Source organism: Sparus aurata, chromosome 17, assembly GCF_900880675.1.
Source record: "Sparus aurata chromosome 17, fSpaAur1.1, whole genome shotgun sequence".
NCBI classification, from domain to species: domain Eukaryota; kingdom Metazoa; phylum Chordata; class Actinopteri; order Spariformes; family Sparidae; genus Sparus; species Sparus aurata.
The window spans coordinates 33916837-34193481 of record NC_044203.1 but is presented as its reverse complement, the minus strand read 5'-3'; the positions used below and the strand labels follow the sequence as shown (position 1 = coordinate 34193481).

Genomic DNA, 276645 nt, shown 5'->3' with positions numbered 1-276645 from the left:
TGCTCCCGTCTGTTAACTCGGCAAATTTTTATGATGGAATTTTATTGTAGACCGAGTGACAGGTCAGGGCTCATATCACACACATACACACACAAATGCATGAACCAATAACAAAGACAAGGGCGCACACACACACACACACACACACTCTTACATTCTTGGTGTCCCCCGGCCTTTGATTTGTTCTATCTTCGACTCCCATGTGCGACTGTTTTCTTCACAGGAGCTTCAGGGAGAAAGAGAGAGAACCACTCTTTATCTCTGACGCTTGCACAGAACTGGCTTATCATGTATGCATTAGAAAAAAGCCTTAGGTGTGATAGGGGCAATAAAAAAAGGGCCACAGAGAAAGAGTGGAAGTCTATGAGGAGTTTTATTAAGCCGTCAGAAAATGAAGAGACGAGATTCGTGCACTCCTGTTGACCTTGGTCTGACAGCGAGGAGCGATAACACCTGAAAGAGACGTTTTGAAAATTTTGCTCGGCTTTATACAACACATTCAGAGAAAAAAGGCAGCAGAGGTCTGTGTGTGGGGAGGACGGTCACGCGTATGTCTTTCCAGATTTCTATCGATCTTCAATGGACGAGAAGCACAACAACACGAAACCAAAGTCACATTGAAAGAATCACATCGGCTGGAGGTGGAAGAGGCGACGCACGTTCAGGCGCCACTGAATATAAAAAGAAGAAAAAGAAGATTTATCCATTCACACGGCTTGATAAAGTAACATTGTAAGACCTTTTTAAAGTAATTCATGACATTTTTGGTAAAAAGCTACAGAAGTGTATCGCTGCCTTAATTCAGCTTCTTTATAATGAGAAGAAGATGTTCTGATCCTTTTCACCTTCTGTTGAAAAACTCTTCTTATTACTACACTAGTTACTGAGTTTAAACAAGAAATCAGTGTTTATTTCATACAGGCACATTCAAAATGAAACTCCACGCCAAAATGCAACCTAGGCTTTCTTTTGTGAATTTACCCGAGTCAAACCTTCGTGTAAAAGCATAATTACAACAAAAGAGGCACTTTACCGTATTTTCGTTTTCGGGTCAAACTCATTTTCAGTGGGAGTGCTACGAGCAGCCAGAAGTGTCGATCTCAGAATGTGACGTAACCTGGAGGACAGTTAAGGTGGAACACTCCTAAAGCTTAGTTCCATTTAATGCAGGATATTTTGTTGTTTTGTCGTTAGTGAAAAACAATATTGACCTTGAAGTTGAAAAAGGAGCCTCATTTAAGAAACAATACTAAAATCAAATGCCGGAAAAGTCACGTGAGATCTCGCGTGGATAGTTGTTGCTGGAAGACAGTAGTTTCCACCTTAACTGTCCTCCAGGTTACGTCACATTCTGAGATCGACCTTCTCCACTGGCAGGACGGCGGCGAGCGGATTTTTAAAAAATCTTCCTTTCCCAACCCAAAAACAACAAGTCCCCCCAACAAAAACAGAAAAAGGTGCAACAAAGAAAAGGCTACTCACCCCTACTAACGTGGACTGAAAAAGTAATTTAACAATATTTACAATATGTACAAAAGAGATCAGAATCTCTGCCGCAACCACAATGAACATCAGTTTCACAAAGTCACATAATCAAACCAGCAATCTGAGTGAGAGGGAGAGAGACGGCAGGTCTGCTGCACGCTCCACTTTTAAATGTCCCAGTCCTACGATTCACCAGTCAGCAGCTTCCACCTGCACTGGTACCTTTTTGGACAGAACAGAAACAGGGAACACAGCGCCTCCTCTTGACATGGAGGGTAGAAAACAACACAGACAAATGCAAACAAGAATAAATACAAATCATGACCCCCAGGGTCATAACACAAGCTACTGCTATGTGAGTTGTTCAAAAACCTTCTTTTTAGTAAACTCTGTGTACACGAACAATGTTCTCAATGCTCGTGTTCATGTGTAGAGACCCTGGTGATACTACCAGCAAGGTTTCATGTTGTGTCGAGCCTTCTTAGTGTTTTAAAAAATAGAGATTTTGATGCTGACGTAAAAGTGTCCGTAGCACTCCCATTGAAAATGAGTTTGACTCATAAACGAAAATACGGTAAATCTAAAAAGTGCCTCTTTCATCGTAATTACCGTAATTTCTGGACTATAAGCCGCTACTTTTTTCCCACGCTTTGAACCCTGCGGCCTATTATATGATGTGGCTGTTCTATAGATTTTTACGGGCTAACGACCTCCAGGGGGCGCTCTAGCAGGAAGAGCAAGAGCGAGTCAGACAGGCGGAAGAGATAATGCGCCAAGCAAGACGCTAGTTTGTGTTTTGAACAGTCATTATGCGCATCATGCACACACCCTCATCATGGAAAACACACAAAGAAATGCATATGATGCAGCTTTTAAGTTAAAGGTAATCGATCTGGCTGTCGAAGAAGGAAAATATGGATGTTATAATGGATGTTAATCGGAGGGTTTTAATTCACTTTTGTTGCTCCAGTCAACATCAGATTTTTCCTCGGTGAACTCCCTGGGTCTTTTAGAGGTCATACAGCCGCTGAATAATTATCATATATGAAAAATATGAATTCAGAATATTAAAAAGCGGTTGCCCTGGGGTTTAAGACGCTCGCCGAGGAATCACAATGGTCCTGGTTTGAGTTTGGGTCGGGTACCGGTGCTGCATGTAATCTGTCTCCTCTCCACTGTCACTATCTTAAAGGCAGAAGTACTTTTGAAAAGGGATTTTAAATATATATTCGTTTTGTGTTATAAATCCCTCCAGTCGTTTTGTCCCGTTCATGACTGTTTGAATTTTGAGCTGACTCGCAGAGCTGCTCTCTATTCTGTGATTTATTTCCACTGAAAGATATTTTTCACCTGCTTTTGTCGGCTGTCGAGAAAGAATCAATAGTTTGTTTTGTTACTTTTGTAATATATATCACTGAATGTCTGTCTCTGTCTTGAATAAAGGTCAGCACACTGTGTAAACAGTGGAAACAAGTGAAGGACTTTCTTGTTTTGCCCCTGACAAAGTCTGATATGTTGCATTTTTAAAGATCATTGAATCTATGACTTAGATTTTTTCACCTTTATTCTACCAGAGGAGTAAAAAAAGGATTTCTTCTTTAACAAAGACCGAATCAAGACAGTCAGCAGCATCACAATAATAGTAGTGGTTGTTATGAAGTAATTTAAAGTGAAACTCTCGCCAAAATGCAAATCTTCATGTAAAGGCATGATTACGACGAAAGAGGCACTTTTAAGATTTACCGTATTTTTGTTGGCAAATTAGCGATAGCATCAAAATCTCTATTTTTAAAACAGTAAGAAGTCTCGACACAACATGAAACTTTGCTCGTAGTATCACCAGGGTCTCTACACATGAACACGAGCATTGAGAACATTGTTTGTGAACACAGAGTTTATGAAAAAGAAGGTTTTTGAACAACTCACGTTAGCAGTAGCTTGTTCCGTTCATCGCCGTCCTGCCAGTGGAGAAGTGTTGATCTCAGAATGTGACGTAACCTGGAGGACAGTTAAGGTGGAACGCTCCTAAAGCTTAGTTCCATATAAATGCACAGATAATTTGTTGTTTTGTCGTTAGCGAAAAACAATATTGACCTTGAAGTTGAAAAAGGAGCCTCATATAAGAAACAATACTAAAATCAAAAGCCTGAAAAGTCACGTGAGATCTTGCGTGGATAGTTGTTGCTGGAAGACAGTAGTTCCACCTTAACTGTCCTCCAGGTTACGTCACATTCTGAGATCGACACTTCTCCACTGGCAGGACGGCGGCGAGCGGAACAAGCTACTGCTAACGTGAATTGTTCAAAAACCTTCTTTTTAGTAAACTCTGTGCACACAAACAATGTTCTCAATGCTCGTGTTCATGTGTAGAGACCCTGGTGATACTACGAGCAAAGTTTAGTGTTGTGTCGAGACTTCTTACTGTTTTAAAAATAGAGATTTTGATGCTGACGTAAAAGTGCCCGTAGCACTCCCATTGAAAATGAGTTTGACCCAGAAATGGAATACGGTAAATCTTAAAAGTGCCTCTTTCATCGTAATTATGCTTTTACACGAAGGTTTGATTCGGGTATATTCACAAAAAATGCCTAAGTTGCATTTTGGCGAGAGTTTCACTTTAATAAAAAAAATACATACATTTTAATAATCATCAAAGGACAGTTAAACACAAATAATTCTACAAATATAAATAAATAAGTAGTTCATAACGCATGTCCTGGAGATATAACACGGCTGCAGATGTAACCAATCACAGCACGTGTGGCTGGCGTGGCGCTGATGTTGTGTCTCCGGAGGGAGATTAAAAATCCCTCCGTGAGTTCAGATTACCGCCCACATCTGCGTCACATATAGTATCTGGCCGGCTGTAATCTGCAGTATGTTTGTTTACCGTCAGCGTCTGATGAATCCAGTGTCTGTTAGAGATTTTGATGACGACGGCGATATTGCTGCTGATTGTTTCAAGACCCCTGAACCTTTTTTCTTTAGCATGCAAATCCACTCTGACTCACGCTCTCATTGTGCAGATGGAGCGACTTAATCTCAGCTGCGCTCTTTAGAGTTCTGGATATTATTAAAGGGCTGAATCAACAACTGTTCAGTCACACTGATGAATAATGACGCAGACAAACTTATCTGAGAATGTATTAAAGACACACATCAAGTTTCCATGTTGTGTTTTCTTCAACCGATAAAACAAGAAGGATGTTGGGAGAGTTTTGACTCTGAAACAATGCATGCTGGGAAGTCGGTGGAGATGCTAATTATCTTTATATACAAAGTTATTTTAACAGTGAATTCACTCATCATTTCAGGACAAACGACTTCACGCTAGAAGACCTTTGGTTTCTAAGTTCTGAAGTGGTCTGAAAATAAAAAGAAACAGGAAATTTTAATTTTGAATATCTTGAAATGAATAAAAACGTGTTTATTTGTGTCAAATTATTGTGAGAAGATAAGTTCATCCACTTAATTCCTGTATTTTTTACAGGGTAAAATCCTCCAAAACCATCAGTGTTGATGTTATAATAATGTCTCACCAAACAGTTTTACAATATAACAGTGAAAATGTAACTCATTAACAGTTATTACTGATTATATCTCCTGCAACTTTCCGCTGCGGATGAATGTGAACATCCAGGAGTATTTGCGGACGGATTTCTCCTGCAGCTCCGTCACACCGACATCGATATAACGTCAGAATGGTGCCTGCGAGGACTCGCTTCTCCCTTTCCAATTAAGAGTCGGGGGCCATTATTTTGAACAGGAGGCTAATTTAAGTTCCCTCTCCGTGTGTCAGCACATGAGGGGCCGTCGTGAGGCGGGTAAAAAACTTCTCACCGGTTTCACTCCCACGCTGCTCGCCATATTTAAACATTCACCCCCCCGCGGGTGCTCTGACTCCCCCCCCACCCCCCCAAAATACTAACTCTCAGACTTTCTTGAGATCACATTCTGAACAAGCACGGCCCCCAGGTTCACACACGCACACACACACACACACACACACACACACCTCTGACTGAACCACATGTTCTTCATTATATCGAGCATATCGAAGCCTGGGGCTGCTGTGGGACTGTGTGTGTGTGTGTGTGTGTGTGTGGGTGTGTGGGTGTGCATGTGTGTGTGTGTGTGTGTGTGTGAGGGAGAGAGAGAGAGGTGAAGTGGGGAGTCAGGATGGGGAGATTAACTTGCATCAGGGGCTTACAGTAGGTGTGCTTTAAATCAGACTGTTACCTACAGATTGAAGGTGTGTGTGTGTGTGTGTGTGTGTGTGTGTGAACTATTTTGAAAAGTGAGAACATCTGAACTGTTCCTCGCTGCCCTTTAAAGGTCTGTTCTAAAGGGTTCAGACATGTTGTTTCTGGGTTAAAGGTTAAATTCGCCCAAATTAAAATGTTTGATGATTTTTTTAATTGTCATGCTGAGGATTTTATTTCACATGCTGAAGTTTTTAGTCATCCATCTTCAGTGGGTTCAATGAGAACTTTCCACAGATGTTTGTTTTAAATAAAAAATTTAAAAAAAAGCACAACAAATTAAATTACCTCCCTTGTATCTGTGTGGAGGCAGAAATCTCAGAGACAGATGTTTTCAAAATAAAACGATCTGCATGGTACAACCAGAGTTAACTGAGAGAATATGTTTCTTTTTTTTAATCACTGGTGGTAATCTGACACTTTAAGGGTAAATCTATCATCACTACATTATAAATTCCTGAAGATGAACCCTCTTCCTTCTCCCTCATTAAAAATACCAGACAATAACGAATATGCAAATGTGTTCCATTTCACAAACTTACCGCTGAACACACGATGTCTCCTGCTCTTCTGTAAAGTCTCAGTTTTCGTTCACTGGAGGCTTCAAGTTCCCACATTGAACATTTGTAAGCTGAATGTTGCACCGGGATCGGCTTCTGAACTATTCGTGATGTCACGAGTCATGATCGTAGGCTGTTAAAATCAGATTTTCAATGGGCTCCAAGAAAATTTACACTTTAAGAAATGAATGTGAAACCAGCCTCCTGCAGGGCGACTTAAGGACAGTTTGGTTTCATTTATATCAGTAATAAAAACAACTTCGTACCCAAGAAGTTAATTAGTTAGATCTGGAAACAAAACATCGTCTCCAACGTGAGGAATTAGGTTTGTAAACAGAGCCGCCAGGTAGCTGAAATGCTAAGAAAGAAAGAAAGAAAGAAAGAAAGAAAGAAGAAGAAGTGAAAGTGTCATCTTACACCCTCCTTACTAAACAAGTTTCTGGCTCCAAAACCAGGTGTTTTAAGCCAAAAACATTATATTTTCCTACATGTAACCCTGACCTAGTGTGTTTTTTTTTAGCCTAAACCTAACCAGAGCATAAGCACAACATTGTCACAACAACATAACATTAACATCAAGCCGAAGGGAACTTTGGAAAGTTTGAACATATCTGTGGTTTTGAGAAATCTACGTCTACATTGCCGACATTTATCCTGGTGATCAAGTTGAGCATTATGTGTCCTACAACCTGTTCATTTAGAAATATTAGTTGCTGCTTGACCGGAAGTAATATAATCAGTTCATGGCTCTAACTTTGGTCTATTGCACTTCCCGTAGTTTCACAGTCTTCCTGTAAATTAGGGATTATTACAGACATTTCAGTTGATGTGACTTCAAATAATCCGGCTAAACTGTTGGCTCGTTCACAGGCTGTTCCTCTCTCTGGTCCAGTCGGGCTCATTGTAGTGATGTTGTGTTGTTCCCACATCTCAGGGGTTACATCATCACCATCATAACGTACAGAACTGATGGCTGAACCAACCAAAATTACATCCACGTTGGAATAAAGAAAGAATGATCCTTCATGGTCAGAGTTCAGCGCCATGGAAGGTATTGTGTCAGCGAGCGTCCTCACCGTTAAGTGAAAGCACATGTGTGTTGTTTCTTCTCCAGTGTGCTCACACATGTCGCTGCATGTGAGGAGGTGCATACGGACGCTGTGCCTGTCTGTCAGTGTGCACGTGCATGTATCAGGTATAATGCTTTAAGGCTCTTACTGTATATTTAACAACCTGCAGGCTGGAGGTTCCTGTCCAGCAGAGAGCTGCTGCTTTTTATTTATTTACTTTAGTGATTCTACCTTTTTTTTCTTCAACCAGGAAGTCTCCGCTGGGACCCGGGGGTTGTTACTTCCAGCCGGCTAGCGGGCGAGAGGTCAAAGTAAAGTGTTTTGACTCTGTCAGCTTTTAGTTTAATTACCCCTCTGCTGTACCCCGAAGCCCCACAAGTTTTTTTTTCAGCCTGGGTTTCGACTCGTGATTAAAGACGCGTCGTCTCCGACGTGCCGCCTCCCGTAGATAACGATCATCATCAGCAATAGAGCTGCGAGCTGAAGTGACGGGATTAGTATTAATTAGGTTAGCCCACTTTGTTCTGATCGTATGGTCGGATGCTGGGGGGTGATTGAGACAAAGATAACATTTTACTGCACTAACATGATCTAGTAGAAACACCCCGTAACCTCAGCTCAATGACTCACGATTACAGCGGCATGTGAATCCACACAGGAGCCGAATTTATCTGTAATCAAACATTTCATTTCTAAATAAAAACGCAGAGGAGGAAAAAAAAGCTTCACAGACGGCAGCGAACAACAGACAGTTCACAGTGTTTTATAGAGAGAGAGAATGTGTCTCACTCGGGCTGAACATTCAATATTCATCCAAATTCATAAAGCGCTGAGGTGCCCTTGAGCAAGGCCCTTAACCCCGACTGCTCAGTCACCGGCAGAGCAGGCTGACGTTGTACTGAGAATACATATTTTCAGCCCTGATCATATTCACACAGTTACATATTCACCTGCTCAGTACAACCTCAGTGTGACCGGCTCGTCACTGAGCAGCTCCTCTGGAGCGGTCAGGGTTAAGGGCCTTGCTCAAGGGCACCTCAGTGGTGGTAATGAGCAATCGATGCCTTTCACTTTCTCCACTTTAACTGGCGTCTCCTCCGGTCACAAGCTCATGTCTCTCACCTCTGCGCCATCATTGCACCTTAAACATTCATTCATATGTTTCCACCTCTTTTGTGCTGCACATCCTTTTCTTTGTAATTTGTGTTTGCCTTTATGTACTTTTTAAGTTGGATTTAAGGCTGCTTCTGGTTAATGTCTGGTCACAGGGAATTCAAACGGATGAAAATGGGACTCAGGTTGGCTGAACAGTGTGAAATCAGAGACATTTGTATCGGGACCGTTTCCTGAGCTGACGGATCACAGTGGACTCTGTGTTTACATCATCGATGCTTGCTGCTCAAAACAGTTGATAAATAGTGTTTCTGTGATACAGATAGCAGCGCAATATTGGAAAAAACTTACATTGCGATTTTTTTGAACCCTGCGATATATATTGCGATGTGAAAAAATACAGGAACTTTCATCAGATGACCTGAATAGCACTTTATGTTATGCTGCACTGCTGCTATCTTGTGGATAATTAACCTGCACTGATCTCACCTCTTATTGTCAATGTTATGAGTATGGCTTCTGTCTGTGTTTTAGAGAGATTCTTATTGTTATCTTTCATTGTTTGCTTTTATTGTGCTGGGACCTGAGTACATGTTTCGTTCTATCATTCGTGAATTGAATGACAACAAACAAAACTTTGAACCTTTTGAGCTCTCCATCTTAAAATGGAACATTCCTAGCTTCATAATTAGATTAAGTAACTAACAATGAGTGATAAACAGGTTATTTAACGATTCAAATCTGTTTTTAGTTTTGGACAACAGGGTCGGACGCCTGGAGATTATTAGCGACACATCTACAAAAATATACCTGCATTTCAAAATGATAATCATAGCTCATTCATGCGTGCTTGCGCCCTCCCAGAACTCCCATTCCCCGCGCTAGCTTACTTTCATTTTTAAAACCTTGCGTCCGTCCTTCGGGTGCGGGTCGGGCGTCGGTATCAATTTATAGCGTGTCGGCTCAGGTGCGGAATGTAATTTGTGCGACTGTCAGAAAATGGGTCGGATGAAGTTTTAAGTATGGCGGGTGCGGGATTGCAAAGACCCGTGCAGGACTCTGCTGTGTGATACCGAAGTAAATACAAATTAGTGTGTTACCTCTCTTGTGGCACAGAACATCTGTTTGGTCAACATCATCCTTCTTGTAGCCGAAATAACTCCAGATAACTGACGTTGCTTTTCTTTTTGGCACTAAGTCTTCGTTTTCGCAATTTTCTCTTGTTGTTGCTCATTTTTCAATGTTGTTACCAGCGACTCACTCCATGTGCAGGGGCGTGGTCTGCTTCGGCACACTGATTAAGAACTAATGTGAATGGTGGATCGCTGCGCATGCGGACTCCGCATGCACAGTGTGTGTCAGGTTCCTTTGAAATTAGATGAATTCATTTGCGTCCTACATCGCAGGCTCATACATCGCGATGGCGATGCGCAAACGATATATTGCGCAGCTCTAATACAGATTTTAATTCAATTATGCGACCCCTTACGCAATCATCTTGGACTTTGAAATTCCTTCTGGATGAAGATTAAACATATCTCATATCGTAAATAAACAGATCTGTGATGAGGCAGTAACATAGTAACATCCCTGCAGGTACATTAAACATCAGGTCAGCTGTTTGGTTTGGTAGTACTGGTTGGTGATCGTCAGTATGTTTGCAGACACCGCTGGCTGAGAACAGTGACTTTAATTGATTTAATATGCCTTATTATCAGTGTTATACAAAGTTTGATGTAGACTTTTGTCTACTTTTTTTATCTTTAGTCTTCCTATTTGTATTATTGCCATGTCCACCCACTGCTATGACCCAGTTCTGCGACTGTAGCCTTTAAAGTTTCATCTAATCTGACAGTGTTTTCTAGCTTCCATTGCACATTCATGAATTCACGGCAACAGTCCCCCCCAACACCCGCCCGCCCGCCCCCCGGCTCTCAGTCAGGCTGGGTGGTTCGGTCGTGTCGTGTAATACGGCACTTTGAGGAATCTTAATTCACTCCACATTCCCTCCCAGTGACATGGGACGGCACCGGCGATGACAGAGGGGGGCCCGAAGCGGCGATGTAGCGGCTTAAAGAAGCTGTCACGCTGATTTGCCGGGCAGGATTCGAGCCTGTGTGCTGCGTCACCGCTGCTGTTATTAGAGAGCGGATTCTGTGGCTGCCTCCCAGCGGGGCGTAAGCTCCTTGAGCGCAATGAGGCACAGAAAGTTTTAGCCGAACTGATCAGTCTGACTGTACTGCCGCAGAGAGCCAAAGGGCAGCAACTGTGTCAAAGTAGTGAAACAGAGAAAAATGACTTCAGTGGCTGTTTGCTGGCCTCGAAAAAGAACTGTTGACTCCGACACGGACTGTGGAAACTTTAATCTTATTTATTGGATAGTTGTTTTTCTGCTGAGTTCCGAGGGGGGAGGCCGGGGTTGCTCTAGATTTCTCAAAATGCCGACATAGTCGTGTTTTTCGGAGGCAGATTAAAACACTTTGTGCGTCGTATTGTCTGTGTGGGACTGAGTCGAAATAAAACAGCTTGTTTGTTCATGGTGATGAAGGACCGTGTCACCCAGCGTAACAAGCGTGGCGCTCTGATGTGTTTTTAATAGATTCTGGACAACAATAGAGCTTCAGGGCGCAGAGGAAGACGATCAGGCGTCGACGACAGGGATAACACGGGTTAGGAGGACCGGTACAGTTCATGTCGGTCGTTTAACTTGTATATTTCGACTGTGAGAAAAACACAGGGCAAATCACAAGTGATATCTTAAGTCTGAACCTCAAGTCTGACCTTTATCACACCCAAACTACCAGTTTTTGTTAACACCAGCATGTGTCAATATGTCAGGTTGATTGATTACCTGTCTCAGCTCACAACCTTTGACAGCCGGCTAATGAACGAATCCTTCTTGATGTTATAGATCATTTTGGAAATACAGAACCCTCTTGTGTGATACGATCCAAAAAGCAACAGCTCCGCATTAAATCCTGCGCTTGAGAAACTTTTGCCTTCGTTGGCTCGGCATCAGAGAGATTTTCATCTTCGTGGAAAGTTTTCCGTCCAACTCAATCACAGAATACGGCTTTCGACATGTCGAATAGAAACTGAGTGAACTGAAGAAACAAACAATGCAGTGAGAACACAGAACAGATTCGGTGTGACTGACACTTTCCGAGCCAAAAACCACAGAACTCGCCTCCCGATTATCATATTCCCTCCGGTGTCTCATCCAGTGAGAGCTGTCTGCAGCGTTGCCAGGTTGGTTTCGTGTCTTCCAGCCCGATAATTGCTCAAAATCCTCCCAAATTCATACAAAGAATGGCCAAATATCATTCATAACAAACAATACCAACACATTCATGGTCATCACATTCTTTTTCAATGTGACATCACAATTAAACAAACAACTCAACGTGTGTTAGAACTTCATCAGAAGCCCACATTGTACAATTCAACAGTGAAACTATTGTTCTATTTTTGTTTCCTGTCTTCAAAATGAAGGGAAAAGTAAACGAACAGCTTAATTAACAAAAATAATAGATTTGATTTAACGTCCTTCAACTCTTAACAGGCCTCAACAGCAGCCTGAACTGTGGAGACGGAGACAGAAACCTGTTGCTGTTGCATCATTATAATAATATTTGTTTAGGCTTTTGATCGCTGGTGTACTCTTTCTTCTTCTATTACCGTCTCCCTCATTGCCACCATTAAAATACACATTTACAAAAGTATTTATAGAGTGCGCCAGTGTGTTATAATGATAAATCATGTCTTCTCTCAGTCTCAACAGAACTAATAATAATTATTTCATATCGTATTTGTGCTGAGTGACTGGGTGTGTTCACAAACCAAAAGAATACAATTTATGAGAGTATTTTTAATATGCTGTCGGTTTTAATTTCTCTTAAAAACCCACCCAAATTCTGTTACAGCGGCCGTAATGCTGTCCATCCGCCCAAACGCATTTTAGTTCACTTACAGTCAAATCATTTCAGTGGATATCAGGTATGGTGTGGAGGTAATCTACAGATGCTCCAGGACAAAATGTGGCTTCGTTTTAAGCCCTTTTCGCACAGGACTAGTATAACCTGGGGACCTCCAATCATTTGTAATAATTACGGAGGTCGTCTGCGATCGTAATCCCGTGCAAATCTGCCATGTCCGTAATTTGTAAAGTAAAAATTCCACCACAAATTACCTACCATATTTCACCAAACACAGAGGTCATGTGAAAATATTAGTGTGAATCGGCATCTCTGTGATTTGGGGTCGTTTTTTTGTTTTTCTTAAGGTTTTTTGTGTTTTGCGAGAATTATGGAGGCTGCGTTGGGAATTATAAATGAAAGTTTTGACAGCATTTTGGGTGCAAATTCAGGAGGCTCATCAGATTACATGCATGGCAGAATGCGGTATAAGAACATTTTTCCATCTTTCAACAGGCTCACCAGTTATTATTATATGAAAAATATCCATATCTAACCGTTGTGCTGCTCCAACGACGGCTCCGGTGCGATCGATCCGGGGGGTAATGTCAGTAAATTTGAGTTAAAACACAGACTTCGCTTATCCCGTGTGAATGCGCCGCACGAAACACAGACGTGGTGGGGTAATTTCTAAATCCGTTGAGGTCCCCAGGTAATACTAGTCCCGTGCGAATAGGTGTTTAGACTACTCGATGGATTAGACCGTCCCTTGCAGCAGCTGTTGATCATTTACGGCCCCTGCCAGCCAATAAGAGGAGTGAGGAGTCAGGGGTCCGTGGTGGACTGTGAATCACTGCAGCCAGCAGAGGTCCTCGAGCATACAGCCCTTATTATGCACAAGAAATATTAGGCTGATTGGTCCAGTGGCATGAAGACCCGAGCAAAACCCATCAGGACCAAACAGGTCTGGCTGTCCGGATTCAGTCGGTCGTGTTGGATTGATGTCGTCGATATCAAATACATGTATATATTCTCTTGTTGTTGTTTTGTGGCAAGCTGTTACCATGGCACACACACACACACACACACACACACACACACACACACACACACACACACAGGTGCTTCAGCTTTCATAAACTGCATCAGGTTCAGAACACCTGTCGGGTTCTGGTCGGGGGTCGGTAACTTCTCTCTCGGTGTCGGTCAGGTTCAGAAGGAGAATCGGTGCCTGAGCCACAATCTGATCCACACATGACCAAACACGTGACCCCCTTCAGCCCGACGCCTGGCAGAGATTAAAGAAATAAGAAATGAACACGGCTCGAGTTGTTTCTCACGGCCCACCGAATCAATGGAGGCATTGATGAAGACTTCCTGTTTACACCCCTGAGCGCGAAATGAACTTCAGTTTATAGCCTGTAAAAAAGAAAAGATAGAAAACAAGAGGAGAAGCTGCAGGGTTCAAACACTTTGTGTTCCGTCCGTCAAAGTGAATCTCGGCATTTTAACACTTTGTCTGTGATTTAAAAGGCCACTACAGTGAATGTTAACGTACACATTAAGTCATTCATACATACCTGGCCATTAAAAGATGATTACAGCCTCCAAACAACTCTGACTGTAACTCACAGCACACGGTGGTCTCGGCAGGTGAAGATATCTCACATCCAGCAGCTACTGTCATAAATGTTTCCTATTTTTGTGCCGTTCTGTACGCGTACAAACAATGTTGAAGTTGACAGTCGTCTCATTTCTCAGTTTTCCTCGACTTTTCACCGCCGTCTTACCTGAGACGCAAGGAGGAGACGTGAGGCGAGAAGGAGTCGAGGCACTTAACGCGATGAGACAAATGACATTGGATCCAGTTAAATGTGCCGCAGTATCCGTCCATTGTTGACGTATCACTGATGTAGAGAGAACAGCGGCTTACGAGGAGCTACGCAAACAGTGAAGGGCTGAAAGTTTGATCGCACATTTGACCGTCTTTAAATGACAAACACGGCTTATGAACACAAAGGAAACACGTACAGTCCTGCTCCTGCCGAGGTTTGAATATTTCATCTGAGTGTCGAGCCTGTTTTACACAAAGGATGCACCATCGCTCACAGCTCCTCTTACTCCACCTCTCTCCACACACTTACAAAGTACCTTTACTAAATGCTTTTGTGTAATCTTGCCGGCATTGCTAATCAGACTTAAACACAACATATAGATGAGAGAACATCATGAGTTTTGCAGGTGATGATCATAAAATAAAAATTGGAAATAAGATATATTTGACCTGATTACGCTGCGAGATGAATGAGGATCAACAAAAGTTCTTTTACTCTTTCAAAATTTGGTTTACGTCAAACAGTAGAAAAGATGAGACGGAAGCGTTCGTCTGCTGACGGGTCTTAAACCAGAACTGTACTGTACTCGACTGAACTGCCAGCAGCTGCTGTAACATTTCATCGTCACTCTTAAATATTAACATCATACTGTATCATATCACAGACGGATATAGTAATGGTCCGGCAATGACGGATGAGCAGAGGCGAGGAGGGTGCTCAGAGGGGAATCCACTAATTCAATCCGGAAGATTTTTTGTTCAGCAGAACAATCAGAGGCCTCGTGAGTTTTAGTCTGTCTGTGTTTCAGCGGCGGACACTGAGAAGTCACAGGACGAGAGGAGTTAGGAAAGATTTTGAGGCACTTTTTCTGAGTCAGATATTTGCAGCAGTCAGCTTTCCAGTCAGTCACAATCCCCAAATGTAATAAAGATTAAGTCAGAGAGTTCAGTGCACTATTGATATTGAACCATTTGGAAAAAAGAAAAAGTTTGCCGCTGGCTGCCGGGATGACTCAGCAACAAACGGGACAAATTAGCTTTAAATCTGTTTGTGTTTTGGGGCATTTTTGTTTTTTTGTCATATTGTCAAACCTCAGGGATATTTAAGCCCACACTGCGAAAGAATAAAATAATAAACATTAAATAAAATGTTTAGATGAAGTGAAGCCTGCCAACCAGTGATTTGTTTTATCACAATGGAGGGCCACAGGCAGCAGCAAATAAACATCCATTAAAAAAAGTTTGGCTGCACTTGGCTGAAATCAATCTGCAACTTTTTTTAAAAAAATGAATTGTGAATATTTGGACCCTCGCCCTCGGCTGCTCTGAGGTCAGCATTGGTTACCTTGAGGAGGACGGTATCTGTAAAGCTCTGAAAGCTGACTGAAATCTTCTCAAAGATGTTATCATGGCACATGAAACAGCTGAGAGTTGGGTTGATAATGGCCCCAAAACTGGTTAAAAACGGAAGGATCAAGGTGAAGTTTTCTTTTAAAGTTTCTTTAAAAATTTCCGCTGCTGCATGTGAGTCGGCTGATTAAAACAGTCTCCCCCCCCCCTCCTCTTTGAAGTGCACCTTTATGTAATGAAGAGCGGCTTCAATCAAGCAGCACCTGTTTAAAATTCTTGCCTGTGGTTCACGCGGCACCGAACCGCTCTGAGGTTTCAGGTGGGAGGCCGGTCGGTGTGTCAGTGCAGAGAGGAAGAAGACTTTTAACTCGATGCTGTGAGTTTGTCCTACCAGCGCCGCCCCGCCACCTGCAGAGTCTTACATACTAATACATAAAGATGTCTTCACAATGGCCGAGTATTTTCAGACGCCTCCCTGGATGAGTGGCATGCTCGGTGCAGCCATCAGTCGCCGAGGAGAAAACACCAGAACCATCATCTGGTACGGACATTTTTCTTGGTTTACAGATCTCATGTCAAGACTTATTAAAACAGGTTTTGCCAAAATCGCTCATAACTTAAGATCATGGATTTGAATTTCACAGTATTTCATTTTATCCAAAAGCTAAGCAGGCAATGAACATCAGTATAAAACACAAATTAAATTCCTTACATGTTGATCTGACGGTTATCGATCATGTTCGTCTCTCAGCTCGTCAATTCGGTAGCTTGGTCGCTGGTCTGAAGTGTCAAACTGCAACACTCTAACTTTTCCTCTAGCATCAGTTTTCGACTTGACAAGCTCCACATTCAAGCTGGCACTAATACTTTATATGCAACATAAGGCTAGACTTTCAAAATAAAAGCTGCTGAATGCTTTGAATGTAATTAACGTTGTCGAACAGTCGCAGTCTGGTTAGGTTTAAGCAAAATAAAGTTCAAAATAATGTTCTTTGGGTTAAAATAACTCCAGACTTTACTCTACAGTGCCAAACTTTGAGGCCTGCTGACCGCGCTGCTGCAGGATTGAGTAGGTGGTGCCATATTCACACGACGGCCATCTTTCTCTGATGTCACACTCAGGGCGGGAAGCTTAAATTATTAAGAGAATAAAATGTAAAAAATCTGACAAATCATTTTACAGCTTCCTAAATGATCAGCAACTGAAGAGACAATAAAAAGTAAAAGTGTAGTGGATGTTACGATCAGTAACGTTTGATTATAGTCAGTGCATTTCTAGTTTCAGACTTAGTTAACATTACAGTAACTTAATTCTGCATAAATTCATCTAAGAAGTGCCAATATTAGCTCAGTGGTAGCTGTTAAGTTATCAAATATGTTATTTAACGTTGAATTAAGGCCTGATATCCCTCAGGATGTTCATATTATTTATAGTGTATTTAATATGCCTGGTTGGATCTTTGAGCTCATGAGCAGTGAGGGAGTCAGGAGATGACGAACGGTCAGCAGCACACAATGATTTTCTTTCATTTTTCCTGTTTGTTCTTCCGTGATCTCATCATTAACCTCACACAATACCACGTCCTCGTGTTTGTGTTGTTTCTGTCTGAGGAGGATTCGGCCCTGACCTTCTGCCTAGCAGATATATATTTTAATCAAAACTAGCAGAACGTCAACAATGCTTGCTCGCATGACAGATGTGAACAAATTGCAGAAAAGCAAAGTACATCATGAGCCTTAAAATGAATCGTTTACTCGCAACTGCTCGCTGCAGGTTGCATATATTAGCTGTTGAGGGATTTTCAACACTTAACTTCTCAGATTGTTGCCTTTGAGTAATTGTTAGAGGCTTTAAAAGGCAAGGCTGTCGACTTATTTACAAGATAAAGGCAAAGAATGTCAGCAAAAATGAAGATAAATTTGTTAGCAGTCCAATGTTGTTGCTTCTCTCCTATCCCATTAATCATTGTGCGCCCCATCTGATGGGGGTCTCGACCCCAGAGTTGGGAATCACTGGTTTAAAATACAAAGCTGAGGTTTACGATAAATCTCAGGAACTTCTTCGTGGCCCCATTCAACACCGCAGCCTCCAGTTTTCGTTGACTTTTGTTTAGCAGCAAACCCAAACACTCGTACGAGCATGGATCAGCTGCGGGTCCATTTACATTCCCCTCCTCTTTACATTTTTTGGGCTGTAGCTCAATTACTGCGCTCCTCTCATGTGTGCAAACTGCAAACCTCTAATAAGCCCATCTTAAGTGTTGTTTAATGAAGTATACGTAGAGTAAAGGCCATCGTGTCTGTCGGTGCTGCTAGGTCTTAATTGTCCTCATGTCTCTGACACCGGATCAGACTGGCTTAGTTCAGGGTCGTGGTTTGCAGCATTACTCCACTACTACAGTAATCTCTAACTTTAAGCCCACAAGATATATTAAAATATTCCAGTGAATATAACCACTTTGCATTCAAGCTGGCGATATGTGTGGAAATGTCAAAATATTCTATTCTGGCCTTTGGCTTTGTTCTTTCCCCAGAGCCACGCCGTCCGTTTAAATCATTACAAAAACCTTAGGCTACCTCTGCTCACCGGCCTTGGACCCATATGTTGCTTCGCATTTTCCCTCCCACATGACTAATTTCTGGCATTTACTTCTGTACTGTTTTGATACTACTGATTGTTTGCCTTCTGGTCTGTTTGTCTCTTGTTGTTGTTATTGAAATGAGCAGTTAGAATGATTTTTTACTGCCCTCACAACACAGAATGATCATATATCTGGAAAAGGCTTGATCTGTTTTTGATTAATTCGAGTGACTTGACAATTATCGGGCCAAGCTACTGAGATTTCTGGCTGTGACTTTCTCTTTTTGAAAAACAAAAAACTCCCATCAGTTACCAGTGGCAGCAGATAAAAGCTTTTATATGTGGGTCTATGTGTTTTCCAAGTAGGACAATGCAGAAAAAAAAAAGTGTGCAGCAATATAACAAGCAGAAATGGTGCAATGAAGGTGTGGAAGCACACCGATGCCAGCGTTGTAAATTTCCGTCCTGGAGCTGTTTGAGCCACCTTCACAGGTACAAATAGCAGGTTGTCTGCCACGTCCGCCACAGCAGAGGAAAAACTGTTATTTCCACGGTTCATGTTCAACTTGAACTGGTCAAACAGAGTCGGTCATGTCTGACTGCTGCTGCAAAATCGCTCATTTAGCTGCTGGTCAGTTTTTTTTTGGTTTTCTCCTCCACTGCTAGTTAACTGACAGTCGACTGTATTTGGTGCATTCACACTGGAAAAGTGAAAAAATAAAGTTTTTCTGTCAAAATACTCCAGCATGCAGACAAAAAAACCCACAAAACTTTGGATTTAAAATAGGGCTGCAGAGAGTGCTACTGTCCCACAATGCAATGCACAAATGAGCTATTATAAATACAAGCAGATGAAGTTCAGAGATTCAGGGAAATTTGGAGATGCTACCAGTGATGCAACATACCGCTTAGTTCTATTATGTTTTCACCTGTGTCTCGGTTGGTTGGTTTGTTGGTTGGTTGTTTGGTTGATTGAATGGTTGGTTGGTTCGTTCGTTGGTTGGTTGATTGGATGGTTGGATGGTTGGTTGATTGAATGGTTGGTTGTTTGGTTGATTGACTGGTTGGTTGGTTGGTTGATTGGATGGTTGGTTGGATGATTGGATGGTTGGTTGATTGGATGGTTGGTTGGATGATTGGATGGTTGGTTGATTGAATGGTTGGTTGATTGAATGGTTGGTTGTTTGGTTGATTGGATGGTTGGTTGTTTGGTTGATTGGTTGATTGGATGGTTGGTTGATTGGATGGTTGGTTGTTTGGTTGATTGGTTGATTGGATGGTTGGTTGGATGATTGGATGGTTGGTTGGATAATTGGATAGTTGGTTGATTGAATGGTTGGTTGTTTGGTTGGTTGGTTGGATGGTTGATTGGATGGTTGATTGGTTGGTTGGTTGGTTGGTTACAGAAGTTTACATCACAAAGAGTGAATCTGTTTCGAGCACCAACATGTTTCAATAAAAAAAGCAATATTTGGCGTCAATGCAAAAAAGGAAGCAATGTGATATATTCCTGTATAGATAAAAACATTTGTCCCACGCCTAATACAGATGAGGTTCTGTTGATCCTTCTTGGTCTCGTGGGTCACTGAGATGGGCCCTCTGATGATTCTGTAGTGTTACAGGCAACAACCGTCTCCAGCCACAAAACCATCCAACCAACCATCTTTAACTTATCTGTGGTTTTTGCAGAGATGTACTTGCCACCACTTGACAAGTGTATAACAATATAAACAGGAATGGCAGATGTACTACCTAATGGGGGTCATGATCAAAGGTTAAACTACCTGTAAAAGCATCGGGGCCAGCAGATGTAGGTAAGCTTTAGTCGATACATAAAATACATTAAGAAATTAGAATTATGAAATTGAGCCCAGGAGCTTAAAGAGTGATGTCCTCTCAGAGTATTTTATAGCCCGTATCCTTTCCATTTCAGAGACATTTCATTGATTACCAACTAGTCTTAGTGATCACAGTCATTTGATACACTCAGGTAAATACTTTTAATGCAGTCTTGATTTGCAACTAATACCAGCCGTTCTTAAAATATCTGACCATCCAAAGAAATGAGAAACAGTCGCAAAACAGGAAACATTTCTAACAAGGCTAATAAAGCCTGTGAGGACTGTGAGGTCGGATGCGATTCTTCTCTTTAGTCCTCCCTCTGTTCTCTCAGACCTCTGACATCATCTCGGTGCATCTCTTCGCTGCTTTCTCGCTCATGAAATTCAATTTACACCCCCCCCAACACACACACTCAGCTCTCCGTGTTTGTCTCGTATTATTTCCGTCTTTCTGCGGTGAGTTTTCTGTTTTGAGCTCATCACGCCGACTGTTCCCTCCAATCCGCTGTCATATAAACATAAGAGGCCCCCGATGCTTTTTAGAAAATGCAGGCCGCACTTTGTTTTCCTCCCATAAACAGAGACCCTTCAGTCTGGCAGGAGCTGCAGGTTAGCCGGTAAACACGGGGATACACAGTGAGGACATTATTTGTGAGAATGCAGCCCGTGTGTGGGTGGGAAAGGTTACCAAATCCATATAGAATAAACACACAAGACCTTTAATGTATTTCAGCGCTTCAGTGCTCCGGTAAACCCGGCATGATTGTTAGCAAATGGATGTTTTTCTACGATAGAGACAGTGAAATTTATAATGTCACAGTATCAAAGTATTCATCATGCAAATGGCCTAAATATGGCCCTGAGTTGTAGCAGTTAATGTGTTTTGTTACCAAAGGCAACCACTTATTCCCGGGTAAAAACATCATTATTCATCAGCGTGATAGATATACTGTTTTTAGGTCTCAGATTGCAAAAATTGGAGCCACAGGAAAACGTGGTTTCACCGTCAGCTCCATTATACAAATATGTCAAAATTAAAATGGTGTGATGATCTGATTAACCAACCGAGCTGATAAAACAGTCCCCACATCAAGGTCCAATACTCGCTGGTTCTGGAGCTTCTGACCAAGTAACACGTTCTTCATCTGCAGATAAAGTTTGATAAGTTGTCGATGATGTTCTTCACCAAAGTACAAGTAAAGTTACGTTACTGAACTATTACTTTATTACAAGTAACACCAATTGTGTTAGTAAAAGTACAAAGTATTCTTCTGAATTCAATTAATTCTATCATTGTGATTTTGGAAGTACGTGAATAGATTACATGGTGTAATGCATACTTAAGTAAAATTAGACTTCCAAGACTGGACTTAATAATGGTAATTTGAGTACTTGTAATTAGTTACTTCAAGCCCTGCCTTTAAAATAACACACGTCTATGTTGGTTTAAAGATTGAATATGTTTCATTCTGCTTTAAAATGTCTTAAAATAACAAGACCTTCATTTCCTTGATTGTATTCAAGGTAAAGGTGTGTTTCATTCAGTTGTTCGTTGCTTTAACTTCTGGATGTCTGGGAGGAAGTCAGCAAATGTGACTAAACGTTACGTTGATTAAACTTTAAAACATTACTTCATCTGTGAACATTTCACGCCAGCAATAAAGAAAACAACAACTCCCTTACTTGTGTATTTTGTTCACATTCTGTGCATATAAAGGTTTATAAAACCTGCCACATTTTATAAGTTAGTGGAATCCTCCTCAGTCCTTCTAAGCCGACCTCCTTGTGATCTTTTAAAAAAGTGCATCAAAGTACAATCGAGGGTAAAACAAATACCGCAGACACCTTCAATAGTCTTCTGCTGGTTTGATCTTCATTTCTAGAAGCAGTCACGTCTTTGAACGCCTTTGAAAGTCTGTTACAAATTGTAAGTAATCCTCGGGCTGGAATACGTCGTCGGTATGACCCAGATGCCTCTTTAAGGTTTTCCTCGTGTTGCTTTGATGAACCGTATGTGTCCTGACATGTGAAACTGTTATTAATATGAGATTGTTTTTTTAGGGAACGTTGATGCGTGTTGTTTTGGGAGTGATTGGCAATTGACCTGTTCAGTTGAGAGGGTGTGTCGGTTTAGTCACATCACACTAAACCAACATGAATCTCTGACTCACTCTTAGATGCTACTGCGACGAGCCAACAAGTAAAAGGCACCGCTACTGGTTTGAACACTTAATAAATACACAACTTAACACACATGCTGTGTCTCAGTTCAGGGTCTGCATCCTTTGGAGGAGCATTTGAATGCCAATCACGTCACAATGCCACACGAAGGCTGTCCCAATTTGAAGGCTTTTCCCTGTTTTTGGAGGATGCACCGCTACGATCCTTCGTGGCCTCACATATCCCAAGAATCATTCGTCGCCCAAGATCGTCACTTTCGCAGGCCTGGATGGCAGAAATCGTAATGTAAAGGTAAAAAAAAGGGGTAAAACATCTGGTGACACAACCAGGAAATGCTCCAAAGGCTAGACCGTCCCATTTAACAACGGCTGACGAGGTTAACAAGGTCTCTCTGAAGGACTCGGCCTTTGAAGACCGCAAAGGCCGGGTCCTTCGAAGGATGCAGACCCTGAACTGAGACACAGCAAATATATAACAAAGGTCCAGCTGTGTTAAAGACATTTAATGCAAAGATGTTCCAGAACATATCCCACAAGCAAATACAGGAACCTCGGATGAAGATTGTTTTGTTGTTGAACTGAACAAACAGAATAAATGATGTTCTTCGTCACCGTATCTCTTATCTTCACATGCACTTGTACATCTGGTTCCTCATCACCGCTTCGCACAACATGCAGGTACATCGACGCGGCTGATTGGATGAGTAGCGTCATTAAATGTCGGCACGCATCAGAACGTCCTCGTGGCAACATTGTAAGTGGCTCTAATGCCTCCGTGCTGGTCTATGCAGTCGGACTGTTGCCTCTTCATCACCGTACATTGTGCTCGCAAATGCGAGCTGCGCAGTTAACATGTAAAAGAACAAAGAGAACCCATTTATATCCGGCAATCAGGAAAACTTAAGTGGATAAAAGGTGCATCACTACCCCTGACTACCTGCAGCAGCTGGATACAGATGTTTTTTGTCACTAACGACTCGCTTCTTCCTTTTACTGTATTTGTGTTTTTTCTCCTTGTGCATATTTACCCACTCTTGGCTAAAAGATCTCGCACAAACTGCTAAACAACTTCTTGGATGTCAACTTTTGCTGCATAATTTTTCGCTTCTGAGAGTTTAATACGAGTAAACACTCGATGATCTTATTCAAATATTTTGGAAGTAACCAAGCTAGATAATCCACGCCAGGATTTAACAGTAACACATGGCTTTGAGGCAGTCAAAAGCCTTTTCCAATGCATTCACATCATGTACAGCAAACTTTTTTTCGAGGACTGTGCATTAAATGAACTGCAGGTATGAATTGGTTGATAACAGTCATGTGAAGAATCAGATTTATTGGCCGAGCATGAGCACACAAACACAAACATGTGTACACAACTCCGGTTTAATTAGCCATGGCTAAAACTAAGATATTGTTGGTTATTTGTGTGTAACCCGGGCCGAACAACACACTCTTTGTTTGGAGCAATATGATAGTTTTATTGAATTAAGTGGCAAAATCTGGGTTTCTCATGTCCCGAGCTTGGTTATACAATCAAATCTCTTACTGTGATCACTTTCTCTGCAATATATGTCACCGCTATCATCTGCACTTTGTCACAACTCTCGCTGATTATCCCCCGACACATTACCATATCACATTATCGCACAGTTTAATTCAGTTCACTCGTCTGCTGTCAGACTGTGGAAAAGGAAGCTTGACAATGCAGAGCTGGCAGAGGTTTTTAAACCAAAGAGCTCCCTCGCTGTGGGGAAACAGCACCAAGCGCTGAGTCACCGCACCACCCGGGCTTTTAATATGTTCGACAATAGCAAATGATTCAACTGTTTTTTTTGTTTTTTTTGTGTGTGTCAAAACTGCACACGCACGTCTTTCACTGGTGATCACAATAGAAATAGTTGCTCATTGTGTAATAGCGTGTTGAAACACTCCGTAAAAACAGGGCAGGGAAACTAAAGCAGAACTGTGGTGGAGCTGTCACAACGCAGACTGGAGTCGAGTTCAAGGATCTCTGGCAATTTGAATATTTTCTCCTTGGCCTTGTGAATTTTCTAAAGAGAATGTGATATGAAAAACAACAACGGACCCACATGGCAAACGCCCCCTTTAAAGTTTAGTTTTCCCTCCTGTTTGAAATTTACATGTCTTTCCATTTCAAAAACGCAGCTTACACCGTATTCAGTTTTTGTCTCTGTACTTCAGTTGCGGCGTTAGTTGGAGATGATATGGATCCATGAAATCCTCTTGTTTAACACAAAAACAAAGATGAAACTCATGTTAAGCATGCACCCGTGGGTGAGTTTCTGCACTGCTGAATTAAATATGAGTCCCTTTCTCTCTCCTGGAGGAGCGATGGTCTCTTCTCTTCCATCCTCTTTGAAGCCGGTGATGTTTGAGGAGGGCGAGTCGGGGTGCAAAGGGGTTTGCGTTAGATTCTCTCTCTGATCACTTCCACATCTGGGAGCTGAAACTTGTCACTTTCTGACGGGAGGTTAAACTCAGAGCACTCCCTTTGTTTTCGCTGAAGGGGCCGGCGCAGCTTCCTTTTTCTGTCGGCGGAAGTCGGCTGATCGGCGGTTATGTAACTTCTGTTCAGCAAAAGTGGTTTCCAGTTTTCAGCACTTAATGTCGGAAAAAAAAGTCATCAAATCGGCTGAGTCAGGAGGAAGAGTTTGCTGCTCCGGGGGGATGTTTTTCCCTCTAGTGGTTATTTTTGCCTTTTCTCGCTCAGCAGTCTCCTCATTTACCGTGATTACTTATTACACTCTTATCACAGAGGGGTTTAACTTGCTCGGAGTTTGAGAGCAGAGCCGCGGGGGTTATTAAGTTTATTCCAGTGAAAATGGAGCTGAGAGGTTATGTACTGTACGTACAGTATGTAGTTGATATGTTCATGGAGTTATTGATGTTTGAGGCTGTATTATTGGAACCAGGTGATAGATCCACATTCAGAGCATGATGTATTCACAAAACCAGCTCGTCAAGATATGAAAACTATTCCAGGAATATGTGGTGGAAGATCTTATCAAGAAGAATTGTGGTACGCAGTGATGTGCACAAGGGGGCCCAATTGTTGACGCGCTAAAGTGCCCTCCTGGGAGCCAAAACGTGCGCTAAAGTGCCTTCTTGGGAGCCAAAAAAGCGTGCCAAAGTGCACTCTTGGTTGGCAAAACACACTAAACTGCCCCCTTGGCAGGTTAAAACATGATAAACTGCCCTCTTGGGAGCCAAAACACGCGCTAAAGTGCCCTCTTGGGAGCCAAAACACATGCTAAAGTGCCCTCTTGGGAGCCAAAACACGCGCTAAAGTGCCCTCTTGGGAGCCAAAACATGCGCTAAAGTGCCCTCTTGGGAGCCAATACACGCGCTAAAGTGCCCTCTTGGGAGCCAAAACACACGCTAAAATGCCCTTCTTTTCGCCACTGCCCTTCAAAAAGTCTGTGCACGCCACTGGTGGTACGACATCAGGTGTGCTGTATCTCTACCGTGTGCTCCAATTTTGGTGTTTTAGGCAAGAAAACTACTTGATTAAGTTAAGGAACAGATGGTTGTTTGGGTTTAGATAAAGATAACAAGATAACGGTGTGATGAGCGATATCATTCTGTAAACGGTGGCGCCAGTGAAGCGGTGTTGGGTGCTTCAGCTGTGTCAGCAGCTCGGGAAAATGGATTTTGATTTACCTGTTCCTGCTGTTTGCTTCAGATAGAAACACAATATAGGAAAACCTGCAGAAGGATACGGTCTTAGGAAACTCTCCAAAGATTTAGAGATGAGTTAGGAGGATCCAGCGCTCCGTTAGGGGGGTCATCGTCTTTCATACTTTCGGCTGAGTCATCGTCAGTTATCCTGGCGATCGTTATGAAGGACATCAAAACAAACTTCAGACACTCCATCAGTGCCAAAGACTGCTTGGCACTATGTCTCAGGTAAAATGCAGTTTTTTTTCACTTTTCCACTTCCTAATATACAAGTTCAATAAATATCCAAGACTGTGTCTCTTAAATTAGCTTACATTAAAAAGATACTGGTTGGAAGCCAATATTAAAGGCACTCCTGCTGCATTATTTTGCAGGAAAATGTCCCCAAAGTCAAGCGAAGTGATGGCCCCGTAAATTCAGAGGGATTTTTATTGAATGTCGTTCATCAAAATTGCTCTGAAAGTGACTCAAACGATATTGTTCCCCACTGCCGTTGTTGTCGTTGGACTCCGCCATCGACTGCAGTTGGAAAGACTTTTAAAACAATCTATGTACAGTTATAGTTGTTGTTCTAGTTATTGTCCTTGAAAAGGGTCTGAGTACTTCTTCCATCACTGAAAACCCTGCTGCACAAACAAGAGAAATCATTTACCAGAAAAAAAAACTGGTGAAGGGCAACACGAGTTACATTCTGTGGCTTAATAAAGAACAAACTACAGAGATGTACATCTAGAGATGCCTTGAGCAGAACCAGCAGGTGGACATGTTTATGAAAAGGTGTGAAAGTATCTATATGAGGATTACTAAAATGATCATAGGAAATATTATAAGACAAAGAAGAGAATTCACACTCTACAAAAGGTCGGTGTAAAGTCAACGACAGTTTGAGTTCAGAGTTTTCACTGAAGAGGATTCACAGCTCGCGATTCTTTTTCTTTCTCTGTTTTTTTCTTTCATCTGCTGGTCTTCTTGGCAGGCGTCACGTTTGTTTTACTGTTGTAAGCATAACGTCCTGAAATGATGGTGTGTATGGTTTTATTAATGCGTATGCTTGACCCCTAACGGCTTCAGCGCAACAACTCTCCTGCCAGCTCCCTCTGAACAGCAGTAATTGGGTTTTTTCTTTTTTGCTTCCAATTTCCACACTGGAAGAACACAGGGGCTCTTCTGGAAAGATTTCTGTCAGAATTCTGCTGAATTATTCACCCAAAAATGGGTTTTGGAATATATTGAAGACAGCAAATAGGCCATCCAGTTGCAGACTCATCCCTCATTTTATTTTTACTTACTTGTTGTAGGAGTTGTTCACAAGGTTTGGGGAATTGTAGGTGTCCGCGTGACTGGTCCAGCTTTCATCTGGTACTGATGGTTCTACACGCAGAGTGACCCAAAGAAGAGAACCATGCTGTTTTCACACATGATGCACGTGAATAGCTCCGTGGTCGAGTCAGCAGTAGCCATGGTATCTGGTACCATTCTGGTATCCCTGCCCGTTTTATCCAATCCCAAAAAGTGTTGTCTGCTCGTGAACCCGCAGAGCAGGATCAGGATCAGGATCAGGGTGAGCTCCCAATACCAGCCCTCCCATACATGACTTATTATAACAAAAGAGGACAAGCGATGCCCCCGAGTCCAGCAGGTGTGACGACAAGCTTTAACATTGTGAATAAATCCTTGTTTGCTCAGTTTTAGGCACCAAAACTACTTGGTTAGGTTTAGGAAAAGATTATACTTTAGGTTGAAATAACTATGTTTAGTCACTTAAAGTAACTTAAGTCATGTCAAGTCACATTATGTCATAAATTACATAATTTCCAAGGCCTGGGTAACACATGACCTCAACAACTCTAACCCCCACCAGATACATGTCCGCTGCTTTAAGGCTCTGCCACGCCAGCAGAGCTGATTGGTTTCACTTTAGTCTGTGTGTTAACCTCCACCAGGTCCGATGCGCTGCGTATCTGCTCCGTCCAGCTCCGGCAGTCCGAAGCCCTCCGGAAACGGATACATAGGACTTCTATGTCTGGCGGATGCCGGATCACGACGCAGCAATTCAGCTGAATTTAGCACCGAGCAGACAGGAAGTCACGTAACGAAACAATATAACATCCGGTTACTTTTCAAAATAAGTAAGTGATTATTGCGGGAACTCCTCGGCCTCGTGATGCCAGCTGTTGACCGTACTGCGCCGTGGAATCAGAACGCAACTGGTGAGGGTTACCGGACGGCGGTGCAAAACCGGATCGGAGCCGTAACGCAGCGGGCACGTATCTGGTGGAATCTCAGGGTGAGTTTAAAGCCCGTGACTCCCCAGTAGTCGGGTTAGAACTGCAGAAGCCTCTTAGATGAGAGGTGAGGCGTCTTCAGTCCAGTTGCCTCTGTGTAGCGTTAAGGTATACTACGACCTGGATGACTGGCAATCTTTAAAACAAACTGACAAATTGGTCTCTGCAGGGAAAGTCTGCTTTATGACCCGTCCATCCACCCCAGCTGACATCCCAACTCAGACTTTTCCCCGTCTTTCCCGTACTGCACTAGAGGGGTCGCCTTAAGTCGTGACAGTGAACGGGTATCGACAGCATCAAAGTAAGAAGCGTAAGGCCACTGATCAGGCTAACCCTAACCATATATATAAGAGACACGAAACCAACTATTACTGCTGCAGGAGATTCAACACACCAAATGTAATGTAGCTACATGACAGGAAGTGTTTGGTGCTCGGAGCAACAGTTTCCAGTTTCAGCATCGGTCAAATAAAACAAGCCGTCACTCCATTATCACCATCAGCTCTCTGCAGCTTCTGTATTCATATGGCTGAATGCAACAAGTCCACACTCGTTCTCTTGGGGCTGACGCTGGGAAATGCAGGAGATCGTGAGCTGAATGAGAGTAGCCACAAAGAAAAGAAAATGCCAGCCCTTAATCACAAACTCCTTGAATGTCACCTTTAGACATGTGACCGCTGACACGAGACTTGTTCCTCTCCGGGGCGCCGCGGAGCTGCTTAAACACCGAATCTCTGTACATCTGTGAGCCTCTCCACAATAAACGCTGATCAATGGCGAACAGGTGGCTGACATGCCCGGCTTTATGAATATGGATATGAGTAATGTGTTGAACATTGGCTACAGTCGCTCGCTCCACAGAAGGAGGAGGGGGCGAGGAAAAAAAAAAAAAGAAAAAAGGAGCAGCAGAGTTGGGAAGAGAGACCGCGGGAGACAGATTTCATTTCTCCACACAGAAACGGTAAAGGTCAGTCAGAAGCCGGTAATCAAATGCATCATGTGCCACGTCCTTGTTTCACATATTGTACGTGACTGGAAAGCTGATCGGGAGCTCTGTGCTCCGACAACATTAAGCGGGGCGTCATTTCCCCTGTTTTTTGTCAGAAGGTAAGAACCCGTTGATGTGGCCGCGTGAGGAAATCATTTTCAGCATTTTTTACCTTCAGGGGGAGACTTCTAAGATGTTTCAGTCCCTCTGCATGACATGCTACTCCACCTTTTGAGTTATACAGAAATAACACCACGGTCCCTCCCCGGGTAAAAGTGTCGTGTCCGTTCACAGAGGTTTGACTTTCCTCTGCTGCCAAGAAAAAAAGAAAAGAAAAAAAACCCCAGCGTGAGACAGACGGCCGTAACATTTTCGTCCACATCCAGCAGGTCATTATCTCGTTCTCAGGTTGTCTTTGGAGAGTTTCAGGGCAGCACACACACACACACACACACACACACACACACACACATACGTACACACACACACTCAGCAGGAGGTTGTGACCCGCCCTGCTCTGCCCTGATGTCCTCTGTCCTCCATGCTTCCTGCATCAGCTAATCAAACTGGTCTCCACACTTGACCCCCTCCTCGACATAATGCATCCCTTGCTGTTAACACTAGCTTAAAGGGTCAGCGCACTCAAATTGAAAATGTTCTCCCTTATTCTATAAACTGTCTGACCTTGGAGAAACTTTTGGTGGTATGTGCCATGGCTTTGTGATTCTGGCCTCTAAAACTGAACGTTAAGCAATTCTTATTAATGTGGTGAACAAACGATAGCTTGAAGTGAAAAATAGTTTTTCATATTTGGATTAGCAGACCCTGAAACCTGATACCAAACCAAACCATCACCCCGAAACCAAAGCTGAGTCTGAAATCATATGAGCATGTGTGTTATTATTGCAACATGTGGCCTAATGTAGCGTGAACTAACACAGGAAGCAGTTTCGACCGACTGTCCGTGGACAGATTTAGCCGGCGCGGTAGCGTCACAATGCAGTCTTGAAGCTTTCACAGGTGTGTAGCTGAGATCAAAATGAAGGCCGAGTTCAAAGATGGGCTCGGTCCGACCCGTGAGAACTGAGTGCTGATGTAACAATGCAGCAATGAGTACTGAGTAGTCACGGACGGGACGGACAGCGAGGACGATGCCGCAAGAGGATCTCAGTATTTTTATATTTCAGTACGAACACTTATGCACTAACTAAAAACAGCAGATTGTGAATGAAGGTACAATATGTTGCCAAAAGTATTCGCTCACCTGCCTTGATTCGCATATGAATTTAAGTGACATCCCATCCTTAATCCATAGGGTTTAATATGACGTCGGTCCACCTTTTGCAGCTATAACAGCTTCAACTCTTCTGGGAAGGCTTTCCACAAGGTTTAGGAGTGTTTATGGGAATTTTCGACCATTCTTCCAGAAGCTCATTTGTGAGGTCACACACTGATGTTGGACAGGACGGCCTGGCTCTCAGTCTCCGCTCGAATTCATCCCAAAGGTGTTCTATCAGGTTGAGGTCAGGCCAGTCAAGTTCATCCACACCAAACTGTCTTTATGGAGCTTGCTTTGTGCACTGATGCACACTGTCATGTCAGGAACATTAAGGGGCCATCCCCAAACTGTTCCCACAAAGTTGGGAGCATGGAATTGTCCAACATATCTTGGTATGCTGAAGAATTCAGAGTTCCTTTCACTGGTACTAAGGTAGCCAAGCCCAGCTCCTGAAGAACAACCCCACACCATAATAATCCCCCCTCCACCAAACTTCACACTTGGCACAATGCAGTCAGACAAGTACCGATCTCCTGGCAACCGCCAAACCAAGAGATGTCCATCAGATTGCCATATGGAGAAGAGTGGCGGCGTGCTATACATCACTGCATCCAACGCTTTGCATCGCACTTGCTGATGTATGGCTTGGATGCAGCTGCTCGGCCGTGGAAACCCATCTCATGAAGCTCTCTGCACTGTTCCTGAGCTAATCTGAAGGCCACATGAAGTTTGGAGGTCTGTAGATTGACTCTGCAGAAAGTTGGCAACCTCTGCACACTACGCGCCTCAGCATCCGCTGACCCAGCTCCGTCATTTTAGGTGGCTAAGTTGCTGTCATTCCCAATCTTCCAAGCTTCCACTTTGTTATAACACCACTGACAGTTGACTGGAATATTTCGGAGCGAGGAAATTTCACCACTGGATTTGTTGCACAGGTGGCATCCTATCACAGTACCACGCTGGAATCCACTGAGCTCCTGAGAGTGACCCATTCTTTCACAAATGTGTGTAGAAACAGTCTGCATGCCTACGTGTTTGCTTTTATACACCGGTGGCCATGGAAGTGATTGGAACACCTCTCTTCCCATTTCTTGTTGCTCTACACCTGCTCTGTCGAATAGCTCACGTGTGAAAACAGCCAATAAAATGTGAGAAATTGTGATTTCCACATGTAAGAAGGCAAATTTCACATGTGACATTTGCTTAAAGGACAGTTTAGGCCTTGATATTGGTATTTTTTCTGCCGTAAAACACACAACACGATGCTTTGTGTGTGATGGAAGTTTAACCTCACCTCACGGGACGACACACTTGTCCACAATGCTGCTAAATTATGATGATTTTTAATTTTCTATGTTACCAATTCACTGCTAACAATAACTCTGCTGTATTTTAATTGAGACGCTTCATCTGCAGCTGTGTGTGAACACCTCAAATCTGCAGCAGGAGACAGATGGTGAGGGTTTTTACATAGAAATAAATAACAAAAATAAATGCAGGCTATCATTCGTTTGCTTAAATCTATTTTATTTGCACACGCAGAGTTAATGCTGCACACAACCGATGCTCCAAAGGAACGCAGGAACGGCACTGAAAGGCAGACGAAGCAGTCCAACAGTAGAGTTATGAGTAAAACTCTTCTTGTGAACATCCATCACAGTTTGCAGAGCAGCTCGGTTCAACTTCCACCTCATTCCTCTCTCTGCGTGCCACGAGGTATTATTACTGCTAATATGAGTTTGTGAAGTAGGCTAAATGTTTTGAATGATGGACAAAGCTATGAGCTCCACAGACAGTCTGTAATAGACCATAATTATGCCTTGACAATAAAAAAAAAAAAAACATTTGCAGAAAAATCAAAAGGACGAACTGTTTCCAGTTTTAAAACACTTACAGAGTGTAGAAACACTTGTGCACACACGGCTCATAACTCTGGATACCTCCTCATCTACCGCATTATAAACCCTCCATCACCTCCCTCCTGTACCTGATTACCACCTCCACAACCTCCCAGCTATGTGCACACAAACACACAACACACCAGCTCGTTAGCTGACCCCGGCCCTGGCTCCTGTCCTGCTGCGTGTCTCCGTGGAGCAGAGGTTAAGAGGTAAAGGCTGGAGGTAATGTCAGCGTGGGATGGAATGCTGAGTGACCCTGATCTTAAGCTTCTGCAACTGCGAGTTCGAAAGTTCAGCTTCCTGTAAAAAAGCAGACGCGGAAGACCATCAACGGCTGCCCCCGCGGTGAAAAGTGACAAAGAATCAGCTGAATACCTTCAAGGAGAATGTGGAAATAGCTTCTGATGGTTGAATAATCTAATGCTGGGAGCCAAAAGCTCTGGAGGGGGGAGACCGTGAAAAGAAAGATGTCGCCATCTAAGAAATGCCACCATTTTGACATCGGCAGCCCTCTCGCTTTTCTCCACCGCTGCACGAGAGATTCACATTTCAAATGCCAGCAGGCACACAGGAGTCAAGGGGGGGGAGTTGGCGTGCGGGAGGGCTGATTTGATCAAGCAGCAGGCGACCACAGTTCGCTCCCCCCACTTCGCTCCTCGCCGCCTCATCTCTCTTCCACAGAGCGAGGGAATAAAAGTGACAGAGTGCAATCACTGTCTCTTATCTGCCAATGAGGAGAATGGGCAGGGAAGAGATTGAGTGACCGGCCGGCTGTGGCGTGTCCGCCGTGTCAACTTTATTGAATTATGACTAGGCAGGAAGTGGCATGTTATGAGCCGCGCGGGGGCCGCCGCCGCCGCCGCCGCGAGATATCACGGGCGTGGTTTTTCCCGACGTGAGGCGACGGGGCGGAAAAGCAGCCGAAATGAAACCTGTCTGTATGTAAAGCTCACGATGTCTTTTACGAGGTAATGGGATTTGAAAAGATATTGGATAGGCTGTGATGAAAAGATGAGCTGCTGCCGGGCGTCAGGTGATGTTATACATCCTGCAACAGGTGTACTGAAGGCTCACGTCTCCGATACGAGACGTAATAGCTGCGACGTTTCTGTGTCTGGACTTAATTCGGAATGAAAAAGGATAAACAGGCCGGAACAAGGGAATAAGTTCTGACCAGCGGTGATTAACCACCATATTTACAGGAAAGGGTTCAGATGGTGAACACCCGAAGACACACCGACATACCTTTGTTGATGCTAGCTAGCTAACCTTTAAACCTAAGTGTTAAAATGGCATTTGGCAGTTTTTGACCAATAGTGTCCGTCCAGTGAATGAACGTATCAGTGTCCAGATCTGTCCACACCAAGTTCTCTGCCGTGTTCGCCAAAGAAGCGAACACTGTCTGAGTTTCTTTGCTCGAATCGAAGCCCTGCAGGGCTGTTGAGAGCCGTGAGACCGTCATATCGATCATCTCTAACTAGTTCTTCTGAAAAATGGAAATATGGGTCATTTGTAATAACACACACATGCCAGAGGTGCGTCTGAGTCAAGTCCCAAGTCTTCATGACCTAACTGCAGGTCAAGAATTAAGAATATCAAGTCTAGTCAGGTTTCCAGGCACCAGATCAGTTCGACCTCACATCCATCAGCTCAAATGTTAAATCTGCATTAATCAATATTTTTGTTTTAACTAACAGTTAGATTACTATCTGCAGTGTGAAAGATTCTGCTTGATATGAAAAACCAACAGATTCTCAGCATCCAGCCTTCGATAACGTTTTAGTGTCGTTCAGCTCGTTGTTTGATGTCACAGCCGACAAATCTGGCCTCCAATGAAACAAGCAAATCGAGGGATTGAGGCACCTTTCCATTTGTCTGGTTTCATTACAAGGAATGAGGGTAAGCCATGAAGAAATGACGTGTCGATGCTACCGAGTAGTAACATGAGCATGTATGAGCTGAAGGAGGTTCAGCTCATACATGCTGTTTGTTGTTTGAGGTTGTTTTATTTGTGGCTATAGCACAAGTCCGTTGATGGCAAATATGATTAATACAGGTTAAAGTGTCCCGTTCACATCTGTGGTAGTTTCTGCTCATATCGACCCTTTTTAATCCCACAGATATCGTCTATATTCAGATGTTGTCTGTGTTTAACAACCAACAGACTCTTGAAGCTGCGACCTTTCTGTCTCTCTGCGTCTCTTCACCTGCATCTTCCTTTTCCCTTTCTTGTTTCTTTAACGTCACATTATTCCGCATCCTTCCCGTCCTTTTTCTCACCTATTTCACGCTTCTGCTATCTTCTCCATTCCAGCGACTTAACTCATGTGACCGACCCTCATTTGAGCAAGGTAACGCACAAGGACAGCAATTATCAGAGGGACATTGAAGCCGGCTGTGCAGCTCCGTCCGCGGGATTGCAGAAAATTACACAGCAATAAAAACAGTCACGGTGTTTCTATGCAGAAATATATATATATATATATATATGGTACACAGAGCGGGGGGATGTATTATGGCTGTTGAGGTATTATATGAGGGAGGAGGTGCAACAGGGTCCGCGGCTACGTGCCCTGCCTGGAAATGAGCTCTGAGTGCAGGAGTCACCGCAGAGGGCAGCAGTCAGGAAACAGTAGAAAAAGGAGTCGATGAGGAAAGCATTTTCTCTCTGTTGGCCATTCATGTGCTGCATGAAATCACAGATATCTGCCGTCTGCTGTAATAAACACATCCAAGAGCATCACGAGTGTAATCCTCCAACAGAAAGGGAGCCGCTGTCACTGAAGGCATCCGGACTTTATTCCCACAACCAGCGGTGTGCACAGGGGGCGCACGGTCGACCCTACTCGTGGCCCAGTTGTTGAAAAACACGCGCTAAAGTGCCCTCTTGGTTGGCAAAACACACTAAATTGCCCCCGTGGCTGGTTAAAACACGATAAAGTGACCTCTTGGGAGCCAAAACGCATACTAAAGTGCCTTCTTGGGAGCCAAAACATGCGCTAAAGTGCCCTCCTGGGAGCCAAAACGTGCGCTAAAGTGCCCTCTTGGTTGGCAAAACACACTGAATTGCCCCCTTGGCTGGTTAAAACACGATAAAGTGCCCTCTTGGGAGCCAAAACGCATACTAAAGTGCCTCCTTGGGAGCCAAAACATGCGCTAAAGTGCCCTCCTGGGAGCCAAAACGTGCGCTAAAGTGCCCTCTTGGTTGGCAAAACACATTAAATTGCCCCCGTGGCTGGTTAATACACGATAAAGTGCTCTCTTGGGAGCCAAAACATGCGCTAAAGTGCCCTCTTGGGAGCCAAAACGTGTAGTAAAGTGCCCTCTTTGGAGCCAAAATGCGCACTGAAGTGCCCTTCTTTTCGCCCCTGCCCTTCAAAAAGTCTGTGCATGCCACTCCCCACAACTCTCAAATCTCTCCAACATGAATATTTACCAACACCGAGAACGACTCTTCACTTCTGTGTCCTGACGCCTGCGGCATTCTTCAAATTGTTCATCGCAAACTCAGTCACTTAACCAGATTCCAAACAAAAGGCAACAGTGCGACCGCAACTAACGAGACGTTGTGGACTTTTAAATGTCAAACAGATCTGTGGCAAAACAGCTTTATTACAAAAAAAATGAGTCCTCTATCCAAATATTTCATGTGTATTTCCAAATTGAGCTCGTCTGTTTTTGTGTGCAGCGATCTTTAAAAGTCAGTTTCAAAACAAACATGAAATTAAATCAGAGTGAATCTGTCCAATTATTCCCAAAACCACATTTTCTTAGTCAGATTTTTTTTTCAGCGATTTGCAAATTGGAGTCACGGAGTCGTACGAAACCGATCCGCTCCCTGTGATTGCTGAAGTATTGTACCGCCGCTCTACGACACCCGAGAAATAATTCAACATTAGAGGTGCTGGTCGGTGGACGGAGCCTGATGAGCTGCTTCCCCCTTTTCCAGTAATTACCCTAAGTGAAGCTAAGCGTCTCCTCGCTGCTGCTTCATATTTAACGAACATGAGAGTGGTTTTGATCTCCTCATCTAACTGTCGCCAACTTTTTTCTCCCCCCCCAGCAAATTGTTGAGCTACTCCTTTACAGCAGTGAATGGGTGTTCTGTTCAGAACATGATGAACTAAATTATGTTTGGTTTCCTTCGGTTTGAAAAGCAGTCGCGGCGCTGCAGCCAAGTCGGTAGTTAAATCTCTGCTCTCAGAACAGCTGATTATGAGAGAAGCCGTCTGTGGCTGCGGTGTTTTCTCAGCATACGGTGCTTTGAAATGAAACACTTCATACAGTTAATAAGTAAAATAAATATGCACGGCTCCAAAGTCAATCCGCAGATGTGCTGAAAATGACCCTTTTTTTTTTTTTTAAGAGAAGCTGGCACTTTACCTGAAGGAATGCCATTAGTGCTGGGTTCAGTGAGATTTACAGTGACTCACGGTCGATGCTGTTTTATGGGTCTTTCCACCGGCCAAGAAGCGATTCTGTGGGGAAACTCTTTTCTGGAACGCGCGCAGAACCACTTCCTCCTGGGTGGTAATCACAGTGTGTGTAGACTTTACATGAAGCTGTCTGGGCCTTGTTTGTCTATGATTTGACCTTTGACCGTGATTTGAAAGAAATCTGAATGTTCTGACCCAACACTGCGTCTCAGAGCTTTATGTGTTTTGTTTTGTTTTGTTTTTTTCTGATGTGCTTGTGTCAGAATACTGTTGAGTTTCTTGTGGGTGTAAATGTAATGGTTCTTTGTTGGGCAGGGCTGCAGTGAAGAGAGATTTATTGGTCTTTGTTCATTTAAAGGTCAGAAATAAAAAAGTCGTTTCAGCAGCAGAAAAAGGGAGGAAGAGATAAAAACTGCAAATAAAACAGGATGCTAAAGTGTTATGGTTTGTCGCTCTCGTCTCCGCTGATATGAGACTAAACTTTGGAAAGTTAAGTACAGACACTCTTTTGTCTCACCCATGTGATTGGAGGATTTTGGTGAGTCATTATTTAATAATTTAGCACCAGTTTCATTATAAAAAAAAATGGATTTTTGATGAAATTGGAGTGTAAATGCTGGACATTTAAAAGCTGATGCTAAACTGCATAGCTGGAAATATATCAGCACAAGACGTTCGGGCCTTTTTGTATCATATTGTTTGGAATAACCGGAGGAACTGTGTGTTCAAGAGCAGCGACAGACGCCTGAACAAACGAGGGAAAGAGCGCTACCTGCAAAAAAAAACCCCATCGACAGAAAATTAAAAGGAAAGAAGCCGCCACACGCTGCCCACACTCGTTTGATTGACGGGTGATCTCACTGTGCAGAAACGCCACAGCGGCGAGCGCTTAGCAACAAAGATGGAGACGAAATGAAAAAGGGGGGGAAAAAAAGGAAATAAAACAAGATGTCATGGATTACATCTTCATAAAGGATTCTCATTTCGAACACATCCATTCTCATCAGTGTGACAGCTGCTGATCGCAGAGCGCCAAAGCCTGCCCGCCAAAGTAAAGGTTAAAAAGAAAAACAAAAAAAACAAACACGCAATATGTTTCACCCACGTCGTCACACTGCTGACAATTCTCTTCCTGTGGTGACTTTTTTTTTTATTTCGTGCTTGTTTGTTTGCTGTTTTTTTTCTCTCCTCCACAACAGCCTGAAGAAAGAGTCAGGCTGCCGTGATGTGTCAGTGCGCCTGTCACACCAAGGTGGCGGTGGCGGTGGCGGTGGGGGTGGATGGGGGTGGATGGCGGTGGCGGTGGCGGTGGATGGCGGTGGATGGGGGTGGATGGGGGTGGATGGGGGCCAGTCACAGTCACATGCAATACTGCATTAATTGGTGTCACTTCACCAGCGGAGGGGGGTGTAGTGTTACATTAGCCCCCTTCTCCCCGTCTCCCTGACAGTCTAATTAGTCGGTCTGAGCTGCAAATGTGCCTCTGTGTGTTAGAGCATGTATATATGTGTGTGTGTGTGTGTGTGTGTGTGTGTCGGCGGGTCGTAAACAGGTATAAGTTGGCATGAAGGACGGAGGGCTTCACAAGCGGGTGGGGAAGGAGGCAGATGAGTTATGGGTCATCAGCACCTTCTCCGCTGCTAATCAGCACCATGTTTCCTCTCCCCCCTCCGCCACCCCTCCACCCCTCCTCACCCCTGCCGCCGTGACACCACAGCTCTGTTTCATAAACATGGAATCCCCGGCTGATCCTCCGGTCCAACACCAGCGCTCTCGTTTAGAGCACGTGTACAATAATCAGGGTTGGGAGGGTTACTTTAAAAATGTAGTCCGATACAGTTACTAATTACCTGTTAAAAAATGTAGTCAGCAACGTAATCCAAGTACCACAATATTAAAGTAATGTAACTTGATTACTTTAAGTTACTTTTGGATTACCTCAATAGAAATGCAAATAAAGACTTCCTCTGAGGAACACATAAAGCAAATTAAACATTTAATTAATTGTAGGGTATGTTAGATTTATTCAGTTTTATTCATTGACTACTAACTATTCAGCTGTATTCAAGAATTACATCACATATTACAATAATAGTAATAATAATAATAATAATAATGGTAACAATTATTATTAGTGTTATTGTAACTACTAGGCCTATTTCTAGTAATAGCAGTAGTAAAACACCCCCACATATAGGATGTGTGTCAATTATTTGTCCCCCAAAATTACCCATACAATTTCCTAATATAATCATGCTATTTTAATACCTTGTTGTGATCTAAGTGTTAGTGACCCATTTCAGTCACTGCAGGTGTTTCAGGCAATTTTATAACGTACAAGCCTCACAAGGTGGCAGTAACTACATCTCAAGTGTCTATGGGGCCCTCGCAAGTCAACGACTTTTCCACGATGAAGTCCGTGCAAATGTTTCACAATAAAAGCCTACTGAGCTATTTATGCTAGAGGACTTTAAATTTGAGACGGACACAGGAAGTGTTGAGTTTATATTAACAATGTAATGTCTTCATTTGAACAGGGCAAACGGGAGCGAACCAAAACGAGACTTCATAACTACCATGAAACCTAAACACGTACCATCCCGGTCACCAGCAGCACCACCCACAGACCCAGTAGTAGTACCTAGTAGCAGCAGCAGCAGCAGTAGCAGTATTAACAATCACAGCCCGAGCCTGGTTAGCAGGCTAATTAATGTTAACTTTAGCTAACAGAATTTCTGTGTAGCTAGCTAACGTTCGCAGTTTCGCTTACCATTAAATGTTTCTTTAAATTAGATGTGGAGTCCTTGGACGATGGCAGTGTGTGCACAGCTGGGAGGCATAGCTTGCACTGTACAGTGATGTTGTTCCCTTTTACTTCTTTAGAAACTAAGTAATGGCGAAATTTCCACGCTGTGAAAGCATTTTTTTCTCTAGCGCTCGAGTCCATAATGAGCCGCCTGGCTTCACTTGAGAGCAGAGCGTCGTTGTGACTGACCTGTAGTGAACTGTAGTAATGTGTGCGCGCGTGCATACGGCATTGCCGCATTGGCAAGTGTTAGATTCACTCATTCATTCACATTCATCATCATATATTTTAATTGTAATCCAACTAATAATCCCAATTTTTTCCAGATGTATCTGTAATCTGATTACGTCTTTTTTTTATGTAACTGTAACGGAATACAGTTACTGTTTTTTTGTATCCTAATTACGTAACGCCGTTACATGTAGTCCGTTACTCCCCAAGCCTGACAATAATGGGGATCAAATCTGAAACAGCATCTTTTATAACGACATTTCTGTAACCTACCAGTGTGATTCTTTGGGTTCAGTTTTTAATACAATGTTGTGACAGTGTTGTGATGATGGTCTGGTTAGGTTTTGGCCCAGAAACCACTTGGTAAGGGAAATGAAAAGTTTGTGTTTTGGCTTTTGGTTCTGTTCACCACGAACACGTCCGGACATCTTGTTTAAAAACAGAGTGTTGTCGCCACGTACCCAGCTGGAGGGTTCCCAACACGTCATCTGAAATATCCAGTTTCGTCGCCACAGACTCTGCTTAAAAAAATGTCCTGATGTGTCCTTAAAAACATCCAGTGGTTTCATGCAGTCTTTACAATGACACCACCATCGCCTCCAACTGCTGACATGAAAAGTCAGCTCGTACATGAATTGCAGAACGAACGTATCTGTGGTTTTACAGAAACATATAATGACGCTGTTTTATTCTGACGATTGAGCTGTAAAATGTCAATAAACAACAGACTCTGATGACCTGAGCGTGGTTACTGTGTAACGCTGTAAACAAGCCGAGCAGCCTGGAAGATTTTGAGCCAGTCAATGTGTGTCTGTTCCCAGCTAATATGAAGAAAAAGAGTCAAAAGAAATCGGACTGTTTGCATGTGATGCTGGAGAGGAGAGAAGCTAAAGACGCCACACCGGTCACAGGAGAACTTTCTTTGTTCCTGGACTGGATCATTTTCAGTTTTTCTTTTAATCTCACTCGTTTCTGTGGACTGGAGAGCAACAGAAAGCGAGACGCTCTCAGGTGCCTCTGGTCTGTGTGTGACGCAGATGTTACAAATTGTGTGAAAGCCATTTCCATTTATTTTCTTAATGGAAAAGATGTCATTAATTTTCTCCCGTTCAAAAAGTAGGAAACATCCGTATCTCTTTGCAAAGTACAGCCGAGTTTAATATGATTTGTTTTAAGAAAAAAAAAAAAAATAAATTCTGCTGTTTACAAAGCGAAAACTAAATCAAAAAGCAAGAAACGACGACATTACCGATTCAACACGAGGTCACGAAAAAATGAGCTTCTCAGCGTGTTTGAGCGGAAGCACAGAAAAAGCTCATTCTCAGACAGAACCGGAGCAGAACCGGTCCTGTTGTTGTCATCCAGAACCTCGTGGAGCACAGATATACGTACGTGCAGGTTAGTGGCTGCTGCTGATTTGTCGGTTTTATCACGTAAGAAACATAATAAACCATAAAAAAGACAAACAATTCCGAGCAATTACACCACAAACATCTCTTAAGCCCCCCCCGCAGGATTTATTCAGGCTTCATCTCAATCTAAATCAATAAAATCAATCACAGCAGGCTTCCCGGCCAAGGTCAATACCATCTAAACAAAAAAATCCCTCATTCGAGGATAAATATTCAAAGAGCTAAAGCAGCCGTGTTTTATTGGCTCTGATATTAACGTGACATTTTCTTGACATTATTATCTTGACATTTTCTTGACAAACTACAACCGCCGCGTTCTGCTCGTCTGCGCCGCCTCGACAAACGAGAGCGCCCGGCTAACCTTTCTGTCGGGAAAACTGATATTGAGTGCTGGGAAAGATTAGGCTTTTAATAACAAGGCCAATATTTGACTCTAGACTTTCTCCGCAAAAAAAAAAAAAGAAAATATATATCGATATTGCCGGTCATTAAACAAATGGTTGAACAAAAAAAAATATTGCTCTCGGACCGGTTCCCACTCTGGAGGCCCGGCAGACGGACGCAGTAAAACATTTAATCACCGCTCTTTAAAAGCTCGCAGATTTATTCACCCCGCGCTGCAGAAGGCTGCAAATGGTGCGATCTGATCTGTTTAAAATACCGCCCTTGATCCGCCCGGGGCAAGAGGGCTTTTCTGGCTCATTTTGTAACGTGACTCGCTGTTTAACTGCCCACCAGTGATGGAGAGAGAGAGAGAGAGAGTCGGGGGGGGGAGTCGGGGGAGCCAGCAGGCAGTGGAAGGTCGACCCAATGTGAGCTGCCGAGCCTGGCTGGTAAACATCCCCGGGGAGAGGTGTAAGAGGCCGCTTACCCAGCCTCGACCCGGAGCCCACCGGGCGCAGCTTTGGCAGCTGAGGCTGGGGCCGCGGAGTGAACCAGCCCCAAACTCCCACGAACTCCCACGAAAAAATCATTCTCATTTGTTATTCACATGCCCTTAAGGGCCCAGCGCCTGCCTGTCGACATCCACAGCAGCTTCTCTTTGTCTGCGCTACCTATCTGACCGCGGCGCTGGTGGGTGGATGAGCATGAGTTAATGCTTCTCTTTGAGGGACCTCGCTTCACCCTTTGATCGGAACATTTCAGAACTTTTCACATGCGCGGAACAAAAGTGCTTCCAGTATCAAACCGGCACTTTTGTTCGGCGTGACCTTTGCGAGGTGAGCCGCATCGTGTGTCACTGTGATGAATCTCGCAGCCGAATCACCGCGCGCTGTTTCTGCGATTGTCTGCTCGGGTTTGATGGATGCGACGCTGTAATCCTTGTGACAAACCCGAGCGCTGCAGCGAGCCTGAGGTCAGCGCCGCGTATGCTGAGGCTCTGGTCGTTTGCACGGCCGCATGATGTAAGTAGCTAAGACAAAGCCCCCATCCTCGATGATGAACACATGACGGGGTCGCCCGGAAAACAACGTCTAGACGCGACTTCAGAGCGACAGGCGGCATGAATGAGACGCTTTGTTTGGTTACACAAGAGAGAAACAGCTGCCTGAAGTTCTGCCTTCTCTTCGGTCCTCATTGTCATCACGATGATCGGACTGGAAACAAAACAGCTGAGCCGAGAACAACAAGTCCGAGGCCGGAGACCAGCGAGGTCGCGGCCGAGTGCAGAGGGAAAATCACAATTGTCATATCAGAGCTGCTTCAAGTGCTCGACGGAGGCGAGCCGGCGCCACATTTAATACAGTAAACAAGTGAAGCACATTATGAGCAAATGTATTGTAGAGATGTTCGAAAAGACTTTAATCCTGACTTTCAAAACATGCAGCACAGTCTCTGCTAGAACACTCTCGTCTACTGTTTCCTACGCATTAGTCAGTCCTTCCAGAAAAACACAGAGTTTTTTTGTGATTGTTGCAGGTAAAAATCCTTGATTATGCGGCACGTTTTCTTAAAAAATGCGATGGAATATGCGGGAACTTGCAAAAATTGCGGTTTGATAATAAAAAGGGAAAAAAAATGATTCCCCCAACACCCTGTTCTCACCAGGCTACCACCTTAATGTAATGAATCATTTCTTATTACTTCCTATGATAAGCAGCGTACTACATCACAGAAAGTGATGCGAGTATTTAAGTTCTTGTTTTATTTCAGACCTTAATAAACACATGGCTCAAACTTACAAAACATTGATGAGTCAAACAAGTTATGTAGCTTAACAAAAGGAATATGCTACAACTTCTGTAAAAATGAATAAATAAAATATAAAAATTAAAATGTGTGCTTCCTGTTTTACAGAGGTAGCTGTACACAACAGACATCTTCTGTTAAAATAAGTGCTTCCAATGCACAAAATGCATCTCTTACTGTACCGTACATTTACGTACTACTAATATACTTACAACTGTGAGGTTTTTGAAACTAGTATGATTTTTTTGTTGGCAAATGAGACTGATTTGCGGGCTTCATCATGGCTTCATTGTAGGGTTCGCAGCTTTTCGATGATGTTCACGTCGCGTAATTACGTCACTTCATAACGTTCCCATGGCAACGGGGGAAAATGGCAGCTCCTGTGTGAAGCAAACGCAACATTTTTCAACTTTCTGCTGAGATATATGTGACTTTTTTGCAACGGAAATGTGGGGATTATGAAATCATGCAAGCCCCGCATATTCTGCGCAGAAATCTGCAATTTATGTGGCGAAAGTGCAGCGTATTTGAAAAGAATTATTATGCAATCGCATAATCGCGTTTTTCTGGAGAGACTGATTAGTTGCATCGCATATTTTGGCCCGTTGGTCAAAAACCAATCATCAAGTGGTTAAAACCTTTTTTGCTCTTCCAAAAAGTCAAATTCTGAGGTAATGGGTTCAACTTGTATGACAAAGGGAATGTTAAAGTGTTCACCTTTATCATTTCACCACTTTCTGATTGATTAGTGACTGAAAAGCTGGTGAAAAGTGAAGATTTGGGGCGTATTTCAAGCTAAAACATCATCTTTATACCCATAAACAGATTCTAGTTGAACTCTGGGAGAATGATGATGGTTCCAGTTGTTGAACACAGACAGAAAAACCCAGTGTCATCAAAACAACCATCATTTAATCACTGTTTAATGAGGGATGTGCTGTTACATCCACGCTGGACATTATGTTTCCATTATATCGCTTTACGTAGTCTGTGATTTAGTCTTTTTTCCACAGACCCCGAGGATTTCACTCTTCATGAATTATGCCTAATGCTGAAATATAGCGCTGTAATGCTTTTACTCTCTGTTGCAGGGCAAATTATTAAGTTATGATAACATAATATGAGTTGTTTTTTAAATGCACTCATGATCTTTGCCTGAGAAAAAAGAGTCCAAAGTTTTCTCCCATTTCTTCTCAACTTATGTGAGTTTTTTGGAGAGTTTTTTCTTACTTTTGTCCGAACAGGCTTTTTCCATTTCCAAGGACTTTCATCCCGTAAAAAGTTCATTCTTGACTTCGGCAGCAGCGTTACGGCAGAAACAGTCTCACCGTTCTGGATCATTTGATTCTATCACACCGCTGACTGAACCCTGTGCTGCGACTGCTGATTGGGGATGAACTTTTTGAATTAGAGGAAACGTGGACGAGTGCGAATCCATCTGCTGAAGAAAGTTGTTGGACACCATCGAAAGCTCCAGAACGGCTGCTCGAAGGATCTCGTGAAGACCCCCGACTTTCAGTTTCATTATCTTGTTAGAGAGACGGGACCGAGGCTGTCGTTGAGACATTTTAAGTGACGTAGATTTTACGCCAAAACGCAATCTAGGCTTTTTTTGTGAATGTACCCGAGTCAAACCTTCATATAAAAGCATAGTTACGATGAAAGAGGCACTTTTAAGATTTACCGTGTTCTCATTTTCGGGTCAAACTCATTTTTAATGGGAGTGCTACGGGCACTTTTACGATAGCATCAAAATCTCTATTTTTAAAACAGTAAGAAGTCTCGACACAACATGAAACTTTGCTCGTAGTATCACCAGGGTCTCTACACATGAACACGAGCATTGAGAACATTGTTTGTGTACACAGAGTTTACTAAAAAGAAGGTTTTTGAACAACTCACGTTAGCAGTAGCTTGTTCCGCTCGCCGCCGTCCTGCCAGTGGAGAAGTGTCGATCTCAGAATGTGACGTAACCTGGAGGACAGTTAAGGTGGAACGCTCCTAAAGCTTAGTTCCATATAAATGCAGGATAATTCGTTGTTTTGTCGTTAGTGAAAAACAATATTGACCTTGAAGTTGAAAAAGGAGCCACATATAAGAAACAATACTAAAATTAAAAGCCGGAAAAGTCACGTGAGATCTCGCGTGGATAGTTGTTGCTGGAAGACAGTAGTTCCACCTTAACTGTCCTCCAGGTTACGTCACATTCTGAGATCAACACTTCTCCACTGGCAGGACGGCGGCGAGTGGAACAAGCTACTGCTAACGTGAGTTGTTCAAAAACCTTCTTTTTAGTAAACTCTGTGTACACAAACAATGTTCTCAATGCTCGTGTTCATGTGTAGAGACCCTGGTGATACTACCAGCAAAGTTTCATGTTGTGTCAAGACTTCTTAGTGTTTTAAAAATAGAGATTTTGATGCTTTTGTTAAAGTGCCCGTAGCACTCCCATTGAGAAAATGAGAAACGAAAATACAGTAAATCTTAAAAGTGCCTCTTTCGTAATAATTATGCTTTTACACGAAGATTTGACTCATATACATTCACAAAAAAAACCTAGGTTGCATTTTGACGACAGTTTCACTTTAAGATAACTTGGATTTTAACATCTTCTCCCTTCCTGCACAGATATAACACTGATAATCACCAACTGTATGAAAACCCCCACGTCCAAATTGTGCGAAATCAGAATTTGCGACTCAGATTTCCCTTTTCGGTCACAGTTCAGCCTCACAATGCTCTTCAGCCCTCTGAGCGACTGAGAAGTGAGCGATCCTGAGAGCCATCAGGCAGATCCAGCAGCGTACAGTCACAGAGGGAGTGTGAAGATAGCTGCTCCTCCTCCTCCACTTCCTCCATCTCCCCCTTTTGTTTTTTGCACGCTTGGGTTCGTTCAGACGGGTAATGATGCTATTTGTGTTGGGAAGGGGGGACGGCCTTGATAACTCTGCTGAGATAATCTGCCGCTGTAATCCTCTCCTCCTGTAAACTGTGGCCCTCGGACTGCCGAGACGATGGTTTCCTGAAGTGCTTCTTGAAGAAACACTCTCTCCCACAGATCGCCCCACTCGTTTCCCCATCTCAGCCCCAATTTCAGCCACTTTCATGTTGTCGTCTTTCTGGTTTTGTGTATTGCTTATTCTGTCCAGAAAAAATAGGATCTTTTAAAGCGTTTTTTGTTGTTTTTTTTTATCTCAAAAATTGGGTGTTTTTACCCTTATCGCCCAGGAATCGTCCACGAACTTAAAGACTCCACATGTGCTTGGAAAAAAATGATGATTGCTTTCAACAACCAGGTGTGAAGAGTGTGTGTTGATGCTGAACATTGTACTTTGAGATGTTTTGTGGTAGAGCTGCACTGACTCTGCGTCACAGGCGGAAGCTGCGATCCGGCCTACGCACAGTATGTTGTTATTATGGGTTCTTATGCCATATGTTCTATTATTACCTTAAAGACCCTGAGGACAAAAAACACACTCCTATAGCGAATGTGCTCATTCACAAGGAAACACTGAAGCTGCACAGTAATAAATCTGATGCAGTCTGTTTTTTTTTTTTATTTACATCCTGTCAAAGTTTCTCCATGTGAGGACGATCTGCAGGAAAATCTTCTATCAGTAGAATTTAAAATAATAAGAGGAGCTTTTCTCACTTTCTCCAAACATCACTCTGAACCTGCACAACAAATGCGTGCACGTATTTGTACATGCGTATAAATATACGTGTATACGGGTATTTCTGAAGATGGCAAAGCTTGTTTCTTCATGATAACAGGTTCATTTATCTCGTTACCTCAAGAAAAACAGACAGTTCCCCGAGATAACAAGATAAATTGACCCGTTATAAAGAGACGACGCGCTCTGTTATCTGAGATGATGCAATAATTAACTCGTATTGTCGAGATAATGGAAGTTAAAACCGTAATTTACACCTGCCGCTCTCGGCTCCCGCGATCCTGAGAGTCGGCTCGCTCTTGTTGTATTTCCCTCTTTCTTCTTCATGTCTGTGTTTTTTTTCTGAAGATTGTCCTTCTGTTGTAAAAATACGTAAGCACATAATCATCTAAAATGGTGGCGTAAAGAAAGCTGCTGTTTATTTCCTCTTATTATTTAGAAAGCTTGTCAGAGACACAGAGAACTCGATGACGTCTTCAGCGCAGCAGACTGTACTTTAATGTTACCTGTGTATATAATGATATAATTCTTAATGTAAATGATGTATTAATGTACATTTTAATTCTAAATACACCAAATTACAGAGGAAAACATTTTAAGAACAAGTTGCAAAAGTTCTTAAATCAGTCATATGGTACATCACAGTCTACTCTTGTGAATTTTATGAACATAATAAGATAATTAACTTGCAAATTCAATATCAATTTTTCGAAATTATTGCGAGCGCAGACGTTAGATCACAACAAAATCAGATTTACTCCAGCTGTCATCATCTGTCATCTTTATTTGTATTTGACTGTTGAAAGAAATTAAAAACTTATTCCTTTCCCTCAAAATTTCTTGATGAAAACTTTCGTTTGTTTTTTTTTGGTTCCAAAAGTCTTCAGACTCATAAAAGTTTGAGTAGAAGATTTTAAAAGATGATTGTTTATTAAGAAGATAATAAGACTTAAAGAAGCCGCTCTGTTGGAGGGTGAGTGACAGTCCAACACCTCAGGCACCAGAATTTAGTTATTACACATTTACATATAGACAAGGTGTAACAGTGAGAGGTAAACACAAACTGCAGGCGCCTTAATGTGCAGCGTCTTAATGGAGCTTCAGTCACAGGTGACACAGTCTGTGATCTGAAGGTCACGAGTTCAATCCCAGGAGCAGCAGGATAAAATCTTTATTGACTGATTTCCAGTTTCAGCACCTCTTTATACTTTTGTTTCCAGGTTTGTGCTGTTTAAAGGGATATTCCGGTGTAAGTTTAATCCATGGTCTAAATCACCGTGAAACTGTGTTAGACTCCCTCTCGAGAGATCAAGTTAGCAGACCGCTAATTTACGGAGTTTTATCAACCTCAGAAACGACCACACGACAACAATACACTGCAGTAAATGGATCCAAATATAAACGGCCACCAAAAAGCCACAAATAATGCTCAGAACAGCACCAAACTTCAGCAACAGTACAAATAGGGTCTCAGCACATAGTCCGGGGCATCTAACCTCCGCTAGCTTAGCTGGATTTCTACTGAAAAGCTGACTAAATTTACCACTCTTCTGCAGCAGCTTCCTGTTGACGGGAAGTCCCGACGAGTCGATTACCGAGTGCAGTAGAGTTCCGCGGCTCATGGATGAAAATGTATGATCATGACTCCATGGAAAAGCAATCAAAGTTCATATGTGTCTTACCTGCCAGTTTATAACAGTTATTATCGAGAGCGGACAGGGAAACGAACGGAATTGAGCATTTCTAACCGCACTCGGTAATCGTCGCGTCGGGACTTCCCCGACCCGGAAGCTGATGGAGGAGAGTTGAAGTCTGTTTTTAGCATCCCAATAGAAATGCAGCTAAGCTAGCGGAGGTTAGATGCCCCGGACTATGTGCTGAGACCCTATTTGTACTGTTGCTGAAGTTTGGTGCTGTTCTGAGCATTATTTGTGGCTTTTTGGTGGCGGTTTTGTATTTGGATCCATTTACTGCAGTGTATTGTTGTCGTGCGGTCGTTTCTGAGGTTGATAAAACTCCGTAAATTAGCGGTCTGCTAACTTGATCTCTCGAGAGGGAGTCTAACACAGTTTCACTGTGATTTAGACCATGGATTAAACTTACACCGGAATATCCCTTTAATATCAGTGTATTCTTTTTCTGTCTTTTGCTTTATTGTATTTGTTGTTTTTATTTTGTCTTAGATGTGTTTCTTGTTCCTCCTTTCAACAGCTAATCCTCCTTTAATATATGGGACCATTAAAGGGTAACTCCACAGATTTTACACATTAAAGTGTGTTTACAGGTCTTGGGGAGTACTACTACTGCATATGTGAAAAAGAAAGTGATATAAAGCCTGTTCTTGCTCCAGAGGAAGCTGACAAATCATCTCCAGTGAAGCCACATGGTGGTTAAATTGCATTGTGGGTAATGTAGGCAGCAGGTTTTGAAAAGGAAGACGAAGGCGTGGAATGAAAACGGCAATGTCGCTAATTTTGCTCATTTGATTTTAATCTTACTGTCCCGTCAACAGTGTTATAGAAGTGCAATGTTCGATCAGTGGACTGCTTTTTATAACCTGGTGCCTACATTACCCACAATGCAGCCTGGCCACTGAGTGACATCACAGTTTCTCAGATTACATGCAACTTCATCTGGAGCCACATATGCAGTTGTTTCCCTTTAAATCGGTGTTGAATCTTGAATTTTTTCTCTAGGCAGAAAAATAAATCCAGCTCTAGTCGAAGCAGACGGCTGATAATAATCCTAAAAACACCTCACACAACAACACTGTCGGAGTCCACACACACTCGGCTCAGAACATCAGAGTTTCACAGACGCACTGTTTGTTACAGGCCTGATGTGTGTGATGCTTCTTCGGGGAGCAGAGATGTTAAACAGCGGGAGTCTTTGCTGCACTTTTTCCCTGCTTCACACTCTCATGAGCTGCACTGAATGTCGTTTTGTGCCCTTCTTGTTGAGTCTGTGGCGGTTTTGGCTGCTGTTCAGGGCGAACACGTGCCTCTGTTAATGCAGCGCAAATTAAACAGTGAATGTTGTCGGATCAGGGACCATCGCAAACGGGCTGCGAGGGGTTTGATGCAGATTCTGGGCTCAGATACGCAGCAGCACGTTGCTGTTTTTGGTTGTCGACGTCTCTCGATTGTTCATGTTCAGCTAATTTATCATTTCAAGGGTGTGAATTATGAATCTGTGTGCATGGTTGGGATTCACACTGACCCCGGTCCTTGTTCCCTAACCTTCTGGTTCATGGTACAAACCACACACACACACACACACACACACACACACACACACACCTCATGTTCTGTATTCTGCCTCTCACTCTGGCGTCCTTCCCCGGCACCTTACCGGCCATCGATCCACCCAGGGTCGACTCCCTAATGGTGCGACGACCTTCCTATTCTCGTCATAACAGAGGAGTAACTCCCGGCTCTCTTTTGTAGACTAAAAACTCATCTCTTCTAGAAGCACCTCGCATCAACCTCTCCTCCAAACACTGAATCATATCCCCTCTCCACATCTCTCCACTTTGCTTATTCTGATGTATTCTCATCAGACCGCCCTCCCCCTCACCTTTTCTCCACTTGGCCTCTATTTCCCGTTTGCCCCAACCTTTCATCATTCTGTCACCGAGGCGCTCGCGGGGGCGCTGTGGCGGTAACCCCTGACCTTCTTAGTATTTGCTTCAGGTACTGAGTGTGATCTGCTGGAGGACGTGAAGCCTTTTCCACTGTGGGGCTCGCTGGCATTCGTCAGCCATAGACCTCTACTGTAAATGAAAGTGGATGATTGAAATTTAAAAAAAAACTGCAGTGTACCGTATTATGTGAGACCTCGCAGAACAGTAACTGGTGTATAAAACAGGAGCACTTAGGAATGAAGGATGTGCAGTAAAGACTTTATTCCTTTTAACTGAATTAAGAGGTGAATAGAGTCTGAACAGTACATCTGTCTTTCTAATGCGCTCCTGCTTTTTATGTCAACTTAAAACACTTTGTCACTGTCCAGTGACTATATATACGTCCTTCTACTTCAGAGCGTACGAACGTTAAGAACTACTGTTTGTCCTGGGAAATTGAAAAACAACATTTTGCACATAAAAATCCAAAATTTAGCATCATCAGAAACCTATTTTAGCAACAAACAAGGACCCCAGCTCAAGATACATACAAGACGTTCAGCAAAATGCAGCTTTTAAAGCAATATTATGTAGAAATACTGTCGTAAATACAAATCCCAGGTGTGTAACAGTTTGTCAGGTGTCATGACGTCACAATGGAACGTGTTGAAAGCTTAACATTCAGAAGAAACAAGTGATACGGGGGACGGATCAGCGATTGTGAGGTTGTTATTCTAAGTGACGTAATTTTGCTTTGAAGCTGGAGTTTGGACGTTTTTTAGAAACCAGAGCCTCCAAAAAAACACGTAACTCATTGATGTGCACTGCTGTACTACACAGACACGAGTTTGCTAACCGCTCTTAACTTTTTCTAGTCAAACTAACATCTCTCAAATGTCACAGAGCCGTCGCAAACCTCGATCTAAAAAACTGCCCAGCATGGCTGTTAGTCCCGACTGCTGTGTGCAGCGGCTGTCCAGTTGCTCATCTTGACGTTGGCGGATGAAGTGATGGACTGACTGCTGTGATCAGCTGTTTTCCTGGTTTTAAAACAGTTTGTCAGGTGTCATGATGTCACAATGGAACGTGTTGAAAGCTTAACATTCAGCAGAAACAAGTGATACGGGGGACAGATCAGCAAATGATTGTGAATGTTTTTTTACGAGACGTAATGTTGCTTTAAAGCTGGAGTTTGTCCATTTTTTTTAGAAACCAGCAAGGGAAAGCTAAATTCTGAAAGTATCCAACCGAAAAAAAAAAATAAAAATTCCACCTCCTCCCTCCAGAGCCACTCAAAAAAAACACAAAACTCATTGATGTGCACTGCCAGACTACACCGAGTTTGCTAAATTCCACAAACTCTCTTAACTTTTTCTAGTCAAACAAACAACTCTCAAATGCCACAAAGCATCACAAACATACCTCAATTTTAAAAACTGCCTAGTGCGGCTGTTAGTCCCGACTGCTGTGTGCTTTGTGCTAATCAGGTTAGCTGCCAGATGGGTCTGTTGCTGCTGTGGCTCGCTGTGAGTTTTTGGCACTGGTGCTTTGTACTTTGTGCTACTGAAGCCCCGTTTAGATGGAAAGGTAACACATTTGCAGCAAGGTAAAGGTTGCAATGTGCCGCCTTGTCTATCAAAACAGAGGTGTAATATTCCTTCTTTTCCAAAAAGCCGCCACTCGGCCTCCACTGGGGTAGGTGTTGATATGTGACGTGAAGTGAAGCACGAAGTTGGGCGTGAACAGTGAAGCAGGTCAAACTTGTCTTCAAAATAAGAGCTTTACATTGTACCCCATTGGAGTTTAGATCTGGGTTCTTAGCGGGGGGCTTTTAATTTGAAAGTAGCGACCGTTAGTAGCTTGCCGCTACAACAACAAGCAGACAGCGAAGACAGCTACAGAGACCGAGGAGACGCTAGCATCTCCTGGATCTCAGCGGCTGTTCAGTTGCTCATCTTGACGTCCGCGGATGAAGTGATGGACTGACTGCTGTGATCAGCTGTTTCCTGGTTTTAAAACGCCCCGGTTTTGGGTCGCACAACAGTGCAGGTCATCGACACCTCCGCCCACCTCACGCAGAGGCGGCACATCGACGACTAGGATTGACAGCAATGGAGGTGGAAAAAAGTGTTCCCTCTGAGGCGGCATATTGGCGGACCAAAACAGACCCCCAATATACCGCCAGTTGTCTAAATTCATGGACCTTGCCGCAAAAAGGGCGGTTAAATTGGTGGCTTGCTGCCCAGTATAAAAACTACTTGAGTTAGCAGCTGGATGACCGTCCAAGAAAACATTACATGACAAACATTGACATTATCATAATGAACATAAACAACAAACATCGCTATTGTCAAGCTAGCACTCCTAGATTTAAGTTCAACTTTCTTGTCCATTCTTGAGGCGACTAACTTATTTGCCTGTCCAATGTCTTCGTACAAGCTAACTGAGACAAATGCGTGGGCTTACTAAACGCCTGGGACGTCCACAGATCATTTTTTTCTTTTATTTTTTTCTTTCGACTAATATATTGTACGTTTTCTAGCTTCAGCAGGGCAAAAGCAAAGACCCCAGCGTGCTTTAAAAACACCCCAACACACTTGGCGGCCGCGGTCTGTCGCGTGTCTTTGTAATCTCGGCACAATGAGCCGTACAAACGAAGATAATGGTCCACACTTCCCGTCTGTCCACCGAGGCATTCACGGCGCTGAACTCAGTTGTGTGACTGAGGGAGAGAACTTGAGAAAGAACTTTAAACTCCTTATATTCACAACTCTGCACACCTGGCAGGTAGCTGTGTGAAGTGGCTGTTGTTGTTGGATTGTCGGTACGGAACAGAAACGGAAACCTTGGGATCTTTCAGCTATTCAGACACTTCAATACGTCTTTTGTATGGTAGAATCTGCTGAGGCTTTAAGGCTGCAGTATCTTATCTATCTATAATTCTTAATTTTTTTTCCCCAGCTGTGCCTCAAAGTCACACCTATTTCAGAATGTTTGGACCATTATTTTCCGACCCTGGCTCCTGCTGAGCTGCTTTATCTAAAAATGTGAGGCCGGCTCAAAAGAGTCTTGTGGCGCAGAGAGTGCTTCAGATGTCGACCCGTTCAAAAGCACATGAGTGGCTATCATTGTCTTCACTCTATGTTGTTGAATTTATGGATTCAGGTGACCTGTCTAGACGTCGGGGAGGGCGGGAGGGCGGCAGGGACATGACCAGCTGAAGGGAAGCGGAGCCGGTCAACACACTTCCACCCTCAAGGTGAAATTTGAGGATGTGAGGATGCTCCGCGGCGCTGAAACCCATTCAGCTGGGTAAAGTTGGCGCCTGTGCTGCGGTGATCAGGAGGCCAGCAGCACCAGAAGCCCCCTCAGGGCAGAGAGTCACACTCTCACACAATTAAACACTCGTATTATCCGTGTTTTATTAGATCGCTCGTGGGCAAACCGCTACAGTACGTTGAATCCATGTGCTGGGAACACATCCACAGTTAGGACCATTCGTGTCCTGATATGAGTCATTGATAAACCGATTCTCCCCAGAAACATACACCTTGTTGGTAGCAGTTGTGCACAACACACACATATTTGAATATAATTATTACAGTGTATTTCATATACATAATTGAGCCGTCTTTCCGCCTGTTGCACTGGCGAACTCAAGCATGTCATGTTTAAAAGCCATCTATAATCGGCTTTTGTATTGTGTTTTTTAGTTTTTATAATTTCATGTTTTTACCGTTATTCAAGTTTTTAATATTTTTTGTGTATGTGTGTAATGCAGGATGTGGTGCTGCATTATTCTGTAAATCTATAGAACATTTTTATAGGTGTTGTTTTAGAAGTTTTAATTGATTGAACGGTTTTTATGTTTTACTCACCATTATGACAACCAAGATGAAATTTCGTCTTTATTTTTTACCAAAGAAAGTGCCTCGTTATGTTTAGGAAAACATCGTGCTTTGAGTTAAAATCACTTACTTCCATTACAGCTGTACTTACGTTACCTGACTGTCTTACATTATGTTACGTACTTGACGTAACTTCACTACATTGGTAAGTCAATAATAATTCAGTGGACATTAACGGTCTCCTCTCTTTCTACTACTTCTCCTCACTTCCTCTTCTTCAGCTGTAATAATCACAACAGCCGAGAGAGACCGCTGACTAAGAACAAACATTAAATAGAGGCTTTCATTTTGAACATTTACGGTTGTTTTTCTGCAGATGACAGGCTCATAAATCCATCCGTGAGTTCTTCATGTGCCATAAAGACCACACAAAAAGAACCACCGACCACGTGCGTCGCTCGGCTCCTGGCCGAGCATCACGAGGCTCCCTGAAGATGTGTTCACTGACACGGGAGGTAACCACACGCTGTTGTTTTGACCGCGGAGCGTGCGGCTCATTGGCCTTGTGGTCAGAGAGTCGGTGTGTCCTTCAGCCGGAGGACTGCAGTTCAAACTGCAGTGTCAGCGAGTGTGCGCTCCGCTGCGAGTGTCCTCGTGTCAGGCGGCGAAACTCAACCAGCCTGAGGCACATCTGGATCTGCTGCTCGGGAAACAAAAGCACAACGTGGATGGATTGAATTAAATATACTAAACCATTTGGATCATTTACAGACAAATACTTTAGTGTTGGCTCTTGATTTTATTGTGGAGTCCGTGTTTGTGCATGACGTCTTGGAGTATGCTGGATGCATGACGTCACATTTATAAATCCAGCAAAATGTGACTGACGTTGACGTGTGACCTGTTACGCGGTGCTGGAGGTTAGAGGCTAACCGATCCGGTCGGCGGTGAGACGGAGACGGCACGACTTCATCCTGAAACTTCATCACATGGTTTGATAAACATCCTGAACGGCGTGTTACGAGTCACTCTTGTTTACAACGTGGCTGCTAACAGCTTTTGGGCTCCTTTTCATGAATTCACAAACACAATTATGTCACCCTCATTAATTTCTTGTGATCACAACTTGTTTCTCTTGATCTTGAGCATTCGTTGAGCAGTAAGAGGCAGTAAGAATGATCCAGAACAGTAAAGTTGCAGGCCGTAAAATCCAAACACTGAGCTCAAAGATGATAAGAAAAAGGCTCCGTCACTCGAACTCCCCCCTTTCACATCATAAAAAATATTAATAAAGCACATTTTAGTGGTGTTTCTCTTCATTATCTTTATTATGTTGTTGTCTTTGGATGTTAAACCATCATGTCGGGATCTTGATGACTTACTGATGTCAGTATCTGAAGATAACCGAAGGCGGCGGTCATGATATTTTACGTCCTCCGTTCTCAACTATCATTTTTCAGCTGTTCGTCTCTCCAACGTCTTTGATAAGCGCCGTGAATTAAGAACACGAGCCTGTTCTCCTGCAGCGATGAGACATTTTAAAGTTATCACCCAAAGAGCAATATGTGATGCCTCGAAATGCCGTCATAATTCAGCTGTTATCATGAAAAATAAATATGCACACCACTTTCTGTCTCGGAGATAATAGAATAATTATGATTGTGTGACAGCTTGATGTCGAGATGACGAGATAATGGACATAAAACATTACAAGTCAGTGTTGGAGGAAGTATTCGGATCATTTACCTAAAACACTCTGTTACATGAACGAGTCCTGCGATGAAAACATTACTTTTTTTACACTGCACAAAAATGTATCCTGTGGCTGTTTTACTATCATATCTTACAGGATTATTATGCATTAATATAAAGTAGGATTTTACTGTTTCGAAAAGCTGTGAGAAGTGTCGTTAAAATTGCTCAGAGCCCAAAGTGACTCCTGTACAATGTTGGCTTTGTCCTGCCTACCATCCAAACCTCAACGTTATTACAAATACAATAAAATTGCTTAAAAAAACATAATTTGCGAAACTGGAACCATTAAATGTTTTTTTGTATATTGTGTTTTCATTGTTGGCTGGTTTAATTTAAAACATCATTTATGAGCCTTCTGCTGTTGAATTCATTTTCCAAAGAAATAGGAGGGAAACTGTTTGTAAGATCAGTTAGCTGTGCAGCTAGCAGGCTAATTAACCGACTGGTGTCTGCCTGGTTCTGGAGCTCGGAGCACCAGTTGGTGAATGCTGGTGCTGGACTTGGTAATGAAACCGGGCCCAGCAGCCTCCTGGTGCATCTGGGCCAAACCGGAACCGGACACAGCCTCCGAGACTGTGGAATCGGACTGATGGAGACCAGTTTGACGCAAAACAAAGAAACTTGACTTCTGAAATAGTTTATTTTTCTGTTGAATTTCTTGACTTTTTTATGAGTTTATTTAGTTTATTTATAAGACTAAAGCTCGTAAAACTACAGTACAGGGGACGGACCTGAGCCGGTACTGGACCAAAGCCTCCAAACCAAAGTGCTGTTAATCAGAGTGGCTATCAGGTTAGCATGCTAACTTCATAAGGTATCTCTGTAACACAACACAAATCCCATTCTGTCGATAAATGTAGCTCAAACTGAAATTCTTACATATGGCACCTTTACATATTAAACTTGAGTAAATGTACTCGGCTACATTCCACCATCAGCGGCCACAGATGTCCTGGTGATAAATAACTTCTCACACTATCACTGAGATTATCATAACATCACTATCAGCACTGTTGAAACAGAAGGAGCTCGACAACCATCTCTTCCAGCCATATGCTGCTGTGTGATGGCTTAACACAAAACCATCGGTATGCAACAGTGGATACAAACAGTAGAACCGGCATGTGTTGACGTCTGTGAGAGCCGCTGAGGTGCATCCAGTCCACTTTTTTCTGTTTTTGGGTGACGGCAGAACAGTCCTGACTGAGGCTCGGTGTTCTGGCAGTGATGGAGGGAAGCGAGAGAGAGAAAGAGAAAGAGAAAGAGAGAGAGAGAGGTATTACAGCTCCCCTCGTCTTCCTTCCTCTACATTTTGTCCTGAAGCTGACCTTTTGACTTCCATTCTGATGATAAACAAACAAACCAAATCTCTGCTAAGCTTTGTGTAGTTGAGGAAACCTGCTGGGGATTACGAAATCCCAGTATTGGATTAAGATCACACAGACAAGCAGATACACACAGCGCAGCGCTAATACAGCCAAATGGCTCGACATATTTCCAGCCTCTCCTTATGGCTGCTCGTTTTTGTGAAGTCACCACTTATTCATACTCGAAGCTCGTGTGGGCTGATAAATACGTTAAAATAGACATTTAGATCAGGAGCCTTGGGTGTATTTTACTTTTCGCTCTGTGGAAAAGCAGCCTTGACATCAGGGCCGCCTAATCTGTACGTGATGTGATTACTGAAGGATGTGATCTATATACAGCGCAGTCTGTAATGGCCTGTTTGGATTGTTCCAGCTCTGAACTCCGGCACATTAGACTTGATTTGGAAATGAAACACTGACTGTGAGGTGTAAGACTTTAAGCCTTAATTAGTTTACATCCACATCAAGTGAACAGGATTGTGGCTCACTTTATATTCGACCCAGTTTCAGCACAACACAGCCGTTTCTTTTGTTTTGTTTGGTTTTTTTAGTGGCCGCACATTTGAATGTTTAGCCCTTTTTAGATAGAAAAGGCGGCACATTTGCTCCAAGGTAAGGGCGGCAATGTGCCGGCCTGTCTTTCTAAAACGGAGGAGTAATATTCCTCCTTTTCCAATAGCCGCCACCCGGGTAGGCGTAAACATGTGACGTGACGTGAAGAACGAAGTTGGGCTTTGAAAAGTGACAACGAATTTGTCTTCAAAATAAGAGCTTTACATTGCACCCCATTGGAGTTTAGAACTGTGATCTTAGCGGGGGGCTTTTAATTTGAAAGTAGCGACCGTTCCTAGCTTGCCGACACAACAACAAGCTAACACAACCAAACAGCTACAGAGACCCAGGAGACGCTGCATCTCCTGGATCTCAGCGGCTGTCCAGTTGCTCATCTTGACGTCCGCGGATGAAGTGATGGACTGACTGCTGTGATCAGCTGTTTCCTGGTTTTAAAACTCCCCGGCTGTGGGTCGCACAACCGTGCAGGTCATCGACACCTCCGCACATCTCACGCAGAGACCGGCACATTGACGCCTCGTTTTAAGATAGCATGCGAGGCGGAAATAAGTGTTCCCTTCGAGGCGGCAAATCGGCGGACCAAAACAGACCCCCAATTTGCCGCCCTCTATCTAAAACCGCGGACCGAGCCGCCAAAAGGACGGGCAGATTGGCGGCTTGCTGCCCAGGATAAAAACGGCTTTTGACTGTCGGCTGCCTGCGTAACTCCAAATGATCTTGTGATTCAGAGAACAAACAGACCGGGATCCAAAGGAATTACAGTGTGTGATGATTCAGCAGCGCACCGTTTGCATCCAGTAGCATCATTTGGTACCAAAAGCAGAAAGCAGCGTGCTGTTGTTGCGCACAGGTGGAAAAAGGAGGTTGCTGGAAAGCCACTATTTAAATTTGGTTTGGGAAGTAATCCTAGTTGTTACATTTGTAGGAAATCTCTTAACAATCGATAAATCAAACGCTCAAACTCAGAGTCTTCCACAAGGCTAGGCTAAAGCTATTAGCATGCTAGTCTTTTGCTTGTGTTTATACGACTGTGGCGTTTCGCAGAGATGTTTATTATGTATTTATATGGCTAAAATCGATCTGAGATAACTTGTGGAAATCAGAACTGGCGGCGAACACACTGTTGGTGTCGGTGTCTGTCTGACAGTTTTATACGTATTCTGTAACAACGCACTGCAGTCTATACGATGTTTACACTGAGTAGATCCATCACAATCTATACTCCATGTTTTTTTTATTGCTGCATCATTCCACCAAATATTCTAGCTGTCTTGTGCATAATTTAAACAGTTTCCCCCCAATTTCACCAGCACATTTGTTATCTTTGGAAAACTTCGAGATCTCAGTCAGAGTGTGAAATGAAGTTCTGCGGGATTCGAACAAGTTTAATGCTCTTCCTCACCGGTGCCGTAGTGTAGTTGACATGAATATGTGGAAAAAACCTCATCGTGTCATCAAATGTCATCATTTAACGTGTTGCTTGATTAAACTTCCTCCAGACAAAAGTGAAGAATCGCCAGAGAAGACGCCAACTGTCTGCTGACGTCTACGGATTGCAGAATTCAGACAAACCAAATATTACGCTACCTGAAACCAAAAAATATGATATAGTATAGATACATATAGATTAGTGGAGAATATGCCGAAAATAAAAGCATTTAATTACTACAGTTCAGCCGGTGTCGATGCAAACACCCTCAAATTAAAGTTGAATGTCATTTTTTAAATCATCCGTGCTGCTTTTCAGAGCAAACTACCAAAATATTGTTGCGGTTCAATTGTTTGTAGTCGACAATTTAGTCCGTAACATGTGCATTTTAACACTTCTGTATATAAATAGGTTAAAACTCCCTATGCTGTACTGTAACAGAATACACTACAGTATATGTATTCAGCTCAAGTTAAAGATAGAAACAATAGACATTATCATACCATATACTGTACGTATGCATTCAGCACCCTTCAGTCACATACACATATTCTAAAGATCTCAAGTGGAAAATGACAAATTGCACATAATTTCAGTCCATTTGCGCTCAACCATCAATCCAAATGTATAACACCCTCCCAGTGGAATAGCATTAATACATTTACATATATTAATTATTATTGACAGGCAGGGATAAGCCCGGCGTCCTCGTAAACACAGGTATATATTGTCTGTGGTTTATAGACTGTCGCTGGCGTCCCGTGAGAGGACGACATTAAGCCTCTGTTGGAACATTGTCATCATTATGCTGGATTCATCGCCGACACCGCTCCGCTCCTGTTCTTTAGATTTCACTGCTCCTGCTTCCTCAAAGAGACCCAAGGGACCAAACACAAAAATATATAGCTTGTGTGTGTTTTCTCATAATTGGCTCTAAGGTGACGCATGTCGACGAGTCGTTCCGGCGGACTCCGAAAAACAAGCTGTTTGAATTCAGCCATTGTTCTCATGTGTTCCTCCCACAACACTGGCATTTGTTGATGTTCTGCAGCGTGACTGACAGCCGTCCTGACTACAGGCTGAAGGGTTGTTTCTCAAGACTCCTCTCACGGTCACAAGAGCGTCTTGTCTTTGTTAGCATCTCTGGTATTTAGGTTACAGGCCCTGTGCTTTTGGGTGTTGCTGCGAGCATTTAAGTGGTAGGTTTAGCATAGTAATAATAACCTGGTGCAGCAGTTAGCAATGATCATTATGAACCGTGTAAGACAAAATGCACGACGTCCATTCTTTGAGCATTTCAACCCTGAAACAAAACAGAAGCAAGCGTGCCAGAAACATCCTGTAATAATAACACAATAACGTTGTTTTCGCTTCAAAAATCCTGAAATTACCTTTAAATATGGGCCGAGCTCCCAGTCTGGAGCGCTAGATGCACAGCTAACTAAGCTAACTAGCTAACAGCCGCTCCAGTTCAAAGGAATTTAGCAGTTTCTCTGTTTCCCTGTTTGTTTTATAGCCTGTTTAAGATACGAGGTAAAATAGTTTAATTGACATCTGCTTTTGAAGGAGTCTGTAATATCCCAGAGTGTGTTTTGTGCCTTTGCACAAGTTTTACAGGTTCCTACGCAAACAAGTGAGCATGCAGCAGTTTGAAAGATGACAGACCACATCATCGCTGCCCTTTTCTAACCAATTATCGTGCTCAAATTCTTCCACACCTCTGTTGTTTTTCGCTGGATGTGTGCTTTTGTGAGATAAGACAGCAAGAGGCAACGAGTTCACTCTGCTTTGTGTGCTGAAAGTCACAATATAACAGCTGACGAGTCAGGCTGAGAGTCAATCATGAACTTTCATCACAAGATTACTGCTGGATCCACAGACTGGGAGATCACTAAAAGTTTGGTTTCACATTTCTGGAAGAGAGTAGAGAGTAGAAGATTGATGCCAGTTTGGAAAAAGACACATAACCATCATTAAACCACAACTCGCATTCTTTCTTTTTTGGTTTTGTTCAAAATAAACCAACAATTTATAACACAGGAGCTTTCGAGGGGCTGGTGGGTAGATTCCTCTTGGGTTTCCCTGCTGGCTTCATATTCACCATAAAGTCATGAGAGTGGTGTAAATCTTCTCATGTATCTCTCAGCATTTTTCCAAAATGCTGAACTATTCCTTTAATAATACCACAAACCACCAACCGACAGCAATCACTTTTAGCTCTACACATGTGGAAGTCTACAAGCGTCGGACCCGCGGGCTCTCAAGGTGTTCGCATGCTCTGTTAATTTGGAGAAAATAGTGGAAAAATTACGACGGTTCAAAAAGAGAACAGCTTGTTGATGTATTAGTCCTCTTTACTGCCAAAACCAGCGCTGCCATAGTATTTTGGAGAACGAAGGGTAGCCAAAGAGTTCCACGCGAATCATGGCCCTCTGAGTGTCCTCTTCCTCCCCTCGAAAGAGCCTCACCACAACAGGCAGCCTCGCGCTGCCAAAAGAAATGACTGGAGCGAATCTGCTCGCGTTGAGTCAGAGCCCACCGAAAAAAAAAAAAAGAAAAAAAGCTACACAACTATTTTCCTGCGGCTTGAGGCCAAAGAGGAATGTAATGAACGAGCGCGACCTGAAAGGAGGCCATCTTATTTATCTGACTACCAAAGTGGCTAACAGTATCATAACCAGTGCAGACAATCGCTGCAGGAGCCACTTGAACTGTTCGTCCTTTCTTTGTAAGTCGGGAGCATTTTGACAAGAAAGACTGACTGAAATGGAAATGCACTAGATGAAAGCTGGAGATGAATCAGTCAAGTGAGTTTCCGCGGCCATCTATTAGATTATCATCAAACACCGATGCGGAGTCACACTAAATGTCTCAGCGCTGCCAATCTCTGCACAGGTGTCTTATTAGTGCTTCTGGGAACGTAGCTGCTGATGAACTGTTGTTGGAACACGAAGAGATTGTATTCAGCTTGTTATTCTCCGTGTGTCATGCAAAGAACGTACGCTTGACATTTTCAGTGCGTTCAGGACGTTGTAGCTTCCTGTAGGAACATGATTTATTTGAAAGAGACACTTAATGTGTGAGTGCATTTAATATATATATTTATTTCTAGAAAGTCTTTTATCAAGCGAATATGTCAAATGTGAGGTTTTACTACTTCCCTTGGTTTTTTACTACTGTGGATCCAAATACCTTTGGGTTTGACCAAATAAAGATAGTTTTACTGATGAAATAATAATGACAATAACTGTTCTAAAGTAATAATTTCCAGACCTCATGAGCGACCTTCAGACTGTAAAATGAGTGAGGAACAAGAGTACACTTTTATTTAATGACTCATTTTATAATAGAAGCAGCAGGGACATGGAAATGCAAAAAATAAAGCACGCTGCCTTTTCAAGGTGCTTTATTAAAGTCTGTGTTGTTGATTCGATTTGCAAATCCAGTTATTATTTCCTAATTTTAACAACCTTTTTTCATCAAAAAGATTTTAAAATCAGCATATTTATTCATGAATTCATTCACTCATGTTTTTGGAATGATGTACTTACTGTTTGTAAAATCTCCCTTTTAATGCAATTTATTTATTGAGGGATTTAATTAGTAAATAATTTTTAAATAACTTGACTTTCAATGCCCTTTTTAAAAAATCAAAATTGCATTGCAGGTGAGTCTTTTAATTCACAAATTGACAAATGTTTTATTTCACTGCACAGTTAATTATGAATTAATTAAATGCTTCATTATTATTTTCGTGGCCCTATTATATTCCATGTACTTAAACGCACAGTATGTAATTTCTGCCATTAGGGGTCTCTCAATCTAAACAAAGATGTGAGTAGCGGTATCATGGGAGATGTTGTCTTTATTGTTAAACTACCACCATTGCTGATAGAATATATTTATGTGACTCGGGCAGGAAAAATGAATGCATGAATGTTTTATTCATGTTAAAAATAGACTCCGATAGATAGATAGATAGATAGATAGATAGATAGATAGATAGATAGATAGGTAGCTTACCATAGCAGCTGGTACATTAAAGTACAGATACAATCAAAATACAAGGGAAAATATAGAAAATGTACTGTATAAAATATATTTAAAAACTATTAAATACTATGTAGAATAAAATTCTTAAAATAAAATAAAATAAAACACTGAGGTAGAAAAGAAAAGGTAAGTGGAACACACGGGGCAATTCTGACAGTAATAATAATTAATAATAATAATAATAATAATAAATTAAGAGCATTCCACCAGCACAGCACCATCTTGTACTAAAGAATAAATAGATAAATAAATAAAATAAAGCCATTAAATGTACTAATTTCTCTTGGAGAAATAAACCAAAAAAATACACCAAGCTGCAGCTGTTATCAGTTGAATTGAATATTTTAATATGTTCATAATATCACACACAAAAACAGTACTGTGGTTATGTGCTGTTTTTAAATATCTCCTCACATAAACTCAAACTGTGTTTAAATCCCCTGTCCTGCGCTCTGATTGGCTGAAAAGAGTTACGGGGTGGGCGGGGACGCTGATGCACAGGCATTCAACATCTGGGAGAAAAGTGAGCCGGGCTGGGCGGGGCGCCACACAATATAACGAACGGGTCAACCAATCGGAGCGGACGCGATCCCAGCATCAGCTCCGTGATTGGCTGGAACGCCTGTCAAAGTGGCGCGCGGGGGGGGAGGGGCGTGGTCTGAACGGCCGCCCGAGTGTTGTGATTTTCAGTCCGGCGTCAGTCTTGTCACAGCAGCGAGGGGCGCCTTTTCTCTGCCCGGCGCTCTGGGATTACTAACCGCCTGACGAAGAAACAACTAGCGACAACTAACTCTTCTGCCTTCTTCACCGCTTTCCTTCTCCTCTGCTGTCCTCTGAGACACAACGACGCGTGTTTTTTGTTCACACTGGAGGACGCGAAGGGGAAACAATAAGGTAAGAAGTGGCTCGGCTTTAGCTAGTTGAGGACTTCGGCGATGCTGCTGCTGCTGCTGCTGCAGCTGCGCTCACTTTCTCATCAGGAGTGTGAGATGCTCCCAAGTTTTCCTCGGCGGTGGAGGGTTAATACAGCGCACCAGACAGCTGCATTAATTTTAATCACGTAAACACAACATTTCTGACACGTCTCGTTGAGCAGAAGTGTTCTTTTTAGTGCGCTCAAGTTGCGTTCAGGGTCCGGAGAAGCCGCTTGTTTTCTCTCTCTGTCTCTCTCTCCTGCTGCTCGGCTCTTGCAGAAATCAGGAGCCAGTATCAGCTGACGTTACACTCATTTTTCTCTTTTTGCAAAGACATTTTGTTTTCCTCCGTGCTGTGGTGAGGCAATTTATCACACATTTCTGTTAATGCACGCTTTAATGTATGCAACACTCCAAATGATGTTTTCGCTGCCTGCCTGCCTGCCTGTCTGTCAGGCGGTTGTCCCTGCAGGACTCCTCTCCTGCAACTTACTGCAAATTAGCAGCTGATAGCGTCCCTCCGGCCCCGAGACACTAATTGAATTTGGATCCCCTGGTTTTTATTTCTTTCTTTCCCCAGCGGAAACGGGCCATATTTGTGCAAAAATAAAAAGCAACACATCATGTATGCAGATCGCAGATAACATCCTTAAATCAATGTGAGCTTCCCTGGAGATTTAAAAGCTGCTAAATAAAAATGCTTCGTGCATCTGCAGGGTTTTTTTTTTTTTTTTTTTTTTTGTCTTTATGCCAAACTCGGAGGGGAGAACGATGAGCTCATTGTTCTAACAGGTTTCTGCTGTTTGCACGCAGCAGTCTGCAGCGGACCTGAGTCTTGCCTACGATGCACAAAGAGATTACAAACCTGTGTTGTTGGTGTTCTTTTTTTTTCCTGCTGCTGGTTATTTATGTTGGAATATGTGCTCCGAGCTGCTCTCCAAGCCTTTTTTTTCCCCTCTAGCTTTGGAGTGGGACCGTGATTTGTCTCAGCCTGTTGTGCATTAGCCTGCTCATCGCCCCTCAGTGGGTGTTCAGTTTCAGCTCAGAGAGACTTCAACAATAAAATAAATCTCCAGTATGCAGAAACAAGACAGACACCAACACTTCTTCCTCTTCTTCTTCTTCGATCTTCTTGCTTGTTGCAAGGCTGTTTTTATGCCCTCACGTCTGACTCAAAGGCAGCTTGCTTCTTTTATTTTTTGTTCTTTCCACTGATCTTTCTCTGGCCTTGCAAAAAAGTTTTGGAGGCATTTTAAATATGCATGTTCAGCTGAAGGCTGGAGGATGGACTGATTTTTTTTATGGGAGCCAATATTCAGCATCCTTTTTGAGAGTTTGGATCTTGTGTTTCTTGTGTCTGATTGGCGATAAAACACATTTATTTTAAAGTTTGTCCGTGATGCAGCGTCCATCTTCGCTCATAATGCTATCTGATTGGTTACACGTCAAAACTAACAGCCTATCAACACTGGACAGTCTGATTCTGCAAACTAAGGATTAACCAAAGTTGTCAAATAAATGTAGTGGAAGAGAGGAATGGGAAGTACTTCAAAACTGCACTTAAAGAGGCAATCTGTACTTTTGGAGGGGAAATTAAAACCCCAAACTTTGATATTTATTTATGATATTAATGAGGTCAATAATATTTATCTTTTCCTTAAGTGAATAAGCAAGCTGTTCTCAGCTCCCCAGAACACTGTTCGAAGCTAGAACGGTGGCAGGGTCCGCCACATATCAGGAAAAGTGAAACGGTATGAAATTGTGTTGTCCTTTTTAATGTCGGGTTGTTTATTTGCTCATGAAAACAAATGTAGTTTCTTTCTCTAACGTCAAAGAAGATGTTTCTCTTCCGGCTAGAATGTCTTCTCCAAAACTACATAGTGCACCTTTAAGTAGAGTACTTGGATGAATTGTAGTTGATTTTGACACCCAAGATTTGAATTATTACTGCAGATGTTTTTGTCAGTTCCAGGTGTCACTTATCGATCTCCTTGATTGTTCGGTATCGACCCTGAAGAAGCATACCGGGTCGATCCATATAAAGGGTTACACTGCATTGATTGAACAGCACAAACAACTTTGGCTCATTCACAGTCTTGTTTTTGGTTGTTGAGGCAGAAACATGCGCTCTGCTTGTTACAAGCAGTCAGATGTTTAAGTGGAAACTGTGTGGTCAGATCTTGTGATTTTTTTTTTCCCCCTCCCTGCACATCTCAGCTGCTGCAGTGATATCACGGATGTGGAGGCCACAGATGGCTTGCGGTTTCCTACCGCAGTCGTACGGTGACTTAGCACTCCGCGCTGCTCCGAGGACATTGCAGCGCGGTTTCAGGTTTATTTTATTTGACATGTCACTGGTGTGGTGACAAGGAGAGGTGCTGCTGCTGCTGCCCTGCAGGAGAGAAGTGAGATGCTCCTGCAACTGTCTGCTACTCACCAGCATGTCTGCCTGCACTCCTACTTACACTATATATAGTGCAGTCAAATCTATATTCAAGCCCCGTGTGTGTGGCGCTCGCAAACAATCAGCCGCTCTCTGTTTTTCTAACACAACACCATTAGGAAAGTCACATTCTGCTGACGGGTGAGTTACAGTCGTAAAATGTGAGGGAGAGCAAAGCGGCGGCGGTGCATTCATTTCCTCGTCACCTCTGGAAATTGCCCGCTCTTCGTCCAGCTCTCATTTTCCAAGCCCTGATAGGTCCGCCGCTCAGTTAGCATGGTTAATGGTGCATTTAGCCCAGTTTGTAATTTTATTTCCGATTTCCATTTCGCCACTTGCTTTTTAGTTTGAAATGACAAGAGGCCCCGGCGGAGGGGCCCCGCGTGTGCAGATGGCATCTTCCTAATGGGTCCTCAGGGTAATGATGGTTGAAATAGGCTCCCAACCACGGGCTGGAGGACTGTGGCCCTTAGGGGACGTTCTGCAGGCCTATTTCCATTTTCATCATCGAGATAAAGTGCTCAATATGTGAACATAGCTACATATAACACCCAGACACACTTACACACACACACAGGTTGTCTGCAGTTTGGACTGGTCAGAGGGAAAAAACTGAACTTTAGTGGAAATATGAAGACATGTTACATTAAATCCTCAGGCGAACTTGAACCCTCTGAATTGCCGCCCTCACGCTCATTTCCCCCCCATTTCAAGCTCAGTAGAACTTGAGAGCCTTGGATAATATTTTTCGGGCTATTGTTGTGGCACCTCGACAACAGTGATTTGTCTGAAGTGTCTCAGAGCCTAAGCACATGGCGGCATTGTGCAACTGCCGGTGTCTGAAGAATGGGCCGGCGCGGTGCCGTGCTTCAGGAAGCAACAGTTAATCTCGGCTCCTCACCCGCGACATATGGGACTTTGTTTGGCCCTGCACCTGAGAGAGGCTCCGGTCTGTGGCACCTCATGTTTCATTTTGATAATGGCTGGTTACCCGTGGCAACTGGGCAGCCAATAAGAACCCGGTTTCTTGGAGTGGATCTTGGAGAAATGGGGGTGGGGGAAGAGGGGCGGGCTGTGAGGATGTGAGCTCCAAGGCTGCGTCCCTCCCCTCCACCCTCCAGCCTTTCCTCGGCTAGCTGTGTCCAGTGAAGGGTGTGGGACCCCTGGGGAGTGAATTATTACCTGTCAGCCCCGCAGGCTCCCCGTCATCCATAATCCAGGGCTGACGCAGCACAGGCCGGTCCAGGCTATCTGCTGAGACCGCCTGGGCCTTGGCCTCCAGGTCCGACCCCGTTTGGCCACAGCTGGCAAGAAATCACATTAACATGTTGCATCAAGCGTTACAAATGCACAGGTTAAGAATAGCGGGCGGACCTGCCCCCCGTACCTTCTGCCGCGTGGCTGAAGTGGGTCCTCCATCACTGTCCTCGTCCTGTGTGGCTCTTTCTTTTTTTTTTTTTTCCCCCTCCAGTAGCTTTCAGCCGTTTTTTCCAACTGAGCAGAAATAACTTCTTTAATGTGCTCGTAGGAAAAGTTCTCCCTCATCGTTTTGCTGATTCAGTGCGCAGTATCTCTCAGGTACATATAGGCCTGAATGATATTTAAAGTTAATTTTCCAGATTGCCTGTGGTACAGACATAATGTACACTGCCAATTTAGTTACATCTGTTTCCCTATTATTGTTGCCGCTCTCTGGAGGTGAACGCCGTGGATGTTTTCAGCGCTCACTATGCGTCCTCCCACCCGTCCAATCATCAGCTATTAGATTTGAACCCATGGCAGCCTTGTAATTACTTCTGATCCCCAAAACAGGCGTGCAGCGGCTTTCCTCCTGTGGTCCTGGTGTGGTTTGGTGCAGGACTGGTAATTACAGCCAAGCTGATGAGTGTGTAAATTTTGGGAGGAAAAGCTTTGAGTTCAGTGAAAGGCTAGAAGGGAAGAAGAGGGAGAAGAGGAGAAAGATGGCGGGAGGCGGCAGACCACAAAACTGGACAAGTGACAGGCCTCGGTCCGTGCGTCCAGACTGGCTGTCTTCCTGTGGTTTTGTCGAGCTGTTCCTCAGAAACGTTAACCCCTTGTCGAAACATGGACTCTGGCTCCGCTCGCCAAACCCGCCGCGGCCACAAGCAGCGCAGCAGGAACACTGGATCACTGTCTGGTTACGCTTCATGAAGCACGGTGGATGGAGTCCAGCAATTAGAGGGGGGAAAATAGAACCTGTAGCTCGCGATGTCAGCAATTTGCCTTCGATTTATATTTCTCTGGCCGGAGAGGGTCTCGTGAAAGAATCCTTGTTAGAAAACCTCAGAAGCTATTTGTTTTTTTGAAGGCTTTTATCCTCCTTTGTTTCAGTTCTACGTAAAGTCATGCACCGAGGTTTCTGTCTGTCGTTTGTGGTCATGATACTTTTTAGATTCATGCTTTTGCCTCCCTCAGTTCTGTATTAGTTGCCCTTTTTAGATGAAGGAGAGAGTAGTCATTCATTATATAGTATCAAAGACACACACACACACATATACACACACACACACACGTACACACTCTTTGACATATGTAACAGGGAGGCTACCCAAGGGGCAGCTTGGATGCAGCCTGCACAACAAAAAACGATCTCTGTTCAAAAGTTAAGAAAAATGAATCATCCAGAAATATCATTTTTCATGCATATTTCATGTGAAGAAGTATCTAATGCGGCTTCATATGTGCGTGGATTTTCATCGTTTTAAAGGATTATTGGCTGATGACTAAGCGCAAAGATCCTCCAAAACTCCCATTCAGCTGCATCACCCACAATCCCCCAGAATCCTGTTTATTTTAAAAACCTTAGCGCTCAGTGGCATAATATTAAACTCCCAACAGATTAAGATAATACAGACATCAGAGCTTTTCCCTCTCGCCACCACGGAGTGAACAGAAGCACAACTTCGCCTTTTTAAATCCACTTCGATTCTCCTCGCCGCCGTGTTTAACGGGAGGAAGCGACTGAAATAAGGAAACAAGTGTCTCTGTAAATAGCCTCTGGCCATACATACCACTTATTGATTGTTGAACTCTTAGTTGGTTGGGCTTGGGGGGGGGGGGGGGGGAGTTGGGGGGGGGGGGGGGGGGTACAAGTGCATTGGTTTGTTGCTCCAAATGATCTCTTAATCACTTCATAATGAGGGCAGACCTCCCGCATCATTGATTAGCCAGCGAGCCTGAAAGTGGAGCAAATCACCCCCCTGACTTCCCAATGGCCTGTCCCTCCTGCTGCTGCTGCTGCTGGTGGGGAAATTAGGCATTACTGTGAGAGTTATGTTTTTTTTTTTTAATTTAAGATGAATGATATACGCCATGAGATGTGGAGAAATTAGTGAATCGTCAGATTTATTTTTTTTTGCTGCATCATTTATGCCCTTAACTGCTTTTAAAATGGAGATTTACTGAAACTGGCAGTATTCACACGGATCTAATTTAAGTCTGTTTAGCATGTTCGGTAAATTAATTTTGATAAACTGTGCTGAGTCGTGATTTGGAGCAGGATGACAACTTAAATTTTGGGGGGAAATTGCATCCGTAGGGCTGCAACCAATGATCAGTGTCGTTATAGATCACCTGCTAATTATGTTCACGGTTAATTGTTGGAAAACATTTTGAAATATGCGCGTCACAGTTTTCGATTGCTCAAAGCGACGTCTTCTTATTGATCCTCTCGTCCAAACAGCAGTCAGACTCTTAATTTACTATCAGGCATGCAGCAGATCTCCACATTTAAGGAGCTGTAACCAGCAAATGTTTGACAGTTTTGCTTGAAAAGTTTGTTTAATTGATTATCAAATAGCTGGCCATTAATTTTCCTTTCGATCAGTTAATCGACTAGTTGTCACAGCTGTAGTTTAGGATGTAGGATGTTTAGTTGTAGGATTAGGACGCTCTGAAACAGAATATAAAGATGCTGTGTCAGTAGTTTTTCAGGGCTTTATCTTCGGTAAGAATGAGACTTAACAGAATAAAGCAAGATGTACGTATTTAGTTGTGTGTTTGGGAGGAAATTCAAGTGAATGAAGACACTAATTACGAAGAGAATGGCAGAAAAACACGCATTTGAATAAAGCACATTTCAGATGCATGAACATGTCTCTCAGCCAGGAGAATGTTAATCAAATCCATTATAGTTGATTAATATTATCTTTTTGATTGTTACATTTTTGGATTTTATTGTGCTCCCCAAATAAATAAATGCTATTCCGCCGTAATCCATGATCAGTACGAATAATTCAAACGCTCTCATCGTCCAGCGCAAATCACTGTGATGATTTGTTTTGGGTATTTAAATTATTTGGTATTTGCTCTGTTTTAGAAAGTATCTTTCTTTTGCTCATTCTGTCTTCCTTAATAAGAACTGGGTAGCACAATAGGCAGATAAAAGGACCAGCATGCACCAGGATGGGTCCATGTTCTGTGTAGCGGAGCAGGAGAGGCGGCCGATGTCACGATTTCTTTGTTCTTCGCTCACTTGCTCGTCGAGGATAAATGAAAAACTGAACTGACGGCAGACTCCTCACCTGGGTTCAGTCTGACGGTGCAGCAGTTGCATTGTGATATTCTGGTTTGTTTTGATTTGGATCATGACAAATAACCTTTCGAGGTTTTATTAGTCGGTTGTGAGCAGGGTTGCCAATCAAGAATATCTCATATCACAGTACATAGGTGACTTTTATCCATACTGCCCACCTCTCCTGCATCCCCTTCATCTTCAGATCTCACATCTCCATCTCCGCGGCTGAGTGTTCGTTGATGTGGGTTTTCTGGAGCTTCGTTTTCCCTGAGATTGGCTCTCAATCAAGCAGCGTGGGCAGCACCGTAACGACCTTCTCCTCGGATTTTTCAATTTGTGAAGTTTTCCTTTTCTGTTAGTGGAGTTATTTTCTTTGCCTGTTCAGCCATGGTGGCTATCACAGCTTGTACTAACAGCCCAGTTACTCTCCCATTTCCTCCAAACAAACGGCTGTTGTTGCTGCAGGAAATGTAACCATCCATCTTTTTGCTAGAGGTTATTTCCCTGGAAAGACCTTCCAGACACGCAGGGCCTCTCCACTCAGCTCTCTCTGATCTGGTTTACACTCTTCTAAAGAACACTAGGCACAGCAGACGCCTGTCGCGTTTTCAACGCGATAAGTCGTTACTGATACGCGTCGTCTTTTTTGATCCGCGCTTCTCATCGCAGAAGAAACGAAGCCACAGAATGTACTTGGTGTTTTTAATGACGTGTTTGGCTGCGTATCACGGGAGAACATAACATATCCTACTTTTGTGCGACACAGATTTGAATCACACAAATGATGGAGTGATGAAACCGAGAGAAAAAGAAGGTTGAGCCAGACACGATAGGGAAAAAAAAAACAGGTTGGCTTCATTGAAGTTGGCCGCCGTTGCCTGAGAATCTGCCGTCAGCCGTCTCTATTTTGGCACGGCTGTGTTTTCATCCGATCGTTAGTCTGCTGTTTAAACGCGTGCGAGTTGGACAAACTTCTCTGCCAGACTCTTTTTAATTTAGGTTTGATTCAGGAGTCAGCTGCGTGCCTGAGCTCCCGCTTTGTGCAATTTTAAGATAAGAAAACTTTTTTTTTATGTCGGTTTAATGCAGGTAATCTTACGACGACTGTGTGGCTTCAGAGAGCTGCGAGTGTGAATGTACAGCAGTGGAGCTGTGACACTAAAATGACCTGCTGACGTTCAGACTGGAGTTAAAGCTGCAAGTGATGATATTTTCATTATTAACTGATAGTTCAGTAAGTAGAAATGTCAAAAAATGATGACAAATGTCTGTCACGAGCTTCTCGAAGCCAAAGTTTAGTCTAAAAATACTTATTTTGGTCGAACTGCCGCTGAAACAATTAAACCCTTTTCAGACTGCAGACAAATCAGATTTCTTTCTCAAATTTAGAGCGATCACCTCGAATGTTTTCATGCAGACTTCACCAACCTTTCTGCATTGGTTTACTGTGGTAACGACAAAGGCGTCAGTAACTACGTACACTGATGGAACGGCATTTCCAACACGGAAGCATGAGAAACAGAGATCCATCATCTCACCCTTCCAAACGATCACGCCATCGTGCCGTAGAGTAGCGAGACTGTTTGCTGACTGTTACTCTCTGTGTTGTCCTCAGTGCAGCTCTGCCAGCAGCAGCTTGTATTCTGCTCAGCTGCTCTGATGCGCCTCCATGACTCTTGATCGGATGCTGTCACTGGATTTCGTCATTGCAACTGTCACGAGAGACGCTTTGAAATCCAACATTAGCGTCCAAAATTGCATTTCAAACCAAGCGTGCTTTGGATCCGAGCTGCAAATATGTAATATTTGTTTTTTTCCGCCGTCCAGACGTCTAAAACAAATCTGGATGCGCAGAAATAAGCAGATTTGCTCGCAGTCTGTACGGGACTTAAGTTAATTTGAATTGATTAGTCGATCTAAAGAACGACAACAATGTGTGACCATTTTTCAAGCATTTCTGCTTTTCTATTAGAGAGTTAGGAAAGGCAGGGAAGAGAGAGAAAGAGGATAAAATGCAGCAAAATGCAAAGAACCCAGGCTGCTGTGTTTGTCTCTTTGGGCTTTAGAAAACTGTGATTGTCATTTTGCATCATTTTCTGATGTGTTTTTTTCCAGAAAGGTCAAGTCGAAGTTGAGTGCAGTTTCAGGGCTGCAACCAGTGATTATTTCTTTATCAACTGATTCGATGATTACCTTCTTTTGTCCAACCAACAGTCCAAAACCCAAACTCTTCATTCACTTTACTGTCATAAATGATGAAGAAAAGAAGCAAATCCTCACATTTAAGAAACTTGTGCCAGCCAATGTTTTGACAGTTTTGCTTGAAATATTACCTGATTGTTTTATCAATTAGTTGTGGGCAATTAATTACCTTTCGATTGACACATCGATTAATCAACTAATGGTTGCAGCTCTGTAGAGTTTTACAGTGGACCGATAAAAAATACAAGGTTGGCAGCGAAGTGAAGACTAATTGGAAGCATATTCTGATTGTGTTTTGTGTCCCAGTGGAGTGAAATGCAGCAGAAATCCATCAAACTGAACACTTCCTGTATTTCCTGTTAAGAAGTGTCGTTGTTGTTGGAAAGTAGTTTTCATTCCCAAGGCCGAAGAGCAGATCTACGCAACGGAGGCTGATTCAGAGCATTGTGGGTTAAGAGTTTTTGGCAGAAGGAGACTGAGGGACTGAAAATCTGATCAGATTTTTTTTTTATTCCCTTTTTTGGGTTTCTCTTGATAATCCGTTGCACAGCAATTGTCTGGCTTGTCACATCTTGGCTAAAGCAATTAGGATGAATGTGGGAGGGGAGGGGAGGGGGGGGGTCTGCTGGTTAGCTACTATAGAAGTAATTCTGAGTTATGTTCATGTCTCATTGTTGCTTAATGCAGTTTTTTCGAAAATGAGAATTTTTATGGTCCTGAAACGTGAAATGAAGCAGGAAATTAAAAACCCAGATGAGCCCTTTTTTTTTTTTCCCTGTCCTCCTCATCCAAAGTTGCTGCTTTCTCACAGTTACGTCCCGTCAAATCCCACTCCTGCTCAGCGTACGCTCAGCAGGTGACAGGTATTCACAGATTTAATTCATATAAGTGTTCACACAAAGTCTGAGTAGTCACGCGTCTTTGATAAACTAAATGGGCTCTCCTCTAAGTGGTGACTTGCGTACTTTCAGCGAGGACCTGACTGCTTCTAATTTCCAAACTTTCCATAAATAGCCGAGCTGTTTGACCTTGTTCCTTGAAAAAGTTGGCCAGTTCCCGTCGCACCTCCTCGCACTGTACACGCTTTGAACGGACGGCAGGAAGTTAAACTTTGCAAGCCCCTAATTTTAGGTTCATTGACGCTTTTATGAAACTCAGATTGGCTTCCCAGCTCTCCTGCTCCCCCAGGCTTTTTATCCGATTTCTTATGCATGCACCCTGCGCTCTGCAGATATGAATTGTGGCTGATTTTCCACAAACAACACTCTGCATACCCTTGTGCTTAAATCAGGAATGTGTTAAATTTAGAACATGCGCTGCTTCTTTTTAAGGTTTAACTCTGAATCCCTGTGCCTGTATGCATATGAAGTGTTTTACCTGCGTGCGAAGCCTGCAGGGGTGTTTGATAGTGGCTGTTTATGATCTATACTTTTAGCTCTCACGCTATTATTTGTGTATATTTCACCGGTCACCATATGTGCACTGCATATTTGGCTCGGACACGGCGTAAGATAAGTCTGCTCGCCCACACTTAGCTTGGTCATTTTCCTCTGTTTCTCAGAACTCCGGGCTGGTTTCCATCGAATCGATGCTATTTTTAAACAGGTCTTTGGGGGAGAGCGCGGGGGTTTATCGGGGGGTTTCAGTTAGTGTCATATGAATCCAAACCGGGCAGCCGTCCAGGGTGAGTAAAACACACCTCCTCCTCCCCTACAGTGCCCTGAACTATTCCCATTCCAGGAGAGTGTGTATGTGTGTCAGTTTATTAACCATGTGTTGACTCACTGCTGCAGCTGTGTCTCTCTCTGTGTGAGTGTGTGTGTGTGGGACAGAATGTGAGTAGTTGTGGTCAGGAAAAAGAAATAATTGATTCCTCAGAGATGCATCATGAGTCTTTCTTGAACAGATTAGCGTTGATGCCGGAAAAAGAAGTCTTAATGAGGATTTTAAAATTACTTTCTGAAAACATTATGTAACTTTTTATCACCTTAAAATAACGGCTTCAAAATCATGTTGATGGTACAGATGTAGGAGGAGCCGGATCGCAGCGTTACAGACATGTTTACCTCATCATACACTTTTTCAACAAATGTCATTGTTATGAAGTAACGAGTTTTGTTCGTAGTTGGCATCGACAGTACGTCTGACAGATCCAGGATTTGTACTTAGAACAGTGGCGTGGCACTCAATCTCTGGGGGGCGCTATATCGCACAGAATTTCCACATAATGTTGCTTTAATGTACTTGCTTTAAAAGAAATATATGCACAGAACACAGCTGTGCTACAGTGATTATTGTATTAATTGATTGATTAATTTGCCACAGATTCTTTTTTTCTTTTAGGTAAATCTGCATCAAAATAGTCAAAAGTATTTGTCACAATGTTTTTAAAATGTTGAGGTAGTTTCTTCAAATTGCTTATTTCACCCGACCAACCAAAATTCACATAATCATTACCCACAAAAAAACACAAACTACAAAAAAGTCCAAAAGGGGGATGTTAACTTTCAACCAATCAGATCAACAGTAGAAGAGCGCGAGCAGCCTTCAGTCCCGCTCTGGGCTATCCAGCTATGCTAACCTCTTGTTGTCAAACTTAGAAACTGGCTTTGCCTCACCTGTCATTTGAACCCTGATTGGTTCAACCACTGTGTGTGCAGCCACATTCACATAGCTTGAAGCCTGAAGGAATGATGGATTTGCAAGATCACGCCATCACGTGAAAATCCAGCTGCCCTGTAAGGTAGAAAAAAAAATCAGAAAATGCACGAAATCCTAAGGGAACCTGTAGAACAATGACCCATGGCTTCATTTATGTCGGAGGTCTATTAATTGACTTGTTGTTTTCCGGTAGTAAAGCTTACACACATTAATACCCAGTGACGTTTGGCTGCTCATCAATGCTGCGTGTTATAAACAAACTGTTACCTCAGCCTGCCACTCGTCGTACGTCTGCTGGTGTATAAGATGCTTTCAGAAATAAATAAACATGACCTTTCCCGTGATGGATATGGGTAATGATGTTCCTGTGAATGTGGCCGGGAAGAAGGCAGATGGGAATGTGTTTTTGCTTTACACAACTGATTATCAGTATGGGCAGCTTTGATGCATTGGTGCTGTATGTCGACTATCTGCTGCAGATGAAAAGGGTCAGAAAATGAGATTGTGGGGAAACTTTGATCCTCCAAACATGAGCACAGTCTCAGTAATCGCAGATGATGGGTTCAGCCGTAATTGTGCAACACTGACGATGATGCGATGCGGCCGGCCGTAAACATTTTCCGTTAATTCACTCTGAGGCTGTTAACTTATTTCCGCCAAAAGAGAGACACAAACACAACACAACAAAACACCTCCCACTCAGTCACGCGAGCCACTTCCCCGGTCCAGAGAATGAATCCTCAGCTGCTGTTTGATCTCTCCTCACTGCTCTCCTGTGTTTCCAACCCTGCCTCCACCGTCCGTCCCCGAGGGGCAGTGTATCTGGTGACTGACGGCATGAAAACCAGCTCGGGGTAAACAAAGCACCCACCACCAAACCACGCTTATTGCTTTAATGTCACGACTGCCTGACAGGCGGCCGGGTGAAAGGAATGAGGGGGCAACACACACACTTTCACTCTGAGGACATGTCTGAGGCTGACAGTAGCCCTCCAGCAAAAACACAGACGGACTGAGTTGGTGTGGGCCTGTTGTTACAGGTACCAAGAGGATGAAATGTCAGGAAGTCCAGTTGGAAGGCTATCGGATACGAGCTGTTTATAGACAAAATGCTGCAAGCTGCAAAGAACTCACCTTGTATGGATTCTTGCATACATTTGCTTGACCAATCTAGTAGATGCACGGTAGTTTGGAAGTTGCCATCGTCATGGCCTTGTTAGATGGTTGCCACCTGCTCGCTTCAAGAAATCCTCTAGTCCCTCGCTCTTGCAATATCTCAGCGTGGTTCAATACGACAGTAGGGCGTCAACTAATGATTGTTTTCACTGTCAATAATTCCGTCTCTCAGGCGAGTAGTTCTTTGGTTTATACAATGTCAATCAGTATTTACCAAAACCCACAATGACGTCTATAAATGTTTTCCGCCACAAACCCAAAAATACTCAATTTACTGTCGGAGGAGGAAATAAACCAGAAAATATTCACATTTAACAAGCCAGAAACAGAAAATTGAGAACCAGAAGATCTCTACCAAAGAGTCTTTGGGTTTTTGGGGTTTGAAGCAACTTGAGGACGTCACTTTGAAAAAGTTTGATGACCGTTCTCACAATTTCTTTGACATTTCGTAGACTAAAAGATAATTGACGAATTGTGAAAATAATCTGTAGTTAGTTGCAACCCCTGTGCTGTGGCGAAGGTTTGGCATGGACCAACTTGGATGACCCGCCATGAAGCGTAAATCCAGCTAGGTTCAAGTCTGATTGATGTGCAGCTCAAGCCGTTGTAAAAACCAAATCTTAAAACCAGCTGGCAGATTCCTCTCCCCACCGAGTGAGAGAGTAACTGCTAGTGTTACTAACAGTCAATTCTTTCTGCTGTCTTGCACCAGGTCAAGCTTTCACATACTTAGTCACTCATTTAAATTCAAATATCTATTTTACTGGCATGAAAGAAAGTGACAGAATGAAGTTTGACACAGTTATGGCAGTTACAAACTTGATTTTGTAACTGCCTTTTGAAGATAAACTCTCAGCCATCACCACGAAGTCTTTGAAGATCTAAGCCCCTATATGTAGAAATATACCTAGTTATGATCAGTCCACATATCAGCATTATTCAGTGATGAAAGTTGACGAGGGTTCTTCAATTTCCAATTTTCAAAGTAATTGAACCTAAAGACATTCATGATTTAAAAAAAGAAAAAAAAAATGTTTTGTGCAAGAGATGTGGATTTACATTCAATCAAATCTCTTGTGTGAGTTTCATTCACCGTCTAATGGAAATCATGAGTCATTTAACAAGCACCAGCACCCCCACCAAGATCTGGCGCGCTTCCCGCGGCGAGCTCCACTTCGGTGTTTGCCGCTCGTCAGTCAGAAGCCCCTCTGATGTGAAAATGAAATGCGTAAAAGGAGATGGACTGACTGCTCCGTGCCCAACACGTGCAGCGCACACAGGTCAGCAAGTGCGTCGAGGCGGTCCATTCAGCAGGAGGACCTTTTTAATTATGCTATGTTCTTTTAATTAACCAGCCGGCATAATGTCTGTGTCCATTCGTCACCCCTGCTTTGCTCAGGCGGAGCTGTGTGAATATACCGTCTTTTGTCTCCTCGCAGTTCCAGAGCTCCCTGCTTCCTATTATACTTCCTCATTCACTGAAATGTATTTTTTTATTTTTTTTATTCTTCTCTTTTTAGATTAGCATGATAATACCCCGTGGAGGGGAGGGGAAAATGGTGAAGAGCTATTGCGGGACTGCTCATCAGATTCACTGTGTGCAAGACCGTGGTTATTATCATACTGAATGCACCATCAGTTAAACTAACAGCCTGAATTCCGACATTTATCTCCAATATCATAGACCGACTGTCAATTGTACGGGGAGCACAATGGCAAATTATGGGTTATGTCTTGCTCCTTGGAGTCTGGATCCTTCCCCAGTGTAATTACGCTATGCTAATTCTGCTCCCCTACACCATGCACCTCCCATGACAGAAACAAGGCCTCCCAACTGTTCGGATGTCACAGACTGGGGGCGAGGTGAAATACGAGTGAATAAATGTGTTGGTTTGCGTGCTGGCGGTGCCCACGAAAACACGAGCGCTTCCTCCGTTTCTCCCCTTCAGCTCTGGGGCACATCGGCGGGGGGGGGGGGAAGCCTCAGCTGGAGCCCTGTTGCTGTGTTTCCAGAGACGGGGTCGAATGCAGGTCAGGCCACCTTGAACTCCTCAGCTGGATTTATTGTGTCGGAGGTGGACAGGGTCAGGCCGTGCGCCTCCTCCGCCACCCCTCCCTCCCTCAACACGAGGACTCAGTTAGCATCGGACATGGAACAGACACTGGCAGCACGGACAAATCCCTGTCACGCTCTCTGAGGAGAACCCTGCTGGGGTCAGAGGTCACGTGTTAAGGGGGAGGCGTTGCTGTGGCATGACCTGAATACTGATTGATTTTTCTCGAGTGGGTGTCGAGGGAGGGAGGGAGGGCCCGTCTGGTGATGGCAGGGAGGGGTCATGTCATTTACCCCTACCCCATGTGGCGATGTGGAGTGAGGGAATGCGGTACAAAGGAAAGGAGAGAGACACCGAGAGTCATAACATGCCTGACTCCGCTGTGTACCTCGGCGGGTGTGTGTTTTCACTTTCTCTGAAACAAGACACTAGACCACATGTTTTCCCTTTTAATAGACAGCTGAGTGGAGAAAGGGCAGGAGTGCGGTCTGTTTGCCAGATGATCACTTGGTTGTTGGCATTTGGTGGAAGGGATGAGGCCACTACTTTTCGGTTCCTTTAGCTAGATTTATTAGTTGTTCAAAAAAAATGCACAACCGTGGTGGCCACTGACAGTTATATAAATCATCCAATTAGAGCAGTTCAAAGAGCGTCACAAGCGACTTAAGAGCTGAAGGGAAATTCAATTTTCATAGTATTTTTTTTTTCTGGTTTTGGTCATGTAGTAACAATGTTACTGTAACCAGGTTAATTATTATTATTTGAGGACACGGTGACAACGCTAAAAATAAGTTAGAATAATAGTCACCATACAGGTTTCAAAGAAAAACAAGGTCAGGGGTTAAATCAGTCCCTAAACTGAATGTTTGAATTCACATCACAGTATACAGAGGGGCTTTATTAGATCAGCTCTGACCCTAAAATACTAACTATTCAATGAGGGATTGGGACAAGGCCATGCAATATATCGATTGTTATCTTATTATGATATTATGAACAGGAAGTGTTGTTGTTTCCTTCATAACAGCAAAGAGGATTTCATTTTCTGAACTTACCAGACTTGTTCTAATACTTGCTTTTACCCACTTTGTCATTAAACTGAAGAAATATCGTAATATTTGATTTTGTTGCCTGATCTTGGTTTCCTTGAAATTAAACGTGTTATATAATCTGGCTGAACTATTTTGATCACAACCCTACTGACTGTTTGACTGCTCAGGCTCAGTGCAGCAACCAAAATGGGATTTTCCATTTAAATAACAATATAAACAGTAAAACGATGACAAACATAAAAGTTTAAGGTTAAGATGAAGTTAAACATTGTAACATTTACATTAATTTAGTCAAAAGAAATAGAATAGATGAAAGATAATTTGCAATAATTCACTGGTTTTACTCTTGGCAGTCATATTTGTTTCCATTTTATTTCCTCCCATAAAAGTGCATGCTGCATTGAACAGAAATCTAATAGTCTTTCAGGGTAATTGTTTCACTTTTAGCCAAGCCACTGAAAACATAAAAGATGGTGTATTCTTGCTGACGTACCATGATATCTATCTGTGTCTAATTTTGATAAATATCTAGAGTCCAACTGTAATTATGAATAAAAAGCATGTCCTTATCCAGTATCTGCAATGGCATGATGCCATTTAAATGTCTCTCATCTCCTCAAGTCAAATAGAAAAAGGTCACGAACAAGACTGAATCGGAGAACTCATCATTACACTCAAACCTGAATATTCCCTATCAGGGCAACAGTGATATTTAAAGCCGACTTGTTTCTGCTTGAAGAAGCGCCAAACCTACAAGGATCATTCTGTCCTTTTGCTAAACCGCTGAGTAAAGACTAGAAATCTGATATTAAATGAAGATCTGATCCAGACCGACTTGAAGTGAATCCATGAAATAGCCCAAATTGTACGTGTTTGGTTGATCAAGTTGAAATTGGCCTCGAAAGCTTACTTTCCAGAGTCCTGAATCTACTCTGGACTGTCCCCCCTGCGGTATTACAATATACTTTGTTCTCAAGCCGGAAAAGAAGCTGGAAACCTGATTGGTTCATTTGTCTATGTTTAAGATTGATGTATGTCATGGATGTCTTTAACAGAACAAGAAGACTCGAGAAAAAGTCCTAATTTAACTACCACTAATTTGGTTTAAATTAAAACTTCTTTCAATTAAAACCTCTTTCAATTCCTACATCTCAAGCAGCCACTAAAGAGACCCATCGTGACAAGGAATACTCCCGCAGCCACAGAACGAATTCCTTAATTAAAGCTTGCCAGGAAAGAAAATAAAGAAATAAGAGCTGAGAAGAAAATGGTAGCAAGAAATCAGTACCAGAATAGTTAATTGTAATGGTTTTGGGCTTTGGATGATCCCAGGAAGCTTCTAAGCCTGATCCTCCAACCAGATCAGGCTCCCTGGAGTTTTGATCTGGGATGACGAGTGACGAAATCTTCCTAGAGTGGGCTAATCAAACTTCTGCCGGGGTATTAGCAGGGTGGGTAAGAGGTGTGCATGAGAATGAAGTCTTGGATGTCTTTTTTTTAAGAAGATATCTTCCCCTCAAGCCCTGTATTTACAATGCAAACCCCACCCAGCTGGTACTTTTAGTATATCCAAATAAACAGTCATCAGCAACTGCAGCTTGAACAGGGATAATCATTCCTTCCCTGCATTCCTCTGAACACATGTTATGTATTCTTGCATCGATAATGGGAGGTGACATAACCAGAGGTTTGGAGTATCATCTCCCATCCAACCGTCTTGGATCCATTTACAGAATCAATAAAGTCATTCCACATGTGTGAGGTTTTGTGGTGTCGATGCGTTCAGAAACGATTCTGCTGGTTACGCACTCTGAGAGCTCGAGGTAGCCAAAGCAAGCAAGCAAGCAAACGAGCAAAACAAACATCCGGTCCAACGGTTCAGAGGCCAAGCGTTGGTTTGATTATACTCTCAGTTGTGGGTCCAAGTTGTGGTTTGCAAATTTTCACTTTGAAGGATGGTGTTTAGGTATTTCATCAGGAGTTGAGTCCGAGCCCGGGCTGGACTGGCGTACTTTGGTCAGGGAATCATTCCTCCTTTTTCATCCTACCTCTTTAAAGTTTCTGGTCAGGACGTTTTTTTTGTTGCCTTTTGAGCATAATTCAAAATGTAAACTGGATTGTCTGGCACCTCTGCTGGCTGTTACTATTATTTTATGTTGGCACCAGTCACCACTCAATGGTTCTGACTTGTGAGGCTTGAAAAACAGACTTTTCCCAGCGTTGAACCATCCTCTGTTTTCATGCCCTCTACCTGCTAAATTGCAAGAGAATGATGATGATGATGGAAGACATGTTGGCACGATTCTAGCCGATGGCCAGTGGATCTACGTTACTGCAACCCTTCTTGGTTCTGCTATAAAGCACAAATGCACTTTGCTAAATTAATCAAGATGCAGTTAGGGGCAATTTGTAGTCTGGGAACTTTAAGTGCTTCAGAGATAGTCTGGAACCTTTTGTTTTAGCCTGCGCTGGAATTTGTTTCCCACAAAACCTTATCTGCCTTTTTGATGTTTTGGTGTTTTTCCCAGGCAGTCCTGGAAGTTCAGAGCTGATCTGCTTGTTCCTGCAAATGCTGAGCCCAGACTTTTGTCTGTAAACATTTCTCTTTATACGACCCAAACAAGAAAATAATGACCATATGCCAGATAGAGTCACTCTACCCAGGAAAGGCTGTTATTGATACAAAACACAGCGGTCTGTCTTTCCATCCGGGGCTTGTATTCCCTTTGTCAAAACAAAGAGAACTTGAGAGCACGGTGGAGGAAAATAAGCGGGTGAGATGGCTTCGCCTTAACCTTAACTGAACCATCATCAGCATGTGGCTGCCAGCTGGTGTGCTCACTAATCCAGAGGATGCTGCCTCTGCAAGTCTTTCAGGGCTCCGCTACTTGAAATGTGTTCGCCGGAGGTCAAAACCTCCATCATCACCATTTGTCAGAATTAGTCAGTTTGTGCAGGTCAGGATCCAACTAGGTCATTACATTTCGGAGCAGGCAAAGTTGAATAGATGATTATGGTCGTCTATCTCCAGGTTCAGGCCCGGAGAATCTGCACAGAGAGCTGCGAACAAGGAGATTTTCAGGAACAATGGCGAGGTTAATGAAATTCAAAAATTACAAATAGTTTCAATGCCTATTGTGATGTCTTTCACACCTTGAATTTGCCACATAAACCCCACTGTGATTGCGCATGAGATTGAACCCCTGATTGCTTTTTTATGCTTAATGTTCAGTTGAAAAGTAATCAGCAGTGAGTGTATGGAGCGGGAAATTAAATACATTTGCTATATGTTCAGGACTTGGCATATTCAAAAGCAGAGAAAATTGCTTATCAAGCACAGTGAGGTTCTCACTTATTCAGAAAATTCGCTTTTTATGCCTCTGCGCTGGCGATAACTGTCGCTGGAGGAATTATGTTTTCTTATTATCTGTCTCTACGTCCATTCCGTTCCCGTGAAAGCGGTATCTCAGGAACACCTCGAGGGAATTTCTTCTATTTGGCACAAACGTCTACTTGGACTGAGGGATGAACTGATTGGACTTTGGAGGTCACAGACCAAAGTTCAAAGGTTATTTACACAGTTTTGGCCATAACTCAAGAATTCATATGCTAATCGACAACATTTCACACGAATGTTACATGATAAGATGATGTTCAAAAGTCAACTTCTCTGTGTCATCATAAAGGTACGCAAAAACACTTTTCTGGGCATTATTCGACGCCACAACCCATATTTCATGGTAATCGCCAATGGCGCTTATTTTGAGCGTTCACCTTGAAACCGTGTTGACTGTTTTGTTGAACATGTGTGTGAAGCATCAACCTTTTTTGGAATTTGCAGCTTCTTTGCAGCAACGTCCTTGAATATTTTCACGGCTTTAACCTTCTGTTCTGTCAGAATGAGCTTAATTGGACAAGAATATGAGCACATGCAATAAAATTTGACTCTGTTTTCTTCGTCTCAATGAGCTAACAAACTAATAGACATACAGCAGTAGTCCACCACACACTTGTGGGTTTTTTCACTACATATACACTACAGTATAAAGTTAATCTGGACAGACAACGATGTAAACTGCAACTCATCCTGTGCGTGGAGGCATACTACCTCGAGGCGCTTATTTTTGTTCTGACATCTCAGTAAGCAGGAGAATTTTTGTTTTATTTGCAATATCATATGAAGTTCAGTTTAGTTTTGTGAACTGGCAAGGTGGGAATGTTTTCCCGGGAGCAGATTGCCAGAGCAGATTGTGAACTGAGATGCCATCGTCAGATTTGGCCAGTTTGAGCTCCAGGATTTGTCAAAAGATTTTGTTCACTTATTGCAAAAGCAACCTGTTCTCATGCAACATGGCCAACCGCGTCTGTTCCCCTGAGTCCAAGAAAAATTGGTTTACATTGTTGCGTCACATTCTGAAGTTTTTCTGCTGATTAGAAATCGTATATGTGGTGGTGATGGTATATAATCATCTGTTATTGTTAATCATTGTTGGAGCTTTGAAGTGAGATACAACACTGTTGCTCTGTCTGCTCGTAGAGGCTTAGGTTGCATCCCTGTAAGCTGTCCAGCATTATGTCACGGACAAACACAGATGTAACAGTGATCTCTTATTTTTCCTTCGCAGATACTCTGACAGCTGCTGTCTTAACCAGCCTGTGCCGACCTGCTGTACTCACCTGCTCGGAGGATCGCTGTTTGAAAGCTAAGGTACAGTACCAATGCTGTGTATTTTCTTAAGTGGTTCCTGTGTAATTAATTGTTGAATATCTGATTTGGGGAGGCTTGGAAGTCTCTGTTCCCTGATCTTTTAAATGCAGCATTTAGATTGAATTGGATGTAACGTGACAGAGGAAGGAAGCTTTAGGAGGCATCTACAGAGACCACTCAATTAAAGGGTCCTTTGTGGAAATCCTGCTACTGAAAGAGCTTGTTACTCACGACTCAATCGCTTATCTTCTAATTCTAATCAAATGTCAGGAGTTGGCTTTTAAATATTTGGGACTTTAATGAAACGTTTTTTCTTTACCCAAGGACAAACTTGGAGTGTGAAGCCATTGTGCTAGAATTTGCAGCGCTGCTACGTTTCTTAAGGCCTAGACAACACGTTTTCTCAATTAGTTTGTCACCAGCTGCAAAGAGGTGCTACATGAGTACGGAGCAGACGGAGTATTTTGCTGTCAAAGTTGGATTAAGTGTTGTTATTTTTAATGAGTGCTATCTGTATTTAATGTTTTTGTCTGAGCTTTTGTCTCTGGTTTGAAGTCAGCGCGGCTCAACTGTGGATAGTTTTATGAATCTGATGAATCTATTATAAATCTTGCAGATCCCTTCAACTAAGGATTATTTTCATTATGGATTGATCTGTTGCTCATTTTCTCAGTTAAATGATTAGTTGTTTGGTCTGTGAAATGGTAATTAGTATTTTCCAAGAGCCTTAGATGATCCTCAATTGTCTTGTTTTGTCTAAAACGTAAGATATTTGTCAGATGTGAATTTCTTTGAGTTTTGATGAAGCAGAATAGGTTTTTTTAAGCTCTTAATAAAAAAGGATGTGTTCTTCTGAACTTAACTTAAATGATTGCTTATTAAGTCCTGATTATTTAAGGGTATAGAGATCTATTAAAGCCAATTATTACATGTTATGATGAACGAACATAGGCAGGAAAACTGGCTTGAGTTTATCTACATTGTATTTCTGCTGCTAGGTCTGACTACATTTTGCATGTCCGTCCATCGGTTTGCTGTGAAGTTTTTCTTTATCCCAACCAGAGGTCTGTGAGCGTAGGGTGTCACATGAAGCACAGATTGTAAGGTTTAAGACAAACTTTTGATTTTGGGCTTCATAAATTGACTCGACTACCTACAATATTGAGCTATCGATGAGTACACTGCATACTAATGATGTGCACACACCTGGCTGAGGTCATCCCGTTGCGAGGTTGTCAGGTAGTCGAAGCGGAAACAACTGCAGGAATGCATCAGAAACTTGTAGAATCACTGAGACGCTATTGTGTCTGGCCGGGCATTTCCCCAGTGAGCTCGAATGTGGACAGTAGAGGACAGGGCCAAGGAGCGGCGATGACAGGACGCCTCATGGGATGGCTGGAAACAGATGGCTGGCCAGATGCAGGCCTGCTGTGACCTTGAAAGCATCTGAAGGTAAAACCAGCAAAAAGTCTCAAAAACAAGTGACGAAAGACAATACAGCAGGAGTGGCAGCGCTGTGTTATTCAGTTGTTAGACTTGTTAGTATGCGGGTAGATGTGACTGTGTTGCATTAGTGTGTGATCACGCATGCAGTTAATTTGCTTTGGTTGGTACCTCATCAGAGAAGGTAACCCCTTTTAGGCATGTTTTCTTTTGTTTTTGTTTTGTTTGGTTCACACTCGTTCGATTGCAAGTGAACCATGGCTTGTAAACACGAGATTCATCGACGTACAAATCTTTTGATAATTGGAAACGTTCTGGTTACCTACCGCCGTACAAGGTTTGAGGATTGCAGTCTGTGCAGCTTTACCTTAGCATGAGAGACTTATCCAAGCTCTTCTCTATTGATTTTATTATCAACTAATCTGGTGATCATATTCTAGGCCAATCATTTAATCTGTTAGTATAGTACTTATCAGGAAAAAGTGAAAGATTACCATAATAGTTTAACTTGGGATATAATAGACGATTAAGAAAACATATACAGGGTTTGTACGGGTGCTTGAAAGCCTTGAAAGTGCTTGAATTTCAATGTTGTGTTTTCAAGGTCTGAAAAGTGCTTGGATTTTAGTGTAAGTACTTGAAAGTGCTTGACATTATAACTCTGTGTTTTGGCAAAATTGGGAACAGACTGGATAGTTTGCTTATTACAAGGAGAAATAAAATCTGTGTGTGTGTGTGTGTGTGTGTGTGTGTGTGTGTGTGTGTGTGTCATCACACATGCAGTCCGGTAGCCATAGAGAAGGATGGCTGAGGAGTAAGTTAGGTGAATTTGATGCAAATGGACTGATGACACGTTCAATATTAATAAACTTTGATGAAAAAGAAAATTACTGGGTGCTCTCTGTTCTCTCTTTGTCTTGGTGCAAGTGCACCTGAAGAACGCAAAGTGGCTTCCCTCAGATAAAACTTTGTGTTCTCCTTTAATTTGTAAAGTTATGCTATTATGAAACACAATTTTAGATGTTTAGAGCATAATACGATGTACATAATTGTGATAAAAAGTGAAAAAAAATAATCATGAGTGTATATATATTCCTGTAGTCATGTATTTTTACCCCAGCGATAAGGTGCTGGAAAATTTGAAAAAGGGCCCTTAAAAGTGCTTGAATTTGACCTTGAAAAATGTGTACGAACCCTGCATATAAATGGACGGAACCGCTGAATTTCTTGCATTTCTGTTCAGAAATTAATCAATTACTTGAATTCTTACTGACTATTTTTCTGTCAACTTTTGGAAATCAACATTTTTTTTTACGGGACTTCAGTGAACAAATCTCAGCAGGAGTTTATGAACCAGACTGTCCGATCATTTCAGATGTTTTCAGGCAGAAACATGATTCATACGATTCTGCAAGTAAAAAATGAGGACGCCTGGCCCAGCTGGCATTTACATGCATCCTAAATTCACGGACTCAACATGCGCTCTTACACACAGGTGGAGGTAACAGATGTCAATCCTCAAAGGGACGATTTAGCCTTTATCGAAGCGTTTCCATGACCACACGAGCGCGTACTGCTGATCCTGTGTACAGAAGGAGAAGAAAGAGAAATAAACGGAGAAACGAGGTGATGAATTGCCATAAATATGCACACGGACGCGTTCAGCCAGAGCTTCAGCAAACGGAGAACCAGTGGTTATAGATGGTGGAGGTCAACCCGAGCAGAAGAGGTCGACTTTCTCTTGTTGTTTCATGTTGTAGCACCCTCAGGCTGCGACACTCAGACACACGCTTGCGTTGTGATACGATTTTCAGGTAACACACCCCAAAAATGCAACAATGCGTGAAATAGTCCCGTGTAGCTCGAAGCGTCTGCATTTGACCTCATTCATGCCTCCACAGGTTTGTCTTGGACGGCAGTGACAGGTCATGGGTTTGATTCAAAGATGGAACTTCCTCAGCAGTATCCTGATATAACATCACAAAAAGGAAGTGCTCATGAAAATACTTTTCCAGTCCGTGTCGTTAAAAGAAATGTGACTGTTTCTTGAAGTGAGGGAAGTTTACACGGTCGCTGGCTCGACAGTAGGGATCTTTTGTCAGTACGAGCATCGATACACTCCTAATGTAATTCAGGCAGCAGACTGTGAAGCAAACGCCACCAGCAGCCTGATATTGTGCAGCTCTCCGGGGCTTCGAGCCCAGCAAAGGGAGAGGCACGATCAGAGCTGGGAACTGGATGGTGCGGAGGGGGGCTGTGAGAAATAAGAGGAGATGGAGGAGGGTAGAGGTGTCAGGCGTATAATTGGGGTGAGGAGATCTCTGGGGTGGATAGAGGGAAGCTTTATTAAGACCGCTCAAGTCTGATGTGCTCGCACGGCCGCCTAGCTCCTCCTCGCACACCCACGCCTTTGGGCCAATCTTCCATTTCCACAGGAGACTCTGTAACAACAAAGGGATGAAGGGCAAAGTCCTCAAGCTCCTCTCAGTCACAGATAAGACAAAAGACCCCATTACTTGAAAAGCACTGATGGGGAGGCAGCAGTGTAGCAGTGCTTTTGAAAATCAAGGCCTATTGTTCCTGCTTCCTCACTGGTAAGCTAAGTTGCTATTACTTATTGATTGCGCTGTCGTATTGTATCCTGAAATGCTGTAGATTTTCGTGACTCGGTCGCACTTCAATGAGACACGGCTGCGGTTCGTTCAATAGTCTATCTTGCTGGCGACTGCTCGATAACCTCCCGGAATTCACTCTCAAGAAAAGCCCTTTTCTCCTCGCCCGCTTTAAACAATGAAGTTCTTTCACGTTGGCCATTCTCACCGACACGTTCAAACCGCGTACGCTTGATAAGCACGTTATATTTTGATTGCGAGCCAGTGGATGCATGGCTTGAAAATGTATCGAGCGGAACGTTTATGAAATATTTACAGCCCCAAAGTGTCGGCAAAATATCAGAGCTCAGGATGGATGAAAGAGAAATAATCTCTCTTGCTATGGCTCACAAGGGAAAACAAACTTTCCAGGCCGACTTCCCCCATGACTGATCGTATCAAGTCCGATGGTGAGATTATGAGCTTAACTGCATTTATTTTCTCCTCCCCGCGACCATTGAAATGTTACTCTGGAGTCAACGAAGTTCCTCTATCAACGACTGAGACCTTTTTGTGGACGCGTGACTTGGGAGTCCTGAAAATGTCTTCCATCTCACAAAAGCCGATTTTTTGTGAGTGACACAACAAAGATTTGGAGCTGAATCGGGAGGCAGCTATAGGGAGAATTAGCGGGGCCCCCCCCTCAGTTCTCTGCTATAAATTGGTTTCTTCGGAACTCGTGAAAAAGGAGGCTGGAGGTCTGTTCTCTGCTTCCTTAGTAGCTTGTTAATCCCCCGCAGCTCTGGCCGGAGGGAGAGCTGCTCGCACATACACTGCCCTCGTGGAAAAAAGGCGCTACTCCTCCTCCAGCCCTCTTCCGTCCTCTTTCCACTCTGTCCTGCAGGGCTTGGCTAATCCTCTGCCTGGTCATGGTGGGGAGATTGCAGGCTTTTTCAAAGCCCTTTGCTGGCTGGACTTCAAAGTTCCAGGGATACAGGGACTTGAGGAGGTGGGAGAAAAATGAGGTCCACCGCAGGCGATAGAGTGCGATTGGGGTTTCACCTTTTTTTTTTTGCTTTTTCTTGTGCCGTTCCTGAGCTGATCTTTGTGGTCTCAGGAGAAAGAAAAGGTCTTGCATCAGTGGGTGGTGATGTACGCAGAGGCCTGTTGGGTCCAGCTGTGAATTTGCTTTGTTTTATTCTGTCAAAAAACTACACATGGAAAGACAAAAACTATTAATGGCGTGAAGCACAAACGACCCTGGATCTCCACTCAGGGTTAAACATTAAAAGTTTAAACATTGTTAGCAGAAGGAAAGCTACGAAGATGTGCAACTAACCGACACGTCTGAGTCGTGGTAGGGGGTTTCTGCTTCTTTTCTTTTCTTTTTTTTTAACAAACTGCTGCCAAAACTCGCAGTGCAAGGAGAACTCCATTAACACTGTCAGAAAAAGTTCACTCACTTTGAACAGAAAGCAGCGCAGGACATCGTGAACTCTCTCTTATCTTTTTTTTCTCTGGGACTAATCTTATCAGCATCACATCTGTTCAACATTGTTCAGATGGATTCACCAGAAATCTAGATTCCCAGAGATCTGTCACTAAACAAACAGATGAAGCGCTGATGTATTAATGCAGAATTTTATTTTTTTTGGCCCACATTTTGTGTAATTCAGTGGAAAAACCTTTTGGATGTTGATCCTCGGCTTTATTTTCAGATAACGTCGAACCAGATTAGAGCGAGTTCGTGTAAGATGAAGAGAATTCTGCGATATTAAAAAATTTTTTGGGTCCATAATAATGGTGTGCAGTTGGCTGTGCCGGCACTTCTCTTTGTGCTGTGATAACGAGCACTAAGCATGTTTCCGACTCTCGAGACTGAAATAGGAACTTATTAACACAGATATTTTGCTTTGAATTTTAAGTTTCATCTGATGTCTGTTTTACTTTAATGTACCGCTGAAATTCAACAGCACGGTCTGTGGCACAGAACTCCTGGAGGTAATTACTATCTTCAGCACCCGAGTGCTACAACTGCCGAACTAAAAGTCACACTCAGTCAGATCTGAACATTAAGACATGATGCACATATTTTTAGATGAAGTCTGACTTGCTTTTTCTGAGGAAAACAACGTATCCGATGTCTGTTGTAAATAAACCTGTAAAGTACTCCGGAGGTTTTACAAAAGATATTTTGGTAAAGTTCTCATGGTGCCCAATTACAACACCAAAAAACAAAAACAAACCTGAATGGATAGACAGAAAGGGACTGGAACCTGATAGAGGAGGGTAGGAAAAGCCAGTGGGGCCCAAAAGACTTCTTCCCATGAGCTTACATGTTGGTAAATCGTGAATGGTCTTGCATTTCTATAGCGCTTTTCCCGTCTACTGCCCACTCAAAGAGCTTTACAACACCTGCCACATTCACCCATTCATACACTGATGGCGGATGTTGCCATGCAAGGCGCCAACTGCTCATCAGGAGCAATTTAGGGTTCAGTATCTTGCTCAAGGACGCCTCGGCATGCAGCTGGGGGGGGAATAGGATTCGAACCAGAGACCTTCCGATTACTAGACGACCTGCCCTTCCTCCTGAGCTACACGTTGGCAAAATCTTGATATTTGATGGTCACAATCCCCACAAAATGGCTCCGTTCACTATCAGAAGTTGAATCCAGAAGTCCAGAAGAACCACACGATTAAATAATTTTATCCACAGTCAAGTTGGCGGATGGCTAAACTGGAAGCAGGCGAGCTGAAGTCTCTACATTTGAGTAATTTTACACCCAGGAAGCTGAACTTCTTTTGCAGCTGAGCAGCTTTAATAGAAATGAACCTCGTCCCAGACGCTGAATCCTTAATTCAACTAACAGATTCATAGGGCGGATGCATCAGGCACCTCTTTAAAGTATTGTGGAAGCTTTGGTTCCAAAAGCATAATTATCATATAAATCGAAATAATGCAAAGAATCATAACAATACAAGTGGCAAAATCAGTTAATAGCTCTTTCTCCTGCTAAAGGTGGAGAGGTATCTTTTCATTTGTTGTCTAAAATAAGTGGTTAAGCCTTTTGAAGCCTTTTTTTTCCCGGCGCGTTACACATTTTATAATTTAAATACAGCTAATCAAGTGTCTTAATTGCGGTGCCAATTCAACAAGGGTCACTCGTCTGAGGCCTCCATTTACAATGAAGTATGATTGCAGATTTCTTTCAGCTTTTTGAACTCCCCATCTCACCCGTTCAACAGATTCATCAGCATGTGCAACACGGTAATTACTTAAAGTGGCGTCCCGGGGGGGGTTTGGGGATTATACATTATTCCCCTTGTTGATGTTCAGAAAGTGTGCAGTCGATATAGGTCGAGACCTCAGCCAGACCTTAAAGCACGCACACACATTCCAGCGTGTGAGCGTGAGATGTCAATAAGCCGACTGAAGCTTCGCCCTGAGGTAACCCCTTCGTAAAAGGTTAGTTAGCTTTAGCTCAAAAAGGATTATGTCATTAACTATGGCTTCCTTAGCAACAGCTTTGATAGACTTTTTTATCCTCTTCCAAATTCAACTGATGTTATTAGTGCCGCTTACTTAAAATGGATTGTAGATGATATCAGTATGCTCGGGGTGCAATCAGACCTGCAGTTTGTTTACTTTCTTCTGAGCCGCAGCCGAGAAGTTAACTTTGTTGTAACACTGACCAGCGGCTTGTAAAAGAAGAAAAGTTCCCAACCTGCCCGCGAGCACAAATCTCAGAGACGGGCTTTGATGTGCTTTTCTTCATTTTTCTTTTTCTTTTTTTGTTTTTGTTTTTTTGAAGTTGGAATTACGACGGCAGCTGCTGATGCTTCTCACAAAATCTGTTGTTTAGTTGTTGTTTTTTTTTCTATTAATTGATTTATTGTTCGGTCTAAAGAATGCCACAATTTGAAAAGGAAGAAAACAACATCAAAGGTTCTCAGTGCTCAAGGTGACGTCTCTGTGTTGCCTTTTTTAGTTTTTAGTCGCAACAGTGTTAAAAAATCCAAAGGTATTAAAGTCACGCTGACAGGAACTGGAGAAAAGCAGCAAACCCTCCCTGTCACAAGTGATTATGTGATAAATGTAACTTTCTGTCAGCTGCTGCACTCGTCAGCTCTAAAGCTAACAAAAAAAAATAAATACTTTGGTAATTGATTAATCGGTTGAGCCGCTTTTCAGGAACTTTTTTGTTCCTTTAAATCAACTGCGATCGTGCAACCCAGTCGGAGAAACAACTCGGGCGTCGGCGTCTCTGGAGACGGTTCTTGGATTCTGGCATCTTTCTATTGTCCATATTTAGTTCCCAGCATCCTCGGGGGAAACACCCTGAAAATAGAAATGAATGGCGACAGACACAAAGAAAACCAATAAGTGTGTTTTATAAAAGGCAATAAAGAAGAAGACTTTAAGTGTTTGCATTTTAATTAGGAGACATTGTATCTACCGCTTATTTTCTCTGTTCTAAGTACCAAACATTTGATTCCAGCGTGTCAGATGTGAGGATCTGATGTTCTTCTTCTTCATGTATTACATAACTGAATATATTTAGTTTTACTAGCGTTGATAAAACAAACATCCCCGTCGTCCTCTAGGGAAATGAAAATGGACATTCCTCGTCTATTTTTTAACGTTTTATAGACAAAAGAATTAATGGAGGAAATAATTGGCAGATGAATCGATAGTGTAGCTGCGGCTTTACAGCAGATTATTGAGTGTTTCCTGTCCAGGCGCTCAGTCCACTCGTCTCGCGCCCCCACAGGGCAGCGAAGACGACTTTGAAGACCGACTCTATTGACCATAATAAAGGCCAGTGGTTTATGGGTGCACTCGATGCAGTGTGTGGTTATTGACCAGCAGCTGTTGGCATAATATGGACGGGCCAGTCTGATTAGTCATACTGACAGCAGAGAGAGCACCGGAGCTCGGTCATTTTCCTTTTTCCCTTTTTTTATAGAGGCATCTTTCTCCTCCGTCTGATTTTGTTGAGAAGATTCAGGTAGTTTTTCACGCCCACCTCCGTAATTTCTCCCGGGCTGAAAATGGCTCGGTGGAGGTGGTTCATTTGGAGATGTAACATTAGCTTCCAGAGAGAATTCTGACATTTTCTTTTATTGCCAATATCATGCTGTGACTGCTGCAGAGCGTGAGGCTGTTCATCTGAGTGGCTCCTCTTATTCCTTCTAATTGATGTTTACAAATTCCCTAGGTGGGGCATTAAGGAAGATTGCTGTATTAATTGCCATCGTATGCCATCTAAACGGGTAATTGCAAGCTGTTTGCCGGAATGTAAATGTGCTCGGCTCGGGTTTAATAGAGTTTGTTTATTGAGGCGGTGGCCGCTGACAAGTTAAGATGCTTAAATTGATGCCCTCTTTGCTTTTTTAGGAATTTTTTATGATTGTTGCACTTCTTTTTTTTTTCTCCCCAAGACACATTAAAGGGTAGCTCCACCAATTTCTACACATTAAAGTGTTTTCACGTCTCTCGGAGTATTACTGCGGCTGTGAAACGAGTAGTGTGAAGCCTTTTGTTGCGTCTAATCAGATAAATGACCCACAATGTTGTCACTCTGTTGCTGATTTGCATTGTGGGAAATGGGGGCCAGGTTTTTTTTAAAAAGTAAAATGACCGTGTGTAATAACAAAGCTGATTGGTTCTGCTGTATTGATTTTGATTGTTTTTCAAGCTGTCCTAAAAGAGTAAAACATGGTGTCACATTACCCACAATGCAACTTGGCCACTTTACTGCCACTGTAATAACACACACAAGGAGTGTGAGATCTCACAATCAGTAGAAGAGCATATTGACAGTATTGATTAAAAAACAAGTAATAAAGGACACCAGTACGTTCCGTAGCGGCATGCCTGCAGTAATTTGTTTTACCTATGAAGTCCAACAGCGTGATAATAAAACATGCAATCAACCGACATTTACAGGATGTTAATGCATGGAAACAGATTCTGGGCCTTGTGGGACCATTTCTTCCAGTAAAAGTGTATATTTATATCCATCTGAAGCTATAAATAACCACCTAGTTTTTCATTTCTGCTCTCGCACTGGATGCAATTATCTTGATGCTTTTCTCAGAGCAGCCTGACTGGAATTAAGCGACCCTTTATCACGACTGCCCTCGGCCCACAGCTCTGTACTGTATGACTGACCCATGATAGATGACTCCTCTATGGTGGCCGACACAGGTGGACACGTTCACTAAATCTCCCTCTGTACCGAGCCTCACCCCCCCCCCCCCCCCCCCCCCCCCGCAACGCCCACCATTTTTAATAATATCGACTCTGTCATACCTCTACATGTGTGTAGGTGTTTGAAATTTGTTCATCTTCATTCATGCCTTCTCAGCACGCTTCGCGCCTGCACTCAATATCCAATTTCTGTCCAACTGTGGGATGAAGAAACCGCTCGCTCTCTTCGCGGCCAACGTTCGTACCGGGAGTTTTCAGTGCACGTCGGCGTGCACACCTTTCGGCAGGGCTCATCCACGGAGAGGGGGGGGTTAAGCGCTCTCCTCATAAGCACATGTGTGTCTCAGAGATCAGCGGATGAGAGTGGGCGGATTGGGACGAGAACAGGAAGCAGTTGAGAGGGTGAAGAAGGTGATTACTGAGGGCCGGCTTCACAGAAAGTGACACAGGGGGAAGACGGATGATAGATTTTTTTTTTTTTTTCCTTTTGCAGCAGAGCCTTCTCAGACACACACACACACACACACACACACACACACACACACACACACACACACACACACTCTCTCTCGTCGGTCCTCTCTTCCTGTTTGCGGTTATTTTCAATCACTCCTTCTCCTGCCTCTTGGAGCTCATCGTCCTCCCCCATTATTTGCTCTGTCCTCTCTCTTGTATTCCTTTTCACCTGTCTTATCATTTCACCCTCCAGCTTCTTCAACAGAGCTGTGATTGGGGAACACTGAACGCCAATGATCCAATCTCATCCCTATTCATTGACTTCAGAGCTCTTCCCCTCCCCACGCCCGGGCCTCCACATCACTCAGCACTGCGCCTGCCGCCTCTGCTCTCCACCTCTTTTGTTTCACACATTTTGTTTAGCTTTTAAGTCCTCTTCTTTTACTTACCCGCCTGACTTGCCTACTGTAAAAAAAAAAAAGTTGACATGGCATCACAAGCAAAAGGCTTGGTAAGCTTTTTAGAGCCAGTCACGGTGCACCATTCCCCCATCGTAATTACTGCTGAAACAAGCAGCTCTGGGAAGTTGCAGCACTGGTGGACCCGTCATTACTGACAATCTCCGAGCCTTTATCTGCCATAGCTAAGACGCTCTCGCACCGCAGGGCTGTGATGATTGCCTTACCGAGCTGGGGGAGGAAAAAAAAAAAAAAGAAGAGGATGATCAGAGAACGGGAGCGGCGTGCAATTGCAGGTTTTTTTTTATAACCTCGAGAGAAGCAGCGCCGGAGCTGAAGCCCCCGAAACTGAAAAAGTGTTTCAAACCAAAAGCCACTCAAACCTGCCAAACAGCCATCTCGGTTTCTATGGTGATTCGACACTCTCCAACTCCAAGTGGAGAACTTCAAATCTATTACACTCACGCCGCCGTGTCGAGGATGCTTTCGCTGAGGTGGTGTCCGGTGCTTGGCTCTCAGCTTCCTGTCAACACCGAGGGCTGAAGAACACCTGATTGTTTGTTTGTAAGTCGGCAACACTCAGGCCCTTTTCTGCCGCAGAGTCATTTTGCTTTACTCGAGGAGTGTTTTGCATGTGCTACAAACCTTTTCCTGCCAAAACATGTTTTTTTGCGCCACACCTATTGGGAACCAGTCACAAACCAGTTCTTTAGGAGGACTGGAACTGTGACTCTGCTGTGACACTGTGGTCACATGTGTGAGCGTGACTGTGAAGAATGATGAACGTGCATCTTTTATATGATATTACAACTTCAACATAAACAGAAAGTCAGGAGCGTAATATTATGTTTGTTGGTGTGGATGAAGCTTCAGTCATTCTTCTGTGTTTAATTCACATTTCCTGCAGCGTCAGTCGTGGTCCAACATGCAGCTCACAGCTGATTAAAAGTGACATCTCGTAGTTAAACTTTTGACATGAAAAATACTTGCATAACCTGGATTTTTGTTCCTTTTTTTTACAGGAGAGTAATCTCATGTTGTGAACATATCTGGAGAGCTCTTTCAAGCCTTTTCATCTTCCCGTACCTTTTTCAGTTTCAAAGGAAGGATGACTCATATTTCTTTATAAAGCTGGTGAGTCTGACAGCACACATCTGGGGGACCGTTTGTCGACAAAATGCCGTTTCTGTCATTCTCAGGAAACAATGAATTTTATTTCTGGCATTAAGTGAGTCACCCAGCGTTAGCATTGTGGCTATCGAACCCGTAGTAGTCGCCCAAAAGGCTCCGGAAATGTCCCCTGCTCTCCACCAACCAACTGTTCTCACTCGCCACTCTGCAGCATATACTCCGCCTTCTGTGCCCGGTGTTTGTGCTGCAGCGCTCCATGAAATAGCTTGGCTACGTTAACAAACTTGTGGGTGCGTGATTATGTGTGATTCTGTAGGAGTGTGTGTGTGTGTGTGTGTGTGTAATTGCGGCCTTGTGTAGCTCTGTTTCGTTGCCAAACGGGTGTGGGGGTGTGTTTTTTAAAAAGGGAAGAAAGGGAGGAATCTGCTGGCAGGGAGCAACTTCGCCACAGCAGGTGGAAACAGGTGTCATAACCTACCTGCCTGCCCCAAGGTGGAAACAAACTGGTTCCCTGGGAAAAGCAACACACAGAGGAGTGCACAGGTTCATTTTTCCATTCCCACAGTGTGAGGAGGGTTCTTTTGCTTCACAAAAGTACATATTTATAGTCACTTTGCCTTCGTGAAAGCACAAAATTCAATTTCAGGATTTAAATTCAGCACAACAGTCACAGACGGTGGAGTGGAAATGACCCGTCATTGTGCTCCACCAGAACCTGGACTGCAGGCGTATCTTAGGATTTTGCATAAAGAAAATATTGAATAGTGGGCAGGTACTCAGTGTCCTCTACCCCTGGATACTTGTTTGTATGGAAATTACACTGTCACAGGTGTGGAAATGTCTCATGACTGTGTAATGTGTGGCTGAGTGTATTATGTGTTTTGTGTCACAACATGATATTCTACGTATTTTACAGACTACAGTTCATCTCGTGCAGGTCGTACAGTCAGAAACTGTTGATGGTTAATCTTTTCTGTTGTGTTGGCTCTCAGCAGCAGCACATTGTTGCTGGAATAGATGCATTAACTATCTTTAAAAGCTGCTCACTGATTTCATTTGAGCTCCCCCAATTCTACAAGCCATGAAGTTGACGAACAAGTTGCCTGAATAAAGTCATCGCAGTTGCTTGCAAATCTGTGGGGCTTTTTCGTTCATGTGCTGTCTTGACTTGACTCAGTTTGCCTTGGCATGTCAGCGTGGCAGAGCTTCCTGTGATGCATTAACTGGTGGTCAATACAGCTGCTGTAAATACTCCTGCCTGCAGTATTAAACCGCTAACAAAGCTCTGCTAAATTGGCGACAAACACGTTTCATCTCCTGCGAGTTTTTCAGAATGAGAGTGCCCTTTTATCAGCAGTAAGTCAACACGACTCCTGAAACGGCTGAAAGCAACATGAGGAAATGGAAAAATACAGCAGATATTTCAAAGTGCAAAAGAAGGAAGCAGGAGAGAAACTAAAGAGATTCAGTTAGAAGCTACAGAAACACAGAGCCGAACACGCAGAGGCTTTGAAAAGCCTCCTTCTCTTTGCTCTTTTGCTCAGACATCAGTGAGGTGTTGCACCACACCCCGTTCTCCCGGGGCCCCGCTCCTGAGACGTCACCTCCGCCTTGGTTTCAGGCGCACTTTGGCTCCACTCTGGAGACGGTTGATCTGGAGAGCGTCTTGGTGCAGCTGGTAATGGAAACACTAATCAGGCATTGTTTGACTTTGCTCAGCCCAAAGTGTCAGAAGAAACGCCCTGTTGGTGCGTCTTCTCTGGCGATGCTCTGCTGAACGATCAGACTCGAAACAAACCAAACCCATCGGTCAGGTTGAGGTGACATGACCGACTTATGAAGATCATGAAGATTAATTGGTTGCCTTTAAGCGTAGGATAATTACCCTCATGTGTTTTTTAGCAAAGTTTTTCAAGCAGGACGAGTCCAACACACTTAAAAACACCCTCAGAGGGGAAAGAGATGAAAATCAGAACTTTTAAATTACATTTTGTTGCTGCAGAGCCGTAAAATGAAGAACTCATGGGCGTCCTCCCTCTCTGTGGCTGCACCGTCGACCCTCTCACAGACTATATGTTTGTTGCTGCATGTTCCCCTGGGCCCTGCTACCAGTTTTAACATCCGCGGCACTCTACTACTCCATAATCTCATGAATTAGTCATCACTTTACATCTTACCCAAAGGTCATATGCATAATTCAGAAAATGGACACAGTAATGATAAAGAAATATTTTTTAAGAAGCAGAACTTTTTATAGGCATTTTGTTTCTCATTACTGTTGGGTAGGAGTATATGCTGTAAAAGTGCAGCCTGGGAGTTTGATGAGCTTTTCTCTCTCGGTTCCCTGCACGAGCTCTGATGCGCTCTCCAGCTGTATAATACCGAGCTCAGACCCGGCTGACGTCGTCTCAAGGGCAAAAACCTGAATAGGGAGTAGATGTAGTGCTCTGTTGACGAATGAAGCTCATCCATGCGCCAAGTTCAACAAGTCAGCCGCTCTTCCCTTTCCGCACTCCCCCCTTCAGCCTTTCTTTCCGCACGCTGGTCTATCTCCCCCCCCCCCCCACACACCAACGCTACAGCACTCATCTTCTCCCCTTTCAAATGGTAATGGCACTGAACCATGCTGGAGCTCTTCAGCTAGAAGTGAACTCTCTCTTTCTTAGAAGAGAATTTATGGATTGTCATGCAGTGTTTTTTAAGGTTTGGCTCAGCAAGCATTGAGAAATTTTTCCTTGTGGCCGAATCATTTTTGGCCACAGTCTCAGCAGCTTACCGCAATACACCACGGGTCTCTGGCTTTTGTTATCATGCATAATGGAACAAAATCCAGTTTCAGCACCCGCTCTGTGCACTAAACCTTCCCCCCCCCCCTAAAAAAAAGCCCACTGATGAGATGTGGGGGATGTTGCAGAGCTCTGGCGTGTTGGTGTGCTGACGACTGTCCAAGCTATTACCAAGCGAACAGAGGAAATTTTGCCTCTTGAGCAACATAAACAACTCCCATCCTCAGCTGTCCCCCCCCCCCCCCCCCCCGAACCTCGCTCATCAAAGCTCGTTTAGCCAAAGAACAGACAATGACGATCAAAAGCTGAGCTCCAGCGAGTCGGGCCCTGTTGACGTGTTTGGTTTTGTGGGAACACATAAACTAGAGAGGAGAGTCATACATCTGCATGCAACCGTCTTCTATTGTTTAATAGATCCTCGCCCATTTCATCCCACGTGATCTGCGGTACAGTAAAGCTGCCAGAAAATAAACAGGTAATATTTCTGGTCTAACAGATGCAGCGCTAGTTTCAAATTGGAGGTGATTTGTTAACCTAATTGCAGAAAAATACTTTTAGATACTGATACGGCAGTATTTACACCGCAGAGTAGAGGCGTGGAAATGTCTTGATTTGCGGATGTGGAAGATTCTGCGTCGATGCAGTGACGGAACATAATCAGGAGTGGTTGTTGGTTGAGTTGTGGGCAAACGTTAGGTCAAGGTTTCCTTTTACATGTTGGGAGAAGTGACGGATGGAGGCATAAATCAGCCGAGAGTGATACAAAAACAAAAGTGTATTGAAAGCCGCGATGTTTGGTTCAGATTTGATGAAACTCCCGGGAGGCACGAATTGGACGAGATTCATGCTGCCTCGCAAAAATTGACAAATACTCCGGTATTACCACGAAATCGAAAAAAAACCCCAGTTAGCCGCTGTCACCTCCAGCTGACGTCTGCTACCATAAAGAGCACGGAGAGACCAGCTAATCAGCCAACGATTGAGGAGGAGGCGTTTTCACCTCTGGCATCCAACTCCGAGAGAGGTGTGTGTGTGTGTGTGTGCGACAGCCATTTTTGTGATGGTGGCCAGTTTCACAAAGTGCCCGTGTTATAGCTGCTATGTGGAAAACCTTATTTCTTTAAAATACAGCACGGTTGTAATGCACTGCAGATGGATAGACACTTTGTTTTTGTAATGTTTATATAATGACGTGGTCCACACGGATACTGGCATTGAAAAAAGTGCAGTTTTTATATTGCAGACTGCTGGAAGGACTTTATATAAAAAGGGAGTTTATATTTATCTGACTAGATGAGATATTGATTTACATCAAATGCATCATGACTCACTGACAGGCCAGTGACATTTAGTTTTTATCTACTTATTTATCTGAATTTCATATAATAGGGATGATTCAGTTAATCATAGCTTCATTATGTATGTATGTAATTGATGTACTGCACAGAGAGTTTCAAGCTATTGCTAGTTTTTGTCCCTAGTTGTGTTTTTTACAGCATAATTAAAACAAATGCAAATATAATCTACATCTAAGCACAGTAAGGTGAAACTAGGTACAGCTCTGGTTTGCCTTTAGCAATTAACCTTTGCTGTGAAAGATTTTATATGTGCGATTAGTTTGATATCAGGCGGTAATGTGTTCACACCTCTAACACAGATTATTAATAACATGCCTTTAGTTTTTCCTTTCATAGTTGGATATAACAAATTATTCCACATTAGAGAAGACAGGTGGAGATGACATGTGGCTGCTTTGATAACGGAAACGTCAGGCGAACGTCGTATAAATCAGGGATTATTGTGCGACTGGGGAGCCGGATAACATGTCAGAAAACCCCCAAAAAATACTCAGTGACAGCCAAGATTCTACCTGAGTGGGGCTGATTCTAGTTATTTTAACATCGTGACACAAATCTGATGAAATGAAAGGAATCATTTTACCCGAACTTGCGGCTAAAAATAACATTGTGCACATCAAGCGTGAAGCCCCACTATAGCACTGTTCTGAACTCACTCTGGGGCTTTTTTTTTTGGTTGTTGTATCGTAGTTATTAAATATTTGTGTTTGCTCGCTGGTGGAGGTTTTTTAAAAAATCACTTCCAGGTGCTTGATGATTTTCAATGAGGCAGCAAAAGAGCCGCGGCTTCTGTCCGTCGCATTAAACCCCTGCCTTACAGGAAAACAAATTAAAAAGGACACTGTCTGAGATGCTTTTTACTGGATGTTAGCTGCCAGGTTTTATTAAAGGTTTAAATGGCCAAAGGATTACAATAATAAAACACTTAGAAACAGCACTGGTCAGCAAAACAAAGCCATCCGTCTCGCTCTCCCTTGGCACAACCTCGACGACATTGATTCTGTAAACAGCCGGACCGGTTTATGAGGGCGTGGGCCCACTCCATTAACATTAAAGTGAAAGGCTTGTGTTCAGGAGTTGTCACGCATAAATAACAAGTTGAGGCTCGTGTTGTGAGCCAGCGCTTAAAGCTGTTTTTTTGGCCGATTACCAAACATATTCTATAATCCAGTGTTCGATAATGAGCCATTGTCAGCTGGGCAGGTTGATCCTGACTCACATCATCGCTCAGCAGGATCCTGTTGAATTGATGCACAGGTTTCGAAGGTTTTTCCTCCCAAGCAGCACTTTGGAACACAACTCCCCCCCCCCTAATTTATTTGCTTGTTCCCCGGGGTGTGAGAGAGGCCGGCACAGCTCAGAGTTCATGTAGAGGAAATGCAAAGCACAACAATCGAGCACTTATTCCTGGAAATAACACTGAACAAATTGGGTACAGAGGCAGGGGCTGTTGGGAGAGGACGAGCCAGACTAGATGACCATCTGGCCCTCGCAGTGTCACTGACCCCCAACTGATACCCTGTCAGATTTTTTCCTTTAAATAACTCCCTTCTTTATTGCCAGACTCTGCTCAGTGCGTCACATCTTGGGAGAAAAGCGCTCTGTTGTAAACACCAGGCTGTGAGCTTGATTACAGTTGCATACTTGTGTTAGTGTGTGTGTGTGTGCGTGAGCGGAATGTGTTGCTGGTGGTTGTGTGCGCGAGTTGATTGGCGGTGATTTGTGTGAATTAGCGAGGGATGGCTCGAGCGACGCAGCAAATCGAGGCGGAGAGCGGGATCGTCGACTGCCAAGTTGTAGAGCGACGCTGTATTTAAAGACCGGACGGACTGAAGCTCTCGGTGTTACTCGTCTCTTCTTCGGGGGCTTTTCACTAACAAAAACCCAAAAAAAACATGGATACTCTCAGCAGAGATCTACCCCAGTTTGGCACCTCTCTAAAATGATCCCCTCTCGCTCCAAACCTCTTCATTACTCTCTAACAAGCCTCTTGAGTTGAGTGTGCTGTGCGTTCTGGCAATTTCAGGGATTTCTCAATAATTAAAGCGCAGGGTTAAGCAGCACCAGCTCGCCTCTCAGCTATTTACTTCTTCTGGTTGGGGGGAGCCCGTTGGGATGGCGGCGTGTTCAGCCTCAGCCTCGTCTCCCGGGGTGTGACGGCTGCTGCAGCACGGCGTCACCCCCCGCCGCATCTCAACATGGCGAACACGGCGTCTCCTGCAGGCTCTGGGCGGATGATCAAAAAGCTGGCAGCTGTAGCATGCACCATGCCTCAATGATACTTTATTTTTTTTCCCCTGCTTCCCTCTTTTTTCCCCCCATATTCACTGTTCATTAGTGGTGAATAAATAAGTAATTCAGGATCAATGAGCTGAAACTTGTCCAGGAGGGAAGCTCCAGGACTTTATAATGGACTCATTTAAATAATGGGGCGGGTGGCTTTGTTTTTTTTTTAAGGTTTTTGTCAGAAAGCATTCCCACTTAGGTTCCCAGTGGGGTTTGAGTCTTAATTGAATGCTGCCTTTGAGCAAACTGTTCATAATTCATGACTGCATGGTGACGGGAATGGAAGAAATCCTGCGTCTACAGCGGAAGACGTTCGCACATCCGACTGTGCGGCGCTGTTCATCCGACTGTTGCTCCCGCCTCAACCCGGCTGTGTTTGTTCTCAGACGCTCGCTTTCAATTTTCCCTTTGCATCTCTCCTTTGTATCTCTTCACTTCCCCTTTGTTCTCTGCTCCCCCTGTCATTATCCTGCCAAAAAGAAAAAAACCCCGTTCGCAGCCCCTGAAACACTTAATTGACTTTTCATTGACACGAGCTGTAATTGGCTTTTAATCACCGTTTTACATCATGTTTTGATATTCAAATCGGCAGTGTCAGCTCGGAGAAACGGGGCCTCTTCAGTGCCTCGCTGTCATTCACTCAGGATGGAGGGAAACCCCGGCAAGCTGTGTTGGCGCACACAGGCCACCTCCACCCGGAGGCACACGCCTACAGACTGATTGACACTTTGGGCTGTCGGTGGCTCCGTGTGACAGCCAGCAGTCGTGTGATGTTCACACCTCACCTGGCCCCAGTTAAAACTGCTGAACTGCACACACCTTATTGACCTTTAGTCCCATTTGATGCACGACTTCAAAAGTCACACAAGAAATCTCCCAGAATCACTGAAATATATTCCGTGCACTGATATGAGTTTCTCTGATGTCAGCTGAAGATATGTGCTCATGATTAAATCACAGAAACAAGACACTCCTAAACACCTCAGATCTTTCCTCATAATAATTACATTTTCATCCATTTTTACTACCTTCCTTCACACCACAGAGCCTCAGAGACGGTTCTGTTGGATCAGAAGCTGAATGTGAAAGAACCGAGAAATCCTGCACACTTTCAACCCCTCGTACACCATTTACCATCTTTTTCTCCTGAGCCAACCACCGGAAATAAATGAAAATGTAAATAAAGGTTTCTTCAAACCATGTGTATGTTCAAACTTTAAACGCTACAGTTCTATATGTTAAATGTTTATGGTCTGGTTAGGTTTAGGCACGATAACGACTTTGTTAGGTTAAGGAGAAGAGTTGACTTACCTGGTTCTGTCGTCCCAAACAAGGCAAGAAATATTCCAATATCTTGTCAAGAATATCCGGTTTTGTCGCCACTTATGGGACTGAAAAATGTCCCAAGGTCTTTTGACATATGCAGTGGTTTCACTTACAGACTGACCTGAGTGAATCAAAGTTGCCATGAACATCCAGATCTGTATTCTAATCCTTCTTGACTTTGAAGGCGGGGATTGAAAATAGCTGATGTCTCCTCTCCTGACCTGACAACACGTTTGACGACAGCATAGCATGTATCGAACTGCCGCCTCCTCCACCTCCAGACATCAGAGTCAGCATGACATGACACGTATTGAAGAAATGCCAATACGGTATGACCGGGTCCATCGTCAGGTCATCAGGTCCATCGTTTCCTTCAGTATCAGAAGCATTGCTGTCCGTATCCGAGTTATCTGGAGCTACAGGAACGACGAGCATCTTAAGCTGCAAGACTTGAGTGTGAGATTGATCGAGTTAAACATTTGAAGGAAAAAATGACAGAGCTCAGATGTCGCGGACTTCTTGAAAACAAGGACAGGAGTATGATGGTGCCGATAACACGTTCATTCCAAATGGAAAATAAGAACACAAAGAAACTGAAATAAAAAAACGACATGCATCCTAACTCAAGCTGAAAATAAGGATGTGGTGCCATCGGTGTCTAAATCGAGAGAAAACTGAGCGAGAACAGCTTCTGATCCGAAAGATCAAGAGTAATGTTCTAATTTAGGACTGCGTTGTTATGTAAATATCACTTTTGTTCATATAGTTTCACTACTGGTGGGGGGGTAAACATGTATATGGGTTTATTTGAATCAATACTTGTTTTAACCGCGCTGTGTGTTTGGCATGTGGCCACATCAGGCATGAAGATGTGCGTTGCGAGCGCTGGTCGATAAGTCAGGGTCGCTCTTCCGCCTCCGCTCGATGCTCCGAAAGCAGTTCCCACGCTCTTTGCTACCAGTGCAGGAAAGATGAGAGTAGGCAAAAGGATCCTGCAGACGACTCCGGTTTGAGAGAAACAAACTTTTTTTTGTTCCCCCCTTCTTTCCTTCTTTGTTCCAACTGTGAACATGGCAGCAAAAAAAAAAGCTGGGCACTGCTGTAAGATGCCCGTAAACTGGCCGACTTCAGGATGGCCTGTTGTTGTTTGTGCTTCGCTTTGGATAGCAAACATGTCCAATCCCTTGACGGCTCCAAGCTCTGCAGCTCAGTAGCCTTTTCTCACATTAGACAGAGCGCCACGGGAGACAAGGATTAGCATGCATGAGTATTTTTTTCACTCTCAGTCTCTCTCTCTACTTTTTACTCCCTTGTCTATTTTTTTTTTGTCATCCCACCATCAACCCCCTCGCCTTCCTCCCCCTCTTTGTCACTTTCTGTCACTGTCTCTCTATTTCTTTCTTTCATTTTGTCCTTTTTTTAACTCTCCTTCCTCTCCTCTGTTTACACTCTCTCCTCTCCCTGGTGGCTGAATGATCGTGAGTGACGTTTAGCAACTCCGCCGCCGCCGGTGAGGCTTTGGGAGAGAGCCCGCTCTTTTTAGAGCATCCGCAATGCTCCCCCAACAAATTGTGACACTAAGACGAAACGTAAGCTGGCAGCCAGCATGTAAACCATTCAACTCCCTAGACCTTGGACAGGTTTTTTCCACTGTTCCATAAGACTCATTCCACTCTCCTTTCACTCTTGCCCGGCACCCAGCTGGAGAATAAAAGCATTTCTCTTTTACTCCTGAAAAAGGGGAGGAGAGGGAACCCGAAGGCTTTTGAGTTATTGCACCGACAACGCCCACTACTACCCCTTCAATACCGCCCCTTCTTTTAACTTAGTCGTTTAATTACAGAATTGCACATAAATTAATTTTGTGCCTCCACATATATTACGAGAAAACTTTACTTTATATTAACCGTCAGGACCAGAGCAGCCCCTGAATCCCTGCTTTGGTCCACGGCTCGCTCTCCTCACCTGAGCAGGAAGGACTCATTTTCCAAACCATTCGTCCTGTGTGATTAATTTTGGTTGGATTGTGAGGAAGCAATTATTATTTCAAGTAATTTTAGGTATTGCTTAATATTCAATGGGTACCCTAGGCCATTCTTTAGACACTATATTAACTATAAATCATGAAAAAAAAAAAAATAGCAAGGCTGTAACAAGCTCAGCCAGAGACCTGATTAACAAAAGCATCGCTCACAATAGACGGTATTCACATGGCGGCTATTTTCCTCTCATTTCACGCTCAGGGTGAGAAGCTCGAACACCGGGATAATGCAGGAGTAAGCTGCTGTGTTGAGGGGTTGCAAGACATATAAATGTAGAGAATCTCACAAATTGTTAAACATTTCACAGCTTCCCCAATTGGTCAGCGACTGAAAAGATGAATTTTCTCTCACTTTCTTTGACGATGTTAGGTGGAGTGTTTTATCTGTTGGTTGGTTGGTTTGTCAGCAGGATTACACAAAAACTACTGAATAGATTTCCACGAGACTTGGATGATAGATGGGTCTTGGATATGAGGGACGGATCCAGGAATTGTTTTTCTCACTTTCTTTAACATGCAAGAGGTTGTTGTTCTGTCATTTTAGTGAATTTTTGCATCGTTCTTGATGAACATCCTTGGTGGACGTTAGCTAGGAAGTTGCTGAAGGCTAATATTGGCTTTTGTTTAGATGGATGGATGGATGGATGGATGGATGGATGGATGGAAGGATGGATGGATATATGGATGGATATATGGATAGATGAGTAGATAGATGGATGGATAGATGAGTAGATGGATGGATGGATATATAGATGGATGGATGGATGGATATATGGATGGATGGATATATAGATAGATGAGTAGATGTATGGATAGATTGGATAGATGATTGGATGGATAGATGTATGGATAGATTGGATAGATGATTGGATGGATAGATGGATGGATAGATGATTGGATGGATAGATGGATAGATTGGATAGATGATTGGATGGATGATTGGATGGATAGATGGATGGATAGATAGATAGATGGATAGATTTATCCTTGAAGGGAAATTAGGTTGTTAACGAATACAAACAAGTTCAAAACGGAATAAAAACTCAATAAAACTACAAAATACCGGGAGCTGCTCCAATAGGCTCCCACTAGCATGGCGCCATCTCTAATGAAGCTAATGGTTCATCAGATCGGCTCAATGTTCTTCCGGGTTTTCACTACCATTGTCTTTTCATTTGCTGATCAATAGATATAGTTTGTCAGACTTCCTGTGTTTAGATGACTTGCAACCTGGAACACTGCAGTACCACAGTTTACACTCTCCACCCTGAGGATGATGTCAGAGGAAAATGGCCACAATGTGAATACGATTAATGGAAGTTATTGTGATTCGTGTCGGTGGTAAAGCCCCACACACCATGAACTCATTGGTTGAGCGCCCTCTCATATTTAGCTTCAGCAGGTCGCCCTGTCCAACTCTTCATCGCTGATGCCCCATTATCTGAGCCTCTGCCCCTGCGAGGCTATGAAACCAGGCTGGTTAACGGGCTCTGCCATTTAAAAGGCCACAGTATTCTCACTGTGTCATGTCTCATTACAAAACCGACACAGAATTTGTTTACACCACTCCTCTGGCCTCCGAGCCCTCTTATCGAGACCTGTTTCTGCAAGAGCCATAGCGGTCTAAAAAGCCCTCATCAGAGAAATTGGTCTGAAAATTTCTACATTAGAGTGAAGAGCTGTTGCCGTCTATATTTTCCTTCCTCCCTTCCCCCCCTCCACCATGTTTTTTAGCAAGATCAATCTTGTTTCCGCACAATTGCACGGATTGTAATCTATTCCAGCTAAAAGAAGGGAGGGAAAAAAAAAAGCTCAAGTTGAAATAGAGCCATTCATCACAGAGTAAACAGCATAACAGAAGGGCAGAGAGAGACGGAGCCGGGGAATGTTAAGAGAAAAAAAGCTCGGGGTAAAAAGGGAACAGAAAAGAAATTGCCGCTGGAAAAGGCAAACAAACCACAACACCGTTTGCCCGACAGAAGTCAAACGAAACCCGTCGCCGTCCCCCTCGCTCTCCCCGAGAGGATGTGACATTTAGGAGGGAGGTGACTTGTCTTCGCCGGCCTAATTAACATTCCACAATAAGCCAGCTGGAGATGGACACCCTGCCAGCGCTGTTCCCCTTTTCACCCTGAGCCCTTTTTTTGTCCACCAAGTTCTTCACTTCCTCTGAAATGTAACCGGCTCTCAGTGACTTTTTCCCTCATGCCCCGAGGTCTTTATTGTGTGACGATGCACACACAGGGCCCCGCCAGTGTCGTCTCAAATGTTCCACCGTGGTCACTCTATTCGCCATCGCCAGAGGTGTCAGGCAGCGGTAACCATGGTGACAGTGTTAAGGCCTGAACTGTTGGAGGTGTTGCAGCCCTCGGGGGCATCCACACATCTAACTACAAGAATCTGTCTCGCTCAGTGCACTTCTTTACCGGGTCGGTTACAGTCCTGACAGATGTCAGAGAAATGCGTCACGAGCCCGCAACCTGATCTCGCTGCAGCAATCAAAATGTTTCGGGTGCAATCCTTTCGTTAATTGACATTTTTCTGGTTGTTTTTTTTTTTTTGCACTTCGCTTTCCAAAGATCCATCAAACTGTGCAGGCGGTTGTTTGACATCTTACTTGACTCTCTTCATTAAGTTTGGCAGGTAGTCAAACTGTAGGTGGTTCTCTTTTATTTTCTCCTGCCACTGTTTGCGACTGCGTTGCATTCTTAACAACTCGCGGTTGTTTATTTTGTGTCTTAATTTGAGAACAGGTGTCGGAAGTATTCCTCGCAGAATTGAAGTTGAACCTTTCATGAACCGGCTTCTTGGCGACTCGCTGCAGTCGTGTTAAGAAAGACAGGAGAGGAATCGTGCACTCGAGGGAAAACTACCACACCGAGAATGATAACCAGAACATTTACTGGTGAGATAAAGATCTGAGCATCCACACTGATGAGTGACGACGTAATGTGTACAGCGGCAGTCCAGCTGTGTCGGCAGCTTGGGCAAATGGACATTGATGACCTGTTACTGCTGAGAAAAAGAAAGAGAACCAGAAGAGTTGTCGTCTTATGAACACAAATGAGTCAACATCCGTTATCTTGGCGATTTTCTAGCCCTGGGTATCAACGTTTGATAGTTATATGGCACCGAACAAATTGTCTAGATACTATTAAGCGTTGGTGTGGACATCATCAAAAACACATTTCTTAACACCGAACTTCCACACGAAATATTCCAAAATCTCAAAAATTCCATGCAGACGAGAACTGGCATGGGTGCTCCGTGTTTTTTTTCACATGTACCCTGTTGCTTTCTGCATCCGAGTAACCAGCAATGAAGAAAAAGAAAATGTGTATGCACTCGCTGCCCATCACTGCTGTCCACCCTCAGCCGGTAATTTTAGTGTCTGAGCACAAGGACTTGTATGACGAGCAGGACGGTTGCTACAACTCAAAGGAAATTACAGACAACAAAGGAAGCGTGGTGCGTAGAGTACATCATTGTTCTCTGCTGGTAGACATGTTGCGTTATAGCTCTAGTCTAAAATGCATTGAAAGCAGAGAAATATCCTTGATACATGGAAACGAAAGAACTACATGTTCGGGAAGAGGGAGGGCGGCAGGGAGGAAAAGAAGAACCGAAGGTAGATGTTCACTTTCTCCTGCTTTTCTCTTATCCTGATTGATAAAAAAAATGAACTGGAGTCGGCTTATGTGTCTAAAACAAGCTTATTAAAGAGCATAGATTTGTTGTGGGATAGATGTGAAATCTTCCTTTAACCCAAATTGATGCAAATTCTATTTATTACATAAGACTGTTGACATATTTTGCTCTGTTCTGTTTCCTTGCCGATAGCACTTATGAAACGAGTGGTAGTCGCAGTGCCAGCAGTGATTCTTGAACCTTGAAGCTGGCCGCTGAATTTGATTCAGAATTCATCCTAAATTACCAGAAACACACCAAATAAATAGGCCTCCTCCTGGTTCAGTTATGCTGTATTGTGATTTATTCATCACCTCAGTGTTTGGCTGCCTATCAGCAGTGCAGGCAAGTATCGAGCCGGTGGAGATGACAGAAATGCAGAGCTTGCTGTGCCGGGGCTGAATCTCTGAGCCTGGAACAATAGACGACGAAAACGAGAGTGGCAGCGCGGGGTTGGGGGGCGTTGTCACTCGTGTGAAAGATAGATGCCACACAGAGCCCGGCATGAAAAGTGGGACAGCTCTCAGAAGGACGGCGGGGGGACGCGGGGCCAAGATACCAAATAGCCTCCATTCCTCGATGTCTGCGGCTTCAGAATCAGCGGCCTGGTCAGATCTTTTTCAAGGACCGATTCAGCAGCTCTCTCTGTTTCAGCCCCTCGAAATGTGATAAATAATTAGCGTTGTGTGTTTTTTTGGGTTTTGATGTCCGGGGTCCCTCCCTCGCCGTCAGTTCAAATGAAACTCTTAATTTGGAGCGCGTGCCTCTGTGCCTTCTACTGTAGGTGGAGTTTTTCTCCCCATGGTAATAAATTCCAGTGACATTTCCCCGTCTTTGATATCCTTGATTGTGTACTCCACCTCAACTAAAACACAGCCTCTGAGTCTGTGCAGGTCTCTGCGGATTGTCTCCACTGATCAATTCCTCAGCCCATCTGTCTGCCAGGCTTATTCACAGGGCCGCACAGTAGGCGAGACGAACCCTCGCGGCAGGAGTCTTCATTAAACCGATCCTCCCTCCCCTCCTCCTCCTCCTCCTCCTCCTCCTCCCCCCTCTTCCTCTTCCAGCTCTCTCCAGGCCTCGGCAAAGTTAATGAGAAGATTCGATCAGCTGGCACCCCCACCTTCCTCCAGCTCCGTCCTCTCATCCGTTGTCTTTCTCCCACATCAGCTTTGACTCGTTCACATAGTTGAGCAGTGGCTAGTCAATCCTGACCTTCACTCCCACTCCACCCAAACCCCAATCATCTTTTACAGGGCTGACACTGGTTGGTGTGTACACATCAGGTCTGGTTTTGACCCCAGCTGACACTGATATGATAACATTATTATCCCATCAGCATCAGCAACATTAAGTTGACCTTCATTTAGTTTCGAGGGCTCTAACCGAAAATTATCTCCCTCATTGGTACAGATATAATATGTCACATTGAGTTATGTGCTTACATTATCCCAAATGTCTCAGCCGTGTTCAAACCTGGAGAAATCCATAATATTACTGGAGGTAATGATGCGGCTCATTTGGTCGCCCGTCACTAATAACCTACAGGAAGGAAATCGGCCAATGTGACTGAATATAAGCGTGAATAAAACCTTCAGAAATTACCTGGTCAGAGTTTTCATCACTAACGTAAACTCCCATGATCCCCATGCTGCTGCTACACTGTCAGTCTAACTGCTTATTTTGTTTTGTTATGATCGTAGGACCATTAGCAGCAGAAATGACATTTTGCGTTTAATGTCCTGATTATTTTCAGGATATTTGAGTCTAAAAAATGTCAACAAATATTGCAACAAATGTAAAAAATTCAGACACTCTTCTGGTCAAGAATGCCTCGATTACAGTTCATCTGATGACTTATCACCACAGTAATATTTTGTCTTTATTGGAGGTTTTTATTTGAAGCTGCTTTGTAATATGTTACGTTAAGTTACTTTACACATACAGAAATAATCCCAAACTAGAACTACAACAGTTAGTCGATTGAAGGAAAATTAATCGCCAGCTATTTTGATAACTGATCAATTGTCTAAATTTGCTCATTCCTTATTTATTGGCTGCTTTCTTTGTCATGTATGAAAGAACATGAGGAGTGCTCTGCGGAAAAAAGCATTTTCACATGTTTTTTGTTTTAAATGATAAATGGATTAATTGGGGAACTAAGCAACAAAACAAAACAACGTATCAGATTGATATCTGGTGTTCTGGATGATTTATATGTCAGAATCAGTGTTTGAAGATCAAAAAACGTAAATATCATTGTGTTTTGACTGAAGTGATGTTGCAGCAGCGGTCTGGATTTCCAGCAGGATGGTTCAGATGGTTGGAACATCCCAAACAATCATCAAATCTGCGGTTTAACTTAAGCCCATAAACATCTGCTCCAGAACCCCATCTCTTTAAAATGCCTCTCCACCTGCTGCCGTGCTGTTCTGTTCTGTGTGTGGGAGGTGGGGTTGGGTTGGGTGGGAGCTGGTGCGGCTCAGTTGCTCTGCCAGAGAAATGGATTTGCAGTGATGGATAGCATCAGTGGCACTGTACAGGTCTCAGCCTGTTGCTGAATCACAGCTTTAAACTAATTTTGTGGGCACAGCGGAGCCGTTGTGCTCTGCGCCCGAGCTCGGGACCTGGCTCATCTAACGGCCCCACTGGAGCCTGCATGCCAATTACCCCCACCAACTTGCCAAGAAGAGCAGGCAAAGCAAGAAATAAAGAAGTATTTGCTCACTTGCTGAGGGAGGCAAACACTTTGCTTTAGTGTCCTTGTTATTCTTGGCCCATAGGTAGCAGGGACTGCAGCGCTGTGTGGCGTCCTACAGACGACCTCTGGGTTAATTTTATCGTCCTTATCGTTGTTTTCCTCTTCTTGAAGTTTGACAGCGTAAGTGTGCTTATAAAAGCAGCAATTTCTGCTCGATCCACCACAGCGCTGACATCTCGACATCTTCTTGTGTTTTATAAGTAGTGTGTAGGCTTCAGATCCGTCTTCAAACCATCGAGTTCACCGCACAGTTTACCTTGTACGTGCATCGCAGTGTGGAACTTAAAAGAATGTCAACTAGAAGTTTGAAGGGCTTGAATTCATTGCACTCATTCTTCCTTTCTTTCTTTTCTTCTTCTCATCACGCCTTCATTTTTTAATTTTCTGCACACTGTTGCACTCTGTACGGGTTTGGAGTTGTGATAAGAGTTTCGGCATTGGGGAAATGTCTTGAATTCAAAGTCCACAATGCGGCAAAGAAGAATGGTTTGTATTTAAGGGCATGATATTGGGCCCTTTAGCTATTAAACTACACTTCATCTGTTTCTGCTGCCTTCCTCGAGGCGTTGAACCCTCCGCCCCTTCTGCTTTAAAACCTCCTCAGGTGAGGGTTTGATATATAGACGAAGAAAGGATGATAAATTGCATCTCTGCTGGAAAAAAAATTATGGTTTAAGCCATTTAGGATCGAGAGAGCTTCGACAAATCAAAGCAGCGGTGACTAAAATACGTCCTTAATGTGGATCAAGAGCCTACGTTTCCCCTAATGCAAACAAAAGCACATTTTCATTAGACTCTTCATTTCGTTGAAAATGTCTGTCGAACTCCAGGCCGAGATGACTCTTATGACATCATCACCGTCGTAATTGGACTCGACAAAGCTCCTCCAGCGCCAAAGAGAATGCTACACAACTCTTTCGATTGCTGCTTAATGACTCCTCTGACATTTTTTTTTGTGTGGAGTTCCTCTTTAACGCTGGAACAAAAGTGCCTCACGAATGCAAAGTGTGCTGCCACAGTGCTTTTTTTTAAAGGTGGATTCATCCTTTAACACCGGTAAAAGATCCCGGTCTCTCAGGACAGGAGGTATTGATGACCTGTCCTGATGCGGGCACTGTTAGTAAGGTGACACAAACATTAAACTGACAGTATTGTTCTGCTCGTATCTCTCTGCGGCACCCCCCCCCCTCCAAAAAGATCTGCTCTCATCTCTCCTCCCCCTTTTTTTACAGTGAGACGGAGGGATTCATGGCAGCCGTGTGTGACCTCGGACCTGTTTTGGTCTGTAATGCATTAAGATGAATGCGGCCGTCCAACTGTCAGATGATGAATTGCGGGCTCCTGGGGAGGCTCTCTGCTATGTAAAAGAGGCACTTGCAGACATGGCACTTTCATCAATCAGAAGGGAGGGAGGGGGGACTGTAATGTTGTTACACTGCAGAAAGAGGAGCCTCTGTTTATATGCAGCAGACTGATCTGGAGACAGAGGCTTTTCTCTTTTTTCAGCTGTTTAGATAATGCTTCTCCCCCTCCGTGGTATTAAAACATGACTTTGGAGTGCGTTAATGAAACATGTAGGCGGATAAAGTCCTTGTTTTGGGCTTCATTCACAGTTATCCCACTGTGTAATCAGCTGTCCCTGCACTAGTATAACGTTGCCGTACCTGCTCTACAATTTTCTCGTTCCGCTCAGACGGCAAAATATCAAGGTCTCAATTAAAGTGACACCTGGGATCTCACATTCACACTTTTTTCCTCACCAAAAGCCCGGCGGAGCCTCCCTGACAGTGAGCCTGCCGCTGCTTAGTCAGCACACTCAGAGGCCCCGGAGATGATTCCGGGTGCACGGTGCAGTGCCCCCGGTGGAAATGATAGTGTGCCGCGGTGGAGTTAGTTCGGCTCCAGTGAGGTCGAAAGCAGAGAGAGGTTCACGTGGCGAATGCAGGTGAACGAGGGCTGGTGTCATTTCAATTAATGGGTGGAGAGAGAGCGCAAGAGGACGGAGAGGTTTCCTCCCGTTTGCCTCCAATCATTCATGTTTCTCTTTTGTTACATTTACAGTTAAACCGACACAATGCAGAGCTTTTTTAAAGATACAGGATTTATTTTAAAGTCGCTCCTAAATCATCATTAAAGGGATATTCCGGTGTAAGTTTACTCCATGGTCTAAATCACCATGAAACTGTGTTACACTCCCTCTCGAGAGATCAAGTTAGCAGAACGCTAATTTACGGAGTTTTATCAACCTCAGAAACGACCGCACGACAACAATACACTGCAGTAAATGGATCCAAATATAAACCGCCACCAAAAAGCCACAAATAATGCTCAGAACAGCACCAAACTTCAGCAACAGTACAAATAGGGTCTCAGCACATAGTCCGGGGCATCTAACCTCCGCTATCTTAGCTGGATTCCTACTGAAAAGCTGGAATCGAACAGGGGTCGGCTGCGTTTTATGGCATGCGCTCTAACCACTCGACCACCTGTGCGCCAGAATTGAGCATTTCTAACCGCACTCGGTAATCGTCGTGTCGGGACTTCCCCGACCCGGAAGCTGATGGAGGAGAGTTGAAATTTTAGCTTCCCAATAGAAATCCAGCTAAGCTAGCGGAGTTGTAATGCCCCGGACTGTGTGCTGAGACCCTATTTGTACTGTTGCTGAAGTTTGGTGCTGTTCTGAGCATTATTTGTGGCTTTTTGGTGGCGGTTTATATTTGGATCCATTTACTGCAGTGTATTGTTGTCATACGGTCGTTTCTGAGGTTGATAAAACTCCGTAAATTAGCGGTCTGCTAACTTGATCTCTCAAGAGTGAGTCCAACACAGTTTCAAGGTGGTTTAGACTGTGGATTAAACTTACACCGGAATATCCCTTTAACTCTCCTGCCATTTATTCATATCAATTGAACCAAAAACCTCACAATACTTGACTTTTCCAGTGTTGCTCAGCGGTGCCTCCCACCTGGTTTTCTGAAAGGTTTCTCAATTGAATTTCCATAAAAGTTCATATTTGTGGGTGTGAAACCTCAGCTTTGACTACATATAACTGAAATAGGCATTTAAATGTCAAGTCTTTATTCTTCTTCTCTTCTTAAGTCTGTTTATTTTTTAAGAAATTCAAGAAAGTTAGCCAGTTTCAGTCAGTCGTTTAGATTCTGACACCGCTGCTTTTTAATCCTCCTCTACAAATGGCGCCGTCGTGTAGCTCACAGGATCTGACGATTGTCCCGCTCTTATTTTAATGTGTTGCTGATCTCCTCCCAGAACCTGCCGCATCTCTACCTCTCTGTTCTCCCGTCTCTCGCTTCCCGTTGCTACCCTCTCATTCTCTCTGTGTGTGGTCGTTGAGTCGTGGCAGTTCTTGCGGCGGGAGGTGTGGTGTAACCCCGGCTGTTTTGGCAGATAAGCCTCAGCCTGCCCACCTGCTTCCCCGCTGCTCGTCAGCCAAATGGGACTCGCGCTGTCACAGGCTTTCGCTCGGCGGCGGAAGGGTTGCCACCTCAACAGATCCGCCGCCGCTGCCTCACCGCCTCTAATTCTCATCCCCGGGAAGAATGGAGAGCATCCAAATCTTCTTGAAACAAAGAGAAAATGTAAAAAATCTCCAATGAATTGAACCATTGGGAGGGAAAATTGCTCCCTGCGTCAGTCTGTTTAAGCCGGTGGAATTAAACATTTCTTCTCCGAATTTCTCCAAGAAAGACTCTTAAATCAGGATCTACTTTTTAAGAGACATGGCCGCTACAACAAGATGATGAGTTGATTAGGACGAGCTGCCCACCAACCCAAATCCTAAGAATTTGATGAGTGGGAGAAAGAAACTCAATAATCAGCTATCAGTCATTTAGGCAAAGGCGCAATTTTCCCTGTAAATGAAATGGTCGTATGGTCTAACCGAAAATATAACCTGCCGTTCCAGATGGTTTGTTGCACAGAACCATCTGGAGAGGCGCGGCCAGAAACTGTTTGGAAAAAGGGCAGGCACCCTGAAAAAATATTTGGCAGGTGATTAGACGAACCATCTGTCCATCACCATCCATCACAGGCTAACTTCATCCGATCGGATCAACGGTGCGAGAGCGCTTCGTCAGTGGAGCCAGTTGGTGAATCAAACTCATACCAAGAAGAAACAAAACCATCTTTTCCATCAAGACAAGTCATCAGTGCCGTTCTTTGCTCTCCTTTCTTGAAAAAAACCACTCTCCAGTTCTGATGTAACTCAAGGCATAGCAGCAAAACGTCTCGAGGAGCCGCCATTGTTGTATTCAAATCAACAGTCCCATCAAAACCACACCTGTAGCCGCCAGTCGGTTTCCAAAGAAGTCTGATTGGTCTGAACTGTTTTGTGTTCAGCCACGAGCACTGAGTAAAACATTTGTAACTATAATTCAAATGGGATTTAAAAACTGTCTTTTCAAAGAAATACCAGGGAGCAGCAAAGATAAAAAAAAAAAAGCTTTCCTTCCAAAACCAGCATTAGTTCTGGGAATGGACACAACTAAATATCCAGGGAATAAGCTTGTGTCTTGGATTTGATGGAAATAAGGAGGCCAGCAACAGTAATAGCCTTATAAATAAAGGAACCGGAGAAGCAGCGTGTGGTTGATGAAGGAGGGCCAGTTTGACCTGCTTCCATCTGGCCCCTCTTCATATACATCGCCCTCACTTAAGGGCATTATCTTTAATTCAACGAACTCACAGCCAAACTGATTTTAGCTGTGAAATTGGAAGCCAGAGGTCAGGATCAGGTCTGAACGAGACTGTGACCATCAACCATTATGTTGTGAATACAGCCTGTGCAGGCGTACGCCTCTCAGGCACTCGTGTGTTCTCGGGCCTTTAGTGCCGCGATTCCCTTTTTAATTGATTTGTTACTGCATTAATGACGGTTATAACATCAAGTTGTCTTCTTTGATGATCCAATCATCGTGGCTGTCAGGGAGGCGCTCCCTCCCCCGGGCGCTCGCCGCACATCCTGATGTGGAATCCTGAGCTGTGAGCGTAAGAAAAAAAAAAAAAATCGGGCTGCACGACGGTGGATTTACAGCGCCGAGTCGAGCAGTCTGAGCTATATTTCTGCGCCTCCAGCCAAAGAAGCGATTGCCTGGTGAAAAGGCATCATGGTAAAGGTCAATAAACAGTGGCTCGGTTATTGTGTGGCAGATTGAAAAGGAAATTATTTTGTGGTGGAGGCAGAGAGGTGTGTGTGTGTGTGTGTGTTTGCATGTACTGTTTTCATAGGTGTGTATGTGTGAGAGTGCGTGTTGAGCCGCAGCCCCGTGTCCTGTTCTTTCCGTTGAGGGTTTCTCTTGGCAGCGAGTCTTCCAGCTGACCTGTCAGTGTTAGTCAGCCTACAGGGCTGTGAAATGACCCACCGCAGGGCTCACCTGGGGCCCTGCAACCTCGTTCAGCTGTTCCCTTCACACTGTTGCTCCCAAGCTATGTTTTATTCCTTTCTCCGTCTCCACTCTTTTCCCTCCCTGCTTTACATTCACTCACCACGGCTCATTCGCTCACGCTTTCTCTCTCTCTCACGTCGGCAGAAGCGCTTACTTTCTCTATCTTCTTCAGAGTCTTAAGTTTCCTGTTTGCAAGGCTTCAATAAGAATCCCTTAATGTAGTGAGAGAGAAAAGTCGGACCTTTGGTTTTTCACACACCACTGAGAGCGTTCCTGGAATTGGAGCAGCCTATCTCGACAGCCCGCCTTGCTTTCTGAGCTTTTTTTCGATGTGTCTGATTCAAGTTTTTTCCTCGTTGTTTTGTTTTATATACCGTGCAGTAAATGTATTCCTTTACTCTCGCAGTGCTCGGTATGCATCCTGTCCTACCTGCGAGTTTAAAGCTCAAGTGTTTTTTTGTGTTTTGTGGAGTTTTGATTGTGGAAGCACATCCACGCACCCCAGAGCGCCGAACTTTTCCTCTGATGGTGAAGAGATGGATGATGGAAAGAGATTGATCCTCGTGGCGCGGACATCAGTCAAGCTGACAAATGGCAGCCCCAAACTTGGAAAGCCATTAGCAGACCGAGGCAGGAGTGATGCGGGGCCAAGCCCCACTGATTTCCATGCGCCTCCCTTCCAAAGCAGAGGCCCGTGCCAGGCCACGACATGGCGGCGGGTGTTAGCACCACCTCATGTCCCTGCTAGCCTTCGCTGCTACCAGCCAGCATGTTGACATAGGGCAGAGCCCCAGTCATTAATGAACAGACCCTCCAAAGAAACATGAAGGGGCCGGCCTTTTTTTAGTCTTTTTTCATTTAACTGTTATGACTCACGCATTTGGCAACAGGCTCTGTGGGAGTTGAGAATAAGTGCTTCGACTGGCATTATGTATTTACCGCCCTGTGTTTACAGTTTGTCAACAGTGATGTCATGATTCAGAGTTTGACTTGGACAAAGTGAAGCCGAGTGTTGTGGAATAAGGCTCCTAATATGAACATGTGCCGGATTAAAGCGTCCGTGCAGCCAAAGTTGATATTAAACATTTTCTCCTCACTGCTCTCCTTTGAACAGCTCTCCCTTTCTTGCTGGACACGTACCAATTTGGAATCATATCGATTTGGAATCTGATTTTCTCAGCTCGGACGGAGGGGGAAAGAGCTTTTTTGTGCTTCTCTTACAAAACCAGGTGAGAGGTCAGGGTGAGCTCCGCAGAGAAAGAAAATGTGTTTGGTAGGCATCAGCGGCTGCTGTGTTTTTCCTTCTTGTGTCTTTGTTTTAGCAGCTGCTTTGTAAAGGAAATATTGTATTTTTTTTCTCGTTCAAACAGAAATAAAGAGTCTGTTGGGAGAGAGGGCAGAGGGGGAGGGAAACGTTAGCTTGTCCAAGCACTGTGCCAGGACTCCTTCTTCTACAGTTACTGTAAAATAACACTAAATATACCGAGGGATGTTTACAGGGATGTCTTGGAAATCATGTCTGATTTTGCAGCTTGTCTTCAGAAAAGACGTTTGAGTAAAAAGAAACGATTCTGGATGAATGCTACGTAAATATTGAGAGAGAAAACCTGGCTGTCAAATTTACATTTCTGTTAAGGAAGCAGTTGGTTAGAATTACGTAGGCGCTGATTGTTTGGAGAGTACGTTCAGACGGGCGCTGCTCTTATACGTTTGTTAAACAGATGGGAGTCTTCTGGATGGGAGAATTCGACTGGTATAGTTTTAATGTCTGCGCTGTAGACGAAGAGGAAACTGGCGTCATTTCTGAGCGTGATTCATATCGAGCCGGTAAACAGAACAGATACTGAAGAGTGTGTGATGTCTGAGCTGAAAGGAGTAGCCTCGTCATGGCAGACGGTGTGTGTGTTTGTGTGTGTGTGTGTTTGTGTGTGTGTGTTGGAATGTCACACTCTTGTGTCAGACACCGCGGTCTGTGACACTCAGGTAGGGGAGGGAATGCCACCCTACAGGAAATGTCAGGATGCAGGTGAGGAATGTTGCCCCCACTCTTCCCTCGTAAACAGCCACATTTGTTGATGAGCGGCCGAGCGAGGAGCTTTAAACCATAACCAGGAAGAAAACAACTCAGGTGGATACAACTATGGAATAAAAACATACGCTTGCATGTGTGTCACGTGTGGAACACTTTAAAAAACTCACTGAGTAAGTAATTATTCATTATTTCTGTCAGCGCTGTTGTTTGCAGCTTTGTTAGAGCTTACGAGCCGTTTCACCTCCGACGTTACCTGAAGTCACAGGCTTTTAACTTTAATTATAGATGATTGTAATTTGTTGCAATTGTAAAAACCACCATAAACAAAGGGAAATGTTTTAAACTACCTTCTTCAACTTACAGAGCGTCTGTAGACTTAGATTTCTGTAATGTTTTACGGTATGAATGAAAATTGTCGCCTTGATCGTCTGTGAAACATAAAGAACTCTGTCACTCACTCCAATATCTGTTCTCAGTTGGTAGATTGATGATTACCACACCTGATTTCATAAAGTTTAATTCTCTACACACATTTTAATTAAAGGAATTATAATAATAAAACAGTTTGAAGTTGGTATACTCAGGTCATTACCAAAAAGCGTTATGTATGCAGATGGCTGATGGACATTTTCTGTTTGAAGCTCATTCAACCAGGATGGTCTTTAAAGATGGAGCTCTCCTTTCTGTGATTGAGCTCCGGCCAAATTGGCAGCACATTTGTTAAAGAATTGAACGCAGACGCTACACCAAAAAAAAAAAAGGGGGGAAGATGTGAAGAGGAGAGGAAATAATGAGGAAAACTCTTTCCAAGCGATTGAAAACAAAAGTTCATGTTGGTAATTTTCAGGTTCGTATTTTTTATTTGTGCCTTTATGATCAAAAAATCTATAATTTTTCTAATAATGTCCATTGCTGCATCATCTCAGTTCAGCCTCTGTCTTAACGCTCCATTTCTTTAAGCCCCTCCTCCAACAAAGCTCACTATTCTGATTGGTCAGCTGTCACAGGCCTGAGCAGGCTCCGCCCACCGTGTTTTCCGCGTCAGTTCTGCGATTGTTTTTGAAATCACGCTCGTGCTGGGGTCGTGGCTACAGGCTGTAAATGTGTAGTTGTGGCAGCACAAACTTGCGTCATGCAATTCCTGACTGCTTTTTTTTTAAAGTTTCTGAATACAGGCTGTGTGCATTCAGAGCATTTTCTGAGCTTTTTGAAACTTTCAAAGTACCTCGACCTGCTTTATAGACTTTATGGAGAAAAAAAAAAAAAAAAACCCTCACTTTCTACAATATGGGACCTGTAAGGCAACTTTAAGAACAAGCACTCAAAAATTGAAAGCATTCCTGAAGAGTGAAATATCACTTTAGCAGAACCTTTTGTAGCAGTAAATGACTTCAGTGAGTCACTCAGGCAGGCCAAGTGCAGGACGAGCCTGTCTGCGGTGCTTCAGACATAAAAGGACTTTATGGGGCACCGCAAGTCGCACCAGCCTCTTGAATTCTGATTGTAAGCTAACTTTAACTTTTGAAATATGTTTTTATTCTCTCTGTGAGCTCCCCTACAGACATTCTTCCAACTACCTGTGGCTGGATCGTACGTTTTGTAGATTTTAAGACAATATTAAATCTCATTTACCACCTGGATGCCTTATTTACTGAAGAGCTCTGTACGCCAGGATTGTGGGCAAGCGGTGAAAGTGTGGCTGCCGTTGAGGGGGGGGAAAAAAAGGGACAGCGTTGACAAGGCAACGGGAGCTCATTATCTCGTCGTCTATGCTGGTCCACGGCGCACCATTGATGGGTGCCAGAGGAGAGTTTGGAGCAGACAGATGGGGTTGCACCCTACATTTCACACGAAAGACGAGTGAGCAGGAATAACACGTCCATGGAAATGACATGTCGGCGCTGTAATCCTGGATTACCTGTCTGCCTCGCTCTCCTTCGCCGTGCTTCTGCGTGTCGCACGTTCCACATCAGACAATATAACAAACAGCGGCTCAGCCTCAAACCGCTGTGAGTCCGTGTTTGATCTGTATTGTCAAGATACAGAATGTGTGCAGCGGGAGCTCGGCTTTCTCTCCGCTCATCCTCTGCTGACCAGTTTTTTTTCTTTTGACAGGATGTGTGATGCGGGGGGACAGGTGGGGCCGAGGCGGTTTAGGTTGAGGAAAAGGAAATGTTTCTCTATGTCGTGCAGGCCGACATCGTGACCCACGCCAGATTACTGCTCGTATCTGGATTTGTCTGCGTCAGTGATCATATCTACTGCAGTCAAGTATGCAAACCATATCTGCAGCGGTTATCTAGCGACTGCACGCATACGCAGAGCTACAATAGCAAAAGATCACGCTTGGTTTGAGGCACTTTGATATTACAGTCTGTATCAAAACCTGTCCTGCTCACTATGATGAAAGTTTTAAGCAACACATCTGCAAAACAACTCCGAAACAAAAGGATAAGCGAAAGTCCTGCATAATTCAGCAGCTCTTTGCTATCTGCTGATCAGGACACTCTCTAAACAGGAGGAGTTCCACATTTAAACAACTTTATTTAATTATGTCGTCACATCTGATCACATCTGAGAGAACAACGGCACACACAAGAAACCATTAAGAAGGCTTAAATGAACAAAGACTTTAAATTAAATCTCGTGGCTTCAATAAAATGTGGTGGTTGTGAACTTCACGCAGCGGGCTGGACATTCCTTTCACATTTTAATATGACTGGAATTCCTTTCAGGTTTTTGGCTCAGTTGAGACGTCGACCCAGACACCAACCGAGCTGATTTACTTTTCTTTATCTGGTCGGATCTTTCATTCCAACACTCGTTTTTGTCTCGACAGCTGTCTCAGCTAATTGGCTCGAGTAATAGACATGTTAACTTTTGTATATCCAAACTTGAGTAGACAAATGTATGTTTGTCATCTGTAAGTTTCGTGCCTCAAGATCCAATCTGGTTCCATTTATCTTAATGACCCTGTTTTAGTTTTAACAGGTAGTCTCAATAAGATAGAGATCTCTTTTCTAAGAGAGACACGTGTATTGAAAATAAACATATGCAGTCTGGTCATAGTACAGACATGCAGATAAATTAACATTTTTACAATTAAGAAAAAAACATTTACAAGTCTGATTGCAAATATGAAATTACAGCCGTCAACTTCACATTTTCATCCCATCTGTATGCAGCCTGGTGTTTGTCCGCGTACGTTTTTGCAGGTCGGACTGATTAGAAAACATCAGTTTCAGCTAAGACACGGAGGAAAAGAACTTTTCGAATTTGGACACATTTCAGCCTCGGCGTGCACACGGCCAGAGAGATCTGCATCAGCAGCTCTGTGGGTGAGGACGGTCCTCAGAGATTGCCTTGGACCGCTGCCACTGGTCCGATTACAACCGCGGGAGTCTGGAGAAGGAAAAACCTCCAACGAACAGCTCTGACTCGTGCCTTTGTTAAATCCCCATCCTCAATGTTTTATATCTGGAATGTAACAAGTTCTTTTCTGAGAGTTTGCGTTGTTTACATTTCCGTCTCTCAGCAGCAAGGCTTTCTTTTTGCAGGATGTGTTTCTGCTGCCGGTGTTTACCGACGGGTATGTCTTGTGTTTGCGAGAACTGAGTGGGAGAGAGGGATTTAGTGTTTTTTTCCCTGTTCATGATTTGCATGATTTTGGTTGGAAGCACTGTGGCAAGCCTGCAGAATTTTTAGTCGCGTTTAGTTGGCACAAATAGTGTTGTAGCTCAGTGAGCAGGCGGAGGCTTGACATCTCGGATTCCTTCGAGGTTCGTTCCTCACTTTGTGTTTATCGTAAGCAAATGATCAGATTTTTTGTCCAGGGGCACGACGAAAACTTGAGAGAAGTTGATGAGCAGCATTGTGTAGAGCGAGTCGAGCAATGTAACTCCGAGGCCTTGATTACAGAAACCTTTCATTAAATCTACAGGAGCAACATAGGTAAATACTGACCTTGTGTCTCCAAAGACAACAGAGACAAAGCTATCTGTCTGAGCGCTCCTATACAGAGGAGCTGCAGCACCACCTTTTATACTTTTAGTTTATTTTTCGAGACACATATACGGTAATAGAGAGCAGGGTTTTTATGTTGTAATCCTGTAGGAGTGTGGCGTACAACCAGAGCACATCTCAAACAGCACAGCAGCCAAGAAATGAATTCAGTACAAGTAGAAAGTATGTGTGCTGTAAGGACAGCGACAAAAACAGTGTAAAGGAAATAGCTGCATTTATTTTTGATGTCTTTATGAATGCTGTTAGAAAGTTTTTTTTTACTGCAGCCTCTCAAGGACACTTGCAGTGCCTTGCTCAAAGGCCCCTTTGGAGGAAATACAACTTATCCCCTTCTTGGGTGGATATTCAATGTATTTTTAATATTTATTATATTAGAAAATGTGCAATTACTCCAAACGCAAGATAAAAACTGACGTCAGATTCGAGTACTCGGGTGCTCGTGCACATCCCTCGTCTTGATAAGAACAAATTGAAGGGCTGAATGTTTCCTCTCTGTCACATATAGAGCCTATAGCGACGCTTCATCCCCCTTTATTGTTATTTCATTGTCGGCTCGCATGACGTCTTACTTTTGACACTTTCCAATTTAGCTGTCAAAGTTACTGGAAGGACGGAGAGACGAAAAACAAACGCAACACATGAACAACGGCACGCACACACACACAAACGAACAACACGCTTTGTTGTCTCAACTATGTGGCCAATAACATTTAAAGAGATTTACCAAGGCAAATCAAATACCAACAGACATTCATACGTCCAAATTGATGCGTCTCTCTCAGCGGGAGGGAGACAATTGCTGTAATTGTGACGCGGGAGGGTGACAAGATATATAAACAATGCCGGTCTCCCTTTTGTCGCAGTCACACACATACTCACACACTCACACACTCAGTCTGTATATAAGAGATCAGAGAAATGTGTTTGTGCCTGCAGAGGAAGGTATTTGTATCTTTGTGTTTGCATAAATATATGAGTTGAGGTGTTTAGAGCGGGGTGACTGGGGAAAAGAGGCTCCTCTCAGTATAATGTGCTCTTTAATAAAGACACAGGCTGGCAGATTGGGAGTGTCAGTGCATGTGGCATACAGCCTCTTCAGGTGATTTATGAGCGCACTGCTAGGCTATTACATTATGGGCCCCAGTCCTATTCAGTGAGGGTGATAAGAGCAGCCCACCTCTATTGAAACACTGCAGGTACAAGCGTTTTGTTTTAGTGGAATATCACTGCTTTTTGATAAAGGAATTAGGTATGAGCAGAATCTAATCGTGTTGTCTGTGCTGCAGCTGTAGCTCGTCTATTAGGTTAGCGTTCGTGCTTTTGTCCTTCAGAGTTTGCAGAGCATGTTCAAAGGGAAGACGGCTCGGAATTGTTTGCATCTTCATTGAATTTCAAATTGTAGACCTCTCTTTAATGTGTAAACAATATTATGCATGAGTAATACCTGCATGAAGCAGCCAAAACCATAAGCAAGTTTTTTTTTTTTTACCTCCTGAGGACCGCTTCCATTTATTCTAGAACAATTTTCACCAGAATAGTTTCTGCAGGAAAGAAAAAGGTGCCGGCTGCGGTTTCCTCCCACTCCGTGTGGCGTTGGACCCAAATGTGTGTTCGCAAAGGGAGAGAGAGGGAGGGAGAGGGGCGAGAGGTCGAAACAGCGAGGCCAGAGTTCACACCGCAGAGCGCCTCAGCCGAAAGGCCAGTTGTCAACCGCCGGCGGAGAGGAAAACAACGGGGCATCAGCCGGAGCGGTTTGGAAAAAGGACGAGTCAGGGTCGCTTTCAATTAGCACAGCATGTCGTCACTGCAGTGAGCCACGGGGGCTGAGAGGAGGAGGTAGGAGGAGGTGTTGGGCTTCAGGAAGGAGAGGAGAGAAAGCAGGTAACGACCCAGACAGACTGACCGAGGAGTCTTCAGCCTTCGCTTCCGAATTTCTATAGAACTGATGAGTAAGATCTTGCACCTTTTATTGTAATCACAGCCTAAACAGATCATCGTCAATACATTGATGTCATTTTTTATTTGTGGTTCTTAAATGGCCCTTAACCACCGGCAGGCTCTTTGTTCAAATCTGTAGGCTTGTTGCTAAAAGGCTGATTTATTTGTGGTAGTTAGAAAGTCTCTCAGTGACAGTTCCGCTGAGGTTTATATTTTGACAGCAAGCCAAACCTCACAGTATCAACCACAAACAAAGCTTCCAGCAAGTACTGGGCCGCAAACTGCATGCAAGTCTAAATCTGATTATTTGGCATTACCTTCAGTTGGGAGCGTATCCCAACATACCTAGTACTTGAAGTATTAACCCACTGGGAGCTGAGGTGGAAGAGGTGTTCAAGATGGTCAATCATATCTATTGAAAGAACTGGGTTTTGTTGTTTGTCTGTGTGGATTACTCAAAGATCGATGCTTTTTTGTAACTTGGGGAGCCGACGAGATGACCTCTGGCCATCCTCCCGTCGAGACAGATTTCACGACAGGCCAGTCATGACCTTTGATCCAATATGGAATGGGTTTGACTTGATGTCTCATGTATTGCTCCTGTAGTCCAGTCTGAAAGTCTATCCAGGCTCAGGAAAGTCAAACAAACTCCTGTCAGAAGTCAAGATTTTCTATTACTACCTTTTAAATTATTGTGAAAGTTTGTGACCAGCCCTCCATTCTTCTTTTTCCGGCTTGAAAATGGACCAAGTGCCGTCCCAACTTGTCACAAGTCACAAGTTTCATTGCTCTGATTGGTTAGAGGTCTTTCAGTTTGCACCCAGAAGCATTTTGGATGGCGCCCATCGACAACACCCCTTGGAAATTGACAACGAACTGAGAGCTTCCAGACTAATACGCATTTCTGAATTGGTCTGTTGATGCCAAGCTGGCCATTGTACTTTCCTACCAGCCCTTTTGTGTTTCTCATAACATTCCTAGATGCATCTAAAGGCCAACAGCAACTCAGGACAGTTTTGGAATGACAGATGAATGTGTTGGCTTGTCGTCCTTCGGGATGATGTGCCAACAGATTCCAGTGATGGCCGTCCAACAAAACTCCTTCTTTAGAGAGTTGGTGCAGCAGTGGACTTGGAACAGAGATGAACTTTGTCAGAGAATGAGGGGGTGACTCAGAGAGATGCCTCCCAGCAGGACGGAGGAGCAGAATAATTAATAGGTCTAATATTCCACTTCATCCTGACAGCCCTTCAAGAACTCATTTGTGACAAGAAAGAGTAGAGACCCATTTGACTGTCAGAGACACTGATAAAGACCAGTCTCCTCATGATTCATGACATGAGATAAGGGGTCCAAAAAAGCAGGCCCTAAGTTTGGCGAAGCACATAATTGGCAGTCCGTCCCCCGTTACTGATGACATCATTATGTCAAGAGTTGAGAGATGGATATTGACAACAGACTGCAATGCGGCATAACAGGCGCTCACCCTGTCATTTTTTACTGTTGGATCTTTTACGGGCTTCCTGGAAATAAATCATTTGTCTCCAGAAAGTTAAAAAACGGTAGTTACTGTGCTAAACATACCAGTGCATGCTTGGACTGCTCTCCCTCGAGGTAGTTGAGAGCCAGTAGAGCAGGATGCAACCTGCCATGGTCTACTGGTGCAGAGGCAGGCTGAGACAAATAATGCAGCTCCCTATTTGGAAGGCATTATCCCCACAGAAGTGTGAGGCTATTTATGTTGAGTGTGGGAGTACGTAATGAGTGTGGCCATACCAATGTGCCAATTAGTCTCGTAGTCAGAAACTCATATGTGCACGCCTGCCTCGCCACTTGTTGGGAATAGAGACGTGATTTCAGAATTAAGTGCAGCAGTGATGTTGATAAATGGTTTTGATTTTTAAGCCTCATGCTAGTTGTCATAAAGTCGTGAATGTTTTTTCCAAAGGTTTTTATATCAGGATGGAAAATTCCCCCCCAAACACTTTTGACTGTAAGACACTTATGTTTAATGAAAATCAAGGATAATTGAAAATAAGTGCAGCATCTTCCCGCAGACGGCCAATTTAGTCGAGATCAATTCCGCAATAAATATGTCCTCAAACAAAAGTGCATCACATTTGTCATGTTGGAGGTTATACAGAGACGCTAAGAGGCCAGTGATTAGCTTTTAATTAAATGCAAGTATCAGTCTGTATTATCGGAAAACTGATTTCAGCCTGCTGCAGCAAGAACAATAATTACTGTATTAAACATTTAAAGTCTGACACCAAAAACATTCTATGGGAACATGTTGATGAATATATTTGCAGATTCATTTAGCAGCTTTAGCATTTACAGTTTAGCCCCCTCAGACTTCAAATGCCACCGCTGTGATGTGTGTTTTATTAGTTTTATCTCCAAAGGACAGCGGGGCGATTAAGTGGAAGTCAATCTCCCCCCACACCTCTGCACCCCGAGCAAATGGCTGTGTTCAGCAGCACTATCATTACCCACATTACACGAAAGCTGGAGAGTACTGGGCCTTATCATGTCGTGTTTTCCAGATAGCGATGGCTAACAAGACACAAATATGGGAATGGAAGGGGGGGAAATTGTCTCAAATGAAAACGGGGGAATAACAGCAGTGTCGTCTTCCGTTAGCAGTGCGGTCAGCGCAGCTGAGCTCGTTTCTGGTGCATTGTGAAAATAGGCCGGCAGAGAATTGAGCAATTTATTAGACATGTTTAACGTTATAGGAGGCCAGTTGGACTTTGATTGAATTCTTGTTTATTACACAGACTCCGGCTATTCTTCCCTGAATTGTACAATCATCTCAGAGGAGAAACATACATTCCTAATCTGAAAAGTCCTTTTCTAAACAGTCTCGGCGGATATTTTTCAGCCGGGCCAGGCTGCTCTACCCTCGCACTTGTCAGGCCGCAAGTCTATTACATTCTCCTCCTTCTTTAAAAGACGGCAATTAATCTAATTAGTAATCAATCAGCCGTTGGGCCTCCCGCCTCCTCTGTGCTAATGGAGGATATGACAGCTCTGGACCTTGCATTATTAATACCTCCATTCCTGGAGCCCAGGGCCCCCCTGACGCCCGCAGCCAGGGGCCATTGATCACTACCACAACCCAGTGAGCACTGCACGGCCTACGGGGAAATATCCAGAGTGGTGGGAGTAGAGATGGGAATGTGGGGTGTCAGTCTGTGTGGGATGAATCTGTTTAGGGGGCTTTAGTTTAACTTTGGTAAGGGAAGGATTTCGCCAAAATAGCTCAGGGGAGGTAGAATAGAAGCAAAAATCCTAAAAGTGAGAGGTTGGCTTGGTGGTGCATGGGGTCTGCAGGGAGGCCCCCGGTGCATGTTGAAGGAGATGAGGGATTGTATGAGTGGTGTTAATAGGAATGTTGTGCTCCGAAAAGCTCATTTGGTTAATGGGGCTCACCTCAAAACTATTATGGCAGGATAAGGGGGCCTCTCTGTGGGACTATTTCGAGAAAATTAGATTAGAAATTATAGGACGCCACTAAAGCCGGGGCACAATAATCGCAGCGTGGCAATGAAATAATCACGGCAACGTCATCCTTCATCTCCCATGCGTTATATGAGCACCCCGTCTAATAGCCCCGGCAGCTGAAGTTACAGCGCTTGATAACAATCCCACCAGCTGATCTCATTCGCTAAAATCGATATTGGAACCTCGTCTGTGGCAGGCGTGGGGGGAAGAAAAACAACTGAACCAACAACAAAACCTCTTTGCTCTTGGTTGGTTTTCACTCTCCACATCGAGCAGACAGACACAGGGCCCTCCTGTGTCCTCGCTAAGTGAATCTGCTAACACTAATCCATCGAACCTCTGTGCCAGCTGCTGTTAATCATGTTGCTTATCCAGCCTACATGTTGTTGTCTTTGAGAGAAAATGTGAAGAGAATGACTCGGCATCAACGTTCAGATGAATCTATTCATAATAAGAGCACGTGTCCAAAAAGATGTTTTATGTGTGAAGGGTTTTGTCAGACCTTTAATTCATTATTCAGTCTGTTTTACATGACGTCGCTTTGATTATTTAGCATGTTTAAGATGAGTTTGATTGAGCGATCGATTAGTCAGTGGACAGACAATCGCAAATTCAGAGTGCAGCTGTGAGGCGTTGCTGTGAATTGAATCTCTGGGGTTTCGGATGTGTTGGCTGGATTAAAAAAAAAAAAAAGAAGCAATTTGAAGATGTCACTTGAGGCTTAAGGAAACTGTGAGGGTCATTTTTCATCACTTTCTGACATTTTATTGAACAGTTTGCAAATTTTAACTCGAGGAAAATAATCGGCGAATAAATCAATTCTGATAATAGCTGTTAGTCACGGCCCTTCATGTACGGCCACAACATAAAGGAAAACGCTAAATTAAAAAACATAACTAATTGAGATGCCTCTTCATGGAGGTATTTGATTGATTGGTTGTTTTTTTCTGCATGAAATAATGTATACAAGTGCCACGGTTCTGAGTTCACATCCAGTCTGAAAGCTTTATGCTTCTCTTTCAGGCTCTGTTTTACTTAATGAGCGGTCCAGTTTGTCTGGTATTGAGGTGTTTATGCAGAAATTGACCCCATTATCCAAGTCCTCGTCTAAGATGTCCCAGTTTGTGCTGGCCCGTGAGTGTCCTCCAACCATTGTGGGGTGCTGAAGGACTGTGGCTTGAAATGATTGCAGAACATAGTCCAATGTGTGACTGTTACAGTACCCCAGGATAAACACAGCTGCTCCACCAGTGTTGGCACCAGGGGGATATTGGATCTATGGGATAGAACCCCGATACCAGTGTTGGACTGGATCGGTCAGAACTCTACGGCTAAATGTTAGACCACATGCTCCACTGTCATCTTCAAAACAACAAATTAAGAATTGTGTTTTGGGAAAATAGTTTTCCTCTCTCCAAAGAAGCATTAATGTGGTTCTGGTGACCCAACACACTCGATTTTCATCCATTCTTCACCTGTCCGTTAGCCGGTTGTGTTAAAGAACATTCTAATTAACAGGTTGATATTGATTTCGACCTTATCTGCCAGTCCTTCTGATGATGATGATGATTTTTGACAAGAACAGCTGCGGCCCGTCCACAATGTGGCCAATGTGTGGAAAAGTGGAAGTAAGTGGTCAGAAGTTGTGTGTAATGGAGCCTAGTAATCTTTAAATATGTTTTCAGCGTTGACATCACCGCCTTTTGCTCCACAAAGCCACTTCCCATGACTAAGACTTTGTGTCATTTGGCGCGGCGGCCGCAACCTTTCCATTAACCAACCTCGCGTTCTGACTTAAGTGCCGCCCCCCCCCGATTTTTGCACCACACAGGTTCAGTCACCGCGAGCCAGCGCGCCAAGGCTGTCACACCGCTCTGCTTAATTTGCAGAGGGCCGGGGTTGTTAAGTGTTTACAGGCCTTCTGTGGCTTTTACGAAGCCGCGATGGGAGTCGGCAGCGGTGTTGAGCTCACGGCAGCTGCAGTCAGCTGCTTCATTCAGGAAGGGATTGGGAAAGCAATGCAGCTCATCTGCCGCGCTGCGTGGGTGAGTCAGCGGGCTGGACATGCTTTAGCCATGGCAATAGGATGTGAGGAATGGCTCTGTGGTCACGACCCCCATCCCTCCCCTCCTCATTTGTGTGCCATGAGGGTGTAGTGTAGCTGAACAAAAGTCTGTGTAGGAGGTAAGCTGGGTTCCAGAAAATCCATGGACCACCACATGCCATTAGTCACCAGTGGTCATCGGAGACAACCTGTGTGTGTGTGTGTGTGTGTGTGTGTGTGTGTGTGTGTGTGTGTGTGTGTGTGTGTGTGTGTGTGTGTGTGTGTGTGTGTGTGTGTGTGTGTGTGTGTGTGTGTGTGTGTGTGTGTGTGTGTGTGTAGGTTGCTGAACTTGCAGGAATGGATTTACACCAAATTCCATCTGTCATGAATTCTCCTCTGTGTTGATTGTGTTTTTTTCTTTCTGTGGGGAGGCTGGTGGTTTTAAGGATGACAGTCGGTGAGGTGAGCTAACGACAGAGCAGCGGCGGTGTAAACCCCTGCAGAGCCACGTGAGCGAGTCTCTCGAGAGCGAACCGCGGGGCGAACGAAGAAAGTTTTTAAAAAGGATAACAATATTGTGTGGGGGAAAAAAGTTACCACGTGGTGAGCGATGAGGGAGCTGAGGAGCCTGTAAGAAAACAAGCATTTATAAAAATGTGTGATGCTGAGAAACCACAACAGCTGTCGACGAAGTTGTAGGTTAAGATAGTTAAGAAATAAAAAGACGGCACGTCACTCAAAGCTTTCCACCACTCCGGCTCTCACGCTCTTTCTTTTTCCCGAGCTTTGTCTTCCTTTAGGCCCTCAGCTTCTTCACACAATGTTTCCTTCATATTGTTGGTTATGAAAACAAGTTTTGGAAGGAGTGCCCACGCAGTTTACCATATGCGTGGGCATGTTAAAAAAACCACATGGTGCGTTTGGATCGCTGACACTTTGTATACAGGTATTTACACAAAGCGTGTGGGCGAATGTTTCCACATGAACTCGTGGCTCGTCTATATTTGTTGTCCGTAGAGACTCGAACACTCACTTTGATTCCATGTTTTTTCATATATATGTTTCAGCAAACAAACTTTAATCATATAAGAGTCGCATCAAAGACAAACATCTAATACACAAAGCATATGATAACAAAAGTAAATAGCTGTGTAGTGTTTGGATGATATGGAGAAAGAAAAGCTCTTTCTGGCATCTTGCTGTGGTCTCTGAACCCGCAACATCTGGCTCTGTTTACGGCCTCTCTGCTTGTGTTAGCCGTGATGTTATGACAGCGGAGTGACTGAGGAGATTTCACCGAGAGGACATAGACCCCCCCCCCCCCCTCTCCATCGAGGCTCTGCGGGTCGGTGGCCTCATTTAAGCCAAAAATAAAAAATAAAAAGACACAAACCTCGAAGGATTTTCAGCAGTGTGTTCGCAAGTGCAGCTGTTCCTCGCGTGTTGTTGTTGTCGTCTATTCTCATGTTTTTTTCTCTCTGTGTTTGTTCTCACAGGAAGTTTTTGAAGACCGAGTTTTCTTAGAGGAAGAGCCTCAAAAGGGGGTTTCAACCCCTGACCCCCCACCGACCAAAAGACAACTCCTTCATCTTCAGAAACCCAACCTCCCCGGACCCGCCTTGTCGAGGTCGCTTCCTGAGAAAAGTAGGAGGGGCTAAAGATCAGTGGATTGGTGGATCATTGGACGTGAATAACCTGTCTGTAAGTTATGATTCCTAAACTTTGAGCTGTTGTATTTGTTTGCTGTTTTGACCTCATTGTGGTTTCAGTAACAGCACAAACACCACAAAGGCTCCACAATCAGGGATCAATACAGTATCTCCATGAACAAAGATCAATTAAACTCAAAGAATATTCTATATATTCCCTGAGAAAACAAACAAGATGATGTAACACAGACACCACATGATACCAACAAGGTTAAATCATTAATTCACAATCATTATATTGTTTTTTAAGGGTAAGTAAGGGTTAGATAACCTTTTATCTGAGGTATTCTACAAGCTCTGTAGATGTGTGATGTAAAGATGTGATCAATATGTCCTTTAATAAGAGCTGAAAACACAGATAATGAGTGTTGGTAGAAACCAACGAGCTCTGCTTAAAGACAAGAGCTCAGACAAGTGTGTTCATGTCAGCCCACATCACCGAAAGCAAGAAGTTGAGCCTGTAAGAAACAGAATACGTTTTTTTAATCAAATTTTATTGTCTGGATCCTTTTTAATCACTTCTAAAAATGCATCATTTCATATTCATGCCAGCTCGTCTTAATTACACTATTGAAAACAGAACATGAATTGTTAATTAAAGCTGTTTTCTTACATACTCAGATTTGTGGGTTTCATGTTTCAGTTTAAGTCTGAAATAGCAGATTATTTCTGGCCAGTTGGGGGAAACGGAAACAAATTGACAAATGAACACACTGCTGACACACAGTATCCTCAACTTCTTAGTTTATATGGAAAACTTCCGAGCGCACAGTTTAATCCAAGCTCTAATTTTGGTCTCTACCAACTCCCGAGGGAAATATCCGACCCTATTAGCTGCTAAATGCTCCGCTGTGTTCACCAGCCAGTTTTCTAACTGCGTCTCTGTGCTGTTTGCTGCTGAACACATAGTGCACAGTTGGCTTTTTAGAGCTTTTTCCACAGAAAACAGCTGCCTGCTGCGACCAAGAACGACACCATGAGAGCGATGATGAGAGTAAAACAAAACAGTGGACAGATAAACACTGAGCTGAAACTCACTTTAATGCTGCAGATTCAGGTGATAATGCTAAAATATCTGTTATAGCCATTTTTTTAAGAAACTACTGTGTTATTTTTTTTTGTATTGATTTGAAGTTCACAGCCGGTAAGCCTCAAACTGGTCTCAGATATGGAGAGAAAAGCTGTCTGCCCGTTGATGGCCTTCCCCTGTTATCCCCATACCTGATTGTATAAGCCGGAGCAGGTCATGATTTTGAAGTGTTTTTTTCCAAAGTGGCAAAAAAAAATACTCCTGAGAGCTTTCAATCACAGCTCTGCCTCACTCGCCCAGGTAGACAGATAAACAAGTAGACATACTTAATGTAACAAAAACCACATTGTGTTTCCACAGCTAGCAGCGCCATTGTCCCCCCGAGCAGCGGTTTGACAGTACAAATGCTCACGTTGGGCTATCTCTTTATTCATGCCCACTTTGAAAAGCGGCACCATTGTGCTGTGATCCCTCTTTTGGCCGGCCGTGCACACGTGCAACACGGGGGCCATTGTGGAGTATTGTGCGTCAGTCAAAGTGAATGGAAGCCCACCACTTTGCATCGCTCTCTGCTGACAGCGGGGAAACAATACACGATGGTTTGGTTAAGACGATCGGGTTGTATAGGCGTGAGGTGTTGAACTGCATCGCTGGCATCGCGGTGGCACGAGGGCCCCGCTGTGGACAGCCATTTTCTGCCTGTCATTATTGATGACAGAAAGACGTATCAAAGGGGGTGAAATGGGACAGAACGGCAGTCAATGCGGGTGCACAGGCGTGAAACATGATCAGACCGCTCAGTTGAATAGAGGTATTATCGTGCCAAAACTGTGTGAGAGAGGGAGAGACGGAGGCAGAGGGAGACTGTGAGTGGCATTGCTTTCGTGTCTTGTCACCCACGCGCTCGACAATGCAGGCTCTGTGTCCTTCCCACTATGACTGAAGCATAGTTTGATGCATATTTTGGATGCATGAACATTTGCTCCTGGCCCACATGCTTTACAGCCAGAGAGAAAAAAAAAAGATCTTTGTGTACCGAACCACGACATCAGAACGGCTCTTAGTAAAAGCTGCCCTCTGTTTGAGTTCGTGCAACTTTTACGGAATGAAACTCAAACCTACATGATGTGATTAGCGGCATTCTTAGGAGTTAAAGGAACAGTTCACCCAAGAATGGAAGATTCAGCTGTTATCTACTCAAATGACTCCATACAGCTTATACAAGTCTCCAGATCCCAAATAGATTTAAAAAAAAAGATGCTATACACCCTTTTTTAAATCAAAATCTCTCTGTTTCTGTGAAGCTTAAAGTCTGAAGTGGGTGCCAGAGTATTATTGCGCCATTTTTTTTTTTGTTCAGGAGAATGCTATAACGCTTATAACAACCTTCTAACATCATTGGTTTGAGTGGATAGTCACTGAAATTTCTTTCCCTTCTAAAATTTTCCATGGTTTATTTTTTTTTTTTTTTTATTTTCCCTACACCGGCTCCACACCCCGCCACCTCTCTACAGGAAACTAGTTTTAGCACCTGTCTTTTCAGCTACCAAATTAAGGAAACATTCCTCTAAATCTGTGCCACACTGAGAGTGCAGCTGTCGCCCCTTTTTTTTTATTTATTTTATAAATTTTTTTTGTTTTTAGATTTCTGGTTGTGCATAAAAAGCCGGTGAGAAATTTTGGCAGGTAGAGGAGACATGTGACAAAAAGTCCTGGTGCAGATTTAAACCCCCGGGTGCTGTAGGTATGTGGTTTGTTCCTGAGCCAGCGGAGTCAGCAGGATGCCCCCCCTGTGTATATGTCTCGTATTTGCCCTCTGATAAACTCCTGTTGACCTCCCTCACCGTTCCCCCCGAGGGCTACAGTCTTTGTCAGTGCCCTTATATTCTCCTTCTTTCCTTTTTGTCTTCTTTCTGTTCTTCCTCGAGTCATGCTCCCGCTCAATGTTAAATGAGGGCATGGCCACACTTGGATGTGCTGTGACAAATTGGCACAGAGGAGGCAGATGGTGATGGGGAGGAGACTGGTTGTCATGCCATTTGCTGCAGCGACATGAATTGATACCCGTGCCGCAGAGCGACCACACACACACACACACACACACACACACTCCGCTTCGTGTAATCCTGACTTTGGTTTACCCCCATATGCACAAACACCCCAGTGAACTCTGACACACAATGCCACCCTACACCATCCTTCCATCCCCATTAGTATCGATGATGTGTGCAGCCGAGGTGTTTGCTGACTGTCAGAGGCTCTGCGCTCGGCTCCGCTCGGAGAGGCGAGAAGATGCTGAGGGATTTGACAGAGAGACGGCGCTCAGACTAATGGTAGGCTGGTGGGAGCCACAACACCGCCTACTGCAGAGGGACGCACCGCCACTGATGTACTGTACATGTCAGCAGGCTGTTCTATTTACAGGGCTGCTGTCTTAGCAATGTTTACCCATGAGGCTTTGCTACAGTTTGACTACAATCCCCATGGGTGTTTTTTTTCGTTGCAATATGACTTCTGGTAAGATCACAGTTTGTCTGACAGGACTGGCATTGCTCATTAGGATGTGTCCCAGGGATGTGAAAATATTCCCCAACTGGGGTTTTTCTTTGCAGCTGCATCGGGCAGGAATTTTAAAAAATACAGCTGAAATCATGTGGGGCTGAAACAGAGAACTCACAGGAATGTAAAAATCAAAAAATGAGGAGTTGAATCTTCTTAAAATGTGAGAATCAAGGATGTGTCACGTTGGAACTCTTGACCTTTTGGCAGAATGCACCGCCAGGTTGTTAAATGGATAACTGCACATCAGGGTCATATATTTCACAATTTTTAGTTTCCCCACAGGGACATTTCATCAGTGTGTGACGCTTCTACACTGAATTTTTGCAAGTCATCACCTGAAGCCCTGAATTTTTAATTAAGTCGTCAACTCTAAAGATGGATTAAAATTTAAGTTCCATATAAAGATTTGTGGATATACAAATGAAAGATGTATTCATGGCCGCTCCACCATCTCCCAGTATAACCAGCTTTCACTGCTTACCAGGAAGGTAGTTAGCTAGCTTGTTCCTCAAAACCACGCGGAAAGTATCTGCAGTTTGGTAAAGGGCAGGCACAGAAAATACTGGACAGATGATTGGATGAACTCTCTGTGGACATCTATCACAAACTAACTTCCGTAGGGGAGCGCTGAGGAGGCATCTCTCAATCTAAAAAAATAAAATAACCGCCATCACACCCAGAGCTGCCAGTAGTTCCTCACAGGAAGCCGATCGGTTCAACACTCGTTCCCGTTCGAAAAACACAGTAAGATGGGTTTGCAAGCTTGCATGATCTCATGATCTTGCAAATCTAGCTGCCTCGCATTGGTAAAATAATGAACCGGAGTATAACTGAGCATCTAAACTGTGATTTAATAATCCAAGGTTCAGCCAAGACAATCAATAGTATGCGTTAATATCTCTTGGAATCCGCAACACAGTTGCTGATGTGTAGTATCTTGACTTTTAATACAAGTCTTGTGAGCCATGATAGCTTCTGTTCATCACCAGAAGCAGAGGGAAGCAGGTAAATCATGGCTGCGAATGTAGTTCACCATAGAAATGCAGGTTTCTTGAATGAAGCTGGTTTGCTAATGGATCCGATTCTCGTTTCATTAAGAAAACCTGCGTCGGCTCTGTGGGCGGGTGGGTGGGATAATTGCGGGCTTTAGCTCTGCTCACCTGGAACGTGACAGGATAACTTTCCCACGGTGCTTAATATTCAGCGAAACCCGCGAGCCCTAAGCAGGGGATATTGATCAGCAGATGTGATGTATTCCCTGCCTTTCTAACAGGCATCTGCAGAGTCATCTGTGTGGGAGTCGTGATGCTCCTCGGGGTGCCGGAGGAAAGATAAAAAGGTACACGGAGAAAACTGAGAAAACACAAGAGCAAAGTTCTCAAATGGTTTCATGATTTTTTTTCCTCTCAGTGAAAAGAATCATTTTGGGTATTGATCACCATTTGAGCTGGTGTTCAACAGTGATCTGATGAGGTTTATAACTACAGGGAGAACCACATCGACCTTCCTCTGAAACATGCCTTTCAGACTCATATTCAAACTTCAAAAGAAACTTTATGCTGACTTTTAATGTTTATCAGCGGCTAATTAACCTCACGTGGGAAAGCTGAAGTGATGCAACTTCCCGGGGCTTAGTTAAACCAGCCTGCTTAGCGAAAAAGAAGCGTAACAAACCCCACACAGCACGCAGTGTTTTATGAGATGTCCGCACGCTATTCGACCCTCCGAGACGCTGGACGGGAGCCAGTGTGTTACAAGAACACACACAAACGCAACCGCGTGTCAGCGCTCGAGCAGAGACGGCAAGCTGCGAGGAGAAAAACAGCCCTCCGTTTGTGATAACAGCTCTTTCACTGTCAGCGCAAACAATCTGCAGGCCTCGCTCCCCATAACCACCACCAGTGTTTACATTTTCCATATTCATCGAGAAACAAAAAAGCTCCCAGAAACATGGAGTGCAAAAACAAATCCGCAGCCAAGTTTAAATAAATCATCTCGCTGTAATGGGAAAGAAATCCCTCTGAAAAGAGCAAAACAGCTTCTACAGCGTCAGCAAACACGGCTGCACATCACTCTCAGGCTAAACATCTGTGTCAGGACCTGGAGTCAGGTGCCGTGGATGTTAAGCAAATTCATCCCCGCGCTCAGGTTTGAAACGTTTAGCAAATTTGGATAATGAGGACGGGACCACTTGAAGTTTAGGTGAAAGTCAGGGAGCCCTCCAAAGCCGACTCAAGGCTGTTTATAATTACGATTCAAATGAGAGCGCAGGGTCAGCAGTTTAATACATTTGTGTCTTACACAACACGTAAAGGTCAAAAAATAGTGAATCTTATTTTGGAGCTAGTCTCAAATTAGGCTTAATTTATGCTAATGCGCTACGCTATTGAATAATGTTTACTTTTAGGGCAGAACTCAAATTAATTCAATTATAATAAAGTTCGTATATTTGCCCATTAAAGTTCTGTCAGCTTCACCCTTCAGATAACTCCTGTGCACTGTGATATTGATCTATTTGGACAGTTGGCTGGGATCCAGAATGGATGCTTGAGATGGAATAGGATCTCTTATTTTTTTTTTAGCTTTTGGCTGTTTGCACTGACTCTGACTCGCTGCACGTGCTCGCTGAAGTCATATTGTAATTTCTTTTTCTTTTTTTGTGCCAAAGAGAAGGCAGACTCCTGGATGTTCTTCCTCTCACACAATAGCTTAAGATTGCAATGCAAATCAACGGACAAAAACATTTGTAACATCACATTATCCCCGTTTCCCACTGTAGTTTAAACCAGTCGCAGGCTCCAGCTGCAGTTTCTTGTTTTCCAGTGAGTTAGATTTATCTGCAGCAGGTTTTATCCACAAACAATTTGAGTGCACCAGAGGAGAGAATCTCGCCAAATGATAGACATCAGGCTGTGTGTCTTCTAAATGCACTCTTTATCCAAACAAGTGAGAAAATGGTGTTGTGGAGAGTATCAGGATCCAGAAAGCCTCACAGTGGTGAACTTCCAACTCTCCTGCTAGGCGGCAGAAGATGTGGCGCATCTCCGGCCGAGCTGCAGCTAAAAGACTTGGAAGGAGAGAGGCTCGAGCAAACCGCAAAGCCTTCTGTCTTTTAATGACAGAATGTGCTCCGTCATCGAGAAGACTGATTAAAAACCCTTTGTGTCGTGGTCCGGGGCGGCGAGAGCATATGGCCGAAGGGGCTTAAGCCCAGAGAGAAGACATCTGCAGCTCCAAATCACTGAGACAGTAGCGAGGAAATGAAAATCACACAGATTAAAGTGAATCCGGCTCATTCCTCCTCCAGAGAAACGCCTCATTTGTGAATAACAGCAGTTGTTAAAGGAAAGGTTCACCATTTTCGCATCAACAAGGACTGTGGATTTTGTCCCCACCACATAAGGATTGGATGGTTTAATATCCAGTGTAGACGGGAGTAATGATGACATCTAGTACGGTTCATTTTCATCCATGAGCCGCGGAACTCTACTGCACTCGGTAATCGACTCGTCGGGACTTCCCGTCAACAGGAAGCTGCTGCAGAAGAGTGGTAAATTTAGTCAGCTTTCCAGTAGAAATCCAGCTAAGCTAGCGGAGGTTAGATGCCCCGGACTATGTGCTGAGACCCTATTTGTACTGTTGCTGAAGTTTGGTGCTGTTCTGAGCATTATTTGTGGCTTTTTGGTGGCGGTTTATATTTGGATCCATTTACTGCAGTGTATTGTTGTCGTGCGGTCGTTTCTGAGGTTGAAAAAACTCCATAAATTAGCGGTCTGCTAACTTGTTTCACGGTGATTTAGACCATGGATTAAATTTACACCGAAATATCCCTTTAACGTAGAGAAAGATGAATTGAGTACTTCTGCAGTTGCTAAGAGGTAACTGGCATGAAAATACTGTCACATCTACTTCATCAATGATAAATAATAAGATAACATCCAGTTTGGGTTGAGTTGTTCTTTGACGTTGGGGCAAATTATACAAAGTTCGTGTCCTTACAAGTTTACAGATTAGCGAGGCAGTGTACTGTTTATTAGTTGTTAATATCTCGGCTCCTGATCCAATAAACCAGCCGTCTTTTCTCTGTGCCCCGGCCTGGTTGTAAATGTTATTTATATTTTCTCCTCAAAGTCTTTCAGTTTCCTTTATTCCAGCTGAAAGTGAATATGGATTTCTTCTGCAGTCCGTTTAAAAACACATTTGTTTTGATTCTGGACGGCAGCCAGACCACAGGCCACAAAGTTGAACAAAATTCAAGGCACCAGGAAAAACATTCACACGGTTCAACAGTGTACGTTGAACAGTGTTTATGAGGTCTTGGGTGTGCTCCGCGATACTTTGTCAAACAGCTCGGTGAGCAAACATTAAAAACGATAAGTTGCAAAATGTTCTCTGTCACGTCCTGCCAGAAGCTTTTCAGAGGAGTTATTTCAGGGCAACACTGCACAACTCAAATTTAACATGTGGTACAAAAGTTTCTTATTGTTGCTTCTTGGACGATATTCAGCACTATTCTTATTCTTTTATATCAGCTGTGTTTTGATTCAGACGTGCTGTTGTGCAATAACGCTCAGGACCAGAGTTCAGCTCCGAGTAAACTTTGATTTTGCTCCAGATATAACAAAAGACACGTCAGTCCTGACCGGGATTTCATCTCCTCTGCTGATGGATGTCTTAATCAAAAACAAACAAATGGAACAAACTGTGGCACTGTAAAAAGAAAACACAGTAAATATTTACTTGTAAGCATTAAAGCTTCAAAAATAATGCAAATGTATTCTCTTGGTGCTAACCTGCACACCCCATCATTGTCCCTTTTTGGATGCAGCACTGATTTTGTGTTTTATCTTAAATTAGAATCTGCAGACTTCTCTGAAAAACTTTAAAGTCGAAGAAGTCCTGTTAATACCCCAGACGCTCCCCCCACACAAACAAACTCCACACAACCGTTTCTCACCACCTATCTCTCTATTTACCTTCTTCTCTTTAGTATTCTGTCTCTCCAATCTATGAAGATTCACCCGATAGCTTGTATCTCCGTCTCAGTTTGACTTTTGTGTGATTTTTATCTCGCTAAATTTTTACAGCTCTCTGAACAGTCTCATCGCTGTTCTTCTTGAGGCGAGTGAAGCTGTCAATTATTGAAGGAGGATAACTTTTTATAGCTCTCACACAGACTCCGCAGTACCCAGCACAACACAGTCTTGAATTGAAGAATAACAAAGTACTGGACACCACAGAGACTCGTACGTAATGCAAAAATATGCAGCGATTTGAGCATCAAGGTCATCGTGACAGGATCCCTCAAGAGGGCTGAGGAGTCGTCAACCAAGTGAGCAAATAAGGCCAGGTGGCTGAAGAACTCCAGGAATAGTTTGACAAACCCTATCACCAGTGACAAATTAAAGTGTCAGCGGCTGCCCTACGTGGCATCACATTTCCTGTGTTGTTACGCGATAAGCCCAGCCACCGATATGAGCCAGCAGCACACGGCTGTCTGCAGAACAGTCTGAGGAGGCTTTGAGGACGGAGGTACAGTAACAGGAGAACCCCGGCAGATGCTTGTCTCTGGGTATTGATTGGGCCAGACGTCCAGACGACTGTTGCAGCCTCTGACGCAGGCAGGCAGGGCAGCCGGCTCCCTCTTCCTTCATCCCCTCTGCTGTTGAAAGGAATCATTTAGAAAATTTGACATGACATACTGTCACGTAGCGCCGGTGGATAAAGGAATACGTTTCCTGGTTACATGTATCTTTTTGCTATCACACACTTACTGTCCTCATGCTCTGTCATGTCAGTCAGACACTGATGTAGGTTAAAAGTATATTTTCACAGTGTTTGTGCAGCAGGTGAGCCTGTTATTTTTTCCTGTAGACTCCTCATGTCACTAACCTCCTGGCAGCCACAGTTCAGCCGAGAACACAACGGCAACAGCTGCATAAGAGCTTTGCAGAGAGTCTGAAATGATTGTTGTGATCTGGCTGTGAGTTCAGTTGAGGTTAGTAGCAAATAAGGAAGTAAAGATTTATGATAACTGTGACAAACACACAGCTTATTAAGTTAAGTAATTTAATGAGATGTTATTGAAGGCTGCACTTTTAATCAGAATATTATCGAAATAGCAATGAGGCCAGATGTCTTTACCATCTTTTAATGCACAGATAGTTCGATACGCAGGAGATTAGTGAGGAGACGGCAAAAAAATCTGATAAGAAAGTCGAAAGAGGGAAGGCGAGACAAAGAACTTATACATATGGGGGGCAGGAGGGAATGAGACACAGGTGTAATACATTAGGGCGGGGCAGGTAATCACAGAGGTGACACAAAATAATACAGGAAATGGTGAAACTGAAAAACTTGAAAGATGTTGTTTGGACACGGCGCCAGACTTCACAGATGGCACCCATCAATTTTGCATTAACGTGACGGAATACCATCAGGTATCCTTCCACATCCGACTTTATTTTGATACAGCCGATCAAATCCTGCATAAAGCAGTAAAATCAGCGTCGTATCACACAGAGCAGACAGTCACACTTAGCCAGATAACAGCTTGACGCAACGGCTCCAGACTTTAGTAGCTTTCTTGCTAAAGTTTCCTCCTTATCTTACTCGCAGACACATCCAGTCCTGCATGTGAGCCCTAACATTTACCCGGGGAAAGTGTTCTGCTATCTTCAGGAAGCTAATGAGCTGCTGCGGCACGTTCATCCACATGTAAACATACCTGCAAAGGTCAGTTTGATCTGTTTAAATGCTGGTGTGGTCCTTACTCCTCAGAAGGAATCGATTCTTAACAACACGGCCTTATATAAAGCCGGTATAAGTAATGACTGCCAACGACCTTACATTGTATAAATTCAAAATCCAGACCCACCAGAGTGAAATGATCATTTACAAATCAGAAACACTACATTTATGAATCATGACTGAATCTCAAATTGCCAAGTCGATCGATGGAACCAGCTGTTGTGTGAGAATTGAAGAGCAGAGGGCGCGGCACGTTGTATAAAGTGCCTTCACGTACGCGAGTATCCCAGCAGAGGCACACTCACCGCTCTCGCTCCTATACACGGACACATTCAGCCTCTTGTCAAGGCAGCCACAAGAGTAATGGCCCCAGGTCTCCTTCTGAACACAGACTAATGAGAATCTCAAATCCGACAAGCAGAGTGCATTTATCACGCACTCACACTTAATGACACCACCACCCGGGCTCAACAACACGCTCACGCCAGTATCTAGCCCCATTATAGATGGCCCCATTTGTCCTCTCACTTTCCTATTATTACAGCTTCTTGGTCAAACCCCAGCGTCAGAACGAAGAGAGAGGGAGGAGTGGGCGGGGAAGAGCAGAATCGGAGTCAGCGGTACGTCTGCTGGCAACAGAGAGCTTTTGTTTTCTTCTCTGTCTTACTTCTTCCTGTCCATCTCCTCTCCCCTCGCGGTGTGAATTGGTCTATTCTCAACTTCTTTTATTCTCTTTTGTGTCTGCTTCACTCGCGTCTCTGAAAACCTAAAATGCAGATGAGTCGAACACTTGGGCTCAGGAACGGTGATGGAGCCGACAGATGAATACTACATGCGCCGCTTTGATCCACCGCTGTGAAGTGTTGTTTTGTATTTGAGGGGTGACACAGAGCGTCGCAAAAAGGACTCTTGACTTGAGAAACTTTAAAGAAGTGCCTGTCGAGGAAACATAGACTTTCAAACGAATCAGACATCTGGCAGAGTATGTCTGATATTTAATTATTCAGAGTAAAAAATGGCGACCGTTGTAAGAACATACCACTTTGTTATAATCTTAAAACACAAACGCGAGCTGAAAGGAACGCTGGTAGTCACTCACGGCCAGATGGATGTAACGACATCCGAATACAATGCCTGTATAATCCCCAGTGTCGTTTCAGTGATCTTCATGTTGGAAGGAGGTAAGGATGATTTGAGCCCTAATTAGATGGACTTCTAAGCAGGCTTTGCCACCTCTAATGACTGCTGGGGATTTAGGCGGAGATAAGAGCTTATCCTCCTTAAAAGCTGGAAAGGCTAAGTTATCTAAGCCGAGATCCGAGTTGTGCTCAACTGAGACACATCAGACACATAAAGGAACACAAGCAGAGAGCGGTCCAACTTAGAAACACTCCAGTGCTGCCGAGCGAGTAGAGGCACCATGCCGTCAGGAGAACGACGGACAGCAGAGATTGATGCCTCTGATACAACAGCAGAGAGTGAATCAGATTAGATCTGGCAGTGAGGATCTCACGAGTCGTCGTTTTAGTTTGTGTTTCACTGGATGGACCTGTTGCTTAAGGTCGTTGGAGGGTTTTGAAGCAGGATGTTGAAGATTCATTAACGATGTAATTTAATGTGTGTGTGTCTCAAAAAAATGTGCAATATCAAGTGCAGGCAGTGTTTCCTTAACATCAGCACAAACATGAAACAGAATGACAGAACAACGGCTGTAGGCAGGGCTGCAAGTTAATTTACCAAATTCGATGGAGGCCATTGTGTTGTTTACTTGCCTTGTGTCATGTACAGTACAACGTTGTTTTCCATTGTTATCAGCCTTGCGAACGCTATCAGCAGCGCTGTCTGAGAGCTCAAACTGGGACTTTGATTCGCCATTGTTTTGCTATTTATGGCGCACCAGATGCTACCACTTCTGTGTGGCTTTATTGTAGAAAAAAGGACCTTGAAGTCGTGAGCCAGAGAACTCAGCTGAATCAAACGTCAAAATTCAAAGGGCTATCTTTCTTTGTTTGTTGTTGTAGCTTCAGCATTAAACTTGCTAGGGACAAGTACTACGTAGATCTCTAGCTTAGATGGACTTCAATAGCACAATCGGCACCAGACCCTGCTGAGCAATAGCTACATTGTTTATGTATATTGCATTGACACACCTTCTGTTAGCAAATACAGTGTTTTTGTTTGGTTTGTGGAAGACTTAAGTACATTTTTTTGGCAAAGGGTCAAAGTCCTACACGCTTAATGACAAAACTAAAGCTAAAAAGTCCATTGGCGCCATTCGTTTTGATGCTCTCCACATTGATTTAGTCCCCAAATGGAAAATTGTAAGCAATCGCACAATAAGTCAGTTTGTACTTTTCCACGTTGTACGTTTTTCACATGACTTTGACTCGCCATTAATGTAATTCACAGCACAGTTGATAATTTAGCGCTGCCCGAGATGCTCGGTGACGTTGAAGCAGGAGCTGCCAGCCTGAATCTGACTGCTGGAATTGATTGTCTAGCTGATTCCAGACCAGTGAGCTGTGAGACGCTGTCATTCCCATCCTCCACCTTCTTTTCCCATTTAGATTTACTGTCTTACCTATCGTCATTGTTCATGTCCCCTTTCTCTGTTTCATGCCCCAGCTCCTACCGTCTTCCCTCCTATGTTTCATGACACAGCGTAGCCTTTTGCAGAGGTGAGTGGAGCGACACCGCTCCTTACCGTACGGTCGCCCATGGCCATTGACTTTTCTTTGGGAGCGACGGAGTTGTTAGAGCTATAAAATGAGATAAACTGAGCTTGAAAGCTTCTGGGTCTTTCACTATGTGTTTAGATGATATCATCAGTGTGAGACAGCGGTAATAAAAGTGAGGTCAGCTGCCACCCTGGGCTACTGCCCTGAAAGGTAGCGCTGTCCTGATAAGACTGCTGTCTCTTTTCATCCCTCTTCTTAAAGCTTCTGGTGTGTGATGAAGCTGACGTGTGGATGTCTGGTTTGAGCATAAAAGGCATCTAATAATTGGATGCATGCTTTACGTACGGGAGTGTTTGTCCCAAAGACAGTGATAAAGTGTTTAATCTTCTCAGGAACAGCGAACCACACAGGCATGATGATGCCATTATCTCCGTGAGGCACTCTCGCCGAGAAGCCTCACACTTACCCTTGATTTATATTTCCCTTCATCAGCATCGACCACTCAGATTGCAAAAATCATTCATTTATAAAAGCAGGGCTCGCTGCTTTTGTTCTTGTTCAACTGAAATTCGCCAAATGTACTCTTGCCTCGCATTCCCTTGGTATCTCCCCCCCTCCTCTCCTTCTTATAATCTTGTTGGGGTAATGTGACAGGGATGGATCTTGTGGGTGACGGCTGTGTGATTGCCTCTGCTAACAAGGGATAAAAGCAGGGGAAGAATCTTCACAGCTATTTATCTTGCTTTGATCAATTCTCAACTACTCTGCCTTCCCGTGTTTTATATTTTGAGCAGGAAGCTCTATTTTGGCACACTCGAAACGGCGACCTCTTCTTTTGTCAAAAGAATTAAGTTGAAGGCCTCCTCATTGCATCACGGTGGAATAAAAGATTTCACAGTGAGTAAAGGCGGCGGTGATCAATGCAGGAACCTGGGTATCCAATATCTTATCCCTTCAGCGCTCGTAGAAATCTTTAATTTGAACGAGCCAAACTTTTGAGAAACGCCGCTCATAATTCACATTCTGGCAAGGGGGAATAAAAAAGTTCCGGAAGATTGATAATTCATGCAGGATGTATTTCAAGATAGGAAGTGCAACGAGTTTGAAACGCAAACGGTGCTGCAATCTAATTGGTGCCACAGGGGAGATGGAGATCAAAGAGCCGCTGTGTTAATAGAGAAGTCTCACTCTCTCTTTTTTTATCTTTTTTTTTGTCCGCTACCGAGTGAACGGACACAAAGCCACCGTGAAGTCCTCAAAGTGGTGGTGCTCAGCTGAAGCATCCTCAGCAGCGGCACAGCAAACGTTGCACGTGTTTCCACTCATATTAGCTCATACGCAGGCTTAACATTTATTGTCTCCGACTGAGGCTTTACAAATCAGATGAATGAAGAGGAAACCTGTGCGAGTTGTTTGCTTGCCAAGGTCCTTTCCATTTATCACACCTGTTGTTGGAGACTTATGGCTCTGACCTTCGAATAGAGCTTCATTTGCACTTGTATGTTTTTTCCCACACATAGACTTTACTTGGAATGGCCGCCCAGGTATTTTAACTGCTGCCCAAGTGTAATTGGTGACCCGTTTAGTGCACCTAGTTGTTGTGTCGTCTGTTGGTACAACATTGGTTTTGATTGTGTCTGTAGGCTACATGATAAATGACAATGTACCTCCACACATGGCTCACCTGCTGTTGTGAAAACAGCATCAGGGGTGAAAAACTAAAACATGCTGCTGACAGAAATAGTCGACAGAGCAGATGCATACAAATAGCGGCGAACTAGTGAGTGTGTTTTGAAAAAGATGGTTGACTTTTGAGTCTCACTCTCAGGTTGTCAAATACCAAATGCTTTTCCCCTCGTAAGCAGCCATTCTGTGCTTATCACCGATATCTGATTGGCTAGATTTTTATATGTTTTTGTTTGTTTTGGGGTTTTCCCAGTGAGAAAACACCCATTATATTGGGAGTCCACATTTTCTTGATTTCTTATCTGAAAAACCAACTGATTTTTCTTTTTTTTCTCTTTTCTCTGCCCTAACTACCCTCTGCTGAAAAGCCCCTCACACTCCATAGTGTTTGCTTTTTTATTTTAGTAATCAAGCTCTGGCACAGATAACAGCTTCCCAAGCATGATGTGCTTCCAACTCACTCTTCAAGGTTGCTTGTAAAGGTCGGTATCCTGCGTTGCCATTTGAACAACAAAAAGTCTAATTCCTGTTGTCGTTTTTGGCTCAGTTCTGCTGACAAGTGAGGTTTTCTTTTTACTTTTCCCAGGATTTATTTTGAGTGTTTGCTGCCTACTGCGCTGACAGCAGAACGGACGCCATGCCATCTATAAACTCCAAACACAGTGTGATCAAAGCAATACTTTAATGACTGTGTATTCATATGTATAGATTCACACTCGTGTACGCACTCACAAAGCAAATCTTATCAAAGGACTGCACTGCAAACAAATGCCGTAGCTCTCTGTGCTCTTCCATTCCCTTGAGTTTGCCTCTACACCTGAGGGGGATGCAGGGAGACCAACAAACATCACCGCAGTCGGCTTTTCTTTGACTCGGAGCCCAAACTCAGAATGCTCTCTGAGCTTTAGTTTGGTCAAAGAGCCCATCTCCTGGCAACGAGCAAGATTCACCTTTTTCTTCCTCCCTTCCAAAAGCATTTGATTAGCATATTTTCATCCCGCCTGCTCGGTTGAGTGTATGCTACATCTGGCTAGCTTGTGCCTCTCCTGTGCCCTTGTGTGGGTCAGCAGTTCTGTGTGAATCATGACAGGCTCAGGCAGAACTGTGTATAAAGTATTCTGGGACAGGAGATGATATCTTCTCTTTTCTCTGTTGTTTTAGCATCAGAGCAGGCGACTGTACAGCGTTAGAACAGGGGTGTTGTATTTCCATGATGTGTCAGTTTACCGGGGAGAACACTAGGAATATGAGGGAAATACCTGGTGTTATTATTTATTTCATTTTCATCCTGATTAATCATCCTCTGTCATGCAGCTTAGTGCTGTTCTGAGATTATGTGATGTTGATTTAAATATTAGTAGCAAAGTAAATATCCTTCCTAACAAATGAAATGTCACAGCTGCCCTTTGTTCAGTGATTTCACTGAGTTCCTTCTGCGAGCACGCTCAGTACAGTTAGGATACTCGAACGCCTTCCTGCCCACCTCTAAACATTCCTAAGGGATTGTCCCCGAAGTCGATAAGCTGGCTGACTTGGACTGTCGGGTCAGATTGGAGTCCCTTAAATAGAAAGTTAAAAATGGAAACACACGAAATACAGAAAACAACAACACTCAGACTGCTTTCCCCTTCTTGCTCTGCACTTCGCAGCCGTAGCCTCAGGGGGTATCCAATTATGACGCCCTTGAGGGAATGACAGTGCTTGGATTTCTGTCAATACAGGGTTCAGGTAGTGTTTCTCAATAACATTCTGAATTATTGATGACCGAGAGATTGAGAGGAGAAGGGGGTAGTTAACATTCACTTTTATGTATGAAGAGGAGCTGGAGAGATGAGGGAGATGGCTTAGCACAATTGCTGCCCAGCATATTTTAAAGTGATGCGTTTGATTTGGTGACCCCGAGGCAAGACTCATTTGAAAATGCCATGAGGACTGCAGATTGAAGGAGCATTCTGACTGACAGGGAGCAGCAGAATGGTCAGGGAATTATAAGATCTGAGAAGATGAATCTAAATAATTAACGTGAGGCAGACAATTGAGGAGGATTCCAGTGGTGCAGGCCTGATCCTTCTTCCACTGATAGCCCTCTGGGCTTTTCCTTTTTTCAGGCCATTGCAAATAGACATGAAGACGATGGATGACGCCTGCAGCGGGTTTACAGATCGATCAGAGAACCGTCTCACTGTCTGAGTCCGGCATAGATCCCTCTGTGTGAAGTCTGGCCAGTTTACTGTCTGTAGAGAGAAGTCCTGAGAGTCGGCCTGACTGGAGGCAGTGCTGCGTTTCTCCAAAAAGGATACCTATGCACAAAGCAGTGGATGGAAGCCAACCTTTTTGTGTACTTGCTCAAGAATTGATAGTGTACATCGTATCAGTGCACTGCTGTAACCGATTTCAGAACTTTTGTTGGCTCTTGCTGTCAGCTTAGTTTTATTTGACGTCAATCCTCCAAAGATCTGCCACGGAAGCTCGAGTATAAAGCAGCCTCTAATCTGTGGGGATTCTTCGATGAGGACAGAGGAGGGTAGTCTGACACGAGGTGAGAATCAATGGCCTCTGCGACAGGACAACCCGTCACTTGTCTGAACTCTGTGGGCGCTGAGGTTAAAGCAGCGTTCCCCTGGGAACAGACTGAGTGGCATTGATGGCAAGGAGGGTCCCAACCTCCCCTGACAGACACATCTCATCCCGGATGCCATCTTGCCCTCTCCCTGCCATGGCACAATGCAGACACTACGAGAGTGAGACTACATTATACTGACACCAGGCAGTTGACATACTAATCCAAGAACTAAAGGACTACAGGGACCATTGATTTTCTATTCTTGGTAAAAAGGCAAGAAGCCAGCCATCACTCCTCTTCGACCAGGGATGCTAATGGACTTTTTAAAATGTTTTCAAGGAGATCCCCTGGAGTCATTCTGTTTTTGCTACTGCAGGACCTTTTGAAAAATACTGAAATCCCCAACTACTTTATTTGACATGTTAGTATTCAAGAGCACAACTTTGATGTCTCGGGTGCGTCAAGTGTTTATACGGAGCATCTGCCTGGTCGGTGACAGGTACCACTGGAAGTATAAACTCTGACATCTGATTTTAGAATAAAAGTAAAATGACAGATAATGGTCTGAGGCGACCCTTAGTGTCTGTGCCGGACGATATCAAAGCGTTCAACTTCCATTTTTGGGCGTATCGGCTGCCATGTATATCAAACCTTCTAGTCTACACCTTTTTATGACTCTGGCTCGCCGTAGCCGTGGTTGAAGGAATTAGTTTTCAGGTAATCCGTCCATCCATCTGCCCGTCCATCCCATTCTCATGGACGCATTATCTCAGGAATCACCATGAGGGAATTATTTTCAAATTTGGCACAAATGTCCATTTTTATTCAAGGCAGAAGGGGAAATGATGACCATATTCTGCATTTGGCGACATATTGAATTGGTGACACCAATCTTGAGTGTCCACGTTGACACTGTGGTGATTGATTAAATCTTTGAACACTTTCATGAAGCATCCACATTTCTTTGTGTTTTAGCAGGAGCGTGTCGGCACATACAAGAAATTTAACAGATTTTTCTGTTATTAAACTTAAACACCTGCAGACACACAACAGTAAGCTCATTGGTTTTGCTGATATTGAGCTTCAGGTGATTGCTTTCACATCATGTGGCAGAGCTCTCCATCAGTCCCTCGTACTCCTCTTTAAATAGTCTTTTTGTGAAGATGGCATATTTCTCAAACAAAACATGTCGGTATAGTGTTATTTCCATTTTGCCCGGAACTACACCTAATTCACCTTCATAACATTCATTACATACATTATTCTGGATGCACATGGAGGATAATTGCGACCCGACTGGTGCACTGAGGCTTTCAATCCAGTTTATGTTTAGTACACAAAGAAAAACAGCCTTGAAATCATTGTCATAACCCACAGAAAAGTTTTTAGGCTTCTGTTTCCGTAGTAATGAATTTCTTGTTCTCAGTATTGACCTCTTATCATTTTCATGTACTCTCAACTAAAATAACCAAAAGCGCCACAGGCACATGTAAAGGCTACATATCTCGATAAACTGAAGTGATCTTTTAGAAGCATTCTTAATTGGAGCTCGGTTGTAACTTAAACACTCATCTCTGCTACATGTAACACTCGTCTGAAACTAGCTTGTACAGTCCACCTCCGTGTCCTGTGGGGGTTGTTCTCTCAATTATTGCTCAATGCTCCTTGATCCCAATTCCAATTTGGCCCGCCGATGTCTACGTGGTTAGCGATTGGAAATCTAATTAGCAAAGTTTTCCCCCCCTTGTCTGAGAGGGTTGAGTGCAGAGTTGAAATGACTGCCGGGTAAAGAAAAGAAAGACTGCAAACACACACAAAAGCTGATATTTCTTGTGGAAAGAGTATTTGTGGTCAGTAGTCACTAACTACTGAGGTTGATCCCCCTCAGGACATTTGGGTTTTTTTATATATCTGTTATGTTTAAATGTCAGCTATGACTGTTGGTGCAGAGTCAACTTTGGGGAGGGTAGTGAGTGCGAGGAGAAAAACAGCTCTGCAGACGGTGATCTGCTGTGTGACTTGTGTCATGGGACTGCAATGAGATCGGTGGTCTGATGAACCTTTTTCGGAAAACGAGTGCGGGGAGGGAACAATATGGCCCGAGCCTCAACAATGAAATGTTTGTTTCACCACGCACCGTTCATATCATGTGTTGTTTTTCTTCTTGTCACATTAAAATTCCTACGTAGTTGTTTTGACAATACCCAAAAAAAAAAAAAGAGAGAAAGCAGATCATCAGGCAGGTTTGTATGTCCTGGTCTGGGAAAGCAAGGAAAGCTCGATCACTTGACACCCTGTTATTACTTCCTTGTGCTCATGGACAATACATTTTAAGTCAGAATTGCTACTCTTGTTTCATTTTTTAAGTGTGTGCTGCTGTTCAAGATTTGCTGTGCGTCTGTAAAGATCTATTCACACCACAGTAAGCAAGAGTAACTGTTGTTCACATCACTGGAGATATAAATGGCGTCATGGAGACTGTGACGTAAACGTACCGTTTAAGTGCCACGAGCTCCACTGCAAGGCTCCGTGGGTTCAGTTGCGTTAATTATGTAGCATTATTAGCTTTCCAGCATAGTTTGCAACCAGGGTGTGTCATTTTTATAGTCTTTTTGCTCATGCGGCTTTATTGCTAAACACTATCTGTGTTGCTTTAATATGGTGATAAAACGTAATGATTGTGTCCTCGAGCATGCTTTACGCTTGTCTTATCATTTTGGTCATTGAAAAGTTATTGTTTGGCAAATCAGCAAATTGAAATGGTACAAACCCCAACAAATGTCATATCATCATGATTTTAAAGTTTCTAAAGAGAAAATTAAACCTGTGATACAAATTGTTCCCACTAATCCCAAATCATATTTCAGTGTCTATCAAAATAATCATAACATTGTGCAGACCTGGTCGCCATATTAACGGTGTAATTTTAGTACCCAGCGTAAGAAACTGTTTTGTAATAACGCGTTGAGAGAAAAGGGGTAATGTAGCTAATTGTGTCTGAAATTGTCGAGGAGGCTGGGGATGTGCTCGCTCATTACGCCGGCCGGTGTGTACCACAAACATGTCAGAGTGGAGCTCGAAGATTTTCACAGCTGAGGGGCTGAGAGATTTTTTTAAATGCACAGAGACGAGGTGAAAAGTACACTCTATTCTTTAGCTCTCAAAAGCAAGTGGATAAGCCTGCAGCTGAAGCTCCGCTTAGGTCAGGGAATATTAGAGGTTCATTCTGCATTAAGATTGTGCTCCACTAGTTAATTGTTTTCACAGGTGTTTGGCGGAAAATAGACGTCCCGAGAGTGGACAGGTGCGCGGTGTGCAGTGCAGTTGATTGAGGATAAATGTGGACTTTTTATAGGACTGTTATCGCCGGCCAAGCAGCAATTTTGGAAACACATTTATTCGCACGAGTTTGTGTTTGAAGTCAAATTAGTCCGTGTCTTCATCCGTGCCAACTACTAAAGACCAAGATTCTCTTATTGTTTAATCTAATTTCTGCATGAATGCAGTCAAAAGCCTCGAGACTCTAAAAATTCTATGTGGATGCGTCTTATCAATCCACAGACGCAGCGCTGTTGGTTAATCCAAATGCACGTCAGATAATCAATGGAGAGCCCCCAGCGTCCCAGAAACCCCTTTTCCTCCAAAGAGGCTCGACTGCCAATGTCTCCCAGATGGCTTAACAAGTCCAGTTCATTAAAAACAAAATGATCCGGGTCCTCCCCGTCCAAAACCCCGAGAACACAGAGGGCAAACACAGGACGGGATAAGCGGTGGCTTATTTCCCTTGAACAGCTGTCAGCTCATCGGCCGACCGCTCCCTCCTCAGCCTGCACACACACACACACACACACACACACACACACGCACTCATTAACTGATTAGACTTTGTTTTCGGTTAAATTAAGAAAGTCCAGAGCTCCAGAGGGAAGATGAACTGTTGATTACAAGGGAGGTAACAGTGAGAGCTCGAGGACAGCAGGCGTGTTTCTGCTGAGTCATTTGTGTCCAAAAAAAAAAGGTCAAATAGAATAAGCAGCCATTTTACTGCAGAACCTGACGAATAATAATCTAATCATAGCATAACACATCAAATCATTGTTTGTGACAGCTGAAACTGTTCGTTGTCAATTATGCATATCAGTAAATACGACCAATATATTATCAAGATTTAGATTCATTTAATTGTGTTAGATATTCTTGAAGCAAAACGAGATGAAAAATGTATAAATACAATTAAAAAATTATTGATTTCGTAGAATAGCATGTATTTTCTCATATATGTGGACTCCTTCCATATATAAAATAATTTTTTGATATATTAGATTATGTTTTCAGTATATGTCACTATATGGTTGTTGCGTCAGGACAAGGCCAGAGCTAGAACAGAAGCAAATCAGACCAACATTGTGAAGTTTTTGTTGAACCACTCAGATGTTATGTGCATATTTGAGCCTAATTAAAATATATCTCTCTGAGTAAAGTTGTTTACCAGGATGTCAGTGAAATGTAACAGAAGCAGAACAAGTGAGGCTCTGTGCTTCGCTGTTTTATAACAAGGAGTGGGCGTCTTTAAATTGGCTTACTTTTGATAAAAGTACCAACTTGATATTTATTTTTTTACCTTGATTTTGCTGCACGATGTCTTAATGTCTACACGCAGTTAATACGATTATACAAAACTAATGAGATTATGATTCGAGGTAGGCGGTATCTAACCAAAACAAGACAAAGAATCTCGCGGCGCGGCGCTGTAACCATCGTCAACATTATTTACGATCTGTGAAATTCTGTCTGTGCATCGCCTGTAAGACTTTTAACCACGTCAGTAATAGGATCGGTTCCATGATGTCAGTGTAGCTCTGAAGGATGAAGGATGACATTCTGACGCAGGAGTTTGTCTGAGGGCTCATACATTTGTTTGTGCATCATCACAGACCTTCACACGTACTCGGCCAACTCCCATTCTGACCGGTTCCCCTCTGGAACATGGCTGAGGGCCACCGCAGCTCCGCCTGAACCAGTTTCACAGCTTCATGCAGACAAAGGAGTTTGTTTATCACATTGTGTCAGCGATGGGCGTGTTTATCCGTCTGTGTCTGTTTAGTGTGTCACATGCAAAGTGTTGTTTTGTTAAGTGCGAGTGTTGTAATGACTTGGCAATCGATCCTTTTAATCCTGAATTTGATGCAGCCCAGAGGCTCCTTCTCTCGTCTCCCCGCGGCTTTGTTGAACTCTTCCTACTTTATTTGAATGCAGGATGATGATAAAGTCATCAGGAAGTCTGCTGGTCTGCACACTGGTGTGCACACTCTTCTCCTGATAACTTTGAGTTTCAGCGTGTGCGACTAGTCTTGCATAAGCTCTTGTACTCACTTCGGTTGTCTTGTTCTGCATGCATCATCATCACACTCTGCTGGCTGCCTTTCTTCAGCTAAGCACCCAGGTTGTCAGTAAACGAGCTCTGCCTTCCGTGCCCGGTGTTCATCAGCTGCATTGAGGGTAATTCAAGCATTTGCATGACCAGCGGTCCCTCTGCCCAGAATCTTTATGACATTTTGAGGGATGTTTTTCACGGATGTTTCGTCTCTTGCAGCGATTCCACTATAACATAATCTGTTTGTCTAAATGGCTGTCCTGCCTGGTAGGAAGAAAAAACACCATCCAAATCACGGCATATGAAGCTAATCCATCAGGTATATTGTGCTCATATATCGCCCGAGGCAGACCACACAAGCTGTTGTAATTCTCAAAGTAAACACAAGCAGACAGCCGCCCACTCCCCTCGATTTATGGCGTTGTGATCATCGCTCGACCTCATTGCTAAATGCAGCGTTCTCCTCTGCATTCAAATGAAGCCGACTGTTATCAATATTGATGACGGTTCACGTCTCTGTTGACTTAATTTTCTGCTCCCACTTAAAAGCATGTAGTCCAAGTCTGATTGGCAATCGACACTGTGCATAAACTCGGGCTGGCTTGTAAGAACCCCTGTGGAGGACACATTACCCTCAATAAGTTGCTGGTGAGCGCAGGTCACCGGAGCTCAAACTTTCGCTTCAACAAATCCCTCTGCCCTCCATCTGCCACCTCTTCCCTCCGAGCAAACACATGTGAAATTAACATTTGTGCACAGTCTCAGCTGGTTATTATTCCCACATCGGTGCCGAACACCAACTTTTGTGTAAAGGTCTTTCTTTTTAGGAGAGCTGAAGAGTTCTCTGGGGTCTTTTGTCAACTAGTTTATCGAGGATGTTGATCTGTGACTTTGAATTAATGCCGCTGGATGAGGTTGCAAACATCTTTTTGTGATAAGCTGTCACTGCCGCTCTTGTTTTTGTTCTGGATTTTCTTTGCGATCACTTGTCAAAACAGTCTGCGGTATTTTAACAACTCTGTCTTTGACTTTTGTGTTGGCAAACTTTTGTTTTCATTGTCTTTGCAGCAAACTCAGTCATTCTGTACCTCAGAATAAATGAATCACTTCCTGTTTATCAGCCAACTTTCTCTCTGTGTGTCTGTGTTCTGGGCACAAGGTGTCTAGAACAACAAATGCAGCAAATATAAATAGATATTTTGGAGCGTTATCATTTTTTTGTCTTCGTGGTTACCGTGTAGGAGTAATTGTTTTTTCAGCCCCGTTACTTGGTTCACCAGATAGTTAGCAGAATATCTCAAAAATATGATAATGTATTTTAATTAAATGTCCGTCCATTGTGCAGGATTTAACAATTTAGGACAGAGGACTCCACAAAGAGGCGGTCGCGTCTGCTCTGCTGAGCAGGATCTTCCTGTTCTGGTACCTGTGATGGGAAAGTTATGATGATGTGTGTGTGATGAAGTGATTAAAAACACTTGAGGAGGTGAAGACAGCTTCCTCGGAAAACAAAAGTGAGAGGTTGTGCAGATGTGGTGACGGAGAGAGAGGAGGGAGGGGTTAGCTGCAACGACGACGTCCTCACAGCGGCTTTACTTGTCGCGTAATCCATCCCAGCATGTATTTACTGAGAGGCCAGAACCTCCCTCGGATGGATCCATATTCTGTCACAGCGCTGAACACAAAGACAATCAATTATATCGCACCAAAGTTTTCAGTCTGAAGAACATCTTCTCTTTTGACCGTGAGAGGAATTTTAACACAGAGAAGCTTCAGCTAATCGATGAGCTCAACCCGAGACCTCCGTGCGGTTGTTTTACTGACGCTGTTTGAATACACACACACACACACACACACACACACACACACAGACCTTATGACCTGACCAGCTAATGCAACCGTCAGGGCCCGATGTCATGGCGGGCGGAGCGAGGTGGAGCGACGGGGTTTAATTGCGCTAAGTCACCTGTGAAAGACATCGGACGGTGGTTAAATGAGGCCGTTGTCCTGGAGCTCAGGGCCTCAGCGGGCCGGCCTCCTCTTCTGGTTCTGTCTCTGTCTCCATCTACCTCTTTTTTTGTATTTATATGTGTGTGTATGAGTGTGTGTGTCTGCACCCTCTCATCTCAGCTGTTCAGCGGACACTCAATCACATCACCGCATTGACACAAGGCAGTGCATGCTAATAAGAACTTAGCTGCCACCTTTAAACGCTGCTGCTGTCATTGCTCACTTACGTAATTGTTGCAGGTGAATGTGAGCGCCGACGTGCCGACTGATGACGACCCCCGATGTCCTTGTGTCTCTCTCTCTCTCAGGTGGGAGGTGAATCCGCCGCGGGTCATGTGTTTCTGCTGAGGTCTCATCTTCCCGCCAAAATGAGGCCGACGCCCGGCTCGCCTCGACCCGTCCTGCCAGCCGTCCTGGCTCTCACCTTAGCCGCCTTCTTACCTCAGCTGTCCTCAGGAGCCACGCCGTTCCCCCAAGACCTGGAACCAATCAGCATCGTGGGCAGAGAATGTAAGTTGAGAAAAAAATAAAAAATCTGTTGTGTTGCCATGGTGATCCTTGTTGCAGTGGAGTGCATGTAAAAGTAAAACCGAGGCATTATATCTCGACGCCGGGGGAACGCGGCTTAGAGAGGTGGATGTGTCTAAGGGCATGTTCGCAGCGAGCAGATCTGCAGACGTTTATTCAGCTGCTGGCATTTTTAACTCATTTAGTCCTGTTTTGTTGCCTTCGTGTGGGGGGAAAAAAAGGCCATTTCAATTCAGGACTCAACATCAGGAACACGCATGAAAAGACCTTCCGCGATGGAAGCTGAGGTGCAGTTTGTAAGGAGTGAGGCTCTGCTCCTGGAAATAAACCGTATTTGCAAGTTTTTTTTATGGTAATTGAAGGAGGCTTGTGACACGAGACCGCTAGCTGTAAGCTCCTTCAGCATCTGAATCACTTTACTGTAAACCTTTTCACATTGGTTTGTGCCCGGGCAATGTGGATGGAGCCAATTCAGTCCACCTCGGATGTGTTCGCCTGGTTGGGTTGGTTTGTTAAGCCTGGCGTGAAAACTGTCAATTAAACTTTGGAGCGGACCAAACAGCCGCTGGAATTAGATTAAACCTCTGCAGGTCAGTGAGATTGCTGAGATACCCTCAGTACGTTTAACACATTTTCTCCTTAGTTCACACCAACTGTGCCAAACTATATTTGTAAAAGAACAGGCCCTGTACATGTGAAAGACATCGATTTGTACTCGTTTTTTTTAGCCGGCCACCATCAACCCAACAATCTGTGATTGCGGTGTATTTTTGGAGGTGTCTCTGTAGTTACAGCTTGCCAATAATGTGAGCTGCGAGTAAAACGTAACAAGGTATATTTAACTTTTCATATTTGCCTTTTTATAAACAGAAAAATACAATTGTAAACCTTCAGATGTAAACCAAGACGAGCTGAATTGATTCATCGTAAAACATCCTTCTGGGTCGGCCTGTCCCACAAATCGCCAGCTGTGGTTTGATCAAAACAAAGCCTTAATTTCACGAGTTGAATGTGAAATATTCTGTCTCTGGATGCTGTTATTTCCCGGCTGCCTCTGGTGCCGTCATCATCACTCTTTCTGTGTCTCAGTGGGGTTTACAGTGCTGCTGGGTTAGTTCGCTGAGGGATAGTCTGCTGCTGGGAAGCGTCTCTCACCTGTTCCTCGGAGGCACATCGTTAAATCTACAAAAAAAAAACACACACCGTCTGTCGGCTGGTCTATAAATTTTCCCCGTTCCTCAACCCTGATATTTACTACAACAAGGTAAATATTAGCTACAACACAACATTCGCACATTACAATTACAGTGACAATCAATAAAAGCCAGATTTGAATCATTGCCCGCTCCTACGTGCAACTGCAGCTTCGCAAAGTAAAAACCTCGGACTTCAGCAGCGGCGTTAATATCAGGTATTGACTGAGCGGGATCTCGGACTTCTGCGGCGCTCTCAAGACACCGTTTCACCGGACCACCCTGGGGACCCATCAATGGCACCCAATCACTGGGGAGGTCCGCAGAAGAGGTCCGGGCGACTAAGTGTAATGGCCCATAATTGATTTAAGAGGGCGCCGAGACCATGGCCCACACGCTGTAATTGATCTATCTGGAAGAGAGTAACGCAACCATTAGCAGAAATAGCTGCGCTAATAGTGCTATATGTGGAGCTCCGTCCCAGGTGTAATGAGAGCAATTTGTCACCTCTGGTTCCAGCAGGTGACAGCGTGCCACAAGGTCCCTCACAACTCCGGGAGACGTCCATTATGAATCGAAGTACTTCATCAGGCTGAAGTCTATGAAATCATACCTGAGTCACTTCTTCTATTGGGGAAGTGGGCAGATGACTCACCTCGGCAGCATCTCGTCTTGTCTTTGTGACGAGACTGGAGCCGAGCAGTTCTGACCAGTTTAGATCTTGAGGTCAAGAAAAGACATTGTTATATCGGAGCTTTCTATAGATGATTTTTGACCTTATGTACTCACTTTTCTTTTTTCCCCCCGTTCGAAAATTGCCATCCTCAGCGGGATGCTTCATAAACTGTGTTCTGATCGTTGACGTGGAGGACAAAAGTCCTTCAGGTTTTTGTCTGTATCACACAATTTCACTCAACATGAATCTTTTGATTTAGAACATAATAAAAGTTCCCGCTGACGCCCAAATTCTTCATCTTTTCATCTTTTCATCTTTTCTTTTGGGGGGTCGAGAAGTCGTTATTGTCTATCTCATCTTACTGTTACTTATTAAATAAACTGAATATGTACAGTAGAGCTTCTATTGATTTATTTATTAGTTATCAACTATTCAATTAATCACTAACTATTTTAATAATCTGTTATTATTATTAAAGTTATTTTTAAGTAAAGAAAAGTCATAATTCTCTAATTCCATCGTGTTAAATGTGAATATTTTGGGTTTCTTTTCTCCTCAATGGCGGTAAACTGAAAATCTTTGAGTCGAAGATGAAACAAAACCAAACATTTGTCGTCTTGGGTTTTGGGAAACAGACATTTATTCAAGCTAAACTAATTGATTGATCAAGAAAATATCAACATATTAATTGACAATGAAACAAAGTCGCGGCCCTGATACACACGGCTACTGAGTTTGGCTTTTCCTAATATGTTTGACTGTTTGTTATGTTGCTTCTTTTGTAAATTAGCATATTGCTATAACACAAACACAAACACAAGAGGGACCAGAAGAAACACATCCATGAGTTTTACAGCTTCTAAGATCTCTGTGCACGATACAGTTTATTAATTAGTTTATTATTATTTGGGACTTATTAAGGCCTGCACAGATTTATTTTCATCATTAATTCATCTCTCAAAATGTTCATATTTCTTGATTCCAAGAGCCGCGATCATGTCAGCAGATGTCAACTCTGACCAGCAGTCCAAAACCAAAAAGATATTCAGTTTATAGTCATTTAAAACAAGGAGAGGGAGTACATTTCTCACATTTGGGAAGCAAAACTATTAAATATTTGGCTTTGTTCCTTAATATCTAATATCTTTGCCTTGACATGTCTCAAAAATGACGAGACCTTCTGTTGTTTATGTTTTTAGTGAATGTTTCCCAAATGTTCAAACCCGGAGAAATCAGTAATTTTTTGGAAGATAATGTTGTTTCATTTGGACGACTGTCGCTGTTTAAAGTCAGAGACTGAGGAGGGAAGCTGGCGGACGTGACTGAATGTAACATGAATAAAACTTTAATACATTTCTTGGTCCGGGGAACATTTCTGCCCGAGTCACGTCGGATAGATTTTGATCAGCGAGGAGATTGTTAAGCGATGAAGACAACAACTCCCATGATCCCACGCTGCTTACTCTTTTGTTTTGTTTTGATGGAGAGACTCCGAGCAGCAGAAGTGGCACGTAGAAATGATTAATTGATTATCAGATTGATATTTTGTCGACTAATCGTCGCAGCGTTAGCCGCTAAGCGTTCGTTCAGGCTGCACCTCGTGTGGAAGCCGCGGTCTCGCTGAAAGGAGTGAAGATGTAAAAGGTTCTGCTTTGATTCAGTCTCCGGCCTTTCTCTGTACATGTTCTCCCAGAGGCAGTGGTCTTAAATAACTCTGTACACCATCACCTACCGCTGGATTTGTGCCCTGAGCAGAGCCCCTGCTTCCCCCCTCCAAACTTTAGAGGATGTGCAAAGTGCTGAAGAGTAATTAGAAATCCTCATTTGCCGGGGGGGGGGGGGGGGGATAGCGGGGCGGGCCGCTGAGCCGCTGGGAGTCTCTTCACTAGACAGCACAGCGAGGTCCAGAGCTCAGTCAGACATTAGGCGTTTAAATCTTTAAACAGTCGATTCGAGACCGGCGGTTAGGGGAATGCATGGCTCCCTGTAGACAGACTAATTTCAGATTGTGGTGTGTTTCTAGCGGGGATTGCTAATTCAACAGCAGCCCGGGTCAGATGGGAGGCTGGAGGGCACTTAATACAGTACTTTACAGATCCAGAGCGCCGTGGCCTTGAGCTGAATCCTTCCTCGGTTTAAAAAAAAAAGAAAGGAAGGAAGCAGCGGGGGAAGTCTCTGTGATGTGGAAGACAGTCGGGTGTCAGTCCTGAGCCGGCCAATTTTATTTCTGCCTGGAGCATCCTTTCCTTTTTTCTTCTTCTTTTTTTTTTTTTTCCCATCGAGCGTTTTAAAGGCGAGTCCGTCCGTCTATTGACTGGCTGTCATCCTGTTACTTAAAGCACCGGACACCAGCTCCCATTGGTTAAATTAACACTCCCCCTGAGTGACTTAGTCGACTGTTTTAGAAAGAAAAAGAGAAGATGGAATTAAAACGCAGAAGGGGAAGGAGGAGGATGATGATGCTGATACTCTTTCTCTTCGCTCCACATGCCTGGATGTGTTGCTGCACGCACACATGCGCTATTTTTGTATTTTTAATCGCCTCGTATTATTTGACACAGGTTTTATTTTCAGTGAATTGTAAATTACATTCACGACGGTAATAGGTTGAACTTCATTTGACTTCAGAGACAGTCGAGTGCTTTTTAAACGCGGGAGCTGACCAGACGACAGATTTTCCAACGGAGACGGGTTTTGGATCCGTGTCCTCGTCCTCACTTGACTCCGGTCCCCCCCTCCGGATGTGTCTGCTAAGAAATGTTTACCAGGAGACATTTATTTAAATGAGACTGACTTCTCTGACACGACCAGCTAATTTGCAACTTTGCATGCTATTTTTTTTTTTTTTTTCCCGCTGCTCATCCACCTCCACAAGTGCACATTAGCATACAGTGTTATGCTCTGGATTTTTCAGAACAATGGGCAGAATCGTAACCTTGGTCTAGTGTCTCCTTAAAGGTCCAGTGTGTAGGATTTAGAGGGATTTATTCGCAATAATAGAATGTAATATTGATAATGACTTTATTATCACCTGAAACTAAGAATCTTTGTGTTTCTGTTACCTTAGAAGGAGCATTTTATATCTTTAGAGCGAGCTGGTCATATTCTACAGGAGCCCAGAGCAGACAAACCTTATACTTCGAGTTTTTCTCTTACTCTCCTGAAAAGGGGACGATGAGACGAGGAGCCACCTGCCGCTCGACGCCACTAAATCCTACGCACTGGACCTTTTTTATAAAATCCAAACGTGTGATGTTGTTTTTTGAGCTCGTTGAGTTGTTGTGGATGAATGTTAGAATCTTTGAGGACTGAGAATACTGAGAAACATGTTTAGTATTCTCATTGAACTGAGGTCAGCTGAGATCTGGCTGTCTACAGTTTTGAAACAAGAAGGAGCTCAAATTGGCAAAATACGGTGTGCTGCTTTCACAAGAATTCTAAATCTATTTGGTATCTTTTGGTGCTATGAGTACTTAAACTTTTTTCTCTTCCTCTCCATCTGTTTGCCCACGCAGCCTCCTACCTCTACCCCAGCTTCCAGGGACTCATGTCGGACAATGACACCGTCCGCCTGGGCCTGGACTTCCAGAGGATGCTGAGGATCAACCACATGCTCTACATCGCTGCCCGGTCAGTCGTCACAATCACTCACCTGCTAGTTTAAAACTGACTGTTTGTAAACCTCCTCAACAAAGGGACCAATGACAATTTAGTTTTACTGCTGATCGATCTTCAATTACCGATTTTTTGTTGTTTAATCCATTAATATAGAAACGTACGATCACAGAGGCCAAAACTTGATCCATTGAGTTCTTAACGTTACAACAAGGAGCTAAAGTTTGTTTTAGTGTCGTACCACCAAACTACCAAACAGATTACATAAAAATACAAAAACAAAAACCACAAAATTCGAAAATTATGGTTGATCTGACCCGGTGACAGGCATTATGCAGGGTTCGTACGGGTGCTTGAAATCCTTGAAAGTACTTGAATTCCAATGTTGTGTTTTCAGGGTCTAAAAAGTGCTTGGAGTTTAGTTTAAGTGCTTGAAAGTACTTGACATTATAACTCTGTGTCTTTCACAAAATTGGGATCAGACTGGATAATTAATTTCTGAAGTTTTTGCCATTATGAAACATAATTTTAGATGTTTACAGCATAATACAATGTGCATAATTGTGATAAAAAGTGAAGAAAAAATACTGAGTTTATATATTCCTGTAGATATGTATTTTACCCCAGCAATAAGGTGCTGGAAAATCTTAAAAATGACCCTTAAAAGTGCTTTAAAAGTGCTTGAATTTGACCTTGACAAATGTGTACGAACCCTGATTATGACTAACTATATAGAAATAGACGTTCTAGACGCTGATGGACTTGTTTGCTTCTGTCGGACATATAGAGGCATCATAATTAAAATCAGACCGTTTAATAACCAATTAAAAGAATTAGTAAGAATAAAGTCAGTTCATTTCTTAATCCACTGGTAGCTGGGCTCCTGAAAGAGACGTGAGGGAGAAAAATAGACAGAATGTGCAACAGCATAAACAATGAGTTTTAAGAAAGACAAAAGTCAACACAAAGAAAGACAGAAACCTATGAACAAACCCCAGAACAGTAAGTAAAATGTGATGAAACCAGGCTGCAGCGTGCAAAGAGAAGTCTGAGGTCATTTGACTGAGAGACCTTTGTGTTAAGGACGGGGCCTCGCAGGCAAAGAGAGTTTTGGTGCAATTTAAGAGTAATTTATGAATCTTAAACTTCCAGAGGGCTCACCAATAAATCCTTCTGCTGCTGTTGTGAGCACTCGTCAGACTTCGGTGCACCCGAAACCTTTTCATACTGTATAAGGTATCCAAAGGCTGCACCTCCACACCAAACTGCTCTAGTGTTTTTTAAAGATATATTTTTAGTGTGTGTACTCGGCCTAATTGCACTCCGCTCCCCTCTCCATCAAGATGTCGGAGGTTAATTATCTAAAAAGTACGAGGGTTTACCTCCACTGCCTGTTTTCATTGTGCAAAATAAATTCTGCTGCAGCTTCTTGGCTGCGTCTCAAACTGCAGTGCTCTCACTGCCAAGAACGCCGTCCAAAAAGGTATGGAGATTACTAATGTACCTAAATGGACTTAATATTTTCCACAGCTGCATACAACAAAGTGCATGCCTCACTTCACAAAGTGATTTATACGGGCTTGTGTCGATAGTTTGGAAACTTTTGGTGTTGGAAAACTTTTCGTGTGGTTTTGAAGTTGAAAAGCCAATAAGCGCTGCCTCTTAATCCACTTTCACCCTCTGTTGTTGAACAGCTAAAATCAATCCTATCGAGCCAAATAGATGCATTTTTTTTGGAGAGCAGGTTGTGGTGAAATGGTCGGATCAGAGGCTTACGAGAGCTTTGCATTCAGAGAGCATCAGGGTTGACAAAAAGCATGCAGAGACGGCCTAACTAATGGTGCCTTAACTCTCTGTCTCTTGCAGGGACCATGTGTTTGCCATCAATCTCGCTTCTTCAGCTGAGCAGATAATCCCACAGCAGGTAGGAAAGTCCGTCCAAAGAAAATGTTCTGGTCTTAACTGTTGCAATTCAGAGTCACCTCTGCTCTAAAGTTTGATTTCTGGGTTATATAACACTGTTGTTTTTCAGCAAGAGAGGTTCAGTTACAATTAGTCGCAAGTATTTCTGTGTTTCAGATTTCAAACTTGAGGTTGTTATTTACTCATACACTCTGCTGTTATGTTTTTATGTGTACGGGTTTTGAGACTAATTAAACTCAGGTTCTTGCTCTTGTCTTCGGAATTAAAATTACAAGAAGTACCAATTCATGGTAGAAGCTTGACATGATTTGTACATGTCAGATACTTCCTAAGCTGGACCATCGCGTCCAATCCCCTATCAGCACGGGGTTACTGTTACCTGAGGACTGCTCATTATTTGTAATAATTGAGGAAGATGTCTATAATCGTAATCCTTTGCAAATCTGGATGTGAAGTGTTCTAGGGGTGTTCCAACAAGGGTACCTCACGATTCAATTCATTTCGATTATGGGAGCTTTGATTCTTCGATAATAACGATTATAACGATTTTAACGATTTTCGATTCGATTATTGGTGCCACGATTCTTCGATTATTGTGATTTTTAATGCTTTTTTTCCATACAAGATTGATTTTGTCTTCATCTGTGGCTACATTTTTAAATAAATATCCTATCAATTAACTCAGTTCCTCTAAAACTACACTCATTAAGTAAATAACAAGGTTTTTTTGAACATTTGACTTGTATTTTTCAAACACACAAAATATTTAATTTATGACTATGTAAACATTTGCACTTTGACCTACTTAACTTTGACCAGGGAAAGCTCCACTTGCACGAGAGCCACATCTATTGGTGGAAAACACTGAAAACAGCAAATCGCGCAGGTCTTATCAGTCGTCTTGTTTGCTCTCTCGTAAAATCCAAAGTGCTTCCACACGGTTGCAGAGAACTCCGGTGGCGAGAGAATCGGCCGCTCTGCTGTTGCCATTTTGCAAAGAAACTAACGTTACTGCTCCGTTTGTTGTGGTCCCACTCTCTAATCAGTCCGGGCGGCGGCGCGCGCTAAGGTTCCCGTTACGTGTTTTTTGTTCCGGTCTTGCAGCAAAGCATCAACGTTAATCAATCGATGCCAAATCGTCACCTGATGCATCGCGATGCATCGCCACATTGATCAATTGCACCCACCTCTAAAGTCTCATACTGCCGACTGTTTATCTGCAAACACAGAGTTCATGTGATAACATCAGTCCCATGCAGATCGACATGTCAGTGTTTCGGGTTCCTATTTCGTCTTAAACATGTGTTTTCTGTTGTCAGACAGCTAAGATGGTATGAAACTTGATCACGGCTCATTTTATGTCGAACTGCAGTCGACCGCTTTGCCGGGAGAGATCGTCTGGATTGATGTTTAAAAGATGACAGAGAAAGGTCGTATTCAAGTAGAGCCACAAAACATCTCTTCAACTTGGATCTAAATGAGCCGCAAATATGTATTTATACTTCTAACGCGAGTGGAGAGTGGGCGAATCAACTCGAACTGTATTCATAATGTGGCTGCTGGAGAACAGACGCTTCGCTTCTGAAAACGTCGAAGTCACGTTGACATAAATCCAGGAGGTAACGTCTGTGCATTTGAGTGAAAATAAAGATCCCGCTGATCCCGTACAAACGCGGCGCACGAGAACACAGACGCAGGGAGGTTATTTGTAAATCTCACGAGGTCCCCTGGTGATATCAGTCCCACGTGAGGGAGGCTTTTGGCTCCGACGTTTAGGCAGCGTTGATCAGTGATCAGTGAGCTTCTTTTGTCAAAGATGTAAAAGATATAAGCAAACTACATCTTAACCTGACTGGGGTTAACATTAGGTGTTGGGTGGGTGTTATTCAGACGTATAGCTCTTCTAAAGAAGGATTCGATGTAAAGCTCGACCCTTTAAGCTTCAGACAGCAATCCTGCTCTTGTTTCCTGAACCGTTCCGTGTGTTTTCACAGAGAAAAAACTCTTATGTAATGTGTGTATCTCATTATTCTCCCTTCCACCCTTTTGCCTGACTTTTCATTCAAGTAATAAGCAATCTCAGTTCAGACATATATCCAATACCAGTGCGCGGGAGGCTCTCGTGGCTTTTTGAAGAGCCGTGCTCCCTCCTATCTGAATCTCATTTGTCAAACATGATTGCGCTTAAATAAAATCTCTCCGAGGCCTGGACTTTTTGTTTGCTCGTATTTAGATTAGTGCTAAACACTGATATTCACTCTGATAAGGCCACCGCTCCGTGTCAGGGGGCTGTGAAGTATTGATTCGCTTGTACACGATGGCACAAAGAAACGGCGGAGCTCTACAACATCAGTCCATCTTTTCAGTTATGTTATACGAGAACTCAGATATTGAATGTTTGTATATGATGTGGGGGGTTTTTTTTTCAAGCCATTCGCTCAAAACCAGCCTCCAGTGTGACAGCAGGAACCGAGTGGAAAATTATTTTGGGCCCGTACCTACATTCTCTCTCTCTCCTGTTCCTGTTATCCGTCTGAGCTCGATCGTTAGTCTGTGACTGATTCATATCACCAGAGAATGGTGCCGCTCCTTCGTCCCAGATCCATTTTATCGCTCGGGCTCATTCTTTTTTTTTTTTTTTTTTAAGAAACCAGCTCTTCATTTTTCTCAACCCGGCGCTCATTCATATTCTGCCCTTCACTGATCTCCCCAGGCCTGGGTGGCCATAAGTAATTATTAGTAAACCAAATCGAGCGTGGACAAGGCGGGGACTATTACCATAATGCTGACTCCTGCTGAATCGTGTCGGATCTTCACAAAGTCGCGCCGGAGACTTTCAATGTATGGACCTGGAGGGGAAGAGTGCTGGCTCCTGGAGTGACAAGTAGTCCAATAACTTAATCCTCACTACTGAGACCGTGTAGCTCTGAGACTAGTTCACTGCAAAAGATGAGAGAGTTTTGACTCTTTTTGATTCATCGACTGTCAAAATAGTTGGTGATTAACTTGATAAATACTCCATGAATCGCTGAATTGTTGCAGCTCTTCCCAGAAAGGATTAGGCTCCCAGTTTTCTATGTTTTCAGTATTTTTCACAAAGACCAAAACCGAGATTGGATTGATGATTTGAACAAGTATCGTCCAACATCACCTCGATAACGGCTGAGTCAATCTGATGTTTCGATCAATTGCTGAAAATAATCCCCAACAAATTTAGCTCTGTTTGAATAATGTTTGCTCAATATATAACAGCTTTAGTTAATGTCAGAGCTTTTAAAGACTATTTCTAAAGAAACACAAGAGAAATTATATTGATAAGTCTGCAACTACAATTTCTTTGATGAGTAACTTATAAAATGACTAAATCTTTTGATAAATGCTTCTTTGTCCAGATAACAGACTCGTCGTTAACAATCATAGAGGACAAAGATAAGCAGCAAATCGTCACATTTAGGAAACTGGAAGCAGAAAATGTTTGACGGTTTTGCTCGTGCGATCAGATGATTGTCAGACAAAGCTGCCGTTTCTGAGACGACGACTAACATTTTGTGGCTGTGGCCTTTTCAGGGGATTTGTTGATAACGAGAAGAATTTAAAAAATGTGCCAGCCTTAATCTTTTAATGCATTCATCACAATAGAAATGAAACGGAGGCCTTCCTCCATTAAGATGCACGTCTTTTTTTCTTCATCAAGCACCACTTCTCCCGCGCTCCCCGACATGTTAGATTGCATTCACCTGTTGTTGTAAGTAGTTTCTGATTTGCCTGCTGGACTGAAAGCTCTCTGATAAAAATGAGAACAAGAGACCTGTGGGGGACAAATTGTGTTTCAGGGACGTATTGTCCAAGCCGAGTGACCTCTCAGCCCCCAATAAGGCATCAAAATGTATTATACCACTGGTCGGATTACTGTGAGGCTGCAGCCGAGAACACCTTGAGTCGAATTTATGACATGAACAAAAAAAAAAGAAAATGAAGAGAACAGTACAAGTCTTGCCAGCTTTGTGCGGTATTTCTTCCTTTCTTTTTTAACACGCATATTTTCATTCGGTGGAGACACAAGGACACGCTGGAAAAATAAAGAGGAGATTAAAAAGGAATTCAAGCAGAGAAACGCAGACAATTTATAGCAGAATATATGGAAACAGCTCGGTCTAAGAACAAATGCACAGACTCCATGTCAGGAAGGTAATTTATAATGTGCATATTTATGAAAAGCTGGAGCTATTACACATTTAAAATGAGTAAGAGTGTCTGCGAGAGAACAGCGGTGCACCGTCTGAATAGAGGTGTACAGGTTCAGTCAAAACTTTTAGTTATGCATAATGTATATGCTGTGTTTAATAACTCAAAACCAGCACCAGAATAGAACCAGAACTTGGTTGGCTTTGGTTGAAAGGGGGAATTAAAGGTGTAACTGTGTTAGACTCCCTCTGGAGAGATCAAGTTAGCAGACCGCTAATTTACAGAGTTTTATCAACCTCAGAAACGACCGCACAACAACAATACACTGCAGTAAATGGATCTAAATATAAACCGCCACCAAAAAGCCACAAATAATGCTCAGAACAGCACCAAACTTCAGCAACAGTACAAATAGGGTCTCAGCACATAGTCCGGGGCATCTAACCTCCGCTAGCTTAGCTGGATTTCTACTGAAAAGCTGACTAAATTTACCACTCTTCTGCAGCAGCTTCCTGTTGACGGGAAGTCCCGACGAGTCGATTACCGAGTGCAGTAGAGTTCCGCAGCTCATGGATGAAAATGTATGATTATGACTCCATGGAAAAGCAATCAAAGTTCATATGTGTCTTACCTGCCAGTTTATAACAGTTATTATCGAGAGCGGACAGGGAAAAGAACGGAATTGAGCATTTCTAACCGCACTCGGTAATCGTCGCGTCGGGACTTCCTGACCCGGAAGCTGATGGAGGAGAGTTGAAATCTGTTTTTAGCTTCACAATAGAAATCCAGCTAAGCTAGCGGAGGTTAGATGCCCCGGACTATGTGCTGAGACCCTATTTGTACTGTTGCTGAAGTTTGGTGCTGTTCTGAGCATTATTTGTGGCTTTTTGGTGGCGGTTTATATTTGGATCCATTTACTGCAGTGTATTGTTGTCGTGCGGTCGTTTCTGAGGTTGATGAAACTCCGTAAATTAGCGGTCTGCTAACTTGATCTCTCGAGAGGGAGTCTAACAAAGTTTCACGGTGATTTAGACCATGGATTAAATTTACACCGGAATATCCCTTTAAGGGGCAGGGGGTCAGGGGAAGGGTACAAATTGGAAACCGAGCACAAGATGGCTGCTGTGCTACAGTTTGGAAAAGCCCGTCCCGGAGCTATTTACAACCAGATGAGCTGAAACGGAAGCGTACACAACCAGCAGCATCCTCAGTCAGTGAATTATCCCACCATGTCAGGGAGCGCATTAAATCTTTAACTGGCAGAGATGTTAACAAGCTGATGGATCTTCTTTTTTTCTGGATGACGAGCGCTCGAACAGGAAGTGTGTGGATACTAAGAGCAGGGTTTCTTTTGCCAGTAGGTTAATTAGGGCTAATTTCTTGAGTGCTCATGATACAGTCGGAGAAGTCATGCCGACATACCGTGCAGATCTTCTTGTGTGTGTGTGTTAGTGTGTGTTCTCACAGATCCAGACTCATCCTGCAGAGTGATTCTTATCACTGAGGAACCACAATGTTTAGCTGCCCACTGACGGGCTGCGCGGGCCGCTGCAGGCAGTCCTCGCTGTTTCCTCTTGTTTGTTTTGTTTTTTTTTCTCCACGACAGTTTATTGAAGTTAATGAGATTTTCATCACAGCTGTCTCGTAATAGCACTTGAACGATTGGGGAGCAACAAAAAGCTGGGACGGTTGAGAAAACAGCTTGTCTTTGAGCTGACAGTTGGCTGTCTGTTCGTCTTTCAGAAACTGACTTGGAAGACGAAGGATGTGGAGAAGTGCACTGTGAGGGGGAAGAACAGCGTGAGTATATTCTCCCATACACATCCTCCTCCCGCTCTGTTTTTGTGCCTTTTTGGTTTTGTATTTCTTTCTCCTCTCGCTCTCTTCCTTTGACTCTGCCTTGGATTCTTCGCACAGTCAAGTTTTGTAATGAGCAAAGGTGTGCAGGTAGCTTATCAGAATCGGCGGCATATCCATCAGCCGACGACAGACTGTGGCTTCCGTTGTAGCGTTTTCCTCCCCAGAGCTACAGTGAAAACCACAAGAAACAGTCAGGGGATTACGATAATGACTGTAAAACAGAGGGAAGGTTGTGTGTGTGTGTGTGTCAGCCGGTAAAACGCGCTGTCTACCTGCTGCACATCCTGCCTTTCATTCTGTCGTCTGCTGCCAGAAGCCAACGCGGACCCTGTCCCTGATGTACAATAACATCAAGCTGTTTTCCCCCCTGACAGGACGAATGTTACAACTATATCAAAGTGCTGGTGCCGCGCAATGACGAGACGCTTTTCGCCTGCGGCACCAACGCCTTCAACCCCACCTGCCGTAACTATAAGGTGAGATACTGTACCGCCGTGTGCTGCCTCCTGGCCTCAATTACAGATAAGAGAAGATATTGCAGCTGCTGTAAGGTGTGTTCGGCGCTGCCCCTGTGTGCTGCTTCAGTTGTAACCTGTTAGTGAAGTTGCTACTGGAAATGACAAACTGCAAACTAAACTCGTATCACATTAGCGCCGCGCTGGCTTTTCGTGTCAGTGTCGTTATCGGGGACGTCGTGTGGAAAACACACACATTAACACGGGTCGCAGAGGCTCACACGGACGTCTCATACATCACGAAAACTGCAAAATGCTGCATGAAGTCACAGTTTTACACACATGACATCCCAAGAAATGGAACCTACAGGGGGGCAGACGACTGAGCCTGAGTGATATTGGGATTTTATGTCAATATTTTTATTTGAGAATAACAAAAGTCTGATATAATCACTTTGATTTGGGTTTTTTACGCACTGATCAGCTACAAGATTAAAACCGCTGACAGGGAAAGTGAATAACATTGATCATCTTGTTACAGTGCAGTGTTCTGCTGAGAAACCTCTGGTTCTGGTTTTCATTTGGACGCCATTTGACGTGCACCACCCACCCGAACACGGTTAAAATACAAAGCACACCCCTCTGTGCCCAGCGACACAGCGGGGATCGTGACAAAGAGCTCTCCGTGTCGACCTGCCCTTCAAATTTCTCAGATCCTTTTTTCCCATCGTGCATTCATGCGACATCCCAGAACAAGTCAGATCCATAGGCGCCCTGCCACACGATCTACAGGACTCAGAGGATCCGCTGCCAGCGTCTCGGTGCCAGACGCTACAGGACGAACCCCGACAGGTCAGAGCCGAGTCCGATCCATGATGAGGCCTCCATTGATCTGACTCTTTTCCAGCACAGCTCAATCAGATTAGGATCTGGGGAATTTGGAGGCCAGGTCGGCGCCTTGAACTCTTCGTCTTCTTCCTTTGGTCAATCCGGAGAAGTTTGTGGGATGTGCTTGTGTCTGCAGCGGTGTTTCACTCGGTGGTGTCGAGCAGCATCCACATGAATGCCAGAACCCAAAGGTTTCCCACCGCGGCAATCAATGCTCCTCACTTCACCTCATGTTTTGGTTGATGGGTGTATAATCTGAGGGTTTATTTGCAAAAACGCACACAAAACCTGTTTTTTATGTATTTTTCTAAATTGTGTTTATTTGTGCAATCGAGTGAAAATCACTGCAAACTGATCTTAGTTTATTCACGGTGTTACTTAGTGATACTTTACAATTAAACAGAAAACTTCACAGAAGGTAGCAGTAATGATGTAACAGGTGACATCACCTCGGATGAAAACACAAAAAAAGATACAGATATATAACTTTAACTGAGAAAGATTTAAGGTCAGAAAAACAAAAACATGATATAACAGACTTTTCCTGCTCTGCTGTTTCTTTTTGTACATCCGCCAGTTCTATCAATACACTGACACAGATACAGCGCTGCTATGATAGGCTGCTCGCACCTGAACAATAGGGGAAAAAAAAATAATGTAACACCACTTTGAAAGGGACCTCCGCTATGAAATAACACCTACACAAACACGGCTTTGAAGACGGGTCAGTCTAGGTTGAATGCAGCATTTGTCAGATATGAAAGAAGTCTGGCAGCCGGCGCTTCACTTCCTGTTTTCAACGCCGATACAACAAACAGCTGTGAGCTCAACCTGCAGGCGCACATGTGAAAATAACAAGAAAAGTATTAATTGCATAAAACGGGACATGCTGAACGATCGAGACAACATTCGAGAGATACAAACGCCGGCAGAGAGTCACGTACTCGTTGGATGTATGCGCACTTCATGAAGCAGCCAGAGCACATATTGTTCACCGTGAATGTTTTTCCATATTTACGTTCATGTACATGGCTTGCTGACTTCAAACGCTTAATGTTCTTGGAGTAATGTCGGCTCAACAAGACGAGAGAGAGATCAATCTGTTGACAGAACACAAGAGACGCTGATGACGGTAATAACACAACAGCTTCTCTCACACCTCCGAAACAAACCGAGCTGAGAGAGGAGGGAAAAAGCACACGGAGAAAGTGTCGATGAGATGAGGCTCAAAGCTCTTGTGAAGAAGATAATACTCCACTCGAAAGACACGTATGCCATTTGTTTAAAGGACAACGTCAAGAAGTTTGAGGTCTGTGGAATAAAACATGACATTGCGGTGGAGCCGGAGAGGTGACATCACAGGTTTGGACTGTGATCCACAGCAGGTCGTTAAAGGAGGAGGGGAGTACACGTCCTACAGAACAGACTGTAAATCTAACAGCGTGGGGGAGACTGAAAGCCAAAGGGGAGCTGAATAACTCAAGACATTTCACTGGGTTTTTTATTCCAGTGTGCTGACCTACAAACTGACCCAGTGGTCTGCGTTAAAGAGCCGGAGGGGGGAGTTCTGCGGTGTCTTATCAGGATGGATTACGAAATCTTTTAAAGGGTTTAACACAAGCGTGTTTTTCCCATTTGTGGATTAGAGATTGTGTCATTTTACATTGTTGGCACTCGGTTATGACTGGACGTGCCAGATGGTTTGCTCCACTGAACCATCTGGAAACGCGCCACCAGAAACTATTTGGAAAAGGGAAGGTACTTTCAAAAAGATAACTTGGCAGGTGATCATCTTCTGAACCACTGCGTTTGAAGCCAGGAAAGATGGATTTGCAAGAACGTTTATGAGCTTTATCACCAAAAGAAGATTTGGTTTGAAAACAAAACAAAAAGTTGGATAATATATGTTTCGACATTATGGAGAGATGGCTGCGTGTTTTCACTTAACTGAACACAGAGCCCATCAGAGCCGCTAACATTACCCTGAACTGTGAGCTAGCAGTTAGCATGCAGGACCAGTATCAGTCTCTGAATGGCTCCTTTCTTACTCGGGATCCACCATGATAATCTGGTTACCTTATTGAATCCCAAGTCTTGAATGTGACACCAGGTCACTGCTGTAAGGTCACAAGCTAGCTTAGCCAGTCGTGCTAATGTTAATTTATTGCTTAAGGGGGAAAACACATCTTTACACTCAGTTATGGCTTCTGTGATATGACTGGAAACTTGCAGTGAAGGGGAGGGATTTAGGAAGTATTTTGAATGTTTTGGAAGTGTTGCTTTAATGTAATTTGTGTCTTTTGTAGCTGTCAGTTCACCTCCTTACCGAGCAAATTCCACATATAAAAAAAATATAATATTGCACTGTCTCTGTGGCTTTAAAATGTAAAGTCTATAAACCAGCACATCCTCAAAACTCAACGACTGAGCAGGTCGATTGTTAATCAGTGACCAGACGCTGTTTGGTTAGCTTTAGCAAAAAAAGCTACTTCTGGTTTAGGATAACATTGTGATTAAAAATACCAAATATAATAACTTCCATCACAAATGTACCTACATCACCTCAGTGGCTCACATTACCTCATCTAACAAAAAAAACATAACATTGAATTGTAATCGGCTGCTTGTATTTTCGATCTATATGGTGGTTTTTTCCAGACGATGTTGAATTATTGCCCAGTCTAGTCTCGGTGCATCTCTGCAGCCTCTGAAAGTCCTTAAATTATTTTCATGATAAAATCACGTCTCAGGTGTCATAAAGTACCTGCTCAGCCTCACCGCTCAGCAACACAGGTCCAAATGTTAATACACAGACGTAAGATTGATGCAACATGTCTGCCTGCCACAGACTCCCTTTGGTAAAAAGCGTCTGATTTACACAAAACACACCCTCAGATATTTTTGTCTGCGACCCCCCCCCCCCTCTCCCCTCGTCTGTTTCCCCCAGTCTGGAATAAAAAGTACAAGAGATGACTATCCAGACAGCTGGGGAGGGAGGGAGGAAGTGTAAATCATATCAAGGAATCTGTCTCTGGGACTCTAAGAAAAATCTGTGCAGGACAAGGGGGGATTGAGTGAGAGGCGCCTGTGTGTTGGTGTGTGTGTGTGTGTGTGTGTCGGTCAAAGACATGAATGGATGCCCAGCTATGAACACGCAGCTTCACTGACCAGACTGCTGAGACAGCTGGTCTGTAGACAACAGAGAGGCTGTCTTCAACATGCGTTTGCGATACAACAAACCCGCGAAGCGTCAAATCCGTCTGTCTTCATGTGCCCACTGGGGTAACCATCCTTCAGACGCCGCTCGGCTTTGTAGAGTCTTCAGTTCTCTCCGGCTTCTGAGGTCCTCTGATTAACAAACTGCTGTTTCACTTCACATCGTGTCACTCTGCAGGCGAGACGTCCGGTCGATGCTGCTGATATCTAATTAGATTTTAAGCGGAGTTTAATTTAATTTGAGGGGAACAAATCTTCTGATTGCTGATTAGAAATGAATGATTATTTTAATCGTGTTTATTTCTAGCTCCGTGGTCGCAACCCTGCTGCGACTTGTTTTTGTCATCCGTCACTTGAACAAGTATTTATAAGTATTTCTGTTTGACAATATTGACGACCGTTCTCGGCTCATCGTCGCATTAATGGAGTTTATTTTGGAGAACCGCTCAAGAGGTTTAACCGACTAACTAACAGTTTACATTTTGTGTCCCACTAAACGGACATTTCATGAGCGAGCTCCCTGCTGCCGTGTGCTCTCGGGGTCACATGTTGTTCGTACTTCCCCTCATGTGTCCTGCTTCCTGTTGTAAAGGCCAAATTGGAAAAACACATTTAAAAGCACTCAGTCTGTGCATCCTTCAGAGCCGCGCTTGTTTGCCGCACAGCCTTTTTATTCATGTTTCTTTCTTTCTAGAAAAAAACACTTTTCACCAAATCTAACCCGAGCTCACCTCCGATGCTGCACGGGAGGTAGATCCAATTAAAGCAGCGACTCTGCAAAATAATGCAATTCATCACAACGACAACACAAACAGGAGACTCGACACTCGCAGCGCCACATAAGTGCTGTTTAGGGCAGAGCTGTTGTGTTGGATTGCGTCAGGTTCAGAGGTGTGAACACGTCCCCCCTTTTAAGAATCTCAAGTGTGTTTTGTGCAGATGTCTGGGGGCCGCTCCATTGTAAGGTGTTGGATCTCTTATTTTTCCTCCTCGTGATGATTGTATAATCACATCTTCACAGAGCAGCCATTAACCCACCACCGTGTCATCTCAGACGGAAACGAAAACAAATAAATCCTCGTCTGCGCTGACATTTTACACGACGCATCAATTAATAATCTCTTGAATAAAATACCACGAACATAACAAGCTATCTGCCAGGAGACGCAGTCAACGCGTTCTCCGTCATTAATGTGATATCAACACGTCTTTGCTGCTCAAGTCATTAACCAAGAACTGTTAAAACTGCTGATTGGATGCATACTGGGGAAGAAATTATTATCAATTATCCCAAGCATCGTTATGATGATATAATAAAGGTTTTCATACCGCCGCCTATCAAGCGGCACACGCGCAGACCAACATATTTATTTGTCGGGCTGTAGCACAAACACAGCACAGTAAGGATACAGATTTAATTGTGCGGGTGTATTTGGTGTGTTTCATTTCACCACCTCTGCTGAAACAAACTTACAGTTGTGTTGTATTTAACTGGATGGCGTGCAAAGTTTTGCTCCTTTTTAACAGACGAGGCAGCACGTCTGCATCTGCACGTTCATATCTGAAGTCTGCAGGTCATAATCAAAACGTAAACACGATACCGTACAGCACAAAGACACATAAAACAGAAGTATGCACAGCAGTTACATTTCACAGCCTGCTGAGGTTGTGTTTCTGTTATTGCGTCCACTCTTCATGCTTGATCTTTGTGTGGAGGGTTCGCAGTGATTCCCAGGACGACGATAGAGCAGCAGTCACACGGCGACACGGCACCATGTAAACAAAGCTATGTGTTAATGTGCTGTGTGTGTGTGCAGGAACTTTGTCACTACAGAGGGTGTTGAGTCTGCTCTGCATGCATTCAACCTCCACACACACACACACACACACTCGGCTGGGCGTCGCACATTGTCTTACCTGGGGTTTACAATCTTGTTAACAGCGGTTTGGAAATAGCAGCTAAATATCTGCAGCCCGGAGATAAACTGTCCTCTCTGCTCGTGCCAGCAGGACCTCACATTCAAAAAGCAGCACATTAAACTAATCTTTATGATGCATGTGTTGCCTCTCGTCATCACACGTTGATTTGGATACACGTCTCTTGTATTTACAGTTTCTTACTACATTATAGACTTTAGCGGTCAAGCAGCAGCGGCGGCGGCGGCGACGGTGGCGGCGACCTCGTGGGTTTACAAGTGTAAACACTAACGCTGTTTTCATGTTTACAGTCGGTCTTTTATATCCAATCTTTCTGTCAGGTTAGCTTTACAGCTCTGTACATGTCCTCATAAAGTTTTCCTCTCTACCTGCGTCCTCTCTGACCTAGATGTCCACACTGGAGCAGGAAGGGGAGGAAGTGGTGGGACAGGCTCGGTGTCCCTTCGAATCCCGCCAGTCCAACGTCGGCCTTTTTGCAGGTGAGTAAGTCGGACTGTGGCTGGTTTGACTCCCGCAGCTGCTGATCTGCGTCATAACGGCTCCCTCGGCTACCCTAATAACCACAACGGCCATCAGTAGTGATGATGAGCCCCTCATCGGATATTTATATTTTTCACGTCTGTGATATATTCTTCAGAAATCGACATTGAAAGGTAGTGAAAGGTTCAATGTCAACTGATCAGTTTCACATCCGTTTTTCCTGAGAAGAGCAAAAAATTGAAAATGTGGATTATTGAATCTTTTCATGATGGCCACCTTAAAACAACCAGACATTTGTTTTATATCATGTTGAGTAGCGTTCTATTTCAATGATGATTTCAAATGTTTTCTATTATATTCAAAATCAGAGAAATGCGTACATTTATTCACGGTAGCGGTGAGGAACGAGACTCAACACAACGTGAATAAAACTTAAATGCATCATCTCGTCACATCAGACAGATTATTATTAGTGATGCTGCATGTTTAGCAATAAAGACAACAACTCCCATGATCCCACGCTGTACTTACACACTGTGCGTTTGAAGTTGTTACTGTAGATTTTAAAGGGATATTCCGGTGTAAGTTTAATCCATGGTCTAAATCACCGTGAAACTGTGTTAGACTCCCTCTCGAGAGATCAAGTTAGCAGACCGCTAATTTACAGAGTTTTATCAACCTCAGAAACGACCGCACGACAACAATACACTGCAGTAAATGGATCCAAATATAAACTGCCACCAAAAAGCCACAAATAATGCTCAGAACAGCACCAAACTTCAGCAACAGTACAAATAGGGTCTCAGCACATAGTCCGGGGCATCTAACCTCCTTCTAGCTTAGCTGGATTTCTATTGGGAAGCTAAAAACAGATTTCAACTCTCCTCCATCAGCTTCCGGGTCGGGGAAGTCCCGACGCGACGATTACCGAGTGCGGTTAGAAATGCTCAATTCCGTTCTTTTCCCTGTCCGCTCTCGGATAATAACTGTTATAAACTGGCAGGTAAGACACATATGAACTTTGATTGCTTTTCCATGGAGTCATAATCATACATTTTCATCCATGAGCCGCGGAACTCTACTGCACTCGGTAATCGACTCGTCGGGACTTCCCGTCAACAGGAAGCTGCTGCAGAAGAGTGGTAAATTTAGTCAGCTTTTCAGTAGAAATCCAGCTAAGCTAGCGGAGGTTAGATGCCCCGGACTATGTGCTGAGACCCTATTTGTACTGTTGCTGAAGTTTGGTGCTGTTCTGAGCATTATTTGTGGCTTTTTGGTGGCGGTTTATATTTGGATCCATTTACTGCAGTGTATTGTTGTCGTGCGGTCGTTTCTGAGGTTGATAAAACTCCGTAAATTAGCGGTCTGCTAACTTGATCTCTCGAGAGGGAGTCTAACACAGTTTCATGGTGTGTTAGACCATGGATTAAACTTACACCGGAATATCCCTTTAAGCAGGCGAGGCCGAGAGCGATGTTTACTGAAGGAAAATCCGACGTTCTCGATGGTAAATCAATCACCATACCTGACTGTGAATACATTTACTAATTCACTCGAGATGAATCTGCCTGTGGCGGCTCTGCAGGAGATGCATCACTTCAAACGCTGCACATTTGCATGATTGGATGGATTTTAATAGTTGGAGTGAGGAAAACCAATCAAACCGCATTCATTTAAAATGAAGCAGTCTTTAATTTCAAAGTGTAATAAAAGTTTATAAGGATCTTTTATTTCATTATTTCTGTAAAGGGGGGCGTGTTTAAAAAGACCGGACTGGTTTTAGTTCAATATAAATGACATGTACTTCACATTTTTTAACACTTTCAGACGCCTGTTACACTTTCTGTTGATTCTTGAACGGTATGAAAGTTGATATTGTTGTAAAGTTCTAGAGTCTGTTTATTGATTTTCCTATTATAAAGGAATAAATGGATAATAATTGTCGCTGGGAAAGGTAGAAAAACTCAAACTTTGTCAAATACATCAGCTCCAGTGCAGGAATGATTGCAGGCTGTGCTCTGAATTTCTGCCTGGTGATGGATTCTAGTTTGTGTTCAGACTCTGTTCATTAATCACAGCGGTGAAGGAAGCTGATACGTTGCGAACACATCGGGGTCGAGTTCAGCCAGACCTGCACTCGGTCCTGCCAGGTTTCCACTGACATTTATGCAAAGTTCACACGGGGTGTTACTAAAAGTGACACATTCTCTGACATGTCTCATCCTCTGCCTCTTTCTTTTTTAAAGGGCAATAAAAGTCACCTGCGACCAAAAATAGATACTATAAAGAAAGTGGGTTGTTTTTCTCAGAAATTATGTCTCGATCACTTTTCTTTGTCGTCCCAGGTGGTGATTTCTACTCGGCCACCATGACGGACTTCTTGGCGAGCGATGCGGTGATTTACAGAAGTCTGGGGGAGAGCAGCCCCGTTCTGCGTACCGTCAAGTACGACTCCAAATGGCTGCGAGGTGAGCGTCCCAGCATGTTCGTCTGGAAGGTTTTTGCACTTTTCACATACAGCTGGGGCTCTGAGAGGCCGTTGGTGTGTCTGATTCCTCAGATATGTCAACATTACAGTGATCTGGGCGTCTGGCTCTGATAGCCGGCTTCATTTTGGATCAGATTCCAAGTCTGCAGAATCCCAGGATTCACGGAGCTCAGAGGAGAACAAATCTCTCCTCAAATCTCGTATCTCTCTTTTTGCCCTTTTTTTTGTTCGAAGCGTTCAGGCAGCGGGCCGCTCGTCCTCAGCCAGCGCTCACAGCCGCAGATTACATCAGAAGTAACCGATTACCACGGATTTCAGAAAAAGATATTTTGGGGAATTAATTTAATTGGATTGAGTAATTTATTCACAATCCAGTTTTTCTTTCTAGTTTCTTTCTCCTGACAGGAAACTGAATATCTTTTGTGGATTGTGGACAAACAACATCATCTTAATTTACTTTTTTTCCCATTTTCGGTCATTTTGTAGACTCGAGGACTAATAGATTGACACATTCACTGACAGATGATTGGAAATGAAAATCACTGTTGGTTGGAGACTTCTCCAGACTTAACTGGGTTCACGTCTCGTTTCTGTGTGTTTTTCTGCAAGCTGCCGTCTTCACTCAGCCAATAATAATCTGTTAGAGAAACAAACATCTCTCTCTCCAAGTGAAACAGTCTCTCACGTCACTTTCAGCTGTCCAAAGCTCATAATTAAAGTCTCGTGAAGGGTTAAAACTACAGATGACTTTGTGATCCATCAATTAACAATTATTCTCCAGATTAATTATATATATATACTGTGTCGACCTTTTCAGTATTTATTCCCTTATTTTATCCCACGTGTGAAACTAAGAGAAGCCTTCAAATGTTTGACTTTATATTATATTCAATTATTAAAACTCACAGATTCAACAAATTTAAAATGGGAGCTCCAATGTCGACAAGGATGCAGAAGTACACCTTATTTTGCTGTCAAATAATACTATATATACAGTATGTACAGGTTTTTTAGATGTTTTCAAACACAAGTCCAGAACAGATCAGTTTGAGCTTCAGTCAGAAAGGAGCAGATATTGTAGAACTGGTGATGGATGACTTGGGTTCAGACTTGAGATCAGAGCCGGCATCAACCCCTTAAATCCCATGTGAACGTGGCAACATCAAAACAACACAAAACATGCTAATTAATGCGAGTTTTATGTTGTAATGTTGGAAAGACGAGAGCAAGAACGAGCTGTGAACTCTGCAGAGACGTCAGAGTGGGAGAGAGGTGAACTGCAGCTGACTCGTGGATCTGAACCGACACCTTGGCTGTTTTTTTTTAGTAGTTTTTAAAAGTTTCTTAAAGAAAGTAAAAAGTTCTGCCAGCAGTCTGCAAATATCAAAAAGAATTTGAAGTGATAAAACCCTGAAGTTGAGATGCCGTGTGAAGATGAATCAGGACAGGTCGTGACGTTTGGCTGATCCTTAACGACACATACTCAGACGAAAACAGCAACAAAAAACTGTGAGCGTTGGGGATTAAAAGGGGCGTTCTCGAAAGAGTCAAATCATTCTCGAGTAAGAACGGGGCGAAGTAGTATAAACTATTACTACATGGGTTCAGGAACCAACTTTACCAACCATGAGAGGATTTCCAAACCCGAATAGTTGAGATTCAGTGACTGTTTTCTTTCTTCTGGTGACATTTAAAGAATGAAAATAACAAAATAACAACTAGCTTTACTTTTAATTCTCTAGCGTAAACTTGAAGTCATATTTATTAGTTTTCATTTATTTATTCCTTTTTTTGGCTCCTGCTCTTTTGAATCTCTGTTCACCACTTCACTGTGTTTATCAGCCTCTGGAGATTGACGCAGTGCAACCATGTGCGTGAGAATCTACATGGCAGATTTCCGCTAAAACAAAGAATGTGAAATCTTCTTTTTCCTCTTCCCTTTCTCCGTCTGTCTCTCTCTCAATGAAGACGAAACGGTGCTACAGTACAGCAGACACACAGAAACAGGTTATGATAGATTAAAGGGGAAAAAGTCTGAAAAATTGTAATAAATCTGGAGAAATATGGGAGAATTGTGACGCTGGGAGAGGGCAATAAAACACACGGGTCTCCTGGGAAAATAAGGAGGGTTGTATGTGAGGAACACTTGGTAAAAACTGTTTGTAAACTCAGTTCGTGTTCTAACTCCTCTGGAATCGAGGTTGAACATCTTTAGTTGGATTCAATTATGTATTCCGACTCTGTACGATGCTATAGAACTGAAACCCTAAAAATAAACTGCAGTTCTGACGTGGGCTTTAAGTTATGGAGGTGTTTTTATCAGCACTGATGCAGCACCAGCTCTGCTGTTTCATGTTATCTCTCTATTGTAAGTTTGTACCTGCTTATCTCTCTGTCCTCATATTCAGGTTCCAATTTAAATCACGCCGTCCTGCAATTCTCTTGGAACCATTTTCCAAAAAAAATGGAGCGTCTGTCTTCTTCCAGCTCCCTCGTCCCGGCCGGCTCAACATGTCGTGTTGGAAATAAGGCATCACTGCCACTCACATGTGTTTTTCTTCATGTCGCCCTCAGAGCCCCATTTCCTCCACGCTATCGAGTACGGGAACTACGTGTACTTTTTCTTCAGCGAGATCGCAGTGGAGTACACCACACTTGGCAAGGTGAGCGACTCGTTTGAGACCAGACGTTGTGTGATGTTTGTGGTGTCTGTGCACCGACAGGTGGAATGAAGTCCAGTAGCATCGCTTCACATGCAAAACTACATTCCGACACGTTCCCCTCCCCCGTGTTGGCTCTGCTCCGGGGTGGTTTTATATAAACAGTGTGATGTATTAATTAGAGCTGTCACCTGTAAGGAAGTCTTCTCGTCTCGTCCCCTCAGGTGGTTTTCTCCAGAGTGGCGCGCGTTTGTAAGAATGACAACGGCGGTTCACCGAGAGTGCTGGAGCGTTACTGGACGTCGTTCCTCAAAGCCCGGCTGAACTGCTCCGTCCCCGGCGACTCCTTCTTCTACTTTGATGTTCTGCAGTCGCTGACGAACGTGCTGCAGATCAACCACCGGCCAGCCGTGCTCGGCGTCTTCACCACGCAGGCCAACAGGTTGGTATTGAAGTTGTTGACGGTAATAGTGACAGTACTTTGATCCGAAACAGTCCTGCCTCCAAAATGAGCTCATTGTGTGGTTCTTTATACATAATTAACACGTTTGCAAAGAATAAAACCATCTAAAGCAAACAGAAATATCACTCACAGGATCCCAGTCATGTTTTCATGTGACAGCCTGTCATGTGCTGAATTCTGCTTCATTATAAACACGGAGGCTGATGTCGGGCCGCCTCGCGGTTCTGAATCCTCGACCTTTGTCTCGCTCTTTGTAACGTCGCCTTTTTCTTTGTGGCCCCTTCAACAGCATCACCGGCTCAGCCGTCTGCGCTTTCTACATGGACGACATAGAGAAGGCCTTCAGTGGCAAATTCAAAGAGCAGAGGAACAGTGAGTCAGCCTGGACACCTGTTCCAGAGGAGCAGGTCCCAAAACCAAGGTAAGAGAGCCGTCTTTAAATAGCAAACTGTCACTTTTTCCCTCCCTCTGACAGCGGAGCTTTGCAGCTGCTGCTGTTATTGTTCTGCACAGACTCTGAACAAAAAAACAAGCAGTCACACAAGACACCTGTTTTCCCTCCTGCTTGTCCCCAACAACAAACAGCTGCCAGTGTTTTTACATCTGTGCCCGCAGAACTGAATTCACCCCTCATATTTATTTTCTGTGCTGCTGCTGCTGCTGTGCAGACCGGGATGCTGCGCCGGCGAGGGCTCAGCCGCCGCCTTCAAGTCATCCACCACCTTTCCCGACGACACCTTGACTTTCATCAAGTCGTACCCGCTCATGGACGAGTCGGTGCCTTCAGTCAACGACAGACCCTACTTCACCCGCACCACCAGCAGGTACGACGTTTGTTTAACAGCGCTGCCTAGAGTCACAACGTCTGGAGCGTAGCGTCAAAAAGCGTAGAGATCCAGCACTCTCAAGGTCACCTGTGCTCATTATATTACCTGCTAGTGTTTCGGTACTTTGAGCTTCAATGGGGAACATTTTAATAGTCAAACACGGAGGGAAGAGTCCATCAAGAGGACGCCAGCACCTCCCAGCATCCTCAAAATCAAGGTCAATGAGCTGAGTTTACGCTCGGTTAAAAGTGACCCACATAAAGTACGGAGCTGAAACAGAAAACAGAAACAGACAACAACAAGCAAACGCACCGAACAAACACTCAGAGTCCAGCGTCCAGAGTCTCTGTGTTGGATAAACAAGCAGAATGAAGCTGCCATCTTGAAATCTGAGAACAGCTTCAACTCTTTATAGTATCCTGACAATGAATTTGAGTTTAAAAAACTTTTTAATGTCCCAAAGATTCAGTCTACGATTGTCTTGTTTCATCCACAATCCAAATATATTCAGTTTATAATGAAAGTAAACAGAGAACGGCTGTGAATTCTCACTTTGGAGAAGCTTAATCAATTCATTCTTGCAGCTCCTAAAGAATATTCACTTCCACTTCTGAGTTCGAAAAGATCAACATTTGTTCCTTCATTATCGGGAATCTGTTCGGCTTCAGTTTTTTTCAAATCTGAATAATGTAAACCAGTAAATGTGTCACGACACGCAACGTAAATCAATGAGATATTAGCAGAGATCTTGTTGGAACGCTCGGTCGACTCCTTTGAGGACGTTCTGAGAAAATTACATACAAAATATAATCAGGAGTTGGACGTTCAGGCTGCAGTTATTAAACAGGCCAGCGTCTTTTCTTTACTGGTTACTATGAAGGTTTTGTTTTCTATTTTCAATACCGACATTATGCATTATGTACCGGCTGTGTTTCCACACCTGCGGCTGTGGTTTGTATCGACGAGTGAGCTCAGGTGGAACACAGAAACCTGGTCCCTCATTAAAAACCCATCGGATTTGTTCTGCGGCCGTTCTCAGCCAACGCCAAAGACGAGCCGCGCCGGGAGGACGGGGGAGGGTCTTCCTCGAGTGCTGACCTGTGTGTGTGTGTGTGTGTGTGTGTGTTGTGACATTCGAGCATCCACTGATACCTGATGATGATGTGGCGGATGTTGAATTGTTGATAAGCGTCACAAGTGTTTCGGTCAGCGCTGCTTAAACCTCAGACACGGAAATACACCCTGCAGACACATCACATCACAGATTCAGCCTCAGACACACACACACACACAGACAGTATACAGGAGCCTCCTCCCTGCCTCCTGAAGCAGAGCCAGGCTGACAGCCAGCCAGACACTGCAGCGGCTCCACACTGGGGAAACATGTGCCGCTTCGCATCTGGCCCCAAAAACATCACATCTGCCTCGCCTCTCCCTGGAGAGCAGCTAGATAAATGAAATCTAACCAGAAGCGCATCACGCAATACTACCGAGTCATTGCGGGGACGTGCCAGTCAAGTCGATGCGGGTAAACACACCAGCCCTCCTCGGGACCATCTGGGAGGGGACCGAGGGAAAAGTGAGGACGGAGGAGCGGCCGCTGGTGTCCTTTACAGAATAGCAAAGAAGGGATGCGGTGCCAAGAAAAATTACCGGGTTTATTAGTGGAAGATTGTTTGTTCAAATCCCTCGGCCGGAGAGGGAGAAAAGGCAGGCAGATAGATGAACGAGCAAAGCTTATCCCTCTGACAACAAGCACCGGACTCAAGGTGCCCTTCAGCACCGCTCTTAATCCTCCACTGCTCCGGCGGAGACAGCGGTGGTGCTACTGGGCAGCTCCCAGGTGTGACTGTGGAGCCGGATGAATATGAAGCAGGGTGGTGCTCCAAATAAAGCAGCAGTTCACTGAACTCGCATAAATACAAACACAAAAAATGGGGAAAACAGGGGGCAGGGAAAGAGACTGCAGTGTGTGTGTGTGTGTGTGTGTGTGTGTGAAGAAAGTTGCTAACCAGCAGGAAGGATGGATCGATTGGATCGGTGTGGGCGGACTGATAGATGGGTAGATAAATTAATGGGATGAAGGGATTAGAGGATGTAGGCGATGGAGGAAGGGAACGGTGGGCCGGTAGATGAAGTGATTGATTGCACGCTGATGCTTCATACAATGAGCTCAGTGTTCGCCCACTGTTTGTTTTGTTTACCATGGGAAACCGACTTTGACAAAACAACAATGTCGAGATGCTAACCGGCACATTCGGCATTGTTAGCTGCTGCTAATTTGCGTCAGTTTGAAGTGACAGCTTCGGGTTTAGAAGATCTCGGGTTGCTCGGAGTCGGCTCGTGCGGTGATAGTGCATCTTTTCCCACGGATATTTGAGCACAATGCATTAATGATAGTGTTTTTCCTTGTTTTTATGCAGATTCAAGTTGACCCAGATAGCGGTGGACACGTCTGCGGGGCCGTATAAGAACTACACGGTGGTGTTTCTGGGCTCAGACAACGGCCGCGTGCTGAAGATTTTAGCCAGCACCGAGGGAGCCAACGCATCTTTCAACACTCAACTCCTGGAGGACATCGACGTCTACAACCCCAACAAGTCAGACCATATGTCTTCTCTATCCACACATCTCATCTCTGTTTTTCGCTCCATGTTTTTCCTCTAATTTCTCTCTTCTGCTTCTTACTGTCTTTGTCCTTTCACTTGGTATCTTTCTTCCTCTCCTGCTCCCTGTGTTGTGCCTTGATCTGCCCTGCCCACCCACACTTTGGTCTATTGTAACACTTTGCATCACCCTGTACAGCTCGAGGGGATGCTTTTTTTTTTTCCCCCCATGTCTTCCTTTGTTTTCCGACTGCACGCCTTGTGAAGCCGATCTGCACGCACTTCGATTCACAGCCGGCTTTCTGTATAATTTTCATACTGTGCCAGTCGTCTGCGGCGCTGATTTGAAAATGAAATGAAATCGAAAACGTCTGATCTTGACGGTTGGGGTTTGTTTTTTTTTTCTTCTGTGTTCCTAGATGCAACGTGCAGGGGGAGGACAGGAGGGTGCTGGGCCTCGAGTTGGATCGGGATCACCACGCGTTGTTCGTGGCGTTCTCCAGCTGTGTGATCCGCGTGCCGCTGAGCCGCTGCTCCGACTACAGCACCTGCAAGAAGTGAGTCACCTGTAGAGCAAAGCTTTTTTTTTTTTCATGTCTGCCTCAGTGAGGGGTTTCACAATTAGATGATTGACCAATTACTTGATTAGCAACTGCCAGAAAACGGTGGATTGCTCCTCAGGGGTCATGAGTGCGTTGGGGAGGGTGACCAGATAAAACTCGGGGTAGAAACACGTCTGATTCCTGTAGAAAGGAGTTTAGTTTTACCAAAACACATTGGAGGTGTTTTACCCACCATATGGCCGGGGAACATTCGTCAGGAGGAGCTGGAGGATGTCTCTTTTACCTCACATAGGCTGAATCCAAATGTTCAGTCTTACCTACTGTGACTGCAACACGTCTAAGAGCTCTGTCATTTTTTTTTGCTGACAACTGGAGAAAAAAAACGTCCACGTCATGTCCAACTTGCAATCAAATCGGGGAAGTCTGGTCCCCATGAGGACTCTCTGAAAGTCTGCTTCAGGGTACTTGTGGACTGGATGAATAGTGGGGGATTTGGACTGCGCTCAGAACTCCAGAATTCCTGGGAACGGGCCCGTAAAGTCTGCAAGAGCAATGACGTCCGGACATTTGGATTCAGCCCTGCAACCTGGACCCAGATAAGATTCAGTTCCAAACGCTCTGGGTGCTCGAGACGGGAGATTTTCTGAAAAATGACATTATTAATAAATCGTCTCATAAGATTTATCTAGAATAAACAATCATAAGTTACTATCCAGGAAAATGTCCTACTTCTGTTTCATGAAGACATGCCTGGGCTGATATTAGATTATTATCAAATGTCACAATATTTGCCATCATCAGAGATATTCAGCTGTGTGATTCTTCACCTGACTGTAATTTGATGTATTGCAGTGTAATATCTCAGTTTAGAGGGAAGCTGCGACAGACCAGCTGCATTTAATATTTCATTCTATCACATTTATTTAATTTAAAAGGTCTGATTTAACATTACTTTGTTATTAAAAGGTTTGTATGTGTTGTTGCAAAGAGAGCAGCCTGTCCCTCATCTATTCATACTACTATTTAATATCTAATTCTACTAAAATGAAATACTATGATTATATTTTATAGGAAAAACTCAATATAGCGCTTATTTAAGGGGGACAAAACTCAGGAAAGTGGATCAGAAGGAGTTTAAAAGACTGGAGTTGGCTGAAAAAGTGCACTTATTGTGTCACATTTAAAAGTGGTGAGTTCGTATTGATTTACCTGCAGGATACAGGAGAAGAGAAAAAGTGCAGCTGCACGAATAGAAAGGGAAGTGAAAATGAGTCAGAGGTCACAGAAACAAAACAAGTCTGAAACTCTCTGAGCTCACAGAAGACGGAGTGGGACCACACTCGGCGCTGCAGCCTCGCGTTAATGTAGATTTTCCTCCTGTGTACCGGGAAGAAATGGCACTAACACTGGCCGGTAACTCAAGTACTGCAGGATCAATTTCCTCTACACCTACCAATTTAAGAAATGTGGCCACTCGTGATGCTGTCAGAGGCTTTTGGACAAAAGCCTGTACCGAATAGCAGATTTTATGCTATTATCCGCCTGGTTCATGGAGTCGGTTGGGGCTCCACTTTCCCCCCAAAAAGCACTCTGAGGTTATTTGTGGTGTTGGCAGGTAAGTGAGAGTAAGATTAAACTGAGCAGCGGGAGGGAAGCCTGCTGTGGCTGTCATGTGAGAGATGCTGGTGGTTGGAGGCGAGGTTGTACATTTCTATAAGCTGATTCCGATCTGATTCCTGCCTCAGCTTAACGTCTGAGTGTGTGTGATGATCCCACGCTCTCATACAGCTGCAACAGGCAGCGGCCATTTCAGTGTGCAGTGTTGGAGAAACAGAATAATGTCCTCAGGGTTTTTTTTTACAGTTGCTATCTTTACTGGTGAATCATCAGAGTTGGTGATATTTGAAATGGTGAGTTTAATTGCCCCAAAAGTTGCTGCTTGCTTGTTCTCAAATTTGGGAATAGAAACATAAACATGCACCATCACCTGGTGACTGAACATTTGTGTCGGTGATCTTCTCCGTCAGCCTTATTTTGAAACCGACGTTTGTTGGCTTTCCTTCTGCCCTGAAGTTAAACCTTTCCATACAGTAAAAATTAGCATTCATTTTAATAATGGAAAGTGACTTATTATTTATTATATGAGTTCTGCTCGATGATTATTCAGATCAGTCTGCCTGCAGACGGAGGACAGAACCCTGCATGTAACCATGTCTCTCTTTCAAGCAACTCTGCTTAGATAGAAAAGGCATCACATTTGCTCCAAGGTAACATTGCCGGCCTGTCTTTCTAAAACCGAGGCGTAATATTCCTCCTTTTCCAAAAGCCGCCTCTGAGGTAGGCGTAAACATGTGACGTGACGTGAAGCTTGAAGTTGGGCTGTGAACAGTGACAACGAATTTGTCTTCAAAATAAGAGCTTTACATTGCACCCCATTGGAGTTTAGAACTGGGTTCTTAGCCGGGGCTTTTAATTTGAAAGTAGCGACCATCCTTAGCTTTCCGACACAACAACAAGCTAACACAACCAAACAGCTACAGAGACCGAGGAGACGCTGCATCTCCTGGATCTCAGCGGCTGTCCAGTTGTTCATCTTGATGAAATGATGGACTGGCTGCTGTGATCAGCTGTTTCCTGGTTTTAAAACTCCCCGGCTGTGGGTCGCACAACAGTGCACGTCATTGACACCTCCACCCACCTCACACAGAGGCTGGCACATTTCCGCCTCGTTTTTAGATAGCAGGCGAGGCGGAAATAAGTGTACCCTCTGAGGCGGCAAATCGGCGGACCACAACAGACCCCCAATTTGCCGCCCTCTGTCTAAAACCGCGGACCGAGCCGCCAAAAGGACGGGCAAATTGGCGGCTTGGTGCTCTGTCTAAAAACGGCTTATCATAGCAATAATGTAGATCATTTAAATCTAAAAATCTAAAATGACGCGTCCACCAGGTGTCAAGTTTCCATCAAAGTCAGTGGGAGCTGGAGCTGAATAAACACCTGAGAGTACAGAGTCAGTTCACCTGGGAATGAATGCAGATGCCAGATGTTGGAGGGTGTTTCTGGGCTCTGTGTCCAGTGTGAAGTTCCATTTACGTAAACATAATGCTCGTAACATTAAATATGTTGGGTTTGAGACCGCTGATGAAAAAACATACCAACATGTCACTTTCGAAATGGTCGTGGATATTTTTCCGCTATTTTCTCACACTTTTCAGACCAAATAAATAATAAATTACCTCAAACGGAAAAAGATAGAGAGATGGATGGTAAAACAATTATTTTCAGTATAATCAACAACTTATCACCTTTAAACGCGGCTGCCATCGATCACTGTCTGGAGTAAATTCTGTAAATGGTACCTTGAAAGTGCTGCTGTCAAGACGCTGACATTGCTTTTAGAACAAGTTTATGAGCTGAGCGCAGCAGAGCCTTCAAGCGTCTCTCGCTGTCTGCAGCCTTTTGTTTTGTCAGGCGATGTTTTAGCCCCAGTAAATGTTCTCGCTCCCCAGCTTTCGGGAATCTATTTTTGGGGCTTTGAGGAATGTTGGCCCCCCCCGTCGCATCCACCCCTTCTTTTTTCTCAACCCCCCTTTCCAGAACCAGAGGAAGGATTTCTCCCTCAGCTCCACCGAGGGAATACATGTGCCCCCATAGCATGCTAACCCCTCATTGCAAAAGGCCTGGAGAAGCTCTCAACAATCGTTTACTTATAAATTGGATCCAGCTGATTGGCGGGGAGCCAGCGATGGTGGCCGCCATGTTTTTTCCCCTTCAAGCTGGAGGGAAGAGAAGGGGGGAAAAAGAAGGAACGAGGAGGGGGGAGCTTATGTGCCGGCTACATCCCTGGATCCTTTTGAGAGACTAGAGCTACAGCACACCTCATCCTGGGATTAGGGGGCCCCGTAAGCCTCATCAGCACTGGCCAGGAGGTCAGGTTTCAGCTGCCATATCCTCCTTTACCACACCAATGAATCTGTCTCCCTCCAGAAGAGATTTAGCCCATCTCTCTGTTTTCTCTCAGCCTCTGCATTTCTCTCACTCGTGGCTTCTTTCTCTCTCTCTCTCTCTCTCTCTCCTTCATCCTCCCTCTCTGCATCGTCAGGTTTCTTTTTTCACTCGAGGCCCTGCTGCCAATATTAGGTTTCAGAAAACGCTCTGTTTTGAACAGCGGGCAGGAACTGTATGAAATGGGAGTTTTAATAAAAAATACAATAAAAGGGCAGAAGAGGCCCGAAACCCCTTAAAATCATCAGATCCAGGGATTTTCAACTCCACTGGATATTTCCTTTTTATATATTAACTAAGTGACGGCTCTAAGAGGGGGAAAGGTATATTATTTTTACCGTCAGCCATGAAAGACTGTTGGTACTGAAGATTTAAGGAATCTGTGCTCCATTCTGGTTTATTACAGCTTTTGTCTTTGGCAGTTCTGGACATCATTTCTCAGATAACATTATTTGTCGATGCCTCCAGACGCCATTACAAAAATAAAAGTGATTTCTGATCTGACACTGCAAAAAGGGTGCAAACTGGCCTTGGTTACAGAAACAGCATGGCTCGTGACTAAATATCCACTTATTCAAGGTTAGGCAACGATCCACGACGATGTTGGCGGTTGTTAGGAAACAGGAATTGAACGGCGATCTCCCATGTCAAAGTTCTTATGTTTAGTTGACCCGTCCATCCAGCCTGACCTCCTGCAGACTCGAGACAAAAGTCATAATTCCTACGGCCACTAGGGGGCTTTGGTGCTCAAATGTAAACCAATGTTTTATTGGATATTTGCTGAAATGACTGATATAGTTTTTGTCTTGGGACGACAGCCCCAAATGACTTTGCTCGGAGGTAGAAACCCAACCCAGACAAAAAGTGGTAGTTTCACAATAATGGCTCAAAAAAAATGGGAAATAGTTACTTTTTATTCTGTCAATAGTTTCTGCATTAAAATACATTTTGATTATATTATTTTTTGTTTTATTTTCACAATATTCCTTCAGTGGATGTGTTTTATCTTAACTTTGTTGGTGACTGTGAAGATTTTAGCCAGAAAAATGTTCAAATGTAACATTTTCTGTTGTTGCTATGGTGGTTGCTATGGACAGAAGAAAGAATAATGGCAGAATTAAAGGTAACCATTACAAATTTAGAGCCATTATTGTGGTTCTTATTGTTTTTTTGCACTTTGGACAGACAAAGCTATTAATCATTTTTGCTTTGTATGATTTTGACTGTCAAAAGAGGCGTTCTTTGTATTTTTCTGGAAAAGTAATGATGATGGTGATCCACTGACATTAAAGTGAAGCAGTTTGTTTCATATTTTCTTGGGGTGGCTTGTAGTTCAGCAGCAGCGTCACATTAGCTGAAGCCCTCTCCAATAAGTCAGGACTGTGTTACTCCCAGGATATTGGCTAAATGACAGCTGGAAGTTATGAGCCGCAGCCTCAGAAGCCGGATAAATCCCCTTCTCCTCTCGGCGGCTAATGGATGTTCCTTACTCACTGTGGCTGCAGGCAAACGTACACACCTATCAGTTCATCATAGCATGACAGAATATGAGCACAAAGGCGGAAGACAAGTCTGAAGTCTTTAAAGAGGGATGAGGGACGCACACGAAAGCATGTTGTATATAAACTGCAAATCTGAGAACTGGCGGCAGACAAAGAGCTCTGCACTTCTGACTGAAACCACCGCTGGACACGACCGGCCTGTACTCCCACGATGCTTCAGTGCAGAGGTTCTTTCCTGTCATGTAACTGTGGAGGAATGCTGTGATGGAGAGGAAAAGAGAGGCAGAATAGGGCGCGTATATACCTTATGGCAAGTGCATGAATAATTCATTAAAGCTGCACTCTGCAGCGTCTCTTATTGGCAGCCACACACGAGGCGAGAGTCATTTTAGGACCTCGATGCCCGAAGCTCATCTGTCAGTCTTTGGTGAAGAGGGAGATATATAGTTTGAAGTGGCGGGGGGGAGACCAAAAGTTGTTTTTACTGCCGAAAAGAAAGTTTGTGTCTGACTCCGATGTTTAAATGTTCCACTCAATGCGACAACACAATTTAACTCGAGAGCAAAAAAACACAACCAGGGCCGTTAAGTGAAGATCACAATGTTTAGTTTTTAATAGACTCTTGGCAGCATCGATTCGGCTCAGTGGTCAGTTTAAATCGCTCTGCTGTTATTGTTGTGAGAGTAAATATCCATTAAGTATCTTTTTACATGAACTTGTGGTTTTGGGCCGTGTTGCAGAATTCTGCAGTTTTAAACACTCGAGGCACAAATCAGGAACCTGAAACTCCAGATGGGTTTGTTAAACTTAATATTCTGCAAAAAGGCGCCGCGAGAAACTAGTTTCAAAAACTGCTTGGCAGGTGATTGGTCGAACCCCTCTGTCTATCACGGGCTGGGGGAGGAGCCAGTTGGTAAATTAAACTTTAAGCGAAGCCACAATCAAACTAACTATGGATGTAACTGATGCTACATTAGCCGCTACGCTAACCTCGTGAGGAGCCGCCATTGTTGTCGTCGTCACTTACTGGAAACTTTTGGGTTACTGTAAATACACAACGCAACAATATACAACAAAAAGTCCAGCTTTCTTTACGACACTTTGGAATAATAAAGCTGCTTGAGTTATCCTGCTGACAATTATGGAGTTTGTAATGAATATATTCCTCATCGACACAGCCCTGAAGACGCCTCTCTTCATTATGAGGCACAAAAGCCGCTGCTGAGCTGAACAAACACCTCTCGACAGTCTCCACAAAAAACAAACTTTCTGAGCCTCACTAAGTCTGTATGAACTGCAGGGCATTTGCATTATTATAGAGACGGCGGTCCTCTTAAGAAAAACAACAGCACCAATTGTTTGTGGAGGAGCCTAAAGCGGGCTCTGTATGTTTTATGTCTATTTGACAATGCAAATGATTCATAGCTGTTGTCTGGAGGAGAAGCTGAAGGACTGCGATGTTGTTGCAGAGCCTCGACGTCCACGTTAGGACGGAGGAGGACGGTAAGACACCCCTTCTCCTCCGCTTTGGACGCTCACGTCGAGGTGTAGGGTGTCCTGTTCTTGTTGGCGTGGAGCGGTTGGGGGGAAGCGTTCGGCCCATATTTGATTACATGATTGATGGTGTGAAGTTGTTTTCTATCTGGTGGATAAATGCCACACGGCGTTGTGATGATATCAGGATTGCCACAGCTGAAGAGCCAATAATGGAAATAATTAAATGCAACCAACATCAACAACTGACGACAAATAGGGTCATGTGGCATTTTCCATTTTAACCACTATTAGCCCCTTTTTTAAAAATGAGGACGGGATAAGAACTGAAAATGTTGGAATGTGTTGGAAGCAATAACGAATGTTTGTCCTGCTGAAGGGCGTCAGAACAGAAAACACTGTTCTAGGTTGATTTGACTGACAGAGACAGACATGTATTTTTTATTTTTGTTCCATTTTTGACAGATGCGTTTCTTTTTATTCTGTCGCACCCCTGTTAATCCATCTGAACTGGTTATAAGTCTCTGTGGCATCGCCCTGATCGGGTGTCAGTGGGAGGTCTCATTGTTTATCTTGACGTTTCCAAACGTATGCATGCGAGTATTCTCCCCCAGTGTTGTTGTGCGTAACACTTTGCATGCATTTGTATTCCCAGCTGCAGGCGTGGTATCAGGAATAGCTCCTGTGTTGATTTCCTCTCTGTTCTGCTGGAGTGACACACTGATGTGCTCTCAGTAGGAATTCTCCACAGTGTTTGCAGACTTGAGGGTGAAGGTGGTGAAACACTTGCAAGCTCATTTTTTTTAGATGGTTTTAGATATTTTAAAACGGGTCACAGGAGTCCTCATTAAAACTCATTAAAAGTCGTTCCTTGACTGCCGTAAAAGGTTCTCGGCGTGACGCGACAGACGTTATCCAGCCTGACGGGATAAACACGTCTGTAAAGTGACTGTATCGTGGCAGCAGGTAAACATTGTTGTTAGGGTTATGCTCATTATGTCGGTGCTGCCGGGTGGAGAGCGACGTTTAATCTCTGACTGACACCCGCCGTTGTTTTTTTGGCAATTATGCAGCAGCGGGATGAAGCTGAAAAAAACGAGTTCAGGATTAAAAAAAACTACAAATTTAAAGTCAAACAAGAGTCAGAGTGACTGACAGCAGGTTCTGTTTGTGTGAGAGGTGAGAAACAAACCAGCAGAATGTGCCGATTTTGTCTTTATAAAGGGATTCGACATTTAATTTACTCACACAAAAACAAAGGAATTAGTTCTACGTTTTTGTTTTTTTTTCCCCCAAATTCATCTGATTTGCTTTTGAAGGTTTGTTTTTAAATCAATTTTTCAGAAAACACAAAAGAATATCGGGCCCGTTTCTTTCTCAGTTACGATCAGTTGAGAAACACAAAGTGCAGAATTTACTTAAACTCTTCCAATTACATTGGAGTAGATACTAATTTACACAGTCAAAACAATTATGGATCGGTGCTTTAAAGCCTGTGAGAGATGTGAGAAGAGAACAAAAAAACTGCCTCCCTTCAATTCAGCGAGAAAACAACAACACGTCCGCAGTCGGACTGATCAAATACTCATCTGATCCCCGTCTGCCTGCTCTGTTATGGAGAACGCAGTAACGTTGGGATGTTTCTCTCAGTCGTTCGCTGTAAGCAAACGTGGATAATTACACATTTTATTCATACATTAAAGCACAGATACAGATACTATAATGCACAGCGCCTGCCGTGCATTCACATCCAGGCCATAAAAATATGTCGACAGTGTATTTAAATACCAGCGGACCTCGAAAACAAATGTGCATTTGCATAAAAAGAAGATATGGGAGTTGAATTAAGAGTCCCAGTTAAAATGTAAAGCTTCATGCTGTGATTTAGTGTTCACAATAATTGCTCTTTTGTTTTGTCAGTTGGTAAATGATAACTGTTTAATGAAAATGAAGCAATTTCATCTCCAGCTGAATGTGTTTCTAATGCTTTCTGTGTTGGTTGATTGTTCGACTCTGTCTTTGTGTCGCGGTACGCTCGGGCTCAATAGAATCTGGGTTATATTGAAATTGCAATATGTGGCAGGGCAGTTTGTCAAAAGCAAAATATGTGCAGGAGTATAAATTGTGTTCTGCGGACTTAAAGGTCAGATTTTATTAGAATTCGTCACTCATCAAACGCTGGCGCTTTGGGATGAAAGCTGACAAAGCTTTAGTTTCCGAGGCGTCGTTGGGAGTGAAACTCAAAATTCAGCTTTCTTACAAATTGGACCTTTTAAGAAAATCTTTGTTTGATACAGATCATAACATCAAACACAAACCATGGTCGTTATAATATGTTTCATCTCTCAAGTGCAGTCAAGAGTTTTACAATTAAATATTTTTTGCAAGTCGTTCATCCTTATTTTCGTCCACATGGATCTTGTAAACGCACTTTTTTGAAACCTTGTCTCAGGCCCTGTTTACACCAAGGGAAGACGCAGATATTTCCCTGCGGTTTGGCCTCTCATTTCACATGAAAACCCTGTTTTTATCACAGAAAACAATTATTTCTAAAGACTCCGGCCAAAGTGGAGATTTCTGAAAACGCCGGTTATGTGTTGCCGTGACAACTGGGAGAAACAGGGTTACGTTACGCGCTGGAAAATGCTTAATGTCATGTGAGCGCCCTGTGTTTACAGTTTGTTTGAAAAGAACAGGAAGTCGCTTGTGTTATTCGTTGCTGTTGATTCTGAAGATTCTGATTGGCTTGGATGGCTTTATCCTTCTCCCTACACTGCCGCCCGTAGGTTTGGCATAATTATAATGGCGCTCGACGGCGTATTTATGCAGGTTGATGTAAATGACAACTTTTTTGAAAACGATGTTGTGTGCACGATGTTATTATTGAAAACAGAGGGGGGGGAAACGTGTTTCTATAAATACCCGGCGATGTGTGAATGTGGTCTCAGGGGAGAAAAATCCAAAAATGGCGCCCTTGCGTTCTCGTGTGGACAGCGAGTCTGCATACTTTGCGTATCGATGACGCCATCGCCCCACCCCTCGACCTCTTAACCCCGCTACGTCTCATAACAACAACAACAACAATGGCGGACTACATGCTTGTGTTCATTCCGCAGAAGTTATTAAGCCCAGGGTTCGTACGGGTGCTTGAAATCCTTGAAAGTACTTGAATTTCAATGTTGTGTTTTCAAGGTCTGAAAAGTGCTTGGATTTTAGTTTAAGTGCTTGAAAGTGCTTGACATTATAACTCTGTGTCTTTTACAAAATCGGGATCAGACTGGATAATTAATTTCTGAAGTTTTTGCTATTATAGAATATAATTTTAGATGTTTACAGCATAATACAATGTACATAATTGTGATAAAAAGTGAAGCAAAAAATCACAAGTATATGTATTCCTTTAGATACGTATTTTACCCCAGCAGTAAGGTGCTGGAAAATCTTAAAAATGACCCTTAAAAGTGCTTGAAAAGTGCTTGAATTTGACCTTGAAAAATGTGTACGAACCCTGTAAGCCTATCAGGGTAACTAGGGCAAAATATTCTGCTCCTCTGTCACTACGCTGAGCGAAAAAGGATCATGGACAACCGACTTGTCATTTTCATCTTGTTCTTGTGTTCGGTTTCACCTTCTACTGTCTGTTTGTATACAGTGAGCAAGCTTTAAGATATTCTTGAAACGATGCCGAGGAAGACGAGGGAACAAAAGGTCACTTTGGTACACCTTAAGTTCATGTCTCCACCTGTGCTCAAGCTAGAGTTGAGAGACGTGACGGGTGTTGTTCAGGTTGCCGACCGTCTCTTCGATGTCCTCCGTCACTGACCGTCTTTGTGTCCGTCTGTTGTCTTTTGCAGAAGCTGTCTGTCCTCACGGGACCCGTACTGCATGTGGCTCAAGTCAGGCAGCTGTGCCACCGTCTCACCTGGCTTCAAGTAAGTCACACACACACACACACACACACACACACACACACACACACACACACACACACACACACAGATGATAATAACAGCCACTTTATACTTATTATAGGGCAGAGCGTACAGATAGCACCGCACCATCATTACAGCCATCAGCGCTGAATGAATGTTGACATTGAAATCAGTAAAAAGCCGCCTCACCGCTGTGTGTGTTTGTCTCTCGTTTCCTTTAAGTGCATTCTCAGAAATTGCCCGGTCGCATTCGTTCGCCCTAATGTAGCGCTCTGAAGTATTTGGTGTATTATAAGATACTGTCTGCTGTCAGTGTTACGACTCGAGTGGTCCTCGCGCGGTGCGATTTCATTTTCCAACATTTATATAATTTAACGTGTTTGAAAGAAGTGTGCGAGCGTTTGCCTCGGGGCTGTGCTGCAGCGCTGTAGTTTGTTTTGGCGCCGCGCTCGTTTACATTCGTGTTCATGTTGGGAACAATAACAAAAAGTGCGCCGACAGCAGAACGGCACAACACAACACGTTTGTGAGTTTTATAAGGTTCAGTGAGTGACGTCCAAATAAAGTCAGGGATGGTTTCTGACAGCAAAGTGTCTACATCCCCACCTCACTGAGTCGCTGTTTGCCGACAGCTGCTTGCTTTGCACGGGTTCATTCAGAGGTCTGTAGTGATGGAAGTGTGGATTAACTTCTCTAATATGAAGAACAACTGCAGCTGTAAGCCAGAACACACACAGTGCGTCCAAATAATGCTCAAAACGTCATTTAAAATTATTGTGGAGACGATAAAGAGTCCAAAGATGACAGATATATCAGGCTGGATGTTGGGAATGTTTTATAAATGATGCACAAGACATCGAGAATATTCTGTTTATGGTATTAATGTGTGTTTAAAGAAAATGATCTGACTCCAGCTTCTTAAATGTGAATATTTTCTTGTTTCCTTCCTTCCTCTGTGACAGTAAACTGAATATCTGTGAGACATGTAAGGACGTCATCTTGGGCTTTAGGAAACACTCAGTGACATTTTTCTTTAACATTTTATCAACCCAATAACTAATCTACAGATGAACTGATAATTAAAAATAATCGCTACATGAGATTCTGTCAGGCGGAGGAGATTTCTCAACTTGAAGCGAGTTAATGAAGCGTCGCTGCTCTGCTCTCTGCTCTAAACTTTTTGTGAACGCAGCAGCTCCGGGTACAGTTTGTCTCTGAGAGCTGAACACCTGTCCCAACATCACCGCTTCTGACGGAAGCAGAACTTCAGCTTCACTTTTAAACTTTAATGTTTGCAGCAGCAATTTTCCGCCCGATGAGATTCATTGTTGATTCCCCCGTTTCAGATCGACGTCTCCAAACGCGAAGCGCCGGGAGACAAAAGTGTGCAGATTCGCTTTCTTAATCAAAAACACTCCAGCAGGAGGATTCGGCTGGTAATTCTTCTCTTGACGAAGTCGTAATAATTAGAGAGATCAGCCACAGGAAGCACACGAGGTGGACACGGTTCTATTAAGACATTATTAGTTCTCTCGCTCGACAGTCACAGCGGACACATTTGTTATTTAGCCAATAATGTGAAGCAGAAGTAATAATCTTCATATCTCCTTCGAGTGAGTCGTTCAGCACCGCGCACGTCAACCGGACCTGCGTTCGCTGCCGGGGCGACGCACTCTTGATAATCAATAGCTAATCTGGAATTATACAAGAGGGCAACATCAACATGATGAATGTCTGAGCAGCAGTTTTTACTTCTCTGCTGGTCCCCTTGGAGATCCACAGCACGTCTCCATCTTGTTGTATCACGCGTATGAAAATTAATAACCTCTGTTATTAGTTCTGTAAGCCTGATCAGAACGGTCCTGAGTGATCCAATCACAGTTGGACAGGTGTAAATCCATCAGAAAGTAATATCTTGATGTTTAACTTCTGCTGAATTTACAAGAACGCTCAAATAATAAAGAATTTGTCCGAGACAGCATTTCACAACTTTTATAAAGTTTAACTTAACTCACTAACGACAAAATTGCACGATTTTTTAAGGGACCCTGGCGACAAAAGAAGTGTCCTTTAAATTAGACATCGATAACGTGAAATCGGCGGAAAAGGTGGAGAATCAGAAGAATATGACATCGTTTGGTTGATCGATCGAACTGGTAGGAAGCCATCTGATACGTGGAGGTATTGACCCACACCCTGTGGTGGCAGATGCAGTATCTAAAAGACTTCTCTTCAGCTGTCAGAAATTATTCAGTGGGATTTTCTTTTTTCTGGGCGAAAAGACAAAAGAAATAAAAGTGTGGATGCTCCTTCAGCCTCTTTAGCCTCTGAGGGAGCACTGAGACACGATGTCAACAAACTGCTGCTGCAGACTGAATCAGTGTTTTGTGAGCGGTGATGTTGAAGAATCAGGATTTACTGAATTCAGCATCCAAGCGAACTCATCCTGACATGCTTTTATGCCGTTGAGTCTCTCATTAGCTTCTAAACTGACGTTATCAGAGCAGTTTTCCCCTCGCTGGATGTTTGTCAGGTCACTCAGAGAGCCTAAAGTGCAGCGCAGGACGTGTCCAGGCTTTTAGATAAGACACCGACATTATCTGAAAAAGTTAATGTGTGTTGCAGCTCAAACTTGGAGGTTCTTTGTGTTTAACATCTTAGCTGCTCAGTCGGCGATGGAGGAGTTTTCTTTTCATATTTGTAATGCTTTAAAACAAGGAATATGGCAAGGAAAGGATTTTATCATACGAGCTATTCAGTAAAAGACAAGTGACAAAAGCAGTGACTGCTTGTAAAAGAATGATTTGATCTGCAGACAGTTTCTCAGTCTGCGTAGAGATTTATGTACAGAACTGGTTTGTCGCCATCAAACCAAAAGTTTAAACTAATAAACCTTTTTTTCTCTCTCTCCTCTGAGCCTGTGTCATAAAATCAAAACGGATGTTTGGCAGCATGTGTTTCAATCATACAGCCGCGAACCGCGCCGTCTGGAAAAAAGATGAAGAGGTGGTTGGATGGACAGATGGATGGATGCAGTAAAGAGTGGAGGAGGAGGTGGAGGAGGAGGAGGAGGAGGAGGTGGAGGAGGAAGAGGAAGAGGAGGAGGAGGGGGAGGAGGAGGAGGAGGAGGAGGTGGAGGAGGAGGTGGAGGAGGAGGAGGAGGAGGAGGGGAGGAGGAGGAGGAGGAGTTAAAGCTACTATTTCCTGCTCCTGTGTGCCTCCTGACAGTCGAGGACCGTGTGTGTCCCTGTTGTTGATGTACAACCTGTTCCTGCATCACCACGCCGGCTGAGTTTTCACTCTTACCTTTATGTACACTCGTTGTGTGAACTGTGTGTGTGTGTGTGACTGACATCCCACCATACTTACCCCTCCATCACACACACACACACACTGTGGACTGGCTTGCAATAGATTACTTTGAAGGCTGAAAATGTGCAGACCTGGAATCACTGCGTTTCCCCGTCTTGGCCACCCAGACGTATTACTTCCTCTGCCCTCACACAGACGGAGGCTAATGGGATTTTTTTTTCTGTTAGATGCATTTTTCTGCGTGTCCTCTTTTATTTGTGCATTTGACAGAATGATATTTGGGTTCTGGCGCTTAAATCCATCCATCTCTTGATCCCAACCATCATATAGTTGTTTTGGTTGTTAAGGTTATTGACTTCAACATCTTGTCGTCTTCCTGGAGTCTTGCAGCCAACACTTAGCTTATCTAAGTAAAAAGAATAAAACTAGTTGTTTATTTGGATTGTGGAGCTGTTTTCTTCTGCTTCCCGTCTTTGTGCTAAGCTAACAAGAGTGGCACTGATCTTCTCATCCACCAGCAGGAACGCAAACAATAAAACGTCCTGAAACAGCTGCCTTTTGAGTTTCAGCCCCTGTAAAACTGGATTCTTGACTCTGAAGCTTGCTTCAGTCGTGATCAGCTTGTATTCACAGTAACTACTGTGCGCTGCAGTGGTGACTCGGGGTTACAGCAAAGAAAAGCATTAAAAATTCCATTAAAAACTCCTCAAACCTCCTCCTCCAACTCAATCCATGATCCAAAAAATGTCATTTTCCTAACAGAGCTTCTTTCCTGGTGCAGCTTCAGAACAGGTCAGAGACACGGTGTACTTGGTGTTTTGGAGAAAGTGAGTGTTTGGAACAAACTGTGGATCATTAGCAGAGAAATGGGTCGTGCTGCAGGTTTTCTGGACGTTTTGATTTATTTCAGCCCTTTTTTTTTGTGCCACGTTTCTGAGACGCTTTTAAATCCTGCAGGTGGCAAAAAAAGTCTTCACAAAACTTTTTAACTCAAAACAACACTTTGGAAAGTAACCATGTTCGACACCACAGCGCAGCAGATTGACACAACAAAATGTGATAAATATTAAATATCACGCTGATATGGATGACCTTCACTTTGAGGTTGGAAGCTACACATCGCTTGGCTCGGGTCTTAAAGAGTCGTAGGAAATATCTTCTGACAAAGAGTCTGAACGGTGCTCAACTTTCACTGAGGCGTTACTGCAAACTCCTTTCTCACCGTCACATGCACGCTCGCTTTTTTGTTTTTTTCCTATGGACCAGACTGTTTCTTGGCCGGGAGCGACTACCTCCTGGAGTCTGAGCCGGGTGTCAGTTCAAACTAAACGTGGCCAGGACGAAGTCAGAGCTAACAGGCTGCTGGCTGCGGCTGACATTCTGGGAAACACTCAAAATGTCGTCTGTCTTCTAACCTGTTGTTATTTTCAGTTCAGGCTATTCAGAAGATGCTATCACTCGACATCTGAGCTGTTGTGTTGGTGTTTGTTGGCATCCAGAGGGGAGGAGTGGTGAAACTGATGTTTTGCTTCCTGTTGGGATTCAATATTGCCTCTTTTAATTAGTTAAAACAAGCAGGATACCCAGTAGCGAGAGCTCTTAATTTGTTTAGAAATCTGTGAAAGTTTTATGGCTCGGTGCTTTTATTTACGCTTCCTGCCGCACACTGAGATAATCATTAAAGAAGCGCTGCTTTTGAGGAAGTCAAAGTAATGAGATTTGATAGAAATATGTTTTGGTTTATTAAAAAAACGTGCGTGTAATAAAGCATGAAGAGTCGGGGAGCGAGATTAATAAGTAGCTTCTCATGCAGTTGTGACTTTAAGGATTTTGAATGGAGTTTGTAATTAAGATTAGGGAGACGTTGTGTGGTTTGAGGTTGGGAGTTTAGCGGTAGCTGTCAGAGGAAGGTCCTCAAAGTGAGACGTGCCTGCGATGGAGTAAAGAGGAAGTGCCGATGTGGCTTCACGCTGGCCGAGAGCCGAGGTTTTTTGATTTATGAGTCTTGTGTTTTTTGCGTGCGGGGACGGAGCCGCGCTGTAAACCGACGGAGCGGAACGTGAGCGAGATCGCCCAAAAAATATCCTGTCCAATCTCAGATATTAGCCCCCTGCCAGAGAGAGAGAGAGAGAGAGAGACAGAAGTATGGACAGATGACAGAAAAAAGGAGACGAGAGGAGGATGAAGAAGGAGGAATGGTTCGACAAAGTGAAGAGAAGCGTGAGTTTTGCAGAACATCTGTTTTACATTTAGATGTTTCTCGCTCGTCTGCTCGGGCTCGGGCCGTCTGTGTGGCTCTAAAGCAACGGCACATTTTCAACCAGCATTAAGTGACATCTTTATGTGTGCGTATCTATCATTGAAAGGGAGGAGAGGAGAGGGCTGGTGAAAGAGGAGAGAGGGGGGGATGAGGATGATAAAGGGCCGGTGATGGGACAGGAGAAGGATGAACTGATGTGAATCAGGCAGCAGAGAAAAACCCGAGCAGAGTTTGAGATGAAGCAGCTCAGAAGTCATCCTCCTCCAGGGACTTCCTCTGTCCGTCTCTCTCCTCTTTCACATCACTCTTTCATGGAGTAGCAATCTCTTTTTTTTTTTTTTTTTTTTTTGTCCTGCAGTCCTTTCTCATCCGGAGGTGGCATAAATGTTAATGACTGATTTGTGGCTGATCCAGAGGAGGAGAGGAGAGAGGATTCGCAGCCCTCTTCATCTTTTTCTGTCTCTTCACACATTCAGAGGTAGTTTGGCCCGGACGGCTTCGGCTTCACAATGTTGTCTGGGTGCTCCAGTTTACGTGTCATCCATTATGCATCGGACAAAATGACTATCGCCAACAGCCCAATGCCAAAACGAAAGGACGGCCAAGGACGTAGAAAGATCCTGAAACGGGATCAGCTGTGCAGTGCAGGTGGAAAAGGACAAGTCTGGTCATATCCTGAGGTTATGAAGTGACAAATCATGAGCAGGAAACTGTCAACAGGAAGACAAACAGTGAGGCCAAACAGAAACAAAACAAAATTACGTTTAGATGAAGTTCCAACAAAAAGACAAAAGGCAGAAAGACGATGAAAGTCGAGGCATCACTACATGTTAAATGTAAAACAAAAAACAAGCTATAAAAAGACATTGTGACTTAAAAGTGACTCTATAGAAACGAAGTCACTGATTCTCTTCAGGCAGCTGGTTCTACCTGAGGATGTACAGCTCTGAACTTACTCGTATGAGGGCCAACGCTTCTCCTATGCAGCTTGAAGCCAAACAGCAGCTCAGTAAACTCTTAAAATCAGTTCTAAATTTAACAGGAAGCCAACGGGGAGATGTTAGACGTGATGCTGTCTGTTTTAAACCGGTGAGAATCCCGTCTGCTGCGTTCTGCATCCAAATAAAAAGACCAAAAACTAAAGAACATGTCGGTCCTTCTCTCCCGTCCGTGACCCCGAGCGACGTGAAGATATAAACCTTTTACAAACAGTTTACGGATATTTTGTTTTGTTGCGTGTATTTGTTGGAGACCTATTATCAGCCACAGATCAGGTGCAAGTATTAAGAAGGTTTATGTGGGATTGATTCACAATAAATAAACCGTGTGCGTGTGTGTGTGTGTGTGTGTTCAGGGTTGAGACGGAGCATTAGTGCGACTCATTGATGTGTTTTTAATAGTTTTTGGACTAAAAATGGAGCCCTGTGGCCCCGAGGAAGAGGATACATCACAACACGTGGAAGAAGGAGCTGCTCATTATTGGTTTTGGGTCTTTTCATGTAGAATATCACCAGATTGGAACTTGAATTGCAATACACATCGGCTATAAACTCATTTATTTGTATATTCTTTTATTTTTACAGCGAATTTCAAGAGTTCACCAAAGTGTTGTGCAAATAATTCAGAAGCAAAAAGGCACAACAGCAACAATAAAATGTAAAAAAGAAACTAAAGCTTGCGGGAGCAGCACACATGACGACTATTTCCACCGACGTACGCAGGTTTTGTTTTGACCTTGACAGTCAGGAAGGAGCTCCTCGTACAGCTGATGATGGACGACAGCTACTGCCGCTGAGATTAGCGCCGGCATCAGTCAACCTCTGAAAACCTACGTGAAGCTGCACAAATCAGAAACAACAGAAACGCGTCTGCTTAATTTATGCACAAGACAGAAGAAAAACAACACGAGCTGTGAACTCCGCCGAGACTTCAGAGTCAGAACGAGGTGAACTTCAGCGCAACCCGTCACACCGAACTGACGGCTCTGCTCAAGTCCAGATTCCAGTCGCACAATATCAGACACGTTTCAAGAACAAGAACCACAACACAAAGAAATGTTGGAAGCTCTTTTTGAAATATACAAACAACAGGTTTCAGACAAATAAGGACAGGAGACACGAAAGACTGTGAAAGTTGTTGATATCGGCTCAAACCTTCTGTTTTTATTTTGTTTTACGCGGCGTCCTTACGTTTTTAGACTAAGGGTGAAATGAATATAAAGGATGGACACTGACTATTCCAGAAATCAATTAGCAAGGTATTAATCACCACATATTGTATAATTATATCTCCTGACTGACGACAACAGCTCGGTCTGATGAGTCACGACGCTGAATCATAATTAAAATCGACCCTGGGATCGTTACTTGTGTCGTCACCTTTTGTAAATCAAAAGCTAAATGTCGCGTTGGATTTATTTTCCAGGGTTTTTAATGTCTATGCAAAGAACTTTGTATCTTGTCTTTTAAAAAACAAACAAAAAAAAAACTACATAAATAAAATTAGCATGTTTCACACCAGTTTGTTTCTTTATAATTGAAAACGGCCGGCCGGGATATTGATTTTATTCAGAGACAAAACATTCGCAGCCGTCCAACTTTCATGTTTTTAGATTGGAACGGAATCAGTATTCATGGTATTCTTCACGTCGTCATCCCGGCTACTTGTGAAATCATTATTTCGTGCCATCGCTCCGTCTTGTTTACGGACTCTCATTCATCTGCAGGTGTTAATTTGTTGTGCAGATACTCACCTTCAGCGGAAACATCGCCGCGCCGTGTTATTTAAGGTTTAGTCAACACCGCATTCATTAAAAGTAACGGCCTGCCTGCCAAATGAATCTCTGATTTACTAAATGAAATCATCATTGTGCCACAGAGTGCAGAGCTCTTTTATTATCAATGCCAAGATACAAATAATGATTCCACATAAAACACTAAACCATGCGGGGGGGACGCTCAGCTCGGGGTTTGTTCCCCCGAAAGAGACGAGACCTTTTAATCATCACATGGCGACGAAATAAATTCAGCTACCAAATCATTTTCTGTTGCAGTTTTTTTGTTTGAGTAAGAGCGAAACGGAGCCAGATGCAGGACATGAACCCAGACTGAAAAAGGGGGTTTATGGGGAAAAAAAAAAAAAAAAAAAAAAGCAGACAGATGTTGATACGTGACAGCCAGAAGTTTCCTTGTGTTTGGAAAAAGCCGAGCAGAACGAAATGAATCTCGCATTTAACTGTTTATTCATGTGCGTGAACACCAGAGAAGGTCAATTATGGTGAAGAGTGCCGAGAAATCTGGCGCGCTCCCTCGAACGTAAAGGTGACCCGTCATCCTGCTGGTTAACACGCTCTGTTTACAAGCTCTGACTCACTTCAGTACACAGTATGAAGTGCCCTCCGCTTAAAATTATTTTTTTTTGTATTGTTAGTCTCACATCGGTCGGGCGGACCACACTGAGCATGCTCGGGCACGTACTTCAGTGTTTACAGAGAGGAACAAACGGCGGTCTCTGACTGCACTGAAGTTGTTTCCATGAAAATGTTTCCAGCACAATCTGTGGACACGTTCAAAACCAAAACAACACGAGCTACAATCAAAATTAATCGAGCACCAGAAACTCTGAGGCATCATAATTTCATCGCTGCTGTCCAACTCACACGGCTTTGTGTTTTAATGACTTTGTCTCTTCTGCTGCACAGAGACGCGGTGGTGTTTTTGATCAGTTGTTACAGCGATGGAGCAAAAAAACCCTCCGTTTGTACTGAAATAAGGGACGATGCGTTTACTGACACCACAGACACGCTTGATCTTAGAATATTTGGGGGGTTTTCTGGCAGATATGATACAGATGCCTCGTCTACAGACCGGAGAAGCTGTTTTGTCATTATTTTCCGACTGGAAAAATTCACATGAATTCCCTCTCGGGTCGGAAATTCTGGGAAAATTTTGGTACGTGACGCAGACAGAAGTAAACATTTGGGTTGCTGGTTAGAAACTTCTGCCAAAGTCATGTTTTATGGAGTCATTGTCTCATTTCCTTACCTCAAATACTGGAAACAGCTGTTAGCGTGTTGTTGTTTTTTTAAACACTGAGCGATAAAATGCAAAACAACTTTTTTGTGTCGTCCATGTTGCTCTCACATTCCGACGTGACGCACATGAACACACCAAAGTCAGAAGAATGACTTCACAACTCAGGAAGTAAATGTAGAACATCCCAAAATCTTGTTTCTGTGTTTAAATACCATCGTTAGTTTCTAGATAAAAGTATTAGCATTAAAAGTACTTTCACCGTGTGTTTACTGTTAAAGTTAAGTGTTTAATGCTTCATGTTCCTCTGAACAGAAACTCTGTCCTGCTGTGCATTCAGCTCTGTTAGCAGTTAGCTCTGTTAGCAGTTAGCTCTGTTAGCAGTTAGCTCTGTTAGCTTCAGAGCTTTGGGAGATGTAAAATATCAGTTTTCTCTTCCGCGTCACGCTGAGCAGCCAGCCGGGGATTGTAAGTCACAGCATGAGGAGACACGCGCCGTCGTCGTCAGCCTGGTTCAGTTTGTCGCTTGCAGAGTGATAGTTACACAAACGTCGTCCCGTTGGCATCCTCTGTTGGTCCCAAACTTATTTCCTGTTGTCCTCAGCACAGCGGGACGCCATTAATCTCATCAAGGTCTTTCTATAAAAGTCTTTCTCGTGTTTTTGTCACTGGATGTAGCTACACAGACGACCATCAGCAGGTTGGTTTTAGCTTCTTCGTGGCAAAATCCTTTAAACCAGTGCGTCCCTAACTTTTGTTTTATTTACAAAATGTAAATATACGTAGAATCTTTCTCCTAATCCCTGTTTTTCATGTCAGTCGGTGGTTGTTTTGTTCTTGTAGAATCGGATAAAAAAATCTTTCTTCGGTTGAACTGGTCACAACCTTTTTAGCCTCGTAACAGAGAGGAGGGATCACAAGTCGACCAAAGTTCACGACCTCTGCTTTAAAAACGACGCAAATCTGAACTTAAGAAAACTTTTCACTATGATTCATACCAAAACCCGCAGATATGATTCACACCCTGCATGCTGTGACGTCAAACCAGCTGCTCCGGAGCCTCTGAAAGATATATTTCCATTCTTCACAGGAACACTGAGCCTCCGTCCGGCATTCTTTGATATGATTATCATAACTATAGAGCTGAGCTTTTTAGAAAGTGTGTATGTTGGTACCTCAGGTGTGTGTCTGTGTGCTGAGCAGCCTCCCTGCAGCAGGTTTTTACAAACACACATCCCTGAACTTTACAGTCGACGGCAGAGTGCCGCCTTAAAACACGCTGAAGAAACCGAAGTGATTCATTCTTCTTCTGCCTCCGAATTAGACGCGCGTTGTCTCTTTCGTACGACATGTTTGTGTCGAGGATTCACGTATGAGATCACGTGTTTGTCTTGTCTGTGTAGGACGTGTGAGGACGTTTGTTTCTGTAGTTTGTTTGTGTACATAATCTGTGCGCTGTAGGTTTGTGTTGTTATATAAGAAAACTAATTGGTTTGTTTTAAGAGTGGGCGTGCATGCCTGCTCGTACAAAGTGTCTCTGTGTGAGCGCCGGATCATTACGCTCGTGGTTGTGCAGTATATGAACCCGTGTCTGTTTTTATTTGGTGCATTACAACGTGTGGGAAGATTGCTGGCGACGATGCGAGGCGCCGCTCGGCTAGAGGCGCTTCCGCTCCACCGTGCGTTGGCTCGATCTCATTACTCAACCGTCCAATGGATGAGACTTTGATTTCTGATTGACTCCGAGGTGAAAGACGGCGTGTTTATTGGAGAGAGAGAGAGCGGCGTAGCAATCGTAGGCACATTTCCATCAGAGCAGCAGAAAATCAATGATTGTCAGATTGGGTTTCTTGTCACTTCTGGAGGAGTGGTTCAAAAGGCGAATTTAGAGGATTTGGATTGCTCAGCAGCAAGTTCAGAAAGGCACAAATTTTGCAGAGAAAAAAATGTTTTGAAGCGTTTATTTGAAGTGATTGAGCTTTTGTTTCCTTTTTTCTTTTGCTCAGCGAGTCTCTTGAGTTCATTGAAGTATTCATGCAGACGTGATGAAAAGGGGAAACTCATCCATAACATACTTTAAATCAATCAACTAACAGGCTATTCATGTATTATTTAGTCCCCTGCATGTGACGGTGAGAGCAGGAAGTGAAAAACTTTGAACACGATCGTGTATTCCTGATCTGAATCTGCTCACGTCGACCTTCTTTTACCCTCGAAAAATCCACACACGCACGCTCACACTGCTTTTGACGATTACACTTCCGGTTCGCGGAAAACTCCCGATCGTCCCGATTGCTTTCATCCTTAAGTTCATTTTCTTCTTCTTCTTCTTCTTTGTTATTCCAACTGCTGCAGAAAGCTGGTGCAAAATATAGATGTTTTTTTCCAGATACACGTGCCATGCGATCAGCAATGCGAGGGGTTCAACAGCAGAAAGTGTTTTTATGAAAATATCAGCGGTAAATGACAGGTTCGGGTGTTAACACACTTCCCTCGAGACTATTTTTTTTTCACTGACATTCAACAATCATACGGTGGAGAACGCAGAGGTACCAATTTCACCAGCAGAAGCCTCAGTTTACTGAAATCCAGCGCAGCTACAGAAAGTGCTGTGTGTGAAGACAGCCTGCTTCTAAAAAACATGCCGGGAATGACTAAGTGAAGTGCAGGCAGAGCGGGACGGGCTGAGGGAAAGTGAGGACACCACGAGAAGTAAATTACAATTCTTCATCACAAACTAAGTGCCGGGAATCTGCTGAATGCCACAAAATTGATAATATACGACCTTGTAGGGAGATCCAAGGGTGGATTTTCCCTTCAGGTCCGGCGAGCGCTGCGTCCCGGCAACAAATGCGAGACCCTCTGACCTCAGCCAGACACGGAACAAATTACATTTTGTTACGGAGCACTCCGAGCGGTCCTCATCAGCAAAACCAATTTTGGGAAGACTCAACGAGGTGCTTTGTTACAAATGGACAGTCGGGGAAATGGACTGATGCAAATTTACTGATGCGTCTCTTTTGTTTTTTCTCCCCTCAGAGGCGGGTTTGAACAGGATGTGGAGAACGGTTACCGTCAGCACCCGGATACCTGCCACGGTGAGATGGAAACATTTATTTATTTCACTGATTTGCATAAGCAATAAAGGAGGAGAGAGGACGACAAAAAAAACAAACACCTTCTGACTGTTATCAGATCTTGATGGCAGAGCGACAGCAGGCACCAAGTGATTGTGGATCTAACCAATTTTTAGTGGAGCATTATGATGCATTTATTTCAACGAGGGCAGCAATTCATTTCGTATTGAAGGAGCTTGAAGAGTAGTTTGTCCGCCCTCGCTCGCAGTCCCTGCTGGAATACTGTTCTCAATCTTTCTATCTTAATTAAGCATTCGCTCGCAGAAGTGTTTTTGAGACAAGACAAAGTGGGTTGTTATAGCTCCTTTGCATGTGTCTGGGATGTGATCAGAAGCACAAACAGGAAGAATTCAACACTACTTGTCTGCCATTAGGGAATTAATGAATTGCAGCCCAGGAAGCAGAGATCTTTACCAATCATAACACAATCCACAAACACTGGAAGCGTTGTTGACTTTGTCTCTCTCTGTCTTTCTCCAGATGTCCTGGCGACCACTCGCAAGCAGAACACGGCGCTAGATTCAGCGTATGGTCAGTGGACATGTCTTTGTTTTTACTTTTTACTGCGTCAGGTGATGTAGCCGGTCACCAGTGAGGGGCTGAGAACGCTAAGTGGTTTTTAAAGAGGTTTTCTCATGAAAAGTTTGTGGTTTGTGTCTGTTAACAGCCATGATTCAGAGTTAAATCAGTAGGCGGGTTTTTAGTTTTGTTTTATAGCGAGCTGGGTGTTATTGTGGTAGTTTTGGCCTTCGTCACTGTTGGTAACATGAACAATTTCCCCCAAAACAGTTCAATTGTTATGATCCTGTGATGCTGTGTCATCACTACAACAAAGCACATGAGCAAGCAGATGATTGTAGAAATTGTAAACAAACCCAAAGTTTATCTGAAGGCACTTCAGTGATGGAGAAACTTTTAAGTGGACGCACCAAGAACCAGAAAGTCACTCAGCAGAATCAGAATCAAAATGTTTACCACGGACAGATTAGTCAACTCATTTTAAGCGTCCAAGCCAAGGTTGGACAGCCGTGGTGTTGGGAACCCTACTGTTATCCCTCCACTGGTATTATCAGCAATAATAGTACAGTAATATGTGCCTGTAGGTCCATTTCTTTTGCTTTTTCCACAATATGTTTGATAAAAGTCAGACAGAAAATGGTCGGATTGGTTGACAAATTTAAGGGGGTCGTCCATTGGTAAATCTGGTGCTGCAGCATTCCAGAGGAGGTATAAAACTCTATGTTAGACCCCAAAAAGTGTCACATGTCCACCATGAGTTGGTGCTATAATCAAGGTAAAAGCGTTTTGGCCGGTAATGTCTGTAGAGTTGCTGAGTAAAACCTTGCCAATAAAAGCGACGGCCAAAACTATAAAGAAAAATAAAAAAAATACGACCCACAACATAAAGAAATAAAATGAATAGTTGTTTAAATATCCTGGAACAACATATTGATCCTCCACCTCCTCGCTCACTCTTACTTTATGTGGAGAACAGGCTCAGATTTATTCACTTATATGCCCACAGAGTAAATGTTTCTGCACTTTACAACTCGGGAGGTTACAGAATATTTTATATGGAGGCAGCTGAATGGCCACCTCTCCTTCTCAGCCGGTCCGACAGCGTAAACATTGAAGCCATTGTCTGAAGCATCACTCCTTTTGATGGACCAGGAGCTCGGCTGGCCGGCCTGCCTAATGCCCTGTATCAAGAAGGATCATCATCCCTGTCACGTCCCATTACTCCCCCGCTGGCCACGCCGCGCAGCCCCTGGCATGGCCGGAATAGAAATTGGAAAATGCCGCCAAGCTGGCCCAGCGCTCGGAGAAGATTGAGGAGGTTGTGTTCGGATCATTTTCTAACACTGCAACATTCAAAACTAGTCATTTTCAATCAGATAGCTGTTGGCCAGCCGCTGTCGCTTTTATCTGCACAACTAAGCACCCGCCTCGACTCTGTGAGCAGTTTTTTTTTTTAAGACTTGCTCAAAGTCAGCTCCCTTTTGTCAATGCACAAATTGGGACACTGGGGAGCTTAATGGCAGTGGTTGATCCAACAAAGTGATGAGTATCTTCACTGAGCACATCATGCTGGAAGATGTCGACCATTACGTCTCAGCAGAACCATCCATCCTGCGAGTCCCTCCGTGTCTTTCCCAGAACAGAGGCTACTTTGTCTGCCAGAGGCTCCGGCCCGGACCTCCACAGCCCCACAGCGCCTCAGTAGTCCGTAAAGCCTCCCCGCTGGAGGAATTACCACTCAGTCGGTAGCGAGACTTGATGAGCAACGCTCCTGCTTAATCCTCTCCCCACCCCGACGCTTCACTGCACTGTTTGAAGTTCTCCACACGCAGTCAGATTCGGTCTCTGTTGTCTTTTGGGGTGTTTATAGTTTTTTTTTTTTACACAAAAAGCCTTTTAAGTCTCAGCGCTGAAGATCAATTATCAGCTTTCCCAAACAATGAAACACCCCATATGCCGAACAAAGCTGTTGTCACACAGGGGCTCCGTTCTGTGTTCGAAAGCACACCAAAGGCAGGGACGATTTCTTTCTTCCACTTTCCTGTCACCCAAACAATCGCAGCCAGCAGAGAGGAGGGCGTGAGACAAGCGCCTGCCTGTGTAGGTAATCAAATGTTCCTCTTTTTTATCTGTGTCCTTTTAGCAAGAGGGAAAAAAAAAAAGGAGGAGAAACAATATGATCTTATGTGCACACTCGGAATAACACAATAGTTATAAATTGAGGTAATGATGAAATCCTGGAGCTATTGTCCGAGGCGCCGGGGCCAAACACCCCCTGGTGTACAGTTTTAATTTGCCCGGCGCAGATGGCGAACTGACGGGGCACCTCATTCAGAGTGAACGCTGTCAACTGGCTCGCAGCGAGAGGGAGAACAAGCCCTCTTCCTCCAGTCTGGGTGTGAGATCCGCAGAATGCTAACATTATGGCCGGCTTATTAGTGCCGGAGCCGAAGCCAATAGCAGCATGCTGCTCGTCGGACCTCAAGGACAACAGAGAGCTAATAATGCAATCAAGATGTGGAGTGTGTCATCAAGATAAATACGTTTGATAATACGAGGCCCGTGGCAGCGAATGCCCAGCGTGTTCCTCGGCATATGTTTGAAATGATTCCAGACGCGGCCGTCGTAATGTTTGCTCGTCTGCCTCAAGGTGACGGAGTTTTCCTGTGAAACAGCTCAGCTCAGGATGAGGTAGTGGAAAAAAAAAAGAGAGCTGTGGTGGAGGGGAAAAAAAAAACACCAGTATCTATTTCAACTTATCTGTGAAAACACTTAACAGGGTGGACGCAGAGGAGTTTTAATGGTGGTCATGCATAAAAAAAAGGGAAGACGGGGAGATTTTTCTGTAAAATGAGATGAAAACCAGGATTAAATGATTACTGAGGGGAAGCCAGACCTTCTCTCAAACCCCGATTGATCCAAGAGTTAGATATTAGAAAAGTGCCTTCAACCGTTTCTGCAGTTTGCAGAGTGCAATATCCAAATAGTAGAAGCCTCAAGTGTTTTAAAGGTAAATTCTGTGACAAACCAGGATGATAAAGACGTACTGAAGTGCTGCAGAGACGCCCTGATCTACAAATCCTGTTCTCCAGGTGCAGAGCCCCAACAAATGTCACATCATCGAGCTTTTAACAGGTTTTTATCTGTAAAAAAGAAAATCATACTGCAGAAATAGTCATTCCGACTAATCATGAATCATATCCCAACTGTAATATCTGTCAGAATAATCCTAATATGATTTCTTCACCGGATCACGCAGCACTAGTAAAAAAAACATTCAAGAATGTATTTTATGAGCTTAGTGTCACCTTAAAGTCTCCTCTGACAAACTGCCAGAGCTGCGTTATGATGTTTTTAAAGAGTCACAAATCGCTGTGTGTTTTTAATAATGGCAGCAAACGCAGGGAAATATTCTGGATGATCGTCGCTGCAAAATGTAGTGAATGCCAAACTCACCTGCAGAGAGCGAGTGTGGGTATAAAGTACGCCGCAGCTCTTCACCTCAGCGTGTGTGTGTGAGTTTGTGTGTGTTTTTGTGTGTGTAGATGAACTGACGGGTGATTAAATTCTGCTCTGTGTGCTCATCATGTCGCCCACTATCATCACTGGGTCTTTATGTTAACGGGTGACGCTTTGTTTCTCCCCACTCAGGACTCACCCTCATTTCTCTGAAGTTGATTGTCCGGGCTGATTCACATTTTCACTAATCACTCACTCTGTCGCCCCCCTTCCTCCTCCTCCTCCTCCTCCTCCTCCTCCTCCTCCACTACCTCCTCCTCCTCCTCCCCCCCTTCGTCACAACCACAGGGAAGACCACACCCACAAGCGCCAGCACAACCTATCATGGGGCGGCATTCCCAAAGGAGGCAGGTGACCCTGAAAGAGGTACAGGTCCTGATGGCCCTCCCCCAGTGGGGGAACAAGGGTCACCTGACTCGGAGCCAATCAGTGTGGAGATGGAGGGTAAGGGGGAGGGATGTCTGTCCTCAGTGAATCTGCAGGGGGATTACACTGCTGGGCCCCGATCGCCTCATCGTTACACTTCTAACCAAACTGACAACTAACAAGAAATGATAATACCAAAAAAAAAAAAAAAAAGTTTCACTCTGGAAGAACTGTCTCCTGTTTTCATCCCGCTCTGAATCAGCTCAGTCATCCGGCCTGCGTCTCCACGGCGACGGCACTCATTTCAAGCAGTTAATGTAAAATTGACAGCAGAGACGAATTCAAATCAAATCATTTCTACACATCCTCCGAAAAATACATTTCTCTATGCAGTTTTCTCATAATGACGGCTTTTGAACGGTCGCTGAGAAAAATGAGTCCCGACCAGTTAAAACATAAAAATCACGACAGCAGCTGCTGACGATTCAGGAAGTCACGTGCTGAGGTTTTGTCTGTGATAATGTTTCTTCCAGGGTGAAATATCTCTTCCATTAGCTCACTAACACTTAACTCACTAGTCCAAACCAATCTCTTAGTGAACTGAAAAGCATTTGCTAATCGACTCTCTTGATCCACACACCTCATTAGTCGTTGACATGACGTGATGCGTAATTTCCCGGGCAGCTTCGCTTAATGCATCCACTGACTTAAAGCCCCTTTTTTAAATGTAAAGCCTGCCGAATGATTCGTGTTCGATGTCGCCGAGTATCACCGCAGGCGACTTCCACTGAACTGAGATCAACACAGTTTCGGAAAGAGTCTTAGAAGAGGACATTCCCATCCCGTTACGTTCAGCCGTACATCCCAATGTGCTCAAACACAGCCAGCCAGGAAAGTGTACGATTTAATGACTTGGAATAAATACTGCATTGGCTCTAATTAACTCCTCAAATTAAGTGGAGAACCTGAGTCTAAACAACACTGCTCCCGCGTGGCCTTTCCTCATCTTTTATTTAGCTCGTCAACACACACAAATATTCCCTCGGTGTTTTTCCAGCACACGCCCGTTAAAAAAAAAAAAAATGCAAAGCACAAGTCAGGTGTCGTCTCCGTCGATGTGGCCGCGCATTTACATTTATGATTTCCATTCCCATTTGAGGGAGCGCAGCTAAAAGTCACTTCCCTGTGCGGCGAACAGAGACTCCGAGAGCGCCGAGTCAAAGTCCCGACGTGAACTTCCAGCCTGTAACTCAACGAAGTCTCTCATTAGACGAGTTTCTATTAGCATATTTTATTCACATTATGAAGTATCGCATTATAAAAAAGGTTAATGGATGATTTGAGCAAAACTTCATTAATTCTGGAAAAGTTTTGAGGCTTTTTAGCTTTTTGAAAAACAGAGTTCATGTGTTTAACAGGAGAAACACTTTTTCCAAACATGTTCAGAGATGCCGAATATTGAACTAACATAACCGATCAGCTGTTTCCACTCCAAGAGAAGAAGAAGAAGAAGAAGAAGTAGAAACTGTGTCCACCATCGGCCTCTTCTTGGGTATTCCCATTAGACTTCCATTCCCACGTAGATGGCCGAGGCGACTGGTTCTATTTCTTCTTCTTCGATGTTTCTTGGCAGAAACGATTGGCTTTGCATCCAAATCACACCTCCACTTCTTCTTCTCTGTCTTCTTCTGACAAACTACACTTTGCATCTCTAACTGCACTTTTGAAACTAGTTGATGGAAGCGCACCTAATCTTCACTTTCCTTTTTTTAATATTTCTTTTACGCAACATTTCCAAAGTTTCTTGGAGCATGTGAGGCCTTTTCCCGGGGATATCTGTCCCTGTTTTAAGATAAATGAGTATCTACAGATGGCGAGATTAGAATATGAACCGTTTTTTGACTTTAGCAAAGTTAAACTGCAAAAAAAAAGGGAGTAGATTTCCCTCCAAATCTTCTCGGCTCACTGCCTCGATTAATGCGGCTTCACAACATGAAAATGAGACCCAAAAAACTTATCGACTGCTCGCCGGCCTTCCTCGGGGTCACAAACACAGACAGACAAAAAAAATACTGAAAGCTCCAGATTTAATGACACGTCCAATTTAATATCCTGCCACTCAGCTGCCTTTTATTCCGGATCGCTGGTGACAGTCGTTGGCTCGGTTCAGTCGCGGCCAATAAAAACCATATAGATGAAAGAATCAACGAGATAAACTGTTTGTTCTGTTAAACATCAGAGAGCAGTAGAAAAGGTCCCAGAGCCCAAGGCGACATACATGAAATTGCTTGTTTCATCAGCATCCTGACAAAAGATATTCAATTTGCTGTAATGTTTGACAAAGAAAAGCAGCAGATCCTCCTGAAAGAGAAGCAGGAAGCATCAACTTTTTGACATTTTGATTGGAAAAAATATTAAACGATTATTTGAGTCATCGTTTCGGCTCTAAGAGTGTATTGTCGGGCTGGAATCTGTGTAATTACAGACGTCAGAGTGAATGTGAGTGAGATTCTGGAAATGAAAGTTCAGTTCTCTCTTCACACATTTGTTGAAGTCATCAAACCTGTAATGTAACTCTCCAACACCATCCAGCTCTGTCAAATACATGACATGACCTATAAAACTCCAACAAGCTTCTGAATATTTAATTACATCTTGATCTTTATGGGCTCCAGTCTCATTAGTTCTTACATTTTTAATTAGACAGTTGGCACTCGTACTGATTAACGTTACAAAAAGTGGGAAATTTAAGTCGAAGAGATACGAAAACCGCGGCAGGAAGTTCAACCAAACGTCCCCGCGTACTTCTAATGATCATGTCAAGAAACAAGAGCAGCGGAGAGAAAGTTCTGGATATTCTGGAACATATTCCTGAACAAGATACGGTTCATTTGGACGAGATTCAGGGAGGAAGAGGCGGCACGAAGCAGTTTTTGTCCTCGACTTGCTGCACGCTCGTGCAGGCACCGTGTCAGAAGTCCATAAATCCTCAGCGGGTAAAAAAGAAGCTTCCATTCACGCAGACAGACTCTCTGGCTGCAATGATGAGCTACTCGGGCTCAAATGAGAAAAGCCCATAACAAATAAATAACCAGCAGGGGCCTGAGCGAGGGAGCTGGACACCGCGGAGGAGAGAGGAGGGGGAGTGTAGGAGTCGGATGTAATAGAAACAGCAGCGCAATCTATTTCAGCCGGAGACTGTGATGCTGCCGGTTCAATCAGAAGAGTCGGGCGGGCGGGTTGATAAGGCGCGAGAGGAGCTGGTGTGGAAGTAACGGCGTCGCAGCTCCAAGAGGGCCTCCAATCTCTCTCACTTCCTGTCCATTTCTCACCACATATCTGCTTTTGTGTCCGAAGCTTCTGTAGAGGCGCTGCAGCAGCTGTGTCACAAATCTCATAGCCGCAAAAACAAGGCGGGCAGGTAGACGGAAGCACACGGGACGAAACACACGGAGAGAGAAAGAATAGCAGAGACATGAAGTTACAAAACACTGAACAGATACTCTGAAAGACTTTATAGCAAGCGTAAACCGACCTGGGCATCGCCCACTGGTGAGTGGACTGCCTTAAGTTTGGCATTATGGCTGCCATCTTGGTTTTTTAGAGCCAAAAGTGTGAGTGTGGAGCTGGTTTCCTGATTGAGAACCAGAGGACGACTTGTCACTCTCAAGGTAGCAACGCAAAAGCATACCCGTCTTTAAACTAGCAAGTAAGATGATAAACTCACCAGGAAACTAAGACATAGTGAAGTAGGGTCATTTTCTCATAAGCTTACATACAATCTGACTTCTTTTTGCAACCAGCCGACTTGTCCCCTGCTGGACATTAGAAAGTTTGCAGAAACAGGCTTTTTTTGCAAATTACTTTAGACTCAAGAGGTTTTTAAAGACACAGCAGTCCATCAGGGCGCTTAACCAGCGACGACTGTACACTATAGATCTGTTTTACTGCAGATATTATGACAAGTCATAGCAGTAAAAAAATAACTAAAAAGCACAGGTATTACAGCGGCTCCACTCTGTTTAAATCTCCCATTAAGCCACGATGATGTGACGAGAACCAGCAGCTAAATGGAACTGAGCCTTCATTAATTCTACGCTTTACCTACCGTGACTTGTCAAAATGTCCTCGCTGAGAAAACACCTGTTAACACGAGCTCTCCCCTCACACCAGTTAAAGTTACGGTTATCACCTACCTGTCTGTTAGTTTGTCATTAGACTGTACCTGATGTTATGTTTAAATCGTATGGGAACATCCTCCTTTAACACAAAAACAGTAAGCCAGTATTTACTCTCTCTGACAGGTGAGACGGATGTGACGGCTCAGAAAAGTTTCACAACTTCCAAGAGTTTCCCCGTCAGTAAACATCTCTCAACCATCACATCAGTAGAAAGTAAACCACCTTTAAATCCACTTCATCCATAAATGTCAGCGAGATATAAAATCACAAAGCAGTCGCTGGCTTCGCTTCACTTCACCTCACACAGCCCTGTTAATCCTCACCACATTTGTTTTCTCATTTTATGCAGCTCGGTTACGGACGGCTAAACGGTGAAGTGCAATATATTCGCTCACATGTGGGCCGCTGCATTACATTACGTAAACACCAGGGAGGACTAAAAAGCCGGGGCAGGACACCTGTTGACCTGCTGCTATTTAGAAAAACGCCAGCAGTCAGGTTTGCGCTGAAGCAGTTTCTGTCCGGAGGACGCCCACCTCTCCTTCTGTGTGTCAACGTTTAGCGGAACGCTGTTTCACAAGTCTCCTGGTTCTGGACCTCTGGTTTGTTTTCTCCCCTCTCCTGCCCTCCATTGTGATTTGACCTTTTTTTTTTCCGTGACCCCTCTTGCACATTTAGGTGAACTGGCGTGGGCTGCACATAAAAAAAAAGCCAAGCGAGCAGCTAATTTAGCTGACCCAGTGCGATGGCTGGGATAATAGAATCAAGTGAAGCGGGCATTTTTACCGACTCATTAAAACACTACAGGAGGAGAGCAGAGCGTGAACTCGGGTTGAACCTTCTCCATGAAGAAGGGCTTGACGTCCTGCGGGCGCCATCGATGCCAGCTAGTTTTCTAAAGGAGTTATTTATACTTGTAAAGACCATGGCAACAGACACCGCCTGTATCATCCAGTCAGGATGAGAGGGCTCAGACTGTGTCCCCTCTAACCACCATCATCATATCTGCTCCTCAGAGGCTTCAGTCCACATCAGGATCAGCACTTCTTATGACTGATATTTTAATTTTCTTACCTCGTACTAGTAAGACCGACACAAATATATCAGCTGTAATCTTAAAGTGACTACAACGTGTTTATAAAACGGTCTCTTGATTCCTCTGATGACTATAAATGACCTCTAACAGCAAACGAGAGCATCAGCGAACAGTCTGCTATTTTTATATAGTTATTATTAACTCCTGCGCTCTGATCCAATCACATATATCACATATAAAATCACATTTTAATACATTACCTCATCACGGTCCATCTTGTGGTCTCAGGCGGCGCTGATGTCGTACCGCTTTTGTCCAAAGGGGACGCCACAATCAACAAAAACTAAAAGTTCCTCGTAGTCAAGAAACTTATAATACATTATTATAAACTCGCTCAGCTTCCTTCGCCGTGAGTTAGAATGTTAAATATGTCGACCACCGCTGAGCGGTGTCAGTGTCAGAGTTTTACTTTTCCATTTAATTCTAACCGCAGCTGTCACTTTCTCAAATAGGAGACAGTGTGTGAAGTCTGATTTTAAATAATTTAACACAACTTTAGATCTGTTGGGGTCAGAGCGAGGCTGCGGATCCAGAACATGTTCATTATGACGGTTAAACAGAACGGCTGGCTGTCGGATTTCATTCATCTACGTTGACCCTGCTGGCTGCTCGTACATGATTTATCACAAGTCAGGCCAAAGTGCACACACTCACACACACACACACACGTTCGCCTCACTTTTGGAAACGTTGCTGCCAATTTTGAACTCCCTGAGTCATCGTCATGGTGTAATGGCGCTCGTTAAAGGTCACACAGAACGAAGCCATTTTTTCCCCTCCGCTCCACTCCACCAGCACTTTACTGCCATTTTTTAAGTGACATCATGTTTTACTACAAAAACACACACACGGCAGCGCGCTGTAAAACTAACTTTAAAGGCATTACACACACACCGAATACTTCACTTTCCATAACCGGCTCTTTTAATGGCTCTTTATTCCGTGTCGGTTATTAAAGCTGAGCTCAGTGTCAGGATGGAGAGGCGTCACGGCGATCCTCGGGGCCCACGGTGATCACATCCACCCACGCAGTCGTCCCGGCTGCTGTAACCCCTTACCCTTAATCTGTCTCATTGACCTCTGGGGAGTTTTATCTCCCGATTTACCTGCCTGTTTTCCTTTCTTCTTTTTCCTTTCTTCAGTTGGTTGGACTAACCCTTTTAGCTGCACCTGCCTCCTTTGTTGAATTCTCTCTCACTGACTCCTTCTTCACTGTCTTTTTATGATCCGCCTTTCTGGTTTTACAGCCGATGGCTGAAACTGTTGCGCAGTTGTTCGAGTGGCCTGCGAGCAGTTTCTTCATCCCTTAAAGCAGCAGTTCACTCCAAAGACAGCGCTGTGCGACATGATAGATGTGTGTTTATAACAGAAAGAAAGAGCTGTAAGACAAAGATTGTTGGGGAAATGGATGCTACGTTTGTGGTTAAAGGACCAGTTCACCAAAAAATGTAAGTTCAGTCATTTTCTCCTCATCTCCATGCTGATGGAAAAGTAAGCTGAAGTTTTGTAAGTCCGCAAATCATTTCTGGAGCTTCACAGCAAAACAGCGCTGCAGCACAACCAGAAACAACAAATGAAATGGCTCCATACAGCTCGTCTGTCACAATAAAAGCTCTGAATCCCAAATTGATTGGGAAAGACTTGACACAGGACGAGCTGAATGAAGTCTCTATCTTGAATACTGCACCGCTATCTTGTTGTGGAGCTCCAGAAATCATTGGAGTGGTATTTATTTTTTTGGTGAACTGTTCCTTTAATCTAAACCTCCATTAAATGACCTTACTTTTTATTATTAGGAGTCCAAGTTTCCTCTCTTTGTTTTGGTTGGTGCATGTTCTTCATGTGTTGCCTGTGATGAAGCTAAAAAAGCACCAAGATGAATGTTAACGAAACAAATGATTGAGTATATTTATTATTATTATATCTGTGTCACCTGACTTTGGCGTGGACTGTCTCTTTAAGAACGTTGGTAAAGCGAAGATTCTTCCCGTGCCGCCTTTCTCCTCTCACGACATCACGACAGGTGGAAGTTTGCACTGGAACTGTTTTTGCTTTACCGGCGTCTGAATGGCAAAATAAACATCTTTTCTTTTTGGATTTTTCTGATTCAGCTGCATCACTCAGTGCATGTGCTTATGGCTTGTGATGATTTATCAGATGCTACTTAAAGGGTCGGTTCACCCAAATTACAAAAGAAAAAATTGACTTTTATTCAATCCGAGGCTATTTATCTTTATATTATAGGTATTATTATATTACTAGGCATTTACTTCCACACACAACAAATGTTTCTGTCTATTATTAGTTTTTGTTTTGGATCATTTTGTCTGTAGAAGTTAGTTTCAGTGAAAAATGTGTCTGTGGATTGTTTCTAGAAGCACGTGCTGCTTTTGAGTTTTGATATTTTTATGCTTAAATCATAACAACACCTTTATAAACAATTAGATTTAGCTTTATGTCGGCAGGTATTCTTCAAATATACGGTAAGTACACAGAATATACACAAACATATGATATTTTACAGTTTAAAAGATTTCCTACAGGCACAATACTGATGTATCTGCAATATGAACCAATTTGAGAAATGTGAAGACGTGTTTTTTGATCATTTGAGTGAACCGGCCCTTTAACCAAACCACTCTGCTGTCTGAGTGTTTTGAATTGAAAACATGTATGCTGCTACTTGACTTGACTGAAACTTGGCTTTCCCCTTCAAAAGCACAGGTGTAAATATTGAAGGACTTCATACAGACAGTGTGCGTCTGATTGCCAGATGCCACAGCGCGCCTAATCTACCAGCATTCAATCAGAAGCTGTAATGAAATCTATGCTCTCTATGCATCAGCACACCGGGAATGAAATGCAGTGCTCATTACCACTGCTTTTCAATTGGAATGGATCTGTTACATTACACCGTATCACCTTAGCCGCGTGTGCATATATTAAACCCGCATCCAATTGGCTGAGCAGTGAGGTGGAATATTATGCAAATTCCTAATAACAAGTGTACATGATTGAATTCACTCAGTCAACAGCCAGAACCCCGCACACGCTCCGCACATATACCCAGTGTGTGTGTGTGTGTGTGTGTGTGTGTGTGTGTGTGTGTGTGTGTGTGTGTGTGTGTGTGTGTGGCCAGGCACACCAAACACACACACGGTCATGCTCTGTTTGCTAACCATGTCTGTCAGTGCGCAGACATCAAGTATTAAAAACTGTCAGATGACTAAAAGCTCACAGGAGCCGGGCCGCTTTTCAATTCAGCTTTTTTTGGGGGGGAAAAATGAAAATAATTCATTTGTTTCAATCTGTCAACCTCAGGGTGTCTTTCAGGAGTTAAAAAAAAAAATGTTATTTTTAGCGTGGAAGAAATAAATCTGCAGCATTAGCCGGGATAATGCTCCCCCACGAAGCCCAGGGCCATTTTTTCGTCTCGTCGGCTCCTCGTTGGGATGGAGTAGCCATTAAGGGAACAATTACATGCACTTGTAAGCTTGCAGAAGCAGAAACTAATTATGGCTATTTTGGAACGTCTTCACTCGATTGCAAAAAAAAAAAAAAATAGAACACAAGTTGTTCTCCAGGTTACAAAGCATTTAAACGCACCCTTGAGGAAAGAAAAGCCTGATACAATAAAAAAAAAGTTAAAGTATGTGCGGAAAGAAAAAGTTGCTCCTCTGTGTAAATGATTTCATATCTGACCTTGACAGAGTTGCTGTCGCTGCTCCTTCCTGGCTGTGTTTTAAATTCGGGTTTTTGTAGAGTTTCTGATTCTTTAATGTGCTGCGAGAGATGCAGAAGAGAATTTCCTTCACAATTGAGCAAGTGGGAACTTCAAAGTGTTGAGATTACTGGTAATTGGTGTCATGGAGAAGCTTATGGCTACTGTGTTGTTAATGAAGTCGATTTACGACGTCTGCGTGAGCCCGGCGAAGACAGCAGCCATTCACTTAATCACTCACATGCTTAAGAGAAGTTGTCACTTCCGTTGTAATTTATTTTTCAGACTTCGTCACCTGCAGCAACAACAAAAAAAACACAAAACAAACACTTTATTTCCCTCGTGCAAAAACCCATCGCCAATTAGTAAGGCGCAGCGCAGACGACGGCATGTAAAACTTTCCTGTTTACATAACCTACCGCGCCGGCTATTTTTAACAATATGGATGCAATCACGGAGCGCCTCTCCTCCTACGGCGCGGCGGAGGAGCGCGAGGGTTGTTCTCCAACCGTATCACAGCTGCCGCAGAGCACCAGGCTTCAAAACCCAGCAGAGTGACGGTCTGTCACTCACCCCATCATGTCTGTCTGTCTCTCACTCTGCCTCCATCCTCCATCCTCCTCCTTCAAATCTGCTGCATGCACATACATCCACTCCTTCTCTCCAGTTTATTCTAATTTTTTTTCTCTTTCATCTCCACTCTATGCCTCTCCGCTCGTGCTCTCCTGACTCTTGGATCTTTCAGTCCTCTCACATTCACTCCACTCTTCATCACCAGTTTGTCACCAAGGTTGAATTTCATCCCTTCATCTTCCGCCTTTTTTTTTCCTTTATTTATTTCATTCTATCCCCTGGCTGTCACCATCCCTCTCTTCCTTTGCCTCCCTTGCCTCCACTCACGCAGCCCATCTGTCTTTTTTACCTTTTGGCAGACTCCGGCGTCTCTATATTAAGCCGTCTCTGAGCCGAGACCATGTTGAGTTGACACAGAAATATAATGTGACGACGTGAGAGAGGAACACTGACTCTGACGCTGTGTAAACATTGTAGGGGAGTTCTGAAGGGCCCGTAAAAAAGCAGCATTAATTATCGCCTCTACTTGAAGTGACAGTTTTTCCAAACGTACCTTTTTTTTTTTTCTAAATTGAAAATATTTTTGTTAGTTTCAAAGTGTCTTTAGCGTCCAGACGCTTGTAAAGAAGCGTTAAGATGGCCAAATCGGTGTGTACAGTTGGCCAGCACCTCCTGTGCGCCACCTAGCAGCTTGCCAGCCTGTCGGTATGATTCACAGGGTATTAATTTCACTGTGACCAGTGGCACCATATGTCCCGCATACCCAGTGATTGAGTCAACCGGCCTGTTCGTGAAACGTGTTGTGACAGGTCGTCGGCCGGCTCTGGATTTGTTTACCTCAGCTGCGCGTTTCACCCCCCGCCGTGGCACTTGACTCATACATCTTAACCAGGAGGGACCCGTCGATAGGCCAGTGTCCACAGATAGGTGGGGGGGGGGGGCCCGCAGGGAACAGATGACTCACAGGTACCGGGAAGCCACAAGGGGTAACAGGAGGCTGAAAGCACACTGAGATGAGAGGAGCCTTTCCCCGCTCATCACAAAAGCTATACGCCGCCACTGCCGCCATCGCCGGGACGCTGATCAGTTAGAATCACAAACTTGGACCCAAACGTCGCCACAGAGCTGATTGGCGGCCTGTGTAATGAGACCCACAAAAAAAAAAAAAAAAAGATTGCCCAAGATTAAAAGAAGAGGTATTAACAGGCTCACTGCGGCATCGCTTTTGATCGCGTCTCCCACTGGGACGCAATTATGATTTATGACTTTTTAATGTGGTCATAAGTCGAAGCAATCATAAGAATAAATGGCTAAAAATTGAGCATTTTTAATTGGAAGCTCTATTCAAAGCGTTATTTTCTGGGAAGATTATAGTGCGCCACAGTGTCCCTCTCTCTCTCTCTGTGAGGGAGAATGGCAGCAAAGCACCCCGCGACAAACGAGTGTGGTGATACATGATGATGAGATAATAAGCCTGTGCGAGCACACCTCTAGATAATAAAGAGGGAGAGAGAACTGACCACGCTTCACGGTAACTTCATGTCCTAAATCATAAACTTCTTTTTCAAAACTTTGGCCAGAAACTGAACAGATCCGTCACAACGAGAGATAGGAAACTAGTTTGGTTCTGATTGTGCCGTAGCTTTTTTTCCCCACGTTTGTAATGAGATTCTGTCAAATTAGAGCTGTAGTGACGACAGGAGGCGAATGGCATGTCTTTCCATTTCATGCATTGTGCAGTTACCATGGTGGCAGGAGCCTTTTGAGGCTTAAGAAGATTGAGTTTAGACTCCGTCATTGGTGCTTTTATCTCTTGTGGATTTATAAGATTTGACTGAAATATGTACCAAGTCCCTCTGATCAGATTTTCCTCCCCTGTAGTATCTGCCCCCCCTAAAATCTGCCTCTAATCAGATACGCTCAGTGTGGAGGACCCTTTATGGTCCTTTTAACACACACTCATTACCTTCAATAAGGCTCACACTGGCCTCAGTTCATGTAGGAGGTTTTTATTTCATTCCATTCCACCAAAAATTCCTTTTTTGAGATGTTGGTCTCAGATGGATCGTAGAATTTCATCAGTTTCGGGAGGATTTGGGTTTTTATTCGTGGCTTCATCACATTACAGCTCCATCACGATGCAACTGGCAGGATGGTCCGACATGATGATACCGAACGTACCTTGAAATGATCCTTCTCAAATCTCTCTGTTGTTTTAAGCCTCTGCAGACGATGTTGCAAACAGTTTTTCGTGCCAGTTTGGCTAATAAATGGATTTTTCTTGCCAAAATCAGACAGAGAGATTGTTATTTCATCTATAATCAGTGTCTCGATTGAGCGTCCAGAAAGTACATTACCGCTGCGGTTTGAAATTATACACTATATATAGGTTTTATTCATATCACCCACGTCAGCACTGAGTTTCTACACGAGAGTTTTCTGGACAAAGAGGCCTTCATTATGTCGAGTCTCGGTCACTTAATTCAGAGAAAAGATTAAAATTCACTCTAACGCAGACCTCATTATTCAGCTGATATGCCCTATACTCATCGACCAATCATCCTCGTCATCACCAGTCTGAACATCTCATAAACTATCATCAAGCCTGATTTAGACATCATCACCCTCCGTTTTCATTCCTCCGCCGAGCTTTCATTAGCCGTTGGATTTAGCTTGTTTGGAACACCTGCATTCTCTCCCTCCTCGGTGCAGCTCAGCTGTCCCCCTCCGCAGACTAATCAGTTTCACAGAAACTGTCATTAAGGGCGGAGAGGAGGGTCTGACACCACAGATGGCGGCAGCCTCTTGCAAATGAGCTCTGATTACGAGAGGTGGCAGGTTTCACTCCTCTTATAGTCGTTGCCTTTCACGCCATTAGGCAAACAGAGTGCTAGGGTCACATCACCCAAGGACGTTTACATGGTAGACTTGCCTCAGCTAAGTAACCTTGTGTTTTTTCGGTGCACCGTTGCACTGGCTGCTCCCTCAGCTTCGTTTCGAAGGAGTTTGACAACCTCATTTGAGTCTGTTTTGGCAAAGGCGCCGCACTCGGTGAGCGATCGGGTAGACCTGTTATTTTTGGCTCGTTCATCATACCAGGTGCTCTCACCCCTGATCCTTGCATTGGAAAGCAAAGTCTGTGAAAATGACATCAGGTTCCTGCTGCTGCACTCCCATCAATATTTAAAGCTCTAACTCATTTCGGAGTTGATTTCTCACTGACTGGGGAACTCTTGGCCTCTGCCAGTCTGAGTGGAAAGCGCAGGTCCTAGAAAGAGAGACTGTATTGATCTATTAACAGTGGAAGGAAAAGGAAGCCAAGAGCTTAGTTCAAACACCTCTCCCATGCTGTTCCCCACATAGTGAAGCTCCTGTAAACACAACCTGTCTGTCCCAGCTGCTACTTGACCTACATTAGCTCTTGAAAATGTGTCTTTTTTTTCCTTCTTCTGGCTGAGTCAGAAAAGCTCTAACTGAAGTACCCTTTTCTCAATCTTTTCTGTTTTGAAGGTGTGAGGCGACCACCGGAGCTGGAGAAGACCAATCACAGTGTCCATTACACTCTCCTCATCGCTTGTGTTTTGGTGGCTTTTGTCCTCGGCGCCTTCCTCTCCGGCTTCCTGGTCTCCTGCTACTGTAACCACACAGGCCACAAGACCAAGAAGTTGTCGAAAGATCCCGAGGCCCCGATCCCCCACGCCCTGTCGCTCCGCAGTCTGGCTAAACTGAACGGTTTACTGGACAGCCAGAGTAAGGACGACAAGCTGGAGGTGTCATCTCCAAAGATCTACAACTCTTTCTTCGCCAACAGCAAGGAGCATCATCCGCCGAGGAGAAACGGCCATCACGCCATGACGATGGGAGACCTGGTCCATCCCCACCACCACCACCACCACCATCTCCACCATTCCTCAGAGCTGTCTGGTCTGCCCACACCAGACTCGACCCCGGAGCTGCCTATCAAGAGCATGAAAGCCTTCAAGAACCAGTGGGAGAAGAACCAGAATTGCAACAATGCCAAGGAACCAAAGTCCCACAACATTGTCTCCAGGCCCAGCTCCGCCCTGCTTCACCAGCAGGTCTTCCCGTACTCCCACGGCCTGTCCAACGGACAGCCACTCGGTCACCTCCACCCAGACGAGCGCAAAATCCATAATGTTGAACGTGTGTTATCACAACAACCTTACCCTGGTTACTCTCAGAAGGTGATGGAGGTAACCTCGCTGGACGAGCTCCTGAAGCACATCCACGAGGCAGGCGGCAGCAAGAACTCCCAGTTAATGAGCCCATCGGGTCTGATGGCCAGCGGCGGCGGTCAACTAGCATTCGCCAATCGCATCCAACCTCAGATTCCTGAGACAGAATCAGCCCCCTACTACAGCTCATCCACCTTACCCCGAGACAGCCTCACCCGACGCATGGATGTTCCTCCAGACATTCCCCCACACCACCAGTCCACGCTGGAGAGGAGGCACTCCTCCCAGAGGCACTCGTTGATCACAGCAGCCAGCAAGATGCCCAACGGAGGCGCAGTAGGAGTGGGTGGAGGTGGAATGATCCCTCGTCAGCACAGCTTCAGCCAACGAAACGGTGGACCCCACCAGCCACCTCCCCTCCTGGCACGGATGAACTCGACGGGCAGCGCCTGCGAGGTTCACTACCCCCTCATCCCCAATGGTTACCTGACACGCCAGCACAGCTACAACGGAGAGCAGCAGGAGGTCCAACACCGGGGTGCTATCGTCCGCCGGGCCTCCTCTCTCAAACCTGACGTCCCTCCCAAGCCCCTGTTCATACCTGCCACGTCCCCCGTCAACCAACAGGGCAAGTTCAACTACTGAGGAGGTGCACTCCTGGACTAGAGAGGGAGTCTCCCTCGTTGTGTCTTCTTAAAGGAACCTCCCTTTGAAGAAAAGCAGTGGGTTCGAGGTTTCAGACCTTCACGAGAAAACACAACCAATCGCGTGGCAGCCAGTGTCACTGTGGACGAAAGCCTCAACCAAACTTGTTTCTCCCTCTTCTTTTTGTCCAACGAATATCTTTGTACCATATTGGTATTGCTCAGCTACTCGCTTATTATAGAACTGCTGACTCAGGTGACGTGATGCCACCTCCTTATATTAGGCTGCCAATGTCCTCAGTGTGGATTTACAATGCAACTTAGTTTTTGGACGCGCTGATGTTGGAAAAAAAAACTTTACACATCAGTCATCTCGAAGACTAAAAAGCCAGAGGCTCCTGCGATGCTTAGATTCATGCTTTTGCTTAACCTTTTCTGATGTAGTGTTGGTAACCAGTCCCCACCCGCCCCGCCCCACCCTCGAATGTGTTTATATTATGCATGTGTGTGTATATATATGTGTGTTTATATCCACACCGTATATGTATACATATACATATGCAGTATATGTAACCTGTGGTGAAAAGTCCGCAAAAATTCCCCTGAAAGTAGTTACGTCTCTGCCTTACTATACTCTTTCATCTTTGGGCATATCAAACGATCCCCAACACCCCCCGAGAAAAAACCTCAGGGGGGACACCGAGTCATGCACTTCATCAGTACAACCCTTTTTGTCAGTTGGCTAATAAAACTGAACCAAATTTGTTCAAGGAAATACTTCAACAAAGCAGCTATACTCGTCTTCTTTCTCTCTCTCTCTCTCTCTTTCTCTCTCGCTCTCTATCTTTCTTCTTTTCTTTTTTCCCGTCCCAGCAGATGTCAAAGTCAGAAGTGACGAAAATCGGGTCCATTAAGTTCCTCGAGAATGTTTCTCTTAAGATTGGTGCTCCACAAATCTAGTGGGTCTAACATCCTCTGAAAAGGACATTTAAGAAAAAAAAAAAAAAAAGAAAAGAAAAGAAAAAACTGTATTCTGGACCCAAAGAGGACGAGACGAGAAACGCCGCGCCATCCGGCAGAATGAGAATGAACATAAAAACATAGAACGGACTGCAGTTATTATAATTATTAACTTTGTGGCTATTGGTTGTAAATAAAGGAATAATTACTAGCCAAATTTTAACTGTATGTGTAAATGTGTGCCTTATTTAATAATAGTGTGTGACATGGGGGTAGGGGTAAATGCAAGGGGCTCAGATGGCTACTATGCTACAGTATATTGTAGGTGTTTCATTTTCTATGGTCGTCAGTACGTGTCATACAGTATCCTATTGTATATCTGAAGAGTTTCATTCCAGAACGAGATATTTGTCATTTAAAAACCTGCGAGTATGATTGTAACACACTCACTAATTGAGCCTCTTTTCTTTGTTTTTTTGTTTTTTGAAGTAATATTTCACAAATTCTCATCTGTTATTTTGAGAGATATTAAACACCATTAAAATGTTTTTTTCTTATTTTCGAAGATGAATACAGAGTTTTGGAATGAAACCCTTCATTTTTCTCTTTGTTGTTGTTTTTTTTGTTTTTGTTTGGTTTTCTTATCCCACAAGTGTGAGAGCCTGCAGATGCTTTTGGGTGAGTGTTTGGCAAAGCGAGTACACACAAAGCCTGAGACTGCAGACGTTCAGGTTCAAACTGCCTCCATATTATGTCACTTTCCACTGGGTGTCACTTTCCCCGATTAGGTGCCATGGTAACTTTTTTTTATTAGCATTAGCATTAGCTTCTCTTTGGGTTTTCTAAGGGAGCAGTTCACAGTTCCTCTTAAGTAGCCATTGTAGAAGTCGATGTTAGAGGGGCCGATGGATGATACATATTTTTTTTAGTCGTTATTCTGAAGAGATGGTTCAAAAAAATAACGTTAAAAGAGAATATATACAGGATGAAGGCACGAAACTGGACTTCTACAATGGTTACCGCTGTCGATTTGGACTTACCTGCGTCACCGGGTGTCAACTTCAGCGATACAGGAAGCGAGTAGGAGTGGAGACAACACGAGTTTCTGTGTAGGAATGTGTGGAAACGTGGAGAAGTGCAATGAACTCTGATCCGGTGAGCTGAGATTGTTCTCTCGGATCGATGCAGTGGTGGTTCCCAGGAGGCCACGCTGCAGAACATCTCCCTGTGTGGGGGGGGGGGGGGGAGTCGGGTCCGGTCGGCTCTGCGTCAGAAAACATCACCGCTTCAAGACTCTCCGCTGTTGCACTTTTCAGCGGAGTCACTTCGGCCACGGTCGACTGGAACCGTGATCAATTCTGTGAAAACAGCACTACGCTATTTACTGTATCCGAAAGTGGTGTTTATTGATTGAAATTTCCCAGAGCTCATTTGAGCCAATCTAAAGTTTACTATTCATACTCAAAGCTCCAGTAAATAAAGGTCCGACAGCAGCGTTTGTTTAAAGGAAAAAAAAAAAAGAAAAAAAGTTGATTTGGATATTAACAGGCAGCGGAGCATTAAATAGCTTTTTGGAACAACAAATACAAAACATCCAACTTGATTTAAGGTCGTGACCGTAATGGTTTATAAGAGGAATTGTGGCAGCTACAGTGTTTGATGAGTGGAAGTGTTTTGTTTTTTTTCCTTTCATTATTTTTTCTGCCGGTGACAGATTGTATGGGGGAGGGAGCGGTCTCGCCTCTTAAAAGCTCTAAAATCAGTATTTGATTTGGTGTAAATACATTCTATCTGGGCGGGGTCTCATTGATTCAGTATTATGTTTTTTTTTTGTTTTTTCTCCTGTTTGATTTCCAGGCTACGCCTCTTGAATTAATATGAATTTGGTCTCACAGAATACCATTGTATGTCTCTTATACTAGGAATAAAATTAAAAATATGATGCAAGCGTCTCACTGGTGAGTGTGTGTGGGTGATGCACGAGGGGGGGGACACAAACTATAACTTACACAAACTTTGTTTTGTTGAGCTGTCCGGTGTTGACTGAACTCTCAGTTGTGAGTTTATTCAGGAGTGCTGTTACGTTATATTGCGTGACCTCCACTGAGGGCTGTTTGTTTGCCAGGAGATCTTCAAAAATAAAAGACCGGTGGAAGGTTCGGCCATCGGCCAACGCTTTAATTTTTAATGCAGGTCCAGGATTTTCTTTTATAAAGATGCTGCTTTGCTGTGAGTTGCATTATAAAGAGTGTCTGTTAAATCAGTGGCTTACAGAGAGATCTCAGATAGTGCTTCAGCCAACTTGTCCACTCGGTGGGAAAAACAACTCAAACTGCAAACTTCAAGAACAAACGTCTTCATTGTGTGAATACATGTGGCAACGACGAGTCGGTTACAGCCGGCAGCAGCACGAAGAGAAGAAGATGATGCACTCCTGCCCCGAGGAAGGTGAGTGTTATCAGTGATTAGATGTAGTTACACAATCTTCTTCTCTTTTAAAGGTAAGTAAAGTGTATTTAATACAGCACTTTTCACAGAGCTCGGTCACAAAGCCTCCACAGTCTCAGTCACGTTGCCGTAGTTAGTCTTGATAAGCTGGCAAACACTTCCCAAAATATGACCATTTTTTGTGAAAGGCTTTATTTTACAGGTCCATACATTCCTCACAAGCTTTTAGTTCATGTTTTTTCTTAAATTTCCTGGAAAGAACTATGAAATGTGGCTCTTATTACAATTTAAATAGAGAAAGCATAAAGTGATCGATACATTCAAAAAACAAATATTAGAATAAATTGCTAAGCTGCTCAGTGAACAACAGGTCGGCTCTTCAAACTGTCAGTCCAACATGACGCAATAATAACGTTTAACCAAGAATTAATGAATGATTAGATATTAAACATTTATCCTTAAATAGCTACGTACGTCCAAAGCAACAGTAATTCATACATTCATGTATGACGATGGGAATTGAACCAGCGACCCTCCGATAACAAGACGCTGGCTCTACCGGTGAGCCTATCCTGTCATAAAGTGTTGTACAGTATGAGTGTGTGTTCCACTGTTCAAGGACAGCTTGACTTCCATGTTGTCCTCTCCGCACCACCGGCAGTGTGTCTGGCACAGAAACATCGTCCAGTCATCACCTCGGACATTATGTTCCTCCAGCTCAGCACTGAAGGAGCTTCTGTAGTGTTTGTGTGGGGAAAAAACACTTGCAGCCTTTTTAAACTCATCCGGACAAACAAAGACTCCAACGGGATCGTCTGCAACTCTGAGAAGGTCAAACGGAATCAAAAGTGGTTAAATGGAAGATCCATATTTTGAATCTCCCCGTCGTTATTCGACGCCACCGCAGAGCGAATAGCAGTGTGAACAAAACAAGCGTTCTGACTTCAGCTGCTGAGTCTCATTGACTAATAGACTCCCCGCGGGCCGTTACATAACAGATAATAAACCATCATGGTGTGAGCGCACCCCTGCAGCGAGGAAACAGCCGGGAACTTTCAGGGTCGTGTTGAGAGACATTTCTGCAGAGTTTATGTCTGCTGGTGGAAACGCTGTGTTTGGATGATAGTCGCTCTAACCACCAGATCCATCCGACTAAACTATCAGAAGACAAAGTACAATAACCAAGTTTTATTTGTGAAAATCTTGGAATATGTTTTTTATTACACATCTTTCACACTGAGCGGAGAACCTCGAACACCTGTTAACATCGAGTTTCTGTCTTCAGTGAGAAAAGGAACCGTTCAACGTTCATCATGGGCAGTTTAAAACTCTACAAAAGTAACATGTTACAGCAGCATTTCCACCTTTAGTAGTAAAAGAGTGTTTTAATCAACTTCTAATAGGAATTGCTGTTATATTATTACAGTTCCAGTGTCCAGTAATGCGTTACCACCCAAAAATAGATGTTGTTCATTCAGTTAATTTAACATAAAACAGAAGAACTGACGGATAATTTGTTCAGATTTGTCAGTGAGGTCCACAACGAGAAGGAAAACAGTGAGGACTCCCTCTGAGGAGGTCTGTAAATTCAAAAACTTCCTTTCTTTCTACTAATCAAGAGAATCAAAGACGTATGAATATCGTTCTGTGAGGTTCATCGGCAGTGGCGTGCACAGACTTTTTGAAGGGCAGGGGCGAAAAGAAGGGCACTTTAGCGCGTGTTTTGGCTCCCCAGAGGGCACTTTAGCGCGTGTTTTGGCTCCCAAGAGGGCACTTAAGCGCATGCTTTGGCTCCCAAGAGGGCACTTTAGCACGTGTTTTGGCTCCCAAGAGGACACTTTAGCGCATGCTTTGGCTCCCAAGAGGGCACTTTAGTGCGTGTTTTGGCTCCCAAGAGGACACTTTAGCGCATGCTTTGGCTCCCAAGAGGGCACTTTAGTGTTTGGTTTGGCTCCCAAGAAGGCACTTTAGCGCGCGTTTTGCCTCCCAGGAAGGCACTTTAGCGTGTGTTTTGGCTCCCCAGAGGGCACTTTAGCGCGCGTTTTGCCTCCCAGGAGGGCACTTTAGCGTGTGTTTTGGCTCCCAAGAGGGCAATTTAGCGCGTGTTTTGGCTCCCAGGAAGGCACTTGAGCGTGTGTTTTGGCTCCCAAGAGGGCACTTTAGCACACGTTTTGGCTCACAAGAGGGCACTTTAGAACACGTTTTGGCTCCCAAGAGGGCACTTAAGCACACGTTTTGGCTCCCAAGAGGGCACTTAAGCACATGTTTTGGCTCCCAAGAGGGCACTTTAGAACACGTTTTGGCTCCCAAGAGGGCACTTAAGCACACGTTTTGGCTCACAAGAGGGCACTTTAGAACACGTTTTGGCTCCCATAGGGCACTTAAGCACACGTTTTGGCTCCCAAGAGGGCACTTTAGAACACGTTTTGGCTCCCAAGAGGGCACTTTAGCACACGTTTTGACTCACAAGAGGGCACTTTAGAACACGTTTTGGCTCCCATAGGGCACTTAAGCACACGTTTTGGCTCCCAAGAGGGCATTTAAGCACATGTTTTGGCTCCCAAGAGGGCACTTTAGCGCGTTTTTCAACAATTGGGCCTTGTGCACATCACTGTTCATCGGTCACCGTTTCACCACATTTCTGCCTGCAACATGAAAACAAGTGCTCCAGTTTGAAAGGCCAGTCGGCTTTTGGCAGTCACAGTCGAACAAACTGTTAATAGCCGTCAACAAATAAATCACCCGTGATTGTAGCCACTCATTTTCCCTTTCCGGCTTTGTATGGTTGGTTAGTTTGGAGCTAGTTCAAGTTTAACTGTGTGAACTTCACTCAGTCGTTTCCTGAACACAAGAAGAAAAGTTATGATGCAAGTTTTTAATTATAGCAAAAGTTTTTAATGGAGGCTAAAGTAGCAAAACAACATCAACCTACTGTCAGACTTTTTTTAAAATGATAGAAACTAATCATGTGTAATAAATGTCATTTTTGGAAGAAACTTGGATCCAATGACTGTGCAGCTGTCTGACCGGCCATGATGGAAACTGGACATCATTTCATCGGCGTTGAGTCGAGTTTTCTCATCATCTGTTGTTTTTTAATGTTCCCTCGTTTCCTGCGTGGCTATGACATTGAACGTTGAACACTCCAGAAGAAATAAACAGAAAGGCAAACTACTGTTAAGGTGTCAAACTCTTATTCATTATGCAGGTTAGCCTTATTAAAAAGACAAAAAAAAGGCAGAAATGATGGTGTAAAAATGCGATCAGGAAGTTGTTGACAGCGCTGTGTGTATTAACCAGAGTAATGAGGACAGTGTTCCTCGAAAGAGGAGAATAATTTGTGTGCAGATCTCAGACGTGGATGTTTCTCAAGGCTCACAGGTAAATGAGAGGAAGTACTGTTCTGAAGCTCATCGGGGGAATAAAACAGCAGAGATTTGCATCAAAACACGACCAGAAAACTACATAATTTAAATCATCCTCGTATCTTGTTTGCAGCCAAAATCTCTGCAGGTTGTTCACGAATGTAAAGCAGAAAAAAAAAAAAAGCCTCTGTCGTTTCAGTGACATCAGTGAGCTCGACTTTACTGTGATGCCTCTCAGTTTGCTGTGTTGTCATCACTGCTGAGGTGTTCCTGGATAAACCTGCAGTGGCATTCAAGCAAAAATGATGTTTTCCTCTAAATCTCCGCAGCGAGACGACTGTGATGGCTGCTGAGATTGACCTTTTAGCCGCAACAGTTCCCCTAATGAGGTGCTATCGATTAGTTTATGCAATTATCCTCCCCGCAGTCTATTAGATAATCACGTCGGTGTGTGTGTGTGTGTGTGTGTGTGTGTGTGTGTCGTGAGGAGAGGTGGAGGTGTTTGTTGCAGATTGAACCCGGGCTGGATAATGGACAGCGATTAGCCGCAACATAATTATTGGATTCCAGCAAAACGCAAGTCGATGGCCCAGAGTCCCGGAGAGGTCGGGGCGTTTCTCCGGGACTGTTGGCACGTTTTTCTACTCACATGGCTGCTGATGATGCTGATGATGATGCTGATGATGATGATGAATGAGTGCTGATGGAAATGATGTCGTTATTTGACTCGGTCAATAAGTCTGATCGCTGCACAAGGAAATGTCATTTCAGTGTCGTGTTGTTGGTGTGTTGTTGGCATTATTGTGCTTTTTGTGTTTACATTTGAAAATGTGTTCAGACGGGACGTGATGGAGACAGAAGACGACGTCTGACATAATCTTTAAGAATTAATTATAGATTCTCATGTCGTGTTTATCATGTTCATCACCGTAACGATGTTTCCTGACTGCTGCTGAACATTTTAGGACATCCACCCTGCAGGAGTTTTCGAATTCAAGCGACACTAGAATAACTTTTTGTGACATTTTAGCTCATTTACATTTATATTCATTTACAGTAATTCATACATACATTGACACACTGATGGCGGTGGCTGCCGTGCAAAGTGCCGACCAGCAACATCAGGAGCAGTTTTAGAGGTTCAGTTTCTTGCCCAAGGACACTTCGACATGCAGACCAGGAGAACCAGCGACCTTCCGATAACAAGACGCTGGTTCTTCCCCTGAACTCGGGCTGCTGCAGTGAGGACAAAGCTTCTGTACATGAGACGCCAGCTCTACCAACTGAGCTAATGCCAAGCTAATGTGCTTAAAATCTTTCCTCTTGCTGGTGCAACAGTAGCGATGGATCTTTCTTTACTTCGACCAGCGAAGATTTGTTTTTAGCGACATCAGACTGAAGCGTGTCGGAGCTCACGGCGCCCTGAACACCTCAACAACCCAAAAATTCAACACGGCAGCTTTAAATCTCGTTTTAAATCTACTCAAAGGAGGTTTTTATTCCAGTAAGAGAAGCAAAATACACAAAAGAGGCGATAAGACATTCATGGCAGTCTTTGTTATAAAGACAAATGTTTTGAAATGAAGACGACGATAAAGGTTTTAATTTTTAATCATGTTTTTTTTATTTCATTCCCCAGGAGCGAACCACGCCGTCAGCTGAAGACTAAACGTTTTCAAACAGGCCTCAGTGTCGCCTGGAGCCAAGTCCAAATCCCTGAGTCGAGATTGCGCGAGTAAGACGGACACTTTTACCTCTCTGTTGATGTGTTTTGTTTCCGTTAGTGAACATTAATGTGGTGAAATCCCCCCCGGAGACGTTCCCCTGCAAAAAATCTTGATCACTAATCCAATTATTGTCTCTGACCTCGTCTGCACTTTGGATGTCCTTAAAAAAAAAAGGGAGACAGGGTAAGAAAACATCGCAGTGTGACTGACGGAGAAAAAAAACATTTTCCAATTACAGTACACGGTCGCCTGCCTCCCTTAATCTGTCTGTCTGGTGACTCCATGGATTTTTTTTTTTTACCCCTTTAAATGGGTTTTTGTGTTGTCAGCCATTCCAGCGTGACCTCCCGCACCTTCCCCACAACCCTCTGACTTTTATAAAATACATCTACGGTGGAATCGCGGTGTGAGCCTCAAAATCACTTTCTATTCCCCACATCTGCACCTCGGCAGCAGCCGCTGACAGCTGGCATCACAATTCATTATGTCTCTGTCGGAAAAAGGGCTGCAAAGGGCCGCGGAGAAGCTCTCACCATATTTCACTATCGAGACCTGTCAGTGAAATAATCAGCGGCACTGACAAGTTGCCAGGGAGTTATTTTTATTTTTTTTTATTCGGCTCTCTTGTATGAAACAGGCAGACGTTACAGACACACTGATCCTGGTTTCAGGACACGTGTACCGCTCTCCTCGTTCCTTACGTGAAGTCACGCTCCCGCCCTCCGTCAGCGTTCCCCGGGTTTATCCAAGGCCTCTCCTCATATTGTCTCATTCATCACTGTCAGCGGCTTCAAGGTAAAAACCACACAGACCCTTTTTCTCCATCCAGCAGAACACAGACGCTGTGCTGAACCCAGAACGAGCACTTTCACGTGATCGTGAGCGACAGTTTCTCACCGTGGTTTAAAGAAATGTGTTGGAGGCGGACGACTTTACTCCAAAAATGTAAAATTTGGTGGAGGGGGCGTCAGTCAGTGCGTTTACATGACACTCAAGAAAACCGAATTACTGTGTTAGTCCGACTATGAACGGATCTTTAACATGCATGTATACACCTTAGTCTGACTAAAATCGGACCGGATCGGATTTCTCATAGTCCGATTAAAACACCCAGATTAATTGCTTGATAGTCGCATTACTCCTGCATGTAAATGTTCCATCAGATCGGATCGGATTTTGCGTTCCCCGGGGCCGTGAGCTGGAAGACGGCGGCGGCGTCTTTCCTCCGGAATCATCGCAAGCAAGAGCGCCATTGTGCATCTAGTTTGTGTAATTATCATGTACACCATATACGAAATGTACAAAGATGTAGCAGTTTGTTGTTGCTGGTGACGTAAAGAGGTCAGCCAGAGGTGTCTCTGTTACCACTAGTTGAAATGTGTACAGCGCCACCTAGCGTACCGGGGTATGACATGCTCCGGCCCAATAATTTGATTTTCTCACCGGCATGTATACTCGGATAATTGCAGTTGTCTGATTGAGTAGCATAGTGGAACTATGGCTGTAATCTGACTAAGCTGTGCATGTAAACGCACTGAGAGAAAAGGCCAAGTTGTTACCGATCAAATGTGGAGTCGAGGAGGGCTTTACATGTTCACATGAGGAGGTGGAGGAGAGGTAGTTCGACATTTTCGTGGCAACTAAAACGTGTATTTTTAGCCAAACCATGACCCTCACCAAATGGTTTAGTGTCTAAACCTGCCAGAGCAGCACGGCGTCATGCATCAGATGTGACATAAAGAAACATTAATTTAGATTTTGCAGTTGTTGTGGTTTTGCAGAAATCTACTTATTAATACTTATAATTATTCTGGCGATTTGGTTGTTGCTACTTAATTCTTACAGGGATTATATGACAATTTATTTGCTGAAAACACGTTAATGATCGTGAAGTCAAGAAGCTTTTCCAGCCTGCATGTTGATGTGAGCGATATTTACAGGTGGGACACGACAATCACCGTGACTCTCACCTGACCAGAGCTTAGCTCAGTTTCCATCAGTCTCAGCTGTCACTTAGACGTTGCATTTACTGTAACATGCCCAGCAACAGCTACATAGATATGTTTTCCTTTGAATATTAACAAGCTCCTGTTTAGCTTGCGATCTTTCTGAATATCACTGAGTTTAAAGCCTGATTTATGGTCTCTCAACATTAATTAAAGAGCCGCACGACGTTTTTAATATTTGCTTCTGTAAAAGGTTTCAGTCGTCTTCATGGTTACCAGGAGATATACACTACTCACAATAAGTAAGGGATATTGTTATTTACATGAGTGCTTTTCCTATTTGGTCTGACTTTTAATGAAATAAGTAAAAGTTCCCTTTGATATTACTAATAATGAATGAGAAGAAACACCATTTTCATTAGTTTAATATTTATTGCCACCAAAATTTTGACAATAACAAGGATAGCCCCAAATAACAAAAATTGACAATGTCAGTAGCGGGTGTTTCCACCATTTGCCGCAATGACAGCTTGACAGCGACGTCTCATGCTCCTCACTAGCCTCATGATGTTGTTCTGAGGCAATGCGTTCCACTCCTCCACAAGTGCTACACGCAGTTCTGCCAGGTCATGTGGGGGTGGGGTACGATCATCGTCTCTGCTTCAGCTGGTCCCAGACGTGCTCTATGGGGTTCAGGTCAGGGGACATTGCTGGCCATACCATATGAGGCACTACGACTTCCTGAAGTCGAGCTGTGACAATTCTGGCAGGATGTGGTGGAGCATTATCATCCATGAACAGAAAGTTGAGGGTGTGTTGGCGGAATTGGGGGATGATGATGGGTTCTATGATGTCTCTGAGGTAAGAACGTGCAGTGACTGAGCCATCTACAATAACCAAATCTGTTTTGCGCTGACTGGTGATGCCTGCCCAGACTGTTGCACCTCTTCCACCAAAGGGAACCCTGGGGACCATGTTGACCTCGGCGTATCGCTCACCTCGCCTTCTCCAGCAACGATGACAACCATCATTTCTGTGCAAGGTGACCCGACACTCATCAGTGGACAGGACGGTAGACCACTGCTGTATTGTCCAGGTCACATGGTCTTGTGCCCACTGCAAACGTTCACGGCAGTGTCTTGGTGTCAGTGGAGTCACCTGCAACGGTCATCTGGCATTCAAGCCAAAGCGGTGGAGTCGGTTTCGAATGGTTTGTCTGGAAACCCTAGTTCCCCTCACATCTCGTAACTGGGCCTGCAGCTGTGTGGCAGTTGCATAACGATGTCTGAGTGCAAAGGTCCTTAGGTACTGGTCATCGTTGCGGTCTGTCACTCGTGGGGCTCCACTCCTGGGTCTGTCAGCAACTCTGCCAGTAGTTCTGTGTCTTGATGCAAGTCTGCTGATGACACTTTGAGACACACCAAGTTCACGAGCAACATCTGACTGCCTGCCACCGACCCGAAGGGCGCGCTATGGCCAGGTGGCGCTGCTCGTCCGTTAAGTGACGTCGTGTGTTCATGGCTGTTTGAATGATGAACTTGGAATGACTTACTGACAATACCAGCTTTTTATACCCACAGAATGTTGAAATTGATGCCACATTGAAAAGGGTTGTCTTTTAGTTTTTTGGTATTGGCCCCAATATGTAAGGCACACTGTACACAGTGAGACCATTAGGTGGATAACACAAAATGAGGTGTGTCTATCACCCCAATACAATTGCCTCCCTATCCCAAAACTCTCTGAAGTGAAACAAACACCGTATGTATGAAATCCACTGAGTCTCTCACAATATCCCTAACTTATTGTGAGTAGTGTATATATATACAGAGAGAGAGAGAGAGACATCCATCAGCTGTTAACTGCTAATGAACTCTTATCTTAACTTTGATAATTTAGCTCAGTTATCTGATATTCCACCTGGACCAGAACGTCGGGCTGATCCGAGCGTGTTTCTGACGACTATCTTCTTTGTCATCACCATCATCCAACATGTGAGAGGATCAGAGGGTGTTTCTGTGTATTTTTTAATTTTATCTTTAAACGGCGGGACTGAAGTCTACCTCGGCGCTTTGTGCTCGTTTCTCAGGATGAAATGCAAAGGCTGCATTTCCGCCTCGCCCCTAAGACTCGATTGAAAGGATCTGAGAAAGTGTCTCGTTAAAGCGGGCATTAATTTGAGTTGGTTAAACACCTCGGCACGCCTTTCATCTCCTTTGTGACAGAAACATCTTGCTGAAGTTGACAGTAAAGGAAGTTTTCAGTTAAAAGTCGGCAAGCTGGATCTCTTCCCTGCCAGGACGGATTAGGAAGGCGAGGGGTGAAGGAGTCGGGCAGAACTTTTCAGAAGTCCCTTTTCTAATTAACTTTTTGAGCCTTTGAAGCGTCGCGTGTGAAGTGTGTGTGTGTGTGTGTGTGTGTCCACGTCTGAGGAGGAGGAGGGGGTGTTAAAATGTCGACAGCCGCCCTGTAAAGATCGGTGTCAGCATGGTGGGTTTCCTCAAGGTTAGATGTCCCGGCACCATTACGGTTATTATCAACGGCCTGATGTAACCGAAGTCCTGCACTACAGTCAAACTACGAGGCTTTCATACCACTCTGAAATTTCAATCCTACACACAGAACATGAGCATAAAAATATGATGCGTTGGTGTGAATTAAACTAGCAGCAGTATATAAAAGGATCCTGACAGTGTGTGCGTGTTTGAACGTATCCATGAGATTGCAGAGACTTTAAAAGACGACATTTTTTTCTGGCGGCGGGGCTGAAATGTACGTCTTTATCGCCGTATCGTCGGCTTTTAACTCCACCTTCCGGGTTTCATTGTTGTTTCAGTTTAACTCCATCCTTTAGATGTAAAATAACAGTAAAAAGTCTGCAGAATATTCAGCAGTCATCCTTTAAAGTGCCGTGTTTAACATTCAGTCCCGGTCCCGGAGCCGACTCTCTTTCTGCAACACTGTCCAGTATTTTGCATCATAACTTGGGGCTGTCGTGATGCTGAAATCTGTCTAGTCAGGTCAGTTTCCAGTGTTTGAACTGGAAAAAGTGTCCGTTCAGCAGGTTTACTTCTTTTAATTAGAGGAGCTGCGACTGTCAGAGCGTCGGGGTCGAGCATCGAGCCGGCGCTGCCTTCAAATCCATCCAACAAATACCCTTTTAATTAAATGCATTTTCTTGCAAATGGCATGAAGGTTTTTATTTTTTCCTCTCCTTTTTCTCTCCTAGTGAGCCAAACTGGAAACAGACTATTTAACAGGGAACATTTAAAGTGTTGGTCATTATAACAAACGGCGGTTGTACAGCTCAGAATGTCTGCACTGCAAAAAGAAAAAAACTTGTGTAGGTCGAACTGAATTTCAGGGTGAAATTAAAAAGAAATGATACAGTAACAAAACAATAATAATAAAAAGGGCCTTCTGAGTTCTGCACCATTTAATTTAATGAACTACTAACTATAAAATATGTAAAGAGCTTCTGAGTTTTTCAGCCTTCAACCTGAATTATTTTCAGCGTCCAGCAGGGGGCGACGCCACTGGTTTCAAACAGCAAGTCTGGTTGTATCTAAGCTTATGAGAAAAGGACCCCGCTTCTCACTTGATTTTGTTACCTCAGTAAACAGTTTCGTAATGAGTTTCTGGTCTCAGCTGCAGTTTAAAGTCTTCTACGAAAATTGAAGTGAATGATCGTTTCGTTGGGTTCTCTGCAGCTCCACACTCTTCTTCACTTCTGGCTAACAAAAACCTAGAAACCGACGGCTGTGATGCCAAACTCAAGGCAGTGATGACATCACGGTCGGTTTACACTTACAATGAGTGCAACTGTGAAAGTACGAACAAGAACCAGCCTGTTTCTGCACCTCTGGATAGATTCAAGATAGCTATGAGGAACTTTTAAAAGACGGGAAAAGACAGAACCAACATTCTCTGCCGAGTGCTGATCCAGGTTCTGTTTTATCCATAAATCTGTACATTTACAAACACTTGTTGTCGGTGCCTTCATGTGGACTTCGTCGTTGAAGGATGAGATTTGGTCACAGATCCAATCAGATAAGTCCTCAGTTGCAGTCAGTGTGTTTGTGTCATATCTGGGTGGTTAGAGTGGAAATTTTGGGTGAGCGATGTTTAGAGTCTCAATGAAACAGCTCACAGGATGCTAAGCTGCTTCGGCATAGTTCCTCTGCACAGAGTGTGTAGTGTAGTGAAGCACCACGAGTTACTTTAGTAGAAAGTAAAGCTATCTGTCCAGAGTTTCTTCAGGCAGAGACGCCCGAGGGCAGCTGAGTAAAAACCAGAAAATATTTTCTCCATAAAACATGACCCAGTTTCACCCAAATCACTGAATAAAGCAGCGAGAGCTGAACACACCGAATGTTAAAAACATCTTTCTCTCAGGTTTCCTGCACAGACAAGAAGTTGAGTATCGGGGGGGTTGCTTTGGGATTGGCCAGCGTCGCGAGACGTCACCTCAGCTCGCTCGGAGGCGGGGCTGGGCGTGGCTCCTGTACAGGTCTATCGGGGTGCAGCTCAGGATAACCGGTGATGGAAAAGCAAATCGGCGCTGCTCGGTTTGACTCGGCGTGGCCAAAAAGACCAGGCGGAAATAACGCCGTGTGATGCAAGAGGTGTGTGGAGAAAGAGGCATAACCCTGTGCACATCACAGAAAGAAGCCAAGTTATGACTGGTCGGGTCTCACAACTCTCACAGCGAGAATTCACGACTCGGTGATGAACTAAGTGTCGAAGAACATGTCGATGTGCGACTGGCGATCAGGCGGGAGGGAGCAGAAGCTGAGAAGCTCTCCGGAGCCAGATCCTAAACGTCAAATCAGACGGGGAGAGAAAAAAAAAAGGCCGTCATTATCCCGATATCTGATCCCAGCATTAGTCTGAGAGCTATAACATTCTTGTGTACCAAACATACAGAGTAATGATATAATTACAAAGTGGAATGTGAACCACGGGGCAATGAAACAAGATGTGAACTGTACAAATTGCTCTCCGTGATCTGCCAGTTTCAAAGGGCTCGTTAAAGCCTGCGCAGACACACCAGACAGTAACGTTGAAGCGGGATGGAGTTTGATCCCCTTTAATTTTGCTCATTGAACTCAATAAGTGGAGGCTAAATAAGGATTAGCGAGCCTCGGAACATATTTAGGAGGGTTTTTTTTGGTTTTTTTCCCTAATATTTACATGGAAAGTGCAGCTAAGGAGAGCTGGTTGGATTTGCCCACACGCTCTTATCGGCCTGATAAAAATAAAATCGTGGAAGAAGTAGAGTTGTTTTACAAGCCAGGAATAGAGTCAGCAACTCACACTCTGCTGCAAAAACCCCCCATAACTCTCCCTCCACTGTGTCTGTGCTGTTTATTTTAACTGTAAGCCCACGCTGGCAGCTCGCCCGGAGGGTTTGGGGAGGACTCGTAGGCCGCAAACCGCAGCACATTTGGAGGCTTTTAAATGCCCCATAAACACTGCTGCAGCGCGCACACACACACACACACACACACACACACACACACACACACACTGACAAGACGTCCGTCCGCCTCCCTCCCTCCCTCCCTCCCTCCTCGCCCTCCCCCCGCCGAGCCAAATACCGACTTCTCTCTTCCCGAAAATGGCTTCAGTGAAAACTATTACATTTCTCAATCTGATACGCCTTCGCTGCCTTTTCATAAGCATTTCCATGAAAGAGCCTTTTATGCCGAGGCGAATGAGAGGAGAAATTACAGTTGTTATATGATGTCTGGGCTGCCAGGAACATCACAGGGAGCTCAGTCCGTCTTATGAAATCCTTCCTAACTGATCGAATGGAGCAGAACCCAGTCGGAGCGAAGAAACGGTTAAAAACAAAACAAAACAAAAAAAAACCTTGTTGCCACCGCGGGGCAGGACTCAAACCTCGGTGCTCGATAAGCGTTCACAATGCCACTTTATTTTTCCTGAGTCACGCAGCTCGACGTTGATTCTCGACTGACGTGTATCTCAGTTCGGCAGATTCTGCCCTTCGCCTCACCTCCGTCAGGCTCATGAGCGATGGCCGCTCCACAGACATCTGGTTCACCGCCTCGTTCTCAGCACATTTTAAAGAGGATGTTGAGGCCAGGCTCAGTGAGCAGCCGTCTCTCTATGCTGTGTTTTGGATCCTGATCCTCTTTGTCTGCTTTAGGATTGAATCCTTCTGCTGTCGCAAGAAATTTTAAGTTAACTTATTACGTGATTTTTATCAGCTTTTCCCCCCGGCGACGTGATTATGGTTCATTGTGTTCTTCGTCTGATTCTTTTGTGTGTTTTGTCGAAGCCTCTTTATCTTCATCTGCTGTGGTGTTTCTGTGTTTCTGAGTGAAACAGAATGTCTTGGCAGGGCGAAGTTGAAGAAGGGGATTTAAATCTAATCCTTTTTTTTGTTGTTGTTGTAGTTGTAACTGGCCCAGAGTCATGGGCGTGGCTTTGCGAATATCAGCCTCCAGCGCTGTTACATCAGGGATGTGGAGGACGAGGGAGAAATGATAAATGACGCCTCAGCTGCATTCTTCAGGAATGTGAACACAGCTCTTGGCGACTGACATCCGAACACGCACATCCAACCCTGTAATAACTCTGCTCGCTGCGATGACCAACATGCTAACTGCGTGATGAGAGTTTAAATGATGGGCGGGGACGACTTGTTGTCCCAAATTACATTTGTTGGATGCGTTTACGTCAAAGCTCCGAGGATGCACAAAGATTCACCCAGATGTTTTCATGTAGGACAGGACGAGATGATGATTTCATAGTAGGGGAGGCAAAGTTGGTCAAGACTGAAATGTCTCAACAACTACTGGATGGACCGGCACCAAAACTGGTTCGGACTTTCATGGTTCAGATGATGAATTAGGAGGACTTTGGTGACGTGTTTCCTGTAGAGGTTAGGGGTCGGATTTAATTAGGCAATGAGTAAAACTACATATCTGTAAAAACCTCATGACACTGTCATCAGTCTCAGCTGTTTTGTGTGTGTTATATTATTTTGCCGACACTTTTATCCAAAGCTACTTCCAAGAAATGCATTCAAACACACGGATACACCTCAAAACTTAAAGAATCGTGCAAGTACGTCAGATTCGAGTGAGCTTACTCGTTTAGAAAGAATGTCCTGTGTTCTGGCGGGGAAAGGTTAATCTGCAGAGATGAGCTTTAAAGGTCCAGTTCGTGAGATAGTTGATTTGTGAGTCTCATTCCCAACTCGTCAGATACTGATGCTTTGGGGTTGTAGGTCGGGTCGGCTGCCATCACATAGTTAGGAATTCTTTTACAAATTGGACCTTTAAGTCTGTGATGGAAGATGACGGGGCTGTTCAAGTTTACAGTTTGGTCTTGGATACACCTTTTGTAGCGGTAACCAGTGGCATGCACAGACTTTTTGAAGGGCAGGGGCGAAAAGAAGGGCACTTTAGCGTGAGTTTTGGCTCCCAAGAGGGCACTTTAGCACGTGTTTTTGCTCCCAAGAGGGCACTTTAGCACGTGTTTTTGCTCACAAGAGGGCAGTTTATCATGTTTTAACCAGCCAAGGGGGCAGTTCAATGTGTTTTGCCAACCAAGAGGGCACTTTGGCACACGTTTTGGTTCCCAGGAGGGCACTTTGGCACACTTTTTGGTTCCCAGGAGGGCACTTTGGCACACTTTTTGGGCTCCCAAGAGGGCACTTTAGCACACATTTTGGTTCCCAGGAGGGCACTTTAGCGCGCATTTTGGCTCCCAAGAGGGCACTTTAGCACACATTTTGGTTCCCAGGAGGGCACTTTAGCGCGCATTTTTCAACAATTGGCCCCCTTGTGCACATCACTGGCGGTAACTGCTACAGAAGCCATTCTGAGTATTTAGCCAGGTGCCAGGCTGAGGTCAGAGATGGGCATCGTCTCCTGTAATAATAAAGAAAGAGACTGATTCTTACTGGGACGTCGAGCTGAAAGGTAAAGAAACCTGGCAGCCAGTGATCTTTCTCTGGAATTGCTCACCCTGTCTTTAATTAGCAAAGGTTAGCATGATAACGTTAGCATTAAGCTCCAAGCACCACTGTGCCTAAAGAGAGCCTGACAGTGCTGTTAGCATGGCTGTGGCTGTAGATTTATATTTATAATTTTTTCTCTTTCAGGTTTTTATTTCAATCTCAGTAAACGATAAAACATCTAATTACTGTGAGCAGCGGAGTCATTAAAGACCGCGGCCGAGCTTTGTGAGGACGCTTTGTTTTCACTTTGATTGTTGCACATTTGAGAATAAGTTGTTATGATTGTTTGACTGAAATCCTGTTTTTCTCGGGCAAACAAAACAAATATAAACACACATTCACACACATTGTTTTTTTGTACCGTGATAATAGCATTTCAATTTCACAAACTGGGCTTTATTCCAAGAATGTTTTGACTCTTCAAACCTGTTTCATTTCCCAGGTGATAAGAAGTGGAGAGGTCAGAGAGGGAGACTGTCAATTTGTCACTATATAACATTCACCTTACACTTTCCTTTCTATCATGTTCAACATGTATGAGTAATTTCAGTTCAAATGCATCACGAGCTAAAGCCAAATGTAAATGTGGTGTTAAAGTCTTTGTCTTCCGTTAAACAAGTGAGAAAAAAAAAGCAACCGAGCCGTCTGAGATTCTCGTTTTTCATTTCCCAGCGTCCACTTCAATCACGTGTTTCATATTTCATCGATTTTCTCCACTCGAGTGACGTTGTCCTGTGAACCTCAGCGTGACAAGTGCAATTATCTCACTCTGTGTTTCACTCGTCCACATATCAACATGCCAGTCTTATCAGCCGAGAACAGAGACAACAACAGAAGGAAATGTGAGCGCTCTTCTTCCCACAACTGCTGTTTTACTGTACGTCTAGACAGGCGAAGTGATAACATACAAAAAAAAAAACACTTTCTTTTCTCCCTTGTTTATTTACAGATATGTCATATTGCGCATATCAGAGCAGATTGCAGCACATGCACATAAACCAAAACATCCATTCAGCTTTCACTCACCCTCAACAATGGAGTATTTAAAGGTTTGATATGCAGGATTTTTGTCATTGCTATTCCTAAACTAACATAGTCAAAGTTGGACCCTCTGCTGCAGCTCATTGGGTGAGACGGACAAGTATAGAGTGTGTGTGTGTAGCTCAGCCCCACCCTTGGTCAAACAGACCCACAGAGCAGCAGCTCTCACTAGCCGTTTTTATCCTGGGCACCAAGCCGCCAATTTGCCCGTCCTTTTGGCGGCTCGGTCCGCGGTTTTAGACAGAGGGCGGCAAATTGGGGGTCTGTTTTGGTCCGCCGCTTTGCCACCTCAGAGGGTACACTTATTTCCGCCTCGCCTGCTATCTAAATCCGAGGCGGCAATGTGCCGGACTCTGCGTGAGGTGGGCGGAGGTGTCGATGACCTGCACTGTTGTGCGACCCACAGCAGGGGAGTTTTAAAACCAGGAAACAGCTGATCACAGCAGTCAGTCCATCATTTCATCTGCGGACATTAAGATGAACAACTGGACAGCCGCTGAGATCCAGGAGATGCTAGCGTCTCCTCGGTCTCTGTAGCTGTTTGGTTGTGTTAGCTTGTTGTCGTGTCGGCAAGCTAAGAACGGTTGCTACTTTCAAATTAAAAGCCCTCCGCTAAGAACCCAGCTCTAAACTCCAATGGGGTGCAATGTAAAGCTCTTATTTTGAAGTCAAATTCATTGTCACCGTTCACAGCCCAACTTCACGTCACATGTTTATGCCTACCTCAGAGGCGGCTTTTGGAAAAGGAGGAATATTACGTCTCCATTTTAGAAAGACAGGCCGGCACATTGCTGCCCTTACCTTGGAGCAAATGTGCCGCCTTTTCTATCTAAAAAGGGCTTGTGAAGGACCGAGAGCAGAAGAGAGAGACAGCAATATAACCTGGTCTTTGTTTTTAGAGAATACCAACCTCCAGTCCTGCACGCTGTCATCTGTTGCCGCCCAGAAACTTCTTGAACTGGAAAAAACATGGGCAGATACAGACACCGCCTCACACTCACTCTCAGTCCTCATACGTGATGATTGAGAGGGATTATTTTTTATAAAGAGTCTATACATTTGTTTTAGGAATATCCTGCAAAATATACCTTTAAAAAATAATAGAAGAAAGTAAATAAAATGGAATTAAAGCGAAAAAGAAAAAAAAAACAATAGCAAAATGTCTATAAAATTCAAATAAATCACTTTTTTGGGTGTGATAGGTTAACTGACTCTTTCTACTCTGATAGAAACATAAGAAACTCCTCCACACTTGTAATAAAACACTGTACTTTGACCAGTAATGTGTTTCTGATATTGTTTTTGCTTTAAACTCCTTAAACCAACATCTACTCCTTCTCCCTCGTTAAAGAATTTTGAATCTATGACTCTGCAAAACTGTCTCCTACTTGAAACTCTCGCCAAAAAGCAGCCGAGGCTTTATTTGTGGTTGAATATGAGTCAAACTTTTGTGTAAATCATAATCACGATGAAAAAATTTACCGTGGTTTCGTTTTCGGGCAAGCTAATTTTCAATGGGATGCAGGGGCACTGGCACAGAGTTTACTAAAAAGAAGGTTTTTGAACTACTCACTGTTGGAGCTGGATCTCCGGCGCACTGCGTGATTTGTTCAAAAACCTTCTTTTTAGTAAACTCTGTGTACACAAACAATGTTCTCAATGCTCGTGTTCATGTGTAGAGACCCTGGTGATACTACGAGCAAAGTTTCATGTTGTGTCGAGACTTCTTAGTGTTTTAAAAATAGAGATTTTGACTCCCATTGAAAATGAGTTTGACCCGAAAACGAGACTACGGTAAATCTTAAAAGTGCCTCTTTCATCGTAATTATGCTTTTACACGAAGGTTTGACTCATATTCAATCACAAATAAAGCCTTGGTTGCTTTTTGGAGAGAGTTTCACTTTAATATAAAGTTTTTTCTCAGTCTTTGTGCACTGCAGGCTTCAGATGTATGAATATATGGGAACAGGAGTGGCTTCCAAAGTATCGGTCATGTCACAAATCGTGCTTAAAGGCAGCGCACCCTTTGGATATCCAATAAGCACTTATAAAATGTTTCCTTAATTCATGTGAAAACAGCCTTCTAGTGACAAACTCTGCACATTTTGACTGGACCGGACATTAAAAACAGAATCAGATTGATGTACTGAAGTGCAGCGCTGCCGGTGAAGCTGTGTGTTGCAGCTGATGTGTGTTTTTGCTGCCTGCTGGCTTGTATTTTGTGGCTCTGCCCTCCGCCCACGATTAAGAGCTGAGGTCAGTAGGCAGTCATGCGGTATGGCTGGTATGGCTGGCATGCCTGGCACTCGTGGCCCGATGCCTGACGCACACCCGCGGTCGCTGCAGCGGCGTGTCTATGCGTGCGTGCGACCGGTTCAATCCAGAGCGGTCAGGCGAAGCAAAAGGTCTCGACTCAGCAGTTCAGACACTTTCACCCGGAGACAAGGACCCACCTGTGCTTGTCTGTTTCACGAGGACTCTGATTTCACACGCAGGCTCATCTGTGCTCGCACTCTCTCAGCCTGCCATAACCTGTTCACCCTGCACCTGTCCTCACCAGCACATCTCACCCTAGTTTCCCCCCACGTCATCTCACCTCACCAACACCACCAACACCACCTCCTCCTCCTCCTCTTCTCTGCGAGCCTGGACTCTATCACCGTCCTCTCGGAGCCAGCTGGAAATCCCCCAGCACAACCGGTTCTGGGCGCTCCCTCCCGGTCCACACCGATAACCATCATCCAACAGCTCAGTCTGCACTAATCTGTCCTGCCAGACCAACTGTGTCCATATTAAAACAGAAAATCAGGACTATCTAAGGTCAGAAGTGTTTGAAAGCACTGCTGCTGCTGAACTGACTCATATCATTACAGCATTTATAAGTACGCTCGTTCTTACAGTGAAATCGAAGTCCTTCCTCTGATGTTTGACCTTTTTTTTTTAAAAAAAAAACACTTGCTACTGTTTGCCATCACGGACCGTGTCAGCGCCTTTGTGCTGCGATATTAGATTCTCATCGCAGACAAACAGAGGACTCGTGTCGATCTCTCTCCGATAGCTGAAGGAGCCGTAATCGATGAGCCGACGCTGATGCTGCCGGATCGTGTTTCCACAAGAGGACCAGCTCAGGGTGTTACCCCCGTCTGGTAAACAGCTTCCACTTGTGTGAGCTGACAGTGTGACGGCAGTGTGTGTGTGTGTGTGTGTGTGTGTGTGATCTAAAGTCGACGCCCAGAGCTGAAAGAATCGGAGGCAAATAACTGATTGCAGAACCGATCTGATGAATACTTCAGAGATTGTTGCTGCAGGCGTGCAAACTGATATATTCGTCACAATTCCTGATCATATTTTAAAAAATGTATTATTTAACTGTTGGGGGCCAGATAGAAAAACTGACAGACGCACAGCCCTCATCAGACCTTATAAAGTTACTTTGGCTGATTTGCATCTTATCACACTTTCTCGGAGCGACATCAGCATTTATTCGGAGTCATGTTTCCTTATGTTGCAACTTTTCAGTTTTGTGCTGTGCTCAGATTTAGGTGCTGGAAGGACTTTAGAATATGGCTGCTTCATTAAAACTTGGCGGCGTCAGTCACAACGCACTCGAGCCACTTTAAGCCCGTCTGTCGAGGTCATCCTTCGCCACCGACACAAAAGCTACCACTAGAAACATGGATGGAAAAATGTCACGACTTCTTTATTAAGCGGCTCTTACAAATGTTGAAACGCTGTCTTGAACAGTGGTCTCTGGCTTGTCTTACGGCTCATACACATGTAATCTGAATATTTATATAAATGATGATACAATACGCATAAAACATCTGTATATTACACATATCTGTGATTTGCAGAAACGTTTTATTCTGGGCTGTTAGATTTGGTTTCTCTGCCAACTCCTGAGATGGATATCAGACTCTTAAGCTGCTGAACAAAAAGAGGCTAAAAGAGGTTAAAATGTTCCACTGAGCGACAGGTTTGATGAGGACTCCATGTGTAGCCGTCCCTCTCTTCAGTGCTTGAGAAGCAGTCGCTTGATCGACTGTTAATATGGACGTTTTTTTAATATTGGAGCTCTGGTCTCATAAAGTGATGCTGCTCTCTGCAGGGAGGATGATAAAGCAAACTGTTCAGCTGTAGAGAGACGACTTCTGCCACTTTTTACAGGAAATCATAAAAACACGTGTTATAACTCTACAGTTAGTAGGGCTTTCCCAAATTCTGTGTTTTTGGGCTTTGAAGTTAGCAACTCTGCTGCCAGGGTCAAAGGTCAGTGAGGCCCAAACAGGTACTTAATGTAGATAAAGACACTGTTTGCTTAAAAATAAATGAATAAAACAAATTTAATAAATCAAAAGCATACAATTGGCACATGTTCTTTAATTTCTCACGTGTAACTTGTACCACAGTGTTGGCAGATATTTATTGAAGAAGACTAAACCTCTGCAAACTCAAAAAGCTTTTCATTACAATAACTGTAGATAGATAAATGACCAATATGATATATTAATGGAAGCAATAAAGACAAATACACAAACGCGATCAGTTTTCAGTCTGAACCCGGTTACGTTAACAGTGAGTCTGTCTTAATATTACTGTGATTCTGAGTCTAATGAGAGGCGAGGACGTCAGCCACCCGCCTCCAAAGTGTCACAAGTCAACCTGCCGAGTGCTGAGCTGTTGCGTTCGCTCGGAGAGGGTCGACCCGCCGCCTCGCCACAAACACTGTTTTGTGCGCTCGTATGGAGTGCACGTTTCTGCTGTTATGTGTTCGGCTTTTGAGACTAATTAATCGCAATGGAGGCGCTTGCTCTTTATCAGTCTTATGCCTCTTTTTCGTCTCGGCCTACGCAACCTTTAAAAAAAAAAACAGATGTTTTGACAATGATTTCCACGGCGATGGAAGCCGTGAAACACCCGGGTCAGCCCGTATACTCGTGGATATTTATTCTGATTAGGTATTCAAGTAAAGCAAGAAGTTTTTTATCTGAACTCCGGAATGTTTATTCCTTTAATTCTCCCGTTTGCGCCCAGATGACACCAAAGAGCAACACAGAGAGAAGTCAGAGTGTAAGTACAGTATCTGCAGGCTAACAAGATAACTCCTCTGTGGCCTGGTGAAGCAGTAAAAAGAGTGAGAAGATAATCCCGACCAAATACAGAAAAACGACCAAAAAAATTCAAGAGGTTTACGGGTATAAGGAGACAGATGTTGGCGTCTGATATATCAAGCCGTTCCTCATGCTTGGAAAGCTGAGCGTTTCACAAAAAAAAAAAATGAACTGTAGAAAAACACGGAGCCAAGAAGAGGTGAAATTCCTCCTTCAGGGGCCAACGAGCACATTTCTCAATTCCTTTTAAAGCAGGAAAGTAAAAGGCAACGAGTGCAGATGAGTCCGTCACGCTGCGGCTGAAGTTACAAACACTCCATTTAGATTCTGCTCATATTAAAGTGTAAGTCATTACAGCGAACTTCAGCCCAGTACAATAAATAAGTTAATGAAGTATCACCTGAAGAAGCACCTGGCTGAAAGTTGCGCTTCATCCAAAGTGACTTTGGATGGATTTCTGACTGACAATCGATGAGACGCTGATTGTTTCTCATTGGATTTTCATTTATTGCTGCACTGAAAACAGTGTTGTCCTCAAACCAAATTCATAGTTGAAGACGTCGAACCTGAAGATAATTCGCAGAGTTGAGAAGACGCTGCAGTGTTTTACATCCTGCTCAGCTCCACGGCAAGTACACAAATGCAGCGCAAACACAGATAACGCCTTAATTTATGCAAAAAGTCATGACATATCTCGTTAGACAGCGCAGATTAAACTACATCAGTTATGTACAATCAACAAACAAACAAGCTAACAAACTAGCTAACAAACAAGCTAACAAACAAGCTAACAAACTAGCTAACAAACTAGCTAACAAACAAGCTAACAAACTAGCTAACAAACAAGCTAACAAACTAGCTAACAAACTAGCGTATACAATGTTTTGCCAGCTCACCAAAAAAAGGGCCTGGGTGTTTCAGTAGTGCATCAAACTCAATTTCTATCTGTAAAAAGTTATTTCCTGAGATGGCAGCCGTTTGATTGGCAGCTCATTTTAGCAGGTGTGAGCTTCTATGCCCGCCCTGGAGCCTACAACAGCCAATAGCCATTTTTATACTGGACAGCAAGCCGGCAATTTGTGGCTAGGTCCGCGGATTTAGACAGAAGACGGTAAATTGGAGGTCTGTTTTGGTTTTGGACACCTCAGAGGATACACTTATTTCCACCTACATTGCTGTAAATCCGATACAAGATTGTGTGAGATGGGCGGAGGTGTCGATGACCTGCATTGTTGCGCGACCCACAGCCGAGGAGTTTTAAAACCAGGAAACAGCTGATCACAGCAGTCAGTCCATCATTTCATCCGCGGACGTCAAGATGAGCAACTGGACAGCTGCAGAGATCCAGGAGATGCTAGCGTCTCCTCGGTCTCTGTAGCTGTCTTCGTTGTCCGCTTGTTGTTGTAGTGGCAAGCTACGAACGGTCGCTACTTTCAAATTAAAAGCCCCCCGCTAAGAACCCAGTTCTAAACTTCAATGGGGTGAAATGTAAAGCTCTTATTTTGACGACAAATTCGACCTGCTTCACTGTTCACTGTTCATAACACATCACGTAGCCAATGAGATTTAAAATCATTAGTATATAGTTTATATCAGAATTTTAAAGCCCTAAACGTGAAAATTATGCAGGTTTATATAGTTTTAACTCGTTGAAATGGGTGCTACTCTCAAACAGGGGTGTTTTTAAGGTATATTTAAGATGATGTTAAATAGATTAAATGCTTGTTTTTTATAATCCTCCTGTCTGGTCGTTATACTGACTGACAATTCAACAAAATTGTGCCGCTGTCACAGTTTCCCCCTCATGAAACATTACAATCACAGCCGTGAACGAAGTCAGATATTCTGTCTCGTCATTATCGCACTCTTATTTTTCACTGTATTGAGGTTACAGCTTCTCCCATAAACTCATCATTTCCCTTTCAATCCCTTTTTTTCTAATCACCGAGTGAAGATTAGAGGCCAGTTTCTGCTGCGTTCCCTCGCAGGAGAGAGAAAATTGTCTCTTTCAGTACTCTGCCTCTCCTGAGTCGTGGTATCTGGGCTTATTACTCCGCAGGTCATAAGTTAATTGTTTATGTGACTCGCATGTCAGCGCGAAATATGTCATCTGCATCCCTGAGAGAGCGAATAAAAACCTTGACACCACGTGGACTTCGGCGAGCACAGAGGAGTAAGTGAAAAAAAAAGAAGCATAATTGGATCTTGATAACAAACTCAGTCTTTGGTGCTCGTTGCAACAGTGTCAGAGATTAACCGGCAGATCACAGTAATCACCAGCAGCAGGGAGCAGCCGCTTCTCATCTTGTTACGGATGTGTTAGTGCACATGAAATAAATCAGAACCCTTCAATTCATATCAGAGTCTTTACACACAACTAAAGGCAGTCAGACGATCTCTTGAACACGCGTAGCGATAATAATACAATTCTGAATCTGAAAAAAAAAAGAGAAACGATTAAATGTGCTCCAGTTTTTCGCCAGATTTCCTCTGAAAGGATCAGAAGCGTTCAGAGTTGTGGGCGAAAAAGAGGAACACGAGAAGTTGTAGCGGTTTGTGGTCAGAGATGGAAAATTGTTTCGCTGAAGGATAATTAAAGGTCAAATTTAATGATGAGCAGAATTCACCGTAGCGGCCCACTCCTCTGTTCGAGGAGGTTCAGTTTTCAGGAAATACACTTAGCCTGTTCACTCGTTGGATGAGAAGATCAATACCTCTCTCTCTCTCTCTCTCTCTCTCGTGTGTGTTCGCTGAATATGGCGCTCGCAGGCAGAAACACAGTGAGACAAAGTTCCAGCTCATTATCACCTTACAGCTTGTTGTTTTAGCCTTTTTTTTAGGTTCATGCTAAGCTAACCACCTGCTAGCTCTAGGTTAATCTTTCGAATACATAATGAGAGTGGCGTGGATCTTTTTTAAGCAGCTTCACCTTCTTATCAGGTGAATGCACAGTGGCGTGCACAGACTTTTTGAAGGGCAGGGGTGAAAATAAGGGCACTTTAGCGCACGTTTTGCCACCCAAGAGGGCACTTTAGCACGCGTTTTGGCTCCCAAGAGGGCAGTTTATCATATTTCAACCAGCTAAGGGGGCAGTTTAGTGTGTTTTGCCAACCAAGAGGGCACTTTAGCACACGTTTTGGCTCCCAGGAGGGCAGTTTGTCATATTTTAACCAGCCAAGGGGGCAGTTTAGTGTGTTTTGCCAACCAAGAGGGCACTTTAGCACACGTTTTGGCTCCCAGGAGGGCACTTTAGTGCGCGTATTGGCTCCCAAGAGGGCAGTTTATCATATTTTAACCAGCCAAGGGGGCAGTTTAGTGTGTTTTGCCAACCAAGAGGGCACTTTAGCGCGCGTTTTGGCTTCCAGGAGGGCACTTTAGCGTGCATTTTTCAACAATTGCTGGAGAAGAGCGACCGAGAGGTGGTGCTTAAATCTGTACAGACTTTTTTATGAAGATCAATAAACAGAAATGGAGTGAAGAGCAACAAGAAACATGAAATTACATGCTGAACAAAACTGTTTTGATCTTCTAGTTTTAAAAAATCCACATTTTTTAGACAAAGTTCAGATGAGTTGAAGTTGCACACCTGCAGCACAGTGTCCCATAAACTGTTAGTAAGGTGCATTTCTGCAAACCACCGTGTGTCATGTCATCTTCACATCACATGTGTAGGAGCTGACGGCCTCCTGCCTGACTTTGTGGGCGAGAGAGCGTTTCAACTTTAAAGCGAAACTCTCGCCAAAATGCAATTTAGGCTTTTTTGTGAATGTATATGAGTCAGACCTTCGTGTAAAAGCATAATTATGATGAAAGAGGCACTTTTAAGATGTACCGTATTTTCATTTTTGGGTCAAACTCATTTTCTGTGCAAGGGGAACTTTTAAGATAGCATCAAAATCTCTATTTTTAAAACAGTAAGAAGTCTCGACACAACATGAAACTTTGCTGGTAGTATCACCAGGGTCTCTACACATGAACACGAGCATTGAGAACATTGTTTGTGTACACAGAGTTTACTAAAAAGAAGGTTTTTGAACAACTCACGTTAGCAGTAGCTTGTTCCGCTCGCCGCCGTCCTGCCAGTGGAGAAGTCTCGCTCTCAGAATGTGACGTAACCTGGAGGACAGTTAAGGTGGAACTACTGTCTTCCAGCAACAACTATCCACGCGAGATCTCACGTGACTTTTCCGGCTTTTGATTTTAGTATTGTTTCTTACGTGAGGCTCCTTTTTCAACTTCAAGGTCAATATTGTTTTTCACTGATGACAAAACAACAAATTATCCTGCATTTATATGGAACTAAGCTTTAGGAGCGTTCCACCTTAACTGTCCTCCAGGTTACGTCACATTCTGAGATCGACACTTCTCCACTGGCAGGACGGCGGCGAGCGGAACAAGCTACTGCTAACGTGAGTTGTTCAAAAACCTTCTTTTTAGTAAACTCTGTGTACACAAACAATGTTCTCAATGCTCGTGTTCATGTGTAGAGACCCTGGTGATACTACGAGCAAAGTTTCATGTTGTGTCGAGACTTCTTAGTGTTTTAAAAATAGAGAATTTGATGCTGACGTAAAAGTGCCCGTAGCACTCCCATTGAAAATGAGTTTGACCCAAAAACGCCAATCTTAAAAGTGCCTCTTTCGTCGTAAATATGCGTTTACACAAAAGTTTGACTCGTATACATTCACAAAAAAAGCCTTTGGTGAGAGTTTCGACTTTCAGGTGACTTTTATTTCAGTCCACATCAACTGCACTGATACTATAATGAACAGTAAAGTGCTGCAGGATGGTGGAAGCCGTGTTTCAGGAGAACACGCCACATCAGAATGTAAAGATTTCTAGTTTACTAAAGAACTGATGTGAGGAGAGTTTCAGCTGTCCTGTTTTGCTTTCGTCCACTGAAGCCTTCAAAGCTGAATCTTGTTAAACTTCAGGGATTCCCGAATCGCATCCATTTTCTGCTAACCTCACCTCTCCCGGCCGCCCACCTGCTCGTGCTGACGGCGGCAGCTCCGAGGCCGACCCGCCCATGGCTCACGCTGATACTCAATTAGTCCTGGAACAGCGGCGCTCCCGTCGAACTAATGATTCAGAGCAAAACCACTCTACCCTCTCCTCCTTCCCTCCCTCTTTCCTTTTCCTCGCCATAGTTTCCTCACTCGGAGACGTTCCTTCTTCTCCTCCAGCTCATTTTTTCTTTAAATTGCGTGTCTTAAAATGGCGGCGTCTCGGGGTCATTAACGTCGGGCTGAGATTGAAGAGATGACAGCTTTGAGGAATGTAGATTTCTCTGTGCAGGCGGTCTCGTGTTTAGTCTCTGTCGCCCTAAATGAGTTTGGGGTCGTGTGGAGCATGTATGAGTGCGAGTGTGTGTCATTATGTGTGTGTGTGTGTGAGGAGAAAATGGAAGCCAGGGGAGCAACCACAGGATTGATCTCCGAGACTCACCTCATTGATTTCTTTCTTCGCCGCCCATTTGTTTTCTTGTTCGATGAATCAACAGACATGCATCATACGAGTCATGCGGCTCTCGCAGGGAGGAGGAGGAGGAGGAGGCTGAGAGAACTGTGTGGTTAATGAATATGTGATCATTCCTTTTGGTTTGTGTACAACAAACGCGGCACAGTCGGCCCCAGTGTGCTTCATTAACGTGCGATGCTTTTAAAAAAAATGGGAGTTTTCACGGTTCCGCAAAAGCTGCTGAGGAGAAAATGTGAATCACAGATTTGTTTGGGGGGCAAAGCAGGACTGCAGCCTTGACGCACCCGCAGCTCCACAGCTCCTCTTCATGCACATGGTGAAGGTTCACTGATCAATAATTTTTAATTATCGCCCGATGAATCCTGCCGGTCTTTGAATCTTTTTTTTATGCTCTCAGCTCATTGCTTTTGCAACACATTGACAGCAGCGGACGGTTCCGTCTCACCGTCCTCGTCAACTTTGCGCCTCGCAGCGGCAGACAGACGCCTGATAAACCTGCAGGAAACAGACCTGCTGCAAGCTGGAAGGTGATGGAGACCAAACCAGAGCTAAAGGTGAGAGAGGACGAGACATTCTGACCATCTGGAGGACGGGAACACAACTCAGTTTGACATCAGTTAAATTACAGAAGTCTTAAAGGGACAGTATGTATCTTTATCCCCTAAAATAACAGCTTTGAAATCATTTTTAATGCTACAGTTGCTGTGTCTCAGTTCAGGCTCTGCATCCTTCGGAGGAGCATTTGAAGGCCAATTACGTCACAACACTGCGCAAAGGCTGTCCAAATCCAGATGCTCCTTCTTTTTTCCTGTTTTTGGAGGATACACCGCTACGATCCTTCATGGCCTCACATATCCCAAGATTCTTTGCGCGCCCAAAAAAGAAGAAAGACAGAACGGAAATGGCGACATCGCGTGGCATAGATCGTCACTTTCTCGGGCCTGGGCGGCAGAAATCGTGACGTAAGGGTAAAACATCTGGTGACGCAACCAGGAAATGCTCCAAACACTAGACCGTCACATTTAACAACGGCTGACGAGGATAACAAGGTCTCTCTGAAGGACTCGCCTTCAAAAGCCGCAAATCGCCACTCCGCCTGCCCATCACTTGCTTCTGCAATATGTAACTTCAGTGTGAGATTAGCATCACAACGTTACAGATATTAATTTCAACACATATTACTGTCATGATGTAATGAGTGTTGTGTCATCGTCCTGGTTTTTGTTGTTGTTCTCTTATTTCCTGTTTTATTTTGAAATTGTGCCCTCGCGTGTTGATTTTCCGTCCCTCCCCTCACCTGTCCTCTTCCCGCCTCACTCCACCTGCACCTCATCCCCTCATCAGTGTGTGTGGATGTAGTCTTTGTGTTCGCTCTTGTCTTGGTCAGCTCGCTCTCATGTTTACTGGTTTGCACTTCTTGGATTTTTTGGTTTATTCTCAGCTTTAGTTATTAAAGCTCGCCTATTGTTTCTGAATCCTGCCTCCTGTGTGTTTTATGCACTCTGGTCCTCATCTTCTTATCAAACTGTAACATTTTGTTTGTAGTTAGCGCTACTTTACATCTTTTGAACTATTAAAGACTTGGAAGTTGTATTTGTGACAGTGCTGTTCCACTCAGAAACTGTCCGGGAACACCAAAATCGCACAAACTTCCTCTCAAAGTACCTTATATTAATATTTTTCAATTTACATGTTAAGAAATCTGAATGAAAATGCCCAAATGCCCACTTACAAGCTAATGCTAAAGTGTTGGCCTGGTGATAAAGGTAGAAATGCGAAATGGAGCAGAATAAATGCTGACGGACGTGAGGCGTTCGACTCGAGCTTTCACTGAGGAGATGAAAACATCGATGAGGAATATCTCAAATTAATGAATTGAAGCAAACGTGAACCAGCACATTGTTCTATCGTTGGACTGGAGCACTTTTAATTGCGTCATTCGGGGGGGGCGAGTTCTCAGCCGGTAGTTCGATTTCTTTTCCTCCGGCTGCTGCATGCTGAAGCATCCTTGGGCGAGATGCTGAACCTGACGGCCGTTTCATCGACGCCGAACAGAGAAAACATGTGAGGCACGTATTTGGTCAGCAAGCGCTCCATCTCTCCTCGTGGCAGCTGCAGCCATCAGTCTATGAATGTGTGTGTAAATGGGTGATTGTGTCGTAAAGACTCGGTCGGATTAAATGAAAAGGGCTATAAAATGGAAGTGGGTTCACCGTCCCACTGTGCCCCGTTCGCCTGCCATGATTTAATGCAGCTGACTGGGGGCCGTTGATCCCGATGTGACCGAACTCAAAATATATTCACACGGATGTAGCGGACGCACATTAATGTGTGTTTTTGTTTCAACGATTTCTAGAAATTTGGTTAAAATGTGTGCAATTTTTTCAATTTTTTTCCTAAATTTAAAGGTGCAGTATGCAGTTCTGGGGAGAAAGCTCTTTACTGACAAACTCTAAAATAACAAATACCGTCTTACTTTGTCAATATGTGGCGGACCCTGCCACCTTTCTACCTTATTATCCTCTGAGAACAGTTTTTTTTTCAGTTTCGGAAAAAAGTGAATGTTTCTGAGTTTGCATGAGTCCCTTATTCATATTGTAAATATAAACAAGGCTGAATTTCTTCTCCAGAACTACGTACTGCCCCTTTAAGTAATGACTGCCACTGTAATTCAGTCGCTAACATGAATTCTATGCACAGTAATGACCGAGAAACGATCCGGTCATACTGACGGGTCATTTCAGAAACAGTCGGTGGTTGTAATAGGTATGTTATCATGCCATTATGTACTTAGGTAAACACCCCTTTGATTAGCGTGCCACGGCTGATCTGGTGTCAGTTAATTAAAGAAAAAAAGGGGGACTACTGCACATTTATGGCCGCTCCACAATAAAGGCCGTCCAGCGGTCCTCCAGCGGGAAGCTTTTTACGAGAGGCCGTGGCAGGAAATCAGCAATATCATAACACAACAATTAAAGTCCAATTACGCAGTAAGTGAGAGCGGATCAAAGAACAATGAGGCTGAGCCGTTAGATGAACATTACGATCAAGGTTGTGAGGCGTGGACTTCCCTCACACAGCCTGGTTATCTCCCGCTGTGAGGGGAGTCGTACAAGTGCACATGATAATTGCCCCGCATGCCGCAGCATTGTTAAAGAATATTAAGATCATTATTAAAGATTTGACTAATGTGTGCCTCAACAAAGCCAGCAGAAACCTGCACACATGTGCTGAGGGTCTTTTGAAATGGATGCACTTCCTGAACGGACCTCTATGGAAGCCCAGAAGGGCCTGCTGGCAATTATTTTATTTATTTATTTATTTTTTAAATGCTGCAATCTCGAGATCACAAGTTAATTATTTCATGATCTCAACAGAGCAGGCTGTTTTCTGGAGAAAACATGTTTTATTATCCAGACAAAACGAGTCAATCTGTGTAACTGATGAATGCATCACACTGTAATTAAATCTAACATATCTATCTATCTATCTATCTATGTATGTATCTATCTATCTATCAGCTACATTCTTTATTGTACCTATCAAACACCCACCAATATTAGTAATTCTATTCTTTAAAGAAATTTTAAACATCTGCATATTCTGTTTCGGCCAATTAACCATGATATAAATACCTTCATATCAAAAATAACTCGGGAAAATATTCTTTGTCAAATGGCAAAAGTTCATGAAAAACCAGTTGTACTTGAGTAAAAGTAAACATCTTGTGAAAATATGAAATTGGCAAAAGTTGAACGGCAAGTTTATGAGAGCTAATGAGCATTAAAAGTGTAAGTGTCAAAAATACAAGTAAAAGGGTTAATTATGTAAATGAAACATATATTTACGTGTTTGTATTCACTGCTCACTGTGGTTCAACCCAGCCCGAAGCATTTTTCTGATTATTGGAATTAGCTGGGGGGTATTTTTGTTCCCTCCAGTTGAGGATAAAATAAATGCTATAGATGCAGCATGTAATCTGCAAAGTAACTAGTAACTAAAGTTATCAAACACAAAGGACTTATGGTAAGTACAGCACTTATTAATATTAAGGTATTTGTCACATCTATTATAGAAGCTGTCGATACTCAAAATAAGTCAGATATGGAACATGATGAAGGGGAACTACGTCTCAACATACCCAAGAAGCAGTAGTTGGTCGAGTACTTGAATAAATGTAGTTAGTTGCATTCTATCGCTAATAAAAATGTGAACGTATGATTCAGTTTGTAGCTCTCAGAACAAACCCGACAGAGCGCTGTGTGCGTGTCATGTCTCCACTCCACGGGATCTTATGAACGTGTTATCTCCTGATCTCGGCCTTTTGTTTCCTCAAGATAACCAAGTAAATGAATCCATTATCGCTGGAAAACGAGCTTTGTTATCTCGAGATAACAAAATAATTAACTTGTGTTGTTGAGATAACGGCGTGAGAGAAAAAAAAAAAAAGAAAAGTAATTGCGAGCGTGGCCCTTCCTGGCTCCTGTAGACCTGGAATCACATTTTTAATTTGTTATCAGTCCAAGTTTGAGCCTTCACGTTCTGACTCGCTAAAGTTAGAAGCTAGAAGTTCTTGTAAATGTTTCGAAAACAAAGAGATTCTTTGACTCGGACGATCCGAACGGAGGTGAGCCGTCCCGCCAGCAGCGAAGCACCGAAGGCCGACGAGGCGGTTTCATCGCTCTGCTGCGAGACAATCGTCCCCCTTTCCCCCCCGGCTCCATCGGTTCTCATCACTTTGCCTCATTAATTCAAATGGTGCGACACAACAAAACCTTGTTGAGGCAATCAGAGGGTTAGTTAATCCAGCTAATTATCCACCGAGTGGTTCCCGGACCGTCTGCGCTCTCTGATCTCATCCGTTCGCTCTGTAAACACCTGGACGAAGACAAAAGCAGCGAGACGCTTTGAGAGCTAAACTGCTGCCGTGTGATTTCTTCTCACAGGGGTAAGAGGTCAGAAATGATGTAATACCCCAAAAAACACACAGGCGGTGTGTGTGTGTGTGTGTGTGTGTGTGTGTGTGTGGATGTGAACCAGACGGCCCTAAGATATAATATACAGTTTGTTTTCTGCAGTGTGCTGCAGGTGACGGGCCTATAACTCTTCCAAACAGTCACTTTAGTAAATTAAACAGTTGTCCAGTTGGCCGGAGCTCATGAGGGCCGGCATTGTGTACCATCAGTTTGTACTGACCGCCCCCGGACTCCCATCCAAACAGTGTTTAACCACAGCCATTAATTCCTCAAACACACTGGACGTCTCTGTTGGAAGAGGCCGGCTGGAGGTGGAGGCAGATTCGTAGCTACGTACTGACACCGTGTGGCCGCTGACGGGCGGTGCAGGGAGTTTTTTATGCTTTTCAGTTGTTCCTGCTTTTATTAGGAAGCTGTGGCATTTGTTTGACCAGTGTTGGAGTTAAAAGTGTTTGATTTACATCCTGAAGCCTGACTGTGGAGTCTTGAATCATAAAAAGAGTCATTCAGCTTGTTTTTTTTTAAAGCTACAACAAAGAACTTTCACTTTCTCGTTGATTCTCGTGTCTCGTGGATGAACTTTTGTTTTTTTTTGAGCAGCTCCTCTCCTCCGACTGTGAGACTCTTCAGTTCATCCTTCAGCACTCAGCAAAAAAATATACTTTATGTCTTATTCGACCCGGATAAGTCAGAATCCGACCCGGCGACGGACATTAAGAATATCTGTTTTAATTATTCAGAATCTGCTAATCTTCTCACTGACGGTCTCGTTTGCTGATCTGGGTCAGACAGAAGGATTACTGTTAAATGTAGATTGTTTCAAAACCAGTGAAAAGTTTCGATGACACAGACATCTATCTGATGTACATGATGTATCCGGATGATTCAAGTCGATTTAAGCTGCACCAACATGTACGGTTACTTTACTTTTGTATACGTGGATGGAGGACAGTGTGTTTTTCCAGGCACGCCACGGAGTTAAAAGCACTTTTAAATGCAACTTCCACCTGCTTCAGTCTGCTGAAGGTTTCTAATTCAGTCGTTCATTAAAATTCCGGAGTGAGAAACAATTGCAAAGCCTCTCAGCACTGCATCGCGCTTTTCTTTTGTCTTTTTCTTTAAAAGACCACATATTCGCTCATACAAATGTATTAAACAACCTTTAAAATAACCTTCTTTCTTGAGAAACAATCTTGTTTTCTTCGTCAGCCTTCGTTGCCTGTAACACAACTATTCTCAGCTTTATCATCTTTATTTAATTCAGTTTTCTTGCCTTTTGGTCTGTAATGAAGCAGAGAATAATAACGAGTAATCACTGCGTTTCTATTAGACTTGTGCTAAAGTGTTTGTGTGACCTGACGGCCTCTTCGCAGATGAAACAGCCGGGCTGGATCGCTTTGAGCCGGCCCAGACAGATTCACCGGCATCAGACGGAGGTCACTGGATTTCACACTAATTATACTTTAGTATCAACACTGTGATTTGTGTTGTTCTGCTGAAATACTTTTACTTAACACAGTAACACACATCCAGTCTCATCCAGACGGCGTGGCATGAAGCTGCAGCTGGATCACAAAAAAGAAGATATCCTGTAAGATTAGATAAATGAAACACACACACACACACACACACACACACGCACACACACACACACACACACACGCGCACACACACACACACACAGTAGCCATTAGACCTGCAGCTTCCTTGCAAATACTCAATAACGCCTGAGACGCTCCTGGAGATTATTCGGGGCTCCAAATTGGATTAGCAGAGATGCTTCTGCCAGCAATTAGTCTGAGGGAATACACGAGCTGAAGGAAGCACAAAGCTATTAATTAAAGCTGGGGTTGGGGGGGGGGGGGGGGAGATGTGCCACTGAGCTCATACTGCAGCGATGAAGACGAGCCGCTGTGGGAGAAGAGGTGTCAAGTGAAGTAGCCCATCAGAGGGGGAAAGCCTTGAGAGCGGCGAGGAAATCAATAACGCCCTGAGCTGTGCTTTTAGTACCCTTGATGGCTGACTTGGATGGAGTTTGCTTCGCGGAGAGAGTCTCGAGGAACTTTCGCCAATCGGGGGGGGGGGGGGAAAAAGTTTGTAAAGAGTACAGTTGACGTGTTTTCTCACACTTAGCGGCCTCATTAGAAATGTAATTTGAGAGCTCTGTAAGCCAAAGCAGGCAACATGAAAGGCGCCTGTCGTGGAGGACGAGGAGGGGGGGGGGGGGGCGAGACCACAGGGCTCCAAGAAACCGTCTCATCAGTCCACAAATGCAACCGGCGAGCGGTCCCCGGAGAGGAGAGAGCACTCAAGTTGAATGTGAACTGCCTTCAAGTGTCGGACATACCTCTTTAAATGCAAATGCCGGGGTTGCATAACAGCATCACGCCGTTGCATGAGCAGAAGTGATATGTGGTCAAACGGCTTCTCCTTTTTCCTGGAAGTCCTGGACATGAATAGAGAGTTTGAAGATGAGGATTATTCCTGCAGACGCTCCAGACATCTTCACAAATCTGCCTCTGTCTTTATTATTCTCACACGTTTGTGATGTTTCTGTCGGTTCAACTTGTCGGCTTTTGGAAAAACGTCGTCAGAACTTGTGTTTCTTACACGAGAGAGAATAGAAACACGTTATGTGTTGTTGTTTTTTTGGGGGGTTTTATGTCAGAGCTCTTTATGAAAGGAAACAAAAGTGAGATGTGGAGAGTGAAGGAATATTTAAAACCCTGCTCTAACAATCAGTGTGCATTTAAAAAGACTTCTCTCGCTCCAAACTGCACTAACAGGGATTCAATGTGCCAGTCATATATTTTTCTCTTTGACTTCCAGGACGTGTTTCTTCACTCACACTTACCAAAGCAAACACACGAGTACTGTTTCTGACCCTGAAATGATTCAGTGTTGTATTTATAAATGACTGTAATGGCTCATTCAGGATTAAATGAACTCCTCTTTGCTCACTCTCAGCGCTCTGCTGAATGCTCATAGTGGTTTTTCTTTTTTTTTTGGCCTTTTCAAGGATAATATCTGACTTTTTATTACGAGAAATGCAACATAGAAAAAGAGAGAGCAGTTAGATGTGGGTGGTGTCTTTCCTCTGAGCCGGAGAGTGAATAAAAATATGTCTTAAGAAAAATGCATCTTCAGCTGCACAACAGTCGCTGTGTTTTACTGCACCGTGATGCTATTTTACAAAAGAAAAAGTCAAGTCCTAAAAGTTGGCGTTGGATGTCTGAACGAATCTCTGCTACTTTTCACAGATTCTTAATCAAGTAGTAGTCATTTCTGCCATTTTAAAATGAAAGTAGAAGTTTGACGGCATCGTAAAAAGAAGCAAAGGATCGTGGGAGTTGATGTCTTCATTGTTAAAGGAACAGTTCACCCCAAAAGGAAAATTGAGTAACTTTCTACTCACCCTCAAGCAAGACCTTGTTTTAAAACGTGAAAAATAACCCGAAGCAAACGTAAAATGATTCCATACAGCTTGTCTGGCGTGATCCACACACTGAGATCTTAAATTGATTTGAAAACATTATTTTTCTTAAAGCTTAAATCGTCACTGTAGCTGCTGAACTAAAGCACACAGCCTGAAGTGAATGCACGAGCTGGACCGAGCATCGAGGGTGTAAATAACGTCCTCCCAAATCAATCTGTGATCTCAGGACATGTTTTTTTTTCAAAGTCCTCCTTCTCTTGAGTTGTTCAGGAGAACGCTGTAACGCTCTTTCGCGGTGTAGCTCCAGAAATATTGAGTGAACTACAAAACTTCCCCCAACTTTCCATCAGCGTTGGAGTGAACTGTTCTTTAAAGTCTGAATAGTTGAGTAGTTTGGTCATCTGATCTTTTGGTCCCCTGATGAACGCAACGTTCCCTTGAGTAATATTTCAGATTTCTCTCTGTTGTAAACATTTCCAGAAACATCTGGGATCATCTCAGCACACGGCTCAACAAAACATATACCGACGGTCTCATCGTTTTGTTTGTGCAGCTGTTTGTGCTCAACTTTTATTAACATTTCAGAAGTTTGGTTTATTTATTTCTTATTCCGTTAGAACAAAACAACGGTTCAACATTCAGGCTTCTATTCCTCAAAGTCAAGCTTTCATGAAGTCGATTTTCTTTTCTTTAACACTGGTACCAAAAGCTGAGCGGCTTGTATCAGAACACTTCACAGCACACAGCTGCACTGAGGGAGGTTTAGCGCTATAAACACAACACATTTGTTCTCATATTCTTATATATTTCAAGTCAGCTGGATCCGTTCTCAGCACCAGCAGGCTCCGTTTGTGGACTCTCTGCTTGTCATCTTCCAGGGCTCACATCAAACCAGCTCCCCCCGCCCCCCCCCCGGGCCCCGGCCGGCTGCCTGTGGTTTCCCGGGGCACATTTTCTGCTGTGTAAGACTTCAGATCATCAGCTGCCGGCCACCCTCCGAGTCATCCAGTCAGTCAAGTCCTTTACTTCCCAGCTGGTTGTTCACCCCCAGACCCTCATTAGGCAGCCCTCGCTGCTCGGGGATTCTCTTTTCTGTCCTGCAGCTTATTTGTTTCTCTGCAGCACAGATTCTCCTTTTTAAAATCCTCAGCTAGTGCAGCCTCAGTCAGCCAACTTTCCCCTATGTCTCTCAATCTGATCATTCTTCCACTCCCCCCTCTTATCTATTAGTCGCTCAGTGTCCTGGTGAGTCCAGCTCCCATCAAGTGCACCGCTGCTTTTCTGTCTGAGCTCTGAAAATTTCTTCCTGTGTGATCGTATATATCGTCTCCGTGTGAGGCGACAGTCCACCGTCGGTGTGTTACCTCGAGCAGATGACAGTCGACATGCCTCCAGTTCGGCGAGGCGGCATGAGTAGGAAGCTGAGTGATGTACGGCTGTAGACAGGGAAAGTAAAGGAACAGATTTCAGCCTCCAAAACAATACATAAATACCACTTTACGTGTTCTGTAGCTTGCCACCAGACCTCTTCCTGGCTGAACTCTTAGTCTCTCTCTGCCTCCGTCTGTTCCTCAGCGACGTTCAGCCTTGTGTGTCCTGTCGTCAGCACCCGGAGGGGATGTCACGGCGCGTCCCTGGAGGGTGAAGCCTTCAGGGACAGGATGTCATCTTCAGACTCTCTACATGTCGGGTTTTACTTCCCAAACTTGGTTCTGCTTATCAAGTCCTTCGGTCCCCCTCAAGGCCTGAAGCTTCACGGACTTGGCTGATGTCACCGAGTATGTGTTTGAGGGAGAGAGGCGACATTTCACTCGACCTCGAGGATGTGGGACATTTTATATTTTAAAATATATTGTAATAATTACAAAAAACATGAGCACACACAGGTTTTTGGGAAAAAAGGTTTGATAATGTCAGATCTTAAAATGTGATTCAGTTAATAAAAAATGTAGAATAATGTAGAATAATGACATTAATGCAGGACTCAAGAGCACCATCATCTGAATCATCACCATTTAAATTATTTTTACATTTTCTCCATGTTCGACGTTACAACACTAGGAGCTTAGAGCAGGGTTGGCCTGCAGCAAGGTTCAAACAGGCCCACCAGAAATATTTAGATTTAAAGATGCATTATGTTAGAAGTTTAATTGGAAACATTCAAAAATGTAATCATCTCGCTCTGGCCTGTCCTGGTCCAAAGCTCCTGTGCTAGCGGCGTCAACACCTTCACGTCCCCGGCGCTTCGAGCCGCCGGGACCATTAGCTCCAATGCTACCTGAGCTATCTAGATACTGGTTGCTACTGTTAGCAGCAATTAGCGCTAACTCTGGTTAAAGCGAAACTCTCGCCAAAATGCAACCTAGGCTTTTTTTGTAAATGTACCCGAGTCAAACCTTCGTGTAAAAGCATAAATACGACGAAAGAGGCACTTTTAAGATTTACCTTATTGTCGTTTTCGGGTCAAACTCATTTTCAATGGGAGTGCTACGGGCACTTTTACGCTAGCATCAAAATCTCTATTTTTAAAACAGTAAGAAGTCACGACACAACATGAAACTTTGCTCGTAGTATCACCAGGGTCTCTACACATGAACACGAGCATTGAGAACATTGTTTGTGTACACAGAGTTTACTAAAAAGAAGGTTTTTGAACAACTCACGTTAGCAGTAGCTTGTTCCGCTCGCCGCCGTCCTGCCAGTGGAGAAGTGTCGATCTCAGAATGTGACGTAACCTGGAGGACAGTTAAGGTGGAACGCTCCTAAAGCTTAGTTCCATATAAATGCAGGATAATTTGTTGTTTTGTTGTTAGTGAAAAACAATATTGACCTTGAAGTTGAAAAAGGAGCCTCATGTAAGAAACAATACTAAAATCAAAAGCCAGAAAAGTCACGTGAGATCTCGCGTGGATAGTTGTTGCTGGAAGACAGTAGTTCCACCTTAACTGTCCTAAAAGTGCCTTTTTCGTCGTAATTATACTTTTACATGAAGGTTTGACTCGGGTACATTCACAAAAAAGCCTAAATTGCATTTTGGCGAGAGTTTCACTTTTAAGATTTTACGTCTCTAGTAAAAATAATTGTCAATGTGTACACGGATAACTGTGGTCGAGAGAGCGTTTCAACTTTAAAGTGTCTCTTTCGTTGTAATTTTGCTTTTACAGTAATGTTTGACTCTGGTACATTCACTAAAAAAAGCCTTCCCTCCTATTTGTTCTACTTGGACAGATGACACATTCTTACATATTTCACCTTTAAATAATTATGATATAAATCTGTTTACGTTTGTAAGAAAAGAAATAATGGCTCTTTAAATATGTAGATCCCTTATTTAATTTTTCATTCTCTCACCGGCAGAGGGACACTTTGCAGTCAGTTGGGAGTCTGGGACCAGTCTGCATTTTTAAAACGCTACAATAGATGTTTGCTTTTGGTTTGTTCACCCCTGCATAAGAGCAAAGTCTGCAGAAATCGGTCATAAAGGGCTCAAAATGTCGGTGAAAGAGCTTCAGGGCGCTTGTTTTCTGACACGGGGAGCAGCACTGACTGACTTACTGGGACTGACCTCAGAGTGTGTGAGTGAGTGATGGTGGACTTCAGGATTAGAGCCTCGCTGCTTGGTGTGTTTGTCTCCTTTAGAGATCACCTGATCCAATCCCAGGAGTTCCCCGGTCACAATCAGCCCCAGCGTCTATATATAGACCGGTTCACAGCCAGTATTGGCCGGATTGATTGTGTTTCCGAGGGTGTTTGTGCCTTCCAGCCCTCCACTGTCACCTGCACCTGTTTGCTTCTAACCCGTTTCCTCTTTAACTACTGTGTCTGTTCACCAGCCTTCTCGCCTCAACCCCCCTGGAATTGTTTGCCTGATCTGACTGTCTGTTCTCAGCCGACTCTGGAACAAACTAAAGAAATGCCTGACGGTGTGTCTGTATTTGGCACCTGTTGCTGCAGACAGATAGCGGTTTCAGGGTGTTTGTTTGGCCACATGTCCTGGTTTTTAATCCTCCCCGTTAACCAGATTATTCACACTGCATCTGATTCTGCTCCGACCTGGACGTAGATAAGGAAGCGGAGGCGATGACCTTTTCTCACGCGGGAAAATTGTTTATTTTTAAACACCTGGCATGACCAGAAAAACAGATAAGAATCCATTCTCTGGCGTGATTTTCCCTCAGACCCGAAATGTCGCAGCAGAAGCGAAGCAGCGTGCACAGATATTTATTCTGTACTTGTTCTGAGGTGACTGTGTTTTGGGTCAACATCAGGCGTCTCAGCCAGGGTCGATCAGCGCTTGTGTACTTAATGGATCTCTCCTCCTGCTTCACAGCCACCTCGACACAAGCCGGGTCGGATCCACATAATAAAAAAAGTAGAACTGAGCTGCTGAGAGGTATCGAGTGCTGATGAGCAGGTTTCAGCTGACAGCTGCCAAGTCGCTGGCATCACATCATGCAGCATGTGTTGGCTGCCAGTTTTGGCAACGTGCTCGTTTTTTTTTTCCTCCGAGGCTGTTAAGATGACAATGTGTGTGATGGGTGTGTGTATTAAGGTTACTGCAATGTTATCGGTTCTGCAGATGCCAGTGCTGGTTTTGGCAGTTAGACGCAGATGTTGGAGGGATGGTCGGGTTTGCTGCCAGCGTGACGGAGGAAAAGATCTTGATATACTGAACCCGGTGTCAGTTTAACCTGCAGGGAGTTCTGCTTTAAAGATCTGTTCACCTAGCTGTTAGACACCCAGGTTACCGTCTACTGTCTATTAAACGATTGAGAAAATGTCGATCAGTGTTCTCCAAAGACCAAGAAGATGTCTGTTCTGTCCAGAGCCCAAATATATTCGCTGTCCTGTAACAGAGGAGGAAAGAAACCAGAACATAATCACATTTAAGAAGCTGGAAACAAATTATCTATATACATGACAATTTATTTCATGGTTGATAACTAATGAATTAATCATGGCAGCTACCCCTGGCGTCCGGTTCTGTTTACAATCAAGCATTTCCTCTCTAAACACATTATTCTATTATTCTTTTGCGGTTTTGATTTATATTCTTACGTTGCTGTAATTCTAAGCAATTTCCTCCAAGATTATTAAAGTTATATTTCCTCTCTGTCCTTCTATCGCTTCCTAAATCTCCACATTTTAGTCTGGAACCAAAAAAACTTTAGCTTGTAAAGTGACTGAAGGGATAATTAATTCTCTGTTGATTGACTCTCAAATCTGTAATTACTGCAATCGATTTAGTTTAAACAATCTGGGTTTTGTAGGAGAGTTTTAGTGCCACATCATTTAATTTTTGTGAATTTCGTTTCACCCTGGAGGGAATATTATTTGGGTGGGGACCATGTATTGAAAAATATAATTACCTCTTGTGTAAAAAAAACTGTTTTGTTTGAATATCATCTTTTAGCAGCAGTCATCCAAAACAGACGCAACCTCTTAAAGGGATATTCCGGTGTAAATTTAATCCATGGTCTAAATCACTGTGAAACTGTGTTAGACTCCCTCTCGAGAGATCAAGTTAGCAGACCGCTAATTTACGGAGTTTTATCAACCTCAGAAACGGCCGCGCGACAACAATACACTGCAGTAAATGGATCCAAATATAAACCGCCACCAAAAAGCCACAAATAATGCTCAGAACAGCACCAAACTTCAGCAACAGTACAAATAGGGTCTCAGCACATAGTCCGGGGCATCTAACCTCTGCTAGCTTAGCTGGATTTCTACTGTGAAGCTAAAAACAGATTTCAACTCTCCTCCATCAGC

At 43.7% G+C, this 276645-nt stretch overlaps 1 protein-coding gene across 4 annotated transcripts; it reads left to right on the top strand.

The window, feature by feature from the left end:
- Positions 1 to 64421: 64421 nt before the first annotated feature.
- sema6cb (semaphorin 6Cb) lies at positions 64422 to 235299 on the top strand. Of its 4 annotated transcripts, none has more exons than XM_030393762.1 (21): positions 64422 to 64635; positions 85406 to 85488; positions 134472 to 134676; positions 159646 to 159847; positions 165250 to 165364; positions 167216 to 167273; positions 173201 to 173257; positions 173692 to 173793; positions 180203 to 180293; positions 182640 to 182762; positions 185357 to 185445; positions 185667 to 185884; positions 186195 to 186326; positions 186574 to 186729; positions 189156 to 189332; positions 189758 to 189895; positions 200757 to 200834; positions 213477 to 213535; positions 214055 to 214105; positions 217901 to 217978; positions 231060 to 235299. In XM_030393762.1, exons 4-21 carry the CDS (start codon positions 159706 to 159708, stop codon positions 232388 to 232390), a joined length of 3195 nt encoding a protein of 1064 aa, XP_030249622.1. In that variant the 5' UTR covers positions 64422 to 64635; positions 85406 to 85488; positions 134472 to 134676; positions 159646 to 159705; the 3' UTR covers positions 232391 to 235299. The 4 variants fall into 4 exon arrangements, with proteins under 4 accessions (XP_030249622.1, XP_030249620.1, XP_030249623.1 ...); XM_030393760.1 differs by having other exon boundaries at positions 217901 to 218056; XM_030393763.1 differs by lacking the exon at positions 217901 to 217978.
- Positions 235300 to 276645: the final 41346 nt, after the last annotated feature.

Bases quoted from the DNA above. Each gene is read 5' to 3' on its own strand.
- sema6cb (XM_030393760.1), top strand. From the start codon at position 159,706: ATGAGGCCGACGCCCGGCTCGCCTCGACCCGTCCTGCCAGCCGTCCTG. The intron at 173,794-180,202 runs GTGAGATACTGT...TCTCTGACCTAG, and splicing joins CCACCTGCCGTAACTATAAG to ATGTCCACACTGGAGCAGGA. The intron at 218,057-231,059 runs GTAAGGGGGAGG...TCTGTTTTGAAG, and splicing joins AATCAGTGTGGAGATGGAGG to GTGTGAGGCGACCACCGGAG.